We start from the raw sequence: 288358 nt of genomic DNA on the forward strand, positions 1-288358 counted from the left end.
CCACGCCCTTTCGTTTCCAGGAACTTGGCACCTACTTGTTTCTCTGAGAGAGGCAAAGAATCATTCTTCCTACAGTCCTAAACAAAAGCAATGATAATCATGTGGACAGGAAGCATGTCAGTGCTTCAAGGGACGTGCTGCATTGGGGTGTGAAGAATGCACGAATATCCTTCACTAGAGGAAGAGTCGCTTGGTGTGGGGAGAAGGCAAGGCTGGGCAAGATCCCACAGAGGATGTCTTTGCAGTCACCGAGCCTCTCCCAATCATCTACTTCTAGTAAACATTCACTGTCTAGACACTTCATGCAGAATATAGGTAAGAAAATACTCCCTGGCCCAAAGACTATTCTGGTTATCAACACTCAGCTTATTTATCAAATATCTAATCCATAGCCCTGTGTGTTCAGTTTTTTGTTAGTACTTTATTTTGATTATACCTCTAGCCAAATCTATCCTAAGAGAACTATCTGGGAGCCTGGGACACTTACTGAGTGATTTAATCCAGAAAACTAATTTCATCTGAAATATCTAGATTTTTGGCTTTACTTCATTTCTTCCCTCAGCCCATCTGTCATGATGCTTCTCAGAGGACTTTGGATGGTTCACAGGCTGAAGGGCAGAGGAAATAATATTTTCCTTGCATGGTACCAAGCACCATCGGAATCGACTATTCTGATTATCATTACTATTTCCTAAGATAAAAGTCGAGGAGATTGAGAAGGCCCAGGTGCTAAGTTTTATAAAGATTTATTGTTTGTCCAGAAGATAGGGCACTCATTTTGATATGCTGTATAAAGTGGGTTTGATTCAATGAGATACACGTATTTTCTTTTTTATGATAAAGACTATCTTGGTGAACAACTCCAATTAAGAAGAATTCAAATTCCAGAAAGGTTTAAACCATACTGCCAGCATCTACCTGGATACCATCCGTTCCCCCTGGAAAGCATCCATTGGACTTAAGTTTTGGCAATGTCTGCAGAAATAAGCAACAATGACAATCTGCCCTTCGTGCCTTTGACTGTGAGCAATTTTTCCTATTTCCTCAGAGTGAAAAATAGCCATGACTTACCATCGTTCTCTTAGTCTCATTTTCCCAAAGTTAAACAAAATGTTTAAAAAGAAGGGAAAGAGAAGATACAAGCCAGCAATTCCCCCCATTGGCGTAATTCTTGGTTTGTTTTTTCTTGATCTATCTTAGTCTGTCCCAAAATGACTATACCATCCATTTATCTTTAGTCACTAAACACTTATGAAGCCCTTGGTAAGTATATGCAATATGTGAGGTTTTATAAGTTCTCTTTGTCCTCAAATTCAAATTAGAATTGACCTTGCCCTTTTGTTTTCCATGGACTCTGAGGAAGCCTCTATTTAACCTTCACATATAATGGTAGACATTTTATCAGAATAGGCTTGGAGCCAATGATCTTCCCCTTTCCTCTAAGCTAACTTTTTCCCTTTAAAAATAAATAAAATAAAATAAAATAAAATAAAATAAAATAAAATACCTTTTTCCTTCTTCCTCCCATTCTTCTTCTTTTTCTCCCTCAGCCCTCTTACCATTGTTAAGCAAAACTCCTGAGCTACTATTATGTTCAGTATAGTAATAAAGCCCATAATGTAGATAAAATAAAGCAACAAAGTACAATCATTTCCAATAAAACATGTATATCCAAGACACAGTGAAGATAAAAACAATGGAAATAGCATACTTGGGAATGGATGTGGGATTGTTCTTCAATGGATCTATTGTGAATATATTTTTATAATTATATATATATATATATACACATATATATGTATATATGTAATATATATGTATATATGTATATATGTATTTTTAAAATTATATATGTTACTATATAATATATAACGTATGTTTTTATATATAAAATATATTTTTAAATTATATATATGTATATATGTATATATGTATATGTATATATGTATATGTATATATGTATTTTTTAAAATTATATATATGTTACTATATAATATACATAACATGTTTTTATATATATGAAATATATATTTTTTAAATTATATATATGTTACATATATATGTATATATGTGTTTATGTATATACATATATGTATATATATATGTTTATGTGTGTATATGCATGTATATGTATATATGTGTATGTATATGTATGTGTGCGTGTGTGTATGTATACATATACATGTATATACACATATACATATTGCAAAATAAGAATTATATACCACCTCATACACTGGAAAAAATGGGATATATGTGATTCATTAATAAAGCACTGCATCAGTAAGGATGTTTCATTTCTAGGGCTATATAACAGGAAAATGACAGCATATATAGACAATGTTGGTTAATGTGATAACTTTTAATCAAAATAGCTATAAATGTGTGGTTTAGCTAATATGCAACAATGACCTATGCTTTTAAACTTTAAAAAAGTTTTTTGACTTTCAAAAACCTGGGTAGAAGGTATTATTCCCATGAATACATTTAGAGAAACTATCTGGGCCTAGTAAAGATTAATGAATCCAATCCCATTTTTTTACTCTTTTGAATTTTAGAACATTTTCCACAATCCCATTCAAATTCTTTAGTAACTAAATTTCTATTCTCTCCGGTATTCTGAGTCCCCATATGGAAAGTCAAGTTAATTTTAATTATCTTTTTCTTGTTTTTCACGTGGAAGGTGAAAAATAGATAAGCTCTCTTTCTAGTACTAACATCATGGTAAATATGTCACAAAAAAATATGATGCACAGTCACAGAGGAAAGTTCACCAAAGACTTGCACACTTTAGGACTTGCTATCACAACTTCATTTTACTTACTTACTTACTTACTTACTTACTTAATTTATAAGTTGATTTGCTTATTTTGAGAGAGAGAGAGAGAGAGAGAGAGAGAGAGAGAGAGAGAGAACGCACATTGGGGAGGGGCAAAGAGAGAGAATCCCAAGGAAGCTCCATGCTATTAGCACTAACTGGACTCTGGGCTTCTGGACGTGGGGCTTAACTCCAGGTTCCATCTCACACATGGTGAGATAATGAACTGAGCCAAAATCAAGAGTTGGCTGTTTAACCAACTGAGCCACCTAGGCGCCCCTGCCATCACAACTTCTCACGGGCACATCTATCTACCAGGTGGTTAAACACACTGTATTCTCTGGGATCGCAATTCTTTAAATGTTTAAGGGTGATTCTTGACCCTTCGCTAGAGTCTAATATTTAGATAATCAAAAAACATGGTTTCTTTTATAAAGATTCATAAACTATTTTATTAGCATATGGAGATTGAGAATGTTTTTGAAGCTTACCCTATTCAATGTACAAACCTATAAATCGGTCTGCTCTCCAGTTCAGAAAAACACTACCCTTCATCACACCCAAAGAAAAGTGTGCAGTATCCCAAATAGAAGCTTCTATTTTCTGGAGCACCTGGGGGGCTCAGTCGGTTGAGCAGCTGACTCCTGATTTCAGCTCAGGTCACGATCCCTGGGTCTTGGGATCCAGCCCTGCGTTGGGTCCTATGCTGAGTGTGGAGCCTGATTGGGATTCTCCCTCTCTCCCTCTGTCCCTCCCCTGTTCATGCTCCCTGACTCTCTCTCTTTCTCTTTAAAAAAAAGAAAAGAAAAGAAAAGAAAAGAAGAAAAGAAAAGGAAAGAAGAGAAGAGAAGAGAAGAGAAGAGAAGAGAAGAGAAGAGAAAAAAAGAAAATAAAAGTTTCTACTTTCCCTACCCTCACCTAAATCTTAAATGGTATGAACTTACACAGACCTTGAAGCTTATTTATTGTGAAATGTGATCATCACTTGGGAGAAGTTCTGTTTAAATGTAAATCCCCAGGATGCCTGGGTGGCTCAGGGGGTTAAGCAGTGAAGCATCTGACTTCAGCTCAGGTCATGACCTCACAGTTCGTGAGCTCAAGCCCCACAGAGGGCTCTGTGCTGACAGCTTAGAGCGTGGAGCCTGCTTCAGATTCTGTGTCTCCCTCTCTCTCTGCCCCTCCTTGCTCATGTTCTGTCTGTTTCTCTCTCAAAAATGAATAAACATTAAAAAAAGAAAAGTAAATCCCCTTTCCTTGAATCCTTAGAAACTCAAAAATTAAAAATTAAAAAAAAATAACCATTAGTACTACATGTAACTTTCACCTTACATTTCCCCATCCAGTTTAGTATCAGTCGCTTAAGAAATATGATTTAATATGAAAGAAAGGAATACCTGGAAGACATTCAGACTTACCAACTTCCTTCTAGAAGACTGTTTAGTCTACCAAACTAGTTTCTTCTTTGTTCTCTCCCTTCTGAGACAGGATTGTGCATGAAAAGGAGGATGAACATAAAATCTATCCCAATTTAACACAGAGGACTAAGGAAGATAGATTATGTGAGTGATGGATATTGTACAATTTCCCATTTATTTTTAAAACTAGATATTTATGGATGATGCTAGTGATGTGGCTAGATTGATGATAAAAACTCCCACTGGGTTTAAATAATTCCCATCCCAAATACATCTTATTTACAATATTAAGGAGTGGCACATGCATTTCACCAACCAATGAGACTCTGCAGCTCTTACTTCTCCTGGAATTGTTTTTGCTTCTGTTTCCTATTCTAGCAGAAATTATAAGGAAATTACTAGAGTGAGAAAGTAAGGGGCACTTTACAAGGTTATTTTTAAAGTCAAAATATAAACCAATACTAGTGACAGCATACTCCATACGGCCCCCACAATTCTACGTGCATTGTCATAGCCCTTGAGTTCATGGACTTTACCATTTTTCAAGTGCCATCATGTGTAGACACTTCATATCATTTGATAGGAACAGAACTTTGAAGGAGATGCTATTATTCCCATTTTACAGTCAAGAAGGCAGAGGCTCAGAGAGAGAGGTCAGCTACTTGCCCTGTGGCAGCCAAGCCAGGGTATGAATCCAGGGATTAGGAGATGAAGGCTCAGGCTCTCCACACTCTATTTCAGAGAAATCTAGAATTCCTTCAGCAGAAGACATTGATCACCTATGACTTACACTCATGCAAGACAGTCAAAGTGGGTGTTGAGACTTTGACGTCTTCATTACATAAATACCTGTAACATACAGAGAGGAAAAACTAAAAAAAGCATCAACTACTGAATAGAAGGAAAACTAGCCAGGTCCCTCGCAATAAACGTAGATGAATGGGGTGGAAATAATTCACATCGTTTGTTATCCAAATGCCAATAAAAATTACAAAAATAGATTTTAAATGTACAATTCCTTTATTTATTAATCCTGAGATTAAAAGATGAAGAAATTATATGCCCCTTGGCCTAAAAAACCCTCCACTCTTTTTCTGTTCTTTCCCCAGACTTTTTTTAAAGGTGGGTCAGGGTCCTTTATCATACAGTGAATATCTGGCACCAGATCTCCTGTTTCGGTGGAAACGTCTGAAGAAGGATAGATTGTCCTTTTATTTTTAAAATGTGAGTAACAAATACATATCTGATCGTAAGGGAAATAATAGGTATGTATACAAATTTCATAAAGGCGTTTAAAAAACCACTGTGAAGCTAAAACTAGAAGATGCTGGGTGTCCTTTTAACTGCATAGGTATCCACCGGCCACAAAAGAAAGCTCATGAAAATTCACATTCCTTAAATGCAGAGAACTCACAGTTAAGTTTTAAAAAGCTCAGGGGCGCCTGGGTGGCTCAGTCGGTTAAGCGTCCGACCTCAACTCAGGTCATGATCTCGCACTCCGTGAGTTCGAGCCTTGGCCCCACGTCGGGCTCTGGGCTGATGGCTCGGAGACTGGAGCCTACTTCCGATTCTGTGTCTTCCTCTCTCTCTGCCCCTCCCCCGTTCATGCTTTGTCTCTGTCTGTCTCAAAAATAACGTTAAAAAAATAAAAAAAATAAATTTTAAAAGTTCAGTGACGTCTCTGAAATTCCCATAGCAAAACATATTGTCTATATGTTTCATTATACTGACATATTTTCAAGAGTAGCTAGCTACTTCTTAAAATGTTGAAGGTTTATTAATATCTGAGCGATGACTGGCCGATCAAGTAAACCTATTAAATATTCAATTAGTAAATTTATCTTTTGAACTAACGTGTAGCCAGTAAAATGTAAACTTAAGTACTGCCTTGCTGGTTTGAGAGCAATCCTTTCTTATGGGACATATATTTTAATATTCACAGAAAGGAAAAAGATCATGACTGTGAGGAAGGACTTATTTTTTAAATTAGGTAAATATTTCACTATTTCATTTCACTTACAGAATCACCTTTTTTCCTTAAAAAAGAAGGATGTCAGGTTGCGTTGCCTCACTCAAAACTTGTCTGGTGCCAGTGAAGGAACATATTTTATACTCAGTTGAGAGATTTTTTTATCAGTGCACTTAAAGGCAGCGGGGTGCATAATTAGGTATGCCTGCCATCTGCATAGCCCTCCAGGTGCAAGAGGCATTAGCCTTATTTAATATTACCACAGCATTAATTTTACTTCATTAATTTATGTCATTTGTCCTTTATTTCAAATTCGGATTGCCAAAATGCAATGTCAAAATGTGATGACCCAATCCCAGTGTTAGAGCCTTATAAAGAAAATTCTAACCTCGTTAACAAGAATACTCTGAAGAACAGGAATTGACTGGCTTGCTTTCACATTTTAAAAAAGGAGCCTATAGACAAAGACACCTATGGGGTAGGTGGCGCTGATGAGGCTCTAGAAAATACTGAATTACATAATGAAAAACGTTTTCTTTCAGTTCCTTTAAGAAAAGAGTTTCCACTGAATTATTACTACCATTCCGACATTTGCCATTCTCCCTTTCTAGCAAAGCGAGCAGGCCTTCCGACCTTTGGTAGGCAAGAGTATCTTGACAGAATTTAATAATGTAGTTTTTGCTTGTAGTTACTTCATATTAATGGCAAATGATAATAGCTTTCCGTTTAAAGTACTGAGACGTGGGGCGCCTGGCTGGTTCAGTCGACTGAGCGTCCAAACGTTGATTTTGGCTCAGGTCGTGATCTCAGGGTTGTGGGATTCAGCCCTTCGTCGGGCTCAGCATGGGCTCTCTCTCTCCCTCTGCCCCTCTCCCCCGCTCAGGCTCTCTCTCTAAAAATAAAGAAATAAATAAATAAACAAACAAAGTGCTGAGAAGCGTTTAGGTTAAAAATTAGTCTATATTTAAAAAAGAATATTTAGTAATTAACAGGAGAGTTATATGAGGATATGGAAATTATGGGTTGTATGACAACTGAAATTTCAGCGTAAGTTGATTTGCACCCAACTTTAGAAGAAAAAGACAAGATTACACAAAAATGAAAACTGAAGGCTATTTAAGAAAGCTTTTAAATTTATATTGCTCTGTTGTCTACCAGGATATAACACACATGTACAACTATCACCATTTCTTGAGAGATTATCCCGTGGACAGTGTCGATGCTTTATATACAGTTATCTCTTTGAATTTTCCAAAGCAAGGTCAATCTTGTTCCTTTGGGGTAATGAAGTTCAGGGGAGTGGAACTCTGAATGTCAAATATTTCAAGGTAGACTCAGGTGAAAAAGAAATATCATGATTTCTAGTCCACCAATAAGAAAAGAAATGAGAGAAAAAGTATGTTTTCCAAGGATAAGTGTGCTTGTTCCTGAAACTATGTCCACAAGTAAAGAGGAGGAGGGTGGGGGAGGGAAGGAGAAGGGATCACAAAGTATTCCCAAAGGACACACCCTCTGAAAAAATGCCCAGTGTCAAACGAACAAGTTGAAGCTCCCCCCAGAAGCTGCCTAAAGCAGTCTTTCCACGGTGGTACTTGTAGAAACTTCTAGAAACATTTTTAGTGAGAAAATTCTGAGATCACTACCATAGATATGCCTCCTTTTGGACAGAATTCTTTTTAAGGGCCTATGATTGAACTTTCAGTACTTCACCGCTAAGCACAATTCTGAGACAAATAATACAATTTTTTTTCTAATTGACACCAAAATAAACAATGTGGACTACCTACCTATATTTTGAAAGGGAAAAGCAACAGCAATATCAAGTACACAAAAGTCACTTTTAAAACATTTGCTCTGCCTAGTTTTCATGCTCTTTCATTTAGAAAATTTCTTGCCGCTGATCTTTTTTTTTTTTTCCTCTTGAGGTAACAGAGGACAATCCCGCCTTACAAATAACTCTCTTTAGAAAGGGGCAACGTTAAACGTTAGTTCCCCGTAGACAAAACTGAGGACCGTCTTTGCACAAATCTAATGCATTCCAGAATACCTGTCACTGACATGAAACAACACACCGGGGCTGCTGAAAGCAGGTGATGATAGTTCTGACATTCCCACACCTAGGCCAAAAAAAAAGGGCTATTTACTCCTGTCTCCCTGCAGGCGTCCTTTCAACTCCTCTATTCACTGGCCTGAGATAAGAACAAAGGCACTAAATCACACATGCCACGCCATTCTCAGATGACGGGCTCCCTGGCCAGATCCAAGACAACCTCGACAGTACACCTCCAGCAAGGAAGGGCTCCAGTTGCCTCGCCAAACCAATCAAAATCTGCTTTACCAAGATGCCCAGAAACACAACAAGAACGTGTCCTCTTACGTTTCGTGGCTTGTAAGGTTCGTTTTCATGCTTCCAACTGGACCACCGTTCTGATGTATGGAGCCCACGGACGTGCCACACCACATTGCTACTCCCGCAGCTACATACCCGTTGGTGTCGAAATTAAACACATCGTTATTACTCTCGTCACGGTTATAGTTATTGTTATCGCCGCCATCATTATCCTGTTGGGGGGGGGGGGTCACGAAGAACACCAGGAATGTGTGGTGTTCTCCCGTGTGACTTAATCACGCAAGCGATTATATTGCACCTACGATGGGCTATCCGCCATCTTGAGTGTACGTAACATCAACACTATAACGTTCAAGTCCTCAGACTCTTTGTTCACTTTGTTCCTTCACTACAGAGAACTCTTGCTCTTAGATCTACAGAAAATAATAATAGAGGAAGCGTAAGCCTTTTCACTTTTCTACAGTGCTGATGAGTCTATATTCCCCTCGGTCTTTCTCTTCCTCCTCCCCTCTTCCTCCCTCCCTCCTCTTTCATGTGCTGACTCTGTTAATTAGTAGGTTTCAGGAGGGGTGTTTTTCCTCAGTATTTATATATCTCTACAGTGGCATACCCACTGTTTCTTCTTCTTCTTTTTTTTTTTTTTTTAGTATTTTGTTTTTGAGAGAGAGAGACAGAGAGAGAGAGAGAGAGAGAGAGTGAGTGGAGGGAAGAGAGAGAGGGGGACAGAAGATCCCAAGCGCTGACACTGACAACAGTGAATCTGACGTGGGGCTCAAACTCGGGAATGGAACCCCGAGATCATGACCTGAGCCAAAGTAAAGAAGCTCAACTGACTGAGCCACCCAGCCTCCCTCCACTGTTTCTTTTTTTGCATCTAGCCTGTAAAACAATATTAATACTGTGAAATGAGTCATGACCTATGATTTAATCATGTGTGTGCTCAACCAACAGGTGCAGTGCACCTCCTGTTCCCAGGTCCAGTGAGAGCAGCCATGAATGTAAAAACATCGAAGACACTCACTATTAGTGCCCCAGGGCCTCCATGGCAAAGTACCACAAACTGGGTGGATTAGAACAACAGAAATTTATTCCTTCACAGACCTGGAGGCCAGAAGTCTGGATTCAAGATGTCAATAGGGCACCGCTTCCCTCTGAAGACCTCAGGAATACATCCTTCCTTGCCTCTTCCAGCTTCTGGTAGCCCCCAAGGTGGTCTCTGGCTTGTTTCTTGTCCCATCTTTACATGGCCTTCTTCCCCTATGTCTGCGTGTCTCTCTATGGCAGTAAGGATTTAGGGCCCGCTGTAATTCAGCACGGTCTCAACTAGCTGTATCTGCAAAGACCCTATTTCCAAATGAGATCATGTTCTGGGGCTCCTTGTAGCCATGAATTGTGGGGAGACACAACTCAGGCAAGTACAGACACATACCAGGGACTGTTCTCCTTGGGGTGCCCCACGTATTTACTCAAATGTTCATGTGGTTGGTTAAGTTGCTCCCCTAGAGTCTAGCGTGAAGTGTGGGAGAAGAATACCTCCTGGATTGCTGGCGGTGTGTGTGGCTTCGTCCATCCTGTGTAAGAACCACGGAATTCTTACATGTTAGCACTAGATGCACGCTTTGAGATAAGATAACCCATCGTTTTACAGATAAGGTGAGTCAGACAGAATGCACACGTTCATTAGCTAACTGGGGACAGAACTAGCAGAACAGACGTTCCTCAATTCCTTCCTCAGTGTTCAACCAGACTTTTCATGTCTATTAATATAAATAACTTCCATTAGGACTTTTTCCATCTGAACTCACTTTAGCTCGTGACTACCCCCAAGAACAATTTATAGTATTACCACATTAATACAGCACCTCAGAAAAAATACAGAGGCAGGACACGTCTCTTTCCACCATGCTGTCTGTCTTCCACCGCTCCGGGAGGAGTCTATGGATCTGCAGTATTAGTAAAAATTCTGGATGTAAAAAACATGGGGCTTTTCATAATGATGTTGTCCAAACTTCCTCTGATTGTAACTATGGACACCATATGTTCAGTTAGACAGGATAAAAACCAATTTTAAATTGTAAATCTTGAACAATATAATAAGCTTTTTCCCAGTAAAAAGAACAGACAAAAACTACGCCTGTTTCTTTCTTCGTGCACCATGAAACTTCTTATTTATTCACTCCAATTCTGCATTTACACAAAAGTGCTGTAATAAAATATCTGTACACTACTTCTGTTACAAATATAGATAATATTTAAAGTGACTTCATATATTCTAATGTAGGAGTTTCACGCTCTAAAATGGGAATGAACACATGATAATTCCTCACCAGTTGTCTCAATAAACAGCTCCATCTGTTTCCCTTAGTCTTAAACTATTGTATTATAAGATGTTAATATAAGGCAACGAAATGAAGTTATGTTAATCCCCTTAATTTTTCTATCAATTTACTAATGGCACACAACCAAAATAATTACTAACACATTGCTTTTTTCTCTGTCATTAAGATTAATAGTAATTGAAAACCAATTGCACAGCACGCTAACACATTTTTAGTGTTGCATCGGTTAAAACCAGCATTAAAGATTCTGAGAGACGTCTACGTTCCTCCGTGGTCAGCTTGGCCGCGTTCTAGAGAAACTACAGTCAATAGTGGGTGGCATCACCACTGTACTTACAGAAACATGAAAATATTTTATCACAGGTCAAAAATAAAAATGAACAAGATTTGCATCAAACATTTTCTTTACAAACTTAGGGATACTGCTTCATTTAACTGCTATTTACTCAACCTTAGAAACCCATTTTAGGATAAAATGTATATGTGTATTTTAAAGGTGAGGAGATGCCATTTTTCTATAATATTCAATATTGTAACTACTGAGAGTATTTTTAAAGATTTTTCAATGGAAAAACTGTTTAATTTCCTTTTTTATTTAGCAATGGGGAGAGGAGTTGGACTGACAAAATGACGCATTTTTTATGACACTTGAGATTTCTTCTTTATTTTATATTTTCATTCTTACCCTAATTTATTAAAGCCATTTCTCTTAGGTTAGCTTTAGACTATTTTTTTCTCTACTAACCAGTTCAGCGTATCGCATTTTCTGCACATGTGATGACAAGTCGTCAGACATCTTTACAAAGAAAGGCTGGATTTACCTATGCACACAGTCCTTCTCTTAAAGTGTACGTTCACAAGATCCAAGGAGAAAGGCAAAATGACACTAGGTGGTAAGAGAATCATTTCCACACGAGAAAAACAAATTTAGATGGTACTTCCCCCACCCAGAGTTTTGAAGAGCCTGCTGAAGACCGCACGGGGAAAGGTGTCCACAAGACCCATTCTCTCCACGGTGTGGGAGGTGAGCGAGGGGTTGGTTGAGTTGGCTCAACTCTGCAGTACAGTCAGGAGAGAACCATCAAGGTGACAGTTCCTTTTGTCCGCTTAAGGATGGCAACAGCTTCTTCATGGGTCACCCCTTCCAGACTCTGGCCATTGACAGCAATGATCTGATCACCCCTTTTGAGACGCCCATCTTCCGACGCTGCTCCCTGCAATTATAAAGCAGACTTGTTTGCTTCTCAAAAAATGCTGCCTCGCAGCTACACAACAGAAAAAGATCTAAACAAGAATGTAAATTGCTCTGCATGTACACACACATTGCTCTCGAAGCTCCATGGGCACTGCACAGCCATTAAGCAATGATGAACATACACAAAGGAGGTCTTGCTCCTGCATGGTTTTAACACTGAGATTCCAATTTTAGAGAGAATTTAGCAGTCAACAGATTAGTTGGATGGTTTTTGGCTGTTCAGCACAGCAGTTGGTAGGAAATCAAATTAATAAAGAATATTTGGGAATCTGCCTGGCAGCAATGATTTCATAGAATCCAGGATTTTTCATCCTGTCAAGAAGGGCTACAGAAGACGACAAAGGATTAGATACGAACAAAAGCAGCTTTACAGGACAAGGGCATCAGGCCACGGAGCCCAAAGGTCTACAGGAGCAGAAAGCCCGTATGCATGTTGACAAGGACTAGGCAGGATGCAAGTCCTACTAATTCTAAATGTAATTCTTTCTGGGGCTTTGAATAGGCCGCTCAAGCTGCTGGTTCTTTACTTCCTGAGGGTATGTGCAGTCTTCGCATTTCTTCTGGGCCTTAAATGATTAAGATGAAACACAGACACTGCCGTTTGAAAAAGAATCCCATCTTAAGGCATGCTTACAGTAGGCAATTATGCAATTAAATATAAGATTAAAAATATGGAAAAGTTAATGAGGAATCCATAATGATGAAATTCTTAAAATATGTTCTAACTAGCATGCCTTAAATAAATTGTTCCCAGGCTGAGGAAAAGGACTGCATGAGTCTTCTATTCACTGACAAATGCTGTTTGTATTTTTGGACATACCAATGGCTTTTAAAAAAATCTCGTAAATTAAGCCTATAACTAGGTTGCTGTAGATACAGCGCTTTAAATTGGTTAAAAATAATAATTCTTTTTCAAAATAATGGAATAAAACCTCCACATGTAGGCACTTTAAAGGACTATAGCGCTAACCTAAAGCAGCATCAAACTGTTCAATAGGTTGCCCATAAGGACTGTTCCTTTGTACTGTAAAATCCTGAGATTCCAGATTTTCTCCATAGGAAATTATGTCCAATTTTGTAGCTCCTGAAGAAAATGTCTCAAGAACGAATTAATAATAATTATGTGGGTTTGGATTATGTTAAACAGCACCAATGTTGTGATAAACTTATTCTCAACATCTTTAAATTAGAACACTCACTGTATATACAACTATATAAATTTTTTTACGAAATCGAATCCCCGGGCTACAAATAGCTGATTTACTGTAGGTGATATAGCTTCTGGATACTCTGCAATTTTTTTAGTTGTTATCTTTCTATTTTATTCAATAAAATTAAACTACAGAATAAATGCCCTGTTAGATATTAGTGAATCTGTGTAGCTATTTTATGTACTTTCCTGTGTCTATTTAGTATTTCACAACAAAAAAAATGCAAAGAAAAATAAATGCCAGCCCTCTACAGCATACATATTTAAAATGTCCCATTTTCAAAAGACATTCAATCATAGGCGACCTGTTTTCAAAGGACAAAAAAATCAGGTCTTACTGTCTAACTAAAGTTCATTAATATTTTTATTGCATGTTGTCAAGAGTTCCCATGGAATTTCAATTTGAGCCTCTTTTCCTTTAAACATAACTAAGCCTCAAATTGGACAAAAATATTTAATGACCTGTTCCTGAAGGGAGTTCCAAAAGAAAATGATCAACTGTTAACCATTTGGCGTTACCTCAGGCCATAAACTAATAAGCCAGCTGCTGACCACTATTAATGAATGTTTAGGGGGGAAGGGGGAGGTTGACATTCGCAAGCTTACCTTCGCAAACACTGTTTTAACATAAATGGGTAAGTCTCCATGAGGGCTGCCATATCCTCCTACTATACTGAAGCCTAAGCCATCTGGTCCTCGGTCTAGTGTAATAGATTTACACTGAGGAGGCCTACAGCAAATGGAAGGAAAAAAAGGGTTTTCGGATTTTCAAAATCAAATCTGTAAGTTATGGATTATCTGACATCCACCTAGAACCAGGAAAATTCTCTGTGCTACTGACGAGTATATTGCGGTATTTTGGGGATGCTTAAACTGTCAGTGCATGCCGGTCTCAGTATTTTAAATTTACATAATCTGCCAAAATCCTAATTAACACACCCTAATTCTATTACTCATCTAAAGTTCCCTTACACTAACATGTTCATGACATGATCCCCCTGCATGCATGCACATTCTTTTTCCCATTTATTTAAAGGAAGATGGCTATCATGGAAAAGGCATAAACATCAGTATTCCCAAGCTCAGAGAAAAAAATCGATTTCTAACAATGTAGAGGCTGCATCAAATTATTTAAAAGACTTTAAGATGTTCCTCTTTCCCCCTCTCTCTTGTTTTTTTTTTTTTTTAATTTTTGTCTTTAATGTTTATTTATTTATGAGACAGAGACAGAGCGCAAGCAAGGGAGGGACAGAAGGAGAGAAAGGCACAGAATCCGAAGCAGGCTCCAGGCTCTGAGCGGTCTGCACAGAGCCCAATGCGGGGCTCAAACTCACGAACTGTGAGATCATGAACTGAGCTGAGGTCAGACACTCAGCTGACTGAGCCACCCAGGCACCCTTCTTCCCCTCTCTTTATGTTCTAATTCTTTTGGACTACTTGTTGGGGGAAGTGTGAAATTTTTTTAAGTTTATTTATTTTTGAGAGACAGAGATAGAGCGTGAGCAGGCAAGGGGCAGAGAGAGAGGGAGACACAGAATCTGAAGCAGGCTCCAGGCTCCGAGCTGTCAGCACAGAGCCCTACGTGGGGTTCAAACCCATGAACCACGAGATCATGAATCGAGCTGAAGTCAGACGCTCAAATGACTGAGCCACCCAGTTCTGGAGCCCCGGAACTGTGAATTTTTTCATCAAAATGATCATTTATTAAATGAGTTGGCAATACTGGAATTTAAAAGGGATAGCTTTGATCGGTTCCATATCACACAGGGTAGTGACATCAAGAATAAAATGCGCCCTCCCCCAAAAGAAAACTCAGGGCAGTGGCATGCTATGTACCTATGCTTGATAAACTGAATCCATGCCATAATTACCTGACAATTTAAAAAACTCATCTCCTATTTTTTCACCTTGAGGTGAGTGGTAGGGACATAGAAACCATAACATGAGCTCACCCTAAATCATCCTGAAATATACCGCTTGACGTGAGCCCGGTGAAAGGGATACTGGAACCAGCAGGCTCCTGCTGGTGACTCGTGACCACACTCACGTCTCCTCCAGCAACTACCTGTACACGGGAGAAAGAGAGAGACAGAAACACACGTTCAGGTGGCCAGGGCCACATCAGTGATTTTTCTTCAAAAATAACTTTTGGATTAAAACGTGCACTTTAATGTCCACTTAATCATTTCTGTTAACTTCATATTCAACCGAAAAGAAAGAAATTCCACAAGGTCCAGAGGCCTCTTCAGCTGACAGTAAAAATACTTTAGTAATTCAATTCTACAAAGTTTTTTTTTTTTTTTTGATGTTTTCCAAAGGTGGTCTCATATGCAGTTATTTTTTAAAGATCTTCAGACTACAAAGCCACTCATACCACTTAAAATTCTAGCAATTAACTGTTTACCACTAAGGCCTTGCATATATCCCTTTAGATATAAAATATGAAGCAATAAACGCATCAGGATAAAATGTTTCTTACATGCTTTCTTGGAACGCTCGATGTAATCATCTGTGTTCAAGGGAAATATTAAATACAATAGCATCAGGAGATTTAAGCAGTTTTACCGCCTTACTGTGAAAGCTCATGTGTCAAGCTAACCACACTGCGAAGAGTGGTCGGGATGCCAACTCTTACCTGCATCTCAATGGAGCCAGAGGCATTTTTCAGTAAGTTAACTGCTTGGGTATGAGTCATCCCCTCAGTGGATGTGCCACAGATAGTGACGATCCTGTCCCCAACCTGCAAGGGAGAAAAGAAAATAGACATCTGCGAAGGCAGCCATGGAGAGTGGGACCCTGAGACCTAAACAGTCATTTCCTTCTCTGCCTTGAACATCACACACACAGTGCTCCCAGCAACTGAAACACAATCAAGGAAACCCAATCATTTCAAGAAGGAGTGATGATAAAAAGAAGCTCTACATGATGACTGAGTTCTAGAAGTCTCTGGGGCAAGGGGGAAAATCACTCATCCCTTGCCTTCATTTCTCCTCAGGAGGCACTGCTTCCTATTATAGAATAAAATATCTGCTATCAATTAAAAAAATTTCTTTGGACATTATTATTTACACATTAGCTGTGTCTCTAAGTCGGGAGTTGGCAAACAATGGCCCGTGGGCCAAGTGTGGCCCACTGCTTGTTGTGGTGGACAAAGTCTGGGTGGAACATGCTTACTCAGTTGTCTGCACAGGGCAGAGATGAGTGGCTGCAACAGAGACCATCTGTCCCGCAAAGACAAAAGTATTCACTTCCGGCCCTGCACAGCAAAGTTTTCCACTGGGTGCAACCATCAATTTTTAAGTGTCAGTCACAAATGTAGTTATCAAAATAGACTCCATCGTTTCTAGTTTAGAGACTATTTAAACTAAGACGTGGCTATGTCTTGAGACCCTTTCTGACACGAGGCCACACAGATTTTACTGGAATATCCACGTAATTTTCGGGCTGGACATTTAGTGTAAATTTCATCACAGTGTTCTATGCTAGCATAATCCCTCAACTTTGAAGCAAGTTTTGTACGGTTTTACAACGTAGGTCACATTTATAGTAAACTTCTGCAAAACTGAAGATCAACCACAACCTACGTGATAGTTTTCAATTTAATAAAGTTAAATTGGCATTTGAGCCAGTGACACGTGTAAGGAAAAACTTCACTTCATACTGGTATTCTGAAAACACTTTGTTTTCTTTTAACGTCTTTCACAGACCTTCAAACAAGTAAAAAACGACGGTAAATCTTCCCAGCTCATTTACTTGTCAATTTGCATCCAGCGGGAAATTCTCCTCTCTTACTTCTCTTCACCTTTTACTCCAAGCAAGCCCTCCTGTGGCTGGACTAGCGGATTTAAAAGCAGAATCAGACATTTAAAACTGCCTGCCACAGCTGGGAGGACTCAAAGGGTTTATAAAAACTTCTGCCAGCTCTGTGAGGGCCGCCAGGGTAATTAGTAGAACTTACTCTGAGTTTTTGGGTCTGAGCTGCCACTCCATTTGGGTGCATCATTGCAATAAATATGGGAACATCACCAAGAGGGCTGCCCACTCCTCCAGCAATGCTGATTCCCAGGGAGTCAGCAGGCCCCTGCCATGGAAGAGATTAAAATATTTTTTCGGTCAATGTGGTATTTTAAATTGATGTTTGGTTTCTTTGGCACAATATCATCCAGTTCACTTAGGTCTTTGAGGTGTGAGGAAAATGAAGCTCAAGAAAGCTGCATTATTTCATGTGACACGGGTCCTTAGCATGACTTAGGAAAATGAGCATCCTTGCAGGAAATGAAAGAAATTAAAACACATTAAATGAAAATCATATCATTATGGGGTGACGGAAAGCAAGCAGGTAAACTGGTGAACTGAAGGACCCCAGTTTTGGAATCAGAAAGGTCTGCATTCAAAGCCAGGTACCCACACTTACAAATATTGGGCCCTGATGAAGTTCAGCCCTCTTAATGAGTAACTAGGCCATCACCGATGAAATGGAGATTAGAGCACCCCTCAGAAAGGGCTGCAGAAAATATTAAATGAGATGGTGACAGCATGATGTGTCTGAGAATTTTCAGCATATAGAAAAGGCTCAATAAATTGTAGCTGGTTTTATGTTCTCTCTGTGGATGGCGGTCAGGGAAATCTGTTTCATGAGAATAAGAAATAGCTGTTGAGAGCCAAGGCTCACTCATGAGAAGCGAGAGATGGAGTGATCATTTGTGTGGGATTCAGTGGATGCCAGTTTGGGTAATACAGGATATGCCAACAAAGATTTTCAAACAAGGTCCTGTGACCAGGAAATTCAGTGAAGACTGAATTGTGCTACTTTCCACTGTATTTCGGACATAATTTTTCAGATGGCATGGTAAAATAGTAAGACTGCTAATAGGAAAATATATATGTAGATGCCTCTGAAGTTTCAACAGAATTTATATTGTTTTCTCTTCCCCAAGTTACCCTTTTCATTTCTTTAAAAAAATTTTTTTAATGTTTATGTATTTTTTTGAGAGACAGAGACAGAGCGTGAGTGACGGAGGGGCAGAGAGAGAGGGAGACACAGAATCCAAAGCAGGCTCCAGGCTCCAAGCTGTTGGCACAGAGCCCGATGCAGGACTTGAACCCATGAACTGCAAGATCATGACCTGAGCAGAATTCAGACACTTAACAGACTGAGTCACCCAGGCACCCCATTACCTTTTTTATTTCAACTGTCCTTAATCCCTGTATTTCAGATGCCACTGTAAAGGTGAAAAAAGAATAGGGTTATTAAATTATTTTATGTTCAACTAAATTTTAGTCAATGCCTGAAGCTGGATGTGACTAAATGAGACACACTATTTTTTTTTTTTTTTTGAAAGGGGGGTATTCAAAGTTGCCAGTACACATGACTTAATCCATCTCACATAGGGACTCTTTATTTTTCCAGTTGGAAAAATATGCACACCATCCCATTTCTTCTTTCTTATTTTAATCATTGATTATATAACTGCATAATCCACCTTGAATGAGTCAAGGACAGAATAAGCTTTGGACAGAAAGACACATGTGCACAGCTGAGAAAAATAAAGTCATGGATACATTAAAAGGAATTCATGGACCTAAGTGGCTAAATTTCTAGAATATTAGCCACATTGCAAACAGAGACTGCCATATGGTTAGTTCTTCAATTTGAACAACTTTCAACCAATGCTCCAAGCCAAAAAACCCTCTGCATCATGGTTTCATGTAATTAAAACACAGGAGGATCATACTAATTTTCTCAATCAAAATTTTGCGGTCTTCATGGAAAAGAAGGCTTCACTTAATGGTATCTTCTGAATTATTGGTGTTAAACAGAAAAAGGAAATGAAAATCAAATGCATCAGTCTTCTTAGTAAGAAAAAAATTACAGAATCCTGATTCTAATGTTTAGCATAACTCATAGAAAAAAACAACAAATGGAAAAGCTGCCAAAGAACAAAGGCACAGCTTCACGTTGTTCAGATTTTTTGTCGATGCACACCTTGGCACCTGTATTAGTGCACAGAATGATTTAGGGAAAGAGAGCTCAAAGGTAAATCGAGACAGGGGAAAAAACCAACAGCGTTGGTTACCAAAATTCAAACCAGTAACTCGTGTTTAAAGTATCAAACCGATCTCACATGCATTCTTCTTCAAACTACTTTCCAGTGACTCCGATGTACTGGATCCAGAAAGTGGAAAAGTGAATGATGACAGGCTGCCTTCACTCATCTACGAAATACACAATAATTATTCTAGAAAGTTTTGGAAGTAATTATACTGCATAAATACCACTTATTTCGGAATTCAATTCTTTTTTAATGCATCTAGAGAGAAATACCTTTTAAACAACAGTGGCATTTGATAATTAGAAGGGCACTTTAAATAGTTTCTCTTAATTTTTTTCCATATTACAGAAGAATTTTCCTAGTGGCATAAAAAACGAAAGCTAAAAGAATAGATGAGGCAGATTCCAACCCAACTAAAATTTTAGTGGATTTTCATAATCTCATTCAAGCGAACCCTCTCTAGGTGGAAACGGATGTTGTACATAGACTGGGGCTTGTGCAAACTGTAAAATCAGGGCCAGTCAATTGGAGATGAATGGTAGTCCTGAGGAGGTGAAGAAGGGGCCTTTCTGGACCGGTGATGGAAGTGGGCTTCTGTCATCAGAAGACAACTGAGGAGAGTCATGAACAAATGTGGTTTGTTCAACTTAAATGGGAGTTTTTCCGCTGAATATTGATAAATGTTTGTTATATACTTTAAAAATGTGTCATCTTGGTAGGCTTTACATCCACTAATTGGTTAACATATGTAATTATGGGAAGAGAAAAGCAGAATTGTTGACATCAAGTTCCTTAGAATGACTTACAAACTACTCAAGAGCCACACCTTGTTTACCTGTCCCTCTCAGCAGGTGCCCCTCCCTCAGACTCCCCACCTCACTCCTGGGGCCAGAGGGCCAGGCCTGGGTATGCCCCCCCTGGGCAGCCCCACCTTCGGGGCCATCACCAAGTCCCTTTTGGCATGCAGACCACATCACCCTGATGAATCCCACAGCTACCCACCTGGCTGCTTTGAGAAGGCCTCCTCTCCGAATGGAATGGACCTGCTTTGATTCTTCCGACTTCCAAGGTTACCGTGCCCAGGGAACACTAGGGGAGTGGTTGTTTTATGAAAAAGTTCAATTAAAACGCTCCATTTATCGTCAGCAGTACATAATATTCTTTAAGACTAGGTTTTTGAAAGGCACCCTCGTTGTGGGGTTTCCACAGTCAAGGATGCCTCCAATGCTTTGTGGAAAGAGACTTTCCTAAAACATAAAACTAGTAACAGCAAGCAGCAGCAACACCCAGTGTCTGCCTCACGACCTCATGATTTACATGGAGACTGTTTCTGCCGAGGAAGAGAGAAACGGAGAATCAAGCCATCAACGCAGGAAACCTACTGGTTCAGATAGGCCAAGTGTACTAACTAACCAGGGCTTAACAAACAAAACAGAAACAACAGAACAACCGTGTCCTTAATCGATAACTGGGCAAACTCTTTACTGCCACACTGGACCTGAACAGACCTATGACACAACACTGAAATGAGCCACACTGCTATAAACACAAAATAAGAATGAAGACAACTTCCCTGTGACCTTTGCCAAATAAATCATAGGCGTGCAAAAGACACCATGTAGTCTAATGTGAAAGCACAATGAGGTGTCTGAGATCCTGGGCTTCTGGAGGTAGACGCACTGGTTTAAATCCTACTGTGATTCACTAGCTATGTGACCTTAATGGATGGTCAACCTTGACAAGGCTTTTCTGTGACATTTAATAACAGAAAAGACATTATATAATAAAGCACTATTACAGATTGTTCAGAAATTGCCACTAAGAATGTGTCTCATTTGAGACAACATTTTAAATAAAGAGAATTCAGTGCTTATTTGACTGTGGTAGCCCAATTAGTTCGCCCTCCTTCCCCCATGCCCCACATACTCACTGTTGGCCTCTGAGGTTTACCTTCAGCAAAGCAGCCACAGCTTCCTGGGTGGCATCACGGACATCTTCTCCATTCACCGTTAAAATCTGGTCCCCCTGCACCAGTCTCCCGTCAGCGTCTGCAATCCCTCCTTTGACAATGTCGGATACAAATACTCCACTATCACTTCTGCAAACATAATTTTGAATTTGAACATGACTGTTTTTCTGCCACTGGAATGTACTGCTTACTTTTTGAAAAGAGAACATTTTTTAACTAAAAACTTGACTTTTAGTTTGATGACTTTAAAAGTTTGTTTTCAGCAACACAGGGGCAACATTATTAGAATTATTTTCTATGATAATAATAGCTTATGTCTTATAGTATTTCATGGATTAAACGTATGTTTCATAAGCATATTTATTCTTCAACAATTATATAGTGTGAGGTGAAGTGGCTACTATTATTTTCTCATTTTATGGGTCACAGTTACTAACTAGCAAGAATGGGACTTAGGAGTTAGTTCTTGGGTGCTAAGTCTATTGCTCTTTCTACATCATAATGAAGCCCTGAATGAATATTGAGCTGTGGCAGCATAAATATGTTGGTATTATCATCAACATCATTAACATTATTGAAAATAAATAGCGGGGCACCTGGATGGCTCAGTTGGTTAAGTGGCCGACTTTGGCTCAGGTCATGATCTCACAGTCTGTGAGTTCAAGCCCAGCGTCGGGTTCTGTGCTGACAGCTCAGAGCCTGGAGCCTGCTTTGGATTGTGTCTCCCTCTCTCTCTGCCCCTCCCCTGCTCACACGCTGTCTCTCTCAAAAATAAATAAAGATTAAAAAAAAAATTAAAAAAGAATCACCTTTTGGCAAACATCATAGGAATAATTAATTCAGGCAAGAAAACATTCATGGACAATGAAACTCATGGGCAAAAGCAGGATGAAAAACCAGATAATCCTAAAGTCTCAAAACAGCTCCACAAAGAATATTTACTGATGATAAAGGGAAAGGAGAACTTACTAGTGGAGAGGCCTGGAACATAGCACCTTAGCCAAGAGATCAAAATCAACATCCCCAGCGCAGAAAGACATCATGAGCCCCCTGGTGGGATGCCGTGAGAGGGGCAACGCTCCGCGTCTGTGATATTCCTGCCAAGGATGACTGACCTACCCTCACATGAGCAACCGCAGGCAAACCGGCAGATCCAAACAGCCGAGTGTTCTATAAAATAACTGGCTGCTGGGGCACCTGGCGGCTCAGTCGTTTAAGCAGCCGACTTCCGCTCAGGTCACGGTCTCATAGTTCGTGAGTTCGAGCCCCACGTCAGGCTCTGTGCTGCCAGCTCAGAGCCTGGAGCCTGCTTCGGAGTCTGTGTCTCCCTCTCTCTCTGCCCCTCCCCTACTCGCACCCTGTCTCTCTCTCAAAAATAAAATAGAAACATAAAAAAAGAAAATAAATAGTGAATGTGTACCTTAAACTGAAACCATTTGTTTAAGTATCACTCCTGTGATGTCTTTTATTTTAAATGGATTATTCTTACAATCTAACTTTCGTGCAAGATGGATTCATGCAAAATGAACTAATACTAATCTTATTCCAACCTGCCTTCCATTCATAAAACTACAAAACTACCAGCATTTTCTTGCTGACATAAAACATAACCGTAAGTAGAAATGTGCAGTGAAAGTGCAGTCACGTAACTTCTTGTCAAGGTCAGAACCTCAAATGCACCATTTCCCCATCTGATCCTCTGGCTTTGCTATCTTTAGCATAAAGGTGTTGGAATTTACTGGATTATGAATTGGTTGATACTTATCTATAAATATTTAAATAAATTAGGTACTGAATTCACCAATTTACCACCTGGCCTCTTACTTTCTGTTCCCTTCTGATGGCAAGCTTCTGCTCAAGCCAGTCCTCCCTAGAATATCCTCCACTCCCTGCACACAGACTATCACTTATCACTTTCAGCCTCAGCTCCGGCACCTCTTTTCTGAGCAGTTTCTCTAATCTGCTTCCTCAAATAGAGTCATTTGTCCCTTTATGCTGCCACAGCTCCCCCACCATATGGTTTGGTCACTCATCAATGGAATCCTTCTTTGCAGGAACATATTTAACTCTCATTTACCAAACTGTGAGTTTTTTGAGACCAGGAACCATATCTTATTTAACTTTGTTCCCCAGAACCTAATGTCTTCCCTGGCACACAGCAGGTACTCAAGAAATACCAAACGTCTTTTTGTCTAGTACCTTCAAAATCCCCCAAAGTACTAACTTAAAAAGTTCAAAAGTGAGGTCGTTTGGTGCTCCGTTACTGAATGGGCTGATAGCAGCTGCCTACGGAACACCAGCGCCTGGGAGAGAGTCTACTACTGTTAATACTCTTTAAAAGAAGTGACATTCAATCATTTCCGAAAGGTCACTGGGTTTGCCCTCGTCGGTCATACCTTTTCCCAACAATACTTAATCCCAGGCCTTTCCCCGGCTTCTTGTGCAGCTCAATAGTGAGGGTATCACACACATGCTCCTCCTTGTAGGGGGCCTCATCTCTATACAGCGTCAGGCGTACTCTGTGTGGCGTCTGTCTCAGGACATTTATTGCTTCATCATGTGTGGCCTTTCTCAAGTCAATTCCATTCACCTGGACAGACACAGGACACTGTGAGGACCCGGGTGAGTCAAATAAAGAAAAAGCAAGAATGGGGGCTGATGAGGGGGAGACGAGAGGAGGAGGAAAGAGGAAGTGAAAGAAACAGAGACCACCCTCCCCAGAATAGCTCTTTCTTTGTTAATTATAAAGGTATTCTGTACCTCTAAAATCTGATCTCCAGCCCAGAGTCTCCCGTCTTTACATGCTGCTCCTTCTTCATAAACTTCATGGATAATAATGGCACCCTAAGGGCCCAAACAAAATATGCTTTATCCCATTCTCCCTAGGACTGATGAGCAAAAATAAAAGGAAAACACACTGTACTTTCAAAGATAATGCTAAGGGTTCTATACTCACTGGATCCAGAGTGAGTCATATCAAATTTCAAAGAAACGTGTAATGCGATTTTCAAGGAAGTTTATATTTATCTATTTTTTCCAATGATAGGGAGGTTTAAAGAAAAAAATTATGGGGGCGCCTGGGTGACTCAGCTGGTTAAGTGTCCAACTTCGGCTCAGGTCATGATCTCATAGTTGGTGGGTTTGAGCCCCATGTCAGGCTCTGGGCTGACAGACCAGAGCCTGGAGCCTGCTTCAAATTCTGTGTCTCCCTCTCTCCCTGCCCCTCCCCCGCTCTTACTCTGTCTCTCAAAAGTAAATAAACATTAAAAAAAAAAGAAAAAAAATTATGAAACATATAAATCATACATATGTATGTATAATAGATAGATATCACCTTTCCTATCTGCAAATGAAAATGATAGATATACATCATCTTTCCTATCCACAAACGCAATTACTAGATTTTAGAAGATTTTTGACCTTTAGAAAATGTTGTTCATGACTTTTCAAACTCCTCAGTATGGGACTGACCCAATCATATCCCATCAGTAATAAAGGAAATTAAAATACGGCAAAGACTGGAAAACTGATGGACCTATTTTGACCTGAAAGTCACGATCGCGAGTGTAACTATCTTAGTGAGTCGGTATTCACTTCCTCAAATACAAATCCCAGTACTAAATTTCTGGTATTTGCTCTACAAATGAAAACAACAGTGAATGATGCATTTTTCTAAGCCTTTATATTTCATTTAATAGAACTGATAAAAACCTCCCGGACAGTGATCTCTCAGGTGCACTGAGGTTGCCTGAGTAACCGAAGAATCTCTGTGTATCTGAGTGTCCTCACCAGCAGAGTGTCGGACCCTCCAACAATGCTCAGGCCCAGCCCTGTTCGCCCTTTGGAAATCTCAATTGTTGTTTCACAGCCTGGGATAATGGGGCAGGTTGCAGGATCAGAAGCAAAGATTGCTGGTGTTGACGATCTGCTTGTACCTAAAAATAAATTAAACATGAAATGAAGTAAGATACAAATTGATTAGATGGTATAAACAGCAAACTCACCACACTGGTTGCCTTTGGGGGATGGAAAAGAAAAAGGGCCCAAGATTTGGGACAGCAAAACGTCAAATTTATCTTAATCTTTTAGTTATATTTAAAAAAAAAAAAATCAGGGGCTCCTGGGTGGCTCAGTCGGTTGAGCGTCCGACTTCGGCTCAGGTCACGATCTCACAGTCTGTGAGTTCGAGCCCCGCATCGGGCTCTGGGCTGATGGCTCAGAGCCTGGAGCCTGCTTCTGATTCTGTGTCTCCCTCTCTCTCTGCCCCTCCCCCATTCACGCTCTGTCTCAAAAATAAAAAATAAAAACGTCAAAAAAAAAAAATCAAACAAAATGATTACATCATCATTAATTAGGGTGGTGGGTGCCAAGTTACTTTCTGCACTATTGTGTATTTTCTAAATCGCTCGAGATAATATGCATAAAAGCCCAAGAACAGAGAGTTGAACTGAACCTCTAGTGTCATGTTGATAGTCAACATTTCACTAGAGCCAAAAAACCTTCTCATGAAATTATGATTTGTAAAACTCAGAACTGTGATATGTGGCAGTAAACTAAAAACACATTCTGAGAAGACCAGAAAACACAAAGCACATCAATAATTCTAATCATGGTGCCCGCATTTCAGGGCTTTTTATGCTTTTGTTTTGGTTTTCCTTTTCTTCGTCTCCTAGAGCATCTCTTCTTATGTAATCAGATCTGTGTCTACATGCCCCAGGATTTACTATCTGAGTTTATAAAACGTCAGGGGACCCCCACCCCCACAAGCAGTTTCGTTCTTTGTGTGTCTCGCGTGATGTTTTACAAACTCAGATATTAAATCCTGGTGCATGTATGCTCAGGACTGAAGACCTAAGAACAGATCAGGAAAAAACAAGGAGAATATAATTTCACACCTTGTTTTATGATAGTCTTCATATCATATGTTTTATGATATCCCAAAGAGCATACAGCAAATGTGATGTTTTGAAGAAGTTAAGAGGGGTGCCTGGGTGGCTCAGTCAGTTAAGCATCTGACTTTGGCTCAGGTCACAATCTCATGGTTCGTGAGTTCGAGCCCCACATCAGGCTCCGTGGTGACAACTCAGAGCCTGGAGCCTGCTTTGGAATCTGTGACTCCCTCTCTCTGCCTCTCCCCCACTCTTGCTCTGTCTCTGTACCTCAAAAAATAAATAAATGTTAAAAATTTTTTTTAAATAAAATTAAAAAAATTAAAAAGTTAAGATACTCAATGAGTAGTTTAAGACAAGAGGCTCTTTTTAGAAATCGGAAACACACTAACTCTTGCTCCTGAAATGGTAAGAGTAGATGTAAGATGTTTCTTTTATGTTACATTTTCATTTAGCATTTCATATTTTTATAGACAGTGCTACTTACAGATTGACATAAAATTGAAAAATGAGAAAATTTTTGTAAAACCTTTTAACATTTCAGTGAATTACCCAGTCTTTCTAAATAAAGGATTACCTTCATCACATATGTATTACTTTAAGATTTTTTTTTTAATCTAACTATATTACATATGTTTTAAAAATTGCTGTTTCCCTAAATACCTGTCAAAAGAAGTTAATGTTTCAGACTGGAGGCCAAAAGATTTCTTCTCCCATCACAGAAAACGCCTACGTGGGGGTGCCTGGGTGGCTCAGTCAGTTAAGCGTCCGACTTTGGCTCAGGTCATGATCTTGCGATTTGTGGGTTCGAGCCCCGCGTCGGGCTCTGTGCTGACAGCGCAGAGCCTGGAGCCTGCTTTGGATTCTGTGTCTCCCTCTCTCTCTGCCCCATGCCCTCTTGCATGCTCTCTCTCTCTCTCTCAAAAACAAATTAAAAAATATTAAAAAAAAAGAAAACGCCTATGTGTTTAAGTACTTTTTTCAATGTTGCAAAGCTTGAAATTTACTGTCTTACTTAAAAGTTAGTGAACTGTTGTCAAAAAGCAACTTAAAGGAAGGATTTGCCTCAATATGCCACATTGGCATTTTAATGGCACACACCAGTCTCATTCCATAGTCCACATACAACCACTTCATTTATTTTGACAGGATCAATTACACCCAAATGACAGAACTCAAATCAATTATGCTTACCATAGCAATAACTAGCATTTTTAAGAGTTTCTGGTAATGCCAGGCATTGTTGATTCCACAGGTAAAGAGATACCACTGTATCCATTTTACAGATTAGATCACTAAGGCTTTAGAGAAGCTGAATTATGTGCTCAATATAAAAAGGGGATATTCCAAATGTTGTTTACTTCATTAGTCAAACACCCAGAATCACAGGTACCTTCAGCAAAAGATCCTTGGAGAGCAAAGAGTGTCATTGCCTTGCTTTAGAGAGGAAGCAGCTGAGGCTCAGAGTGGCTGGATGGGTTTCCCGAGCCCGTATGGCTGGTTAGCGTACAGCCCACAGACTCCCTGCCTGGAAGTCCAGCACTCTTTCTTCAGGAGCTCCTCTCTTTATACCATCTTGTCACCAAAGTGTTCCCTGTCTACGGCCTTTCAAACAGTGAGTTACATACAGGCAGGTGGCTCCCAAGTAGGAGCCAGCTGCTGAGGTTAAGTGCACCACACAAGCCCTTACTTCGGATGGACTCCGGTTCCGGGGAGCCAGAAGCTGGGGGCATCGGAGACAAGGAGCTGCTCTTTTCTCCACTGGCTGTACCAGCTGCTGAAGCAACAGCCTGGGAGTCTGGATTCTCAGCACGAATGGTAAGTTTCACTGTTGTCTTTGCTGTTTTCAAAAGGCTAATGAACTGGCAGGGTGACGGTATGGCAGGGAAACAAAATTCAAAAGCAAATTAGTAGACATACCAGTAAGTCACTATTATAGTTGGAATCTCTTTCCTTGTCAGAACTTGAGAAGTCAAGAAAGAATGGTTGTAGTTTCAGAGTAAGGAAAACGATGCAACCAAAGAATCAAGCCAAAGGGAAAGTGAGAATACAGACGTATGGGTTAAAGGGTCCAACCTTAGACAATTATTAAAACTGAATTTAAAAAATGATTTAAGCTTCTTGCTGGCCAAAGTAGAAACAGAAACATTTGCACACCAAATCTCACAAGAAACAAAGCTTTTTTTCTAGCACTTATATATGAAAGGCCTAAGTGAGTCTACTAGTAAGTACAGACATAGGGAATATTTATTGGAGCAAATAGTCATAAAAATTCCTTTGATCTTAACACTAAGTTGATATTTATTTAGAAATGCAAGTTTTTCTAAGGGAAAATGGAAATTGTATTTATCAAAAACATTCACTGAACACTGGACTTTCTAGGCAAGAGAAAATATCTTAACATCATTCCATCGGAAAATAGAAAACAGAAATTGGAGGATTTCCAAATAATCTCTCTTCTTCCTTAACGACATTGGTCTAACATAGCTACATGGTCCCAATTCCCTATGATCACATACACACAGACACACACAAACACTGGCCATGCCCACGGATGGGTTCACAGCGTTATTTGCTTTCTTTTGGAAAAGTACCTTTTCAACAGGATAGCCAACAACAACTTCATCATCTACAGCCAGTATCTGATCTCCAACTTTCAGCCGTCCATCCTGAATGGAAACATGTAAGATTTGGGGCGATCTTATAGAAGTAATTCCCTTCTCCACCACTTTATGACCGTGAGAAAGCCTCACCTTGGCTGCCGCCCCGTGCTCTGTCAGACTCTTTATGATGACTCCGCTGAGCGTATCTTCTTCACTGATAGCAATGCCCAAACCCCCTTGATCCTAGAGAAATAGGAACAACTTAGAAGACTTGAAACAGATTAAATTTATCCAAAGGAAAGCTATGTGGCCGTAACTTCTAAACATTATCTTCCACCCAAGGGCTAGAAAACTGATTAGAGCCATTCTAAAGTTCATTAATAAAAATCTCTTCTTAAGCAAACTTTCAAGTTTTTTAATGGGAAGGAATTCTCTTCCATCAACTATTCAAATGTATTCATTCCTCCCATATGTATACTGTTTCTAGTATATTTAGCATATATATCCAGTTACACATCTCCAGTAACTTTAGAAAAATATCCAGGGAACAAAATGCATTCAATAACTCAATAAACATACAACATTTGCCAATGTAGTTCTGTGTAACTGGCTGACGGCATAAGTCATTTAAAACCAAATCAAAGTATCCTGCTTCCTCTTTGTGGCCTACAACTTAGAAATAACAACCCAAACTGGCCCCGTCATCCTGCCCTTCTTCCTGGAGCAGACAGACTGCAATTACTTCTGCGTGCTCTGTCCTTTCTGGGGCTGAATGCCCAGCGTTGTTTCCCCAGACACTTGTGTTTTGATTTGGTGCAGAGTGAAAACACTCTCAACCCTGAGCCCAAAGACGTGCACTGAAAACCTGCCAAGCCTAAAGAGCCATCCATGTTTTGTCTATATTTTCCACATTTTCTTTTATCAAGACCAAATGTTCAATAGTATTGGCTTTTACATTTCTTTAATGTTTACATTAATAAAATTAAAATAGGGTTTTGGATATTTTCATTCTGGTTAGAGCTAGCAACCTTTTTCATTGTAGTTTCTACCCAGAAATGTAAAATGTAAAGCAAATGTAAAGCAAAAGAGGGAAAGGGAAATCTTGCCGTGATTTCTACGACATGTACACACGAGAGCCAACCAAGCCATCGGGCCTTTGGGACCATGACCATGACACCAGATAAGGTCACACCGCCATTTGAAAGACTATCAACACTGTGGCTTTTCTGAGGTAGACTATTCATCGTAGACTTTCAGACTGTCACTGGGCATCTCTCTCTACCACTGCTCTCTTTCCAGACAATCAGTCACATGCATAAGACAGAGAAAATTGCACTTTTGGGGTGAGAAGAGCTCAGTTCTAATTTACTTTCTGCCTACCTGCAGGAGTTTGGATAAGCCACATAACATGTCTGAACCTCAATTTTCTTATCTGAAGAAAGGAGTAATGATGCAGGTGACCCTTGTACAACATGGGGGCTGGGGTGCTGATCCCCCTCCACACAGGTGCAAACCCATGCATAACTGCTGACTCCTCCAAAGCTGAACTACCAACAGCCTACCACAGAATGGAAGTCTTATTATTGATAACATGAATGGTTGAGTAACGCATTTTGCATGTTATATGCATTGTATACTGTGTCTTCCGATGAAGTAAGGTAGAGAGAAGAAAATGTTAAGAAAATCATAAGGAAGAGAAAATAAAGGGCAGTACTATCCTTTATTATCAAAAATGCCCACATATAAATGGACCCACACAGTTTAAACCCATGCTGTTCCTGCCCAACCATGACATTGCTCTGAGGATCGGATGTAATAAGAAAGGGATCGGAAACTTGGTGCGCTATATACAGTATACGTTCCTTCTGCTTGTTACTCTACAGAATGTAACTGGATTTACTCCAGATAAATTCTCTCAACTTGCCAGGATTTTGAGACCTGAATCCTGATTTAGTGGTAAAAGAATCAGGATTAATGAGTAGGAAGGTGAATGTGCTACCAAAAAGATAAAATCCCAATGCCAATGCCAAGTGCATCTAATATAGTTAAACATTCTATTTGGGATTTTCTACACCAATGGTCTTTCCTATTACCACAAAGAAATATTTGTTTGAGTATTACTCTGTATCTACAATGATTGTATGTACTCAACTCTGGGATTTGATTCTATTATTGCCTATTCACTTACCTGCAGTCAGGAAAGTATTTTACTAGTACAGTGAGCATTTGCTGGTTGTTTGCTTAATGCCCATTCTCATCTTACTCTTTTGTATAAGCTCATACATTTGTTTTAAAGAATATCCAGCCCCATTCCCCCTGCTGCCTCAAATAACATACAGGAGCACACACACTCTCTCTCTCTCTCTCTCGTTGGCTCTCTTCCTCTCTGCCTACGTGTTGGGTGGTGGTTTTAAAATATATATACAGGGGTGTCTGGGTGGCTCAGTAGGTTAAGCATCTGACTTCGGCTGAGGTCCTGATCTCACGGTTTGTGTGTTCAAGCCCTGCGTCAGGCTCTATGCTGACAGCTCAGAGCCTGGAGCCTGCCTCAGATTCCGTGTCTCCCTCTCTCTCTGCTCCTCCCCCACTCACATGCACGCATGTGCAGGCTCTCTCTCACAAATAAACATTAAAAAAATTAAGAAATAAATAAAAAAGATAAATAAAATATGTATACAAACTCTTCACCATTCCTCCCTTCAAGAAGGAGATGCTGAATGTGGGCTGGATTTGGTTGCCTGATTATAAAATACGGAACAGAAAGAATGGTGTGTAATTTCACAACTATGTCAAAAGGCCCTGGGGCTTCTCCTTACTCTCCCTCTTAGATGACCTGCTCTGAGGGAAGCCGGTTCCCTGTCATGAGGACATGAAAGCAGCACCTCAGAGAGGCAATGGGAACCTCCTGCCAACAGTCATTTAAGCAAACCAGCCCAGATGAGGATCCTGTAGCCTCGGTCAAGCCTTCAGACGCCTGCAGCCCTTAGCTGGCCGTTCGTTGGCAAAATGTACAACAGAGTCTCACCAGACCACCCAGTTGAACTGCTCCCCAATTCCTGATCCACAGAAACAGAGATAATAAATGTCTATTGTTTTAAGCTCCTAAATTTTGTGGTGATTCATTATGTAACAGTGGATAAATGACCCCAAGGATGGAGCGTGAATGAGTGAAGTCCATAGTACAATTCCAGTCCCCTGGCCACAGTCCCTATAGCTCAAGAGCAGGCATGTGATCTGAACTGGCTTAACAGCACGGGTCTCAGGACTTGTGCTCAGCATTTTGGGACAGCCACTCTGCCCCCACCCTGCATGTGGAAGAAGCGGCACATGACCCCAACTGTGGTTGGCAGCCGTTGTAAAACTGAGAGAAGACCAGCCCGGGGATACCGCTGACCCTTCACGGCTGTGCAGGGAGGAGAAGAACTGGTTCTTGACGACACGACGGAGCCACAGGATCAACTATCCCTGAGGATCGCTGCCCAGTAACCCGAGCCCACAAATCCCCTTCTTTGACTAAGCCTGTCGGAGGAAGTTGGTTTTTCTTGTGGTTGTTTTTGTTATTGGCAACAGGCAGAGTCCTAAAAGGAACAATAAGCTGCACACCTGCAAACGCGAAATGTTCCAATTCCACCTGGAGTCCTATAAAAATAAGCATGTGTATACATATATACAGACGTTACTGGTATCAGAAGAACAGGATAAAACACGGGTAAAGGATAACAGGGCATAAGAGCAATGTCTTAGCTAACTGCTTAGCTCTCCACCTCACTTCTGCCACAGTACATACAGTACTTAACAGAAAAAGAGCTGAGAAACACTGTTCTGAGCCAGTTACTAAAACACCACCATACAGAGAAGGTGAAACAAATTAAGGGACCAAATTATTTATGGAGCAACAGTTGTATAATTAAACAGCTAGAAAAGAGTGAACAAGAATTAAAAGTGCAACAAAGCTGAACTCCTATTATTATCAGGAGAGCTATTTTGAAGTTGGAACATTCCCCCCAAAATTCTCAATGCTATTTGAAGACTTTTACCCTATAAAACTGTGTGGACACGAAACCTATCTCTGACAACCATGTAAGGTTGTCACCTGCTTTGATGTATAGGTACTTTCCTAGGACAATGTGTACTAAAAAATCAATCTTTCTTTAATCAAAAATATTTCGTCTGATAAACTGAACTGGCATTTCAGTCAACACTAAGGGTTCAGATTATATACATTATAAACTTTGTTTATACTTCTATTTTCTCACTTCAAAAGGGGGGGGATTAAAAAGAAAAAAAAAAGATAATCAACCTGTCTCAAGTGTTTAAGAAGTCAAAACAGAACTAGAAATGACCTGTTACTACAATTTCTGTTTTGAAACAGTAACAAAAACTATTCTCCCCTCCTTGTATTCTTCAAGTACACTTGACATCTTTCCTTTGTGCACACGTGGCATGTAAGCATCCGTGCATTCCTCCTTCTCACATACTTGGCATGAACTATGGTACCCCATACTATGTAACCCCCCACTTGTCATGGGAGAAAAAGTATGGCAGTTTCTCCCTTTTTAATGTGTTTGCAATACAGACGTACAGAAAACTTATCCACATGAATGTTTACTGCAAGAGACATGCTCTTGAGCTATGATTCGTTAAATGACAAATAAATGAAGATATCACTAGTAAGCATTACATAGGCCAGAATGTTGAAGGCGTATGTCAAAATAAACAGGCATTAGATTAAACTAGGCCTTGAGTTACCCAGGGTGTAGATAAGCTAAAAGAAAGCAGAAGGGCATCCCAAGTGCAGAGGCAAGGAGGGATGAATTCTCAAAACAAATCTCCATGGGCTCTTGATACAAGTCAGTCTGAATGAAGTAGAAGACTCATAAGACACAGGTCTTTTGGAAAGGTGAATGGGCCCTGGTTGCAAGTTGAAACAAGGAATGGCAAATGTAAGACTAGAGTTTAAGTTCTAGCGGTAGGTACCATTTTGAGTTATGGGAACTGTTACAAGTGGGAAAAGCCAAACCAATCGCACAGGGTTGCTGAGAAGTACAGAACACAGTGACTTTACCTTTAATTTTTGTCAAATAAACGTAATTTTTCAAAATACTGGGAGTATAAAGGATAAAGAACTGCAGATGACGTATGAATGCTAGAAGATTGGTTAATTCTCCCTTCTTTGCTTTCTTGCATTTTCTTCCCAGAGTCGACTAATAATGGGGTTCAGAGTGGACAGGCTTATACCATATGCCGTCTCTTAACATGTCATTTTTAGCAAGGGCTTCCTCCAAGGCTACATTCTGTGGAGCATTCAGAACCTCATGGTTAAAATATTAACTTGCAAATAATAACTCAAACTGTGCCAAGTGTAAAGGCCGCTTTAGGCAAACAGGCTTGGGTGACGGAATGTAGAAAGAGCCCACAGCGACCCCCTGGCTGAATACAGGCAGGCTCATCAGGTGACCCCCCCTCAAAATATCCACAGGCCCTAACTAACCAATAGGCTACTTATAACCAGGCACAGTTACCAAAACAGGGAAAATTCCATTTGTTGCCTTACCTCCTCACCTTCTCACTTTAACTATGGCCCCCAGTCCCTCCCTGGTTGCAGACAGCCTCTCCTTTGCTGTCCTGCCTACTGCTCCCCTGCGGCGTGTTCAATAAATTTCTATCTTCCTTGTTCTACTACAAGTAAATGCTTTTACCACCTGTGCCACCAGATTGTCACCCCACATGCGGGGGCCCCCATATGATCAGGAGACACATCACATTTACACACCACGCTAAGTGCTTTATACAAATTCTTTCGTTTAATCTTTACAAAAATACTTCCAATATAAAGGTATTATTATTTCCCTATACTGTAGGTAAAGAAACTGAGGCCCAGAAAAGTCAAGTGGCTCCAAAAGCCCACATTTTAAGTCATAGTTGATTGCTTCTTCTGTCAGCTGATCTTAAAAGATCCTTGAATATTCCCCTTTATTCACTTTGGCTTTCATCAATAAATACATTTCAGTTACCGAGCTTTAGATGTGTTTGAAATCGACATATAATCAGAAGCTTTCTGTGGGCAATAAAATCTGACATTCTTCCTAGTTCTTAGGTTTCCCCCACAGCAACTATTTCAGAAAGGGAAGTGTACATGTTAGACAACTGCTGAATAAATCAGCAGTAGGCTAAAGACAGAATAGCTCTTAAGCTGCTGTACAATGAGGGCAGCTTGCCCATTAGCTTGAAGAATCTCAGAAGCAACCCCTGAAACAAGCAGCCCCATCTACAGAAGAGGAGAGTGGGGACCAGTGATATCAAGCTTCCAAGTGATTTATGGGAGATCACTCAGAAGGGCTTCTGACAAAGCAGGCCTCTGTCCACTCCACTGCTGAATGCCAGGTCAAGAGACTTTATCTGTCTGGGAATGGAAGTCCTTGAAAGATTCTGAACAGGGGATCAGGATGATTAAACATCTAAAGAACACCTTAATCAGGTAGCCTGAGGCAGGAGGAGAAAGCATCACAAAACAACAGTGCCAACAAGCAGTTAGACATCTCCCTCTCTGCCAGCTTATTCCTTCCTAATAACAATAAAAACAACAACAACAACGACAACTAAAACAGGCAGTGTTGATGTATGTGTGCAAGGTTCTAGACTCTTCACACAACATACATTTCATTCCCAGTACAACTCTATGAGGTGAGCACTACCATGATCTCCATTTGGTAGAGGGGAAGTTTTCCAGATTAAGAACCCTATCCAAGGTCCCAGCCTGTAAGAGGCAAAAGAGGCCTCCGACTCGGAAGGTTTGGCTCTAAATCTGCCTGTTCAGCTGCTACTGTGTTCTGTTCCTTATTCATCTGTTTAGCTGGGTCATTCCCCCAACACTTCCTGGGTACTCATATTCTAGGATATACTAAACCCTCGGTAAATACATTAAATCAGTGCCATGAAAAGTACTTGTAAAAAATATATATTATTTTGGGCTTTTCTAAAGATACGCATAAACCTGTATTTTAAAAAAAGCACATAGTATAATGAATCCAGCCTACATTTAAATGCTTCATAATTAACAAATTGTAGGGAAGTAACTGCACTGTTAAATACTATAAATTCTGACACTTTAGGATTTAGGAGGAAAAGGAAACTCAATCTGAAATCAGCAGGAGAGAAAGAAAGGTATCCTCTCTCTTACATGGCAACAGAGCAAGGGATTCCTGAAGTGTATGAACTTCTCAGTAGAAGAGGCAAAAACCTTAATGACTTGATGTACTTCTCCTTCTACCAGGAGACAAATTGTGCATAATAATGACTTCTACGTGTACTGTAAATGACAGGACCAGGGCAATCCATTTTGCTCATAGTTATTTATTGAAAAAAAGAAAATCAAGAGCCACAGTCTTCCTCCACCCCACCCCTCGCAAATACTTAACAAAGACTGGCTGTGTGCCAGGCATTATGCCAACTCCTTACATACAACTTATTTAACCTCTAAAACTAGGTCAAAGGTGATATTATTATCTCTAATTTACTGGTGAGAAAACGGAGGCAAAGGAAGATCGCGTAATGTGTCAGGTGTGTACCTGACGAAGTAAGGATCGAAGGTGGACAGACAGACTCTGGAGCCCAAGCGGTAAGCATCACACTGCACTGCCTCATCGCTGAAGACTGGCGTATGGACCACTTCTCTTCTTTCCGCCCATGGCGAATATCCCACCGCCCCGCCGCCTTCCCCTTCTCCCTGAGAACCCCAGGGCTCTGTGCTCTCCTTCACCTACTGCCTGCCTGTATTCCAGCATGAGCCCGCAGCACCTGAAAGCATTTCTAGGTTTCTGTTCAGGAAACCACTTCTTTGAAGTGGTCATTTGAACCGAAGGTTCAGATCTTTTCAAAAGTAAATACTTCGCTGATGTTTATCAGTGAAACTTCTAGTAATTGGAGCTTTCGGTTTTATGAAGCACAAAGACTATAACTTGTTTCTTCATTCTTTTTATTTCCTCCACAGCGGGTCTTTGGTGAATGTATCAGAGCAGAGACTGCCAACCGTCATGCTGGGAGATAATCCTAAAGGCGGGAAAAGCTTAGTCCCTGCTAAAGTATCAATTAACACGGTAATTCTCAAACTTCCGTGTGCGCCGGAATCGCCAAGAAGGCTTACAAAAATCCAAACCTCGGCCCACCCCCAGGGTTTCTCATTCCATAGGTGTGGGCCGGCCCAAGCGGCCGCATTTCTAACAAGATCCCAGGTGATGCTGATGCTGCTGGTCTAGACAGCACACTTCTGAGGGCCAGTAAATTAGACCACTGGTGTGAAGGTGCTCACACCTTTTCATTCCAACGCAAAGCAGACTTACCTTGGGAAGCTCCAGATGCTGCACGTTTGTGAATGAACAGAGGTCCACAGGTGCCTCAGAAGTAGTCACACTTGGTTCGGCCTGACACAGGGAAAGAACGGCAAAATAGACAACGGAGTGTTATGTATTTTTGCTTAATAAGGGCCACTTCATCAAAATTGTTTCATGTATTAGAATTCGTTATTATTCTAACATTTCATGACGTTTATGAACATTAGACTCTCTTCAAAATACTAAGAAGGCGTGATTAGACAGCGATTGTTTTAGACCACAAATTGTTTTAGACACAAAGCAGCTCTCAAGACTGCCTGCATTTCCTCTCAGTGAAATCTAACAGCGACCCAGCTACCAAGTGGCGAAACTCGCTTTTTAAACACAGAACACGAGCAGAGGCGCCATTCACTCCTTTTCACTCTGTTAGTCATCAAGCGAATTTGGGAGCTATTAAACGTTTTACTTGAAAATTACTAAAATATTCCATTTTCCTAAGGGATATATGCAGTCCCATTCATACGAAAATAAAATTTTCTCCTTTCTAATCTTGAGAAATCACTCGCTGGTGCACCACTGTGAACGACTGCCAGTTCACTAGAACGAGCGGCCTGCATCGCGTACCGACGCGCCCAGTGTTTGTACGCTCCTTTACGGGACAGTGTTTCCGTATCTGCACCTTCTTCCACCACGATCATCACGGCTTCTCTCATTTTATGCTCTTCGTTCTCTATGCCTCCTTTCATTCATCCTAAACAAGTATCGGAAGCTTTACCACATCAGAACTCCCACCAAAAACTCCAAATTCTAGACTCACCGTCTAGCCACTGCCTTCTCTTTCCTAATTTTTTAGCCACCATTTGCTCTCTCAAAAAACACCAGTAATCACCTGGCTACCAGGTCCAATGGACTCTCTTTAGTCATCTCCTCATTTGACCTCTTTGCCACACTCAAGACTAGAGAATGTACCCTTCGGCTGCTATGCAACATGCCCGCTGGTCCTTCCTCATTACCTCTGAGCACTCTTTGTTAGGCTTCCTCCTTATTGCTATTAAATAATTCTGACCTTGGCCTTCTTCTTCTTTCTAAGTGTTTCCTGTACATAAGAGCCTCAGCTCCTGTGGCTAACAAATGACAAATCTGCATCTAAGGGAATTCCTCTCTAAACTCTAGACCCAGTGTCCCGATGTACACTTCTCCCGGGCTCTTCAACAGGCACTTCGTTCTCAAGCAGCCTCAAATAGAATGTTTTCCATTTTTACAGCTATCTGCTTTTTAGTATTCTTTTTGGTATAAGTCAGCCATCCACCAAGTCACCAAGTGAGCCAACCCAAACCTTGCTACATCTTGTCTGTTTCCTTCACAAGCCCATTTCCAGCCCCCAAAGCAGCACCAGACACAAGGCAGATACTCAGCACACGCTTGTTGGACAAACAGATCGTCAACCACTCACTGTTCCTCACTGAGTACATTTAGTCAGGGATAAGGTGACACTAAGGTGGATCCTAAACTTCTGAAACTTCTGACATAACCATTTCTTTCTTTTCTTCTTCTTCTTCCTCCCCCTCCCTTTCCCCCTCCTCCTCCTCTTAAGTTTATCATCTCTTCCCTGCAACCTCTGATTTTTCTCTGTGCCATTTGCAAAGAAGTATTTCAAAATACAATTCTTACTGAGGTCCCCAAGGCCTCAAAGACAAAGTTTCCATCGTGAGTCCCATGGTCTGACCCTACCTCCTCTCTCTCAGTGACCCTTTCCTCACCAGGAACCCACTCCCCCGCTCCCACTATTCAGTGATGCCCTGTGATTTACATTCCTTGCATCAGCCAGAGTCCACACGCCATTCCTCAGTGCATGCCCTCAGTTTGGAAGGTTTTTGCCCCCCCAAATCTTCTACTTCCGACATACACTTCATGTGTCACTTCCCCTAGGGGGTCATTGTCTCTCTCCAGAAGGAGACTTGACAACTTTTTCTACTTTCGTTATTCCCCATGCAGACGCCACTAGTGGCCTCCACGTAAGCAGTGTGCCTATGTACAGGAGTGTTTCTTGTACCAGGCTATAAACTCCTTGGGGGCCAAGACTATGAGTCATTTATCTTCAACATCCCAATAAGGGCTGTGTAATTGTTCACTGAATTAATACATAGTACATCAGTCAAAGCTTCCCAGAGAAATAGACAGAAAATACATACCTCCTTATTCTGAGAATTCTCTGAGGTAGAAGGCAAAGGTTCTACTGTATTTCCAGGACATACAGCCATCTGACTCACCGCATCTTTATTTCTAAAAGAAAGAGTATTGACCTATCATAGCATAATGATTCATATTATATTCATTCTTTTACTTGAGGACTCTGAAGGATTATTAGAGAAAATTCTGCAACCTCAAAGACTTTGGACTATAACACTCATACATTTACAGATGTCTTATTTTCATTCAAAAGAACTCTGAATTGAAAGCCTAATCAAAAATACTTAGTAAACCAGAAAAAGAAAGTGCTTACCTGATAAAAATTATTTTTACTTTAGAAGGGGCACATTTAATGATTGAAGAAGCATTCTGATGACTTCTTCCATATAAAATTTGACCATTGATCTATGAGAAACAAATAGCATTAATTGAGCCTGAAATTTTAATTTTGCTCATTTCTTATCACCTTATCTAGCTAATATACAGGTCATTTTTTTTTCTTCCTATAAAATATTATATGTATGTCTCTTCCAAGAACATGAACCTAACTCTGAAGGAGAGTAAAGAAAAGCTCATGTTTGAAGCCGACGTTACGATGACGTGTGTGTAGTGTGATCCCAATAGACAACAGAGGCAGCACTTGGGACTGTAAAAAAAAAAAAGCACAGCAAGCTTCCTGGAGGGCACTGGGGTTCCAGCATGTTCTGTCGAAGCAAGGGCTCTCCTGGAAGCACTAGTGACCTCCGTAGATCATCAAGGGAAGTCCCTGTGGTCACAGATCTTAGTCTCAAGAATCAGGCCCTGGGATTGGCCGCTGGGAGAAGCATTCCGGCAGACCAGGGATTTGGGAAGCAGAACGTGCCCAAGCAGAATAGTACCTAATGGAAACTTCCCGTCATCTAGTCACTTAGCCCCTGCTGACTGAGCCTTCCTGGCCAAGGGAGAAGCACAGGAGTGCAAGGAAGAGTATTAAGGCAATATAAAGACACGTGGATCCCAGCCTCCAGGAGGCAAGGACAAACAAAACAAGCACATGTGATTCTAAACACTATAAAGTCTGGTCCAGAAATTTATTTGGTTTGGAGGGCTGAGTTATTGTTTTTGTTATTTAGCCTTAACCTTGACCCCACCTCACCCGACCCCTATCGCTTCTACCATTAGGAATTCAACTTCCAGAACGTCCAGTGGGTCAATCTCATTACTAAGGAGTGATTGGTCGTTTGGCTTTTCAAAAGCTCCTAATAAAAATGCAGCACACAAAAAAATGTTTTTGAAGTGTGATCTTTATTACTGTCTTGGGGCAAAAATTGTTTCTGGTGCGACACAGTCACAACCTTTTAATGGAAGTTAATGGGAACACGGACTCTACTTAACAGAGATTTGGTTTAGAGCCAAACTTGCTGCAGCACATCTATTTTATTAGGCAAGCAACAGTTTTCTCAGTCACCATATGAGGCCCGGGTGGATTTTCTGGAAACTGATGACTCCAGTGCACCAATTCAGCAATGAATTCAGCATTTTCCATTAAGAACTTACCTCTAGAAGCTCGTCTGCAACCTGCAGTCGACCATCTTTCCCAGCTGCTCCATTTGGATCGATCCCCACTATAAAGACACTCATCCTGGATCGGTCTTTGTTTCCAGCAAGACTTAGACCCAAACCACTACGACCTTTCTCCAGTTCAATCATATGGAGCTCTCCTGTTAGGGTTCCATAACGCTCTCTGATATTTTCTATGCACAACAAAACAACAACAACGACAAATTATAAGTTAATTCACAGCCAGATGTTTTACTATGGAGTGTCATCTGGCTTCAAAAGAGCATTACTTGGAGCAAAATTAAATCCTTGGCAGTTAAGGAAAGCTAAGAAAACTCTGGTCCCCTAGGCGTCAAGACTGGGTTCCTGGAGTACCCAAACTCTGAGGAATTCTTTGCATCTAGTGTGCAGACAGTATCATGTCTAATTAATCAGTTCATCTGGGTGATCAGGCCCAAGAGATTCATTATTAACCAACTCTCAAAAGACTCCGATTAAAACAAAGCACTAGTTTATCATTCACAGAGAAGACAACATTCTTCTCAGTGAAGGATTTATCTTCACTGATCAGTGGAGACATCTCTCCCATAGAAAAAATGGCCTATGTGTGTCACATCATGTTGGGCAGCTACTTGGTACATACACCCAGAATAAAGAGGATGCACTGTCTTATTGCACAGAGCCATTAGGCCAGGACAAATCAATGTACCCGTCTCAGATTTAGGACCCATGTCCTCACTAGATGAGACCATTCAACTCTCCCATCCCACATGTTCAAGAGTTGAATCTGAGAGGGCAAGGCTACACGGAGGTGCCCTAGGCCACAGGCCCAGATGAACAACCAGCCAGGAGCCAACACAGATTTCTAGCCATGCGAGTGAGCTACCCTTAAGGCCCAGTCCAGCTGAGCCCAGTCGACCACAACACCACAACACAGTAATAAACTGTTTCCTTAAGCCCTTAAGTATTGGGGTAGCTTGTGACATGACATTCCCTTTCATGTTTTCCTCAGAGTATATTCTGGCCACCTCAACGGATTAGCAACATACTCTTATTTTATTGAAAACAGACTTAGAAAACTGCAAACTTTACAAATCTTCTCTTAGAAAATGTTACTACACAGCTGATGTCTTGCATTCCATATTGATTCTCACCTGCGCCAACTTCATAAACTGCCATTTCCTGATTCCTTCTAGAATCCAGCGGCACAAAGTTTATACCCTGTGCTTCCTAAAAGCATATACCATGGCTTTCTTAAAGGAATTATATTTTTTAAAACAGAACTTCTTAAAGCACTGATACATGAGTAACTTTTCACTAAATTTTTAATATTTCCTTATAAAAAGGCTTCTTTCATTAGAAAAACAGACACCCCAATGATCCTAAGAACAGCTGCCTTTGAATGCTTCCTGTGCATCAGACATTGTGGTTTGCACTCCTCAGACATTATCAAATTTGATGTTAGCAACCTGAGGTGAGGACTGAATTTTCAAAAGAGATATTAGCCCACTGGGCAAAAACTTAGAGGCAGTTAAACAACTTGCCAAAGGCCCCAAGTTTTTATCTCAACACATACTATGCTACCACCCTAGGCAAAACAATACCAGAGTTCAAGGCAAAATATGAACAGCAACCAGACTTTACAATGAGGAATGTGAGGTCTGGAGAGGGGCAATGACTTGTTCAAGACCGCAAGGTGGCGGATCCTGTACTAGGTTCTGAGAGAGTGCCCTGCCCTCTTTAATGCTCATACAAATGGCAAAATGGGCTTAGCAGGAACGTTCGGTTAGAGGCAAGGAAGAATATGATTTCATGCTTTGGGAATGTGGGCTGTATCCAGGCAAAACAAACAGTATTTTTTCCAAACAAAATTGCAGTATATATAACTAAAGCTGAAACATACTTATCCACCCAGGGCATAAGCCTTGAGAAACCCAGAGCTACTTTAATGTCGCTATTATAACTGAATGCATCACAAAAGACAACTTACTCCAGCTGTAACCAAACTCATCCTCTTTGTCCACATCTTCTGAGACTTTGCTTGTGGATGACTGTGTATGATCGCCGCTCATTTCTTTAGATGCTGAAGAAGGGGGTGGAGGCACATTGCACAATGGAGCCTTTTCCGGCTCTGATTCTGACTGACTGGGTGCCTGCGGGAACAAGAAGAATACAGTGGGTATGTGCAGTCTAAGGAAGACCAACTTAAGTAAAAGAAATAAAAGTATAATGTCAAAAACTGGCTTTAAAATATCTAACATATATATAATCAAAAAATGTATATACAATGGCAGACAGGATTCAGGTAAAGTTTAAATATAGTAAAAAATAGCATAATATATAATAAAAAAGTATAATTCATTAAACTATTATTTGGTATTTTAGGCCAATGATTTTTTTCAATTTGAAGGCTTAAATGACAAGATAGAAAAAAACTGTGCAAACTTCCCCTTTTGGAAAAAAATTCTCATTCAAAAGTTTTCATAAATATGCAGGGGTCTAGGCGAGATTTTGTGTGTCTAGAAAAGTCTTCCAAGAAATTGGAAAAAAAAAAATGAACAAATAAGTTAATCAAACAATGAAAGGCGTTCAAAGGCTGGCAGTCAGACTATATATAAAGAATTCTTCATCGCTACCTGAATCCTCTCTCCAAATGACTCTCTTAACAAACCCATGAAAATGAGCATTACACATGCAGGCTCATCTACCAGGGGAGCTGGTTTGTTAGCACAGAGCGCACAGACTCAGATCTGAAGAGCAGGTTTTAAGGGAAGGCCCCATCATTCCCTTGCCAAGGGAGTTCACAAGGTAAGTGAGAAAACACAAGAGACCACTTCATACAAACCCAGAGTACGGCATACTTGCTGTCACTTGGGGCTATGGGTCCTACTTCAAAAAGAGGGCTTGGTATCAAGCTCTTATATTGCAGATTATCAAATAGAATATTAGAGTTGGAAAGGCCTATAAGTCACTGAGCTCATTTTACTCATTTTGCAGATGAAAGACCTGAGGCCATGAGATGATGTTGTTCAAAATCACACCGGTACTAGATTTCTTTTAGTTCTGCACTTTCCATCATGCCATGCTGTCTCCTCCAACTTCCATAGTTAGTACCTAATCCAACGCTCAGAGATACCCACTTAAACTTCTAACCATGGTATGAAGCTGTCCCTGATGCCTTGAATCAACATTTTTCCTATTCTTATTTTACCCTTTTTTCATACAAAAATCCCTCTGATATACCTCATTTTATATGTGTGGATCTGGAAAAAGATTTTGATGAAAAAAAAAAAACTTCCTATAGAACACATCAGATGATAAGCATGCACAAATAGTTAGAAATTGTTAACTCGTGTCAAGAACCAGAATACCACAAAATACACCTAATACTACAACTATATAGCACTGAAGGTGATCTTTCTTTATTGATTCAGAAACCACGTTAGGATGCTAAGCTGCCCCAAAATGAACCTAATAAATATCAATTACTATTTTTTCTGGCAAAGTAACAGAGAGCTCATTGGTAGAGACTTATAGGCAATAGATTTTCAAGTGACAGAATCTACTGTGTTCAAATGTTTGGTTTACACACAGCTGGCCACCCAGACAAAAACTACCACTGCAAACAAAACCCTTGTTATCTTCCCAAATACTGTGCCATAAAACCCTCAAATCAACAATGTACAAATAAAAATGTCCAACAAACAAACAAGGTTCATTTAACATACTAAGGTAGGGGCGGCGGGGAGGCAGGGAGTGGGGGAGGGGGGAGGATGGAATTTACTTTTTTTCTGGTTAAAATAAAAACAACTTCTCTACAACAAGAGAGAATATTAGCAAGTATAGGTTAAGCCCATTTGGTTTTTAAAAAGGGGGACAAAATCTGATTTAAACTTCCCATAATTTTAACAAATTTATGGATGCAAACGTTATAGATCTTGCTGCATATCTTTCCTGAGCGGTTATTTTACTTAAAAATAACAAAATCTGCCTAAAAAACTGTTTAGGAACTGACTTAGGCACACCATTTTCATACCGTGAGTAAACTAAAACGGTGGGTCCTCACATTACTGACTAATCATAAAGGGAATACAAGCCTGTTATTTATATTTACTAAAGAGGCAAGCGATTAGGTGTTCTATTTTACTACTCCCGAAAACCCTCCTTCTGAATGAGATCATGTAATTAGCTTGTGGTTGACACTTAAGATTTATTAACGAAAATACAATTCTTTAACAGAGACTGTTTAGCCTTCATTGGCAAAAAACGCAAAGTGCACTTGAGATCACTCCATGCCATGTATGCACACAAGTGTAACACACACATAGCACACGGTAACACACCTACTTACTCATGAAAATTTCACACTGAGACAAACCTTAAATGGTGTGGGAGCAAAAGGGTTAGTTGGGGAACAACGGAAGATAACTCTACTTGAATTCTGTAATTCCTATAGTAACAGAAAACATATTCCTTCAGATACAACATCTTTGGTTATCCATATTACAATAACATGAAAACCCAATGAATATTCATAAAATGCTTCCTGAAACTGTTGAGAGCTTTCTTCCTTATCATGATCAAATTATCATATAGAGATTCTTGTAAGTAAGGTTTTGTTTCAATTCTGGGTTTATAATTTCATCAGAATATAAGACTATCCAAGTATAGGTTTACAAGCATTGAAACAGGGGCATGTTTCCTCATTCAGGCATTTATATGGACACACTTTATGAATATTCAACATACTCCTGCATACACACAATTATTTGTGGAGTGATTAACTTACAGAAGGGCTTTTTTAGGACCACCTTGTAGAAGTCTGAGAAGGATTTAAATCAATACAAGGCTTTAAATAAATTATGTGTGAAAGTACTTCATACATTTGGCAACTAACAAAAATTCAAATATCAGAAAATTTAACTCACACCAAAATATAGGAAAGGCACTGGACTCACGATTCTCCCTTACTGTTCAGAAGGGCCATCTAATTTCAGCTATAAAAATGAATATGCTCTGGCAAAAAAAAATGTGCTTATGAAAGGATCTGCATGCCCACTCCAAACACACAGTTTTGCTTTTTTTTTTTTTTTTCCCCTGCCCCAATTTAGTAAACAGTGAACTAGGACAAAGGCACAACAAAGAACGAAACATTTGCAAAAGGCAACGAATGGCAAGACAATGGCATTATCCAACCTTGTCAGCGTTGAACTGAAGAGAATCAGCAAATGGGTTAGTGCTGCTGAAGTTGTACTTAGGGTAAAGGTTGTGCGGCAAGGAAGACAAAGGGGATTTCTAAAAGGAAACATAAGAGGCGCTGAGCGCAAAAGAAATATATTTAAAACAACTCAAGTTTTAAGAACAAAGTACTGATTTAAATAACAGTGTGAAATTACTAGATCCAGTCAGATCTAGTCATTAAGAGCAACATCGTATTAAACAGTCTAGGACTAAAGGTTAACCTCTAGCGATCTGGATCTACACCTCGACCTAAATCTGGCCACGAACTACGTAGGATATGAGCTGGTGAAGCTGATACCACATTTCTTTTATTTTCACTGTCACAGACAGATGCACATACACGTTGCCCAATCTATATAGTCATGTATGTCCCATGCATATCAGTAAACAGGTTTCAAGACGAAAACCATAAATGTTTTTTGTTTACATTTAAAAGCAAAGTATGCTTCTATTGTAAAACAAAAAAGAAACAGTCTATCTGCCGCAGAATGCAAATTAAACATTTGTCTGCTAGTTCACTGGTAACCTTCATGATTCTTTTATCTTGTTTCCCAGGAAGGAAAATTTTCAAACTTAGATTGGATATTAAGGTTACATCAGGTCAATAGGATTTTTCCCTTTAAAAAGGGAAATCAACAATTTTAAATAAATGAACCACCCTACAGTGGTGTTCTTTATTTCTGCCCTTTTTTTTTTTTTTGTGGAGGTAGAAACATTGATTTTTAAAAGTTTCCTATAAAAGTTCCCATATGAGAGGGAATTTATGAGGCTATGCATATACTGAAGTCCTGCCTTAGAGTGTTTCTCACAGATTTTGTGGCTTGCTTGAGATACTCCCTGAGCTAGGACTACTGGAGTTGAATATATGTATTAAAGGCAGGATGACTGCCAGATAGAATTTAGCATTTTCATAGTTTAAAAAAAATGAAAGTAATTTCCTTAGCACAATAAATTCTTCTCCTTCTTTTCATACCCGCTATCTTCTTCTTTTATTGACTGTATCTTTCAGGGGAAATTGCAGACATTTAAAATTCATTTTGGCTCCAATTAAATGTTTGTGTTACTTCTGTCTATAAAAAAGCCCTACTGGCAAGCATCAAGAGTAGGGAGAGGTTGTCATGTGACGCCACCCTGTACGGGAGAATACTCTGGAAAGGCTCTATCCTCAGTACGCCTGTACTAAAGCTTATGCCACATTACCCTTTCAATCTGCTCTTCCTGCAATGTTTTTCCTACAGAGGGAAGATGGGAAAAAGAAATGGGCACAATGACATTTCTGCTCATCTCAACTTTCTCTCTGCTTTTCAGTTTAAATGTCAACTCCTGCTTTACAAAAGAAAAGATCATGAATGCCGAGGAACGCGACCATTTATTAAGGGTGGGAGAAATGACTAGGCAGAGATTAAAATCATATTCTAGGCAAAATAATTCCATGCTATGGAAGGTGGAAATTATTTCTGATCCTCATACATGGAGTTTTTGGGTTTTAAAGTTCCTTTATAATTCTATAGAATAATAAAAAAAACATAATGGTAAGAAATGGAATATTTAATGAGAGCTCTCCTTTCCTGTTTTTTTTTTTTTTTTTTTTTAATTTGCAGCTCCTACGTAGGATTAGAATTTGGCCCTGATAGCAGAGTATAAAGTACAGCATGAGTACAGCAAATGGAGTGGTAGATCTATTACTATGAAGAGATTTATAGGAACAGGCCATATTCTTTATTAAAAAATCAATGATGAAACTTCTACTTATAGTTCGAAGGGCTGATAAAAACGAAAATGTTATTAACTAAGACAAAGCATAGGAAAGACAAAACCATTCTCTAGTCCATATTAATAGGGTCTGTCCACCCTTTGGTATGACCATGTGGTCCAACTGATGGAACTGTCAGTAATAAGTACAGAATATATTATTAATTATCATGAGGATTATTATCATCATTCTCAGTTCTGGGAAATTCTGATTCTTGAATAGTTTAGGTGCCAAAGAGATTGACTATCTTTTCATCCTATGTACAGGATTTTTTTGAAGTTTTATTGTATCTACAAAGAAAACATTTTCTATTAAGAGAGTCTTCTGTATTGGTGATTTTTTTTTCCCTTTAGATTACTGGAAACATGATTATTTCCACAAGGAAGTAAACCACTGAAAATAGACCTCATTTTAAATGCAAAAGTGATTCTGATTTCCCAAAGCTGAATGCGTATGAAGAGGAGGAAAAATATCTTTCCCCTATTCATCTGAAGTTCTCAGCTCGATCTCTGTAATAAAAAATGGGATTAACAAGAGAAAAGTACTTATGTTGATTTAATGTTAACTTTCACATGACACATGATCTGAATGACACAGAGCCTTCACTAGATAATGAAGAACTGAAGCAATAGTTAGACTTGAGGTTTTTTTACAGGAGGTTTGCTTAAGAGTGGAAAGTCATGGAAAATATGATGGGACAAAAGAGTATGAACACAGTGGGGAAACTGAGGAAAACTTAGGAAGGTCTCTTCGTTCAGATTCTTCCCAGTGTCCCTCTGTCTTTGGAGGCAGGGATGTTCCTTTCCTCCAGGTATGGGGAGGGCGCCTCTCAGAGGAAGGTCTTAAGACCTGCATCAGGGGAGAAGGGGGAGGTCTGAGTCCTTCCAGCACCTGCCTTTTCCTAAATTCCTTTGGCTTAAAATATTCAGTATTCTCTATTTTGGGGTAGCATACTCTGAATCCTGTCACACATAACTTGACTAAACATGTCACTCTAAGAAAGATTTATCCTGGAGTAATTGCTATAAAATGAAGAGTCATTATACCTCAGAATAAAATAGCGTTATGTTCCAGGTGTATGAGAAAATATCTTCCCAGTTCATTAGAAACTGTGACCAGCATTGAAAGAAATGTCTGCAGTTTAAGTTTTTAAAACTAATATGAAGAATCCTATTCAGCAGTTTACAGTACTGTCCTGCATGATATGCAACTTGGAAATTAAAAATAAAACAAACGAATAAAACCTACCCACGTACAAAAAAAAATGGTTTTAACTTAAACAGCCATTTGCCAACATCATCATTCTGTATCTACATTGGACACGACAAATGGAAACAAATGTGGAAAGATTTGTAGTTATTTAAACAAACTGAATACCATTTGAAGAGAATTGCAGCATGGTGCAGCCCTACCATTTGGCAGATTTTCTCATCTGAATGGGCAATTATTACCTAACAATAAACAACGGAATGATTAAAAACTGCAGATGTGAAGATAACTGCTTACATGAAGAACGACTAAATTCATTTCTTACAGTAAACCTAGACCAGAGCTACACCTGTCTTGACAACAGAAGGACCGACAGGATAAATCTGGTCACTTCGAATTCCACTGCACAGAATACTGACGAGTCACTTTTGCTGACCTCATCTACGGAGCTGCCTGCTACTCTCTTTCCATCATCTGAGCACTGATTTCTTGTATTCTTGATTTTAAAGTTATAAAGTAATTACCTATTTTAAGTTTTAGAAGGTTCTTTTAACTTCCCTCACAGATGTTGACATTTTTCTTTTAAATAAAGCTAATTAATGAGCAGGTATTTGAAAGACAACCAGTGTGACAGGGTCTTTTTGTGTTTTATTTTCTCTTTACTAAAATCCAGAAGTTAGAACCTCTGTGAACTTCAGAACATTTAGGAAGCTCCTGAAATGATACGCAAACTTTTCAGTGAATGTGTGGCTCTGAAGAACTTTCCAAGGGGTATGGTTAAGAACTGCTGCACATGAAAATAAGCTTTTTCAGTGAGACCTGAAGAAGGAATAGCTAAGAAAAAAAAAACAGTTGTAAACTCTTGGCATTGTTTTCCTCTTCGGAATCGTCAGGGCATATCAAATCCACAAAGCCTTGCTTCGTCTCTTCTCCATCAACAACATTCATGAAATTCATTCATCCTACTTTCTCGAATATTTTTTCAAGCCATTTTACCTGTCAGGACTGATGGTAAAATGGGTCAGTAGGTTTTTGTCTGCCAGGGATGAAGACCTTTACAGTGACTGTGGCCGGGAAGCTTCAGTTATGAAATCACTAGTGTATAAACACACTGCGTACACATTTCCACTGTGTAGAATGTTCAGTGGGACAGACAAATACACTCAAGATGATTCACAGGTGATCACGGGATTGCATCAGCTAGAAATTCTGTCTAGAAAGTAAGTGTAGAAAGAAAATGTAATCTCTCGGGCTTCTCAGGGACTCCACCAGAGGTCACACACTATTAAGTTAAATGATTGTATCACGTTCCTCTTAACAACTTATATATTTTGTGACTATGGTGAATACTAACAATTATCCATCTAGACACCGATGGCCATCAATGAATCCTACTTCTCTGTGTCTTCAATGGGCTTCCAGTGTTTATTAAACATGGCAGAAGGGATTTCCAGGATAACTCAATAAAAAAAAAAAAAAAAAACAAAAACAAAACAATATAAATTTTAACAAGTCTCCTGAGATTTCAACACTGGCTATCTGCTCTTAGAGACAACTTGGCCCTTGTTACATTAGCTTCCAAGTTGAACACTGTTTGGGTTTGCCTACCTTGCCCTTTTTGTTTGCTTACCCTTGGTCTGTTTATAATGCTCTGTACCATAAAGACTACGGGGTTGCCTGCTTTCCGAATGGCTTCCACAGCTTGTTCATGGCTTGCATCTCTGAGGTCCATTCCATCCACCTGCAATGGAAGGCCTCAGCTTAACATTTCAAGAAGCTATAGAACAACAGAACAATTTGTGGATCTGGAGTTTTGAGGATCCTGGGTGAGGCTCCTGGAAACTCTGTTTCAGAATAAAAAATAATGGTAACTACTTGTGAGGCTCCAGAACTCTTAATTTGTCCAGGAGACTTGTGGTCCCTTTTTTTGGACACAGATTTCTGTCTCCAATAATCAACTGAAATAATAATCAGTTGAAATGAAAGCTCTGCTTCTGCTTTCCTTACACTATCAGCTGTTCCCTTAAATTAGGAAATCAACATCATTAAAGAAATCATATGAGGGATCTGTCCCGCAGCACTGTCTTCATCAGGAAAATCACCGTACACATTTGCTTCCGATTCATTATAGATTAGTTTGGGAAATGGGTGGGCGATGCTTTGTGTGTTTCTCTCTGTATACAGATGCTTGAAGTTAAAAACAAAAGTCTGATGTTCGGAAAAATCGGATTATGACAAGATTAGTTTTGCAAAAGAATCTTTGTAGTAGATGTGACAGGAGCTGGAAGCCAAGAAATTGTGCTTGTTAGTAATTCTTATATAAATAGCTTGAAAATGAAAGTTATTTTGTAACTTTTTTTTGACCATGGAATGAATGCCTGGGTGATGATCAGGTCAGCTTATGCACTGAATAGGAAGGAGAATAGTTCGAAAGGCCAAATGCTAATCCTGCCAGGTTAAAATTATAGGATACTGTTATCATTTTATCATTTCCAATTACCACAATATGGTATATGCAACAAAATAGCAAAATCGGAGTAGGCACAATTCTGGAAAAGAAAATTAATTATTCGATCTCTGCATAGGACATTATCACCTTTAAAAGAAGTACATGCATTTAATTGAAAACCTCCCTCAGGTTGATACTTAGATAATGTATTACATCTTTCAGTGCGTATTAAAAATGGCTTTCATTTTTGTAGAATAAAAGTTAGTGTTCACATCCACTAAATATTCCATCTGTGGATGTTTACCAGGACGTTACAGATCTTTGCTCAAGTCCAAAGAACTCTATACTTAGAATGGAATAGTGTGCAGGTCTCTACTCGTCTAGTCTAAATACATTTTTAGACACTTGGCAGAGACAGGTTTTAGAATCTCCAGGATCCCAGAGGCCTAAGGCTTTCTTACTTACTAGAAAAGCCCCTGTACATAAGAGCCTTCAACAAACTAGTGCTAAAACGCATACAGTATTTTACCACACACAGAAACATACTTTCTTTTCAATTTGAAAGGGATACTTTAACTCCCTCAATACATTTTAACAACATTTTGGTACAAACCATAATCAGTCCTTTCTAGAAATAATTATAAATGTTTCCTTACTTTTTAGCCTTGGGTCAAAGGTATTTAATAGTGAATTATCCATAAAATAAACTGCCCTGTGATAATCTGAAATTGGGAACTTTAAATAGTGTTCTAGCTAAAAAAGAGTTCTTTAAGAAGGTGCTCTGGGCCTGCCTGGGTGGCTCAGTCTGTTAAATGTCCAACTCTTGATTTTGGCTAAGGTCATGATCTCACGGTTCATGAGTCTGAGCCTGCACTGGGCTCTGTGCTGACAGCAAAGAGCCTGCTTGGGATTCTTTCTTTCCCTCTCTCTCTGCCCCTCCCCCCATTCACACACGTGCACTCTCTCTCAAAACAAATAAGTAAACATTTCTTTTAAAAAGGGGCTAAGATATCACCTAATGAAAGGCAAGGATGCAGGAAGAGAGAAAAAGCCCATTATTCTCCCTTATAAATGGTTGGAGGAAAAAAACAAAACAAAACAGAAAAGACATGACCCTTATCCTACCATGTCTCAATCTTCCTCCCTCTTTAGCTCTCACAGACAATCAACCAGTAAAGGACTAAATAAATAAATCCTGAAACTGTTCATTTTAAAGTTGTGGTTAATATGTTATCATCTTTTTCTACACAATTAATGCATTTTAATGCATTATTAATTATTAATTAATTAGTTATATTGATTTAGAAAATGAGAGACAATCACTTGCATAAAGTAAATATAATGGTCCTTATAATAATAAAGTGATTGGTTTCTACTGAGAAGTTGTCTCTTATTCTACTCTATAAATCCTGACAATTTAGCAAATCTGGGTCAGGTACCCTCCCTCCACCCTCTTAACTAAAACTACACTTACCCTGATCAAATAATTTATCACACTGTTCTGAAGTGACTTGATTACTTGTTAAGTCTGTCACACTTGACAGGCAGGCATGGTGCCTTGTTTACTGCAGAATGCCCAGAGCCTGTCGTAGCATCTGGAATGCAACAGCTGTTCCAGGAATATTTGCTGAGTAAATGAGTAGTGACCAAGGAAGAAAAGTCTATTTAACATATTATACTTTGTTTTGAATTAAGAGATTAGCAACAATTTGACCAAATACTTCTCTTGTTCATAACAAAGTTACACATACGTGAGTGTGTAAATACACACACACACACACACACACACACACACACACACTCCTCAGTGATAAATGGGCACAGCACTGAGAAGTAGGAGGAAAATCTGAGCCTGGATTGTGGGGGTGGGGCATTTATATAAAAGGTTACCAGGGTGATTAGCATAAAAGATTTACCAAAGAGACTCACTTGGAAAACAATCTTATCCAACGAAGTTAATCTACAATGAAATGATCGTGACAAAGCATTTCTTGAAATAAAATCTCACTGGAGAGCTTAGTTATGATGTACACATTCTGTACATGTATACATAATTTCAAACAATTCAATTTTTCCCCAAGAAACTTGCTTTGTTCTTTCAAACAGAACTTCATTATTTTAATTCAGGGCCAATGTTTTTAAAAATAGTTGATGATACCTCCAAACACCAGTGTCTGAATCAAGATATATAATCTGTCACCATGCTCTAAAGAGAAAAATTATAGATGAAATGGGACATATGAGAGAGAGATGCCTCCACCACAAGCACATTTGACTTTCATGTTGGGTCGAGTAAGCAGTGTAAAGACAACGATTCCCTTAGTAAAAAGGATGGAAGAGGGAGGGAACTTTGGCACAGAAAGCTCACTAGAGGATACCTCTACTATTCTATCTCCGGGTTTCAAGGTTCCATTTGTGCCAGCTGGACTATCTTCAAGAACATGTTTGATGAAAATGCCCCTCATCACTTCACCGTTGCTTAGACGACTCCCCATGCCTCGTCCACCAACAATGCTGATGCCCAAGGATTTGCTTGGTTCTCTCCAAAGTTCAACCCTATAAAGATAAATAAAATTGTAAACTCTTATAAGAAAGCTTAGAGAGAGAAGTCTCACAACACTGGGCTTTGCAATGATTTTTGGATATGACTCCAAAGTCCCAAGCAACAAACGACAAGACAGACAAACTGGACTTCAAAAAAATAAAAAAAAACAACTTGTGTTAATCAAAAAATACTATCAATAAAGTAAAAAGGAAACACACAGATTGGGAGAAAATACTTGCAAATCACTCTTTAGATAGGGATTGATATCTAGAATTCTTAGAGAACACCAAAACATAACAATAAAAAATTAAGCCTTCGGGTTAGTTAAGCATCAGGTCATGATCTTGAGCTGGTGAGTTCAAGCCCTGTGTCCAGCTCTCTGTTGACAGTTCAGAGCCTGGAGCCTGCTTCTCATTCTGTGTCTCCCTCTCTCTCTCTCTGCCCTTCCCCCGCTCACACTCTCGCTTTCTCTCTCTCTCTCTCTCTCTCTCTCTCTCAAAAATAAATAAGCATTAAAATTTAAAAAAATTAAAAAATTAAGCCGTCTGATTAAAAAATGGACAAAGGAATGAAACAGACTTTTCTCCAAAAATGATATACAAATGGCCCAAAAGCTCATGAAAGATGCTCAACATCACTGATCATTAGGGAAATGCAAATCAAAACCACAGTGTGATACCACCTCACACCCACTGGGATGGCTATTATCAAGAAACAAACAAACAAACAAACAAAGAGAGAAAGGAAGTGTTGGCAAGGAGAAATTGGATCCTTCTGTGCTGTTGGTAGAATGTAAAATGTTGCAGTCACTATGGAAAACAGTATGGAAGGATTTCCTCTAAGATCAGGACAAGACAAAGGTGTCCACTTTCACCACACCTGTTCAACATATTGCTGGAAACCCCAGCTAGCGCAATCAGGCAAGAAAAATATTCAGAAGGTATCAGAATTGGAAAGGAAGAATTAAAATTGTCTCTATGGAGATGACATAGTTTTCTATACATAAATCAAAAATAATCAAAACACTGTTAAATCTAATCAATGAATTCAGTAAAGTTGTGGGATACAAAATTAACATACAGAAATAAGTAACATCTCTATATACTGACAACAAAATTTCTGGAAAAAAAATAATTGATCTCATTTACAGTAGCACCAAAAATAATAAAATAGTAATACATTTAAGGACTTGACATTTCTCTACTCTGAAAACAAGACATTCACAAAATAAACCAAAGAAGACACAGATAAATGGAAAGGTATCCTGTGTTCATGGGTTGGAAGAATATTGCTAAAATGTGAATACTAACAAAAAACATCTATAGATTCAATGCAATTCCTATCAAGATTCCAATGGCATTTTTTACAGAAATAGAAAAAAAAAAAAACTCCTCTAGAATTTATATGGAATCACAAAAGACTCCATCTAAATAGTCAATGAAAGCCTGAGGAAAAAAGAACAAAGCAGGAGGCATCACACTTCCTGATTTCAAGCTGTACTTATAAAGTTACAGTCATTCAAAACAGTATAGTTCTGGCATAAAAACAGTCACATAGACCAGTGAAACAGAATCAAGAGCCCAGAAATAAACACAAGAATATATAATAAGGTCAACTAATATTTGACAAGGGAGGCAAGAATACTCAATGGAGAAAAGAAAGTCTCTTCAATAAATGGTGCCAGGATAATGGAATATTTACATGTAAAAGAATTGAAAGGGATTCGTATTTTATACCACACACAAAAATTAACTTGAAATGGATCAAGGACTTAAACGTAAGGCTTGAAACCTATTGTGATAATCTTTCGAGGACACATATAAAATCAAGCCATCATGCTATTTGCCTTAAACTTATACAGTGATGTATGTTCAATTCTCAGTAAGACTGGGGGAAAAGAAAGAAGAATGGTGATTGCTAGCAAATGGGGGTAGGCAGAAATGGGGAGTTATTATTTAACAGGTACACATTTTCAGTTTTGTAAGACGATTTAAGTTCTGGAGATAGATGGTAGTGATGGCTATGCAGCAATGGGAATGTTCTTAATGCCAGTGATTTGCACTCTTAAAAAATGGTTCATATGGTCAAAAATTGTAACAAAATTTTTAAAAACTCAATGTAATGTAAGTTAATGTAATGTAATTTTAAAAACTCAATGTAATGTAATGTAAGTTAATTTTTGCCAATTTATGAAATTTTGCCAATTTAAGGTTTTACCGGTAGTGAAACAAAATCATTTTATTAAACACTTTCTCAATTATATGTTTTATAGGGTCTGATAAACACTAATGCCATTCTGAAGCTGATTTGTTACAAGCAAATGCTGGACTCACACTCCTGGCTGGGACGCAGACCAATGTAAAAGTACCATTTTCCAGGAGCTCTAATACTGCAGACATTAAGAAACCAAGAAATTCAGCTACCCCTGAACAGATGGTAGCTTCTACACTTGGCAATCAAATCAAGGAAAAGAACATTCCTGCACACTCCATGTCAGAAGCTTGTCTCTGTAGAAATCCTCCTTGCCAAGGTAGACCTGGTACCTAGCAGTCCGGGCATGAAAAGCAGTGGCTGACAATATCCTACGTGATTTGATCCCACACCGCCGCCCTAAATTCCTCTCCCACAATTCTGCTTTCCTCTCTATACTCCAGCTACCCCAGCATCTTCTTGTTGTTCCTTAAGTAGGTCAGGCATGCTCTCTGCTCTGGGGCCTTGGTGCTTGCCACCTCCCCTGCTTGAGTGCACTTCCCCTACCCCTATAATAAACACAGGAACTCCTATTTAGTGACTGCATATAGCTCTAAGAGCTATGAATGCACTAAATTTATGTCTTAAGAAAAGGCTGGGAGATAAGAACAAGGTGATTTGCAGTGAGGTAGGTGTCTGGCTGGGAGGAGGAACAAGCAGCTCAGGGTGTTGGAAAAAAAGCAGAGAAACCTAGCAGAGAGCTCTGAGATAATGCAGTCTGCTCCGGGCTACAGGATGGGAGACAACGTTGGGCATTAAATAGGAAAACAAAGCATGGTCCAAACATGGCCTCAATTTGAGGAGCTTTGAGGAGTGTCCAGAGGACAGGAAAGATTGGAGTGTGGACTCCTGTGTAGTGAGGGAGGTCCCAGTAAGAAAAGGCTGGGTATAAAGGAGTACCATGGGTGGAGGGAGAGGACAGCCCCTGGCCAGATGAAGGCAGATGAAGTCAGCATTTTTTTTTTATTAGAAATCTATAATCCTAGAGACCTAACTATTTAGTTCGAAAGGATGTTATCAGGTTCCTGAATCTTAATAATATTTGTATAAATAGTTTAAACTGGTTAAAATCCTAGTCCTCATATTCTTTCACTGTGGGAATTCTGTGAAAGACAAGAACCAAAACTTTCTTGTTTCTTAAAGCAATTCCTAAGATAAAATGGCAAAGTAAAGATGTCAGTAAATTTAGCCATTTGTAGGGAGACATTTAAGAATTCAGAATACGTATGTAGGACTCCTTAACCCTTCTCTTAAAAAGGAAAAAAATAAAGCAAAGAAAGAAAATGTCTCCTAGGGTTCTTTGTAGTTAGTGTGAATTGGGGAGACCGATTCTTATAATTTCTCAAACAATAAAAATAGCAGCAGGAAACACTTATTAAGAGCTTATCATGTGCTCAGCATAATTCTCTAGATGAGTCTGTTTACTTTCATTCATTTTACAAAGGGAAGAGGCTCAGAGAAGTTAAACAACCTTTGGAAAATAGCACTGTATGTCTACATAGGGTCTGGCAGATAGTAAAGTGTTTTCAAATACGACATATTTGCCAGGAGAAAGGCTGTAACTCCTTAAAACACTGGGGAAGATAACAAGGACCGAGCTGCCGAATGACCAGAGCAAGGAACCAGACTCGTTATTCACTGAACAGGACACGGTAAAACATGCCGTGGACAGAAAAAAGGAGATGTGTGAAAGAAAAATGTTATAGAACATGTTCAGACTCAGTTGAACGGAATAATGGCAGCCTTCCTTGAGACCAATACACAGGTTTGTGGAGAATGAAATTCAGAAAAGCAAAGGTAAAAGAGCTCCGAGGCCAGGCTGCCTGAGCTCTGAACCGACTCCCTCTTTTCAAGTCCCAATTTTTTGCTCCTTAACAATTGTGTGACCCTCTGCAACTTATTTAGTCTCTCTTTTACCCTTCCTCAGCCGGGAAATGGATCCAGTAAGTCTCTCTATGTCAATTACTGTGAGGACCAGATTAATGAAGGTATGCAAGGTGCAAAATAAAGCTTTGGCACAGAGCAAGCAATCAATAAATCTTTTACTACTCTTATTATGAAGATTGAGATTATGATTACTGCAGCAAGGTAAGCAAGATATAAAATTCAATCCAGATGACAGATGAGAAAATATGTACCCCACCACCTTACTCCTATTATACCTATACGCTGCTTATTAACACAAGATACCATTTTCTAACCATCAGATTGACAAAAAAAAAACGTGTTTTTTAAATGATCCTATGATGTGGTCACAAGGACATGGGGAGAAGGAAACTCTCATATGTTAGAACTGCCTGATTTAAAAGTTGGTACAGCCACCTTAAAAAGCAATTTGACAACTTCTAATAAAATAAATAATACATTTAAATCTATGAGCCAGCAATTCCTCTTTTGGAAACATACCTAGATAAATCCTCACACATATGTGTAAGGAAATAGCTATATTTATGGCACACAATTATTGTAGTTGTGGATAAATGTTAACTACTCAAGTAGCAATCTGGGAATAAATGGTGGTGTATTCATGTGCTGAAATGCACTGCAACAACTAAACTGAATGAATTGAGTATCAACATGATGGATCTCCAAATCACTGGATTGAGAGAAAATAAGCAAGCAAGAAAACGGCACATAGAGTATGATACCAATTCTGTACATGAAAATCACATGCAAAATAAGAGTAACAGCTTATTTGCATTCTTAAAATTTATACTTTGCTAACAAATATCCTCTATTGCCACACAAAGTAAACTTCTTTAAACTGCATAAATGAATGTCCCATCATATTTCCCGTGTTGTAATGCATATTCATGACACTTGCTCCTCGTTTACTAAAAGCTCTGGTTAGTTCGACAAGCTTCCTCATGCTATTCTGTGAACTGTTCCCAAAAAATGCCTTAGCACAGGGTACCTTGTTTAAGATTTCTGGAAGCTCCAAACATATTCTCTCTGTAAAGTAGCTATCACCTTTAGAGATGTGAAGACTAAAACTCAGGCTAGAAGTATAAAAATCTTCCACTTCCGAAGTTACACCCAATTCTTTCTCATAATAAAATATCAGATGATTCCTGTGTTCAACATTTTTTATTTGCTTAGTTATTAGTCATGGCGGTGATTACTGACCAGGCCAACCACTGACTGCTTATTCTGCACAAGGCACTGTGCTAAAAATTTTACGTGCATTATCACACTGAATTCTCCAAATCTAAAAGATGTGATTATTAACCTCATTTTACAGATGAAGAAACAAACCTAGCAGAGATTAAGAAATTTATCTTAAAAAGTGTCAAACTTAGAATTCTAACATGGCTCTTAGGGACTCCAAACTTTTTGCATATTGTCTCCTAAAATCTACTTTTTCTCCAACAATGTTATTAAAAGCTGATAAATCTATCTTAAAATTAGACTTGTGATTTCTGTCCTCCAACAAAATTCAAGTTTATCACTAGGATCACCAGCTACAAAATAATTTCATCTAACTTACTTTTGCCTTTATCTTCATATAAACAAGAAACACCATAATCTATTTTCTGCCACAGATCTAGCATTTATATTTTGGTCTGAGTGTGAGAATGATTCAGAAAGACCTTGATTTCTTTAAGCAGCCTAAATAGCTTTACAAGAATTCCAATCAAAAAGTTATTTTATTTTTTTTTAGTGTTTATTTTTGAGACAGAGAGAGAGAGAAAGAGACAGAGAGAGAGACAGAGACAGAGCATGAAGGGGGAGGGGCAGAGAGAGGGGGAGACACAGAATCCGAAGCAGGCTCCAGGCCCCCAGCTGTCAGGACAGAGCCTGAGGCGGGGCTCAAACCCATGAACCATGAGATCATGACCTGAACTGAAATTGGATGCTTAACCAACTGAGCCACCCAGGAGCCTCTCAAAAAGTCATTTTAAATGGCTAGAAATGCTTACTGATTTTTGTGAAAGCAATATAAAATGTTTTCTACATTTTGAATATGACTCAACCAGAAATGTTTAAATGTAAGCAAGGAAATCATCAAACTGTATTACATCCCTGAATAGTAGAAATTTTTCTCTTCACAGTATTTTATTTATTCATTGTAGAATAAATATTAAGTGTTTACTAAATAAGTGCAAGAAACCATTATGATGGTCACTTGTAGATCTGTTTATAGGACAATCCAGTGACTACTTCTATTTTATACTTAATGCAAAATACCTTACATTTTTTTCCTTCAGTATTTTGTGTGTCTCTATATCTTGTCTATCCAAGTATATTATACTTCCTTGAAGGTAGGATTTCTGTCTTATACTTCCCTGTTATTCACAAAAACATGTGCATCCATAATCAGAGCTCAATAAATTCCTATGAAACTGAATTTGATTTTACTCAGCATGAATACAAAAATATGCCTTAGTGATGCATAGGGATATATAGGAACATATTTAGGAAAGTTATCTTTTCTATATATGAAATTGGCTCCAGATAGAGCATGGGTTAAAATAACTACAGCCTGTGATAACAAGATGCTTACACACGCGAGCGCGCACACACACACACACATGTTTTGAATATATATGCTATAAATGCTAGAGAAAATTTAAATTAACATTTGGTGGTATACCTAAGATCAAACTCTATAGAAAATATTATGCATTCTATCTACCTGTGCATAATTTTCTCTAGTCAACCACATTTTACCCCTACTACGTGCCAAACCTTTGTATACATGTTAGTTTCAACCCCGTGGAGTAACACGTTATCTTCTCCACTGCACACATGAAGAAACGGACGGTAAGGGATATTAAAACACCTTGCTTGATGTCACAGCAGCAAGTTGTAATCCAGTACTTGAAACCACACCTCCCTATCTTTAAACACTGAGTAGGCAGAAGACAGAAATAGTCCTTACCGTCTGGGCTGATTCCAATTACTGTATGCTGCATTTTGAAGCTCACTTTCTTCTCCCTCTCCTTCTTCTCGCTCTGGTAGTTCTGGAATGTCTCTGTTAAAAATTTACATAGTGAGTACTCCAAAATCCTAGTAAAACTATGCAAGTTTGTCTTATATATACCATATTATTTATTTGGCTAAAAATGCAGAGCTACCTTATATTTTTACATACTTGGCCAATTTTACATTAAGGGGAAAAGAAAAACCTAATGAAACAAAATGAAAACCTTATATTAGAATCAATCTACCACAACTTAGTCTGGAGATATAAGATGAACACTAAGATTCTTAGCTAGTCTGTTTCTTTCCCAAGGAAATATGGGAAAGGAACAAGAAAGGGATAAATGCAAGAACTTTAAAGAAAAACATTCAACAAGTATTTCTCTTTTTAAAAATTTTTTTCATGTTTATTTATTTTTGGGGGGGGGGGAGTGGGGGAGGGGCAGAGAGAGAGGGAGACACAGAATCTGAAGCCAGCTCTAGGCTCCCGTCTGTCAGCACAGAGCCTGATGCGGGGCTCAAACCCACAGACTGTGAGATCATGACCTGAGCTGAAGTCGGACGCTTAACTGACTGAGTCACCCAGGCGCCCCTCAACAAATATTTCTTAAACTAAACGTATAAGAGATAGAAGCACCATGTGGGTTATAAACTTGTATGGCCCTGATTGATTCCGTTCTTGAAAGAACTTATCCACAAGACAGAAAATTAGCATCTCCGCCTCCTAAGGACAGACCAAAGCTTTCCCTTCAAGGAAGACAGAAGATGCTTTAGGTCCAGCTTCAGCCCACCCAGAGGGGTCATGCATAGAATACTCCTCACAGAAAGCAGTGTACAATGTACCTGTATTCAAGGCCACTTTTCAACTTCTTTAGGAATTCAGATTTTGCCAAATGCCAGGCACGTAAAAAAAAATGTGTTCAGTCTGTTAACTAATTTTAAATTAAACTGTAAATAAAACCATATTGATACATACTTTGTTTTTCAAAAGGTATACTCTGCATCAATACATTGTAAGAGCAAGAGAGAATGATTAAATCGATTATAGTGTGTCCTTACACTGTTAGCAAAAATCGGATTTCTAAAGACATACGTGGACACATTCTTTTGAAAGCAGAGAAGGCTGTAAAAATTCTAATTTAATAAATGTTTCCAGTTGACTTTTATAGAAGCTGAATAATCTAAAGAAAGTGTATGCTCAAGTTATGTCTATTCTCCAGTGATATGAATACTCAACTCTGTCAAATTGTATAAACTTTAGACTCTGAGATCAGAAGTCATGTAACCCAAACCCAATAATCCATCTGTGTTTGAATGTGTTTCACAACATCTTTGGAAAGCAACTGTCCAGGCTCTCCTTGAATGTCTCATTCTTCCTTTGACCTAAATGTTAGATTTTTGGTTTCATGTGAAGAGGAATTCTGCCTATCTGTCCTACCCATTGTCATATGTTTGAATTCCCTTCCTGTGCAAATTGAGGTAACAAGGTTCTGAATGAGGCTGGGACCCAGGAGCCTAAGCGTGACAGTGGGACAAGACTGATGGGAATGGGTCCAAAAAGGGGATTTAAGAAGGATGTTGAGGAGCAGACTGAGGACTAGAGAGACTGAGGGAAACCGTACTCCTGAAGATACAGGGTAGACAGGTGAAAACTAGGCTAACCCTCAGGAAATACAGCTGGAGGGAAAATGGCAGAGAAGCCGGTATGGAACACAGACAATAATGAGAACTTAAAATGAGTTCCTGAAATATTCAGTGACAGCCATGGGGATGAGAGAAGTTCTTACCCATCAAGCCCAAGCTCAGGGAGCTACACAGACACCCTCTCAAATACACTAACCTCATGTTCCTACCTTTTTAGCTGTAAGACTAATATCCCGAATCCTCTGATACAAAAACTCCATTTTCTTCAAATGATTCTATAATCCTAGAATCCTTTAATCAACCCAGATAAGCTCCTATAAATGTGCTGTTCATTCATTCCTTATCCATCTTAGAATGTGGTTTACAGGAATCAAGTGCCGTGTGCTCCAGAGAACAGAAGGGACCAGTTCTCTTCTCCTGAACTCATTTGGCTAAGAATGAATTAGACTTCTTTGCACCTGTGTTTGGCCACTACCAATGACATTTCTATCAAGTATAACAACTCTTTGTACATCTGCATTCAGATTTGAGAAATTGGCACAAGGTCACACAGTAAAGTAACAGAGGTAAGGTATGAACTGAGGCCATCTTATTATAAAACCTGAGCTCTAACCTCCATGCTATACTGTCCCATATTTTTATACTGGGCTTGTGCAATTCTCTCTTTGAGTACAAAGGTTAAGAACATAGGGCCTGACTGTTTATATTCTAATCTTGGCTCTGCCAATTAGTAGCTACGGAACTTGGACAAATTGCTTATCCTCTCTGGTGCAGATTCCTTTTCTACAAAATGCAGGCTGTTTTGTTTTGAGGGCCCTTGTACTAACAGCAAATATACTTTCTCTGCAATGAAGCAGGTAGTCACAGCACTGGACAATCCAGGTCAATGTGCTGGGAGGGAGCACACAGTGCTGAAAGTGGCTGTTTCTCTAATGACTTTTGAGAGCTTGTAAGGCCTCAGAACTTAATAGGAATATGATGTTACCTTGGCATAGTCTTTAAACTATTCGAAATAATATTTTAGGGGGATACTGGAATTATTGCTTTACCATTTTGACAGGAAGCTATAATCAATTAATGCCATTAACCATGAGACAAATTCTAGAGAGGGGTATGGCTGAACTGTGCACAGGGTGGAGTGAATACTCCTTTTCCCATAAAATTCATGAGGCCCCAAGGCCTATGACATTCCGCCTCCTTATTAGCTCATAAAATACCTTTCCCTTCCCTAATGCTTCCTGTATTACTCCAGTCATGAGCACTTCGCAAAGGAAACCGTGATGCTGTATCAAGATACCTGCACAGTCACTGGACACCTGGGTGTTCCAGGATGTTCTGACATCCTCTATGGAATGGCAGAACTCTTGTGAGAACACTCCAGAATGTTTGCAGAGCCATCACTTCTCTGCCATGCTTAAAGGGAAATCTGGCACTCAGTTGTTAATGCAACTGAAAAAAACAGGCCTGGGGTTGAGAGTGTAAAATGGTTCATTCTTCATGGAAAAGCAATTTGACAACATTTCTCTTCCTGTGTTGAACTCAGTCAGCAGCAGCAGCAAAATTTACTTTCTGACATTCTTAGGGGAGATAAGAAAACCTTTCTCTGTGTTAAAGGTTCTTAATAAATTATGTGTCAAAAGCCTTCAAAAAGCCATACACTGTCGCCTAACATGCATATATACAAAGATGTTCAGTTCACAACACTCCAAAAGAGTAAGAAATAATCATTAAAAATGTTTCTGAATTGGTATGTATGTTAATAAAAAACTAAGTATAATTTCTGAATGTGTTTGAAAACATTTATGAAAGAGGAAAAACCATGATACAATACCATACGAACTGTAGGCTCCAGGGAATCAATGAAATAATACTGAAATCTGGGGTAAATTCCCAAAACCCAGTCTGTTAAAAGTACCATACTGAGTGGTACAACTAAAGAGGATTTTAATTTCTTGATTTGAACTGTCATGTATTTTCCACACTATATGATAATTTCTCAAGTAATGGGGGCTGAGTATTTTTAAAATCTTAGAAGAGAGAAAAGGAATCCATTCTTTTTCATTGTTAGTCCTCCCTGACTCTGGCTCCTAAAGTCTTTCTAGCTTTCTGTATCAGTCACTCATTGCAGCCAACTTACAGCTTCACTCACCTGCCAGTATATGAAGAAAATATATCCAGTGCCATTATTCCTCCAGATTGTTGCCCCAAATTTATTTTGAACTCTTCCAAATGTTCTGCAGGCACATAAGTAATTCTGAAACAGAACACAATCCAGGGGGAAAAAAAGGAAGCAAAGTTTTTTGCCTAACAGGCAAAGTTTCTGAAATATAGAAATAAAATTATATTGTCCCTTCATCCCTATTTTTTCAGTTTTTCATTTAACAGCTTATTCAGCAGAGAATCCAAACTTGGAAAAGATAAAGCATCCTATAAGCAAAAATAACAGGTTAAGGTTTACATTTTTTTTTTTAGAGAGAGAAAGAGAGAGAGAGAGACAGAGGAAGAGAGAGAGCATCTCATGTAGGTTCCACACTCAGTGGGGCTCGATCTCAGGATAGGAGACCATAACCTGAGCCTGAGCCGAAATCAAGAGTTGAACGATTAACTGACTGAGCTACCCAGCTGCACCTAAAGTTTCTTTTTTTTTTTTTTTTTACTTTAAATGTCAAGCGACAATTAAACTTTAAAATGCTGATAAACTATATGCTTACTAATAATTATGTGAGGGAGGAAAGCAGCGTTATTTTCATTTCTGAATGAGAAGAGTAACAGCAATTTTTAGAAAGATCTACTAATCCTTAGAAACATAACAAGCAGCAATAACACTGATTTCATCCAAAGATTTCTGGGTTCCTTAGCAGACAAAAATCAGGCATGCTCTACTAAAACACTACTTACCCCAAATTATTTTATATTCATCCATAATATATAATTAATTTTAGGCACTGATAAGCATTATAATAATTATATGTTAGCTCTATTAAGTTATGAACCCGAAAGTCTGAAGTTAAACTATCACAAGTTTATGGGAAGATTCTCTTCCTAATTTGGAGCAACTCCCTAATAAGCTATTTTGGTTTTAGAGAAAAGCCTGATATTTGCCCTTGAATGGTCACTTACTAATTCAACAAATACTGGCTGAATGCCTACAATATGGAGGGCATGAAGCAAGATGCTGACTACAGCTATAATGTTTAGAAACTGATATTTAGAAGTTCAAGTTTACTGCTGCCCTATAAGGCTACAGAACTGATTGATACAAGGCTACAGAACTGATTGTTCAAGGAGGTGGTCCCGAGATCTTCAAATTAAGGAACAGTTAGGTAAGAGAAACACTCAATTTGAAGTTGGTTCAGCACCTTGTGCAACTAAAAGAAGAAGTATGTATCAAAATTGCACAATATAAAAATCATGAAGACTATTAAGCCAGCTATCCATAACTTACCCATGAAGACAATAAGTACATAAAACCTTAGCAATGGAGGACAAGGATAAAAGGACTGTCTTTTATGCCATAATAAAATAAGAATTATACCACTGGCATAATTTACTGAGTGAGGAGGATATGTAATTCCAGACATATTGGTTATCCCATAAAAAGCATTCACTCTTGTGAGGTCACTTAAATTTGGAGTCAGAAGACACAGCTCTGTTGCTCATCAAGAGTGTAATGGGAGGGTAAATCACCACGACCAAATCCCTATATCCTCAATCACGAAAAGGACGTCACTTTTTATGAGGCTGTTGTAACCCGAGAAGCATAAAACAAATGCAGCGCAGTGCTGTACCAGGGCATCAGCTAGCCTGGTCGCACCTGATCGCTCTGGCCGACTCCGTGGACCCTTGGGAGTCTCCTCATGACACTTTTACCGCAAGGATCAAAAAATAAAGCAGCACAGTTGAGAGGGTTCAGGAGTACACTGGGAGACAGAGTCACATTCTAATTCTGGCTCTAGCTAATTTATTCATCTATAAAAACACCTTCTCCATGGTGTTAAAAATATATGGAATAATAAACTTGAATTTATCCCTTCAAAAATAATGAGTAAAAAATGTGTAACACATTATGTCAGGAAGACTGACTCTATTTTACACGAAGACAAGTAAAGATAAACCTAAAACTAAAAAGCCCATTCAAGAAAACTGGCATTATTTCTGAAGACTCAGTAAAGGTAAAACATATAAATAAAAGTCAGGTAAAACATATAAATAAAAACATAAAAATAAAAGATAAAACACATAAAAAGACTTGTATAAATAAATAAAAGTCAGGAGTTGAGGGGGGAGCTGGAACACAATAGCAAAAATAATAATAATCAGTTCAAAGTATTGATTTTTTTTTTCAATGTTTCGAGAAGGAAAAAAGGTTTCTACCCCTAACAATGCTGAAAATGAATTTTCCTCCGTGTTCGTCCCAAATTGTTTTTTTCTTTTACCAAGGCTAGGGGACAGGGAGTTTCACAAATATTTTTCTGATACGTTAGATGGCAGTGAGAAATGGAAAAGAAGGCAGTTTTCATAAGTAGTTAGCCCACAGACAGCGAGGACACCAGAACAAGAGGCCCACAATGCAACAGCACATGCAAAGCAATTCTAACACACGCCTGGTCATACAGCACACAAAACCTCCAAGTCGCCAGAGCACCAAAAATAAACACACCGCAACAGCTTATTTGACAGCTGTATTAAAAATTCTTAAATGTAAACCAATCTTTGGTTACAAATGGGGTGGAAGAAAAAAGAATAGCATTAGGAACGCCGAAATGTGATACGGCTATTAATCCCGAGACCGCGTCTGCACATGCAGACATTCCCTGACAAAGAGCCTGGTAGCTTAGTAGTTGGAAAATGTGATTTTCAAATGAGTTCACAATCAGCAGTGCAATGTGAAAATGTAACAATCTCATAGTTCTTTTGGGATTTATGTTCTGAAATAAATGGGGGGGGGGTGCAAAATGTATACACTGAATCTATTATCTGGATGTATCCCTGCACTGGGAAGTTATAAAAGCATGAAATGGTTTTCACAGACAAGTTGTAACACACAGCCATAATGAGCTTTTGAATCACCGATACTCACACATAAAAGGGGGCTCGATCATCAGCAGGTGCTGTAGAAAATCTAGAATGTGAAGCATACGCCGCGGCATCTTTTTACAATGGTGTTAACAAATGTCAATGTCTTGTGCTGAATGTGAGATGCATACATATGTAGTTAAAAGTGGGTGCTCCTGGTTGTTTTTTTTTTCCCCTTTCCACCTCCCTCCCCATCTACACCTCCCCCAGAAAAGCATCTGCTCTTCACTGGTGTCTATAGCAGTGATTATTAACAAGCATGGAAAAATATAACTGCAATCAATCTTTTATTCCTTGATCAGGAATTCATCCCACACTTTGGGTTAAGGCAGGTGAATTCTGATTCAGCTTGGTAATTATCTGGCAGATGTTAGAAGCAGCTGCTGCTAAGCACAAAACCCTGGCTATTATTATAGGAATATAAGAGCTCCTGGCAAGGTGGAGTGAGAAGTGAAACAGTGCATTCTGGTGAGGCTTCACATCTGGTTTTCCATAGAAAATAATGAAACCTGGAACTTAAACTGGCTGTTCTTGAACTCTTGAAACTCAAATTATCTACCCAGGCACGCATGAACGCACACACACCAAGTTCCCAGCTATCTATCGTAAACAGCAAAAAAGAAATTCGGTACATTATCTTCAATAAGCAATGATTTTCCTAAAACCCGCCAGTTATGTAACTGAACCATTTAGAGCCTCTTATTTTCTAAGTCCCCCCAATACGCTCCCTCCACTCCTATCCCACATCAAGCTAGGCTCATAACCAGAAATAAAGAGGAAGAGACGTGGATGGAGCCTACATCCAGCAATGACTGCAAAGCTTAACTGGCCAGGGGCAACGTTATGGTTCCATTCAGAGTAGTGGAAGGACTAGACTTTCTTTTTGGGAGGATTATTCACAGAGCTTTTAAGGTAATTCTAAACCTTTGCTTCATAAAAGCAAGTGATAAGAAGGGGACGGGGCCAAAACACTTCACACAAAACGCACGGAACACGCTGCTCAGCCCTGGTCAATCTAAATGGCTATTTGTGTTGATCATTTAACACGCTTTTTCTGAAAAAGGATTATGTGATTCTAATTTCGTTCTACCATTTACCCAGTGAGTCAAATCAAACCCATCTGAATCACAGCCTTACCAGGACACTTGAGAAGAAATCAGTGTGTTTCGCGTGTTTCTGCCTGTGTACATCCCCACACACCTGACCATGTGAGAAAGAAATGGATTGACTGGTCTTCAGAGGAGGGGAAGATGCAGGACTTTTCTTATTCTTTACGATATGTTCTGACTCCTGGGATCCTAAAGCAGTAATTCATGAGGTTCTCTCTTTAGATATCCTCAAGGCCCTCATGAAGCTGCTGTCAGCATGAATGGGTCCATTCTGGTGCTGAATCAGAAGGTGGGAGAACAAACAAAGCAAAGGACAGTAGCAACAGAAACGAGGAAAAGAGAAAAAATGACTTTGGGAGCTTGAAAAAGTACCCTGAGACTTTTCTAGAGTGGCCTAGATGCCTAACTTAGGCCAAAACAGTGTCAAAATCGTCTTATTTTTCGGCCACTTTGTAAGTTTTGCGGGACATTCAAACTGAGGGGGAAGACTAGACACAGGCACCGTTTCCGGGCCTCAGTGCCAAAAACTGGGCAGGGGACTCGCATTGGTGCCTAGAGCATAAGACATGCGTATCACACAATAAATCAAATGATCAGTTACCAGGCCACGTGTGTTTTATACTCCATCTAAACCATGTAAGCTAAAAGCCTTGCAAAAAAGGGTCTCCATGTGGGTCTATATCATTCATCTTTGAAGCTAGATGAATGGGCACTGGTCTATAAGTGGTGAAGAAAGCTCTTAAAGTTTCTCTTTTTTCTTAGAGGCACTGACATTTTTAACGTATTCTCTTGGACTCACATTATTCAGATAATTAAGGAACTGTCACATGATGAGATGATCCATTCCATTACAAAAGTCAAAAGGGCATGCAGATTTACAAAAGTCCATCACTGAAATCCTGCCTAAAAATAATACTTCTTTTGTGTAAGATAGCAGAATCCACTTCAGACAGTATATATTTTTCTGCTATTTGCTGATGGCAGAATGAAAAACAGATTGTAAATACAGTTTTCTTACCAAAGCTCTAGCAGTATATACTTTGCACAAGAATAATAGAGAATGCAGTCAGTAAAATAACATTAATACAGCAAAGTTTCCCATACTGGTAATCGTTACTTCAATGTAAGCTAAACAATCTTTCCCTGTGCTCTTATTTTACTATTTTATCCCTTATACATTAAATACAAATATTCAATAGTTGATGCGAGAGAAGAAAAGCCAAGCTATTACACTGATGAGGTGTGTCAGTCATAAACTGATTTTTATGTTCGCTCAAGAAATGTTTTGTGACTTAAAAACCAAGCGACATATATGATGTGCTTTTAGCACAGTATGGGATTATGGGATAGTTTTAAGCACTTCCTGACAAAATGGCCTACATGACCTACAATCAGACTATACCAACAGATTGGTGAATTCTCTTGGATCACGAGGTAGTTGACCAAAGGGTGAATTATGGGTCAGACTGACACTGTTCTATATAGTCTTTTCCATGACCGACCACTGAAAAACTAGCTTAGTTCTAGGATTCGCATAGGTCAATTAGGTAGTACACAGTTCCTTATACTGATCCTAAGTGGACATCCTGTTCTATGAGAGATGGCTCATATCACGGAGACCTAAGGTTCTTGCAGAATTATTAGAGTAAAATTAAACACAGCAGGCAATTTTTTTCAAATATTTAAACATTGTATCATCTTAAAGAAACTATATCTACAATCAAGAACTATTCAGGAATAGTCAAATTCCTGAGTGATTTATTTTTAATAAGCGTGTGATAATTTTAGCATATTAAACAGAAGTACATACTGAAAAAAAAAAAAATGATCCGTGAATCGAACTTCCTGAATTTCCCAAGCCAAACTGGAGTCCGAATGATACTTACTTAATGTCAGGCCCGATGAGAGAGTGTCTTCTCAACATCGCTCGTGCTTGGGCATTGGTTAAGCTGATAGTAGATTCTTCATTAATGGACAAGATGCAGTCCCCAACGGCAATGCGGCCATCTCGACTAATGGAACCTCCGTGAATGATACTTCGAACGATCATCCCCAAGCCATCTTTATTAGCACTTACTGTCATCCCTATGGTAAAGGGGAAGCACAGATACTTGACCTTCAAATTCATTTCAACTTGAATTTAATATACCCTATGGATTCACAGATAAAAGAATAGGAGTAACTTTTTTATCCAGTAAAACACAATCAAAAGGAAAGAAAAAAAATGTTAACACAAAATTTACTTTTTGAAATGGTTGTGAAATTATAGCAGAAAATGATACTCTATGTTAGACATATCAGAGATGAAATAGGTCTACGTTGTGGAGTGACTACAACTCAGGTTATTGATGTGTTGCCCCTGAAATAGAAAACGCTCCTGAGGAAAATATTTTGACAGAAACAAGTCAATTTTATAGCAGTTCGTTTCTTAGACATACAAGAGAATAAATAACAAGACTACAAAGGGAAAATGAGTTGTGTAAATTAAGAAACTCGTGCTATTATTTATTATTATTATTTCTAGTTCATTTATTCATTCAGTATATATTTACTACATGCGTACTATGTGCCAAGTACTATGCTGATTTCTTGAGATTAAAAAAAAGGATAGCTAACACCAAGAAGCTTTTCTTCAAGTCTTATCCTCAGTGACTGATGTACAGTGGTCTGTTTAACTGAAGTGATGTGGACTTAATCCTAATCTCTTCCCATTTTATCTCTAAGTCTGAAGTGCTATGAGCTCCAGATTTGGGTATTTAATTGCTGTCCCGACATGTTCCCTGGATGGCTAACAGGAGACACAAACTTAGGATATACAAAACTGAACTTCCAAGTTTCCGCTTACCGTATTTCTTCCCATTTTTGACAATGGCACCAGTACCCTACTCTCCATTTCTCAAAGCAGAAATGTTGGAGTTGTTCTCGATTCCTACCCCTCTCTCTCAGCTCTTGTATTTAATCCCTCACCACGTCCTGTCATCGCTGTCTCCAAAATGTATGGCAAATCCATTCACCCTTCTCTGCTTCCAGGCCAACCCCACGCCAAGCTGGCACTTCTTGCCCCACCTTTTGAAAGAGCTTCTCAACTGGTCTTCCCATTGCACTCTTGTCACAGCAGACACAGCGACCGTTCAAACAAGACAAATCACATCACTCCCTTGTTAACAATCCTTCACCAGCGTCCTGTCGTGCAGGACACACCTACAACACACTTAAGTGGCGCAACCCAGAGGGCACTGCTGGCCTGGCCCTCCTGAACGCGCGCCCTTCTTCAGCACCACGCCCTGGGCTCCGTCTCCTCCCGCCATGTTGACTGCCTTCAGAAATACACCTAGTCTCTCCCCACTTCAGTGTTGGCCTCACACCTTCTTCCCGAAGCTCCCGTACGGCTAATTCCTTCTTGCTCGTCACCACCACTTCCTCCAAAAGGGTTTCTCAACAAACGCCCTCTGGATTTATATCCCCTTCTCACCCTACCCTTTCTCCAAAAATATAAAACTTTTTGAAATTATGTTTAAAACTTCACATAAAGTAATGTAAATTCACTTAAAACCAAGTGCTAGAAGTTCCTTCCAAACAAGATCATATAATTAAATAATATAAGGAGAGGTACAACTCTGTAAGGGTAGTTTGCAAAAACCTGCTTTGAGAGAAGTCACAAATTCCTTTTTAGGTTTTGTTTTTAATATAAAAATAAAGAAATTCTAAATACTAACATTTTTAAAAAAATTTTTGATGTTTGTTTATTTTTGAGAGAGACAGAGTGAGAGCAGGCGAAGGGCAGAGAGAGAGGGAGACACAGACTCCGAAGCAGGCTCCAGGCTCTGAGCTGTCAGCACAGAGCCTGACGCGGGGCTTGAACTCATGAACTGCGAGATCATGACCTGAGCCAAAGTTGGAAGCTTAACCGACTGAGCCACCCAGGCGCCCCTATATGTTTATGTTTAATTTTTTTAAACATTTATTTCTTTTGAGAGACAGAGCACAAGTGGGGGAGGAGCAGAGGGACATGGGGAGACAGAATCTGAAGCAGGCTCCAGGCTCTGAGCTGTCAGCACAGAGCCTGATGCGGGGCTTGAACTCATGAACCGCGAGATCATGACCTGAGCCAAAGTTGGAAGCTTAACCGACTGAGCCACCCAGGCGCCCCTAAATATTAACTTTAATAATACCAAACTAGATTTCTGAGAATACCTTTCTGAGAATAATCCTGACTATAATGTTTCCAACTTGATATTTCATACCTGGATATGGGACATCTGAGATCTAGTTACAGTTTTCTGATAGAAATGAACTATTATCAAATGTATTTAAAATATTGTTAAGACTTACACTGATGATTTCTAAATGTATTGTTGTCAAGGAAACACCCCTGCTTCCCATAAAGCAACAAGTTTGGATACTGTTTCACCCCTAGTGGGTTTCTTACAAGCAAACAGGGTGGGTCTGGAATGTTTCAATAGGTACTCTAGCTTGTCCTGATGCTGCCAGCCTTCCTCCCATCAAGACCCACCAAATAACTACTATGGTAAAATTAAAATTAAAAGGCAAGAGTACAAAACAAAATTTAGCTCAGTGGTATAGACCAGGACTCTAACCCATCATCTTGTTCTCACTGCCACCATGTGCTGGTATAAATAAAGCAAGTCACTGGGTCACCTGGGTGGCTCAGTCGGTTAAGCATCTGACTTTGGCTCAGGTCATGATCTCACGGCTTGTGGGTTTGAGCCCGTGTCGGGCTCTGTGCCGACAGCTTGGAGCCTGGAGCCTGCTTCGGACTCTGTGTCTCCCTCTCTCTCTGCCCCTCCCCCACTCACACTCGGTCTCTCTCTCTCTCTCTCTCTCTCTCTTTCTCTCTCTCTCAAAAATAAACATTAAAGAAATTAAAAAAAAAATAAAGCAAGTCACAGACATGGGACAAATCATCATGAGCTACAGTCAATATGACCTCTGAATTCACTTTTAATGGTACATTTAACCCACGATTCCACCAGCTACTAGCTATTAAAGTTTCCCAGTCACATTAACTACATAAACCAAGAAGTTGGCACCAATTTGCTCAGCTTATACTTTCCTTTCACTAGGTGATAATTTGGGGGGTTCAAGAAATTCTGTATAATATAATATCCACTAATGAGATTTTGCTTGTAACTTCTAAGATCTCTCAATGTTTTTCCTGCAAGAAATAGAATAGAACAGCCCAAATCACGCACTGTAGAACCAGAGAACTGATTCCAAATCTGAGTTTCACCACTTCTAATCAGTATGGCCTTGCGCTGACTTAACATCACACTTGGCCTCATTTTACTCATCTGTAAAATGGGAATAATATCTCCTTTTAGAGTTGTTTAAAGAATTATATGAGAAAAACATGGGGAGTACCTTTCAAAGTGCCTGGCACAAAGTTCCCAAAAAAGTACAAAATAAAAGCAAAAGAAAACTCACAAAAATGTATTCTAAAGGCATCTCTAGCCCAATCCAAAGCTATATTGCTCTCTAAACGCTAAATGCAAATCTCAGCTTTATGTATTAATTTTTTTAACATTTATTTATTTTTTGAGAGACAGAGAAAGACAGAGCTTGAGTGGGGGAAGGGCAGAGAGAGAGAGACAGAGAGAGAGACACAGAATCCGAAGCAGCCTCCAGGCTCTGAGCTGACAGCATAGAACCTGACGTGGGGCTCAAACTCACAAACCTGGAGATCATGAGATCATGACCTGAGCTGAAGTCAGACACTTAGGTTGACTGAGCCACCCAGGTGCCCCTTAATTCAGCTTTAAAGTAAAGCATATTCTAGTAATCTTGATGTAGCCTTGGGCAACGCAAGCACTAAAGTGTGACGTATGGTACGTGAAAACCAGAGACAGACTAAGGTTTGAGTACTGGCCCCACCTTCCAACTGCTGAATACTTTTCAGAGAAATTCCTGAGTCTGCCTATGTTTCTGTTCCTAATCAGTGAAAAGAAGGTAATACCTTTCTTTCCATCTGACCTTTTGACCTTTTCTTTTTACCTTCAAGTTCTAATACAATGTAATTAGCCAATGGACCACGACCTTATCAAAAACCATCAAGATTAGATTTTTTTAAAAATATTATGTGCATGTGTATGTATTAGCATATAACATTTCTCCCTTACATCTGACCTTTTGACCTTTTCTTTTTACCTTCAAGTCCTAATACAATGTAATTAGCCAATGGACCACAACCTTATCAAAAATCATCAAGATTAGATTTTCTAAAGATATTATGTGCATGTGTATGTATCTGAACATAACATTTCTCCCTTAAATTTAACAAAGTTAAAAAAGAAGTGATTCATGACATCAAAGCAAACAGAATGTGGCAGCTTTTATGGAAGTCTGTCATTTATTAACAATTTCTTTTGGTTATCACTAGAGAAAGAAACAAATTATCCAGAAGGCTGAAAGTGCAAACAACCTTATACAGTTAATTAAGGGGAGACTATGAATCTAAGAAAATGTGTTCAGTGATAGACCCTTTCAGAGCATACTCTCCTATCATCACAAAGCCAGCCTCTATTCAGGTTTTCTAGAACATAAACACACTTTTTTGTTAATTTACATTGTAAAGGCAACACTTTTTAAAAGCTTAAATGAATGATTTAATTATTTTAGTGTTTTACACAGATTTTAAATAGTCCTTTTTTTGTGATCCCTTTGCATTTCTTTACTATAAATGCTATAAAAATCTCAATGTCCAACATCTGTCAAATGAGGTAATGGATAAATGTTCTTTCTTTGGCATACTGAAGTTGAACCCCAAAATGCTAGAGGAACCTCAATGGGTTCCAGGAAGTGTAACATCCAGGAACAAAGCCCTGAAAACATTTTGCATACATAAATCATATAAATAAAACTACAAGTTACTTATACTTTTATATTACAAATTAGTTGGCAAACTAATGGTGCTATAATTTCCCACTTACAAGTAAGTGGTTTAGTCTCACAAAGCAAATGAAACGGCTCCCTTATGCTTTTATTTAACCTTATTTTCTTTTACTTTAAGAAAAAGCCCCAAATCAATGCAGCTTTTATTGCCTCTTTAAAATATCACAAGGAAGGCTGGAAAATCAGAGAAATCATGTGGCATCTTGCTGCTTCTGTAGCTGAACGACTTAGATCTTATTCATCAGCGTGCTGGACTGTTCCTTTTTCAGAAACATAGATGCCATCCCAAAATTTTCCAATACCCTTGTTTTTAGCTGTTGCGGCTTGCTGAGTCAAAGCAGCTGAGTTTGATACAAATTCAACGTCATTTCCTTCAAGAATTAACTCATCTTTCTGGGTTTGAGATACTGAACAAGCAACACCCGGCCTCGCCCAACCCTGTGGATGTATTTTTCACCCAAGAAATTTCAGATTTCAACAGGAGAAGGCTTCTCCTGAATAACAACACTGAAGGGGAAATGAGCATACACAGACCTCATCTTAGAACAGAAGCCCAGCGTAACGCCCTTGACCACGTTCTGCACGTGACTACAGATAGTACAAATGGTAGCCAGTTCATTTGTATTTCCCCACCATTTGTCAACTCAGAGCCTCTTCTTTTTCCTTCCAAGAGACTGAGTTCCATATTGATGTGACTGAAGTCCTTCCGCACAGTTCCTCCAGGGACCTTCACTGTACCGGTGCATCTCTTCAGAATGACGTCAACATTCTCTGCTCTGTCGACGGTCTAATTACTGACAATGGTCTTCATTCTCACAGTAGATGCAGCAAAGAGCTCTTACGATTTAATTTTAAAGTCAAACTGAGGTTTAATGGGATTTCCTGGGACGCCCGGGTGGCTCAGTCGGTGAAGCGTCCGACTTCGGCTCAGGTCATGCATGATCCTGTGGTCCATGGTTCGAGCCCCGCGTGGGGCTCTGTGCTGACAGCTCAGAGTCTGGAGCCTGCTTTGCATTCTGTGTCCCTGCCTCTCTCTGCCTATCCCCCACTCCTGTTCTGTCTAGCTCCCTCAAAAATAAATAAGTGTGAAAAAAAATGTTTTTAAAGGGATTTCCCGATATGGTAGAACGCAAGGATAGTTCCCCTTTCACTGCTTTTTTTCCATCATCTTAGTGTATTTCTTACATCTAAACTTAAAAGTCAAAGTGTCCAACAATAAATGAAGGTGGTACTTATATATAAAATGGCATTATTACTTAGTCTTAAGAAGGAAGGAAATCCTAAAAAACCTAATAAAGGAAATTCTGACATGGGATTTGAATGAATGAGTCTTGAAGACATTATGCTAAGAGAAGTAAGCCAGTCACAAAGGGACAAATACTGTATGATTCCATCTACAGGAGGTTCTTAGGGACAGTCAATATATATATATAGACACAGACAGCGGAATGGGTGCCAGGGAACAGGGAGAATGGGTATTTATTATTTAATGAGTACACAGTTTCAATTTGAGAAGATGAAAAACTACTGGAGATGGCTGGTAGTGACAAGCTGTGCAACTATGTGAATGGACTTATTGTTACAGAAATACGCACTTAAAAATATTTCAAACGGTCAATTCTGTATATCCTGTATGACGCTAAAAAATGATATAGCCTGACATACTAAAATAGAGCAAGCAAAAAATCCACATGATTGTCTCAACAGATGAAGAAAAATATTTGACAAAAGTCAACATCCTCTCAGAAACTAAAAATAGGCAAGCAATCCAAGGGGTCAGTTTGTAAAATCAGGTATACTCACACCATGGTTCTTACAAGAGTCTCCCAACTCCTTCCAATATAATCTACCAGCCTGTGCCAGAATGATCTTGAAACGCAATCAGATCATGCCCCTCTTCTGCCCTTAGCAACCACCTCCGGTAGGAACCTAAAGCAGGAGGGTGTTAGGACAGACGTCCTGTGTCCTGCACAGGAACCCCTCCAGCAACTGTAGCCCACCTATCATTTCTTCAGCTTCAATTCTCACTCTGCCCACTGTCACACCCCACCTCATCCACGCCACAGAAACCAGTCATGTTTCACATCACTCTGCCTCAGCTCTAGCAGCTTCCGATTTTTCCCCATCCCTCAGTTATGTGATAAAAATCTCCCCTTTGAAATCTTTCTTTGCATTCTGTGTCCCTGCCTCTCTCTGCCTATCCCCCACTCGTGTTCTGTCTAGCTCCCTCAAAAATAAATAAGTGTGAAAAAAAATGTTTTTAAAGGGATTTCCCGATATGGTAGAACGCAAGGATAGTTCACCTTTCACTGCTTTTTTTCCCCAAGAGCTTCATCATCTTAGTGTATTTCTTACATCTAAACTTAAAAGTTAAGGTTACTCGACACTCAGAGTAGGCATCAGTTATTCCTGTTAAGCTTTCAAATGTTCTTTATATGAGTGTCTATCATAGCGTGTATTTTAATGCATTTAGGATTCTATATGTTGATTTTCTTACTCTCTAAAACTCATGTTCCTTGAAGAAAGTGATTAAATCGTGCTATCTATGCATGGTGGTGGGAATACAGAAGACAATAAGTGTTTGATAGTTGAATAAATAAATACATTAGAATAGGGGTTTTCACATGGGCTTTGCAAAACCTCTGCCTTACAAGCTAGTCAAAAAAATGGGTTCCGTGGCCAATGAAATGTGAGAAATGCTGCATTCTATAACCTCTTCTTAGGGATCCACAGTGCACATCTGAGTGCCGAAGATTCCAAGAAGTATTTTTTGCAAACAAAAATCTGTCTCCTTACATGCATCACATTCCAGACCTCTAAACTTGTAGCCCATTTACACTCCTATGAACATCCCACAGAACTAGTATTCAAAGTAACATGCTTTCCTTCCAGGGGTGTCTGGGCGGCTCACTCATTTAAGCATTGTACTTCGGCTCAGGTCATGATTCCAGGGTTCATGAGTTTGAGCCCCGCATTGTGGGCTCTCTGCTGTCCGTGTGGAGCCTGCTTCAGATCCTCTGTCTCCCTCTCTCTGTGCCCCTCCCTGCTAGCTCTCTCTCTCTCTCAAAAAAAAAAAAAAAAAAATTAATGGGGGGCCGTGCGCCTGGGTGGCTCAGTCAGTTACGTGTCCAACCCTTGATTTCAGCTCAGGTCATGATTTCACAGTTTGTTAATTTGAGCCCCGTGTGGGGCTCCATGCTGATAGTTCGGAGCCTGCTTGGGATTCTCTCTCTCTGCCTCTCTCTCTCAACTCAAAATAAATAAGTAATAAAAAATAAAATAAAATAAAATAAAATAAAATTAAATTAAATTAAATTAAATTAAATTAAATTAAATTAAAAAAAAAAACATAAAAAAACCCAAAGTAACATGCTTTCAGAAACCCTGTATTACCAGATGAAATATTTCTGACACGTTTAGATACCCGTAATATCTGTCTCATAATTAACACATTAATAGGAAGCTCTGTAGCTTAAGTTCTATGTTACTCTACCAAATACAATATATAAGAAATATTATAACTACGGAGAAATTCTCTGCTATAACTCTCCATTTAGCTGCTGTTAGCAGTACCTGGCTGCCACCGAATGGAACAACATCCTGGAGACAGAGATTGGCATCCCGCTCAGCAAGTAAGCACTGTTTGGCTTCTCCACCAAGTCTCAGATTTAACAAGGAAACAATACTCTTCCGTAAGATACCAATGCAGAGGAAACTGCCTGGTCCCATGACAGAAGAACATCACCTCTGATGTGGAGCTAAACAGAGTGTCTCGGGCCACGACTGGGCATCCAGAGCAACTAATTTATGATCCTATTTATCAGCACCAAGCGCTAGGGACAGAGCTGAGTCATCAACTCAAAAGCCTGTGCTCTGCCCGCATACGGTTTTAGCTACTGTAATTGGGACCGCATGTCTACAGGAAATCTTCTTTGTCCGATTCAGAAAGTTTTGTGACTGTTCACCAAACGCAACCCTTTATGGGGTTGCGAAAACCCCGCCACCTGGGAAGAAATACTGAATAACTTGCATTTATAGTTTGGTGCTGGCACACCTGGCTGTCTTTTTAGTCTTTATTTCAGTGAATGAGAGAAATTAAACACAAACTGACTTATGCATAACTGGTAACATTCAAAGAAACTAATAATTTACTTTTTCAAAGAATTTGAAATTCCAAATTGCTGACTTTTCATTTTCTAAGAATTCCTTTTCTGATTTGCTGTTTCATACACAAACAGTTCGTATATCTGTTCTTGAAAGTAAATGATGCTCGTGAATACTCTTAAATAATTAAGAGAGTGAGGGATTTACGCTAGTCTGAAGTAAACAAACCTATTAACCATTTCAGGAAAAATAAAGAGTACATAAAAAGAGAAACCATAAAAACTATAGGAAGATTTGAAACACCTTTTTTATCACCTACAGCCAACAATGCTGAAACCATGTTTGATATTTCATCTTTGGCAAGAGGGTTGAAGAGGCAAGATATATGTGGAAAGGAAGGGACTTACCTAGGCTAGAATTGCCTTTTGCTATAGTAATAGTCCTCTCAAAAGATTCGTTGGTTATATTTTGGAGCATGACGCACTCAGCAGGTGAGGTCAGGGAGTTCTGCTGAATTAAGAACTCGGAGCCCTGACAGGAAATAAATAAATAAATAAATAAATAAATAAATAAATAAATAAGTCACATGGAAAGGAAAACAAGACTTTGGAGTATGATTTCAACATCACCCATATTCTCTAACTGGTTGCGCTTTCTTCAGCACGAAGCTACAACCAAAACAAGTTCATAGGTTGGATTCTGAAAATCTCAGCGTCAAGAGAGCACTTGCTCCAAATGCAGAGACCAGCCTGAATCCTCGACCACGACACTGCTTCCAACCTCATCATAATATACGATACATATCTTTACAACGTTACCTTTCCAGCTGAATCAGGAAGCACAGAAGTAAGCTCTGCACTCGATGTAATTTCAGTTGGCAGGTGAGATTCAGTCCATGCTCTCGAGTTCTCACATTCGTATTGCTGTTCAATAGCATTTGCAGGTGTATAATCATTTACGGTAAAGCCAGAGGCAGGTCCCATGGTCAAGTCCACTGAAGGTGGACTCTCGTCCTGTCTTTGCAGGAGATTCTGGGTGTACAGTTCCTCCAAGGACATGTGCAGATCAAGTACTGGATCTGAAGAATTTTCAGTAACATCCTGATGATGAAAGAACAAAAGGTAAGAAATCATGGCCAGAGACATCAGTGTATTTTTTGTAAGACCATTTCTTAATGAATAACTATCTGGTAGAAAACAAAACACAACACAATTATTCATTACCCAAAAAGTATTAGCAAACATACAAATTCTTCACTTAGCTAACATTCTGTAGATGTTTATTTTTATAATGCTTTTGAATACATTTCCTACAAATCATAGATGTTATGTTCAACTGAGTTATTCTTGTATACTGTACACGAGATCGCTGAAATACAATATTCTATTCTATTCACAAATAAAATTATTTTTAGTTCAATCCACACAGGAAGGCAAGTAACTTGTATTTTCAAATCCTATTTAAACAAGCAGTTCATTTTCAATCAGTATGAAGTTCCTATTTAATATCAAGAGAATATTGATTCTGATTTACAAGAATCTCCATGAAAAAATTATTTTGATAGTCACTTGTAGGTATTTATGGAGAACAGAAAGCTATGTTATTCAAATTATTATAGGGAAAATTCTCATAAATATTCTGCAAGATATACACAGGAAATATTAAGAAGGTATATAATAAGGTATAGGTTCTAAAGTAGGCTCTCTTATTAACAATCTATATACATCACCGCAGAACCCCTCTTGGCTTTATACTTCACTTAATTTCTAAAATTCCCTGAAACTTTAAAATTCGGTCCTTCGACATAAATGCAGGCATGTACTTACAACAGACATACTGTATCACTTGTGTGCTTTGGGCAAGCCGTTGCTACACGAACTGCTAGTGAACAAACACCAATTTTCCCTACAATCCTCATAATTAATATTTTTAAAGTATAAGAGTAGCATATGAATACATTATCATCAGCAAAGATTCAAGCCGTGCAGATATATACGTGTGTGCTTACAGAGTACAATCTGAAAGCTTTTCCTTATGGCTCCTACTCCCATTATTTTCCCTGGTAGAAATGGCTGGAGTCAGTTGGATGTCTGTCAGAAGTTTGTATTTATTTGCATAATAAATAGATACACATACACGTGCATACTCACGCATACTACACGCACTTGTACATTTTTAAAACCTCACTGAAACCATTAGTTAAATAGAATGTTTTCACTTTCTTTACTGAAGTATCTAATATCTGGGCAGGAGAGATTTCCATGTCCATAAATAAAAATCAACTTCGATCTTGTGGCCACAAAACTATTCCTAAGTATGAAAGGCACTGGAGCACAGACTCTGGAGCACAGGCTCAGATGCTCACTGCATCACTAGTTATACTGTGTGTCGTGGTCCCCTCATCTATTAATTGGGGAAAATTAAAGGACATATTTCAGGACTGTTGGGAGGACAGAGAGAGTTAATACCACAAAGTACTGGGACACCTGGGTGGCTCAGTTGGTTGGGTTAAGCATCTGTCTCCCAGTCAGGTCACCATCTCGCAGTTTGTGAGTTCAAGCCCTGCGTTGGCTCTGTGCTGACAGGTCGGAGCCTGGAGTCTGCTTCAGATTGTGTGTCTCCCTCTCGCTCTCTGCCCCTCCCCCACTTGTGCTCTCTCTCTCTCTCTTACTCTCTCTCTCTCTCTCAAAAATAAACATTAAAAAAATTTAAAATAATACTATAAAGTACTAATAAGATATCTGACTTAAGAGAAAATGCCCAATAATTATTAGCCATTGCTGTTCTCTTTATTACACATCTTTGTGCATATGAGAAAATTTATTTAGTATAAACTAGAATTATGGGCCGAATAATATGCACACTTAGATGCTGGCATATATTGCCAAAGAGTCTTCCAATTTTTGCTCACAAAAATATGGGAATACCTTTTAACTGACCTTGCCAACCCTAAATTAGTTTGCTAATTTGAGCTGAAAGAAATATATTCTAAATAAATATAAAATTTAGAGTTTACTACGCATGTCCCTGACAATTAGTGAGAACGTGACAATTGTATATCTCCTGTCAATACTTCCTTCATATATTTAATCCAACTTTTCATAAGTTTCATCAGGGTTTCCACTTGTTCCTGTCATTGATACACTGTATATGAAAAGTCTGTGATATATACCACAAATATTTCTGAGTCTTTACTTATCTTCTCAGCCTGTACATGTTATATTATATAGATATACATGCAGAAATTAAATTCTTTATGTAATCAAGAATTCTTTATGGAAAGAAATTCTTGATGCAATCAAAGTGTCAAATTATTTTTGTGCTTCTAGGTTTCGTAAGTTGCTTAATAAATCCTTCCACACAAAGTAAATGAAATGCTTTCTAGTATTTTTCTTATTTATAAATGCTTTCTTTTCAGATTCAGTTTTAATCCTTCTAGAATTGATTTCAGGGTGTGGCAAGAGATATGGGTCCCTTTCTGTTTTTCATAAAAGGGTAATCAATTTTTCCAATACAGTCCATTACATTCCTCTTCTTCAGTGTAAGTTATCATCTCCCTGGAATTATCAAATATTCTTGGTACAAAGAACTGAGGCAAGTGGGAGCATCACGCAAGCAAGTAACACCTTTAGACTCTTCGGGAACAATGACAGGAAACCATCATCCTCCACACAGTTGGAGTCTAACCAATAATCTGTTGGCCCACTCACCCAACTTTGGTGATTTTGTTCTAATGAAAAACAACAATGCACTTACTACAGAATTAGCTTCTGTATTACTATATTAATTATAATATTTAGCAGTAAATCATTTTCCTCAGGCCTCAAATAAAGGTTACAATTAAAAACCACTTTTCATCACAAAAAGAGGTCAAGCCACCCTTGTTAGCTGGGGTTTACTATAAATCGTGTAACAGAAATTTCCATGCATTATTCATAAAGGAGTTAACACAGACACACAGAAAAGAAAGAGCTAATCAACACAGCAGACAACATACGCCTACTTCAGAAACGTTTCTGGTTGCTGAACAACCAACTGAGTTTTATTTTTAAAAGTCTTATGGATCTAAAAGAAAAGCAGCTCTTCCCCTGTAAGATGTTCAAAAATAATTCTATAATTTCCCAGTGCAACTTGGTAGCTAAACCGAAGTCTTGCAAAAAATCCACATTAATATGTGCCTCTACTTGATATGGCCTTGTTCTCAGGGAAACAAAATGACAGGTTAAATAAAAATGTCAAGGACACTTGTAAACCGCCGTTTAAAGGTGATGAATAAGTGAGGGTAATACCTGGGCACATTATTTACTCAGATGATTTATTTATATAGACTAAGTAAATACTGAAACATTTACTGGACACAACCTAATATTCTCAATGAGCACTCTACCACAAAAGCCTTTTCATAGTCTTTTCATGTGGGAAAATATACTACAAGCACAGCTGCCCCAACTTACCATCATTCTCCCACCCTTTCTGAGATAAGGTATAGTGCTTCCTTTATTGTTCGTACACTGACCCGACTGAGCAAAAGAAGCGACTGGTTTTATACCTTGAGAGCCTGTTGGTTTGTCACTAAGACTTCCACAATCACTCTCAGCATTCTGACTGGAGTGCTTTAATTAGTTTTTCATACTAACCCCTGCTCCAAAGAAAGAAACAAACATTTTAAACATGGGTGTGAAGGCAGCAACATTTAATACTACAGAATGACTCTAAATGGAGATCTATAGGAATAGGTAGATTTTTATTTTTTGTTAATTGTATTTTTTTTTTTTTTTTGAGAGAGAGAGAGCACAAGCAGGGAAGAGGGGCAAAGGGACACACGCAGAGAGAGAAAGAGAGACAGAGAGAGAAAGCGAGAGAAAGAGAGAAACAGACGGAGAGAGAGAGAGAGAGAGAGAGAGAGAGAGAGAGAGAGAGAGAAAGCCCAAGCAGGCTCCACACTCAGCGCGGAGCCCAACACGGGCTTGATCTCGGGACCTACTGTGGGATCGTGATCTGAGCCAAAATCAAGAGTCAGATGCTCAACTGACTGAGCCACCCAGCTGCCTCAGATTTTACTTTATTTTTTTTAAATCCTGGAATCCATTAGCTGTGTTTTAGGTGCATGGTGCAAGAAGGGGCTTCTCTCTGGACGAACACCGAGTTTCCCTTGCACTAGAATCAACAGCATTTCCTAGTGGGACCAATATGAAGAATGAAGGGCATGCACAAAACTGGTAATCATTTCATCCCTGGGGTGAGAGCCAGCATGGATGTAAAACAAAGGGCGGGGCATGGGAATGTGGATAAGGAGTAGAAAGGAAGACTCCTTTCTATATAAGTATTCTGTAAGTATATGTAAGTATGTATGTATTCTTTGTAAGTATTTGATCTTTATTGGGTATATTTAAAAATCCAAAACAGGAAAAAAATAAATGAAAGCATCCTCTTCCCAAAACCATGTTGAGCTTTTAAACAAAAGTCTACAAGCACTTAAGTTTGTAAAACAATTATTTCTGCATTTTGTTATGTCTGTGAAGGTGACAAGGAAAAGGGGATAAAAAGAAAAAAAATTCAAACCTATAACAATGAGAAAATCCACTGGGTTCTGGCCATTCAAATTCACACTTCAATGACCTTCCTCTGTTAGTCCAGATGCCATAGAAGTAGCTGGACGGTATCTTTCAGATTCCTGAGTAATGGTTATTTTCCTTGAACTGTTACATGATAATCAAATTAAGCAAACACCACTCCTTAAAAAATAAAAATCAGAATGGGCTCCCAGATGGGAGAATTTGGGGCAAAGGAGCTCCAAGGTGTGCCTCCAGGCCTTGGTATCCAAGCTGCTGGCCAGGCCCACACTCTGCTTGTAGGAGTCAGGCCTTCCTCTAAGAGGACTCCCCGCTCTGGATGATTAGTTCTTACAGCTTCTGGTAGTATACATGACCACGGTCAAAGACTTCTCTCTCATCAGGGTAAGAGGAAAGGTGAAACTATTTGTGCATTTCCAACCACCAAGATTATTACATAGCTAACAAAGTAAAGTCAAAACTGTGAGCAATCACTGAGATCCTCACACTATTTTATACTTCTTTCAAATCAGTATGGAGGCTTTGCTGTCTTAAATATCACATACTGTATGATTTTATCTTATCAATTAAAGGATTCCAAAGTGAACTCGCTTTTAAGAAAAATGGCCAGTTCTAAATTCCAGGTCAAATTGCCATGCTTTTTTTTTTTTTTTTAACATTTATTTATTTTTGAGACAGAGAGAGACAGAGCATGAACGGGGGAGGGTCAGAGAGAGAGGGAGACACAGAATCTGAAACAGGCCCCAGGCTCTGAGCTGTCAGCACAGAGCCCGACGTGGGGCTCGAATTCACAAACCGCAAGATCATGACCTGAGCCGAAGTTGGATGCTTAACCGACTGAGCCACCCAGGCGCCCCAACCATGCTGTCTTTTTAAAATAAATTTAGTGCAAAGAAACAGGAAGATGGATGCATCATCTGGTTTTTTATTTATGTACAATTTTCTAGTAAATACCTTGGTACTATGAAGATGCCATAAAACAAAAACAAAAATAAAAAACAATGCTGCAGTGATTTACCACGATGCAGAAACAGTCCTACTTGCTAAGAAAAACTGAAAGCACACAGGAGTTTCTCAATGTGTTTTAAAACACCCTCATTAATGTCTTCTTTGTTGTTTTGTAGTTTAAATATTTCAGTTGATAGGCCAGCTTGCCAAAATTTGCTTCAACAAAAGAGTAAACTGCTTAGGGAGAAAAAAAAAAAAAAAAAAAAAGGAGGCAAATAGACTTCAGTAAGCCAATATGGTGTGCTGCATACAGCCAGCATTTGCCCTGTAAAATATATGCTTCTCAGTATGCAGATTGTGTAATCCCTTTAAGTAACAATTACTAAGTTAAACAATGCAATCTGTCCCGCTGGCAAGAAGAAGTGTGCTATGCTGTGGATTAGGAGGGTCCATTAGGAGATGAACTCAGCTTCCAGCCCTGAGGCCAGTAAAGACTGAACACGTTCCAGACGGGACGTGGTCACACAGACCGTCTCAGGTGTGGTGAGAGAGGAGCAGCTGCTCCATTCAAGATTATACCTTGCAAACCAATTCAAGGAGATTTCCCAGCATCATTTGCAAGGGTAACAGGTGCACCTTGAACGTGAAAGAAAATGCTTTGAAAATGTTCTGGCCAAAAAATTACTTGTTAATCAGGAAGGGAGGAAAAGTGTGCTAGACTCGCGGAAATTCTGCTCTCCATCTTGTTCAAAAATACAGATCTCCTTCCCACTGAATTTATGTGGAAAACAGATGTTTCCTGTATTTAAGTAAGTTATTGTCCAGTCTTTTTATCTTCGTTTTTAATGTTTATTTATGGTACATTTCCAACATAGAAGAATAAAGAAAATATATCCATATATGAACTCTTGGCCCGGATTTAACCGATGTTAACATTTTGCCATATTTTCTTCAATCTCTCTTTCCTCTTAAAAGGATATAATTCATTACAGATACAGCTGAATTCCTAAGCTTCCTTCTTTCTCAAAGAATAAATTGTTTCCTGAAGTTAAAAAATGTCATTTCCCACACACACTCACACACAATCCTCATAAAATACATTGTATTGTTTTGTCTATCAGTTTCTAGAAAATATTTTTAAAAACTCAACGAATCAATAGAAAGATAGGCAACACAATATAAAAATTGTCAAAAGATATTAAGAGGCCATGGGTAGAAGTGAAAACCAAATGGCCAATATATGAAATGGTGTTCAACCCCACTAGAAATCAGAACTCCAAATCCAAATAGTAAGATACCATTTCACATCCAGAAGATTGGACAGGTTTTAAAATATTACTTATTAAACCTTATAAAGTACCTCACCAAGAAAATGAATGGAGTTGGGGCACTCGTGCCAATACTCTATTTCTAAAATATACTTGGCACAGATATGTCAAATAATAACTAAATTCTTCATCCAGTGACGTTTAAACATACTTTGCCATTCACTGTGATTTCTACATAAAGTATTTTTGGCATCATTTTACATAAAAACATATAACAGCATTAAATTTAACTTGGTGGTAAATATTAATGCAAGAAACATTCACCATCCAACTCTGCATGAAAATCAATTTTAAAACCATTAAGAAAATAAAGTTATACTTGTGATTTTTCTAAAGTAGACACAGCTAAAAACACAATTTGAGAAATACATTGACTTTTTTCTTTCTAACATGCAAATCCTAATCAAGGCTTTGAATCCTTGGGTCTATCATTCTGTAAAACCGAACAATTTAGGTAGTACTTAGTAGTCTAGTAAAAGATGCTCAATCAGCACTACCTGAATGAAACTGTGCTTTAGTCTGAATGAATCCATGACTGGAGAAACACAGTGCCTCTAACATGCTACTCCCACAATTCCCCATAAACACTGACCTCTGGAAAATTACACGGAAGGCTCTCCCATAAATAAAATGACAATCCCTTTGTACCTTGGGAGGAGAAGATGGAAGGGAGGGACCATAGTTCAGGCCATCGCTACAAGCACTGCCATGAAGAGATAAAATAGAGGCTTGAGTGGAGTAGATACTGTCATTATCAGGAGAGTACTGAGACTCAAATGTAGACTCATCTGCTAAGTCAGCCTCATTTGTGTCCACCTAGGAACAAAAATGATAGTATCGGTTGGAAATTCTGTTCTGTTACATATACGACAAGTCTCTACCTGAGACTAAAAAGCATCCCGGCATTCATTCTATCTCCTACATGACCCCTTCACACTCTACGACACATCAGAGACCGACTAGCGCAAGAGAATAAGGACAAATCAGGGCTGGCATCAGTTATTTATTCCAATAATAAAAGGGCAAAGGTAACAATTAACAAATGGCCGGGATCAATTCTAAGTTTAAAAAGTTCCATAAATTAAGGAAAATATTTACTTTTTCCAGTCACACTATTTTAAAAAATACCTGCCCGACTCCTAGAACTGTCTAATAAAATGAATGAGGTCAACACCTTCCCTATTCAACTAACATAAACTCAACAAGTTTATTAGATTTTATTAAATTTATTAAAGTTTATTAAATTTTATTTATGTAAGTTGAATTAAATTTCAGCAAGGCATCCAGGCAAATATCTATTTAGAAAACTCACTAAAACAATATATTTTAAATTATTTTTAACTAGATTTTAAAACCATTCAAATTGCAAACTCAGAACCTGATGGTGATCATCAGAAACCAGAAAGAGTATCTGTGGTTTCATGCTGAAATTATACTAACAAACAAGGGGCCTGATTATGGCTGTGGGGAAGCTATAAAGTTATAAACTCCTATTGTTGGAAAACTCATAGAAAGTAGAGAATTTGACTGTATATTAACTCCTGTTACTATTGGGGCACCTGGGTGGCTCAGTTATTTAAGCATCCGACTCTTGAATTTTGGGTCAGGTCATGATTTCAGGGTTGGTGGCACTGAGCCCCACATCAGACTCTGTGCTGACAGTGCAGAGCCTGCTTGGGATTCTCTCTCTCTCTCTCTCTCTCTCTCTCTCTCTCTCTCTCTCTTTCTCTGTACCTTCCTTGCTTGTGCTCTTTCTCAAAATAAACTTAAAAAACAAAACAAAACAAAAAACCCCAACTCCTATTACTATCTTCTGTAGCAGAACGAAGTGAAGCAATCAACTCATGATGAGTCTGAAGCTCCATTTACAATTCACTTACAGTTACACCTTAGAATACATAGAACTAACATAAATACTACCCTTCTCCAATATTACCAGTATTTTCTGTCTTGATGGCAAAATCCCTGGTGTTCTACTTCTTTGTGATTTCAACTTACATGTATTTTGCCAAGAGAAGAATTAATAACATTATACCAGGTCACATTCTTACAAAAACATGGTAAGAACACAGATAGGCCATTTCCAAGAGGCCATTTCCCTCTTTCTAATAATACATTTTAAATATATGTTCAAAATTCATTAGTTAACTGCTTTGTTGAGTTTTACTCTTCACAAATACACATCATATAGAACAATCTAGATAATAAATAACACTGCTATCTAGATAGATGGTATTAACTAAGCTTTGCGCAATGGATTATTAATATTGTAATGTGATACTGTTGCATTTAATATACACCAAAACTTTCCAAAAGGCAATTTTAGGAGCTGGTTAATATAAAAATATTAACAAGGAGAACTGTCTCCCCAGAATTAGAATTATCAAAATCAAATAATTCATACTTTGTTTTAAAGCAAGATATGCACAATTGGTTATAAGTACATAATGGAGAATGTCATGGGTTTTAAACCTCGCTCTAGTCTGATGCCCTGAAACAAGAATTTAAAAAGTTGGGCATATTCCTTTGTAGTCACACAGGGCAATGTCTGCCCAAAAGAAAAGTTAGGTCAGGAACCTGGCTTTAATAGAAGTAATGCAATAGGATGTACAATCTGTTATATTTATGTTGTATAAATGCCACATGTTTATTTATATCTAGTATTTACCTTTATATTTTAATTATTGCTATAGTATTGTCTCTTCTACCAGACTGTAAAGTTCTTAGGAGCAAGATTCATGTGTTTATTCGTCAAAGTGACCTCCAGTGGTCCACAAATACATTTATTCCAACAAATAATTTTTACATAGATCAAGTAAAAATAAAATTTTAATTAAAAATTTTCTAGCAAATCAGTGATGTTTACATTCTGTAATTTGAGAAAATGTGGATTTTGACTATTTTGGAAACTTTTGTGTTCTTAATAACTGCATCAATTGATATATTTTCACATTATTTAAATATCAAGTGGAAAAAATACACTTGTTAACCTTGTTAACAGGTAGCCAAAACACCTGATTAATGACTGAATACTAAAGACAGTTACATAAATGCCTAGAAATGGCCCAAGTATGAAATTAAAACAATCAGGTGTTTCAACAACTTTTGGTATGACGTGAAGATTAATTCTACCAGTTGTCAGAATGCATTGCCAACTGAATTTCCTCCCCAAATCCAACAAATAGCTTTCACACATGATTTCTGAACTATGAGAACCACTGCAGTTGAAATTAAAATGTTTACTTTTCCAAAACATAATGAATAATGAGTAGAGTAAGATTTTAGGATATTTTGAAAGGCAAAATATAAGACTCATAAGATTTCTGAAAGAAAGCTTGATAAGTTGTGGCCACTAACCAGAGCCAAGTCAGCCCTGAAGAGGGCTTTGTCAGCCAGCCCTTCCTCCTTGCAGGAGTGTGGCGAGTAGAGAAAGGAATCTTCCTTAGCAGAAACATAACCTTCTTCTGGTGAAAGCTGCAGGGAGAATGAGGCTCAGTGTTTGAGGATGAGGATAAGAGAGAACAGCAAGGAGGAAAGAAGGAAAGCAGGGGAGGGGGATAGGAGAAGAACAGTCAGAAGAGAAGAGGAAAAAAAATGGGAAAGTTTTCAAATGATAAATATTCATATTTAATGTTTTGATTTGTTAAATACAACAAGGATATTTCTTCTAATACCAACACATCAACTGTTAAGTGAGAATCCCTTCTAACGTTTTCATTCTTCTTATAAAAGATCATCCAAATCAATAATTTTTTATATTATAGTAATCTTCTGGCCATTTTTATCTGCCAAATATTCTGGCTACACAATGACTTCTTAATATAAAAATAAGTAAGGCACTTTTTAGGTGTTAAGATATAAAGGAAGCTGCATGAAAAAAAAAAGAACATTAAAAAGAAGGATCAACTTCTAGTTGTCATCATTTACTAGAACATGATGATAAAGCATGTGATTTACTTGACAAGGAATGTGAGTGAACTCTACAGTGAAGCCTCTCAATTGAGCATGGTTTAAAAAAACACACAAAAATTCTCTCTGTAGACAATCTGCTTATATTATAGACCCAATATAAGGATATTGTAACTGATCACACTGACAGAAAACCTAACATTTTTATTTCAATCTCAAATAAAATAGGCTAAAATCTTCAGATTGCCTTGCCCACATCACCCTGTATTAATAACATATGCAGAACTTGCCTCCTTTTCTCTGTTTTCATAAAATGAAATATGAAAATATGAAAATATATTTTCATAGGCTACCAAAGTTCACTTTGTAATACAAAGTGAGGCATGAAAAATTTAATTAACATTGCAAATATATTAATAAAGCTTACTATTTGAACAAATGCTTTCATAAAGTCAGCAAATTGTTATCTGATGTTTAGGCAAATACACCTCTGTGTTTGTGTTTTAAGAAAGGTGTATTTGCCCTTTCACTTAAAATAGATTTATACACAGAAAAAGCCCTCCAAATATTGAGAACGTCTCTAATATTTATTTGCAATTCAGTGATAAGTGCTATGTTGTAATCATTATACCTAATAAACATACTGACGTTATGTAGCATGAACTGATTAGTTGTTTTTAATACTGTACTAATTAATAACAGGAGGGCTATTCCCTCCCAGGAGGAGAGCCAGAAGCTGATGAACCTACTGTGAAAAGTTCAATTTCTTGCTCTGCAGTAATTAGACAAGAAATGTGTTGAAATCAACAGAATGCAGGACCTTAAACCACACTGACAGGGATCCTACTTTATTCCACTATAATTAAAGATTCCACTGTCAGTTGTTAATGCTATTAATTTCTCTAATACCCCACTACATTGGTATAGATGTTTTAAGGCATATTTCTTTGAAAATACTCATTTGATACTCATCGTGACCTTATTACCCAATAAAAAAAAAGATCAAAAGTGAACTACAAAACTATAATTTTAAAGTTACAAATTTATTTCTGAATTGTCAGTTTTCTTTACTTTTTAAAAAAATATTACTCAAAATTAAATCTTTATACTCATAGAGCCAATAACCATCTTGGTCAAAATTACCACATGTCATGATTCATTCACGAGAACACCTTCTGAAGCTAACAGTAAGCCTGAAAGCCATTTTGTTTACAAATTTTAAAAAATCAGTAAAACATGAATTCTTACAGGTAAAGGCTTGGCTACTCCAATTCTCACAGTTCCTGACGGCGCACCCTTCAGCGCCTGCACAGCTTCCTCAAGACTGCTGTTTTCCAAGTTAACATCATTGACAAACATGAGTCGATCTCCAGGAAGAAGTCGACCATCCTTTTCAGCAATGCCCCCAGGCACCAAAGAACGAATTACAATCACAGTGCTCGCTGGATCAATGGGATCCTGACAAAATGAGGGGGAAAAAAAAATAAGGTAGCTCCTTATGAGGCGGGGGTGGTGGTGGTGGTGGTGGTGGTGGTGTGGGAGTTTTTATAGATTGGTCACTCTGAATTGTAATGGATGGGTACTCATTTCAAATGTCTCAAAAAAGAATTTCACGCACCATTTCTGAGGAATGAGTGGGGTAAAGGCTGTCTCCGTTTTGCAGAGTGCAGAAGGAGTTCCCCCTGAAGGACGGCATCCTCAAGCACCAAGCTGTTCCTGAGGAGACCTCATCACTGTACAGATCCCTTTAAACTTGTAATTTGAATTTTCGATAAGCTGCCCAATTTTATAACAGGCTTTTGAGGCCAGACATCAGATACAGGATTATTAACAGCGTTTGTTAAGTAGGATGCTACTGCTGTGGAGTGTACTGAATGACGGTCAGGCCTGCCTTCTTGAAATGAAGACATCTAGAAAGAATCCGTACAGTAGTATGTGTCGATGCAGCGTTCAGATACACAGCAACAAGGCTCTGCAATCAAGCCCCATGAAGGAACACAACTCCCATGAGTCCTCAGAGGTGGCTCTCCGGTTCAGTATTAATTAATGAGAAGCAACAGCTGTGCTCTCGCACCCGGCATAAGCATTTCCTCAGTTACTCAGCACAGAACACAATGCAGGGTAAGGGTGGAGGCCACACTTGACCAATGTAAGCTTATTCATAAATTTAGTCATTTAGCCAAATGACAGGAATCCATATCCAGTTAGAACTCAGTCATTCACTACAGACAAAAGAAATAAGTATTTAACACTTTCAGTCTTACCACTAAAATATGAACTATCAATTATGAGCATGGGGATAAGAATAATTTAGACATACTCTCCAAATAACAAAAAAAAAAAAAAAAAAAAAAAAAACCTCTATTTCTAGGATAGTCCTAAAATGTATTTTGTAAGCTCTTCAAATTCTCAAGGCTGAAATCTAGAAGAGCTCAATGAATTCAATGTTAAAAGAACCCTTCATGATAAATGAATCCTATATATCATCATTTGGAAAGATTTGCTAGAAACAAGGAAATGTCTCTGAAAACTAAAATATTAACTGATTTTTCTATTATCCACAATATACCTTTAGTATTGTATCATTTTACAAAAATTGTTAAAAACAGGATATATTTACCTGATAATCTAAGATGCTAAACCCAAGTCCTTTGTTTCCTTTCTCCAGCTCGATATGCTGAACATCAGCCTCCCACATGGCCAAAGGTCCTTGAACCTCCTCCGCATTCTGACCCACGTCGGTCATCACCAGCGCAGGATCCTCTGTCTCCGAGGACCCGGTGAACTCGCCCAGATCTATGTGCGGCTGCGTAACAGACCGGGCAGCTCTTATTTCAGAGGCACTAGTTTTAGCAGACACATAACCAACACTACAAGGGAAAGGGAGAGGCCCCGCATCTGCCCAGAATAAAACACCCACAAATAAGGGTAGCAACAGCTTACCATGGAACCTTTGCAAATTAAGGCAGTCATTACTGAAAGTTGTTACAGAGGAAGAAATACCTAACTTGGAACAGGCATTAAAAATGTATGGTTCAAAGATCACCTATAAAAATACACAATGGTTACATCTCAGCAGCAGGACTGTGGGCGGTTTTCACTTTTTTTCATCAAGTGTCTGAATCACCTCTACAGTCAGAAACAAAATGTAGATCTATTTTGATATTAAAGAAAAGGAATTCTTATGATAAATAACAACAATTGGAGAGGAAACGGCTATACGTAAAAGTTTTGTACTCTCGGCAAACAAAGGTTCTAAAATGTTGTGACTTGTGCATGTGATTATTTCATTAATAAATTAGCACGCACAGTAAGACAAGATGTGAAGTCAGACTGGCCTGGCTTAAAGATGGGGTCTATGATTTCTTACTGTGTTGCCTTGAGCAATATTCTTAAGCTGGACTTCAGAGTTACCCATTTGATAAAAGTTTTGAGGATTAGAGGAGGTAACATTTATAAAGCATTTGGCACAGAAATAGGAATACAGAATGTTAGCTTCTTTCAGTAAAAATATATTAAAGTGAACCTAAATTAATTCAATTTTGTTTATCTGTATGAACATAACAAATTCAGGAAAGGCATATTTTTGATGATGAAATTCTAGTTGATATACTACCTTTGCTGTTAATTACTGCACATGCTAGGACCATGGATGCAAATCTGCCTACCTGCTTTATTGTAATAATCCCCTTTATACCACATTAAAATGTATACGGATATGCACGGTGCCAGACTGGTGTCTCTACAATCTAGAATTACGTTCCTTATTTACCCTGTTCTACTCATATGAATATTACATTCTTCAAAGTTTTCAGAATTACTCCACTGTACCGATTCCTGCAGTCTGATGTAAATCAAATCCTAACATCATGTCTCATTATACCTTAAATGAGATTTGACTAGACTGCAGATTATGCAAAATTCAAATTCAAATACCAAATGAAAGAAGAAAGGCTTAAAAAAATTTTAGACGCCATTTAGGCTTCCCATTATTGATTCCGAGTAGTCTCAGATCTAATACCTTTTCTGCCAGTTCAATATCACATAAGTCCAGGCTATCCAATTCTGACTGGGGGGTGGGCGGTACAGTCCGTCGACAGCACACCATTGTCACTTCTATGGGCAATTCTTTCAAAATATTCACCACATCTTGGTGATTCTCCCCAAGCAAAGTTATGCCATTCACCTGTGCAAAAAGAGAAGTTGCTCAAGAAGGAACACTTCATAACATGAATACTCCTTTGAAATCAATCTTTTATTAAGTAAATAGGGATTTTACTCCAGTGATTACCATCGTTCTGCTGTGCTCGGAACTACAGTCACCTACATAGTTGACTTAAAACAACTCACATGCAATTTACAGTTGTGTCGGAAGATAATCACTATCTTCCACCCACATTTCATGTGCCAGTGTAGTAGCTGGGAAAGGGAGAAGTAATGAAAAAAATACCCAGGGATGAAGGGGTAAGGAGGAGATTATTTTACAAAGTGACATTTCATATCATTAAGCGATAAATTACAAGGGAAAACAGTACATACAGCGTGCCAGTATGCTTTTCAAAGCCGGGGGAAAGAATATATTCAAATTTTCTTAGTTATTCCTTAAATATATCTGGAAGACGGCACAGTACCAGATATAACAGTAGTTACTTAATAAAGGGTAATGAGAACTCGCTGGATTGTTCACTGCCCATCTTTACGTTTTTTGCGACTCTGAAACATGTACATGTATTATCTAGTCTAAAAAATGAAAAGAGGTTTAACATTTTTAAAAAAGAAAGTGTTTATGGTTCTCTGGACTAAAACAAACCAAAAAATACCCAGCATGGAATTATGTGTGAAGATCAATGTACGTACAGATTTGAAATTTCTACTTTTGGTGGGTTTTTACTCGCATTATTTTTCTCAAGTACCCTTTGGAGGGGAAATTTAAAATAAGAACTTACTTATTATGCATACTATTATTACACATTAAGCCCCCCGGCAGCCTTTTCAGAAGTTTACTTAAGGGGATAAAGGAATGGAATAGCTCTTTACTTCCAATAGCTCATCTCCACTGAAAAGCTTCCCACTGTGTCCAACAGGACCTTCTGGTAGAACAGATCGGATAAAGTGATGTCCCACTGTTGCTTCCAGACTTATCCCCAACCCACTGCTCTCACTGAACTTGATCACGTGGGCCACCTGAAAGGAGAAAATCATCATGAATCTAGCACTTTTTTCATTTGTTTTTTTCCCTCATGTATATATTTTATGTTCACCCCGAAACAGTCAACTTTCTCACAAAAGCTTCAAAAAATCTTATTGTAGAGCTGCAAAGCTTTGGAGCTTTGACAGATTATTGATTATCTGTCAGCTCTAGGAACTAACACAAACCCCGAAGGAGGAGCCAGGTGCAAGCACCCAAGATACTCTGCAGTGCCTAGAGATGCTGGTAACAGATGGAGGGTCGTCTAAACTACCACAGATAAAATCAGATGCCTGAGCTCCAACAATAGTATAGAAAAGACACATACCTAGCATTTAAACTATGTCCGAGGGACCGGGTCGACCCATTGCACAGATTATCTCATAGGCCTCTCATAAAGAATGCCAATGTCTATCCTTGTTTCCCAAATTAGGAAAATGAGGTTCAGAGACAGTCCCTTTCCCAGAGTCACAAAGACAGCTCTAAAAGAATTCTGAACCTGAAGCAGTCTGAACCTGGAGCCCAAACTCCTGACCTTATGCTGTGTTGACAACCGACAACGGTCTTTAAAAGTGAATCAAAGCTTGGGGCGCCTGAGTGGCTCAGTTAGTTAAGCATCCGACTCCTGATTTCAGCTCAGGTCATGATCTCGCAGTTCATGAGTTCGAGCCCCACGTGTGGCTCTGCACTGACAGCGCAGAACCTGCTTGGGATTCTCTCTCTCCCTTTCTCTCTGCTCCTCCCCCACTCTCTCTCTCCCTCAAAATAAATAAATAAACTTAAAAAAAAAGTGAACCAAAGCTTAAAATAGGAGAATGAACTTCCTATTTCCCACTATTACACTAAATAATGAAGAATGTTGGGAAATCACCCACTTTCACAAAGAATCCAATCATTATAATATTAAAATCAGAAGGTATACCAATGATTATCTACTTTGGTCCCTTTATTGTACAGTTCAAGAATCTAAGGGATAGAGGGGCTGAGATTAATTTTTTTTTTAATTAAAGAGATTTTTTTTAATGAAAAAAAGATCTCTTTCAAATCTTGCTAATGTGTGCAGGGCTATTATCAGAAACTGCATCATCCAATTTTGAAATCTGCTGGATGAAATCCTTCTAACTCCTTAAAACCCAATTTAAATGTCACTTCCTCTGAGCAGCTCTCCAGGTCCCTCTCGGCTAATGTCCATCAATCCTTCTTTCTACTATACCACTCCTCTTATAACTACATTTATTCTGTATAATCACGTAGCAAACAACTTAAAGTCAGATCTATGTCTTTGTTCAATGAAGGCCAATAAATAGCTTAGCTCTTGCTTACAGCATGCTTTGCCCTTGACACATAACTGGGAGTGCTACCAGATTACTGGACAATGCGCATGAAAGGCAGCCAAAAGTTCAAGGTCCTGGGTCTTCCCTCTGTGAGCAAGTGGTTCCTTAAAAGGTTCCCTTCACTATTCAATTACCCACGAAGAAGTGCAGTCTGGTTATTTGTCCCAGCCATGTTAATCCCAGCCCAAAGAAGGAATCTCCCAACTTTCTTTTCATGCCAAATTAACCACAGTTAAGCTGGACCTTATTGTATTCTTCCCTGACTTGATTAGAATAGTAACAACAGCTGGACTTATTTGTTAACCATCTTGAGTTTAAAAAAAAAAAAAAGGTCATTGTCATGAAGATTCAATGAAACACTAAGAACACCGCTTAGCACAAAGTGCTCAATAAATGCTAGTTACTATTATATGACATCTGTTCTTTGATCTCTTCTAATCTAGAGTTGTTTGAATATTATAAGCAATAGGAAAAATTCTACTTAACCTAGTATTTTATTTTTCCTTTTGAAAACCGTGAAATTTGCTGGTGTACATCTCAAGACTGATAATTTGGGTCACAATTGTTAAGTCTCTTTTCAGGACAGCAAATCATGATTGCTGTATGAGATATGCAAACTGTTAATAAACATAAAACATTCACTGTGGCATAAGTGGTATGAAAAGAGAATACAGAATTAAGCCTCTTAAGGAAAATATATATGTAAAGGAATAGTGGGAAAAATCCTCTTACAATATTATATATGGATCATGATGATTTTTTTTTTACCTTTAAGTAAATTCTGTCATTCTATTCTGATCCTTTCTCTAAATCCCAGACTTAAGAATAAAAACAAAAAAACAAAAAACAAAAAAAAACCATTCCTTTTGTCGAAATATTGGTGAATTACAAGTCCTAAATTTTTCAACCCATTTATCTCAGTTCCTTTGTTGCTATCCAACTTTCTCCTACCTAAATTTTTTAATACAGGAATCAATGCATTTAGGTCTTCAAAAAAAGTCCTGGGCATTTGCTACTTCTCTAGGTCTCTTTATGAAGATCATCTTTATTTTTGTCATGAACTTCCTGCTCAAATACAAGTTAGGAAGTTAGGGAGGCTAAGCTAACCTACCACTATTTCATAATTAATTCCCATAATCCTTTGCCACTTTGTCAGCAGGGCAGCTTCCTGTTGTTGTGGGTCTTCTGTTTCTTCCATCTCTGCTGCCAATAATGGATACCCTGAAATAGTCAACACGATGACGTTAGTGACAAACTACAAAAATCTCCATATTTTAACATTCTATAAAAGAGACACTGTGATCAGAACCTGTCTGTTGTAGCAAGTCTGACTCTTCACCCAGTATATGTTACCCTTATTTTTTATTAAAAGATAACTGACAAACAATATCCTATTAGTTTCAGGTGTGTATCATAGTGATTCAATATTTTCATACATTATAAAATGACCCCCACAGTAAGCCTAGTTATCATCTGTCACCATATAAAGCTATTACAATATTACGGACTGTATTCCCTATGCTGTACAATGCATCCCCATGACTTATTAATTTTATAACCAAAGTGTGTACCTTTTAATCCCTGTCTCCTATTTCATTTGCTCCTGAACTTCTCCTCAGTCTTGTATCAAACAGTTGTTTCCTATATCTATGGGTCTATTTAATTTCTTTTGTTTGTTTGTTGTCTAAGGATAAGCACTAGGGTAGATGCATTTGAATCATTTAGAAGCTTTTCCCTAGTTTGTGTAAAAAAGAATTTGGGACTTCTAATTCTAAGTCTAGAGCCTCTCCCACCCATCCTCCCACACACATATGCACATTCACAAGCAAAGATGTGGTCTGGGCCTTCGAGATGATCCCCCACACCCATCCCTATGTACTGTCTCAAGTTTCATGCTCTAAAAGCTTTTTATTCTTTCCTGCTACACTTGATACTCACTTTAGCCTAAATAATTTCTTCACCTACTTGTATAAAAATGGCAGAGTGCAATTAACACATATGAATCCTACACACCACACTCTCAGGATATTACTGCAAACACAAATATTCTTTTAAAATAATAAAAGTAAAGCAAAATTTTCAGCAGAAAATAAAACCTGTTAATAATGGAGTAGATACTTTAAAGAACCACAAAGCTCCAAAGGAACTATTAACAGGAAGACCACTCTTGGACTCTGTTCAGTAGATGTAAGTTACCAAAGCGCCTAAAGCAATCTGACAGCTAAGGAAAGCACATAGCTCCCAGACTAAAAAGATGGCAATAATATTCTGGCATAATTGTATATTAAAACAATGCTGCTCTAAAAAATGTTTAAATGGCTCGATGAAGTCTACGTTTATACTGAAAGAAATCTCAGAAAGTTTTAATAATTTCTCCATACAATTCCTTTCCAAACCAATTCCCCAATATTAAGATTTAGAATTTATGAAAAATTGACAAGGAAAAGCCTCCCAAAATAGAACGGTTTCATTCCTAAGAGCTTACGCTTTAAAAGAAGATTTTCACGTTTCTTTTAAAAATACTTCATAATTTTATTATTCCTTGCTCAATAAGATATGAACATGTCGGCTATACTGAAGTAAGGGGACTGATACAAAACCTTGTACATAACTGATTCCTAAAGCCCTCTGATTTCAAAAATATGTAAGACAGACTGGGGTGCCTGGGTGGCTCAGTCAGTCAGGCATCTGACTTCAGCTCAGGTCATGATCTCACAGTTCATGGGTTCAAGCCCCGTGTCGGGCTCTGTGCTGACAGCTCAGAGTCTGGAGCCTGCTTCGGATTCTGTGTCTCCCTCTCTCTCTGCCCCTTCCCCGGCTCATGCTATCTTTGTCTCTCTCTCTCTCTCTCTCTCTCTCTCTCTCTCTCTCTCAAAAATGAAAAAACATTAAACATTTTTTTAATTAAAAAAATATGTAAGAAAGAACATATGACCATAAAATATGCCAGCTATAAATGAACTATTTTAATCTGTTAGAGAAATTAATCCTATCTACAAATAAAGACTTAAAAACATCTCTTTTTCTTTCATGATAGATTTTTTTAGTAACTCACAATATATCCATAAAGACTTAATCACATTTGCAAAAATCATTTCTCTAAAAAACAAACAAACAATAAAGAACGTAATAACCTGGCTCCAGGTGTTTACCTTCTTCTTCAATTGGTAATATGCTGGTGTTTCTACTCAAAGATGAAGAATCTTCATCTTTTTCATAATTTTCTTAAAGATAAGAATATTTTAGTAGTTATATCTATGATATAATCAAGCACATGACGTTTTTCAAATCCCACTCTATTTATCTGAACCCCTCAATGAGTGTTTTTTTGTAAGTACACCTTTCAAAACAACCACCTGTACTTAAAGGGAAGTTCTCCTGTGACCTCCCAATTTCCTAGTACTGCAATGAACAGTATATGGCATAAATACCAGAATGGTCAACAGTTTGAGAAATGAAACAGCATTTTCAAACCAAAAGCCTGGCTTCTACCAACAAACTCTAACACCAGTCAGCTACCTGGGGATTTCATAATTTTCAGAGATATTCATGGACTAACAGCTTATAAAAGACATTTCTAAATGTGTTATTAAAGTAGATTCCTTCAGGGGAAGGCTGGATGTTTAGAAACATGAGGCTTGCATACATACACTGCCCAGGCCGAAAAGGTTCCCCCTAAAGGGAAAGAAAACATGGCAATGACACCCAAAAGTAAAGCAGGGATGGAAGGATAGATGCACGTTTCTGACTCTGAAATGGGGACTGAATAAACAGGAAAGAAAGAAATTTGCTTTAATCGAGAGCCCATTTTATAGTCAACGGACACATCACTGGTTCTCGTTAGTCCCAACTTCATCAAATTTCCTTTTTACTTGGTTCATAGTGAACAGTTAAGACTAAAGACCATTCTTTAATTTCAGAATTAGAAAAACATCTAAGGGATATAAGGGTCTAACTGAAAACCAGCTGAACCTGGCACTACCTTTGCTTCCGCTGGCACTCCCAGGAGACAAGACCGCGTCCTTCATGACATCCTCCCTTGACACCAGCTCAGCCTCTTGCTTCGTTCCTCTCCTCATTAGTGTCAGGTGCACAGTTGGTCCTGTGTGTCGCAACACTTCTACCGCTTGTTGATTGGTAAAACCCTGAAGGTTTGTGCCATCTACCTGTGATAAGAGCAACATATGTTAAAAAATAAATGAATATTTGTATTACCGATTCACGTAATGCATGCTTACTGCTTGTTAGTGGGAAAAGAATGGGGCTGAGTGCTCCCCTAATTGCAGAATGAACGAACACCTGTTTGGGGACTAGTAATAACTTAGAGCGCTAGAATTACCCAGAAGAGTTTTGCTTTGCGTATTAGAGATTATGGTGTCTCGCTTCTAGATATTAGGAGCCAACAGTTCCAGGGTGGGAATACTCTTTTATATTCCTCAGGTGATCCTGATACACAGTCATGCTTGGAAACCAGTACTCTGCAGGATATAAAGTGTAGAAGACAGTGACAAAAGTAGTCCCCGACAGCACTGATGTATTCCAAAAATCACACTTATCTTAGCTTTAAAAAAAGACAACAAAACTACCTTCCTTTTTATTTCTTTGCCTCTTCAAAAAATACATGGGGTTTTCCCTTTTTCTAGTTCACAAAGGATGAAACATTTGAAGATGCCCCTGTGATCTTTCCAAACTGAAGATATGATCACATCGTCCCAACCCTGCCTTTGGTAGAATATTCCTTAGGTCAATTTTCCATACTGTGAACACAACTTAGAAAGACCTATGTCAAGTGTCCCCAGCTGCACCACCAATCTCATCTGGCACAGGGCTGCCCACCCCTGTGCCCTCCAGCCCCCATACACGCATTTCCGCTCCCACCCTGCAATGCTCCCCTTAGCCAGAAGACCTCTGCAGGTTCTGCTCCCCGAGTCTAGACTCTCTGGGCTCCCTCCAGCCCATGTTCTTTCTCATCTGTCCACCCAGAAAACACCTGTACTTGCTTCAAATGTCCGTGCAATAGTTACGTTCAGAACTGAGCTATCATAAGGTCTCTAACTAAAAGCCCCCTTTACCATTTCTCCCTCCCAGCATTAACCAGAATATTTTTAAAAATTTTTTAATGTTTACTTATTTATAAGAGAGAGAGAGGGAGAGAAAGAGAGAGACAGAGTGCGAGCAGGGGAGGGGCAGAGAGAGAGAGGGAGACACAGAATCTGAAGCAGGTTCCAGGCTCTGAGCTGTCAGCACAGAGCCCAAGGCAGGGCTCAAACTCAGGAACGGCAAGGTCATGACCTGAGCTGAAGTCGGACGCCTAACCAAATGAGCCACCCAGGCGCCCCTTCCAGAACTTTAATTTTACAGTTTCTGTCATTATTAGATTTGTGACTGCATACTCCAAGAGGACGGGCTCTGATGTCACCAAAACATACCGCTGTCTATACAGCAGATATTCATCCCAAATGGGAACAGAGTCATTTGTCCATTTGTCAAGGATTTATTTGTAAAGCAAATTACCTTTTGAATAAATAAGTGCAGTTTATAGCACCTTATTTTTTTAAATTTCACTGAAAATTATAAAGTTTCAAAACTACATTGAAAACGGTTTGGAAAAGTGTAACATATTTAATATTGAAACTCAAAGTCATTGGTATTTCTTTTGTATTGTAAAATGGGTATAAAATGGCTATGTAAGTGTCATGCTTTTCTAAGCACAGTGCCGGCCACATTAGGCACTGAAATGAATGAGAATTACAAGAGCTAGATCATGATCTCTAAGATATAATACCTTACTTCAGAGGTTTCTGAAAGAATATAAAAGGACTTTTAATTAAACATATTTTAAAATTCCATTTGTTTTACATACACATATAACATATATACTAACTATATATGAAACAATATATATAATACCATATATATATATATATATATATACACATACACATATATATACATATAGACAGAGAGAAAGAGAAAATATATATCACATATGAATACATAAAGGGGGGAAGAAGAGGGAGAATGCAGTGTTTAATTGGGAGATACTCAAAAATCTAGACACTTCTGATATAGATTTTTCTAAATTTATCTAGATAACAATCTTACCCTTTGCAAGTTACTTAAAGTTGACATAATGCTTTTGAGTTTAGGTGTCTACCTCTCTTCTCTTTCTTCCTACCTTCACCCTGTTGATTTCCTTTTGGAATAACTAATAAAAATATAACAACAGAGAAAACACTGCAACACAACTGGAAACCATGGAAAAATAAAAGTCCCTATGCCAGTAACTTGGAGGAAACTTCTACTAGGAGTGGCCTGGACATGACCAGATCCAAAGCAGGCCAGTTGAATCTATGTGAAAGAATAGTTTGTTTGGTCTTTGAGAAGAAACTCCAGTAAAATCCAACAAGAGTCTCTTATTAAAATGAGGTAGTCAGGGGCGCCTGGGTGGCTCAGTCGGTTTAGCGCCGACTTCGGCTCAGGTCATGATCTCGCGGTCCGTGAGTTCGAGCCCCGCGTTGGGCCCCTGTGCTGACAGCTCAGAGCCCGGAGCCTGTTTCAGATTCTGTGTCTCCCTCTCTCTGACCCTCCCCCGTTCATGCTCTGTCTCTCCCTGTCTCAAAAATAAATAAATGTTTAAAAAAAAAATGAGGTAGTCAGATGGTACCTGTGGATCTTAACCAGTGATTCCACAAAATTACACCAAGTGCTAAAGGCTGCACAGCATGCTGGGAGCATGCAGCAGCATGGAATTACACATACGCAATGACATCACACCCTACACACATGCACCCACACAACCCCAACCAACTCCTGGCTCCACAACAGGCACAGAAAACAATCTCTCAGTACACAGGGGCAAAATTCCCCACGGTGATACCCCAGCACTGGTTTCGTCTTTATTAATCTACAAGTGAAACTTAAATAAATTTAAATGTCCCCCTTCCTTCTTGCTCTGTCAATTCCTGAATCATCTGGACAAAACCAACACAGTTTTGGCAGAATCCATCTCAAATCCCATGTGTACAAGCACAATTCCTACTAAGAATGATGAAAGGTCACAGGATATGGAGGAAGATACCATGTCCAAAAGAAGGTGCTTGCACTGAGGCGTCACTACAAACATCTTCCAATGAAATTGTTACTGTAGTGAACAGGAAAAAAGATATTTTCTGAAACTTCCCTCAAAAGGATTCATATTTCACAGCATTCAAGGAAACATGGATTTAGTTATAAAGAAAAAAACAAATATCTACCAGAAAAGAAAAGGAAAGTTGTGACAATGAGGGCAGTCAACAGGATTTTAAATACCACAAAAACAGCCAGGTAATGGAAGGCAGGAGCATACAATGTTCCCCTATTTCAGAAGAAAAGAATAAGCAAAAAAATTATCAGAAAAGACTAAAGACATATACAGGCTGATCTAAAAATCAATATAAATGAAAAGAATTACAAGGAAAAGAGAATAAATGAGGAAAAAAATAAGCAAAGAAGTGATTAGGTTAGGAAAATTTACCTTAGTCTACAAATAAAAGAGGTACATGAAAAACCAGAAAACAGATTTAAAAAACAAAACCAAACAAAATGCTAACACTTAGACATATCTTGGTAAAATTCTTGGATTCCAAAGGTCAAAAGAAAAAAGAATCTGCCAGCATTTAGGCAACAGAGTGAGCAGGTTATCCAGAGAATTTGTGGTAAAGAAATTACAAATCAAGAGTTTTACATTTAGTGTGATACATGTAAAAATGGAAATCATGGTTGAGATGCTAAGATGATTTATATCCTATACCACCACGAGCTATGAGCGGGCCCATCAGGCAGAAATTTAAACCAAGTAGTAAGGATGAAAATGTACACACAGTTACAGCATAGAAGAGGTGGGTTGTTACAGGTCAGGAAAAATTAAAGAGGAGGTTTGTTTTTTTGTTTTGTTTGTTTGTTTGTTTAAGACAGAAGATGACTGTAAGTCCCCAAGCCACCCACTTAGATGTTTCACCCTTGGCCTCAAGTCAGAAGAGATCAGTCACCAGTAGTAGGGAAGGATGCAGTGGATTATGTCTAACTTCATCGGGAGGACAAGGGAGAGGCTGTTTAGTTACTTTGACAGTGGAGCAAGAGAAAAAAGGCTATTATGTTGATAAATGTCTGACTTTGGGCATAGACCTGAGGCAGGCCACGCACATGAGAAAGTCAGGCTCAAGCCATTTTGAAACCTACCCAAGAGTGCCCCTAGGGAATGATGGTACCCCAAAGACAATCTACGGAGTAGACTGCTGAGAAACCAGAGGCCAAAGGTAAGGAAAGTCAGATGAAAACTCCATCGTCCGTCTTGGGAAGTTAAATCAAACATCTTCAGGAACCCATCTAGGACCTCCTAAGAATCCAAGAAGGAACTCTTAAGAAGCAGTTTTAAGCATCTGCCAGGCTCACTCGGCACAAAACCATCTTACAGCAGAAGAGTCAAGGACAGTGTGTCTGATTATCCACCCTACACTTCCTTCTCTCGCCTTTTATGATGGTAGGGGCAGAACCTGCCATAAGAAGGTGAGGGAGAAAAAGAATAGCTAGGTAGGGAAAGATAAACTGGAGCATACACTCTCTATCCCTAGGTAAGCCATCACTTCAGAGCAAGCTTCCGCTACACCAGGGCTGTAGTTTAAAATTCAATTACTGGGGCGCCTGGGTGGCGCAGTCGGTTGGGCGTCCGACTTCAGCCAGGTCACGATCTCGCGGTCCGTGAGTTCGAGCCCCGCGTCAGGCTCTGGGCTGATGGCTCGGAGCCTGGAGCCTGTTTCCGATTCTGTGTCTCCCTCTCTCTCTGCCCCTCCCCCGTTCATGCTCTGTCTCTCTCTGTCCCCAAAATAAATAAAAAACGTTGAAAAAAAAAATTAAAAAAATAAAATAAAATAAAATAAAATTCAATTACTACTTAGGAGGAGAAATTTTCTATCTTTTCTTTTCTTTCTTTCTTTTTTTTGGGGGGGGGGGGTAGGTTTTTGTTGTTGTTTGGTTTGTTTTTGTTTTTTGTTTAGAGAGAGAGAACAAGTAGGGGAGAGGGGCAGAGGTAGAGAGAGAGAGAGAGAGAGAGAGAGAAAGAGAACCTTAAGCAGGCTCCACGCTCGGTGCCGAGCCTAACGTGGGGCTCAGTCCCATGACCCTGGGATCATGACTTGAGCCAAAATCAAGAGTTGGACACTCAGCCGAATGAGTCACCCAGGAGCCCAAAGAAATCTTTAGTCACTAAACCGGGACTGTGTTTAGTGATTCTAATTGGCCATAGGGCATTTTATTCTGTGAGAATGAGGTAAGCCATGATACTTGTATAAGATTTCTTCCAGAGGGAAAGGAAAAATCCTTACCTATTAAAAATTAAAAAGGAATGTTGCAAAATCTTAAAAGTTGTTTAAGATTACCTCCCCTAAATTTCTCTTATGGAATGTTTTTGTTATTCCCAGCCAAACTGTCCAAGGCAGCAGAAGAGATTCTCGGACAGAAAAGGTTTGGCAAGCCTACCAATACATTCTCTTTCCATAAAATTTACTCAAAACACTCTAGCTGATTGAGAGATTAATCAGATTTAAAATTTAAAGAAAGAAAACAGTGGCATACAAGATCCAATGCAGAGGAACAAGTAAAATTCAAATCTAACAGTATTAGAGCAAAATCAGATGCTTCAAGTCAGCCTGTAAAAGACATAAAAAGTGGTATGTAATGCCAGGTGTTTATAACAGCAGAAAACTGTAAAAAATATTAACCATCCATGAATACGTACCACTTAAATATATTACAATAGAACTACATGTGATGAGATGACTATACCCTCCAAGTATGTTTTTAAGTAAAATAAAAAATAAAAAGGTAAAACAGGGGCCTCTGGGTGGCTAACTCAGTTAAGTGTCCAACTTCGGCTCAGGTCATGATCTTGTGGTCCGGGAGTTTGAGCCCCACCTCCGGCTCTGTGCTGACAGCTCAGAGCCTGGAGCCTGCCTCAGATTCTGTGTCTCCCTCTCTCTTTGCCCCTCTTTCTCTCAAAAATAAATAAACATTGGGGCGCCTGGGTGGCTCAGTCGGTTATGTGTCCGACTTCAGCTCAGGTCATGATCTCGTGGTCTGTGAGTTCAAGCCCCGCATCAGGCTCTGGGCTGATGGCTCAGAGCCTGGAGCCTGCTTCCGGTTCTGTGCCTCCCTCTCTCTCTGCCCCTGCCCCGTTCATGCTGTGTCTCTCTCTGTCTCAAAAATAAATAAACGTTAAAAAATAAATAAATAAATAAATAAATAAATAAATAAATAAACATTAATTAAAAAAAAAAGTAAAGCAAATATAATATGATCCTATTTAAATATATATGGAATTTTTCTGAAATACTAATAGTGGTTTCTATGAGGTTTTTCAACCATGTTCCAATGTTATGATCTTTAAACCTCAAAGACAAATATTAATCTAAAAACAAATGAACATGTTACTTACCACCAGGATAGTAAAGAAAATAAGAAAAAAATCATAAAAATCTCAACTTTGAGGCTCACTTAGGTTGCAACTTTTCATCTATAATAGATTTTTATTGCTCAAGTCTTTCAAAGCTCAATTTCATTTTTAAAAATCAAACGCACATTATTTTGTCAATAGCAATAAAGTTCAAGTATGGTAAAAACAAAACAAACCAAAACCTGCATGCTTCCTTTACTTTCAAAATTTGATGACCTCAATTTAAAACCACATCCCCTTTTACCCAAACGTTAGATAGAGATGGTACCAGTACAAAAGAAATTGCTGTAATGGAATAATCTTGGAACTAGATTTCAGTTCCAATTTCTCAGTATCTTCATCTGTTATATGGGAATAAGGGTACAATTTCCCCCAAATTACAGCGCCCGAGCACTTTACACTGGGAAGGAACCCAGAAGCTGGTATTATTAACAGACGGAAAAAGCGATTCATCAACATGAAAATCTCAGGCCTTCCCGAGAGCAGTTTCTGTTCAATATCATTACACTCATCACACACATGAGACGAGGTCACCAGAGCCCAAAACAGGGCCCCGGGCGGCCCGGTCTGTCATTATCACAGGCAGAGTGAAGACGTGGCTTCAGACCCAATGGTACCACAGGGCACCGGAACTACACGCAACAGCAACAGAACTGCCTATGTGCTCCCTCAAGGAGAGCTCCAGTAACCTCACAATGCACAGGGCAGACACGACAGTTACAGGAGAGAATCACTAGTTGAAACAACTTGAAAACCCCAGCTCCTGAGGTTTACTCGATCTAGCCAGCCAACACCTCCAACACAGCTTACAGAGACACGTATTAAGAGAGAACTTGCGCCTATTAACAAAGTCAGAATATCTAAGGCAACGTTTGGCACCTTTCCTTACTTGTTCAATAATTTTTTTAATCAATCATAATTCCACATCGCTTTTAGCAAAGACCTCTATATATCAATCTAAAAAGAATGAGATGCCTAGGTGACAGAGTCAGTTAAGCGGCTGATTCTTGATTTCAGCTCAGGTCATGATCTCACATTCATGAGATTAAAACCCCACATTGCGTTCCATGCTGGGCAGGGAGCCTGCTTAAGATTCATTCATTCATTCATTCATTCATTCTCTCTCTCTCTCTCTCTCTCTCCCCCGCCCCACCCCTACTTGCACTCCCTCTCTCTCTAAAAATAATTTAAAATTTAATTAATTAATTAATTAAATGGAATGAGTATATGATCTCATCAGATGAGAAGTTTGGTCAACTTTTTAAAATACAATAGAATCCCTTGATCAAATAATTCTTATACGGAATACCAATATACCAGAATAAAATGGAGTCAACCGCTCTATTCCCTCCCCTGTAATAGTCACAGTGAAACCCTAGGGGTCAACAGATCACAATGTGTGAAACAGGAATCTTATAACAAAATTGGTTTAATGTTATAAAATACTTCCTCACAATAGTAAGAAACAATTTCTCAATTTTCTCACCACCTCAACAACTACAAAACAAAAACAGAGTATAGCACAGCTTCAAACAGCTGTTGCCAAAACAGAAACTGAAAAGCAAAGACTGCAGTTGTGAAAACGCAACCAGGGTGAAGAATGCCACCACCAACATCTCAACAGTCCACAAGATGGCGCCATTCACAAAAATTCATGCATGAGCAAAAGCACTGCATGAAGTTTCTTTAGAGCCTGAGATGCTTGCAACTTTGAAGAGCAGATTGCTAAAAATTAAAACTCAGAACACTGATGACAGTGAAGACAAGTGATTTTACTGAAAGCAAGAAAACAGAGGAAGGGTGCTTCTACTTTCTCCTCAACAATGCCCTTTATTACTGACCTTATGTGAGCAAAACCGTATATGAATTTCCACTTTAAGAATGAAAATGACAACAAGTTTGGAGGGAAGCTATTGTGAGACTCTTTAAAATGTGCAATCATTTCAGGTTTTCAGGAAGTACCTGCCTAATTAATAAAACGGTACTTATATGTCTAGTGTATATTAATTATGTTAATTAAATTACAGGTATATTAATTACTCATTTGGTCTTGCTAAAAATTACACACGGGAAGTTTCCTTATCCAAATTTTGTAGGTGAAAGAAGCTTACTAAACAGTTATCACAGGATCCAGCAACTCCACTCCTAATTATATACCCAAGATAAATGAAAACATACATCCATACAAAAACTTGTACGTGAATGTTCATGGCAGCATTATCCGTAACCGCCAAAAAGCAGAAATGACCCAAATGTCCATCAACTGATAAATAGGTAAATAAAAGGTGGTATATCCCTACAATGAAATATTATTCAGCTATAAAAATAAATGAAGAATTGATACATGCTATAACATAGATGAACCATGAAAACATGCTAGGCGGAATAAACCAATCACAAAGGATCACATGTTGGGGCGCCTGAGTGGCTCAGTCAGTTAAGCGTCTGGCTTCGGCTCAGGTCACGACCTCGCAGTTTGTGAGTTCGAGCCCCGTGTGGGGCTCTGTGCTGACAGCTCAGAGCCTGGAGCCTGCTTCGGATTCTGTGTCTCCCTCTCTCTCTGTGGCCCCCTTGCTTGCGCTCTCTTTCTCTCTCTCAAAAATAAAGAAACATTTAAAAAAAAGAAACACAAAGGACCACATATTGTATAATTCCAATTCTCACAGGCTCTCTCTCTCAAAAGTAACTGAACATTTTAAAAACAGCTTTCTAATGGATTAAAATACGTATCTTAGGGGGAAAAAAGAGTACATTAGCTATGTTTTCAATTTTTAATTCAGTATTGGGTATGGTTTTTGGGGTCTATATCTATGCACTCTCTCTCTCTTTTCCTCCAAAATAAAAAAAAAAGTAGTTAATTTTCATTTTACGTTAAAAAGAAAATACAGTGGTTAAAACTCATGTATAGGATACAGCCAACCAACCTAAGTGGCAAGCACAACTGCATCTTCAGAATAGGTTTCAAGAAGTGAACAGGTGTACTTAGTTTGAAGCCCGAGAAGAAGTTGTAACTAGAAGCAAAGGCAGAGATAAGGGCACCTCTTTTTTTTTAATTGTGGTAGAAAACACAGAACAAAACAATTTAGCATCTTAATCATTTTTACATGCACAGTTCAGTAGTGTTAAGTTTATTCACAGTGTCATACAATAGATCCCCAGAATGTTTTCACTTTGCAAAACTGAAACTCTGTACCCATTGGCCCTCTATTCAAAATCTTGCAATGACCATTCTATTTCTGAGTGTGACTATTTTAGGTACCTCATATAAGTGGAAACACACAGTACTTGTCTTTTGGTGACTGACTTATTTCACTTAGAATAATGTCCTTAAAGTTCAATCGTGTTGCAGGATGTGACAGAATTTCCTTCTTTATAAGACTAAATAATATTCCACTGTATTTATATAACACATTTTGTTTATCTGTTCATCCATTGACAGGTATTTGGGTTACTTTCTCTCTTAGCTATTGTGAATAATGCTGCTATGAACAGGAATCTTAACATTCTTCTTTCTTAACATATTAACATCCCAAGGGAACAACAGGGACTTATATATAAACAGATACATTTTAAGATAAATCAGTATACTCCAAAATGTCTTCCAAAGTATGTTTGAGGAAAGAGTCTATGATTACAAAAGCTTAGGAAAACCCAAAGTAAAACAGCTGCATTTTCTCTATTGCAGAAATTCTCAGAGTCTTAGATTTTTTCACTGTGCTTTTATGAATCCCTAAGAGACCCTATCACATGCAGTTTTTCCTAAACTTACCTGACCAGGAAGCCCTGATATAGGGTCTCTCGGACTTATGTTCTGAGGAGTAGTTAGGGTAGCCCAGTTTGTGCAGAACACTGAACTGAAAGTTGTATTCTTTTGTACACAGCCTTGAATAGCCATAGGCTCAAAACACACTGAGGTTACGACAATATCCATAAGATGGGCTTGATGTGATTAAGGGGATTAGATCTATTTCTTTTATTCTTATATATTCCTAAAGTTAAAAGAGTCCTGGACATGGAGCCAACAACAACACCATCATTCTGTTGATATTTAAAAAAAAAAAAAAAAAAAAAAAAAGCACTCATCCCAAAATTCAGATTCAACTACACTAAAGATTATGATGTCTGGTCTTTACCTTTAACATATCAACAACTGAAGTGTGATATTACTGTAACAAGTTCATTACAACTAGGAATCAGATATATCAGAAATTATTCTAATATTTAGACTTGAGATCAGTGAAGCTTCTATCCAATGCTCTTACTTTCACAAAATAACAAAACGGGTAATTGTAATGATAGCCTCAAATTACCAAAAAGCTTAAATTAGTATGGAGCTAACAGTAGTTCCCAAAACTGAGTAAACTATGAGAATGCACTTCTCAACCATGAAAATTAACAAAGCTCTTATTAAATGTGTTACTTACTGCTATAATTTGGTCTCCAATTTGGATTCTTCCATCATGTTCAACAGCACTGCTCTTTGTAATGCTCTTTACAAAGATTCCTGAAGGCTCTAAGATTAGAAATAGGGTTTTTAGATTTTATTTTTTACTATTTACAAAGCACACTCAAAAACTATACATCCTTCATTCTCCAAATATAAAGTCCTAATTATGAATAATTATAAATCAACAAGCCACACAAGCAAAACCAACAGAAACTTAGGCTAGAAAATATGACAATGATTTTGTCTGTCAAATACAGTATCAGAGTTTCCTACACTGAATTATTCCTAAGGAAGTTTTCAATCAGTTTATCCAACAATCTGAAAATACATAATAATGTTGATTCAATGTTTCATAAGACAAAGAAAAGATATGAGAGGCAATTCTCAGGTAGAAAAAAAAAAGTGTTTAAAACTACCTAATTTCTTATCTCCAATGTAACCAGCAATGGTAATTCCTAGTCCTTGGACATTTTTAGTGAGTTCTACATCAAATGTCTCACTTTCTTCACTTTTCTGAGTAGAAGCATCAACCTAAAATAAAATTGGTAAACAAATAGAGCAATTAGACATGTAAACAAACAAGATAAACTCAAAAAGCAACAACCTTTATCTAAGAATAATACAATGTAATTAGATGGCAAATAACTCTGCTAGAGAATTATAGCAGGGACTACTCCTTCAATGTTGACAACATGAACTGTCCATTACATTTTTACTCAAAAGGAATGTCAGCAGTAAGGGTGAACACCCCCTTATCAGAGAAATACATAATTATTTGTGTGTACAATTTTTTTTTAATCAAATAGTCTGTTATTAACAAATTCTATTTTTGGAGATGGTTTATATTCATTTCCACAATTGAAAGAACTCATATTTTGAATTCAGGTCAACAAGTTCATATCCAGTTTTGCCACTGAACTTTTCTAAGCATCACTTGGCTCAACTGTCTATCAGGAATAAGAATAACAAGCCCAGCTAACATCTACTGAGCGGTTTCTATGTAACAGACACTTGACTTGTCTTAGTTAATTTACTCCTTAGAACAAGCCTATGAGGTTAGGTACAATTGATAAATTCTTCTCTGGGGAAACTGAGGAACATAAACCTTACCAAAGACAAGCAGCAAGCAATCTAATAGAGGCAGAATTCAAATGCAGATAAGCTGGCTGCAAAACCAAGGCTCTTAAAATGCCTTTCAGCATGTAAAATCCTTAGGAGAATGTAGGAGCCACAGTGTCCACTAAGTTGTTGCTGCTATGATCTTAAGTTGATAGTTGATTCTAGTACCATGAATATGAGTTAATCTATCTTCCAGGTATTTTATTAATAGACTGAAGATTATTTTGAAAGCCAGGGAAATGCAACAAAGCTATTTAAAATTGTTACTGTATTTGTTTTATAAATTCAGACTTTAACATAAAAAGCTCTTTGTAAGAAAAGTATCCCTTTCTGCATTGATCTTCGTTCCTGAAATGACAGCTGAAAGCAAGTTTCTCTAACATGTAGAGTTGTTATTAATTATATATTGGACTGAAGGGCATGGTTTTCTGAATTAAGCACTGGTGGACTAGTGTGGTATGTCACCAACAAGCTACTGGCATTACATACTTGTGTGGTTCCAGCAGAGTCCCCAGAGAATCCTACAAAGCTCGTAACGGAACGAAGGTTATGGGTTCGAATGCCCATACACGTTGCAGTGAGCTGGTAATGGTTTTGATTTTCTTTAAGCAAACTCTGTATCTCACTGATAGTCCATCTAAATGAGATATAATTTTATAGTAAAGTTTGATTTATTTTTTTCATTGCACATAATTATCTGTGCAAACTTAGCAAAAGTTTAAAGTTTAGATAATTACAAGAAAATGACAGGATGAAATCTGCTTCAATTGAAACAAATGTGTTTTCTATTTTTAATAAGACTTATGCGAGTGCTATTTTAGAGGGTGGCAATTTGACTATCGAATGGTTTTAAAAGGGGCACAAGCTTCAGAAATGATGATATGCACAGAATAGATATTTTTCTAAGCTTTCAATTACATCAAGTGGTTTTCGGTATTGCATTCATTTATATATTGCTGAATAAAATGTTTTGTTTACCACAAAAGAATGTGATTTAAATACTTTCATACACAAGCTTTCTTTCTTTACTTCTTTCTCTCTGCAAAAAATAGCAACTAACTCGATCCTAAAAACAACAGAATCATGGAAATTTCAAGTGTTCTAATAAAGTTTTAAAGGGCTTGTGGAGGAGGTTAGGATATTAAAAAAAGAATCTGTAGCAACTAATTAGAAAAAACTTTAACAGGAAAAAAAAATCATTGATGTTTTTAGATCTACCAGAAAGGAATGTAGCACTTGCATTTGCTATAAAGCTTATCTAGAAATTGGGTGCAATTATTTTCTCAAATATTTAAGAGATTTGGGGATAAAATTATTTTGTTGATACTCCCACCCCTATTCCTCCCCCCATCCAAAGTCAGTAAAAGGAAAGCTGTTGAAGGAGAATGACTGGAACTCCCAGCTCACCTAACTAGAGCCTTCTAGTTAAGAGATAGATAGAATTAAACATTTTAGTTATCAGTAGCAAATAATTATTTAAAATTTAGTCCATTATTTCAAAAGATTATCCTCATAAATGTGCTGCTTAGAGAAAGCACACGAAACATTTCTGTAAACATTTCATGTAACATTACATTTCATGTAAACGTTTACTATGTAAAACAGTAATCTAGAATTTTTTAAAGAAACCTATTTTTCATCTGTTACACATTATTCCTAATTAATAAGATATCAGTGCTGAAACACAGTTACACTTGAATTTACATTCTTTAGCACTAACATGTGAATATCATTAAGACTAGTTTCTAAACATCACCATCATCTAAATGCTAGTGCCTGCGACTTTCCTCCTAATGTTTCCACCTACTTACCCGCATTTCTGGCGTAGATGGGGATGAGGAAAGGGTGATGCCCACAGAGGCAGGTGCTGCTGCTTCTTCTACGGCACCTCTTGCAATCACCAGTTTGACCCTGTTTCCACACTGCCTGAGCACGTGTGCTACTTGCTCACTGCTCATTCCTGCCAGATCAGTGTCCCCAATCTTTAGAATGTGGTCTCCACTGCATAATCGCCCATGCTGAATAAAGAGATCGGTTAATCAGGATATTGATTTTTTTTTTAATTTTCTTAAGTTTATTTATTTATATTGAGAGAGGGAGGGAGGGAGGGAGAGAGAGAGAGAGAGAGAGAGAGAACACAAGCTGGGGAGAGGCAGAGAGAAAGAGAAACAGAATCCCAAGCAGGCTCAGTGCCATCAGCGCAGAGCCCAATGAGGGGCTTCAACTCACAAACCATGAGATCATGACCTGAGCAGAGATCAAGAGTCAGAGGCTTAACTCACTGTGCCAACCAGGCCCCCAGGATATTAATATTTTAATTTCATCAGAGAGATCCCAAACGAGGGAAAGAGAATAATGTAAAAATAGCAGTCATGTGAATTACCAATCATGGAATATTAAACATGTGGTTGTTATTTTAACTGCCTTTTGAAGCATCTTAATGTTATTCAATGTGATATAAGTAACTGAAATTCACAAATATTCCCTAAACCAATAGTTGATAAGAGCTTATCACTTCAATATCTACCCACCAGATGCAAGAAAATATGAAGCCTTTTGAAAATTTTTTGAGAAACAGAAAAAGAAGAAAATGCCACTAAGCAAAGATGAAGCCCAAGTCACTATGCAAATACATATTACTCAAAAAATATAGTACAGAACACAAGAAAGCACTGAATTAATACTACAATTTTTTGTCTTGTGTTTTCAATTAAAAATATCCCTAAAAAACTCATTTGCAGATGAAATCCTTATGAGATGAAAATTTAGATGGATAAGGGGAGTAAAAACAGCAGACTTATTATCTCCATACTAGAACTTTCTTCAATGACAGCATCATCCAGTATGGCAGTAACTAGTGACATGTGGTTACAGAGTACTTGAAATGTGGCTAGTCCAACTGAAAAGCTGAATTTGTCATTTTATTTAATTTTAATTAATTTAAATTTGAGTTTTACAAGTAGCAAGTAGCTACATGTGGCTATATTATTGGACGGGGCAATTCTACACTGAAGTTTATAAAGCTTAATTTACTGCAAGCCAGTCACCTAGGGAAATTTCACTCAATACTGTACATGCTGGCTAAGAGCTAAGAGGAAGAAAATATGCACATTATTGTGTTACTGCTAATACTTCTACTGATAAAGCTGCCATTAAACAAGGCTTGTATATATGAATATGAGAAATATCTGATGAATTGCCTTCCTAGTTTAAGTTCAAATACACATGGAAAAACAAACAAATTTATAAACAAAATGTTGTAACAACAGCAAAAGTTTCTGACACTAGAAATTCTCAAATTAAAATATAAATCAGGGGTGCCTGGGTGGCTCAGTTGGTTGAGCATCCGACTTCAGCTCAGGTCATGATCTCATGGTTCGTGAGTTTGAGCCCCGCATCAGGCTCTGTGCTGATGGCTCGGAGCCTGGAGCCTGCTTCAGATTCTATGTCATCCTCTCTCTCTGCCCCTCCGCCACTCATACTCTGACTCTCTCTCTCTCAGAAATAAACATTAAAAATTTTTTTTTAAATATATAAATCATAATAACTTTGCATTTTTTCTCTCATATATTCCAGCAATGTCACATAGCATAAACGGCAATGCTTTAACCAACTACTCCGAGAGATAAAAATAGGCTGTGCTTTTACAAAGAAGACACAAGTGACCCATCACTAAAGGGACAAGTTGAATCTTGTTTTTTTTCTCTCAGTAATAAAGTATTCTTCTTTCCATAATACCTTGTGGCTATACAGCAGCTAAGTAGGTTTATAAATAGGATACATGATTGTAAAATAAAAGGTAGCTACCTCTACAAGGATCAAAACCATAACCTGGACTTTAATCTGTGGTTCTACAAGAGTCTTAAGATCACTGCCTAAAACTGTAACTTAAGATCAATGTCCCTTTTCAAAGGTATTTCTCCCAAATCTAAGAAAACACTTTAGAAAATGCCCAGCAAAACAGAAGATTCTCATTCAGCTTCTTTGACATTATGTAAAGCCAAAGTTTCTTCTAACACAAAATATAAATGATGAAGGCATAGGGGCTCCATTACTTACGTGTCTGGCTCTCGCTTTCAGCTAAGGTGATCTCACACTGTGAGTCCACACTGGGCTCCACTGCTGGCAGTGTGGAAACTGCTTGGGATTCTTTCCCCCCCAGTCTCTCTCTGCCCCTCCCCCACTCAATGTCTGTATCTTTGAATGAATGAATGAATAAATAAAGGCATACAATTTGATAAAACGGCATAAGAGACCTGTTGGAATAGCTTACCTGGTCAGCTACTCCTCCAGGTAGAATGGTTTTTACTATCACACCAGTTGCTTTTCCTCCAACAATGCCAAACCCTAGTCCAGACCCATCATTCACCAATTCAATAGTTTCTACATGCTGCCAGTGAACCTGAAAACAAAACTCCTGTATGAATTTGAAAAAAAAATCTGCGGAAACTAAAAGTTCTATTACAGTTGAGATTTCTGTGAATATTACTTTGTGATTAATATTAAATAACGGAGTTCAGACATAATAATAAGCCTTAACAATGTCCCTTTTATTTAGTATACTTCCCTTTCAACACATTGTTACTGCTACTGATATAATCATTCTTGAAATTATCAATACATCTTTATAGTGACCACATTTAATCAGTTGAAGATAGGCACTGATTTGCAAGATCCTTTCTAGAACTTCTAAAAAAAGACAAAGATCAAGGAGAAATCATCACCTGCTAAGATTATCTTAGCAGTAAAATCTTAGTAAATCTTAGTAAAATCTTAGTAAAATCTTGACTCAGAGAATTTCAAATTACAAGATTCCTTTGAAGTCACTGACAGCTACCACTAACAGTATAATTCTGTAATTTACAAAGCAAAATCAAGACTGTATCTGCCTACAGATAGAATCTGATTTGTTGAAGAAATAAATTTTTTTTTTGAGGAATGCAGTCAGTCAACTGAAAGAATCACACAAAGAAAGGTTTAAAGTTGATTTAGAAGACATAGACTTAAATAACAAACTTTCCAAGCTAGGGAGAGATAAAAGCATAAAATGGGAAAAACTCAAGAACTACATAGGACCTACACAAAGGTAGGTCTATAGACAACCAACAAGAATGGAAAAATATGTTCTGTCCCTTTTAAAAATCTTACGGACTCACCGGGTTAGAGTGAGCGGAAACTGTGCTGGCCGCAGATGGAGAACGGGAAACTATGGGGCTGATGAGCTGAGGCAATGAGCCTCTGGCAATAACTAGCTGGACATTATCTTTGGCTTTCTGCAGGATGCTGATAGCCTGCTGATGTGTGATTGTCTGATCAAGTGCCTGTCCATTGATGGCAAGGATCTGATCAGTTTCCTTCAATCTTCCATCTCTAGCAAGAAGGAAAAAAGGGGTAAAAGATACCTGACAGCTCTCAAGAAAAGGAAAGCTTCTTTGGCATATATTCTCAGGTTATTTTTAATCCAGTTTTCTAATGTCCACACTTTTTAAGCTTTTCCCTACAATTTTACTTTCAAAAATATAAGTTTTGGCTCCAGCCGGTCCATCCTTAATCAACCCTTCCCATTTAAAAGCCACCTTTACAGCTACTCACTCAACTTATACGTTTTATCTTAGATATTCCTATTTACTAACAAATAAAAGCAAAGGTGTATACATTTAGTTGTTGCTTTGAGTATACTACTAAAAATGTAATTCAAGCAATCATGGGCCATTTGTATATTTTTCTATATAGTAACCTTTAATCAAAAAGAGCCGTTTTAATAACAATGAGAATAATGTTCTGCTTAAATTTTCCTTTTCTTCCTAAAAAGTGATTATGACCGTATTTAAAAGATATTCTCCCTTAAAATAACTTGCTTACCATAGCAGTGTTAAAGAATTCTAACAACTGGTTAATAACAGATTGTTTCTGTTTTAATTCATTTTTGTTTCTCTATATTCTACCTTCTGAATGTGTTATCAAACACAGAGAAGATACCATGAGAGTCTCACCTGTGAGCCACACTGCCCTCTTGAATCTCCTGCACGAATATTCCCAGTTCTCCCCGGTTTTCACTCCTAAGTCCCACAACACTAAAACCAAGGCCCCCACATGGAGGTTTGAGGAGCTCAAAAACTTCTACATGGCGACCCTGTTCAGGAAACAAAGCAAGAAATCAAATTAAAAGTCAATCACTCTATTCAGTTATTTTATTAATGGTATTACTTTGTTTAAAAAAAATAACAGAGGGGCGCCTGGGTGGCTCAGTCGGTTAAGCGTCCGACTTCGGCTCAGGTCATGATCTCACGGTCCGTGAGTTCGAGCCCCGCGTCGGGCTCTGTGCTGACAGCTCAGAGCCGGGAGCCTGTTTCAGATTCTGTGTCTCCCTCTCTCTGACCCTCCCCTGTTCATGCTCTGTCTCTCTCTGTCTCAAAAATAAATAAACATTGAAACAAAAATTTTAAAAAAATAACAGAAATTTCAAAGAATTTTCTCAGATAACTTTTATCACTCTTCACCTACAATGAGACATTTTATTTTGACCCTGAAGAATAAAAAAATAAAGAAAAATGAAATAGAAAAATCTCTGAACCATCCAAACTGACGCAAAATCCACTTTTTTTCCATTTCAATTTTTTCAAATGTTATGTCTTCATAAATACGTTTAATAATATATGTTTATATCTATATAATGTTAATATAAACAAGCATATTCTTCCAATTATCCAGGACCTGACTGCACTGTTCTATCATAACTAACAGGAAGAAATGTTCTTACCTGGGCCATATTTTTGATTAGTTGATCAAAGTCATCACAAGCAGGTTTTCCATTGATGTGTGGAGTGCCAGATCCTGTAAATGCTTCCAGATTCCCATTATTTGAGGATGATAAAAATAAATCATTTTGCAGAGTAGGAATTACAGCTGGGCTGAGATGTGGAATGTGGGCATATTCAACATTTGAAATTGCCGAAGTTGCAATGTTTACCTAGGAGCAATAAGGAGATTATTAACAATTTTGACATTCCATAAACTATTTCATAGGAAACATCCCAAGAGGGTAATAATGAAGTTACATATACAATTTCAGTATTGTACCCTTTCAATCAGCAACTCTATTTCAAGAAATTAATTTCAAGTGCAAAATGAGAATAATACACAAAGATGTGTGTAAAAGGAAGCTCAATGCAGTATTGTTTATTAGATGGGACAATTTTTAAAAACTACCTCCAGTGTTGAAGGTATCATTAAAACACACACACACACACACACACACACACACACACACACACAATCATACATTCATATACAAACTTGTGAAAAAGGCTAGTTATCAAACAATGTGCATAGTACGATACAATGTACATTCAAAAAGATGTTTACATTTGTATTAAACATCTGGAATATTATACACCAACCAATATAACAGTTGTCCCTGAGAGGGGATTCCAGGGCACCATTTACCTTCTACATTCTTGAATTCTATTTAGAACAATGTATGTAGTAATGAATTTGGCCTTTCCCAAAGACAGGTCTGACTTTCATCCTCAGCTCCTAGGAAGTAACCGCTAAACCCATGGACTTTCCAGAATGATAGGAGGGTCTTCTTGCTCTTCATGGGGGGCTCCAAAGCCACAAGATATCACTCCACACTGACACAAAGTTCAACACATAGGCGATCAATTATGCCTATGAAATGATACCGTAATTAAATGTCTGAACACCGAAATCAGGCAAGGTTCCTGGGTTGGCAATACTCCATGCATACTGGTCGCCTACCAATATGGGAAAAGAAACGTTTATGGAAGCTTCAGATTTTGAAATCCTCTCAGCCTGTACTATGTCTTCCTTTGGCTAATGTTTTTTACCCATACCCTTTCTTTATAATGGACCATAAGCTTGCGTATAACAGTTTCCAGAAAGTTCTGTAGGCCCTTCTACTGAATTATTAAACTTGGAGATGGTCTGAGGAAGATCCAGGACTTTCAGCCCATCTCAGAAATGAGGATGGTCTTTTGTGGATTCTTCCCTCTAACTCCATAGTTAGATCTTAACTCTTTGCTGTTGGTGTCAAGTCTTGGAACAGAGGTGGAAGTCTAGAGGACTATGCCCTCAAACCTCACAGTTTGGCTAACTCCAGGTACAATCACATAAGTACCAACAGTGACAAAAAAAGATAATTCCATTTTGGAAAAACATTCTATAATTACTTGTATACACCTGTTAGAAAGAGCACCAGTTAAGGCTAAATAATTTCCTATTTCTGTAGGGTGTCTCTAATGTAAATTTTTACCCACAATTATTTATCAGAAAGAGTACAACAATGATGCTTTATGGATATGTCTCTGAACTCATCTCTTGCACTGTGTCTCTCACCTGCCAGGCTCCAGCTATACTGACCCCTTCATGGTTCCTCACACTGCCAACCTGCTTCTTCTATCAGCCACATACATCCTTCCACAAGTATCGACATGCTTATTTCTTTATTTCATTGAGATGTGCTCAACTTCACCCCAGAGAAGCTCTCCCTGACAATGCTATCCAAGAGAGCACCCCATCATTATGCTCCATGAGCCTACCCTGCCCTGTTTTTCTCCATGGCACTTATTACCACCTGGATGCACCCTGTTGTCAGAGACCTTCCATCCCAGCTGGTGGGGACAGACTAGAATGTAGAATTCGCCAGTGGAGGAATTTGAGTATGTTATTCTCTATTATATCCTCATTCTCTAGAAGAGTGCCTTACAGAGTTGGCATTCAATACACATTTGCAGAATGTTCATCTTTTTAGGGACCTACTCTGATCTCATCTGCCCAACAACCCAACTATCATTATTTCCATTTTACAGATGACATAGTTACACAAAGTCACACGTCTAATAAGTTGACTGTGACGTAGATTTTTTTTCATCACAGTGTTCCTATGTTTCTATTATACATATCACACACAGGAGCGCCTGGGTGGCTCAGTTGGTTAAGCGTCCGACTTCGGCTCAGGTCATGATCTCACAGTTCATGGGTTCGAACCCTGCGTCGGGCTCTGTGCTGACAGCTCAGAGCCTGGAGCCTGCTTCGGATTCTGTGTTTCCCTCTCTCTCTGCCCCTTCCCCGCTCACACTCTGTCTCTTAAAAATAAATAAACATTAAAAAAAATTATACATATAGCAAACAGTCATTTGAGGTATCATTTCCAGAAATAAGACATTCGGTGAAGAGTTTACATTGACAGAGCAATCAAAATATTTTACAACACATCACCAATCCATGCCTAAGAGTTTGTTACCTATCGTTAAAATTGAACAGAAGATTCAGTAAGTGAACAAAGTTACCAATAATCCAAACATTATATTGGCTATCTACAATCATGGATTAAAAACCAAAAAAAAGATCAATGTGTTTAGAAGAGGCTTTTAGGAATCTTTCAAATGGTCATTTTACAATATACAGCAGGCATTATCAATTAATATTTTTTTCAAAAGCAAGATCCGTATGCCAAACTTGATTTTTTTTAATCCTCAACCATGGCAACTTCAATAAAGTCTGCCAGCAGAAGATACACCGCTCAGGTTGAAGCAGATGGCATAATGATTTCTGTGACAGGCTGAGGATCCCACACCCCAAGACCTAATGCCTATGGTATGTTTGCACAGGAGAAAAATATTTGGACTTCTGCTACGGTAAGCCAGAATGAACAAATCACATTCCAAGAACAGAGAGTTTATCTATATGAAGTTGACTGGTGAAACAGAAGCTCTGATATCATAGAAGACCACGTATGAAGGCACTCTAAAAGTGAAATTACAGGACCAGAAAAGTACAACACTATGAGAATCATTTAAAAGTATTGAATATCAATTGTTTTCTCCAAATTTGCTAAAGGTTTAACCAATGTCAATAACTGTTCCAAACTCCTCTTGGCCCTTGAGGTCTATGTAAATAGAAGAGCAAGGGTTAAAGAGATTACATATTTAAAAACCATAACCTAATTATACCATTATACAAAAGAGTTGTTTTTAAATGTGCAGATTTGCATTCATAGGAGAAAGCACAAACACACCTTTCAACTCTGCTATAACTGTTTAATAAAATGGCTTTCTGAACTATATATATAATCTTGAAAAACAGGAATGGATCTTACTTGCCTTGACAGACCTGTTCATAGCAGACACAGCATAAATGTTTAATAAAAAAGCTTGACTCCCATCTTGGTTTATAAATATAAAATAAACAGAAGAAAACACAACTATCTGGTGATTTTTATATACAGATAAACAATCTGTATAATTTATGTAAGTTGCTAGTAAACGAGCAAGAGTCACCAAGTAATTATCTGCTCTCTGTTTAAGTTCTGGCTGAGTATTTCAATCTAAAAGGTCCTTTTGTGTTCTTAGTAAATAGACGGATTAACCTAATTTATGGATTTTAATTAGTGCTAATACCTAAAACATAACTTAAAATGAAGGTTATGTAAATCAGTCAATTGAAAAAGTTGTCAAAGTCTTTGTAAAAAGGCAGGATGAAACACCTCTCGGTTTTTAGAAGTACAGGTGAAGTCCTCTTATAAGATGCAGTCAGAACAGCAATTGGTTGAGTTATCTCAAAACGTCAGACTGAGCAGAAATCATAACAAAGGACAAATACCTAACTTGAAAAGCACTTTGATCCAAAGCATGTATGTATTCATTCACAAGTATCTTGATGCATGAGAGGTCCCCACCGTCTTTCCTGCATGAACTGCACTCAAGTAACATGGCATTATTTTTAATTTCAGTCTCTTTAAGATGGAGCAAGAGTTTGGACACCTGAGAAACCATTTCATTAAAAAACCTCAATGTTTAGAAGATCCTTCTTCAGAATGTTACAGTTTGATCACACCCAATAAATTTACCAACAACTGTTTTCTCAATTCATTTACATAGTCTTTCAAGACAATTTAAGTAAATGTTCATGGAAAAAGTTTTTGCCATAACTTGTATGTTATGTAATGGAGTCACATAGTTACAAAAAAAATTATGACTGGCAGAACAGCTCTAAAAAGGACTCTGACAAATGTACATTTGCCCCCCAGGTGACACTGCACCCTCAGGTGGCACGCAGGACATGTCTGAAGAAATACGTTGTGCTCTGAGCATCAGTCACTATGCCTTCCAGGACTACTGAAAAGGAAGCCACTCATCTGGAGGTGTTGCTAAGAGAGCTGCTGCTTTTACAATAGCATGCCAGGAAAATAAACAATTCTCTTTCGTTCTATATATAATTAAGCCCACCCTGTGGGAATAGCTGTATCAGAGTAACCCTTCCACTGAGATCAATTAGAAAATTTATATAAAGAGCTGTGTGTGAGATCAACTCTGAAGGTGTCAAAAAGAAACAACCACTTCTGCCATATTCTATTCATCAGAAGTAAATCAATAAACCCACCCCACACTCAAAGAGAAGAGATCACACAAAAGCATGAATACCAGATGGCAGGGATTATTGGTGTCCATCCCAGAGGTAGACTACCACAGCGTGTCACAGTAAAACTGCTGAAAGCCAAGACCTAGGGGAGATCTTAAAAGTCACCAGAACAAAAAAGAACCTTATCTTCAGGGAAGAGTAAAACGGACAGCTGACTTTTCAAGTTAATCAATGAAAAACAGAAGACAATAGAATAAAAAAGTACAAAATGACAACAAAAAAAGGTCACCTGAGCATTTTCAGAACACCTTCCCTACACACATACTCACACACAGTGTTGCTTCAGAACTGTACAAAAGAAATGCACAAGTAAATTCTTAGAATTAATAAAGATCCCTCATGGAATTTCCTTACATTAGCACAAAAGACTGAAGAACACACACACAAAAAAACAAGTTTTAAAAATGTGAGTAGGGGTGTTTGGGTGGCTCAGTCCAGTTGAATGACCGACTCTTGACTTTGGCTCAGGTCATGATCCCAGGTTCGTGGGATCAAGCCCCACATCGGGCTCATGCTGAGTGTGGAGTATGCTTGGGATTCTTTCTCTCTCTCCCTCTGCCCTTCTCCCCTGCTCACACAATGTCTGTCTGTCTGTCTCTCTCTCTCAAATAAAATAAAATAAAATAAAATAAAATAAAATAAAATAAAATAAAAAATAAAATAACAGGGGCGCCTGGGTGGCTCAGTCAGTTAGGCATCCAATTCTGGATTTCAGCTCAGATCATGATCTCATGGTTCATGCTTAGGATTCTCTCTCTCTCATTCTCTCTCTCTCTGCCCCTCCCCAGCTTGTGCACACATACACTCTCTCTCTCAAAATAAATAAATATACTTAAAATAAATAAATGAAAATAAAAATATGAGTAAATCAATGGTAATATCTTAAAACAATAAATAAAATTTGTGGAGTTTTAAATATAAGTAGAATGAAAGTACATGTCAATTACATAAAAGACACAAGTCGGGTACATGAGGTTGAACTGTACTAAGCTTCTTTCATTTTCCAAGAAGTAGTAAAAGTTCCAATTAAAATAAAATCAAAATAACTTCAGGGTAATATATCTGACAAAGGACTCAGGTCTGGCTTAAAAAAGGAAAACCATTTCACCAAAAAGTTGTGTGGATGGCAAATAGGAACATAAAATATGTTCAGCATTATTATCCATCCTGGAAATGCAAATTAAAAGCACAAATAATATCACTATATATCTATCAGAATGACTGAATAAATAATAGTGGTAACACCAAGTGCTAGTAAGAATGTGGAGAAAATGGATTTCTCCCACATTGCTGGCAGGAATGTGAAATGGTACAGCCCCACTGGCAAAGAGTTAGGCAGTTTCTGAAAAAAAACTAAACATGCATTTACCATACAACATGTCAATTACACCCTTAGGCATTTATTATATAGAAATTAATACTTAACATTCACACAAAAACATGTATGCAATGCTCACAGAAGCTTTATCTACAAAAGTAAAAACCTAGAAACAAACAAAATGTCTCTCAAGAGGTGTACCCCTACCAGCAAATAATACTAAACAACAAAAAAGAATAAAATATTAATATACACAACAACTTGGATAGATCACAAGAGTGTCATGAGTAATGAAAAACATGAGACAATCTCAAAAGGTCACATACATTATGATGATATTTTCATAAAATTCTTGAAATGGTTAAATTATAAAGATGGAAAAAGTTGCCAGAGGACAGGGGTGGTGGCAGGAAGGGAACAGGGTATAACTATTAAGGAGTAGCACAGAGAGATCATTGTGGTGATGAAATAGTACCTAGACTGCGATGGTGGCTCCACAAATGTATGCCAGAGAATGACATGGACTGAAGAAATGGACACACATTGTACCATTATCAGTTTCTTGGTTTTGATATTTTACTAGAATTACCAAGACATCACCCCTGGAGATAACTGGGTGAAGTACATATAGGACCTCTCTATTATACTGAAAACCTCCTGTGAATTTATAATTATTGTAAGATTTTTTAAAAGTTGACTCTAATAGGCCAAGGATGCTCACTCTAATCTTTAGGGTAACCACTAAAAGAATAATAAAATTAAGTATAAATAGCATGCTAATAGAGGAAGAAGATGAAATAAAAAGTGAACTAGGGGTGCCTGGGTGGCTCAGTTGCTTAATTGTCCTGATCTCACGGCTCAGGTCATGATTTCATGGCTCATGAGTTCAAGCCCCATGTCAGGCTCTGTGCCGACAGCTCAGAGCCTGAAGCCTGCTTCGGGTTCTGTGTCTCCCTCTCTCACTCTGTCTTGCACTCTGTCTCTCAAAAAAGAAAACAAAAGACACCAAATTTTAAATTTTTAAAAGTGAACTAATACCAAAAGGGAAAAAAAATGAATAAACAAGACAAAGAGAAAAAAATAATGAATCAAAATAAAAATTTATCAATAATTGCATTAAATGACTACAATTGCCCCACTGTATAACACAACAAAACAAAATACCTGCTGTTTACCAAAGATATGACTAATAATAAAAAAGATAAAGATGAAAATAGAAAGATCCACCATACATACATCAACCAGAAGAAGCCTGGTACACCTAAACTGGTACCAGGCAAGTGGACTTTAAGGCAAGAAGCATTACTGGAGACAAAGGCAGATGATTCATAGAGATAAAGGGTCAATTCAGTAGAAATAAGACAATCTCAGTCACCTAAAAATATAACCTCAAAACACGTAGGGCACAAGGGCTCAGAATCCAGATGAGAAACAGACAAATCCAAGTCCTAATTAGAGATTATAACACATCTCTCCCAGTAACTAATAGAATGGGGGGGGGGGGGATTAGTAAGGATATAAAAGATCTGAACAAAATTCTAAATAAATTTGATAGAATCAATATAAAAAAGAAACTATATTCCTAGAAAAGAAAAAAGCAATTAGAAAATCAAAAGCTTTAAAAAAAGATTGCATTTAAAATATAATAAAATTATTTGAAAAAACTGGAATACAACATAGAGTTCAGAAACACTCACATATACATGACCACATGATTTACTGTGCCAATGTAAGGGAGAAAAGAATGGTCTTTTCAATAAAAGGTTCTGGTTCAAATGGATATTCAAATGGAAAATTAATTCACAAACATACTTTACCTCACAAAACAGCCAAAATTTAGAAGCTAAAGCAAGCTTCTGAGAGAAAAATCTCTATATCCTTGGCATAATCAATGATTTAAGTAGGACAAAAAAGGCAGTGTATACACATAGAGGAAAAGTTTTAAAAACTGGACTTTATTAAAATTAAAAAAAACCTTCTTGTCATCAAAACATATAACTAACAGAGTCAAAAGGCAAGACACAAGCAGAAAAAACAAGTTGCAATACAAATATCCAACAAAGAAGTTGTATTCAGGAAACCAAAAAACAAAACAAAACAAAAAAAAAAACAAAACAACAACAAACTCTTGTAAATCAATAAGACTCACAAACCAATAGAAAAATTGGCAAAAGACTTAAACAGAACTCCACCAAGGAGGATATCAAAATGATCAATAAGCATACACAAAGGTGCTCAATATCATTAATCATCACATGATACTACAACATACCCCCCACAGTGGCTAGAAATGGAAAAAGAGAAATTTAAAGCTGACAGTACCAGCAATGAGGCGGAACAATGAGAATTTTCTTACATTACAGTGAGAACGTAGACCTACAACTTCTTTGGAAAACAATTTGGCAGAATCTACAAATGCTGAAAAAAATACCTTAAGGCCCAGAAATTTCACTCATAAGTAAACATCCAAGAGAAATGTACACTTATGAAGATCAAAGGACATGTGTTAGAATGTTTATGGCAGTTTTGTTTGTAATAGCAAAAAACTGGAAAAAATTACAATCAACAGAAGAAAGTACAGATATATTCTAGTACATTCATGCAATGAAAAGTGGAAAAGAATTACAGCTACATATAACAACATGAAGAAATATAACAGACACAAAGTGAAGAAAAAGCCAGGAACAAAGCATGTATACTCATATTGTATTTATGTAAAATTCAAATACTTATTCATGGGATAAAAGTCAAAATAGTATATGATCTGACTTCCATGAGAAATCTAAATGAGCCAAACTCACATAATCAGAGAGAAGACTGGTAGTTGCCAGGGGCAGGGAAAATGGGGAGATGCTGATCAAAGGGTACAAACTTCCAGTTATAAGTAAGTAAGTTCTGGGGATCTAATGTACACTGTGGTCACTACAGTTAACAGTACCTATGGTATATTTGAAAGTGGTGAAGTGAGTAGATCTTAAATGTTTTCATCATACACAAAAAAAGGTTATTACTGAGGTGACAGATGTGTTAACTAGCCTCATTTTTGGTAATCACTTCACAACACACATGTGTATCAAATATCCCTTTGCATATCTTAGACTTATGCAGTTACATGTCAATTTTATCTCACGCAGCCTGGAAAAAAAATAGTGATTCTTTTGGGGTAAAGGATGGGGACTGACTGAGGGGATACAGAGTATGATGGAGTTTTAGTAACTTTCTATACTTTGATTTAGATGAAGAGTTTTATGTGTACATTCCATTTATAAAATACCCATGAGCTATATAGTTTTGCCCTTGACTTTATGTTAATTCTAATGTTTTTTTAAGTTTGCAAGGTAGGTAAGTGCTAAGAACTTGGGGCACCCCAATGACTAATAAAACAACAACAACAACAACAACAACAACAACAACAAAACCCTACTTCTCTGAAAGAAAGAAGGTGGTTTGAACAACCTCCATATTATTAAGCTAAATCTCCTGACAGAAACTCGGAATTTAAAGTTCAATTACCAGGCACTCACCTTAAATGAAAGAGAACACAGAAACTAGGTATCTGAAGACGAAGCCAAGACCATTACTGTGATGGATGGCCCTCTGCAGGCTTGATACGGATTCCACTGGCTAATTCCCATCTACAGAAGAAATCCTTCAACAAGTGCTCAAGTCAAGATGAATCCTCAGCACGTGTGTTTTAACCTCTGTAGCATATGTAGATGTTTCCTCCTCAAAGATCATGAATTTTTGCAACTTGTAATCATTTGATTGCACAGCAAATTACAAGAAGAAAAAATAATCATTACGCTATCTAATATTTTTATACTGAAGTATTCTGATCTACCCTGATACAAGGTTGACACAACATGAGGTTTCAAAATTATAATTTTTTTTCAACAATACCTATTCTGTAAAACTAATGTCAATCCAAAAATACTTGAAAAGATCAATGTCTTAAATATTTTGATCATAAAAATATGATCTATGCTCTCAAGTTTAACAAAATAGAATATTCTCAAATATGTAGATTCACTTAACTAATCTGCTACAAAATATTGAAATATTGACTTCTTATGCTCCATCTATTCTGGGTTGTTAACTGAAAATGAAGTTAATATTATTAACTCTGTTTTAAGGCTAGCATCAATCTTTCCAGAAGTACTCGTATAATTGTCTAGAAAAATGATTGCTTAAGACCAAACCAAATTTCCTAAAGCATTTTTATACAGATTATCAAAACCTGTTTATGGTCCTGTTATTTTGACTTATTCTGAATGCTAGAATAGCAATGAGAATACAGTGACCCAAATGCTTATATAATTTGATGGATATTTCTATCACTTAAAAGCTAAAATATATATATTATCTTGAATTAAGTAAGAAAATGACCACTGCTTTTGCAGTCCTAGTTTTGGTAGACTTTAAACAAATTTATAAACAAATATTGCTAGTTCAATTTCCCAATTTCTGTTTGTTTGTTACTCCTTAATGTAATGAGAAATAAGAAATAAGGCACTCTGGGGAATCTGCCATAACAGGTGCACCTCATAGAAATGCAGACTGTTGTTTTTAATCTGCGCCTTGTTTTTTCTTCTTGCAGAGGAAGAAAAGTGCTTATTTTCTTGTGAACTTACAAAACTGCTGTAAAACACTCTCTGGAACTGATCCCAAACATGAAATGCAAAGACAGACAGGATACCGAGAGTATTCAATGAAATACAGCACCTAAAATGGTAGCAATCAGAGGAAAAAAAATTTTACACATAATAGAACTGCATTTCAAGTTTGGAACCAGGGGAGGCCTCCTTTTCCATAAATCTTTCAGTGAAATACTGATTAGAGCACAACTCTGATGCATTATTGAACAGGCAAACCCTTGCACAGTAATTGATGGTGGCACTCTGATTTAATGATCCTTATTTTTAAAGCTAATTAAAGAAATTGAGTTGCATGTTCAACGGGGATTAGCTTAATGTGACGAGACTATTTTGGACATAAAGTACCTCATAGCTCCTGTATTAAACAAGATACAAAATGGAGCAGCAAATTATAAGATGGTATGGGGGTGGGGGTATTTTCTGATGGAATCAGCATAATTTCATGTTTTCTATGAAAACTTCTCTTCATTCATTCAAATACTTACTGAGTACCTCAAATGTCCAAGACATTGGGCTCTAGGTAACAGGACAGAAATTAAACATATAAAATGCTTTGTATAATCACTAATATGTTAGATATCCTATAAAATTACTCTACCAGGCATAGTTAACCCACCTCCTGAGATAGAAAACTTTCTTTTCATAGCTATGAGTTCTTGGAATAGCAAGGCAGATAGTGGATGAGAATTTACAGATATTCTTAATGTAGCCATTGATGATCATTGGCTGACAAATTTAAAATATAAGGTTATTGAATCTAGAAAATAATCCCTTAACCCAAGAACATTTAGGCAGTCATTCTGAGTAATCAAAATGTAAATTTTCTGCATGTGGAATTTTCTATGTGGATACAAGTACAAAGTTTCAGAGGCACATTTGTCTTACAATTCCCATGTGCTATATAAAAAGGATAAATGATCAACCAGGAAACCCAAGATGAAACACAAAGAAAAAAATGAATTAAAGAGTACCTACGACTCTTCTTGTCTTCTCCCTTTTGATATTTAGAAAGATATATATAAATCATCAAAAATCTACCTAAAGTAATGTGTATTGTTATAGGCCATTAAATGACAAGATCAAGTAACAAAATGGTCAACTTTGTACCTTTATACAACTTTGGTGATGTTGTTAAGTTAAATGAATGGCCACACGGCAAGTTATGCTATTTTATAACGTTTCAGTCTTCATTCAGAGCTGCATCTATGAAAATTTGATTTATTTTTAAAACTACACCACAAAAGATACTAAGTAGGATCAATATACAAGGCATACGGCACTAAAATGTCAGGCTGAGGCATCATAAAGCAGGGGGCTCCATGTGTATTTATAAACTAATTTTTTAAAAGTCTAAATTTCACTAAAATCTTTAGAAATACTCATAGATAAAAAGATTCAAATTCTTCCCTTCGACCCATTTTCCTAAAATATATATGAATACTTGAGTAAAGATTGCAATAGAAACTGAGCTTAAAATAGTCAGTTTAGAACAGTTTTAAACTTTTTTTCATTATTGTTGTAAATTTTATAAAAATAAATTGTATTTATTTATTTATTTAATTGTATTTATGTAAATAAAATTTTTACAGAAATTTTAAGCTTACCATTTAAAGAAAAGTTAGGTTCAGGCACCTGGATGGCTCAGCAGTTAAATGTCCAACTCTTGGTTTCGGCTCAGGTCATGATCTCATGGTTCATAAGTTCCATGAACCATGGAACCATGTTCTGTGCTGACAGCACAGTCTCCTTGGAATTCTGTCTCCCTCTCTTTCTCTCTCTCTTTCTCTCTCTCTCTCTCTCTCTCTCAAAAGTAAATATTTAAAAAACAAAACAAAATACTAGCTTCACCACTCAACCTCCCTGTGCCTCCATTTCCCTATCCCTTAAAGAAGAAAGGTAACATTATCTACTCCATCTATCTCCTAGTATCTACCACTTTACAGTATTGTAATGACAAAACGGGTACTTGGAACAGTTCTGGCACACAGTAAGAATTCCATAGCTGTTAATTGCTATGATGTTGACGGTGAAAAGTGGTGCATCTTCCCAATATGGCTAGTAAGAAAAATACAAGGTCTTCAAAGTAACTTCAGTTACTTGGCTAGTTTATTTATATTAAAGATTAGTTCTCTGGCAAGGAAAGATAATCACTGATGTATAACAATTCTGAATTTTCATGAATATTTACATATTCCTTAATCAAGCAATCATTTATTGACCTTGGGTGAAATGTATTAGGCACAAAGCAGTCAAAGATGAACCTGACATGGTTTTATCCCAAAAAGCAATAAATGGTCTCCAAACAAATGTGAAATGCACTTAATTCTACAACTCCTTTTTATGCTTGGTGAGAACAAATGGCAAGTGGAATGCAGCATACACACCACGGTCTAGGCATGTGTGTTGATGTGTATTTGCAGAATGTCTTTTCTTTATTTAAATCTCAACACTTCTGTGCTTTCTTAGCAAAAGTTCCAAGGGAAAAAAAATTTAAGGAATGTAGCTTGACCAAAAGTAATATTCTTATCAAAGTATGCTAAAACTTTCTACATTAAAGGGGTGAAGGTATCAAAAATCAGTAAATTAACATATTTTAAATGCCAGGACAAACAGAAATTTAGAAATTGAAAACTCAGACGAACAACATGTTAGAATGTTTGTAGTGTTTTTTCTATCGGTCCCACTTTTCCAGAAGACAAATAAAACTGATTCACAGTTCACAGTCTGCTTAGAGAAAAATAAAACAAAACCTTACAGACAAGTATAAATATATGGAAATGGGCAGAGGAAGCTGATGTCACTTTGTCACATGGCCTCTCCATCCCACTATTATCCCACCCAGTTCACCTACTTTAAAATCTAGAATATTTTAAAAAGCAGAATGAAAATTCTGTTTTGTATGTAAAAGGTACTCTGATTAAAATCTGGGGGAGAATTTAAGGGAAATGGCCAATCATGAACGTGAATTTACTAAACATTAAGTGCATTTCTCTTTACTAATGCTAATAACTATTTTTCTAACCTATTTGTTCCTTTATGGAAGAGAACTAAGAGTTTAGGAACAGTGTAAATTAAAAGTAAAAAAGCACTCTGGCTTCAGGGTCAGACGGACTTACATTCTTCCTCTAAATCTACCAAAGACTAATTGTGTGGTCCAGACTAAGCTACATCACCTGTCTCAGCCCCAGTTTCCTCCTGGACACGATGGGGATAATACATACCTCACAGAGCTGAAGGACTAGTTAAATGAGACAAAGTCCACAGCAGTGGAGGGCTTCCTAAAGGCAGTAGTGGTTGTTTTGGTTATAGCTTCAGATGTGGATCAACCTCTCTTGTTCGTAAATTCCTGGGTTAAAAAACTCATTTAGGTTACACCCAGTAAATTTCACATTTTTTCCCTCTTCTCCAAAGACCATTTAACTTTGTCACAAAAACACCATACAATTAGCACCATTTGCTGTTTTAGATACACATGCATACCCAATAGCAAGATGGTGTTGCATTTTAATCCAGCACTGTATAAAAAGCTTGAACAGTGCCTTCTTGCCCAGGATAAAACAAGAATTTTAGTCCCTCAAAGGCTCTATATTTACAAACTTTTGGTTAAAGGAACAAACATTTAAAAGCTGTTATTGTACCAAAAATAAAGTATTTGAAATTCCCACAGTAAATAAACTCTATGGTAAATGTAAAAACATAAGACTCACTCCCTCTCTTTTAACTTCCCCTAGATAATGTATGGTGAAGTCTCAAGAAACAGATACTTTCCTGTTAGGCAGCTGCAATGCTGCAACGCTCTATCATGAAAGTAAAACCATTTCAGGGGTAAGAAAAATATTTTTTCATTTTCACAAGCAACACCAACTTGGAAGAATTCCATTCCATTTTTAGATAATTCCTGTTAATGGGGTCAAGGCATATTTTCTTTCTCTCTGTATTTCCTCCCCCGCCACCACCAAGTCATAACTTAACCCAGGCATTCTTGGGAGACAGCAGTTATTCCCTTTACTGATAGCAAGACTGCAGACGAATCGTCTCCATTTCAGTCTCAAATTAGAAACCGTAGAGAGAGGGGTGATGCTTTTACCATTTATGTAAGCAATAAAGCTGAAGAAACACAGGCATTTCTGCTCTTTTCCATGAATCCTACAAAACTGTATCTTTCTGATTACAAAATGCCCAGTTATCAAAATTCTCGTCTTTCCACCAATCTAAAAAATATAATTGTAAGAAATTACCAGTGCTGCAGATGCCACTGCTTCAAAGCAACATACCTTAACAGGCTGCCCATGAACCTGAGTTAGCAGTCTTACAAATGAGTACCCACAGAATAGTAACTCCTCAGGCATGCCCCTGAATACTTGTGTTTTAGCCAACACCCCCTGCTTACATCGGATATTTGGAAGGGATACTGTGAAATATATACTGACTACTTATTTCTCCAGATTCTCTAAAACGTACCCTCTTTTAAGACAGAGTATCAGAAAAAAAAATTCATAGAATGCAGTACATTTTAGCAGAAGAGCCATCACTAAATTAGGATGGGACACTGTATTCGTAGTGTGTGCTCTTAATGTACTGCATTCTTAGAAAGATGAAAGAAGCATTTCTTTGAACAGTTTATGCATTTTACAATTGTAACTGAAGGTCTTATTTATCAAAATGTCAGTAAAAACTTTACTTTAAATTTACCTTAATTCTGTTACATGTTTTTGCTATAATTTTTAAAATGTGGAAAAACAAAATATATGATGGCTGAATATCGTATTTAAAGAAGTGTTAGAAGTTGATACAATTTTCAACTTGATCCAATGACGTTTGATACAGAATGCTGAGTGCAAAAGAGAAAAGATGATAAACACACATACAACCCTCCCCAGAAAAGCGAAAAAAGCCCACTTAATAAATCCTTCACAATCTGGCTTCTAAGTTTCCTCCCTTGCCAAGAGCCCACACATAGGCTACTGCCCTGATAACATACATCTCTAGCTGATTCTGTATCAAGGTCTCAACCTCAGCATTACACATATTACAAACCCAGCAATTCTTTGTTTTAGGAAGCTGTGCTATGCGTTTGAGCAATGTTTAACAATATCCCTGATGTCTGTCCACTTACATGCCAGTAGCATGCCCCAACCACCCCCAAGTTACAATAGTCAAAAATGTCTCCACATATTGCTGTACAACCCCTAGAGAGAGAGAGAATGTGAAATCACCTTCACTTGAGAACAACTCCTCTATTCCCTTGTAAACACTGTTTCCTCTACCTGAAATAATTTCCCCTATCACTGCAGAAAACCCCTACTCACTTTTCAGATCCGTCTTACATGTTCCCTCCAATGCAAAGTTTTCTTTCAAAGTCAAAGTTAATAATTCCTTCTTCTTATACCTCTCACTTTCTCATTTAGTTACATAAAATGCATGTATGTTCTTCCCCCCTCTATATAATGAGAACCTTCATCTTATTTATTCATTGTATTTTTATCAACTTTATTACTAAATGATTATAAGTCTTCTATAAAAGCATCCATGAGATAACCCTCCAATTGCCAAGGAAAATCTGGCTCACAGATTGATGTCTCACACTGAGCAATATATAACCCTCCAGCTCTCTCTTTATATGTATACAATTGTTATTGCTGCCTTTGCTCCTGGGAAATGGAAATTAAATAATACTCAACTTGAGTAAACCAAGGTCGTTGGAATATCTAGTTCTCTGATGTTTATATTTGGTCTTTATTTAGATTTACCTTTGAATCACCCATTAGTCAATACATTTTGCCATGAGAGTTGTTCCAAATTCTTTTCTGGGAATGTGAATAGGTAAAATTTAAGAACACGGAAATACAAGACAAAATTTTTATACCATGAAGACTATATTTCAAATAAAAAAGAAGGAGCCAATTATTCTAATCAACATTGAACAATAATTTCCAACATGATTCTACATGTCCAATTATTTCAAGACATGTCATAAAGTTTCCAAAGAAAACTTAGAAAAATCCTGGCTTCATTTTGTGTGTGTATATATACACTTTATGCATTTAGATGCTATGTATATAAGCCAACACTTTTCTGGAAAAAAGGTGAAGAACAAGGAGCCTTGAAATATCAAACAACAAAAACAACAGCAAAATAACAGAATATCATACTCCAAAAAAAGCCAGAAATCATAGACATGGAGAAACCTCCAGAATATGCTGTGCCCTGAGGCTCGCTTCCCTGTATCAGCAGCATTTGTAACCTGAATTATCCACATCATTTTTTGGTCTTGGCTGCCATAGCTTAAAAAAACAAAATCGCAGCAATGCCGATTTCAAGGTACTAGTCCTAAATTTCCACTGAAAGTAATAATTTTAATTCACGGTTTTTGTACAATAACTCTGGGTAAAAAGACATTTAATTTCACGTCTATGGTCAGCTCATCAGGCAAGGCAATTAATTAATCAGGAAAGCAGTATCCACCTCTACTGGACTGGAGAAACATCACAGAATAAATATGCAAATCCAACACCCTCATGGCTGACAAGTTTCTATTATTAAACTGCGAACGTGTTTATTTCCCCCACAATAGCTGGATTTCTGTCCTGAATACGCGGTGAGCCCTGCAGTGATTAGCTGTGATGACTAGGTGACAGTGAGGACACTACTTGAGAATTTGCATCTGACAGATCACTGACACACAGTCACAGCTCTTTTTCTCCCTTCTCTTCACTTAAACAGGAATCATGCAATAGGAAAAGAACTGGAGCTATTAGAGATTATTCAGGTTTAATAGCACACATCCTTTTAGCTGGCGGTTAGAACAATACACAATGTGGCAGAGTTAAACAGAGGCATCAATTATGCTCTCAGACCTGTTAATATTTTTGACAATATTTAAATAGCACATCCCTTCAGGGCATGGCTTTTTTGCCCTCTCAGTTACACACCTGTCAAGTGTTTAATTTGCCAAAGGGAAACAGTTTGATTTCTAAGGGCAGTCTTAATACTGAAGAAGCAAATTGGAAAAATTACACATTATTGAATGGAAGTAATGAGAAGGATCTGAGGGGAACAAATAGTTGGCTTAATTCAACATGGCATGTCAGCATCTGTCATTAACGCAACAATATGATCATGTTCTCCAATATGCTGCACATACCTCGGGCTTTTCAATTATTCACTCCTTTCGCTTTCTAAAAGGTAGGAGAAATGATGGTGGAGTAAAGTTGAAGGAGTCAAATTTTTTGGTAATACTAAAAAAGATGGAGACAATAACTTGTACCTGTTGTGCAAATAAAACTATACATCTAAAACATAATGCAGTCAGACTGGTGTAGCTACTGGTTTAAAAGCACAAATTTAACTCCTAGGTTCATTAATATTAAATAACAATTATTTATACATTAGCAGTGGGTAAGCTACATAGAAAATTTAATTCTAGCATGATGAAGCCTATAATATTTATGTTTAAACTTTAAAATAGAAAACAATACAAGGTTTTAAAATTTACTCTACTCATGTAAGAAAAACACTGGTTCCACAAACACATGAAATTGAGTTAGTCAGAATGAAGAATGAAGCGAGGAGTCGCAAAAACTGTGAGAGAAATCAATGGTATTTGCCAAAATTAAACTCTTGACTTAAAGGGGCCAAGCTTCTACCCTTGCGGGGAAAAAAAGATGTGAGACAGGCCGCAGGATAAAAAAAAAAAGGGAGAAGACTGTACCTCGGGAGCCAAGAAAACCGAGTTCTACTTCTGGCTCTGCCCTTACAAGCAAGTAACTACACCTCACTAAGTAGTTGAAATAAGCAGGGTATGGGCCAGTTCGTTTCCTGGGTCCCTTTCAGTATTTGAAGAGACCAACTAGCCAAAAGTCCAAAGGCACGTGAGACATGCCCATAGAATTTCCAAACCTCACAATGTACTGAGTCTTGAAATATATCCGTATCTATCACTAATGAACAAGATCACACTCTCTTCTGTCTGGCTTGGTAACAGTTTGCTCAAGGGTTTCCAGGGAGATTTCAGCTGAATCACGTGGGACCCAAAGTTTCGGAGCCCGTATCCAACTTCTATTTGGAGATGGTAGAACAGGGTCAACAAGCAGAGCCGTTTCTGCCCTCCTTTTGGAGCTGGCAGGGATATTTCCAGTTATCTCACTGGATTAGTGGTATTTCCTAACACACTAGTACTTTCTGTTTCAACATTTCCTCTCATTCTATTCATATTTTCACATAATATAATAGGGGAGAAGATACCTGTTCAACTTCTTCACTCTCTCTGAAAAACCAGATAATCTTCCTCATCATAATTACACTTCTATTCAGGACACTGATCTCTCTAAACTCTTGCCCATTCATTCTGAAATGGAGTACCTAAAACCAATCTTTACAATAACTTGCAAAAAAAAAAAAAACTACATATAATAAAACACACCTTTTTCTTAAATCATGATCATGACTTTTAAAATCACTAAGTAGACATTCACTAGAGAAGACTATTTTTTTTTAATTCTTTCTTTCTTTCTTTTCTTTCCTTTTGCTACCGAAATATCTAGATTAAGAAGTGATGTGACATTAAATAAATTCCTTCCCTATTGCTACTATTTGTTCTTTTTGCATCTGGCACATTTGTTTTTAGCTAGAGCTATTCTTTCACTGAACTATGAAACTAGTCTTCAAATTTCATTTTTAACCTTTTAATAAAAGGTAAAATACCTGTTAGCAATCCGTCCATGGTAATTCAATTAATGCTAAAACCATCAGAATGAAAATTAACTTAGGTTGAAAGCATGAGGAGATTGACTTGAAACGATGTAAGGATAAAAACCATTTTAAAAACATTTTGTTAAAAAACCTGAGAAATGATTATTAAGTTAAGTTCAAAGAACATCTAACTTGAGTGCTCATTCTGTCATTGCAATGTTTCGATTTTAATATAAATGCTAGGAAATTTTAAAGCTCTTAATTTTTACAGAAAAAAAACAGTGTTACATTTAGAAGTTCTAATGTTTATCACCATCTGATGCTGTCATTGAAGCAATTGCTACTTACACTCTTATAAGAAGTGAGAATTGCAATTCCTCTAACTGATGACAATGTAATTATTTCTTTTACTGTCAAAATAGAGGTGATTTCCCTTCCTCACACACATGATTACACATGCAAATCCAGGCTTATCTGAAATCTCATAAGCGTGCTGAATGTCTGAATCTGAAGACACAGGATCAGGTGAACAAAAAGTCTTAATGGGAAGGGAAACCAAGTCTACAGCCATCTACCCTACACTTATTTTTATCATCCCCTCCTCCTGTAAGGACTCACACTTCAGCATCCACACAGCTTTCAACACAATGTCATATCATCTACAATATACAGCAACAACCATTACAAAAATAACTAGGGGGGTGAAAAGTCACAGTGAATCTGAATGTCTCATTTGGAGGTTTAAATGACTTCATTAACTATTCATTAACACATTCAAAAATCAGCCTTTCAGAAAAACACAAGACTTCCACGAGATCCTTGCCATGAATGCCTGTTTCAGGAGCATCGTGTCTTACCTGGTCTTTCAGCTGCTGTACTGAAGTCTGAAGGTTCAGAATCTGACTGAAGAGCGGGCTCTGCAAGACTGACTTTAGAAGGCTCAGTTTGTCTTCATTCGCTACATCCCCGCGTTCTCGCAGCTTGGCTTGTAAACGCTCTGCGGCCTGCAGGGCCCGATTTTTGTCTAAATCAAAGGGCAGCAGGTCATTATCAAGATTCAAAAGACACACATCAAACCATGCTTACAGAAATCCTAACACTACTCCTTTCAAGACCATAAAATAGACTCAGCACAAAAGGGACCATAATATGTCCCTATAAACGTATCCTTCAAACCTTCAAGTCTCCGGTAAGACAGTCTGTGTGAAAGCAGAGAACTGGGTATAGTGTATGCTCCATGCAACTACTTGTAAACTATGGAAACCAATTCAGATGAAGTACAGTTGAATTCCGGTGCCAACTGTCAGCTCTTATACAAACTACTGAAAACTAACCACTTTGTGATCTTGCAAATGCTGGTGTTATTACTTTTTAAAAGATATTATTTACATTCAAGAAAAATTAGAAATATAACCAATAAGTGGATGCAGACAATGTCACTGATGAGCAAAACATCCAAAATATGACAGTCTCATATATTAAGGAACAAATATTCTATACTTGAGAATTTACTTGAGAATATATCACAACAATGTATAACCCTTCAAAAACACTGCTTTTTAAAATGTTTTTATTTATTTTTGAGAGAGAGAAAGACACAGAATGTGAGCAGGAGATGGCCACAGAGAGAGAGAGGGAGACACAGAATCCGAAGGGCTCCAGGTTCTAAGCCACCAGCACAGAGCCCGATGCGGGACTCGAACTCACCAACAGTAAGATCAGATCTGAGCCGAAGTCAGATGCTTAACCGACTGAGCCACCCAGGCGCCCCTAAAAACACTACTTTTTAATCCTTTAAATGTCTTTCCCTAAAATTAAATAGCATATTCATATAGGCATCAAGGCAAAATAATTCAAATGTTTATCGATCACCCTATGTATCAGGCATAAAGTTGCAAAAGTAAGTATTTTGAATCAGTGTATCCCTAGTAACCCTACCTACCAGCCCTAATCCCTACCATTTTACATGCATGCTACTACCAGATGGTGAGTTTCTATGACAAATAACAGTTAAAAACATCTCCCTTAGGATGCCTGGGAAGCTCAGTTGGTTAAGCGTCCAGCTCTTGGTTTCAGATCAGGTCACGATCTCACTGTTCATGAGATTGAGCCCTGCATCAAGCCCTGACAGTGCAGAGCCTGCTTGGGATTCTCTTTCTCCTTCTTTCTGCCCCTCCCCCATGCAAGCACACTTGCTCTTTCTGTCTCTCAAAATAAATAAACATTTAAAAAAACAAAAAATCAAAACATCTCCCTAAAACTATCTCTCACTCTCTCACAAATGAACCCAAATTTGTTTTAAAGGAATAGAGACTACTCAAATATATGTTCTAACGGATTCATCATGGTAATAAGTGTACCTATTAACATTCATTTGCTGTATTATAGTAATCAAAGAGTGTGATCACCACAGACACTTTCTATAGCACCAAATGTGGGATTACACAGAAATGGGGAAATTAAGGCATGAATTATTATTGACCATGAGGTCACACACATACTCAAATTTAAACAAACAGTATTTACCCTTGCACATAATTTTACAAGGTATAATAAAGACAGGAGAATTTTATTCTAGGCTTATTTCCCATGGGATCTCAGAATACAAATCTAGTATTAATTTCCATGTCAATTCTCAGAAAGTGTACAGATCAGTAATAACTTACAAAATAAAGATTGGAAGGGGACAGCTTAAATAATTCTGTATTTCCCCTTTGCTATCCACTTTTTTATCAGAGACTCTGGTTTGTGGACTAGTAGTCTTTATGGTGTGTGACTTTACCACAAAATAAGATGAGGGAAATACACACCCATGCATTTTCATCACTGGCACAGCACATTATGAACAAAAGTCATAGTCATGATCCCATCTATCACAAAGACAGCTCCTTCTCCTTTCCCTGCTACCTACTCTCATCCTACTCCCCAAACCATGCAGGTATCAAGGCACCAGCCACAATCATAAAGGCACCAGGGTGAAATTCAGATACCTTCCGATAATCATACCCAAAGACTTCCCTGGAAAATATGAGGCACTGGGCCATCAGACAAGGGATGGGTATAGCTGATATACCTCAAACAATTTCTACAAACTAGCTTCTGTAAAACTAAAGCGCAGTGAAAAATAGACTAACACATGAATTTGGATATTTCAACCTAAATTATCTCATGCAGAAATTAAACTGCCTTAAACTGTCACTAAATGTTTGTTACCGTTATTGTTCATCATCAACTTAAAAGCAAAGCTCAGTAGTATTTCAACTGCCACAAATAAAGCAGGCATTGAGCTTCCTTCAATATTAAAAATACTGTTAAACTTTATGGTGCTACCCATACACAACCATTAACCAGAAGTGGGTCCATAAATCAACTAGGTTTACATTAAACTACGGTTTCATTAAATTTCTCATAATTGATAGAACGTTTCATATGGCTTTATCTTTTGCTTAAAAATGAGGTATTTGTATAACACTTCAGATTAAATCATCCAAATACAGAAACACATTACCCTGGTATAATTCTAGTGGATACAAACTTGTAAAAACTTTAAGTCAAAATCCTGCTATGTAGAAAAACCATTTCAAAGATCCCAATGGACAAAGGTTTGATTTTTATAAAAATAAGAAAGAATAGGGGCACCTGGGTGGCTCAATCAGTTAAGTGTCCCACTTGAACTCAGGTCATGATCTCACGGTTTGTGAGTTCGAGCCCCACGTCAGGCTCTGTGCTGATAGCTCAGAGCCCGGAGCCTGCTTTGAATTCTGTGTCTCCCTCTCTCCCTGCCCCTCCCCCATTCATGCTCTGTTTCTCTCTAGAGAATAAACATTAAAAAAATAAGAAGAAGAAAGAATAGGTCTTACCTATAGTTTCTAACATGTTTTTCCAAATTTCAGCGTTCTTCTCTACAATGATTTTAAACAGCAACTAAAACAGAACTCTGGGGAGAAAAAATAAAATGGAATGGTTATGTTTTACCACAACTTTAAAACTATATACTTTAAAAAGTACTTGATGCTACTATAATTACTTTGATCGTTAAAATCTTGATTTAACTTAAGATAGTTTTCTATGTAGGAAAAAGTAATCATTTTTGGACTTACTCAAAATTACAGTTGCAGGTAACACTAGCATAGTAAAGTAAAAGGCATACAATCTGTTTTAAATAGGGTGATAGATGTACCCAAAATATTTTAATTTAATGTTTATTTTATTTTTTTAATGTTTATTTATTTTTGAGAGAGAGAGAGAGACAGAATGAGAGTGGGTTGGGGCAGAGAGAGAGGGAGGCACAGAATCCAAAGCAGGCTTCAGGCTCCGAGCTGTCAGCACAGAGCCTGACGCGGAGCTCGAACTCACGAGCTGTGAGATCATGACCTGAGCCGAAGTCGGTTGCTCAACCGACTGAGCCACCCAGGTGCCCCTATTTATTTTGGAGGGGGGCAGAGAGAGAGAGAGACACATAGAATCCAAAAGCAGGCTCCAGACCCCAAGCTGCCAGCACAGAGCTACTGGCACAGAGCCTGACACAGGGCCCTAACCCACAGTCCGTGAGATCATGACCTCAGCCGAAGTCGGACACCTAACCAACTGACCCACACAGGCGCCCCCAAAATATTTCTTTAAGAACGTCTCAACACAGCCCACTATAATCTTGGATTCACTTACAGATTCTCACCCACAGAGTAAGGACATACTTGGCTTGGCATGGGAAATTCTGTGGGGAAGAACATTAAAACTTAAAAAGCATAAGATGTGATATTGCCCTTGACTACTCATAGTCTTAACTGGGGAGACAATATACGCATACCAATTAGAAATAAACTATGACACTCAAAGAGTATGTGAACCACGGGGAGCTAATACATTAAATCATGAATGAAATGCTGAATAAAAGAGAACACAGTGTTAAATGGAAGAAGGGTTTTCAAAGGTTTTCAAAATACCCTCCTGATTATATTCTCTTCTCCCTCAATCAAAATAAACCTTCTCGACTCCTTCAACTCACACAGACTCACCTTTTCCGAAAATATTTACCTAGACTCTTTAAAGTACCAGCTACAGATTTCCAATGACAATGTCCATATCACTTACCACATCTACTGTCTGCTAACCACATCTCCTCCAACAATTTATAAATCTTCTCCATAGTCACACCTATCCTCTGCCTTGCAGAAAACCCTCAGCCACTCCTTCAAGGGAGAAAAAAAAAACCCTACAACCAGACTTCCTCACTTTTGGAAGATGAAACAGGATTTGTCTGAGAAGGAACAAGCCATCCCTGTTGTCTCTTTAACAGAAAATGCATCCGGAAAAAACGAAGTATGTGATGTACGTGAGCAGACATATAGACCACCAACGCTTGTAATTAGCTCTGTGTGATAACAGGGAACAGTTCTTATCGACTCTCCTGGCCCCAATTTAGAATATACTATTGAAACCATCAATTCCACTTCCAATAGTCAAATAGCTCAACTACTAGCACTTGTTTTATAAAATGCCCTGGTGTCAAATGAGAACACCCCAGCTCTAACGTGGAATTGAACCCTAAATCACAGTACAGGCCTGTGCCAGGGGCCCATCATCCAAACCTCCGTTTCCTAGAAAACTTAATCAGTGGGTATAGTGTGATAAATGAGATAAATAAGGTATACAAATTTCCAAGAGTATAACTCATAACTATAAAATATATATTCAGGAACAAGGCTGAGCCCATACAGGTGAGCATTTATGCACTGCATGGTTTCATGGGGAAAAATACAGGGAGATCTCTAAAATAAGCTCGTCGTATTTTTATCCTAACTTACAAGGACACTTCATACAATAGTATACTATTAGGTCCACCCTCAAAAACTTACCAACTTCTGACAATTAACAAATAAAAGTAAAGATACCCCAATATAAAGAAGGTCTATAATTGATATATGTCCAAGAGGAAGCATGATAGTAATGAAACTGCATGAACTAGGGAGTCTGATAACCTGAATTAATATTTCAGCTTGACCATTTACCAGCTATAGGTCCTTGTTAAGTCACTTATCTATCTTTACTGAACTAGAAAACTCTAACCGCAAATGAGTGACACTCAAAGTTTTGAAAGGAAAAAACTATATACACGAGTGTTTGGTATGCACAATAAAGTTAGCTCTATCTTCTCCCCCCTTTGAAAAATTAACTCTGAAAGACAGGCAGTATTGATGACGTGGAACGGGTGGTAGCCTGTGGATTTACAGACCCAGTGATCTATGAGGAGTCTACAGAGAAAGTACAGAGTAAGCAGTTCCCTACTGAGAAAAACACTGACATTCCAAAGTTGAACCTCAAGTCAGTTATGTGGAAAGAGAATTACTTTCTTTTTCCCAGAGCAACTCTTATCATAAAGGATAAAGAAGAAGAAGAAGAAGAAGAAGAAGAAGAAGAAGAAGAAGAGAAAGAGGACAAAAAAAGCTCAATTCAGCTGCAAGTCACTGACATTGGCTCCCAGAGGAGAGCTCCATTCCTCTGGATTTCAGAGATAAAAAATGAGTTCCATGGTTTTTCTTCTCTGATGTCCCTAAAGTAAATATGTGGCTTTTTTGAAGTTTTCTAGTTTTTACAATTAGTAGCCATGACAAAGAGACAAGAGGTTAAAAAAAATTGCTCCTTTCTATGACCTATACTTCATCCCCAGGATTCAGCTCTAAGTATAAAAAAACTCATCTGTAACCACAACTTTCCATCAAACTGCATGGATTTTCCTTCTCACCTCACCATCAATCCTCCCCCTTCACCTGTCTCACCACCATGTGGAAACAAAGGGGTACCTGGGTGATAACGGTGGGTCATGGCCCACGGGTAAGACGCAAAGTAGATCCAATACATGTCAGAAGATACCAAATTCTTGGGGTTTTTCTGGACAATTCAGTCTAGGAGTGAGGATGATGGGTCAGAGGGGCAGTAAAGAGAGGAAATGAGATGTGGATACGGTAACAAGTAGGTGACTCCAATGCTGGGGCAGAAGCAGTGGTGAAAACAGCAAACATACATAACAACTACCACATCCTGGGCACCGTTCGGAACATGTCATCCAACTAACCCGTTTAATCTTCACACTATCCATTCGCTTTACAAATGAGGAAACTGAGGAAGTGGAAGAGTAAGTAACTTGCGCGGGGTCATACCACGGGTACATCACAGAGCCAGAGGTGAACCCAGGCAGCTTGGCTCCAGAGCCAATTAACAATTTAACTTCTACAATATGGTCCTCTTGTTAAGAGGAAGATCCGCTTTACCATCCTCTTCCTCTTTCCAAGTTCAAAACTATGTTGACTTTGCCCTACACAATGAGAAACCAAAGGAAAAAACAGAGGCCCAAACTGCATGGAGTCTGAAATGGACTGGGGTAGATAATGCAACCAACAATCCAGGCAAAGGTTTGAGTAACTCAGAACGAAGCACTTTGGAAACTACGGGTGGGTACATGAAAGAAAGATCAGTAACATTCACCATTTATATCATGTCCATGTATGTTTAAAAAAATCACTTTTAAAATCCAAGATTTCAAGAAAAATCTCCAAGAGAAAATAAGCCTCCTTACATCAATATTCGACATATATTAAAAAACATGGCTGTTGTATTTCAAGGTGCTAAATCCCTCAGCACAATGAAAATATGCATTTTTTAACAGTGTCAAAAACATACCTACCGTACACTAGTCCCTCTAGTTACTGCCCATGTAATTGAACCACTATTTGGTTACAGCCGATCCTGTTTCAGTAGCCATGACACTTAGAACTACAAGACACACCCATAAAAGGCTCAATGAATTCAGCACCTATGAAGCTCTACAGTGCTGGGCAAGGGCAGTCTGCACACATTACATCACGGGAGCAGGGACAATGACCCTCATGCTCTCCACAATATCTTCCACTGGCTTGCATATATCCGCTCCATCTTCCAGATAAGACAACAGAGGGAGGGAGAGACTCAGGTCTGACTCAAGGTCACGAAGCCACTAAGCAAAGAACCCAGATTTAAATCTAACTCTGCCTGATTTCAAAGCCCACATTCACTCTTTCACACAGCCCCATATTTTCCATATTGTACTGCAAAGATCACGTGGTGGAAATGCACAGTTAGATAAAAAGACTGTGCAAAAATCGAGATCATACTGTGCATATTTTCAGACCACAACGCTATGAACCTCGAAATCAACCACAAGAAAAAATTTGGAAAGATAACAAATACTTGGAGACTGAAGAACATCCTACTAAAGAATGAATGGGCTAACCAAGAAGTTAAAGAGGAAATTAAAAAGCATACGGAAGCCGATGAAAATGATAACACCACAACCCAAAACCTCTGGGATGCAGCAAAGGCGGTCATAAGTGGAAAATACAGCAATCCAGGCCTTCCTAAGGAAGGAAGAGAGCTCTCATACACAACCTAACTTTATGCCTTAAAGAGCTGGATAAAGAACAGCAAATAAAACCCAAAGCCACCAGAAGACAGGAAATAATAAAGATCAGAGCAGAAACTAATGCTCTCAAAACCAAAAAAAAAGTAGAACAGATCAATGAAACCAGAAGCTGATTCTTCAAAAGAATTAACAAAACTGATAAACCACTAGCCAGTTTGATCAAAAAGAAAAAGGAAAGGACCCAAATAAAATCAAGAATGAAAGAGGAGAGATCACAACCAACACAGCAGAAATAAAAACAATAATAAGAGAATATTATGACCAATTCTACGCCAGTAAAATGGGCAATCTGGAAGTAATGGACAAATTCCTAGAAACATATACACTACCAAAACTGAAACGGGAAGAAATAGAAAATTTGAACAGACCCATAACCAGTAAGGAAATGGAATTAGTAATCAAAAATCTCCCAAAAAACAAGAGTCCAGGGACAGATGGCTTTCCAGGGGAATTCTACCAAACATTTAAGGAAGAGTTAACACATATTCTCTTGAAGCTGTTCCAAAAAATAGAAAGGGAAGGAAAACTTCCAAACTTCTTCTATGAAGCCAGCATTACCTTGATTCCAAAACCAGACAGAGACCCACTAAGAAGGAGAGCTATAGAACAATTTCCTTGATGAACATGGATGCAAAAATCCTCAACAAGATATTAGCCAACCAGCTCCAACAATACATTAAAAAAATAATATAATTCACCATGACCAAGTGGAATTTATACCTGGGATGCAGAGCTGGGTCAATATCCACAAAACAATTAATCAGACAACAAAAAGAAATAAAAGGTATCCAAATCAGCTAGGAGGAGGTTAAACTTTCACTCTTCGCAGATGACATGATATTCTATGTGGAAAACCCAAAAGATTCCAACAAAAAAACTGCTAGAATTGATTCATGAATTCAGCAAAGTTGCAGGACAGAAAACACACAAAAATTGGTTGCATTCCTATACACCAACGATGCAGCAACAGAAAGAGAAATCAAGGAATCGATCCCATTTACAGTTACACAAAAAACCATAAAATACTTAGGAATAAATCTAACCAAAGAAGTGAAAAATCTATAAACTGAAAACTATAGAAAGCTTATGAAAGAAGTTGAAGAACACACCAAAAAACAGCAAAATATTCCATGCTCCTGGATAGGAAGAACAAATATTGTTAAAATGTCAATACTACCCAAAGCAATCTACATATTCAATGCGATCCCTATCAAAATAACACCAGCATTCCTCACAGAGATAGAAGAAATAATCCTAAAATTTGTATGGAACCAGAAAAGACCCCGAAGAACAAAACGATCTTGAAAAAGAAAACCAAAGCAGGAGGCATCACAATCCCAGACTTCAAGCTATACTACAAAGCTGTAATCATCAAGATAGTATGGTACTGGCACAAAAACAGACACTCAGATCAATGGAACACAATAGAGAACCCAGAAATGGACCCACAAATGTATGGGCAACTAATCTTTGACAAAGCAGGAAAGAATATCCAATGGAATGAAGATGGTCTCTTCAAGTGGTGCTGGAAAAACTGGACAGCAACATGCAGAAAAATGAACCTGGACCACTTTCTTACACCATACACAAAAATAAACTCAAAGTGGATGAAAGACCTAAATGTAAGACAGGAAGCCATCAAAATCCTCGAGGAGAAAGTAGGCAAAAACCTCTTTGATCTTGGCCGCAGCACCTTCTTACTCAACACGTCTCCAGAGGCAAGGGAAACAAAAGCAAAAATGAACTACTGGGACCTCATCAAAATAAAAAGCTTCTGCACAGCGAAGGAAACAATCAGCAAAACTAAAAGGCAACTGACAGAATGGGAGAAGATATTTGCAAACGACATATCAGATATAGGGTTAGTATACAAAATCTATAAAGAACTTATCAAACTCAACACCCAAGAAAACAAATAATCCAGTGAAGAAATGGGCAAAGGACATGAATAAACACTTCTCCAAAGAAGACATCCAGATGGCCAACGGACACATGAAAAAATGCTCAACATCACTCATCATCAGGGAAACACAAATTAAAACCACAATGAGATACCACCTCACACCTGTCAGAATGGCTAACATTAACAACTCAGGCAACAACAGATGTTGGCGAGGATGAAGAGAAAGAGGATCTCTTTTGCAAGGCTGGTGGGAATGCAAACTGGTGCAGGCACTCTGGAAAACAGTATGAAGGTAACTCAAAAAACTAAAAATAGAACTACCCTACAACCCAGCAATTGTACTACTAGGCATTTATCCAAGGAACACAGGTGTGCTGTTTCGAAGGGACACATGCATCCCAATGTTTATAGCAGCACTATCAACAATAGCCAAAGTATGGAAAGAGCCCAAATGTCCATCGATGGAAGAATGGATAAAGATGTGTCATATATATATCACACACACACGCACGCACACGCACACACACACACAATGGAGTATAACTCGGCAATCAAAAAGAATGAAATCTTGCCATTTGCAACTATGTGGATGGAACCAGAGGGTATTATGCTAAGTGAAATTAGTCACAGAAGGACAAATATCATATGATTTAACTCATATGAGGACTTTAAGAGACAAAACAGATGAACATAAGGGAAGGGAAACAAAAATAATATAAAAACAGGGAGGGGGACAAAGCATTAGAGACTTATAAATAGGGAGAACAAACAGAGGGTTACTGGAGAGGGATGGGCTAAATGGGTAAGGGGCATTAAGGAATCTACTCCTGAAATCATTGTTGCACTATATGCTAATTTGGATGCAAATTTAAAAAAATTAAAATTAAAAAAAAGACTGTGCAAGACAATGTATTAAGTTGTTAGTATTTGTATAAAAGGGGAGGGAAATGTTTATGTAAATACAATTAATATATACATGTTTACAAAAGCACAGAATATTTCTGCAAACTTTCCAAAGACACTAATAGTGGGATTATAAGGGACTAAAGGACACCGAGAAACTTATTTTGCACTGCATTTCTTTGGGGCTTTTAAAATTTTATATCAATATTAAGGTTGCCAGATTTAGCAAGTAAAAATACAGGATGCAAAAAAATTCAAATAAATTTCAAATTCAAATAAATTTGAATTTCAGATAAATAAATAATTTTTCAGTATAAGCATATCCTGTGCTATACTTGGCACATACAACTAAACAATTTTTTGATTATCTAAAATTCATATTTCTAATTAGACATCCATTTTATCTGGCAATCCCACTTATACATATATTTCCTTAGGGGAAAATCAAGTTTTGAAAATCATTTTTACTTTAAGGCCTTTATGCTTCTTGCATAAATCTCTTTACAAATCTCTAAAGATTTGAGCTGGACCCCATGACTGTGCAACAACTAGTTGATAATACTAGTTTCAGCAGGGGATAAAAATCAGATCACATTTGGTTTTACTTAGAAATAGGACCTGATTAATTGACTAATCATTTTATTTTTCAAGAAGTTGTACTGGTAATGTGTGGGCACAGATTGTATGCAGTAAAGAATCAGTGCTTCAGGCATAAAATAGATCTTTCTGTCCAATGCAGATTATATGGCAACTAACAAGTGAAAATAAGCTTCTGGCTAAAAATAACCCAGAAAGAGAAACTGTCCTAAACACATAAAATTTTCTAGTTATCTTAAACAATTCAACCGTGAAAGGGGTAAAACTTTATTTTTTATGTTTTGCTTTTAATCCCAGTTAACATACAGTATTATATTAATTTCAAGTGTACAATATATTCAATAATTCCATACATCACCCTGTGCTCATCATGATAAGTGCACTCTTCATTCCTCATCACCTGTTTAACCCATCCCCCCCCCCCCCGACTCCCCTCTGGTTAATCATCAGTTTGTTCTCTAGAAGAGTATGTTTCTTGATTTGTCTTTTTTTTCCCTTTGCTCCTTTGTTCTGTTTCTTAAATTCCACATATGAGTGAAACTATATGGTATTTCTCTTTCTCTTATTTCCTTTAGCATTATACTCTCTAGCTCCATCCATGTCATTGCAAATAGCAAGATTTCATTGCCTTATGGCTGAATAATATCCCAGTGTGTGTGTGTGTGTGTGTGTGCACACACGCGCACGTGTGTGTGTGTCTCACACCTTCTTTAACCATTCATCAATCCATGGACAGTTGGACAGCTTCCATAATTAGGCTATTTCATTATAGTACTGCTATAATCAGCCAGGTGCATGCATCCTTTCAGGATTAGTGTTTTTGTATTTTCTGGGTAAATACCCAGTAGTACGATTGCTGGATCATAAAGTAATTCTATTTTTCACTATTTGAGGAACCTCCATACTGTTTTCCACAGTGGATGCACCAGTTTGCATTCCCACCAACAGTGCAAGAGGGTTCTTTTTTCTCCACATCCTCACCAAAACCTGGTGTTTCTTGTGTTGCTGATTTTAGCCATCCTGACAGGTGTGAAGTGATACCTCATTGTAGTACTGATTTGCATTTCCCCGATGGCAAGTGATGATGAATATCTTTTCATGTGTCTGTTGGCCATTTGGATATCTTCTTTGGAGAAATGTCTGTTCATGTCTTCTGCCCATTTTTAATTGGATTATTTGTTTTTAGGTTGAGCTTTATAAGTTGAGTGGGGTGTTTAGGTTGAGTTTTGTAAGCTCTTTATTTTGGGATACTGATCCTTTATCAGAAACATCATTTGCAAATATCTTCTTCCATTCTGTAAATTGCCTTTTGTTTCACTGATGGTTTCCTTTGTTGTACATAAGATTTTTATTCTGATGATGCCCTGATAGTTTAATTTTGCTTCTGTCTCCCTTGCCTCAGGAGACATCTAGGAAAAAAAGATGCTATGGCCAAAGGAGTAAACTTTAAATGAGCTTGCTGCAATGCTTTGTGGCTGGTCACAGTCACTTAGCATCTATTTACTGCACACAAATTTAGCATCTGTCTCATTTACAGTGGCCTGGGCATTCCTGAAGGGAGCAGACAAATGCAAGGCTGTAGTCATTAGCAGGGAGTCTGTCACAATGTCAACTGGCCATGAGAGCAAACCTTACACTTGTAATCACAATTCACATTCTAGGGTAAGGTTACTGAATGAGGACTCCAAAAGCACAGAAACATCACCCTACCCACCAATGTTAGTGCACCCATCCGATAGAAAACACTCCACCTCTTCTTAGTATCTGCTCTTTTCAAATTCCCCTTCATTTCCATAGGCTTGATCAAAAGGCATTCGTGAACAAAATTTTTATTTTCAAGTTCACATTTATGAATCTTTCCGAATTCCTTCGATAATAATAGAATTTATTAATTCTATTCTGTTCCCCAGAATCAAAGGAAATCAAGTATTAAATAACCTTGCCTTCCCAATATACTTGAAATGCTAATTGACAGTCCTGTCATTCCTTTATAAAACAGAAAGAAAAATTACCTGTCCAAAGTGAAACATGCTAAGGGGAGCACAGGGCAAGAAAAGAACTCAAATTCTGTTCTTTACCGATTCAACAACACATGGGGCACCTATGTGACTGCCATGTTGTTGGGTGGCAGAATTGGAAAAATGAAGACATGATCTGGGAACTCATGGGCCAAGCGAATAGAAGAAAAAAATAATAAGCAGACGATTAAAATACAAATGACAAAAGCAGGGCACCAATCCAAAATTAAAAAGAAAGAGAAGGCTTCCTGGAGGCAAAGAGCCCCACACAGAGTCCTGAAGATCAGGTGGGAGTCAGGGTGAGAGTCAGGACTCTCAGGCCACACAGAGGCAAGAGCACACAGCTCCTTCTGCGCACTGCAAGTAGTTTCTTTTAATGTTTGTTTGTTTATTGAGACAGACAGACAGACAGACAGAGAGCATGAAGGGAGGAAAAGACAGACAGACAGAGAGAGGAGAGAGAGAGAATCCCAAACAGGCTCCGCACCGTCAGCATGAAGCCTGACATGGGGATTGACCAAAAAACCGTGAAACCATGACCTGAGCTGAAATCAAGAGTTGAACGCTTAACTGACTAAACCACCAGGTCCCCCCATTAGTTCCTTATACGTGGACTGGGCCTGGAGAAAAGGAAAAACAGGTGATAAGGCTAGAGATGTGGGTACAGGCTAAATTACTACAGGCTCTGCATACCATTCTTAAAGAGTTCAGACATTTAATTTTGGTTTTTAGCGTTTTTCATTTTTTGTTCTTGTTTTTGAGAGAGAGAGAGAGAGAGTGAGAGAGAAGAGAGAGGAGAGAGAGAGGAGAGAGGGGTTGTGGGAGAGAGAGAATCTTAAGCAGTTTCCAGCCCACCATAGAGCCCAGTGCAGGGCTCAATCTCATGACCATGAGATCATGACCTGAGCCCAAATCAAGAGACAGGGCACTTAACTGACTGAGCCACCCAGGCGCCCCTAGACATTTAATTTTGAAGTTTATTTGGTATAGTGGATGACATGGTCAAACTTTGTTTTAGAAACATCACTGTGATAATGGTGTGGAAGACGTGTAAAAAGAGAAACTGGAAACAAGAAAGCCAGGTAAGAGGCATTTTCAAAAACAGACATGAAAGTGAATAAATGAAAACGAGAGACAGATTCAAGAATTAATGAAAAGCTATAAGCAACAGGACCTGGTAATGTGGAAGCAAGGACGATGAGCCTAGGATGAACCCCACATTCCTGCTTGAGTTTATGACTGGATAGGAATATCAATCACCAAGATACAGAATATGAGAAGAGGGTGTGGTATGACTGTTCCAGAAATTAAGATGGGTCCTGACCAAGAGTTTAAAAGGCTGAGTTCTAGTACTTTATAATGCTGCTATCAACTGAACTTATCCCCCAAAATTCATATGCTAAAGTTGTAAACTTCAACGTGATTGTATTTGGACGTAGGGCTGTTCGGACATACTTAAGGTTAAATGAGGTCATAAGGGAATGGCCCTCATCCAATAGAATTAATGGTCTTATAAGAGGAAGAGCTATTTATCTATCCCTTTTTCCCTCCCTCTTTCCACATGCAAGTACCAAAGAAAAGGCATGTGAGGACACAGTGAGGACGTGACTATCCACAAGCTAGGAAGAGTTTTCACCAGACACAAAACCCTACTAGACCTTGATGTTGGACTTCCTAGCCTCCAGAACCATGAGGAAGTAATTTCTGTTGTTTAAGCTACCTAGTCTGTGGTACTTGTTATGGCAGCCCAACCTAACTAATACAGATTTCAACCTTTCCACTGCCTCTGCTCCAAGGAATATGCTACTGCACACTATTCTACATTCTTCTCTTCCACCCATAACCAGGAGAACAAGGGTTGGGCTCCTCACTTGAGGGAAGACAATCTAAGTGCTGACCTGAAAGGCAGAACTGGGCTAGAGTCTCTCTCTTGGGAACTGAAGAGAAACACTGAGAGAATAAATGAATAGTGGTGAAGTTAGAGTTGAAAAGATAAGAGGAAGAATAATGAAAAAAAAGGCTAAGATAAAGCACAAGCCTTAGTTATAAGAGAACAAAACAAATGAGCTGATAGAGACATAACACAACTGACATGAGAGTGACAGGTATTCCTTGTGAGATCCAACACAGCCAATGAGAGGTAAACAGAATAGCTGGTCCATAAGATGCACAGTCACTGACATTCATTCTTACTGTGAACCTCATTTTGACAGAAAGAATTTGTATGAGGTTCTGTCTGTCCCATTCAAATACCTACCAATCACAGCCTGTTTGGGTACAGCATCACACTATCATACCCCAAAAAAGCAATCCTTCCAAGCATCCTGCTTAAGAAGTACCCTTGCTCCTTGAACTACTTCATTTGGACACACTAGTTCCAATAAGAATTTGAGGGAGCTTTCAGGCAAAAGTAAATTTAGTAAGACCACTGAAATAATTAAGAATCTTACAGGGGGGATAGTTACATCAGAAAAACAAAGTATAGGGAAGCAGCTGCTATGGTAGGTGAATAAAATACTATGAAGTATTCAGTTTTGTTTTTAATTTTTTTAATGTTTTTATTTATTTTTGAGAGAGAGACATCAAATGTGAGTGGGGGGAGGGGGAGAGATAGAGGGAGACACAGAATCTGAAGCAGTCTCCAGGCTCTGAGCTGTCAGCACAGAGCCTGATGCGAGGCTCAAACTTGTGAAACACAAGATCATGACCCGAGCCAAAGCTGGACACTTAACTGACTGAGTCACACAGGCGCCCCTGAAGTATTCAGTTTTGACCAGAGCCTGAGCAAAGCCACCAGGTTCCAACCAAACAAAACAAATCCACTGTTGAAAAGGCATATAAGATCTAACTGACAAAGGCATAAAAGATCTAATTCACCTTACTAACTGTGAAAAAAACACAAATAATTAAAATATTTCTGGCTTCAAAATTCTAGTCATAGGAGAACAGAAATATTCACTTCAAACTCCACTAGAAAAATAAGCCAAGTATGCATGTTAAAAGATTTAAATTAACAAAGAAAGAAAGAAAGAAAAGAAAGAAACCAGAAATGGATATAATTTATAAACCAGGAGAAAAAAGATGCAACAAAGAATACTCAAGCAATCTGAAAGAACTTGGGAACAGAGGGGGGAAAAAAAACGAAAAAAGGGAAAATCATAGTCAATGAAAAACACGAAACAAAGGGACTAAAATAAATTCAAATATTTGTATTCACAATAAATACAAACAGGTTAGATTCACTTATTAACAATAAATTCACAATCCGGGGCACTAGGTGGCTAAGTCAGTTAAGTCTCCCATTCTTGATTTCGGCTCAGGTCATGATCTCACAGTTTGGGAGATCCAGTCCAGCATCAGGTTCCACACTGACAGCATGAAACCTGCTTGGGATTCTCTCTCTCCCTCTCTGTCCCTCTCCAGCTTGCACTCTCTCTCTCTTTCAAAATAAACAAACAAACAAAAAGGAATCCAGATTTCAAACATGAAATTTAGAGTTGCAGAAGAATTTGGCATTGTTCACCTATATTAAAAAAATGTGTATATATATATATAGATACACACACACACACACACACATATATACATAAATGAAATAACAATATATGCTTACATATAAATATGTATACATACAGACTTTCATTATATTCAACAATGAATTAAAAGGGCACATTCTAAAATCAATTACAGTATAAGTTACTTTTAGGTGTAGACAGATAAAAATGGTAGTCTCAGATCACAGAGAAATCCAAAGGGTGCCTTAGCTTTCCCTATTTTTTTAAATAAACTATACTTTTAAAATATTTTTAAAGTATATATGTAAAAAGTACCCAGGTTGAAATACTTATGAATAAAATTGTGAAATGTCTGATTTACTTCTAAGAAATGAAAGAGGACAAAAGCAACAGGACTGGCCATGAACCAAAGGCTGTTGAAACTGAATGATGGACACGTGAGGATTCTCTATAATAATACTTCACTGTGAAATGTACATTTGAAAGTTTTCATAGTAAAAATTAGAAAAACCTGGGCAGTAACCATGTTAAAATGTTAATAACTAGTTTTGGAAAATAGAACGAGAGAAGAGTATTTCCTTTTTTATAATTCACAATGTTTTTCAAACCCTTCATTCTTGCTCAGGAAAAATAAAAAAAGATTTCACCTCAAACTACGAAGTTACTTAGAAAAAAAAATGTCATTGATAAATGCTGCCAGAAAATAATTGTCGCAGGCTATATTACTTAACTCCCGTGAAAGGAAATGAAATATTCTGAAAAGATTTCTTCAAAAATTAGTATCTTGTAAAGAATTTTCATTTTTATCGTTAAAAATAAGGCTTTAGAGGCACCTGGGTAGCTCAATCGGTTGAGCTTCCAACTTCATCTCAGGTCACGATCTCGCAGTCCGTGGGTTCAAGCCCCACATCGGGCTCTGCGCTGACAGCGCAGAGCCTGCCTGGAATTCTCCCTCTCCCTCTCCCTGACCCTCCCCCACTTCACTCTCCCAAAAATAAATAAGTCTTTAAAAAAACAAGTGTCTTTATTCTGATTTCCTGATGGCTACTCAGATGCTAGCTTTACCAGTCTGTTTTAGTAAGAGCCTTACTAAAGGCTAGTTAAGAGCCTAGTAAAGGCAGAAGCTAATGGCTGTGGATTAGCCACCCACTCTGTGAGAGAGAGAGCAGCAGGGCAGGAAGTGATGAATGACCTTCGCTGCTCTACTTGGGAAGGCATATACAGTGCAGATGCAAAGCCCCACCTTTGGAAATGATGGGTGAATCCAAGCCAGTACACATAAATATAAGTCTGTTTCAAGTAAGAGAAAACTTATCTTTCATGTATACTCAAATGACAATTCAATGTAATAAACAGTCACGTATCTAAGCTAATACTATAAGAGAGAGAAACAGCAAATTAATCCACAATTACGCAGACATACATAAATCAAAATCATTACTTTGACCAAGAATCCACATACTTTAAACAAGTTTTGGTGAAAATAATATCGCCTCATTCCTTTTCACAGTAATTTCCTAACAGGGAAAAAAAACTACTGAAAAGGAAAATACACATAATATAGAAATTGGAATATTTTGTTACAGGTAGATTTTCACAGTATAGTTACACTAACAAACATGCTGATTAAACTTCTTTTGGTTTTGAAAGTTATTTCCTTTTATCTTTAAGACCGTTGGCTGGCAGTAAAGGGTTCATTATCCCTTCAAAAAGTACGCACATTCTATCCTTAACTGCAGATTCCCTAAAGCACATGCTTACTTTATAAAGACATTTACCAGATTCATAACCACTTCCAGAATTACACTCTTAAATCATATTTTGTGATGCTTTTGAGTTAATTTCCCCTATTTGCTACGCGCACCAAAGCAGGAGTCCAATGCTGGTGTTGAAAGGAATGTCAGAAAACATCCGGCTCAGAGACAAGACAAGCTGAAGCTCACCTCCCGAGGAGGGGCTCCACAACAAATCGGCGGTGTGTCTGGGATTAGAGCCTCAGGCTGCCTGCTACTATTACTCAGCTGGGTATCTGAAAGGCCGGACTTTCTCTTTAAATTTATTAGACACATCAATTCTGTCTGTAATCTACTGTATTATATTTATTTCCTTTCTCCTCACCCTCACTCATAACTTCACACACACACACACACACACGAGAAATACGGACTTCACAATACCTGCTCTCTGGGGACCCATTTTTACATATTTTCCATGCATACTGTCCTATCTTAGTACATTCCCAGAAGGACAGCAGCCCTCCCCCCAAACTGTGAACTCACCCCAAACATGGTGACTCAGGGAAAAGATTTAGATGCTTCTGAGAATGCCCATTCAGCCCTTCTGTTTCTCACTCCCTAGTTAAACTCAGAGGAATTCGGATTGTTGGGCAGTCTGCCACGATTTGCTACCACATTTTCAGTGTTAAGGACCAACATGCAACAGGCCAGCATATTTCTTGGACAGAACCAGAGCGGAGGACCCCTCCAAGGGCTGCCCTTGCAGGGGAACAACAACGGGTCGGCATCAGACTCCAGAGGCAGGTACTGCTCATAGAGCACTCACTCCAGGCACAGAATTTTCTTGAGGGAAACCAAAAATGCACAGAAGGATTAACTTCAGGCCACAGAATTCTCAGGTGCAATTCCTGAACTGGCAACATTAATCCTCCAGGGAAATTACTCCAGGTCCCTGCCTCCTGCCCTTTTGCCTGCCTGGAGTGAGGCAATTCTCCAGTGGACCCGAAGCAAACTGTATCCTTGGTGCTTAGAAAAAGCATGGATACTCCAAGAGTCCCCATGGGACCCTGAAACACAGCCCACAGCTGCTGTTAGGACTTGTCAACTGCAGGAGGAGGTACAGAAGTATCTGTCATTTCTCAGCTGCCCTCTCAGAGACAGGACTTTCATTGAGTTTGTGAGATCTCAATGACGATACCCAGGCAGAACAATATACAGCTTTGTCAGCTGTGACTGAACAATTCCTCAGGGTAAAGCCTTAAAGGACAGTATAGAGATGTTTTCAATGCAGACTAAACTGCAGAAAGGCAGGGGCGGGGGAGGAAAGAATATTATAACCCTACTGTTTCAACTTCGCTCCCCACCCAACTACCTCAAGTTCATGCTCTTCAGCCAAGATCCATTTTCTAGGGCTTTTTCCCATCACTTTTCAAATAACTCTACTTCTGCCATTTCCCCATTGTTGTTCCTTATGGTTTCTTCTGTTTGGGAATCTTTTCTACAAAAATTAGGAGGACTGCAATCTATCATCATATCGCCTACTTGGCTATCACGAAGCTATAGATATTTTTATCCTTCCCCATCAATCAGTGCCTCCTAAATTCAGTTTGTGGCCCTTATGATCTCCCCCTGTTGAATCTGGATATGAACAGAGATAAAGATTATAAACTTTACTCAGAAAAGGACAGGCTCAAATTTCCGATAGGAAGTCCTCTGGGAAGAGAATGGCATATTGGAGGGATATTTAATGTGGCTTCTCTTCTCTCCTGTACTTTGCTTGGGGTGACTTAGTAGTCTGAATCCCCCGGTGGCTTGGTTTCCTGGTCTGCACACAGAAGTACCATGTGTGTACTGAGAAGGGCTGCTGAAAGATTATGCTTTCTCTGAGCCCATTTTTGCTATTCTTTTCATGAACCAATTCAGAACCCTTAAATTCAGCTGAAAGAAGAAATCAATGTATGTTTTTGCAATTACTAATGCAGCATTTCGAATATCTTATCTGAAAACATAAGAAAATTTCCTGAGTTTTTACTCTTTCCATAATATAACCTGCTAATACCACATTTTACAGATGTGGAAGTGGAAAGTCAAAAAGATTACTTTCTCAAGGTCACATAACTCAGACTTTTACTAAGCAATCATATTTCGATAGCCACTATTATGTAGGGGTACCAAAAAGTCTATGTAATAAAACATCAACAATTATCTGAAACTATCAATCAAAAGTAATCTAATTCAGCTACAAGAGGATTTGGGGACAGAGAAGAAGAAAGAAATAATAGGCTTAAAAGCCTTATTCAATCTGATTGGATGTCTGTTAGTAGCTTCCCTAAGTAACAAAGTGTTTAATTTTCCATGTCATTTTGCTGATTAAAAAAAAAAAAAAAACTTTATTCCTCAGGTATAAATTGACTACCAAATACTCCCTTCAGGAGACAAAGTTTCCAAACATATATTCACCACTGATGTCTAAAATGTAAACTTGGTTGTAATCCATAAATTAAAGCAATAACTTGTTATTTGGGGCCTTTAAAAATATGCGATTCAGTAAAAAATAATAATAAAACTGCATATAAGAATTGATTGCTATTGCATCTACCATAACAGTAATTCTCCCAGGGAATTAAATAGTCTCCATGAGTGACTATTTTTGGCAATAAACTAACATTATGTCTACTGTAGGAAATGAAACTATTTATGAAATAGCCTTCCTGTATCCCTGTCTTCTTAAACAGAGCATATGTGCTTCACACACATACATTTCCTTTAACCCTACCAACAGTTTCATATTAGATACACACATTTTTAAATAAGAAAATTGAGGCTCAGAAAGATAAAGTGTTTCCCCGAACCTGATGAAGCTTGTAAGCAAGAGAGCTGTCATTTAAAATGAACCCAAGTCTGATCTGATTGATATCTGACTGATATCAAAACTAAGACCTTTCCACCTCATAGCTCTGTGCTCTAATAAGACTACTGCAGATAAGAAAATAGTTATTTACCTTCAGATTATGTAGCCCCAGGCACCTTTACTTTCAGAGTTCCCAGAATACTTTATAAAGCTCACTTACAAAACCACTATACCTTTTTATTAATTGTAAGATCCTGAGCTGCTGTTGTAAAGTGGACATTCACAATAACACTCAAAGTGACTGGAAATAATAAGCAAACCAAAAGCTACTATTATTATTTTGTTTCCTATTAATGTGTGGATGCTAATCTCTCCATTTTGCTTCTTCCAATTTTCTATCAGATTAATCAGGTTTATTAAATCAGTAACTCTTTAACAAATGAAAATCCAGCATTTCTGAACTGGAATTTGCAAAGCACAATAAAGAAAGCACACAGCTTTCAGGACATTTCTTTCCCCATTGCTGAAAACTATACATACTTACTGCTGAATATCCCCCAAGTCACCCCCAACAATACTTCAAAGAAGTAGAAATGAATCCAACCATTGCAAACTCAAATTCAGCTTACACAAAGAACTGTCACTTAAGAGTATTATGTTGTCTTCCAGAGAAGACAGATGGAGAGAGAATAGGTCTGATGTGTGGCAAGACAGAGATAAACAAATAGGGCACGAACGGAATAAAAAATAATGAGGTGAGGAAGCTAAAATGGAGAAGAGATAGAAAACATGGAGGGGCAGCAAGATAATTTACAAAACTCTGAGAAAATTCCTTAGCATTCACTAGCCTAATAGGAGGTGGAACAGGGTGTTAACGGAGATTCCAGACGCACAAGAACTGAATCACTTCCCCCAGCAAAGTGAAATCTGATCTCAAAGGAAAAACTTCAACTCTATTTTCTGTCACCAACCAAGTAACCATACACAGTAACAATCATTAAGTCTGAGTCACTTTCCTTGTAACTAGCTTGTCAATATCCCGTAAGATAAAGTGTGTGAAAGTATGGAGAAAATGAAAAGTGCCGTACGAGCATTACGCATTATTATTAGCATCAGTATGGTTAACTGATATTGTCCTAATTTTAAGAAAATTAGCAAAAGGGCACCTGGGTGGCTCAGTCGGTTAAATGTCTAACTTCTGATTTGGGCTCAGGTTATTTTCTCACAGTTCGTAGGTTCAAGTTCCGCATCAGCTCTGTGCTGATAGCATGGAGACTGCTTGGGATTCTCTCTCTCTCCCTCTGTCCTCCCCTGCTTGTGTGCATGTGCACTCTCTCTCTCAAAATAAGTAAGTAAACATTTAAAAAAAAACAAGAAAATCAAAGCAAAAAAATCTATCCGTGTGTGTGTGTGTGTGTGTGTGGATATACACACACACACACACATACACACAGCATTATTTCACCAAGTTTTAGCCACACACTTATGTTCCCCTAAACAGAGTTAGCATGAAATATTTGCACAGGATCCTTCCATTCTCAAATAAATAGGCACTCTCACATCTTATTTTGTATTCATAATTTTGTTACGTTTTTATTCAAGAGGGCCTCCCAAAGTCTACAAATTGTAAGCCCCACAATCTGTATCTGCCTCTATCAGATGGACAGATACGTAACTTCTGAGCTCTCAATTTAGTGGAAAATAGTTAAATAACTACGCTGCAATGGGATATGCTAAATTCTGTGAGAGTACACTGGAATCCAATGCTCTCAGCATGCATTAGAAAGAATTTGGAGATGTGACATGTGAACTGTCCCAAAGAAGGCACAACCTAGGAGTTCTGCCTAGAAGAGGCAAGGGCATGAAGAGGGAAGGGCATGTCTTGCTAAGAAAGAAACCACAAAGAAACCAGAGAATTTAAATGACAGGAGTTCTATAGTACAGGGCTCCCAAACTAGACAGGAGCCAGGAAAGCGATGTTTCAAGCCTCCTTGGGCCCTTGCCCTGCAGGTAAGGCAGTGCATATAATAGATACCCAGGACTAGGGGTGTGGTGGGGCAACTAAAATTCATTTCCTGGAAAAACAATTTTGGTAATAGGGTAAGTAACTTATGAAAAAGACAAAGAAATAATGATAGCATAATCACGTTAGGCTGTTAAAACAGACCAATAGAAAAATAATATAGGCCAAGATTAAGGCAAAGACCAGAAAAACAAGGAAATATAGACACATTCATTAGAGGGAAACAAAAAAATTCAATGACCACTAGATGTGTTCTGGGGGCAGGCAGACTGAGTAAGTAACAGCAATGGAAGCTGACTCGCAATGTTTCTAATTTGGGAAACCAAGAAATATTGGGACATTGTTAGCTTAAACAGCAGAAAGAGAATCGTCTTCTATTTTTTAGAGGAAGGGGCGGAAATACACTCCTGTGAACATAACCAGTTTGAAATGTTTCTAGAAAATAGGAAACATTAGAATTTAAGCTCTATGAGGGCAGGATTTTTTGTTGTTGCTGCTGTTGTTTTCGTGGTAGTGGTGGTCCCTTCTTTTCTCAGGGCTATATCCCCAGAACCACAAACAGTGGTGGGCTCGGATTAGGCACTAACTAAATATTTGTTGAAAGAATGAATCAACTACACATGTGCATCTATGGAGAAAAGAACTTGGAAGACCTAAGAGTAGGTGATCACTAGCCTCTGGGTGTCGCTGAATATAAAAGACATTAGTCAAGAAGTAGGTAGGGATTAACAAGGAGAGAGAACTAAAGTTGGAACCCTGGGGAACATGAACATTTTAAAATATAACTCAATATATAAGAATTATTTTAGTGGTAAAAATCAATTAGAAATAAAGACCCTTCAACAAGAAAGTGAACGAGGATGTTCAGGGAGGAAGGGAGGAAGGAAGGAAGGAAGCGAGAGAGGGAGGAAGGAAGGCAGGCAGGCAGGCCGGCCGACCGGCCGGCCCTTCATGCTCTATCACTCTAAGTACCATATGCATAAAGCACCCACTATGACTAACACACTAGGCAAGGTTATTTGTGATACTGATATAAAATAAAGCTTATTTGACCTCACTTTGGTTCCTAGACCAATGTGAAAACAAATTACTTACGGAAGATAACCTTAATAAGATCAAATTAAAAACAGGGTGAGATCAAAGTATTTTTTTTAAGCAAACTCCACACCCAGCGTGGGACTCAAACTCACAACCCTAAGATCAAGAGTTGCATGCTCTACCATTGAGCCAGCCAGGTGCCCCAAATCAAAATATCTTAGACATCAACCAATCATCTGTGAGGTAAATTAAAAATCCTAGCAGAACTGGGGCACCCAGGTGGCTCAGTTGGTTAAGTGTTCCACTTTGGCTCAGGTCATGATCTCATGGTTGGTGAGGTTGATCCCCACATCGGGTGAGCTTGAGACCCACTTCAGGCTCCGTGCTGACAGTGTGGAGCCTGCGTGAGATTCTCTCTCTTCCTCTCTCTCTCTCTCTCTCTCTCTCCCCCTCCCTTCCTCCCTCTCTCTCTCTGCCCCTCGCTCACTCACGCCCATTCTCTCTCAAATAAATAAAAATCCTAGTAAAATCTTTATTTCTTCAAAAATGAAATAAAGTCTACATATACAGAAAAGAATATATTTAAAAAATATAAAATCAGCTATAATCCTCTCTTATTCACCTCCAAACCAAAACAAACTCACCTTCAGATCATTTGTTAATTGAATATGTATACAGTCAAGAGGAAAACAAAATTTGTTCATAATAATAAAAGCAATGTATTACATAATTGGAACTAAAGAATGACTGGAGAGAACCTTGTATTGCTCTGACAGCAAAGAGATGTCATGGTCTAAATCAGCAGATAAGCCTGTCAGTGGTAGTCTACACTGCTGAGAATACACTGAGGCAAGTCAGCAAAAGAGATGACAATTTACATCTTGCTGGCAAGATTACAGGTATTTCAGATTAGGGAAATTTATACAAAGAAATCCAAATTCATATGAACCTATCCAAACATGAAACTTAGCCATGTAAGATAAATAAGCATGGACCAATTCAATCCCCTAATTACTAATTGACAGAAAACTGTTAATAGGCTACACTATTTAGTTACCACATATAATTCCACAGGACTCAGTAGGGCCATCCTGACAACTGGTATTTTCTCTCTGAAAACATTTTAAGAGGTCTTATTTTCTTTCAATAAACATGACTATTTGCTTCTTAATTAACTCAACCACAATTTAACTACATTCATTAACAGTCTTTTACTATTGTACTCAAAAGACTGTTAACATTAAGATTATAAACCAACTTTTACTTTGGTAATAACCCAGAGAACACATCTGCCTTAAATGTTGTTTGAGTTTTGTTTTGCTTAGCTTTTGCCACTTAATTTCAATTAAGTGACTAAAATTAAGAGACAAACATATAAATGTTAAAAGCGGCCCCCAAAATCCGAGTGATGCCAACAAGAACAACATGTTTTCACAATATAACGATCGTCCTCTCTCCAATTCTTGGTACCTTTGACGATGTTAGTTGTAACATGTACTGAATGGCAATTACTTAGATAATTTAGGCACCAAATTACAACTTAGCAAATTTACTATATGATTGTCACATAAATCTATCCCAAGAAATCACAAATAAATTCATCAAAAACTATAAAAACTACAAAAACATATGCAAATAAGTCAGGAGAATTAGGCAAGCAGTCTTAAAGTTTTGAGCTCAATACTGAAACTGACTTCACAAAGTAGGATACATAGGCTTAGCCTCAACACTCATGTGACCTTTTTTTTTACTTGATATCTTTAAAGACTAGAAAAATTTTAAATCTCTATTTTACAATTGTTAGTTTTTTTACAAAATATGTAATTTACATATTTTGAAATCTCAAGTAATCTTATATAAGGGCATTTAAATTTTAAGTTTATCCAAAAGAGGCATGAATTTAAGAGTCAGTAATAGTGTCAAATACAAAAGTCTAACAAAACAAAGTCAAAACCAACAACAAATGCAATACAATGAATAAAGTGCAGGAGAATTCTAAACTATCTTTTTTTAAGTTTATTTATTTGGAGAGAGAGCAAAAGCTTAAGCACCTGAGCAGGGGGGGGGCAGAGAGCATGGGAGAGAATGGATCCTAAGCAGGCCCCCCACTGTCAGCGTGAAGCCCAAAGAAACCCTGAAATCTTGACCTGAGCAGAAATCAAGAGTCAGACCCTTAACTGACAGAGCCACCCAGGCAACCCGAAACTATTTCTTTAAAAAAACCTCTGAATGGTATATCCATTCAGTAAGATGAACTAGTACTCAGCAATAAACAGTATTAAACTATGAAGAGAGGCAACATGGATGAATCCCAAAACACAAAGCAAAAGAAGTCACATAAAATGAGAGAATATCTTGTATGACTGCATTTATTTAAAACTCTAGAGAATGCAAACGACTCTGTACTGACACAAAGACCACTGGTTACAGGAGATGGGTAGGTAGGGGGGACAGGGAAGTTTTATAAAGGGCCATGAGGAAACTTTTGAGGGTGACGAATATGTTCACTATCTTGATTATGGGGATAGTTACACGGGGGCCAAAATTCAACAAACTGCACTTTCAATACATGCGGTTTGTCACATCAATTACAAATTACACATCAATAAGAAGGAACTAATGTAATGAATGCTCTGTCCATAAAAAACAAAGGCCAGTTTCTCAGTGAAAACCAGAAAAAGAAAACAAGTGGCCTCTGGCTTCCTCAAATAGCAGTTTCTCTTTCTTCCCAAACATCAAATTACCACAATAACACTTAGACTCACACAACAGCCTCCTACATGTCTTCCCTCCTTACCCTAAACCAGTCCATTCTTCAAGGTCACCACCAGTTTATAGCCTAAGGTCTCTTTAAGAAGTTTGTTATGTGCTGAACTGTGTCCTTCTTCCCACTGCCCCAAAATTCACGTGTTGAAGTCCTAACCTCCCATACCTCAGAATGTCCTTGTATTTGGAGACAGGGTCTTTAAAGAGGTAAAATTAAATGACATCATTGGGGCTCCCCTAATCCAGTATGACTGGGAAACACAGGGAGAAGATGGCCATCTACAAACTGCCAGGAAGCAATCCTATGTTGATCTCCAATTTCTCTGAAATCCTTTAACTTTAACATGTGTAAAACTTTTCTTATTCTTTCCTTTCTTTGTGTGACTACTTTTTCGACCAAGACAGTAAGCTTCTAGAGCAGTATCTTATTTGACGTTCTCCTCAGTGCTTAACCCAATGCAACATGCGTCCTAGTCCATCTATTATTATCTACTGAACAAATAACTACCTCTGATCTTCCCAGAAAATATTTCACAGGAAGGCAATGGATTATTTAAGTAGAAGTAGTTCTTCATCTCCTTATTCGCCCACACAGAACCCCACTATAATTATTTAACCATAGTATATCAGCTTTACCATACTAACCCTAATTTACAAGAGAAAATAACACCTTTCTTGTTATAAATAAGGGGTTGATAATGTACATAACAATGTAACAGTACCAAATGAATTCCTACTTTAGGCCAAATGTACTTTAAAAGCACATACAGCTGTTTGGGAAATACAATGATGATAAAATATATCATAGTCATATGTCCCACTAAGAATTCTATGGGAAGTTTTCTGCCTCTTCATTTTGAAGTATAGGATCTCTCTCTGGCAGATGTGTTGTTTGCTCAAGCATGTATGGGGACATTTCCAGTCCAACACATCAACTTTGCTTCAAGATATTTTATGAAATTCACCAAGTACTTTGTACATATTATAAATGTACAACGTGGAACCAACCTGCACCTCAACCTAAGAGAGTCAGGTTATGATCTCAGACTTGGAATGTAATCTGAACAAAATAATCTGCCTTTAACTCAGGGCAGTTAGTTATCTTCTGTACAATTCACTGCTGAATGCCAGCTTCTAAATCCCTTAATCTTAACTCTAGACAATGGGTCCACTTCTTCATTTGTAAGGCAGAGCCTCCACACGCCAGCACCTAATGGGTAAAAGCCTGAATCAATGCAAACTTACATTTCAAGGATTTCCACAAATCTCTCTGAGTACTCCCACCTTGCAGTGAGACAGTAAACTCTAGGGACAGCCTCCACTCCTTCATGATATCTGTGCATTTCAAAGGTATCTGAAATGCAAAGAAGTCTTTAACGGTCAAACAGGGCAATGTCTATGTAACAGGAATTTGGAGCACACTAAAAACTGCAACTGACATCTTTCCCTGCCTAAGTCAAAAGCAACAGTCTCAGGCAATAAAAGGAAGAAGTATGGTAAAGCGAGAAAGAAAACGAGAAACGAGACATGGGAAATGGAAAGAAGAAAGACCAATGGGAGCCAAAAAAAAAAAAAAGAAGAAGAAGAAAAGGAACACATGTTAGAGGCATGTACACATATGATCAATCTCTTAGTAATACTGAGAATAAACTTCATCATTTTTTGTTTCAGCAAATGTTTAGGAAGGAGGAGGGAAGAGTCAAGCCTCCCCAACAAACTGGCTTTGTCTCAAGTGGTAACTTCCCTACAAAAAGGAATCTATGATGCCCCCCAACCTCTGCTGGTCTCTACCTAAAAACACAAAACTATAATTTCAACCTGCTCAGGTAGCAGGGCAGTAAGATGTCACTTGGACTAACTGCAGAACACCCTGATATTTGGCTATCTATATTAAAGTAACTACGCACACAATTTTTGCCAATCAGAAAACCCACTGACTGTATTCTAGATTCTGACCCAGAGCAATACTGAAAGGTTAAGAAATCTTTTTGAGAGTGAAACTTGGAAATGAAAAAAATCCAACACATTAACTTAATCTGACTATTGAGGAAAAGTCAGACAGTTCAAGGGATACCAGAAACAGAGCATGAAAGGCAATGAGATTAGACAATGTACCCATCGCAAGAGGGAGCATTTAAGCAATACTTTTAAAGGTGCTCTGCGTTGACACTTTTTTCTGTAAAGAAAAGAGTAAATATTTCATACTTTGAAGGTTATACATCTATGTCTCAACTATGCAACTACTCAACTCTCCCACTGCTGCTTTGAAAACAGCCACAGACAGTAAAAAATCACCATACACGACTGGAATGAGCGAGGCTGTGTGCCAATAAAACTTTACTTATGCACATTAAGATTTGGTTTTCACATAATTTTCACATGACATATTATTCTTTTGATTTTAATTTTCAACCATTTAAAAACGTACAAACGATTTCTAACTCCTACACTTTATGGGTAAAAACAGGTTGCTGCTGGCCATTGTGGCCTATGGCCCTTAAGTTTAGAGACCTCAGCTTTAAAAGACCCTATTATGAACTCAGGGCAGAGATAGAGCCCAATCCAGATAGACCTGCCAATTTGCAAACTAGCTTATTAGCTAGCTGGAAATCTGAGGATCCTTGACAAGACTATCCTCACCACTCTCTAACCCTCTCAGCCCCTCTTTCAGGCAAGGGCACAGGTGCACGCATCCAGAGTTTTGCATTGAATTAGAAGTTCAAACCTAAGAACTTGGAAGTTTGTCGGTTTTTTACATGTACCAGGCGCTAAAGCATGTATTATACAAATTTAGCTGACTCGACCCTCTAAAAAGGTTCATTGTAGTCACCTATACCCACATTCAACATATAAAAACTCCCAAGCCCCAAACCATAATCTCATAAATTTTTAAGATAATGCCCCCCCCCCCACACTCCATAAAAGGTAACCTAAATGAGCGATGTCTAGGGAAACACAAAAGGTATATTTACACCACGGCTGTGCACCAAAGCTGGATGACAGCATCTAGACACTTTCCAGATTCTTCCCCTCTGGACATGTAAGGAATATGGAGAGTATTCTTTCTAGGCTGAAGTCATGGTCCTCTTATCTGATGCTACCAAAGAAACCCTAGCCGCCACCGGCACCCTCCCCACACAAGGCATGTAGCGCCCACGCCCGGGTTCTTCGCAAGCTGAACAAGCTCTGCAAGCCCCGCCCGCTTGGATGGAGACGTCCAGCCGCCCCCGACTCGCCCCCAGCCACTGCGCAGCGGCGCCCACCCCCCAGTCCCCCGCTGTCGCCTGGCCCCTCCTACGTTAGGCAGTCCCAGCCTGAATTCCCATGTGATCTGCAGGAAAGAATAGCCTGGCCTTTGGGCCTCCGCAAGGAACGCAAGCAAAAATGTACACCATCACCACCCCCGACACACACACACACACACACACACACACACACACACACAAACACAACTCCCAAGACACAAAGCATCTCCCGAACCGCGCTTCCCGAGAAATATCCGGCTAAGAATCGCAGACAAAGGGGCCCCAAAGACGCGGGGTAGAGGAAGAGGGTGGCGAGAGCAAACTGATCCCACCATGGGTGGGGGGGGATGAAAGGGGACACGATCCGCGGGGGGTTGGGGCGGGTACCAATTAACGGAGCTCTGGGGTCCCGACGACTAGGCTGGAGACGCCAGTCTGGGGGGCCTTTCTCCCCACCCGCTACCCGCCTGGCACAGCATAACGCTAGAGGGGACGTCCGGCCTGGACCGGGGCCACACCAGTGGCGAGCAACAGGCTCCCGCGCCCCCGAGCACTGGCTCGCGCGCCAGGCCCGCCGTTCCCCTTTCTGGCACCATCCTCGGGCCCCTCCAGGCGAAGAAAACGAAAAAAAAAACTTTTAAACCGTTTAGAGTAAGCGAGGGCAAAGAGGGGGGTGGGAGGGCTGAAAGGACTGGGACTAGCGCTCGGGGGCCATGCAAACAGCGAAGGAAACTTCCAGACCCCATCCTTTTAAAGAGCCGGAGGAGCCGCGGTTTCCCAGTACGGCCCGGCCGCGTGGGGTGGGGCGAGTGCACCCCGCCCGCCGCCCGCCCCGCGCGCGGAGCCCCCGGCGCCCGCGCACCTTCCCGGCCCGCGCGCGCGCGCAGAGCGCGGGGGCGCGCTCCGGCCTCCGGGCCCGGGCCCCGGCGCCGCTTACCCGGCTAGCGGCGGCCGCCGCGGGCGGGGACGCGGAGAGGGAGGAGGGCTGGGGAGCCGGGGTCGCCGGAGACTCGGGTGCCTCGCCTCGCTCGCGCTCGCCCTCTTCTCTGCTGAAGTAACGGCCCGGCGGGGAGCTCCGGGATAAACGCGCACAGAAACTCACGCGCGACCGAGAAACTTAATCCCGCCCGGCCTGCGGCGGCCAGACGCCAGTCTCGCGCTCCGCCGCGCCCCCCCCCACCCCCACCCGCGCGCCGCACTTGCGCCGACCGGGACTGCCGAGGAGGAGGCGGCGGTGGCGGCGGCGGCGGTGGCGGCGGCGGCGGCAGCGGCAGCGGCGAGGCCGGAGCTGCCGGGGCTGCGTGACGCCTGCGGCCGGCGGGGCGGCGGGCGCGCCTCGGCCAATCAGGGGGCGCGGCCCAGCCCGCCGGTCCTGGGGTGCGGGGAGTGGGTTCCGTGCGGTTGCCTGGGGAAATACGGAGCGCCCCGTTACATGGGAATATCCAATAACAAGGAATAATTATTTTGGTCAAGTGTGGCCCGTGCAATGTTTGGGACATACGAAACATTTATACTAAAAAATTATTCATTGTTTATCTGAAATTCGAATTTAGCTGGGCGGCCTGTATTGTCGTTTCTAAGGCTGGCAACCTGTGGGAACTGGTAGCCTGTATTTATAGTTTTGAGGTCTTAATTTTTTTTTTATTTTTATATTTTATTACGTGGACTGCCTTGTGGATGCCTTCTATATGGGTAGCTTAGGTAAGTGGTATGGGATGGTGACGAGAAGCGCTTTAATGAGGCATGGGGCGCGGAGACGAATAATCTCACATTCTAACTTTCAGAACTTGGTGTGCTTCTTAGACATCCAATTAACAGACAAAAGCTGTAAACCTCAAAGAAGGGTTCGGAATCGCACGGTGCCAGGAAAAAACCTACTCATTTCTATTTTGTGCCATTAAAGGATGTTTCTGATACCCTCAATTCCTGAGTCCCAGGAATCTTCTCTTGGAAGAAAATTGCTCCTTGTCTCCAAACTAAATCTAATATTAGGGCATACATCAAAGATACTCAGAAGTCCAATTTAAAATATTTACAAGAATTTCTTTTAATATTCTGAATTAAAAATTCCGATTTCTTTGACAAACTTGTAATTTTTTTTTTTTGGTCTACTAAAAATAGTCCATTGTGTTTCTCCAGTATTCACCAAATATTTAAGGGGAAATACAATTTTTAAAACATACAGAGCTGCAGACGGAGACTGATTTGAGCTATGTTTAATGAATAAGCTTCGAATTAGATCATTTGCCCGCAAATGACTGGGAGTAAAATGAACTCAAGTGCCCTGGGTGGAGGAAGTGTCCTTGGCCCAAGACCCACTGTGCTGTCTCAAAAGTCGGCATCAGCGTAGATTTGCCCACTAGCGAATTAAAAACACTGACTAAATTTCTTCAGCATCTGTGGATATCCATCTCCTCTGGGTCGTTTGAAAATGAAAGTGAAGTTAGGATTGAAGGGAAAACTCATCCCTTATATCTTCAACACATCTCTGTGTTGTATAATCTTTCAATCAGCACGCTCAAATCTCATCTTGAGAGAGAGAGAAAGACAGGCAGGCAAAAACATTACTCTCCAGCCCATCTCTCTTCAGTTACATTTTCTCTTTCCTTCGCTATTAGATTTCTTGACATCAGCTAACTGCATCCTGCCTTCTTGCCCCATCAACTGCACTGAAAGGGCTTTTGCTGGACACCAATAACCTTCCATTACCTAAGCCCAATGGGTATGTTTCTCTCGTCATATTTCTTGTCCTCTCAGGTGCATTTATAACTGTTGAACCCTCTCTTGAAGCATTACCCCCCACCTCATGATTCCATAAAACCAACTCTTTCGCTCCTTCTTATTCAAGGGCAGGTGTGTGGGACCTGAAGCTTATATAATTTGCGGCTCTGCTTTAAGAAAAGAAAACCAAATATATCTTTCTTTTGAAAACTTTACAGACATATGTGACCATGCAACATTGCAAACGTTCTCCTAGGCAAGAGAAAGACCCAGAATCCTTTTTATAAAGTTTTATTTAAGTTTTATTTATCTCTACCCCTCGTGTGGAGCTCAAACTCATGACCCTGAGCTTAAGAGCCGCATGCACTTCTGACTGAGCCAGTCCAGCACCTCTGAGAAAGACCCAGAATCTTAGGCTTCATTAGCTTCAGAGTAGATCTGCTTCTGACCTCGGGCGCTCTTCAATCTCTGTTGCCAACTAACCTCCTCTCCCTCACCTTATATGCTGGAGTTCCTCAAGATTCAGTTACTGGTCCTACATAAGTAAGTTGATTTTCCCCTTCAGCTTATCATCTATTGGCCAAAGATTCCTAAATTTTTACTTCAATCTAGCATTCTCTATGTATCTGAGTGTTTACTTGACTTCCCTGTTTGCCTGTCTCAAACCTACATTATCCAAAATGGAACCGTGATATTTCTGCTCAAACTTGGTCATCTTTCACAGTTCAGTGTCTCAGTGAATGGACCTACCATGGATGTTATTCAGATTCCCACAAATTAATATAAACCCACTGTGCTATATTCCCCTTGTATTCTATTGCTTCATAGTATTTGTCCTACTTTGTAATTCTCTAGTTAGTTTTATAATTGCCTATGCAGTGGCTTTATGCCCCCTTAGGCCACAAACCCCAGGACAGCAGGGACCAGGTCACTGTTTCATCCTCAGAGACCAGCAAAAGGTTTCACAACTGGTTAATGTTCAAATGATATAGACAAATATATGACTGCAAGAATGAATGATTCATTTACTGTACTTCTGTGTTCTCGCCATAGACTCATCTCAAGGCATCCCTTTTGGAAAGGATTATCTTATTGCTTACAAATTCTGAAGGATTCCTCTTCTTTGAATAGTAAAGCTTTGCCATTTGTCATTTTCCAAATCTGGTCATTCTCAAAGGCAAAGGAAATAAGTGCATGAAATGCTAACCGCTAGGAAAGTACAGGAAGGGAACAAATCTGAATACTGCAGGTATTCTGAGGGTCTTAAAAGGTAAAATGACATCTGTTCTATTGAACTCTAGGGGAAAAGCCCTTATTAGAGGGTAAGTTTAAGGAATTTCCTTTTCTGATTTAATGCAAGTATATAAATGAGATTAAAACAAAGGATTCTACCTCGTTTAAAAAGACACTGTTGCTCTGGTCTCATTTCGCAAAGCGAATCCTACATGCCCACTTTAAAAAGTGGTATATCAGAGGACAACAGGCATCTTGTTTAGGTCAGTTCTTCCATAAAATTATCTAGCACTTGGGGATGATTTCATCTGGGAGCTTCCCCTTTTGAAGTTAACCCATACAGTTATAGCTCTTTTGTCCTCTGCTTGTTCTAAGCCAGAGGGACCAAGATTTTCTACAAGAAGCAAGGCACTGTGGTGTATTGCTCTGATTTAAAAAAAAAATTCAAGAGGTTCAAGCAAAACCTTACAGAGAAACCCAAATTATAGAGTAGATGAAATGGAGCCGCACTTCTCTATGAGGTGGGTTGAAACTCATCGCAAGCATATAGATCAATAATTCTATTTTGTGTAGATCACAGACTCTGGGATCTGAAGATGAGGGAATTAGGAATGCTGTGTGCATCCCAAGTATATCCTCAGTGAGGCATTCTCCACACCAATTTGTTTTTCTCAAATCTGAGTAATCTTCAGACCATTTTTATACAGAAAACAATTTGGGGGACTTCCAGGATTGATTTAAATTATTTTTTATTATAATTTAATAATCACAAGCATAAATGAAGTACATAATATTATTTTACATTTGTTGCCCCTCTGTAACTCTAAAACTGGTGAAAGGCACAAGTTGTCTGCTCAAAATCTTTAATGTCTGCTAGGAGGATAGATCATGGACATTCAATTATTTTTTTTTTTGTTTTAATTTGTTTTTAATGTTTATTTATTTTTGAGAGAAAGAGAAAGAGAGAGAGACCAAGTGTGAGTGGGGATGGGGCAGAGAGAGAGGGAGACACAGAATTCGAAGCAGGCTCCAGGCTCTGAGCTGTCAGCACAGCGCTCGACACGGGGCTCCAACCCACAAAACCCTGAGATCATGACCTGAGCCAAAGCCGGACGCGCAACTGACTGAGCCACCCAGGTCCCATGGACGTTCAATTCTTGGTTCATGAAGATACAGAGGAAGGACCCTTTTAGTTGCCTTTCAAGCACACAGTCTCTGTTCCACCTTCCTAAAGGCGGATAGCCTTGGTGTGCAAGACGGGCATCTCTCACTGGGAGGTGTTTCTGCAGGACTCCAGGTCAATGCTTTATATGAACCAAATCCTTTCCCCAGGACTAAATGACTCTGGAGAAATTCTAAGTGTGGGACAGTGGACTATTTCCATACCTTAAGCAGCAATAACTCTGATTAATGTTTCATTTAAGAGCAAAGAAGGTAGCATGTGTGCATCATCCTCTGCCTAAAGCTTATCCACTACATAACAGATAGGCATTTCTGATTTGTTACAGTTTGCAGAAAGATTTTTTTTTTCTGTCCACTGGCTGACTGATTTAATGGGTTCAGTTGGCCTCTAGTTTCTCAAATAAAAGAAGAGATTTTTTTTTTCAGTCTGTTTAATGTTAGAAAAACATAGACCATTTTAAACAATCTTTGGCTTGTTTTCACCATTGGAAACAGACAAGATTGAAAGAGAAGAATATGAAGAAGACAGGAAAGAATGTTAGCATAATAAATATATATATGTGTCTAGAAGAAAGCCATTAGGAGGAGGGAATGGCTAAGAAAGAATTCCAGGCATGAGAAAAATGCAAAATTATATCTCTTTTGAGAACATGTAGAATAATCTGTCTCTCTTCATGTAACAACTGTTTATAGAAGATTAGAGGCAGTGAAATCTACAATGTGTCTGATTGGGTCTCATATCTCTAAGGAAGAAAGAAAGGGCACTAGGAGGTCATGACCATCTGACCTTGAGTTAATTTGCTTTTATACCCACAGAATTCCGGTGCAATGAGGAAATCCTGGGCAAAAACATTGGAACTAGGTTATTTTGGGGGTAGATACATCCAAACACTGTTCCAGAATCTGACTCAACTTAATGCAAACTTGAATGACATTTTAGAATCTCTCTCCTACAAAATATGACTGTAAGTCAAATATCCAAACAGAGGTCAAGAAAAATAAGCAATGAATAAGCAGTTAACAGTAATGAAAACAATTTGTTCAAGTTGCACAGTGTCTTTTAGGTAATAACTCTCTATGTTCTATAAGAATAGAGAAAAAAAAACAACTGAGCTTTTGAGATGACCATTGTGTGACTGGATCACATATTACCTGAAGCCTGCCCCATCTCTTGAATTTGCACTTAGATGAGCCAATAAATCTCCTCTAGTTCTTAAAGTAGCTTGTATTGGGTTTTCTGTTATTTGCAACTAAAATCATTTAAGCTTATGAAATATCCATATTAAGCCATTCACAGTGAGCTAGACAGGTACTTTCAGGTGTCAAAGAACACACTGAGATTACCTCAACTGAAAGGAGTTTGTTAAAGAATAGCTAGGATTGTAAAGAAGACAAAGTCTCCATAGGTGAAATGTAACATCTTTCTGGTCGTACCACAAGCACACAGAGAGAAAGGGGAGGTCAGTTCAGAGGATCCAGCTCTTAAGTTCTAGTTTTCTTGGAGTTTTTGCCCTTCTACCATAATAATGATTTAGCACAGCCTTGTTTCTATTTACCTTGTTTTCCTTCTGCCTCTAACAATGTTTGCTTAAATTGGTTCCTTGAAAGTCTGGTGATTCTTCATATTCTGTTTTATTACAATGAGGCAATGAACAGCTCTTGTGTTCTGTACCCACAGTAAGGCTTGTTGACATATATGTTTCCATTTTTTTTAAATAATTCTTTTCATGTTTATTTTTGAGAGAGAGAGAGAGACACACACACAGAGTGTGAGCAGGGGAGGGGTAGAGAGAGGGAAACAGAATCTGAGGCAGGCTCCAGGCTCTGAGCTGTCAGCACAGAGCCTGACGCGAGGCTCGAACTCATGAACCCCTGAAATCATGACCTGAGACAAAGTCAGGTGCTTAACAGACTGAGCCACCCAGGAGCCCCATATATGTTTCACTTTTAAGGGAGCAGCATTACATTCAGGAGCCCTGAAATTTCAGAAAAAGAAGTCTTTGCTCAGATCCATTGATGATTTAAAGAGGATGTTTTTAGGTGTTTGAGAAATAGACCCCTGGCTGCCAGGAGTTCTGTATGGTGGCTGCCTATGTGTATATATGCATCTGTGTGCACATATTTATTTGTGTGTGTGTGTGTGTGTGTGTGTGTGTGTGTGTGTGTGTGCGCGCCTGTCTATATGCATGTATATGGTAGTGTGAATGTCAGTGTTTTTAAAAATATTTTTTAGTTAATTAATTTACTTAGAGAGAGACAAAGAGAGAGAACACACAGGAAGAGCAGAGAGAGAAGGAGAGAGAATCCCAAGCAGGCTCCGCACTGTCAGTGTGGAGGCCAACGTGGGTTCGAACTCATGAACCATGACATCTCGACCTGAGCCAAAATCAAGAGTCAGACACTCAACCGAGTGAGCCACCCAGGCACCCCAGTAATGTCATTTGTTTTAATCCCCATGTTTTGTACCTGACATTTTATTTCAACTCTCCATTATATGTGACATTTCAATATCCACAGCTTTTCTGCAGTTTAGTACATGGATTGCTTCCCTCCATAGCTGTAGTATTTTAGGCCTTAGGGCAAACTATTTGTGAAGATTTCTGTTTTTCTTTCTTTCTTTCTTTCTTTCTTTCTTTCTTTCTTTCTTTCTTTCTTTCTTTCTTTCTTTCTTTCTTTCTTTCTTTCTTTCTCTCTTCTTCTAATTTCCAAAGTATCACTGACCAATGCACCTTAAGTGAATTACAAATGATTAGATGCATAGATGTTGGGTCAATGTCCAATTGTTCTAAGGAGCTTTAAAGAAATGTTTAATTTCTTTGTGGACCAGGCTACCCACAAAGCAATTCTCCAGGGCCCTGTTACTCCAACTATGGTCAATAAACCAGAAACATCTGCATCTCTTTGGAACTGGTTAGAAATGCAGAATCCCAGTCATCACCCGAGACAACTAAATTAGAGTCTTCATTTTAACTCGATGTCCAGGTGATTTGTACACATGTCAAAGATCGTAGAGAATTTCTACTCTTTCATCTGTTTTTTGTCTTCCAGGAATGTACCGCTTACATCTTTATGCAGAAAGCTTCATTTTTTTTTTCTGAGTTTCAGATTGCTGGCATCTTTTTGTCTTTTCCTCATTCATGCCACTGATCAAATATCACCTCTGCGGAGAAGGCTTCTTTGGCTCTCCAATAAAATTAGCAGCCCCTTCCACATCACATTACCTTGTACTATATTCTTTACATTATTTAGAGCTATCTAAAATTATTGCTGACTCTGCCTGCCCCACCCCCTCCCCTGCACTCAGCCCAGCTAGAATGTAAGCTCAATGAGAACAGAGATCTGTCTCATTTCCTGTCCTTTACCCAGTGCCAGCTCCCTGCCTGCTTGGGGGTAGGACTCAGCACTGCTTACACTGTGCTCCAGTTCATTTCATGACTCTGCTCGCCCCTGGCTCCTACTGCCCCACCTTTTCTGTCTATAGCTTCCTCTGTGTGTCCCTCTGAATTTGTAGCAGAAAGCCCAACCCAAACTGGCTTATAAAAAAACAAGGATGCTGGCGTAAGTAACTGGAAAGGCCCGCAGTAAATGCAGAGGTCAGGCCCAGTTCCCTCAGGGCTCCGGCCCTCTTACCCTCCAACTTTTTCAGCCCTGTGCATTCTCCATGTGCCAGCTTCCTGTTCATGTTGGCTGGCAGCTGGAGGACCAGCGTCCTGGCTCTCACGTTCTCATGGAGTGCGACCCAGAGACCATGTTGCTCTCTCTCTCGAGGTAAGGAGACTTCTGTCCCCCAAACCTCCCGCAACCTTCCTCCAACGCTCCTTCGACTGATTTGGATCACAGGCCCATTCTAATACATACACACATATAGAGTGGTATAATTACAAACGTTAAAATGTATAGATTTAAAGGTAATTTCTTTAAGTTTTGACAATTATATGCATCCACATAGACACCATCAAACCAAGATGTAGAATATTTCCAACGCCTGGAAAGTTGCTTGTGTCCTGACCTTTCCAGTCAGTCCCGTTAGTAACAGCACCCTGCTGAGCCATACTGGAGTTGGAAACAAAGAACAATCGGGAATATCGAACCTGTCTTTATGTAATATATTGATGTTTTATTCATCATTTACATTAACTTTTAAGAAATACATTGCATTTAAATATGGTTTATCTTGGGGCGCCTGGGTGGCTCAGTCGGCTGAGCGTCCAACTTCGGCTCAGGTCATGATCTCCCAGTTCGTGGGTTCGAGCCTTGAGTCGAGCTCTGTGCTGACAGCTCAGAGCCTGGAGCCTGCTTCGGATTCTGTACCTCCCTCTCTCTGACCCTCCCTCGTTCATGCTCTGTCTGTCTCTGTCTCAAAAATAAACATTAAAAAAAAAATTTTAATATGGTTTATCTTAATTACTCGTTGTTGTTGTTGTTGTTTAATGTCCTCTGTCTTAAATCTTGGCCCAAGGCCAGCGCACACACCTTACATGAGTCTCCCTAGTGGCTGCCCTGCAGTCAGAGAACCTCTGTTTCTGTCTCTTGTTTCTTTCTTTTTTTTAGTGTTCATTTATTTTGGAGAAAGAGAGAGAGAATGTGCACACACACATGAGTGGGGGAGGGGCAGAGAGGGAGGGAGACACAGAATCCGAAGCAGGCTCCAGGCTCTGAGTTGTAGGCACAGAGCCAGACTTGGGGCTCGAACTCACGCACCATGAGATCATGACCTGAGCAGAAGTCAGATGCCAGTCAACTGAGCCACCCAGGAGCCCCTCTTGTCTCTTTTTTTAATATGATAACTACATGTGATTTCTCCACATGATATCTTCCATATAGCTGAGCTGTTTACATGGTAGCTAAAGGCTTCCAGAGTAAGTGCCCAAGAGAGCCACAGGCCAGCTGTATTCCTTACCTGATTTAGCCTTGGAAGTCACCCAAGGCAACTAACTTCTGCCATATTTCATTCATCACAACAGTCACAAAGTCTCACCAAGTACAAGGAGAGGGAACATAGACTCTGTCTCTTGACAGAAGGAGTATCAAAGAATTTTCAGATGTATTTTTAAACCCCGGATCCCATTGCTTTTGTAGCCAATTTTGGATTATAGTGAATAACCCTTATTTTTGAGTATTAAAAATTCCTATCCAAACGACTTTTTTTTAAATTCATCTTCCTTTCAATTCAAAGTGTCTCCTCTTTATACCCAAGTTTAATTGGATATTGTTGGTTTCATTCACTCCTTCCTCTCCATTCACTCACTCACTGCTATTTCTGTCCCATCCAAATTAAGAGTAAGAAGCTGAGACTAAGATGAAAAGGAAGGAAAACATCTTTTTACTTGGCCGAATGTTGAAACCAATCTCCAAGGGCAGATAATCAAAGGCCATCTCCTTCTCTTAGGGGGTGATTTGGTTATGGGGAGACCCTCTCCACTCTGGCTCCTCAGACCTCTGTCATTATAGGGACGATGTACATTCCTGCTGACCTTGTAAGATTCTCCTTCAACTCCTGCTTTCTTGATATACCCTGCACAGCCTCTTCCTGTAGCATCCACTCATCCAGGCAGGCAGTTCTTTTGGGATTTTTTTTTTTTTTTCAAAATGGCACTAGTCTAGACCTAATACATCCAAGTTGTCTTTATGGCACTTCAGAAAAACTCAGCAGCTTAGCCACATGCAAATCTGTGGATTGGTCTTAGCCCTTCCATAAAGGCAATTTTAGACAGGCTTTCATATCCAGACTTTCCTAGGGAAGAGTCAGTGTTCTCTATGTTCCCCAAACCCCAGAGGACCCAGAATGAGTTTCCCTAAAGACGTACTTACCATGTTCTTTTTTTAAAAAGTTTATTTATTTTTGAGAGAGAGAGAGCATTCATGAGTGAGGGAGGGGCAGAGAGAGAGGGAGAGAGAGGGAACGAGAATCCCACGCAGGCTCCACGCTGCTAGCACCGAGCCAAACGTGGGGTTTGAACACGCAAACCTCCCTATCGTGACCTGGGCGGAAATCAAGAGTCTGATGCTCAGCTACCTGAGCCACCCAGATGCTCAACCAGGTTCCGTTTCAGTAACCACACCAGGCAGGATCTAAGTTTTACAGCTTGGCAAGCATCCAGGCTGGGTAATGAAATGCGTCCTCTCTATCAGTCAAACTAGACTTGGTGAGAGATTCTCTTGAAGCCCCCCTCATTTTTATAGGGAGATGGTGAAGAAGTGAGATTCTGTGACTATGAGAAGTGGTAAAGAAACATAGTGCTCTCTCCCAAGTGTGCATTTTTCGCCACAGAAAGCCTCACCTGGAAGACACTGGTTGAAATCCTAGTCTCTCTTAACGTGGCCTGAAAGGGCATCAGGATCCATGTTGTGTTTTTTAGTTAAGTGCAGTGACGATGTGTCTAAACAATTTCTCTGTTTAGAATATGTGGAGCAAATAGCCTTTGGGGCCTGAAATTTGGGACTTCATCAAAGTTTCACGACCACAGAAATGACCCAATTGACATCACTAACACTTCTGTTATTTTCTAACATTTTTTAAAAGTAGCCTCTGTGTCCAATGTGGGGCTTGAACTTGCTACTCTGAGTTTAAGAATCGTATGCTTGGGACACCTGGGTGGCTCAGTTGGTTAAGCGACTGACTTTTTTCTGCTCAGGTTATGATCTCGCTGTGAGATCTCATGAGATCGAGCCCCTGCTTGGTGCTCCACACTGATAGCAGGGGGCCTGCTTGGGATTCCCTCTCTCAATCCTTCACTGCTGGTCCCCCGCTCCCGTAACCCCCACCCTCACCCCCCGTCGTACTTTTGTGTGCTCACTCACACTCTCTCTCAAAACTATAAGTAAACTTAAAAAAAAAAAAAAAGTCAATCTACTAACTGACTGAGCCAGTCAGTGCCTCAACACTTGTGTTGTTGTATTTTAGAGTCACATATGACAGTGCCTGTTCCTGGATCATGCCCCATTTGTCCCATTTGTTGCATCAATATCACATCCTTTTAATTATTATACTTTGTAATAGGTTGTAATAAACTGGTGCTCTCTCACCACTACCTTTTTATTTTCTCAAAATTCCCGTAGCTTTTCCTAGCTGATACGAAAAATTATTTAATTATATACTTCAATTTGTGGAAATCAAGAATACTAGAAAACCCAAAGTCAATCCAAATGGAATTTGTAGTTTCTTTTTCTCTTTCAGTAGAATCTAAGGTTATTTGCATTTTGTTACAGGTTGCAACATTTGCAGATTTTATGGAATCTATATTTTCTAAGCAAATAGATAATAGCAATAACAGCAATGTGTTTGAGATGTGTTTCTTTCTGAGACATTCCTTTTATTTATTTTTTATTTTTTAAATGTTTTTATTGGTTTTTGAGAGAGAGAGAGAGAGAGAGAGAGAGAGCAAGCAGGAGAGGGACAGAGAGGGAGACACAGAATCTGAAGCAGGCTCCAGGCTCGGAGCTGTCAGCATAGAGCCCAACGCGGGACTTGAACCCATGAACCGTGAGATCATGACCTGAGCCGAAGTCAGACGCCCAACTGGCTGAGCCACCCAGGCTCCCTGTGACATTCCCTTTAAAAACACAGTTATTCAGCCAGCAGCCACCTATCAAATTAATACATGATAAGGGGTTAAGTGAGGCATTAGGTACACAAAAGTGAGGGATTCAAATTATCCATAGACTAAATAATTCACCTTTGAAAGCTCTTATCTTTTTTTGCAAGAGAATTACACATTTAATGAGCATAGTGATTATATTTTCTAAAAAAAATGCATGAGATGAACAAACTCGGTGCGTTCTTCGTAATCTTAGTTCAGTAACGTTATTGCAAAATTGAAAAGGGGAAGGTGAAAAATTTGACGAAAACACACTAACATAACACACACTGTCTGCACACTAACATATCAGTAATATCATTTCAGGTAAATATTTGAGTTTCTACTTTGGAGGGCTTTGCCTCATCATAACAGTGTCTGAGTTTTGGCTCTTTATCGCTGCGATATATGCCATGGTCTTTATGTTCAGTTATTGAGAAACTTGCTCCAGTTTACTCAGAAAGTATGGGCTTGTTTATAATTGACAGCAATTCAATTTTGAGGCTTTTCTCTTTTCTCTTGCGATTATGAGTTATGTTACATATAACATGGATGATAACCTGTGAAACTGAGCTTACATGAATAATACTTACTATAATATTTAGCGTGAGGTGAAATTCATCCAGACTTAGAGTCTGAGGCAAAGAGGGGAAGCAGCGGGCCCACCACAATGGATTGACTTCAACCATGGGGGTGATATGTACATAAGAACTGTTCAGGGACCCCATTGACATAGCTCCTAATACCTACACACGCTATTTACAAGGACCCTGCTGTCGACACTTTCCTGCTACCACCAGTGCTGCGACCGACTCTCTCCCAGTCACCTCCCTACCCCGCACGGCCATGATCAGCCCCAACAACACTGCATGCTGCAGACAACTGTGTGGGTGGTGATTGTATGTTTGGACATTAGGTGAATACCCAATTGTGAGCCCTAGTTGGATCACTCTGTGCACACACACAGTGTGACCTGGGCATATGCACCTCCAAAATCAAATTCTGGGACATTTCCTTTCCCCTCAGTGAAAACAGAGAAACTAGGGGAATTGGCTACAGTTTCTTATTGCTGAGCTTCCCCCAGTTTGATTTATTTTTGGCTTTCTTTTCTGGATATCTTCTTGCCTTTTTTTTTCACCACATTTTGATATGGTGTTTATCTCCCAGGTCCAACATGTCTGCAGAGTCATATGTGATCATAGAAAACACCCAACTCTGACCCGCCCACCAAAATTACACTTTTTTATTTTTTTATAGCCATTATTTTTTTTTTCATTTTAGAGAGCAAGAGAGAGAGAGAGGGAGAAGCATAGATAGAGAAATAGAGAGAGAGAGAGAGAGAGAGGGAGATTGAGAGAGAAAATCTTAAGAAGGCTCCATTTCAGCATGGAGCCCAGTGCAGGACTTGATCCCATGACTCTGGGATCAAGACCTGAGCCCAAATCAAGAGTCAGACACTCAACTAACTAAGCCATCCAGGTGTCCCAACAGCCATTTTTATCCAAGCAACTTCTGCACTAGATGGCCTGACTTGACCTAGTTCAGATCCAACAAATATTTGCAGAGAATGTCTTCTTCCTGAAGTTTTCTCTTCTCTTGGATTTTAGGCAATTCTCCTCTGCTGATCATGTCAATCTTCCTATAAAAAATCTTGAAAATGTTTACCACTGATTTTCTGTCTAGAGATAGGTGTCTCCAAAACCTTTAGACAAAACCAAGCTCTTGCCATATCAAAATGATTGTACTTTGTGAGATTTTGACTTTTCGGTTTTAGCTACTTATTGAAGTAAAATTTAACTTTGTACGTTTTGTCATCATTGGATTCCCTGGGAAGTGTAAAGTGTACTGGGGGGGATGCCATGGGGATCAACACTTAGGTGAGGGGATCATGAAAGTAATAGGAGTGGGCAAAGGGAGGTGTTGAATGTTAAAGCTTTGCAACAAAGCAGATCCTACAGGTGATCTGAACTAAGGTGGCCCTTTAGACTCGTCCCACCTTGAAGAAAGTGGTCTGGCCTTTTATAAGTCCATGAAACTCGCCTAACTTATTAAACATGATTCCCAAAGATTGTTTCAACAACATCATCCTTCTATTTTTGTGGACTTTGCTTCAACGATTTGCTCCGGATATTTTTCTAATTCTATAGTTGCTTTTCAAATAGAATCTAATTACATTGAATGAGTTTTGCCCACCTCTCCTTCTCTCCATACACAAGGGTGCAGTACAAAAATTGCAGTGATGATTACAGCAAGATTAGGGTACAGTCAGCACATCAAAGCACTCTCAAGTGGAAGGAGACAAAGGCATGACTGACTCAAGCCTGGGAAAGCAAGTACAAAGGTCAACTCCAAAGGCAGAAACAGGGTAATGAACAAACAGGAAAAGTGTTTGGGTATCAGGATAAAGACAGAAATTGGAGTGGGGAAGAAACTGGAGCAGTGCAAGAGTAGGTCAAAAACAAAGCAATTGCTACAAATAGCACCCCGTGACCACAGTGTGCCTTTGTGGGTCATTTAGTCCTAAATATGTAGTAAATGAAGTGGTTAGTGTGGCTTAAAAGGACACAAAGAGAGGAGACATCTTACTGTTTGGGTTTTTTTCAAGAGAAATGAATCATGAAGAAATAGAAAATCTGAACAGACTGATTACTAGTAACAAGATTACATCAGTAATTAAAAAACGTCCCCAAAAAACAAAAGTCCATGACCAGATGGCTTCACTGGTGGGTTCTACCAAACATTTAAAGACTGAATACCAATCTTTCTCAAACACTCCCCAAAAAATTAAAGAGGGAACACTTCCAAATATTTTAGGAGGCCAGCATTACTCTGATACCAAAACCAGAAAAGGACACCTCAAGAAAAGAAAATTACAGGCCAATATCCCTGATGAACACAAATGCAAGATTCCTCATAAAATCCAAACCAAAATTATGAAACCAAATTCAACAATACACTAAAAGGATCACATACCTTGAAGGATGGAATTTATTCTTTTTTTTTTAAATGTTTTTTTTTTAATGTTTATTTATTCTTGAGACAGAGACAGAACGTGAACAGAGGAGGGGCAGAGAGAGAGGGAGACACAGAATCTGAAACAGGCTCCAGCTGTCAGCACAGAGCCCGACATGGGCTCGAACTCAAGAACTGCGAGATCATGACCTGAGCCGAAGTCAGACGCTCAACCGACTGAGCCAACCAGGCGCTCCACGTGGAATTTATTCTAAGGATGCAAGGATGGCTCAACATATGCAAATCAGTCAGTGTGCTACCCCACTTTAACAAAATACAGGATAAAAATCGTATACTCAACTCAATATATGCAGGAAAAGCATCAACACTTATTTATGATGAAAACTTTCAAGACAGTGGGTGTAGAAGGAACGTACCTCAACATCAAAAGGCTGTAACAAGCTTAAAGCTTACACCATACTCAATGGTGAAAAGCTGAACTGAAATCAGAAATAAGACAAGGATGCCCACTCCTACCATTTTTATTCAGTGCAGTCTAGCCAGGCCAATTAGACAAGAAAAATATATAAAAGCCATCCAAATCAAGAAGGAAGAAGTAAAACTGTCACTATTTGCAGGTGACATATATCTAGAAAACCCTAAAGACTTCAGCAAAAAAACAAAACAAAAACAAAAACAACAGTTAAAATTAATAAGTGAATTGTGGAAAGTTGCAAGATACAAACTCCATGTATAAAGCTCAGTTGTATTTCTATACATTCATAAAGTATTGGAAAGAGAAATTAAGAAAACAATCCTATTTGCAATTGCATAAACAGAATAAAACACTTAGGAATAAATTTAACCAAGGAGATGAAAAACCTGAACGCTGAAAACTGTAAGACATTGATGAAAGAAATTGGAGAAGACATAAATAAATGGAAAGATATTAACAGAAAAACATGATAAATAAAAATAATTATTAAAAAAAATAAGAACACACAATCCTAAAATTAGTATGGAACCACAAAAGATGCATTTCTTACCTAGCTCAGAAAACAACATTTTTCAAGCTCTTTGACCAACTGACTTCCAGCTCAATTCCACAAAAGGACAGAAAAAAAAGGGAGAAACCATTTCTGACCTCTTTCTCTTTGCTTTGGGCAGCCTCTAGCAATGCCTTGTTCCTTGGAGATGTCTGTTTCCTCTGGATTTATCCATGGGCCCCCATTCACCCTGCTTTTGAGCTCTGGTGTATCTGCATCATCCCTTTGTCTCTTAATCCCTCACTAAGGACACTATGGGCTTTCTGCTGTAGCTAACATCTGGGAGGGCTCATCAGCCCTTCTTTGTTTTTTCTGTCTTTCCAATACATTTGTAGGTCATTGCTCATGCTAAATTCCTTTTATGAAACTAGCTGGCATAGGCAGTTTTTCTGTCGGAAACTTGATATAGCCACTAATTTTTGTGTCCCTTTACACAACATGAGGATTACACTGACTTCTAAGGTCCTTTCTAATCTCCCTTTTATTGGGGATTGTGTCCCACTACACTTTCCATGCTTTCCATGTGATCTTGCACACCTTTTCATTCATTCATTCATTCATTCATTCATTCAGCTAATATTTATTATGTTACTATTGAGTGCTAGGCACCGTTCTAAGTGCTGAGGATACACAACAGTGAAAAAATTAAAGTTTTGCTCTCATAGAGCTTGTATACTACCGTGGGGTAATAGAAGCAAGTCTCTTTTGGCTGAGGACTGAGGGGATTCTCTAGATGTAGGACCTTCAGCACTGAACCTGAAAAAATCTCAGACACAGGCATTTTGAGACATGGTCATCCTCATGTGGGGAGATAGATTTTTTTTTTAAATCTCAGGTGGTAATAAATGCAGTGAAGAAAAATAAAGCAGGATGGGAAGAAAGGAATGGCAGAGGTGCATGAGTTTTCTGTTTTGATAGTGTGGTCTGGAAGACATTTGGGCTGAAATAACATTGAGCAGAGACCTGAATAATTTAAGGAAACAAATATTGCAGATATCCAGGCTGAGAGACCAGTCAAAGAAAAGACCCTGAAACTGAAATATGTTTGACAAATACATCAGTCATGGTTCCAGTAGGAAACAGATGGCATAAATAAATAAACAATAGGTAGTCAGTAGGGATAACTTGAAGGGTATGGAAACCAAACCAATTAGTGGGCCTGGGTGCATGAAAAGATGCCATTTTCTCCATGATGCTCATCTCTCCTCTGCTTACCTCAAAGACATCATCGCAACACTCCCTTCCCACAAACAAATGAAAAACAAATTCACCAAAAGTTTCGTGCTCTTATTCCAAATCAAAGACCTCATGAGTCGAAGAAGGGTTTTTAGGGAAGTATACTCTACATATTTACCCTAAGTGTACAAGTTCCAGTTGCAATGTAGCCAGAATGCTAGATTATAATAAAATGTCTTTTTAAATACCTTAGAACATATTGGATTATTTAAAGTTTCATTAAAATAAAATCATTATATAAAGTAGGAATCTCACAAGAATACAGTAACATGTGACAGAGACTACTCATTTTATGTAAAATTTTATTCTTCCCTTCTTCCTTAGTGAAGGAATCTTGTATTTTTTCAGGGGGGTAATGTATGTTGGGAGAGGCATGAACCCTGAGCATTCCTGCATTTTCTCATTGGGTATGTCAAGGATGCAAGGTCCTGACCACTCTTGACCCAGACCATTTTTCAAGGTTGTCTTTGCAGCAGGCAGAACCAAGAGTAGGCTTGCTTTCTACTTGCTGTAAGATGTCGTGTTTCCCAAAACTCTGTGTTCTTCTCCTGTAATGCAACCAATCGCACGTGCAGGCTGTTGTCAAGGCCATGACATCATTCCCAGAGGACCTAGGGGGACAAGATATGCTGCATAACGATTAATAAAGACCCAATCGTCTGTTGTCTTCTGTCAGCATCCATGAAATAGGATAACGTAATAGCTTGTAAGTTAGGTAAAATCAAATTCCAGGGTTTACTTGTGGAAAAGTAATTGTAGGTATGGATAACCAGGCACGTAAATTCTGACAAAGGATCTATAAGTAGAAATTACTGGGAGGAATTTGTGCAAAGCTTCTTAAAAGGACGATAGCTAGCTAGAGTGTACTTTTTTTTTTTTTTTGTCCTTTATCTCCTCTTCCTTTCTATTGTTGGAATAAAGTAAGATGGTTGACTATCTAGCAGCCATCTTGGACCATACAGTGACGTTGAGGATAAAAGCCCGACCCGAGGACAGCAGAGCAGTAAGATAGAATTAGTTACTAATTCCTGTTGCCTCTGTGAGGTTTTCATACCTATTTTTGTCTACTTGTTTAGATGGTTATATTTGGTGAGAAAATAAACTGTCATGTCTTTGTTACAGTACTTGGGGGTCCCCTACTTTCAAAATTATCAAATAATTTTTATATATTTTAAAAATTTAATATATGAGATATCAGTGGTTTTAAGTGTCTCAAAAGCATAAGTAATTTCTAAGAAGTGCCTCATAGACCTGTCTGAAAAAAACAATCAATGAATTTGGGAGTAGGAGAGTCTGTTGGGCAGACCTCTGAGTCCTGTAACTAGAGAAGACTTTTTTTTTTAATTTTAATTTATTATTTTGAGAGAGAGAGAGAAAGAGACAGAAGAAAGAAAGTGGGGGAGGGGCAGTGGGAGAGGGAGAATCCCAAGCAGGCTCCGTGCTGTCAGCACAGAGCCCAACATAGGGCTGAATCCCACCAACTGTGAGATCATGACCTGAGCCAAACTCAACAGTCCGATGCTTAACTGAATAGCCACCTAGGTGCCCCGAGAAGACTTATTTTTAATCTGTTTTGTATCACTTGGTCTTCTGGATAAGTTATTATTTGAGGAAAAACTCCACCTCTGTTGGAAAGTTTGCAAATTACTGTATTAGAGAAAGTTTATAAAACACCATCCATATTATTATGTGAACTTGAAATTAGAAAACTTTATCTTAAGTTTACTATTTGGAATTCACTGTATATTTTTATAATTGTATTTGCAAGAATAGAAAATTAGCTTTAGTTGTGATGAAATGTGTTTTGGCACTCCTAGTGCATGGATTTCCATTTGTAAGTAATTTTAAAAGGTTATATTCTTCCCTGAGTACACATTTTCAAGTACCTATTATTACTATTCTACTGTATGCATTAGTATCTTGGGATGAATATGGCCCTTAATGTAGAACCAGGGATTACAATGTTATCATTTTTGAATTTTTTTAACAACTACTAAGAGGACTCTGCAATTACAACACATTAAAATACTTTTCCTATTGCACAAAAATAATCTTACAACAACTGCTTCAGCTTTTACCATAGTAAACACAGTGAAACTGATAAAATCAAATGCAAAAGATTTTTCAGTTGCTAACGAAACAGAATATGATTTGGTTCTATTTTGTTTATAAATGGTCATATACCTATTTACTTTGAATTCAGATCTACTATGAGTAATGAGAGGTGGGAAGCCAGTCACATAATATACTAGCTAGTCTTGAGTTGAAAACACCAAGATGTCTTTGGGGTAATAAACGTTTTTCAAAATTACAATGATGTTTTTAAAAGTTGATCTACAAAAATCCTTCAGTAACAATAATGCTATTTCTTACCTGGGTAGCTACCAGAAAGGATGCTTTCATGAACCATTCACAATGGCTCCATTTCCTTTCAGTAAAGGAAGATTATGTAACACAATGATCCAGAATCAGCAACTGATTGAGGTTGAATAGGAGCCTAACCAGGGATGTCTTCAAAATTTTTAACCACCAGTATGGCCTAGGCATCAGGAGACAAGAGGAAGAGACTCAACCTCTTTATTGGAGAAGAATGAGAGTCACATGACATCGGGTCATTTGGGAGGGATGTTTGTGACCATCTTCAGAAACAATCTACTACAATTTTCTTCTTATCACTGGTTGCCCCAGTTGGCTTATATCTGAGAGTTACAAGGCATTCACAGGTAGGCTCGGAGGAGGAAGCATTTTTTTTAATTTTGTGGAAATATTAGGTACTCCTAAGATTCCACCTGAGCTATAGTAAGATGCCCTGGAAAGATCTAACCCCAGCCATAGTCTCTAGAGTCAATAAAAATCAAGGAACCACAGTGCAATCCTGTGATGGAGTTCTAGTATCTTAGATTAAGTGTTAGAAATGGAGGCATGTAGTGAAGCTTCTAATGTGACCTCTATAACTGTCTGTCATCTCTTAGATGTCACCTATATTGTCCCTGAGATGGGAAGTTCTGCCATTTCTCTAACGAAAACATTCCAATTACTCAACAAATCATTATCAATAATTAATTACAAAATCAACATTATCAAAATTAATATATCAAAAAATGAATTACAAAATTAATATTATTAATTCAACCTTTTCCCTATTAATAAGCAAATACAGTTAGTAAATATTATGGAAGAAAATATTCCATTTATAAAACCAATAGAATAAAAAAACTAAGAAGAAACTTCTTAAAACATGGGACATACACTAAAAAGACTATATTACTTGATGCACACACAAAAAAGACACAAATAAATGGAGAAGTATGTTTTGTTGTTAAAGAAGACTGAGAAGCATGTCAGTTCTCTTACATTCATCTAGAATTTAAATGTAATTCTTATAAAGATCTGCTTAGAAACTGTTAGGGGGAAAATGGTCCAATAACTCAAATGCATATATAGAAGAATCAATACATGACACTTCTAATTAAAGTTGGTTGATAGCAAAATATACACATTTCCCTCTGCTACTGAGCCCCGCTTACATGAGAAAAAGTGGAGATGACCATATAAAAAGTAGTCAGAAATACACAAGGGTAAAAATATTGTGAGAAGAGTCCACAGTAACAAATTCGTAATGTTGGAAAGAAATGGAAAGCCACAGAACCACTTGATGTGCATTGCAGAGTTGGGAATTGATGGTGCCAGGTGCTTCTGGAAATGAGAGTAAAGGTAATGCAAAAATAGTAGACTGGCTGGAAGTATCTTTAAGCTGAAGTAGCTCCCAGATTCCCTATCCCATTCCACACCTGGGCCTTTGTGTCTTTTCCATCATGACAACAGACGGGGGAGGAGGGGGCGCGTTATTCTTTGTGACGAGTAAAACCAAAGGCCTCTGCCCTGGAGAAAATGGGGCAGTTGAGAGCTAGTGTTAACTGTACTGAAAAAATAGGGATGTTGAAGTGAGGGTGAGAAGGTAATTGTTAATGCCCAACAGTCCCCTCTTCAATTCAATTCCCAGAGCAATAACAACCTGACCTATACCCTTAAGCATGGAATTGGAATATTCTTTATTGAGGAATCCAATCAAGCTAAGATTAAATTCCTAAAGATATTGATATTAGATGCTCCCTAAATTTATTTTTTTAATAATAAAAATAAAAACAATTATAGGTTAAGTTCCCCAGGAAATAGACTCTGAAATAGAAATTAGCTTACAGGAGGTTAACTAGGGAGTACTCATGGTAACCACACCTATGAAAGGGAGAGAAGGGAAGAAGCCGGATTGGAGGGAGGTAGTTGGGCTATGACCACATCTCAAACTGATGCCATGGGAGATCTGGAGCAGGTATGGTCCTTCAGAGTTGCCCTGCACTACCACACAGGGAATGGGCTTTTATGCCTTCATACTGGCCAATCATTGGATGCAGGTTGCCCCCAAGAAGGACGCATCACTTTGGTGAGGAAAATTTTTTCACCTGGGGGCAATTTCCAAAGAGGGCAATTTCCAGCTGAAGACGGTCAACTGGAGGCACTTTGAGCAGCTAAGAAAACTAGACCTTCTGTTCTGAAGGAGCTGGGAACACCTGCTAGATTGTCTGTGGTGGGCCCCACATTTGTCACACGTACAAGTTCCCCATTAGCTATTTAGAGTCTGTATCATGCGAGAAATGCTAAGTTGTGCTGGAGTAACAGATGATCTCCAAATTGCAATGGTTTATAACAATGCAGTGCTCTGCTCAAATTCAGCTTTCATTTGAGACATAGGCTACTGGGGAATAACCTCTAACTGAAATATTGCTGATTTTTTGCAGATTACAAAGAGCATAGCAAACTGTGCAATGACCCATAAAGCTCAGGAGTAACAGACATCACTCCTGCTAACATTTCATTGGTTAAAATATATCACATGGCTAAGCCTAATGTCATAGAGATACGTAATACCCTTTATATCAATTATCTATTACCCCAGAGCTTAGTGACCTGACACAATATGTATTGATGTATTATTTTTCATGATTCTAAAGGTTGGCTGGGCTCATTAGGGTGATTCTTTTCTACAGCGTAGACCAGATTCACTGAGGTAGCTGCATTTGACCAAGAACTTAGCAGAGGCTAAAACAGCCATGATATGGCCTTTTTCCCATGTTTGACAGTTGGTATCAGCTGTTGGTTGGAATCATCTTGGTTTTCCTTCATGAGGTCTTTCATTATTCAATAGGCTAGGCTGGACTTATTTATATGGTGGTCAGAGCATTTCACGAGAGTCACAATGGAAGTTGCCGGCCACCTAAGGCCTATGCCTAGAACTGGCATCACTTCTGAGGCACTCCATTGGTCAACCCATACTCAAGGGAAGAGAAGTATACAAGGATGGGATAAATTGTTCGCAGCTGCCATTGGGAGCTATTTACACTGAAAGGGAGGGAAAATAGGAGTTTGGTTATTGGTAATACCATCTAGCACTGGAGAGTCTGCTAATATAAACATCTGAAAGCTTTGAACATGAAAGAGAGACCCCTAAACATAGAATAAGAAGGAACCTGGAAGACATATGCAAGGAGAGGAAAATGTAAAAAAAAAAAAAAAAAAAGACAAAAAAAACCATTAAAGGTAAAGGTAGAGGAAAAAAGAAAAGATTTCATTCATTAAAAAAAACATGATTTAAAAAAAGAGAAAATAAAAAAGTTTTGGAAATATAAAAACCAACGGTAGAAATAAAAAAAAAACTGCATTAGCAATTTTAAATTATTAAATTGAAATCTGCCAGGAGATAAAGCACAAGACATAAAGTGAAAAATAATAGAGAAAAGATAAAAAAATAAGAAGCTGGGAAGTCCAGATTTTCAGTAATCAGAAATGCAAACAGAGAACAAAAGAAACAGATGGAAGAAACTCACTAAATAAATAATTCAAGAAAATTTCCCAGAACTAAAGGTCATGAGTTTTCAGATTATAACATCCTCTGACAACAAATGGATCAAGATGCGACACATAATTATGAAATTTCAGACATTTGGGAGAAAAGATAAGAGCCTACAAGCTCCTAAAGAGCTTTCATATAAAAGTTCAAGGAGCAGAATGGCACTGAACTTAAGCAATGATGGTATTGGGAGATAGAAGCCAAAGGGGATTTGCCTTAGAATTCCAAGAGAATGAGATTTGTAATTTACAATTCTAAACTTGCCAGTAGATCACAACTAAGGGTACCCGACAATATTTTTTCGAGCGTGCAGCATCTCAAGATACTATCTTCCATTTACCAGAATAAAGAAATAAATCATGGGAGAGCAAGACGTGTGAGCCAGAGAGCTGGAGATTGGCTGGAAGAGGCAATGGGACACCCCAGGAGACGCCTGTCTCCTTCTTAGGAGAAGACAGACAGTCCACATGGGGAAAAAAAAGGAAACTTTACTGAAGACTTCATATACTTGAACAAACTGAGAGAAAACGAACACTTCTACAAAAGAGTTTGTGTGTAAATAAAAAATGAATGTTCACATAGCTCGTGTATGAATGGCAGTTGAGTAGCTATAGAAAAATAACCCTGAATATTGAACTGCATTGGAAAGTAGGAGAGGGAGAGAACTTGGGTGGGTGGTGGCATACAGAGGACAGAGATTGGTAAGTAAACTAAATTCTCATCATTCAAAGGAGGAAGTCAATAGAAAAGTCCTACAACCAAAATATAAGAATGGGAACTACTCGTGTTATTTACGAGTAGCAAGTATACCCCAATAGAAACATGTGAAATAGTAGACTAATGTTTAAATTCCTCTTTCTTACTTGAGTCAGTTTGAGTTCCTTTTCCCTCTTTTTTTAAATTTTGTTTTCATGTTTGTTTTGTTTACTTACTGACAGTTTAGTTTCCTGACTGACCAAGTCTTGTCCAAACATACATCCATATACTCCAATGCCACATCAGAATTTTGGGGAGAAAAAGTATTTGGAAAAACTCCCTAGGTGATTCTGATGCATGGTCTGGTTTGGGAATCACTACTCTGAAAAACAGTGATCTTAGCAATGAGCTGAATTCTTCCATAAGGATTCTAATGAGCTCATCTTTCAAATTCGGATAGAGATAATAGCTTGTGTTCCAGTAAACTCTGCACTTCTTATCTTCAGCATAGGAGGCAAGATCTTATCTCACATAAGAAGTATGAAATAGTGATGATGGCAGGAGGAAGAAACACGTCGCTTACTTAGGAAAAAAATCACACAAAACAAAGGGCTTGAAGAAATCAGAAATTTTCATTATCTGATGCATACATAAATTGCTTAATGTACTTTGAACTTTTCTGCCTCTGTAATAATGCTCCTTCATCTCTCCTGCCCTGAGCCTGGATAAAAGTTTCAGTGTTTTATTTTCTATACATAAAGCCGAGCAATGGTAGCACCTTAATCCTTCATTCTATGAAGAATCTCTTTCTTCTGCCCGGAGATGTTTTCTAGTTGAACTGAAACTGTAAATTCACACAATACAATGGCTAACCGGACAATTTTGCACCTGCTGAACACATGTTTCTGCACCCCAATTCATTCTGTAGAAAGCCCAATTTTCGTAATCTCTACCATATTAATGTTGTTGACGCCAAAATGGGTGTGAAATGCTTAAGGAATAAAACCGCCAAACTTCTACAAGCAGGGATGAAAATTCTAGTTACCGATTGCTGCATAACAAACTACCCCCAAACTTACTTATTTTCTAACCACTTTCTAATATTTCATGATTTTGCAGGTAGGATTTCAGGCAGGTCTAGGTGATCATTCTATTCTGGTCCACATAGCATGAATAGAAGTCACGTGGTGATATTCAGCCAATGAGGAGACTGAGTAGGGGATCTCAGGTAGCTGCATTTGCTATCTGTCCCCTTGGCAGAGGTGACTGGAAGGCTGAGTTCAACTGTGCCAGTTGACCAGACCATCTATAAGTGTCATCTCCAGGATGATAGCCTCAGGGTAGTTAGGCTTCTTACCTGACTGGCCAGTGCTTACAGAGAAAATGTTCCAAGAGATCTGCTGAAGGTGCAAATGGTAGCCACCTTTATTCTACCACAGAAAGTATCATGACAGTCATATATATGAGCATTGGGAAATCCCTTATGATACAGAATCAATCTAGAAGTTACTCTTCCAAGTAAAAAAAAAAAAAAAAAAAGGAATATACTACTCAGATCCTTAGAAAAAGGAATGACCCAGAAGACAAGCAAGATACATGAACACCCATAATAGAAACAATTACATCAATTAAAAAACAAAAATTTTATAGGTAATAAGAATCTAATACAGTCATTTAGCAGAGTGTATCAGAGAAAGTAGAACCTCTGTGTTAATACAATTTTAAAATAGAGTTAAAATAAGTAATTGCAGATACAGTGAGTAGGGTACAGTGAGTACAGTTTTCTGCAAATTGTAGTAAGATATTTACATATGAAAACTTTTCTAGCTCAGGTCATGAAAGACAATACCCATGGAGGCAGACACAAAAGCAGAATGTAGGCAATGAAAAAGAGAAATATGGATGAGGCAAAAGATAAGCCCGTTTTTAAGTCACAGATAAGTAAGCTATTTAAATAGATTTTTGGCATAGAGATACTAGCATAAATATCCTATTATATTGTCTTTATGTTTGTTTTCTGTAAATTATGTGTATATTAACCATCTAATATGTATTCAATAGCTGAATACTCTTCCCCAGGTACTATTTGCAACTCAATATATATTTGTTGATTGAATAATTGAGTGTATAATGAAAGAACAAACAAAAGATTAGTAGTAAAGAATGAATAATCAAGATCCCCTTTGATTGTATTAGATTCTCAAAAGCTTCATAGTCTATGCGATGGTATTCTAAATTATAGTAGAAAAAGCTAAAATCCATTTTTTGCATAGCTAATAAACAAGCTTAATGATTCCAGTAATGAAGGTAATGAACTTTGATCTGAAGTTCTCTTAAGTTATTACAAATTTCTTTACAACGTCCTCTTATGTTTTGCTTTCAACTTAGAAGTAATTATTCCAACTATGTTGCCAGGATGTATGTAGAACTATATAGGAAAAAATGTAGATGACCTTTTTTTTCTTATAAAAAAAAGAATAATTGTTGTGCTGTTGACACTGAAACTTCTGGAGGTAATAATATCAGGCAAGTCAGGACACTGATTCTCTTAGATGGGCAAACATCTCATGAAGGAATTGTATTTGAGGAATAAAATGGGAAAATGTCACATAGTGCAATATAGTCAATGGAAAGTAGACAGCAAGTTATCAAATGTGATATAAAGAATTCAGGATAGGTAGATTTTTAAAAGTCTTCCCTAAGAAATGAGAAATAACTTTACATAATATAAAATTGGGAAATAATGTTTATAGTTTAGCTTCCTGAAACTTATTATAAATTTGTTCTGCACTGTTAATAATATTAGCTGTATAGTCTGGGGAATGATACACACTGGAGCCAGGCCAGGCATTACCATAATGAATGTTTTTTATTTGAATGGTATTGTAATTATGCAAATTAAACTTTAGCTATAGTTACTCTTGCCTCCATGCTGAATGGGTTGTAAGCACAGATCTTATGCAAATTTGGAATTCTGTTTTTAGTGATGCACATTTACCTGTGCATCAGGAAAGGGGTTGAAGTAAAGGCTGTAGAAATGAAGGGTGGCTTTGGTTACCAGAATAGTTTCAGAGTCTGTACTTTCTTGTATTGGTAGCATGGCTTCATGTAAAGACTGAAATATTTTTGGTCCAGACAGAATTCCTCACGATGTCTTTCTTAACTCAAATATGTGTATGTTTCTGATTATAAAATTAATATTTGCATATTGAAGGAGATCAGAAATTGTACAAGAGCAAAATAAGACATCTGTAATTTTCACCACCTCAAGAGAGGCACCATATTCATGTACCAGCTTTTCCTTCCAGGGTCTTTTTTATGTATCTGTGTGTATATACTCAATATTTTAGAAGTTGCTGTAGCATAATGGTTGCAAGTACATGCACTGAAGCCAAAGTGCTTGTATTAAATTCTGATTTCATCCATTCATGTCTATGTAATCTTATACAATGCCTCAGTCTCCTCATTTGTAACATAGGGACAATAATCTATTACTGAGAGCTTTTATGGGCATTAGATAACCTAATTAGAACACCCAAGGAAGAAGGTCTTCCCCTCCCCTCATCCAAACCTTATTAGAAAGGGCTGGATGTGGCACATAGAATGGAAGAGAACTTGGCTGTGGGAGCGCATTGGCAGAACTTACCAGAAATCTACTCTCTAGAATACCAGGAAAGCTGTTCATGGAGAAGTGTCTAACAGGAGGCTCTGCTACAAATTGCCTATGGGGGAGGGACAGGTGCCAAGAGAAGCTGCTGGTAATCATGAGTTGCAGGAGCCAGCTGCTGGAGAAGCCACAGAGAGAGGCAGTAAAGCCCTTTTCTCCTGCAGTGTCTCTTCAGCACCCTCTACTGACAAAGCTTAACATTGTGCCCAAAGGCAAAGGAAAAATATTTAAAGGGCCTGGTTTAATTTTCACAAAGCAGGCAAAAAGGGTAAATTTGAAGCTGCGAGGCAATAGATTCATAGGGATCATATCTGAACGTAATAAAGACCATCTATGAAAACCCACAGCTAACATCATCCTTAATGGGGAAAAACTGAGAGCTTTCCAGCTAAGATCAGGGAAAAGACAAGGAGGTATACTCTCACCACTTGTATTCAACATAGTAGTGCAAGTTCCTAGCCACAGCAATCAGACAACAACAACAGAAAATGAAAGGAATCTAAAGTGGTAAGGTAGAAGGAAAGCTTTCGCTATTTGGTGATGACATGATATTACATATAGAAAACCTAAGACCCCATCAAAAACCTGGTAGAACTGGTAAATAAGTTCAGGAAAGTCACAGGATACAAAATCAATGGACAGAAATCTGTTGCATTTCTATACACCACTAATGAAGCAGCAGAAAGATAAATTAAGAAAACAATCTTGTTGGGGCAACTGAGTGACTTAGTTGGTTAAGCGTCTGACTCTTGATATGAGCTCAGATTGGATCTCAGCGTTGTGAGTTTCTGGAAAAAAAAAAATCCCATTTACAATTGCACCGAGAATGATAAGATACCTATGAATAAACCTAACCAAAGAAGTAAAAGGCGTGCACTCTGAAAGCTTTAAAACACTGATGAAAGAAATTGAAGAAGACACACAAAAATGGAAAGACATTCCTTGCTCATGGTTTGGAGGGACAAATGCTGTTAAAATGTCTGTATTACCCAAAGCAATCTACACATTTAAAACAATCCTTACTTGATACAATCCTTATTAAAATATAGAGGGCAACTTTTACAGAACTAGAACAAAGAGCCCTAAAATGTGTATGGAACCACAAAATCTCCCAAACAGCCCAAGCAATTTTGAAAAAGAAAAGTAAAGCTGGAGGCATCACAATTCCAGACTTCAAGTTATATCTCCAAGCTGTAGAAACCACAATGGTATGGCACTCACGCAAAAACAGGCATATAGGTCAATAGAACAGAATATCAGCACATGTTTTCAAATGTATGCTTTGTGAAAATATGTTTTTATTATTTATACCAGTGATCACATGTAAGGAGAATAGTACTACTCATTACAACAATTTCTTAATCAGTTAGGAATCCTTTACTAATTATTGTAAAAAGAATTACAGGGAAGCATAGTCCTCCATTTCTAGAAGTTTGTTTGGTAAAAATAACTCTGCTCTGCCATTATCCAGGTGATAGTCAAAAGAAATAACTGACCTAATTTAGAAAACTACTGAAACTTTATCACCTGCATAATTTTCTTCCGGCATGAATTTTTTCTTCGCTTTAGGAAGGAGAAAATTTTTCTTTAATTTCTGCTTCTTATAAAAATATATTGTATTAGACATCAGCAGTGGCTGGTCACACTATGCTTTAGCCCTGAATAGGTTTTAATTTTAGCAATTTACTTTAATCTTTAAAAATTAACTATTTTCTAAAACACACACACATACGTGCACACACACCTTCTTCTGATTATGTAAGTAATTCCTGAACACAGAAAATCTGTAAAATGCAGGAAGATATAAAAAAGAAAATTTAACATCATTCAAAACTAACCACTAGGGAAAACCATATGTTAATATTTTGGTGAATCTCCCCCTGCCTTCTGTGGTTTCCCTGTGCGATCTTAGAAAAGAGACAATTTTTGGATGCAAATCATGTAGAGTTTTGCATATATATATATTCCTTATAAATAATTAAATATCATTAGTACATTATAATATAACATAATTATATTAATAAATAATAGTATATTAATATATTACTAAAAAACTCATATATACAAATATATAAACATGCTTCTTATATCTTTTATTGTTTTAGTATTCTCGTATTTTTACTCTATTCAAGTTTTATTCTTTACCGCTATTCTATTCAATATTTTTTTTAAATCCCCTTAGAGCCCACGTGCCATTTTAGTACATGCTTTTCTATAATTTAACACATTTCATATAGTTGAGCATTTATGTTGCTTACTTTAAAGTACTACTATGATGCTATGGATACTTGTCTAAGCTAGACCATTGTGCAGTCTAATCACCTTGTAAGAATAGATTACTAAAAATTGAATTACTGGACCAAAGAGTATGAACATATTTGAGGTTCCTATCCATATTACCTCATGAAGTTTGAAACAACTTATACTCCCAACAGTGTGAGAATGATCTTTTCACCACATCCTACCCTGTACTGGATATTTCAAACAAAACAGGGTGAGGAGGGGAATCCTGCTAATTTGATGGGTTAAAAAAAAAAGGTATATTTTATAGTTGAAATGTTATTGTATGTTATTAAGTTTTCCATTCAAGTGGGAAGTATCCTGTTCAATAATCTTTAGAAAAAAACTTAACTTTTTTTGCAAGTTTTTTTTTTTTCAAAGCAGCTTTAAAGGTCATTCCAATTTTAAAAATACTGTGAAGAACTTAATTGGGATAGGGTTAAATCTAAAATTGCTTTGGGAAGAAATGACATCTTTATGATATTCCAATTTAGGAGCATTTATCCCTTCCGTTTATTCAAGTAGCATTTTACATTTCTTAAGTAACTTTTTTTAAGGTTTATTTACTTATTTTGAGAGAGACAAAGCAAAAGCAGTAAGGGGCACAGTAAGGGGCAGAGAGAGAGGGAGAGGGAGAATCCCAAGCAGGTTCCACACCGTCAGTACAGACCCCGATGTGGGGCTCAATCTCACAAAACCGTGAGATGGTGACCAGAGCCTAAATCAAGAGTCTGAAGCTTAAACGACTGAGCCACCCAGACACCCCATAAGTAAATGTTTCCTATACCTCTTTAAGGTTTATTCCTACATATGTTATGGTTTTGGTATTTTATGTATGTAGGTATTTTATGATTTTTGCTGCCACGGGGATTGGAATCCTTTTTCGCTTTTGATCTTCTAAAATGTGATTTTGAGATTAGGAGAAGCAGAAAATGTGGTAATTAAAGGCTCAGGTCCTATATCTAGATTTCTCGTCTGCATCTGGATTCATGTCTTATTGTGTGACTTGTGCCGTATCACATATCTCTCTCACTTCTCCCTTCTTTGTACCCTGCTCTGTGCCTATAGACACAGGCCTGTAAGCTCCCTCACTAGGGCTTCCTTGCCTCTTTTTTTTTTTCTTTTTGAAATGTTTATTTCTTTATACAGAGGGAGAATAACTGTGTGTGTGCAGGGAAGGGGCAGAGAGAGAGAGAGAGATTGAAAGAGAGAGAATCTTAATCAGGTTCCACACTGTCTGTGCTGAGCCTGACGTGGGGCTCGACCCCACAAACTGTGAGATCATGACCTTAGCTCTGAAATCACGAATCAGAGGCTTAACCTACCGACCCACCCAGGCACCCTGGTTGCCTTTTGACTTCCAGTTAGATTCAGCAAAGGAGGACATTGGCAGGAACTCAGAGTGGGAAGAAAGTAAGGGGAAAGTATTCCTTTTCATTTATTTCTCTCCCTGCTTTGCAGTGGCTGTGGCTGCATCTGGCCAAGGACAGCAGCCCTGTTGGGAGTCTTGTCCACATAGCCAACCTATCCCAGTTATGTTTATGGGTCCCTCCATTTGCCCCTTCGGCTCTGTAAGAGGTCTTAGTTCCCTGTCTTTGCTACTTTAGGATGCTATGGAATCGTTTGGTGTTTTTCTAACCCTGCTACCCAAGCTTGAGTGTGTCATCTGTTTCCCGCCAGGATGTTGATTGAAAGCAAATAGCACACAGGGACAACACTCATCGTTGTCATTTCCTTCATGTTACTGAGACTGCTTCTTGGCTTTCACGACAATTATGATTTTGGCAATTGATGTACGATAGGTGTTCTACATTATGTTCATAAAGTACCCTTCTCTTTGCGACTTTCTGAGTTTTGTCAGGAAGGGTTGCTGGATTTTATTCTCTATATTTTGATATTATACTGAGATTGTTTTTACATTGGACTCACTGATGTATTCTTTCATATTCTGAAGTTTTCTATCAATCAAACATCCTTTCATTCCTGGAATAATCCAAATGAAATTTACTTTCATAATATTTTATCTTAGGCTTTTATTTTGTTTAAACATTTATTTATTTATTTATTTATTTATTTATTTTTATTTTAGAGAGGGAGAGAGAAAGAGACTATGAGCGGGGGAGAGGGAGAGGGAGAGAAAGAATTCCAAACAAGCCCCACGCTCACTGCAGAATGTGACATGGGCTCAATCCCATGACCCTGGGATCATGACCTGAGCTGAAACCAAGAGTCAGACACTCAACTGACTGAGCCTCCCAGGTGCCCTTATTTTAGGTTTTTAAAAATTTCTCTCACCTGGTCATCTCAAGCTATCTAAAACAATAGACTTAGATGGGAACAGTAGCACCCTTAAACTCATATTTTGCTTAAGCATGAATCATCTTGAATAACTGGAAATTTTAGTAGCCCTTTATCATCCAAAGTCCTTATTTTATTTTATTTTATTTTATTTTATTTTATTTTATTTTATTTTATTTTATTTTATTATTTTAGAGAGAGTTGGGAGAGGGGCAGTAAGAGAAAGGGAGAGAGAGTCTTAAGCCAAATCCATGCTCAGCAAGGAGCCTGCCATGGGACTTCCCAAAGACCTTTTTGTTGTTGTTTTTCCCACAGTTTGGAGTTCAGAAGCAAGTGGCTTATTCAACCTTTCGAGGTGCCATACTTTGGTGAGGCAAGGTTGCGGGGTGGGGGGAAAAGAACAAAGAGCAAGGGACAATGAAGACTACAATGTAATGTCTGAGCCAGAGTGAAGAGAGTATAAAATGACTGGAGTGTCTTCTTGCCCTTTTTATTTCTTGAAAAAATTTACTTTGTTCCTTCAATTGTGGTTTTTACGCTAACACTATCCATCTATGAGTTTCAATCTGGCAATGGCTTAAAATAGAGATCTTACCTAGGTGATGACACTGTATATTAGGTCGAAACCTAGAACTATCAATTTATAGCAATTGGTAATTCCAATATTTTACACCTGTTCTGCCATGCTATATCATATTATATCAAGCATGGATTTTCAGTTTGGTTCCCAGGAGTCAGTTTCATCAGAGTACAATCCTTAGCACAACATCCCCTTGGGAAAAGTCTAAATATACTTACTACTTTTATGAATGACTATATATTTGGTGCCAAGTGCTTGAAACATGAGAATTATAACTGATATAATTGCTGAGTCCTTTCATTCTGGAAAGGAATGAAGAGTCTGGCATAGAAAACAGAAGGAAGACTACAAACGTTGTATCTGAACTTTTAAACGAGATTCTATCAGGTTTGGTCTGATTTAAACTAAGAATAGAATCTGCAAATATTAAACTTTACATTTTTATTTAAAATTTTCTCAGGCAGATTCCTAGTAAAGACAAATGTCATGATTTATAATCAAAGGTAGCTACACATATCAAAGAAGATGTACAATTTGAGAAGAGGTGAGTTGCTAAAGTCTGGAGTGAAGAGTTTTATTTTATTTTATTTTATTTTATTTTATTTTATTTTATTTTATTTTATTTTATTTTATTTTATTTTATTTTATTTTAATATATGAAATTTATTGTCAAATTGGTTTCCATAAAACACTCAGTGCTCATCCCAAAAGATCCCCTCTTCGATACCCATCACCCACCCTCCCCTCCCTCCCACCCCCCATCAACCCTCAGTTTGTTCTCAGTTTTTAAGAGTCTGAAGAGTTTATTTTTTGAAGTGTTTTCTCATTTATCATCCCTCGTCACTTCCCACTCCCTAACTAAGGATGTTCCCTCCTCTGAACCGCGCCCCCCCCCCCACCCCGTACGTGAAAATTCCATTCCCACAGTAAACTTGCTTCATTTTTGTGGTTTAAAGCTAAAAACCAAGCGTGAGAACATATAGTATCTAGTAAAAGCCAGCATTACTGAATGAACTCATTAAAGCCAAGTGGGAATTGCAACTCTGAAAATTAAAACATCTGAACATCTGTTAAAACTCAATCTGTGTTTCTTTGAGAAAAATAATAAATCTGATCGCTTTTTGGTGTAGCATCTCAAAAGAATAAACAAAGGAGCTTGATAAGTAAAATTAATTTGGCAGATGGTTCAATAAATTAGAATTGGGGACAATTCTTGGAAAGTTCTCCTAATTTCCTTTGAAAAGTAAATATAAACCAAGAAAATTCCCAAGCAACAATAGAGTGGAACTGGAGAACTGCATTTACCAGTAGTGGAAGAGGTGGAAAATGACAAAGAACAACTCTGTAACTTGGAAAGAAAAGTCAACGGACGTGTACTTTATCAACAAATACTTCAAGTTTTCAGGAAGGTTAACATTTTGGTTTTTTTTTAAACTTTACTTAAAGTTGTTTATTTGCTTGAGCTTTATTTTTTACAAAGAGTTTTTATCCCACTCTCAGAACAGTCCTTGTGAAGTTTTTTTGTTGTTGTTGTTCTTTCTTCTTCTCTCTCTCTCTTTTTGTTTTGCAATCAGCTTTTTCTCACAAGGGACAAATGAAATGTTTGTAGGATTTGTCAAAAAGTCAGGTTTGTGCAGAGTATACACGCAAAAAGCACTGCGCATTCCAGTGTTGCTCGAAACACATTTAACTCTTACTGTCCAGGAACAGCTAAAACTACCTCTCCTATTTATTATTTATCATTTTTTCCTCTATAGTTTCCAAATTAAGGTACAATTTCTTTGTCTTCTACTCAGGAAATTCCTTTTTTCTTTTTTTTAACGTGGTGGCAAATTTAAAAACAGTAAGAGAAATTCGTAATCGGTTTGGCGTGCCTTACGGGGAATATGATTCCATCGCTGAAACCATGTTTCCACAAGCCACGTCAGCACAGGTGTGGGGTGGCATCAAATGCACCTGTATGATTGGCCCCTCACAACCTGGGGCCCTAAAACATCAGCTCCACGCCCACCCCAGCCCATCACCATACTTTCTCTTCAATCAGAACACTCAGAGAAGAAAGAGATGCTCAGATAATTCTCTGTGACCTTGTTGTTGCTTTTTTTTTTTTCCTCCGTGACATCAGATGCTGCAAATAAGGCTGTCTGGCGTCCAGTTTCAAGCCATCTGGCTTTTGAGCTCCCAGCTATACTATAGATTTATCAAGTGTGTCTGATATTATTGTTGAAACCATATGGAAACATAAACATGAAGACCTGCTTCAAGCTAGGAGAGTTAGCTCTCTAGAACACCAGGACTCCACTCACTTTCCCCCAGATGCTGCTTCTGTGCCTGCTGTTCCCCCAGTTGCAAGTTCCAGTGTTATCATCTGTCTTGCCATGTTTGAGGCATCTAGATTCTGGCCTGGGGTTGACATTGGATTCTTAGAGATTTCCTTACTCCCCTCTCTCCCCGTTCATAGCTTCTGCACAGACAGAGCCATGTTCCCTTTTACTCTTCCCTTCCCCTATCATGCCACCTCCTTCCCTCAACCCTCTTGAACAAATACTTCAAGTTTTCAGGAAGGAGTGGTTTCCTGGAGTGGTTTTCCTAGTTCATATCTTACCTCGAGAAAGGACACAGTAGAGTAGTGCTGACTTTGGATACAAAATATTTCCATGGAGCAGTTTAAACAGGGGATACAGGCACCTGGGTGGCTCAGTCAGTTAAGCGTCCAACTTTGGCTCAGGTCATGATCTCAGTTTGTGAGTTGCAGCCCCGCCTCAGGCTCTGCGTTGACAGCTCAGAGCCTGGAGCCTGCTTTGAATTCTGTGTCTCCCTCTCTCTCTGCTCTTCCCCCGCTCATGCTCTGTCTCTCTTTCCTTCAAAAATAAATAAAAACATTAAAATAAAAAATTTAAACAGGGGATACTATGTACAACTGCTTTTGTATTTTTTGTGTGTGTGGGTTTGTTTTGAATTTTTAGCCATTTTTACAAAGTTAATTCAGGCACATGGTGCAAATTGAAAAACATAAAAAGGGTAGAGTTAACAATGCATTTCCCTCCCACTCTTGATGCCTATTCATGTGGTTCTTCAACTCAGAGGAAACTCAGTTTAGTTTCCTATGTATATTTCTAGAAACAGCTAAAAGATACACATATGTAAGCTGACATATTTATGATTTTTTTCACAGAAATGCTAGCATGCTATATGTACTTTTTTTCATCTTTCCTTTTTAAGTTAGTGAAATATAATATAGATAATTCTCTATCAGTGTTACAGGGTTGTCCTATGTTTTCATTTGTGTTGCTATTTGCAATGGGCACAGAGTGTTTTATTGTATGAATGTATCATATCTTAAAAGTATATCCTTCCCTGGTGACTATTGATGTTGGTTCCAGTTTTTGTTTTTGTTTTTGTTTTTTTTTACCAGTACAGAGGTGCAGTAAGAATCTATGTGCATATGTCTATAACAAACTCAGAAAATTAGAAGGAAAGTCATTGGGTCAAAAGCTATGTAAATTTTAATTTTTAATAGGGATTGTTAAATTTCCCTCTCAAGAAATTATACCAATATATACTCCTTACTAGTGCCTAGCTTCTCTCTTGACCTCACCAACACTGTGTGTGTGCATGTGTGCATATATATATATACAGTGCATATATATTTATATGTGTATAAATATGTGTATATATTATATGTATGTGTATATACATACACATGTAAATATGTATATACATATACGCATATGTATATGCACATACATATATGTGAATATATATATGTGTGTATGTGTGTGTATATATACATATATTTAGTTTACTTTTTTGTTGTTGTTGTTTTTTTTTTTGATACCAAAAGAGCACTAGCAGGGGAGGGGCAGAGAGAGAGGGAGAGAGAGAATCCCAAGCAGGCTGTGCACTGACAGTGTGGAGCGGGATATGGGGACCGAACTCACAAACTGCAAGATCATCACTTGAGCAGAAACAAGAGTCAGTCGCTTAACTGACCGAGCCACCCAGGTGCCTCATCACTGTATATTTTTTAATGAAATATTTATATCTTTGTGAATCTAATAAATGAAAATATTATTTCACTGTCATGTATTAAGAGAGAAAACTGATAAACTGTGATCTTCCTAGCAGTGGCGAAGCATAGTTATTGAGTCTTCCTTATTCCTCCTGATTCCAAACCTCACTAGCACCTATGCCTTCAGGCTAGTTATTTTACCTTTCTAAACCTCACTTTGCAAATCAATAGTATTATCTTACTACGTGAAATTACCATTATATACATCAACTCAACCTTCATAACAAATCTACCGCCTAGCTATAAGTAGGTTTTTATCATGGATGTGAAAAAAGTTTCCTCATCATCTAGACAGACATGAATGTGCCTCTTTATAGGGTATTATGAGAATTAAATGATAAACGGCACGTAAAGCAATTAGCACAATGTTTGGCCAGGACTCAGTACACATTGTTTTATTTTCAAGGGTGTAGGAAAGAGCTTTTATCACCATAGGTATAAGTTAATGGATCTCAAAATACGTGTAAAGTAGTTCACTTCTTATGGTACCAAACCTTTAAAAGCTAGAGTAAAATGTTTAATATTAATTTCTAAGCTGATGAATTTCAGTGTCTATTTTCCCTGTTATCTTTAGGGTTAACCACTAATTCTCAATGAAATTAATTTAAATGTACTGACTTTAAAAACAAAATGCTGAAATCACTCTTCAGGAGTAGCAGTGACTATTGGAAAATAATACTAAAATTAAAATTATTAGAGGCATCTGGGTGACTTGCTCAGTTGAGTGTCCAACTCTTGATTTTGGCTCAGGTCATGATTTCATGGTCATGGATCAAGCTCCATGTTGGGCTATGTGCTGAGTGTAGAGCCTGCTTGCGATACTCTCTCTCCCTCTCTCTCTCTGCCCTCCCCTCCTCTCTCCCTCTCTCAAAATAAATAAATAAATATTAAAAAATCTTTTAAAAATTAAAAATATTAAACTTAGAAGAAGATATCAATTTTTCTCCTTTTTAAAGGATATAGTCTAATACTTTTGTACCTATACTTAGAATTAACAAATGATGATAGTCTTGTCATTTACGTTATAGTTACTCTTTGTATGCCTAAGTGATTCAAAATTACAAAGATGAAATCCTTCCATCTATGGAGAAACATTCCTATACCACCCCAAAGGTAAACCCTGTCATTAATTCAGAGTATATCCAGGCTCTGTTTTCATATATTCGCATATATTTTATTCTGTAATTTGTTACGTTATTAAACATATATTTTTTTACATCTATGTAGAATTGTTTATTCCTTTTAACTGAGATACAATTTTTTTTGTCCTGACTTGTAATAGTGGAGATTTGAATAGTTTCCAAAGTTTACTATCAAAAATGGTGCTACAATAAACATTATCGGACAAATTTCTTTGTTTGTAGAACGTATTTACCTAGAAGCCAAACTGCTAGGTCATAAGGAATTTCTCACCTTTACTAGACATGGATAACTTTAAAATGATTGAATCATTTATGCATCTACTGAAGTATATGGCAGTTCTCATTTCTTACATCTTGCCAACACTGTTGTTGGCTGAATTTCTTCTCAGTCGGATGAATATGAAATGTATCTTATTTAAATTTGTATTTCTCTGATTACTAGAGAAGATGAACATTTCTTTATATATTTACAGGGGTTTGTGTTTTCTCTGAATTGACTATTTCTATTTTTTTTGTCTTTTCATATTAGTCTTTATGTGTTCTAGACACCAATCCTTTGAATGTTGACTATGTTGCAATATATTTCATCTGTCACTTTTTTGGGGGTTATCATTGTGTGTTGGGTGGTTTCTGTACAGATACTAAAATTTTTTTATGTATAACAATCTTTCTTTTATAGTTTTATCTCTTTCCATCTTGTTTAATAAATAATTCCTTAATCCAAAATCCCAAAATATTTTCCTCCTACAGTATGTTTACATGGAGTTATATTTCCATTTGAAATTTGTTGTATGTGTGTGGTAAAGAGCTACCCTTAATTTTTAATCTATCTGGCAAGTCAATAGTCTTTGTACCATATGTTGATATGTGTTGTATTTCCACTACTGATTTGTAATGATATTTCTAGCATATATTAAGTCTCCTTTACCATCCTGAGATCTTGAGTCTGTTTCATTACCTATTATCTATCTTTGTACAGATATTACTATATCTTAATTATTATAGATTTATACATCTCAGTGTCACTGTTCTATTTTGTCAGAAGGGTATTTGGCTGCTCTTGGACTTTGCTTCCATAAGAATTTTAGTAAAAGTATGTCAAGGACCAAGATAAATTCTGTGACAACTTTTATTAGAATGTGTATGTATTTATCCTGTTGATATACCAAGTATTTCTGTCCATCATTTCTTGCCATTCATTTCAATTTTTTTATGTTCTTCAAAAATATTTTGTAATTTCTACCCTAAAAGTCATGTATATCTGTTGTTATATTCATCCCTAACATATTATGGGTTTTGTTGCTATTATAAATGACATATTTTCTTAAATTAAATTTTCAATTTTGTTAGTGATGGTGATTAGAAGCATTATTGATTTTGTATGATGATCTTGTTTGTGTTCAACAATTTTGCTGAAGTTGCAAGTTCTAGTAATTTCTAAAGATTTTCTAGTTAGATATTTATGTTATTTGCAAATAATGAATTTTCTCATTATCTTTCTATTTCTTATTTCTTCTTTTTTTTTTTCTTATTTTCTTCATTGGTTAAAAATTCCAGTATAATATTGAATAGCAGTGGGGTCATCATTGATTTACAGTGGCTGTTTCATCATTAAATGTGATGCTTACCATCGATTTTTGGTAAGATCCTCTATTAGATGGAAGAAATCTATCCTTCATTTTCTAATAATTTTTATCGTCAATGGGTGTAATATTTTATGAAGTGATTTTTTTGCATCAATAGAGATAATTATATGAAATTTTTCTCCTTTTCTCCATGAATATAGTTATATAGTAAATCACATTTATTGATTTTCTAATATTAAGCCATCTCTGCATTGCTAAAATAAATCTCACTTGATCCTGGTATGTTATCATTTTTAATACACTGTTGGATCCTATTTACTACTGTATTAGCATTTTTATATCTGTATTCATAAGTGAGGTTAGCTTATAGTTTTTTCTTCTTTCATAATTTTTTCCTGATTTTAAAATAGTTTCATAAAATGATTTTGATAGATTTTCCTCTCTCTTTTTTTGCACTTTTCCTCCTTTCTTTTGATCTTTTAAAAAATTCTGAAACAGTTTTCATAAAATAGTGACTCTCTTGCCTGGATACATGGTGGATGTGGGAGGATTTGACTATTAATTTTTTGGTTATTGATTATTCAGTTTTGCTGGATTTCTTCTTTAAGAAGTTAACATTAGTGATTGTTTTAAAGAAGTTTTTCATTTATTTTAAGTTTGCAGGTATAATGATCTGAAATTTCCCATTGTGCTGTATTTGTGTGATTTTTTTGTTTGTTTGTTTGTTTTAACTAGTAAAATTTTTTATTAGTGCAAACTTTTTTCATTGATTGATGTACTGGAAATTTTTGTTATTTCATTAGCTTTTCCAAGTAAATTGCCCTAACATTTGCTTGTTTATATTTGACTCTTTGTTAGTTTATTGTTCTCTGTTTCTGATATTGTCTTACTTATATCTCCTATAGGTTTCCTTTCAAGTTTTTAAAAATTCTACTTTTACTATTCATTCTAAGTATTTTATAATTTCTGTTTTGTGTATCAGTTATTTGTGGATGTGAATTATAGTTTCCAAACAATATGTTTTAAATTAAAGAAATGTTTACTTCTAATTGAATTGCAGTAATGGCCAAATGCTTTAATTATGGTCCTTTCTCTACCCAGCTTCCCTATTAATATTGCCTACTTTGTATTTTACTGCCTCCCTCCATAATATTCTTATTTTGTAGTCAATCATTATTTTTCCGTGCTTTTCCCCTATTATCTTAAAACTTTAATTTTGTGATTTCAAAAATCTGTTTCAAAATTCAAAATATACAAAAGGGTCTCTGGTGAATTTCTCTATAATCTTCATTCCTTCGCTTCTGAGGGTCCCAATCTTTTCAATTTCTTAAGTAGATGAAAGTTGTTAAACAGGGAAACATGTTCCAATAAAATCCCCAAATACATGTCATTATGGGCAGAGAAAAAGGCCTATGTGCAATTAATAATGCCCACTTTGAGGAGCTATAATTAACAGACGTTGTGTACATATACAAAAGCACTTAATATGATAATTGGGACACAATAAATGCTCAACCAATGGGAAAGATACACATTGTGTTAATTATTATTAATAAAAATGTATTATTACCATGTGTCCTTGGCTTGGATAGTAGCTGAGAATATAGGCTTATTGTCAGCCACTCCCAGGTCAGATTTCCTGTTTTGACACTTTCTACTTGTGTGATCTTGAACAAATCACTTTAATCTCTTGAATTGTCAGATTTGCCACCTGTGTAATAGGCATCATCATAATACCTACCTGTTAAAATGTTGACAATTAAGTGAAATCATGGATGTTAAGAGTGTGTACACCTAGGGGTGCCTGGGTGGTTCAGTGGGTTAAGCATCCGACTTTAGCTCAGGTCATGATCTCACAGTTCATGAGTTTGAGCCCCGCATCAGGCTCTGTGCTGACAGCTCGGAACCTGGACCTTGCTTCGGATTCTGTGTCTCCCTCTCCCTCTCTCTCTCTCTCTCTCTCTGCCCCTCCCCTGCTCATGCTCTGTCTCTGTCTCTCTTTCTTTCAAAAATAAATAAACATGAAAACAAAAGAGTGTGTTCACCTAAATCGTGGCATTGACTGAAAGATACCACTCAATATTATTATTATTATTATTACTATTATTATTATTATTTTAGTGGTGGTAATTAATGATAATTATACTTTTAAAATCATAGTGTTTATCTGGAGGACTAGCACTTGATCCAGTTTAGTCTGGAAAGATAGATTGGACGTGGGTCAGGAAATTTAAAGATCGCCAGGAGTGTGGCTCTCCCAGCCTTATGCCAAAGGAATGATCGTGTTCAATCAGTTTCTTGGGTGTTGTTAAAATTTGAAATATAAAATATAAATATAAAATATATTTTTTCCATTTTACAGAAAATGAAAATAGAGCTACCCAATTGATAGATGGGCCATCTGTGGATTGAGATCATGGGAATCACAGCCATGTTAACACATACTCCTTTATTCGACTTTCTGTTTCTCTTCAACATCAGCTCCAGGCAAGACTACAGATTTAAGTTATGCATGTAGTGGGCGGGAGAAGACTGATCTGGGTAGGAGGTAGGCGGACTGCCATATTCCCCCGGGTGATAGAGAAATCTTTTTATTATAATTTAATAGAAAGTGTTATGCCAAAAATATTTCCGTAAATAAATGCAAATGTTGGTTCTTGTTGAAAAATGCAAATCAGATGGTTTCAATGTTTTAAAGCTTACTTGAAATACCTTAAATAACAAGCACAAACATTTATGTGTGTACATATATACATTCAAATGTATACCAAATTAAGCACATAGAAAATGTTCTACGAAATGGCATAATAGGACCCCACCAGCATCCTGCCATCAGGCTGAAATTCAAACCAAATACTGCCACCCTGAAAGCACTGCGGGAACTTTCATCCCCATAGCAAGTATTCATTAGACCTTTTTGTAGGTTGTGTTTAAACAATCACAGCCCCAAACAGACAGAAATAAACATCTGGTCTGTCTGGCTGCATCAGTCCTATTCCAAAATATTAATCTTCTACTTAGAGGGCATCAAAACAAATTGCGCAGATTAAAAATGCCAGTGTCTGATCCAAAGTCTGACTCTTCTATATCAAGTAGAGCTGACTTGATCTTTTCTTTCCACTGTGGGGGCAGGAATTACAAAACTCTCTGAGAATTAGGATGTTGGCGTAAATTATGGAGACCCGATGGTTAAGCTAAATTTAAGATTGTCTGTTCCTTATAAGAACCATCTGTAGAACATAATGGTGCTCTTTGGATATTAGGTGATTGGCATAGATGATAAATATATACAATTTGCTTTATTAAAGCTTTCCTGACGTAATCAAAATATTTGCTGAGCTATGCGGGCCAATTCACTTCTAAATAATGTATTCCTGGGAATGAAAGACTGTATTTTAAGACTATTGGCTGATCTAGCAAATTGAAAACTTTCCCAAATAAAATGTAGATTGATGAAAGATTTCATATTTGAATTGTAGGCTAAATCCTCATTTAAAAATTTTTATGGAGAAGCAAAGATAATGTCGGTAATAATAATAATAAACGTGATTGTCATTATTGTTATGTGGCCTGTAACTGGCACATAAATCTTATTACAACGGATACATAACAATAAACTCTACAAAGTAGTTGACATTAAGTAACTTTTCTTGTTGGGGAATAATTTATCATTTATTCCCAAATTAAATGAAGTGTTTAATAAAATGGCATATTATGGCCCTCACGTGAACCTTTTGATTACCTAGAATGACATGCTAATGACACCAAATAGTTTATGTAACTAGTTTATGTAACTATCTCACCATTTGACCTTGGTCAGAAGAGTGTCCAAGTGAAGCCTTTGAATAACTTAGTAGAAACCTTCCTTGCCACAAATTGGAAAAAATCAACTGAGTCCATATTTTAACGATGACAGGTAGGTAGTGTTAATTCTGTAAACGTATTTCAGAAATTTAGGAAGGAAAGTAGAAGGCTAATTTATTCATTTACAATATTTAGATATCTAGTTACGTTTACCAGGCACTGTGCTACATAGTAGAGGTTAAACAAGGTATGTCTTCTGGCCTCAAAGAGTTTGCAATCCAGCAAAAGTGAAGTAGGACTGAATAAGCCCACCTTCGCTTAGGAGCCGGGCATATATGTATGGAAGATGCACTTAGAGGTCATGTAAGAGGACCTTTAACGCTGAGGTCCGTGAACATTTTCACGAGAGCTAAAGAAGGAATGAACATCGACATGGTTAACAGTATAGAAGCAGCATACCCTGGGCTCCCAGGGGCAGGGAAGAAACACTGGAGGAAGTTCTTGATCTCTTGAGAACATGTGGATGCAGTTTTGATGAGAGATCTTGGTAAGATGGGAGACAAGAGCTGTAGGCACTCAGGCCTGACTCTGGGGCCGGAAATTAATCCTGCAGTAGAGCAGTTGGGCAACTCTAATCTAATTCTTAGTTGGCACACGTACACAGAAGTCAGAGGTTTGGGGCTCTGGGGCAAAGACGCAGAAGCCAGATGGGTGGCTCTATGGTATGTTAGCTGCACATCTGGTTACTTGCCAGGACATGGAGTTTTTATTACATATGACAATGATATATTATAAATATAACAATATAGCACATATTATCATTACCATTATAATTCCAGAGAGACCAAAGCTGAGCTCACCATGGAGATGACTCCAGAGTATCCGTGTATAAGGCAAACTCAGCGACCTGAGGGCCAGAGGTACTCCAGATACACAGGAGACAGCACAGCAGTTTTCAACCTTGGCTGCACATTTGAGTCGCCTGGAGAACTTATTTTTCATTTTTATTTATTCATTTATTTTTGAGAGAGGGAGAGAGAATCTCTTAAGCAGGCTACATGCTCAGTGTGGTGTCCAACACGGGGCTCGATCCCATGACCCTGGGGTCGTGGGATCATGACCTGAACCGAAATCAAGAGTCAAATACTCAACCTATTGAGCCACCCAGGAGCCCCGGGGGAACTTGAAATAGATGCTAATGCAAAGTCCTGGCCCCCAGAGATTCTGTGTTAATTGCCTGGGGTGCAGCCAGGCATTGGCAATTTTGTTTTTTTTCTAATTAATAAAATGTATTTTTTTTAGAGAAGTTTTAGGTTCTCAATAACATTGAGCAGAAAGTACAGATTTCTCACATACCCTCACCCTGCCCTCCATAGGCACAAAACTCCTGCTCCATCATCCCATACTGTACAGGTACATTTGCTACAACCCATGAACCTGCGCTGACGCACCATTATCACTCAAAGTCCACAGGTTACATTAGGACTCACTCTTGGTGTGGTACCTTCTATGGGTTTTGACAAACATATGACAAACATATGATGATATCTGTCATCGTAGCATCATGCGGTTGGGCAGTTTTTTTTAAAGTCTCTCTTAGTGAGCCAGTGCTCTAGCAGGTAAGGAGTCACAGACACAGACTGGATATCCAGAAACTCCGAGATGTTACCGTCAACAAAATTACGATGGGTCCCTCACCCTCCGGGACCATTAACTTTTAGGCAAAAGCAGAAGAGTATTTCCGAGACTCTACTGACTGGAGGAAAGATCACTTGGTGAACAGTCTTCATTGTTTGTGGGAGATTCCGGAGGTCGGAATGTTGCCAGCAGTGCATGGAAAGAACTTTCAGGCAACAAACTTATGTATCACAAGGAAAGAAGGTGTTTGGAACTCAAGACAGATTTGATTTGGAAACCTAACTATGTCAAGATTTGTTACGTTGAACAAACTGTCTCAATTCTCTGAGTGTTGGTTTCTGTATCTGAGCAACGAAGATGATAGTACCTAACTCGAAGGGTCATTGTAAGGACTGCCATGGGGATGATCTACAAATGGGTTCTATTACAAGTATTGCTGGCAGTGATTAAAGACAAGCATATAAACAATTTCTTAGCGGTATAATGTAGACCAGAGAATCATGAGAATTCAAGAGCAGGAAATGGACTGGTGGTAGAGTGGTCAGGCAACCTTTTTTTGGATTTTATAATTTCCATAACTTTGTCTAGAGGAGCGGGGGAGAGAAGGGTATGACCGACCGGTGTGACGGAAGACGTGGCCTGATGTCACTTGTTTGGGGGAAATGCAGGTCAGGGGGAAGCATTGCTGTGCTATATGGGAGACCTCACAGAGTTGAGGCTGAACAAGAGGAGTTTACAGCTGTCAAGTGAGCAAGGCCTCTGAGTAAAGACCACACTGTCAACACGAAATACACAGGTCGTATCCAGCGGCCTTTCGAGATGGTGGTAGTGAGACCATCCTACGAATCTGCAATTCATGCAAAAACCTTCTTTCTCCTTCATTTTCTCCTCCGTTTGTCACAAACTCTGTCTTTCCTGGGCATTCTCACTAAGAAGAGACATCTGGTTTTGCATAAGCAGAAATGAAATGATTTGTGACAATCTGTCACCAACAAAAAGGGCATTTTATCGCCATACTCAACAAAGATAACAAACCACCACATGCCAAATCTGTACTCTGCAAAAGAAAATGTTATGTCTATATATTTTATGTTACCAAAAAGCTACTGAAATGAGTTAGCTGATGAAATGAAAGAATCTGCTGTGGATGGCGAATTTGGGGCCCAAGAATGAAAATATGGATGTACGACATTATTATTTTCAGTATCTTTAAGAATTAGGTGTGCCTCATCACCAGTAGGTGTCACTGCAACCATTAAACACAGTCTTTGTTTCTAGAAAACTTTGTCCCATAAATGTTGGTGTAATTTAATTGCTAGAACATAGTTATGATAGGCATAAAGGATATTTATTCTGAAAAGCAATATATTTTATCATGGTCATGAACTTGTAAAAACATTGGCTTAAGGAAGCTAAAGTGTATACTTTAAATGGGCTTACTTAATACAATATACTGCAAAAGTAATAGAATCTTATGAGGTTTTAAATATATACAGTGGATTTTCCTGGATAAGATAAGGTTTGCTTTTCAGTTATTCTATAGAGTCTGATTTATAGAACTAATTTAATGAGAATTCATAGACCCAAATGTTACCTTCTAAATCTTTGTGCAATTGACATTTTTTTCTTTATAACGTTTCTTGTAGGTTTTGTTAGAGAAGGAAAGGAAATTAAGAATTTTAGCTTGAATTACATTAGTTACCCTCTTTTGGGTTTCTTTGGCCCTTTAAATATACGGTACCTGATATTAGGAGGCTAAATTCACCAAGCTCTTTTAGAGAAGCACACGTTAGTAGCTTCCAAGCATCTTACAGAGAAATATTGGCCATAACGAAACACTGATCTCTTTCCTTTTCTACTGTGGTTTTAGAGTTGATTCATTAGCGCAATCCTGCTGGCATTGCTGGGTTGAACTTTTGAACAGAGTATTCTCAATAGAAATCCTTGCACTTTGAAATTAATTTGCCTGCTGAAGGTGTTGGTGGTTCTTATTTATGCATAATTTAAGGGCTAGGTGTGTGAATGTGCCCCTAGCGACAATTTCATTGGCTCCATTTTACAAATTGAAACTGATGGTGGTGGTTGTGGTGCTTTTCAAGTGTGACTTGGGGGCAATCTAATTTACCTAAGCTGTTCAAAGGTGAACTCAGTCTTTTCAATCATAAATTAAAAATCTATTCCAGTTTTGAAATCAGAAACTGCGCAAATTACATATCTGCAGGCCATAAAGATTCTCTTGCCCTGGCCTACCTCTGTTGATTTCATCAGGATAGACAAGACATTCCCAGACATCCCGTGTTTTAACACGTCCCTGTAACATCTAAAGTATTTTTGGAAGATCACATTGCCTTTTTTGCTGTATATACTAACGGGAACTTTGTGATCATCTTGCTTTTGCCTATCTAAGTAAACCCATCTATGATAATACTTTTGACCCATTAGGTTACTGAACTGCCATAATATTAGCAGGATTTCTCCAAAAGATATTATATTACATGCTAAATATCAAACCTTTAGAAAATACTTAGCAAAGCCAACTCTGTGTGTGTTTTTCACACGTAACAATATATCCATGTTAACTACAAGATGGAGACACTGCTCTCTGCAAAGACTACATCCTAAACCTACACCGTAGATCATGGAGACACAGCAAACAGATAAAAATGTATGTCAGTCGACTGCATGATACACAAATCACTGTATTTGTAGCATTTGTAGTCGGTAGGATTCCTATGTGAAGTCTGATGCATAGCAGTTGTCAAAGACCAATCTCCCGGATACTCTAAAACTTACATTACATTGGACTTCAGGGATGAATAAACTTCAATCACATCACTGTGACACCGCGTGCCGTTCTTTCTACTTTAATTCACTCTGTTGGGATGCCTTTGACTTTCATTAAGGGCCAAACACAGGAAGTAATTTTGGGGGAACTTGTGTTAAGAATGAGGATGTGGGGGCGCCTGGGTGGCGCAGTCGGTTAAGCGTCCGACTTCAGCCAGGTCACGATCTCGCAGTCCGTGAGTTCGAGCCCCGCGTCAGGCTCTGGGCTGATGGCTCGGAGCCTGGAGCCTGTTTCCGATTCTGTGTCTCCCTCTCTCTCTGCCCCTCCCCCGTTCATGCTCTGTCTCTCTCTGTCCCAAAAATAAATAAAAAAACGTTGAAAAAAAAATTAAAAAAAAAAAAAAGAATGAGGATGTGTTAAGTATGCTGGTCGTTGTTTGACGGAGTTCCAACTTTCAATCTTTGGGTCAGCAATGGCTTGCTTCTTCTGAGGTCTTTATAATTGTTTTTATTTAATTTTACTCCACAGTAGACCGTTTCGTAACCAGATTCCTCTCTCTCCCTCAACTTCAGTTTGTAAGAAAGCATAGAGCCAAAGTATGGTCCTACAGCAAGTGTGATGGTCTTTAGAGTTTACATTTTTACAATAACTTCATTCCTAAGCACAGTTGATTTTTTTTTAATCTTCCATACTCACTTATACTCCCTCTCATACTGCTGTATGTTATGTATCCTTGTAGACTCTGGAACTTTGGGGACAAAGCGAGGAGGGATATAAATAAAACACAACAAAAATAAATGGGGCACGTTTCCAGAATAGATCCTATTAGACTTAAAATTCACGTAGGTAACCATAGCTTAACCTCTGGAGTTTACAATAAAAGTACAAGAAGATAGTACCCACAGTTAAAAGGAAAAATAAACAACACTAAGACCCTTCTATAATACTTAAACTTTTCGACTGTGCTAAGGATTGAGTCTGTACGTCAGTAAGAGGGGCGACACTCATGCAGTTTTCCAGTTAGTTTGAAAGATGTATTGTTAGGACTTCCTCCATTCAGGGCAAGAGCATCTGTTAAACTAGAAAAGGAGCTCTTGAGATTAGAAAGAGTAATCCATTGTTGGAGTTAAAGATATAGGCATAGATATTTTAAATTACTACACGACTATGAACAGAAATAATGCGTGTAAGACTGAAATTTGTGGCATCTTTGAATTATAAAAACAAATAACTTAATTGAGCCAGAGAGGAGTTACCTTTCTGGGCTCAGTGTAGGGGTTGCTGGAGGACTGGGGGACAACCATCTGAATAGGGGAAATGAAGACTGATCTGGGTGGAGGAGAATGAGTAGACATTGGGCTAGGGCAAGGGAAAGTGACTCATTGAGGTCCCTTTCAGCATTATGGTTTTGTTATTTGATTTTGGACTCTGGGTATTCTGGCAAAATTTGCTAAATCTGAGACAGGAAATTGTCTTCACTTAAAAAACATTTGAATGATCTTGAAAATAGGAAAGATATTGTCAAAATAGAAGTAAAAGATTTCTTTTGTTTTAGTAATAGAATGAATAGTAAGAATAATGGGTAGATCAGTACTGTTAATAGTGGAATTCCTATTAAATTTTTAGTGTTCCATTGACACATCAGACAACTGATTCATAGAAGCCTTGATCCCAGGAAAAGATTTCTGTACTTGAAGATCTTTTCCTCCAAATATTAATAATTTTATATGATCACTTTTTCTTCTTCTTGTCTTTATTTTACAAATTTCCTAAAGGTTTTCAACCCAGCCTACAGAGATTTGTTTATAATTGAAAGAGTAAAAACTGTTTTAAGAAAAAGCTCTTTAAAAGTATGTAAATTAAATTCTAAAACAGTAAAAAAAAAAAAAAAAGAGTGTCATATAGGAAGATTTAAGAATTTCTTCTGCAATAATATGTCCCTGCTTCTCTAACTCTGTAGAGGTAATACAGTAAAAAATGGGGGAAAAGCACATATTTGTTATTTAGGCTTACATATCATCAAATGGATACGGAAGAAATATACTACTTTGAATTTTGGTTTTGGCTTGAAACATGTTTCTCCCTTTGGCATAAGGATAGGGTTAGTCATTACAATTTGTCATCTCAGAAGAGAGGAAAGCAATCATTTGATTTGGAAGCTATGCATTTTCCAAATGACCAACCTAAATTTTCTGTTTAGCTGCTTTTATAAATGAAAAAGAGGAGGCCACTCTATTAAAGTGACTGAGACACAATTATTCACTGAATCAATGGCAAAGTTAGGCTTGTATTCATCTCATCCCTTTTCGTCCCACAATCTCATTTCAACTATGGGAAATTCTATTTTTAAGTACTCATGTATCTACAACACGATACATGAAAATTTACTATGAGTTAGCTAGCTGTAATGGAATACTGGGTCTGGAATTAGACAGATCTGGATTTGAATTTTTACCCTCCATTTACTAGGCATGCAATTTTGGGAAAATTACTTTATTTTTCTGGATCTCAGTAATCTTTTCAAAAGGCTATTATGAGAACCAAATGAGAAGATTTATGGGAAATGCCTGGCAATTTTAAATGCTAAACAAATGGTAATCCCTTTCCTGTTCCTTTCCCAACTATAATTGCCACAGTGAAACTTACCATTTTTAATTGAGACTCATCACTGAGGGTAAGATTACCGATGCAAGTTGAACTGTCAGGAGTCTACCCTAGGCAGCTATTTTGTCCATTCCCTGTACTGTGAGTGGGTCATGAACACTCAGCACTGTATGTCGAGAGAGACACACATAAACTTGGAATCTAGAAATTTGCCGAAATGATTTTAATTTACTTCAAACTCTAAAGTTGTGTTGGAGTTCAAGATGTACAATTTAGAACTTAGGCTTTTCATTACTGTCTATCACTTCTCTCTTAATCCAGTTTATCTAGATGCAAAGTCAGAGGAAAAGAAAAGAATATGCTTCAAAAACAAGTCTGCATTCTTAGACTTCGAGCTTTATATTCAATAAATACCTGACGACTCGTTGCCAGAAAAACTTCATTTAGGCTCTTCATATTGAAAGAATAACACTGAACCTGATGGTATTTTTAGCAAAATGGATACTATGTCCCTAGATCATCTGATTAAATTTTGGGATTTTATGGAACACCAGTATATATAACTTCTGTATACTGTGTACTAGTCTCTAAGAGTACTGACATAAACAGGATTAGGTATCATTTGATCTGGGTGGCACAGAGAAAAAGAATCGTTCCTTAGCTTTTGTTGTTTTCATGGTCTTAAGAAGTCACAAAAATCAGTTGAGGGATGAGACACAGTAGATTCATAGTAATATACTGAACCTTAAAAATATGAAGAGGCCATAAAGATCATGCCAAGGGAAAGCAGTGATATTTCTAGTCCCATTAATCTTAAAGCTCTCCTATTAATTTCAGGTCCAAGGGACTTAGCTAATACATTTTCCATTGATAGGCACTCTAAATCGTTTTCATATGTATACTACGGGAATGAACGTTTATCCTTGGAAAGGAGGAGAGCTTTAGCGGTACATGAAAAAGGTCTTTATTTCTTTCCTTTTGAGACAAACTGAGGAATCTGGGTACTTAGGTCCACGTCTTTTTATTTTTTGCTACACCCTCCCAAACCTAGCTGATCAATTACTAGCAATCAAGAACATCTTTATCTACCTAATAACAAACATGACTAAAAGTAACAAAATTTAATAAAAATTGCTTTATCTCTTGGGGCCCCTAATCACTCCCTCTCCCCCAACTTGCTATCTCCACTCTGCCGTCAGCTCTAAAATGTAGCAACTAGATGCTCTCTAGCCTTCCTGCTCTCAGTGAGTTAGTTCACGGACACATAATTTTCCAAACATCTCACTGAAGGCTGGTTGAATCGATGGAAAATGAATATGCAGATGTTTGACGCCATATGGTCAAACATCTGGATATCCGACTCAACTCTTCAGGTTTTAAAGGTGTTTAATCTTTGGAAGACACTTGTCTGCAGCTGAACGTTCGATTTAATTCCAGAAAGGCGGAATGGTAGCGTTAACTGCTCTGGCAGGAAAACCATTTACCTGAGCCACGCAGAATTAGCAAGTCAGAAAAGATTTCAGCCACTTTTTTGCGACCCCTTTAGTAGCCCACATCTACAACCGGTCCCGGAGGCTGAGTGTCTTCGCTGGGTGTCACAGTTCTGCTCATCTGCTCCCTCGCTCCTTATTCATCATTGCTGCGGCCCTAACTACAGAAATGGGAGTCTGGCTTTTATTAACAAAACGAGAGAGGACCGTGCGGTAATAAGAAGGTAGCCCCCCTCACACTTCACAGTAGTTCTAAGACTCAAATACCTTCAAGGCTTTTTCCTTTAGGTTGAAGTTCTCTCTCTGGTGCACACAAACAGGCCTGCATACCAAAAACATAGAGTCATCGACTACATTCACTAGATGAGAATTGGGCCTACAGCCATACCACCAACAGACTACGACCTTTGCCAAGGCTCACAAAGAAGAGTCAGGCCAGCTTCTCTCGGGAGAAGTTAACTCTGAAGTATCAGGTCGGGACCGTAACAGCGTGTCAGAATAAATAGATTCCGGAGAGGTGAATTCTCTCAGATAGAATCATAGTCTAAGGTCCCAGTCTGAAGGGATGCCACAGGGGCCTTCCTCGCGGCTAAACGAATTTTTTGGCAGACCACATCGAATTCGAGGGGCAACCTGAATCCAAGTTTTGTTATTCTACACTCAGATTGCTTTTCTAAAAATTTTATTTATTTAAATTCAAGTTCGCTAACATACAGTATAGGATTGGTTTCAAGAGTAGAACCCACGGATTCCCATGTCACATATGACACCCAGTGCTCATCACTAAAAGTGCCCTCCTTAATGCCCATCCCCCATTTAGCCCATCCCTCAACCCACCTCCCCGCCCCTCCCCTCCCAGTTTGTTCTCTGTATTTAAGAGTCCCTTATGCTTTGCCTCCCTCTCTGTTTTTATCTTATTTTTCCTTCCTTTCCCCGATGTTCATCTGCTTTGTTTCTTAAATTCCACATATGAGTGAAATCATATGATATTTGTCTTTCTCTGACTGACTTTTTTTGCTTAGCATAATACATTCTGGTTTCATCCACATTGTTGCATATGGCAAGATTTCAGCAGATTGCTTTTCCGAAAAATCTCAACGTCGTAATTTTTATCTTAAATTTTAGAAATTGCTCATTGTGTTTAGCTAGTCTCCTGGCATTTCATCTTTTCTTCCTGCCATATTTATTTTACCCCCTACCCTCTACCACACCTCTTGCTCCCCAAAGCTCTCCTGATACTCCTTCCAGGAAAATCTTGACATCGATATATCTCCCAGCTATAAAGCTCTATCTGAAGCTCTGTTTCTTACCCGTATTTAGTTGGAACTCATTTCTCCAGTTATTTGGCAGAGGACCCCCAAATTACAGTTACCCAGGAACTAATGAACATGATTCTTAGAAAAAAAAAAATTCTAGACTGTTTCCTAAACAAATACACTAAAACATTGCCTTTGTATGGTATTTGTCAATACCAACCCTCCAGAGAGGGTCATGACCATGATGCTGAGTGTTCAGCAGCATCAAACTGAAGCATAAGAACCACTCAGCTCTATGAATGTGTCAGCCATCCCATTCTTGTTGTTTTCACTGCCATTATCCCTGGTCCAAACCTCTTCTTCCCCGAAGGAGGCAATAATCTTTAGATTGTCTGTCTACCTGCACTGTCTCCCTTCCAGTTCTCTCTGCGTCTTACTTCCAGATGACCCATTAGAAGGTGCAAATGCAATTATCGTCACTAACTTTCAGTGACTTTCCATTGCTTTAAGGATGGTGGCCCCGTCCTTAACCTGACATTCAGTCCCTCTTCCTGTTTCTCCCAAAGACTCTTCTACTGCTGTACTGTGCTTGAGCTGAATAATTTAATGTTCCCTAAATACACTCTGTGCTTTCACACCTCTTAGATCTCCCAGTTTCCTCTGCCTGCAATGCCCTCTTTGAAGTATTTACCTGAAATTTGAACCCAAGTCCTTGAATTCCTACCGAGTATCCTTTCAATAATTCTATGGTCTTTAGGTAAAGACTGTGTATCGTGCACATAAATTAATAAGTTGCTAGGAATCCTGGTGTGGTAGACAGAATAAGGCCTCCCCCGTGCCTCCCAAGGTGCCATGGTGTCCATGTCCTAATTTCTGGGATCTGTGAATAAGTTACCTTACATGGCAAAAGAGACGTTGAGGATGTGATTAAGGCCTATGAGATGGAAAGATTCTGCTGGATTTTCTGGGTGGGCCTAATCTAATTACATGGATTCTTAAAAGTGAAAAATCTCTCCCGGCTGTAGTCAGAGATGACGGCAGACGAAGGGTCAGAGATGAGACATCTCTGGCTTTGAAGACACAGGAGGGCTGCCACAAGGAATGTGACCTAAAAAAGCTGGAATAGCAGGGAAATGGATTCTCACCAGAGCCTCTAGAAATGAACAAAGAAAGACCTTCTGGAACCTTGATTTTTTTTTTAATTTTTTTTTCTTAATGTTTTTATTTATTTTTGAGACAGAGAGAGACAGAGCATGAACAGGGGAGGGGCAGAGAGAGAGGGAGACACGGAATTTGAAGTGGGTTCCAGGCTCTGAGCTGTCAGCCCAGAGTCCGACACGGGGCTCAAACTCACAGACCGCGAGATCGTGACCTGAGCCGAAGTCAGACGCTCAACCGACTGAGCCACCGAGGCGCCCCTGGAACCTTGATTTTAGCCTAGTGAGATCTCTGTCAGACTTCTGATCTCCACAACGGTAAGAAAATAAATTTGTGTCGCCACGAAGTTTTTGGAAAATTGTTGCAGCAACAGAAAACTAATTCTAGAATTTGCTAAAATAACTGTAAATTGAGGAAATTGGAACACAAGGTTTCTTAAGCTCCCTCCCAGTGGCAGAATACCTATCCTAATCTAAGCTTTCCTGATCCTTCAGAGACCAAGATGCCACCTAATTAATATAACAAACAAATGTGTACTCATGTGCTAATGAATTTTATCCCACAAGCTCAGAACATTTTCAAGTAATGAGAAAAATAAAACTCTTGAAGGACACTAAACTCCACCATTTAAATAAATCCAATTAAATTGATATGGGGAGATGCTTCGTGTCAGGGCTTAGGTACCTCATACATCGGAGTTGCCAAATGAAGACTTGGTTAAACCCCCATTTAACATATTAAGGAAATAAGGCTCAAGGATATTAACCCACTCAGCAACAATCACTGATGTAAGTGACTTGTTCATGTGTTAATTCATTCAATAGCTCTTCAGAACATTTTATCAGCCAGCCTATTCATGGAAAATCCAGAACTCTAAACAATGTCTGGTGCTAAAGACAGGTAATCTTATATAAGGAAACACAGAATTCTCACCGCTGGGCAGCATGAAGTTTTGCAAAAGTCAAGCAGACCTGTAGTAAAGGTGGGATTTGGGAAACAGAACATTTTGATAAAAGGGAAGCCACAGAACTAACGTGAAGGAACCACTGAAGGTAGTCCTACCTAGTTAATGGTTTTTACTTGGGGTTGGATTTTAGGGATTCAAATAGTCTCATTGAAGTATTTATTCAACAAAACTGAAATATATGTCAGGCCTGGTGTGATGCATTCAGTATAGATTATGTTCGTTATAGTCCCTGCTTTTCTTTATTTTTTTTAATGTTTATTAATTTTTGAGAGAGAGAGTACGAGTGGTGGAGGGGCAGAGAGAGAGGGAGACAGGGATCCAAAGCAGGCTCCATGCTGTCAGTAGTGAGCCCAGTGTGGCGCTCGAACTCACCAACCATGAGATCGTGACCTGAGCCAAAGTTGAACGCTCAACCTACTAAACCACCCAGATACCCCCAACCCCGATTTTCTGAGGCTCACAATTGCACTGCCTGTCAAAAAGAGAGACATTTAAGAAATCACTGTAAATTATATGAGTGTTAAAAGGACAAGTATGCAAATAGGGCCCTAATTAAATACCACGGGTTTTTGGAAGCAGTGCTTTTTATGCTGAGACCCAAAGGATGAGGCAAAGAAGGTAAGGTTCTCTTTAGAGAACATTCTTCTTGGAGAATATTTCCCTTAAAATATTGTTTTCCCTCTCTGAGGGCTTGTTTCCTCAATGAATTAACATGCCCATTGCATCACTTAAAGAGGTTTTCTGCAGGTCACAGAATAGCCCTTATTCTCTTAAGAAGTTTAGAGGTAGGAAACCCAGGGCTGATGATTTTAAACTTTATCAAAGTTGTCAAGAGTCTAGAATGTTTTAACCTTCTCCTCAACCAGCCTTAGCAGGTTGCTTGACCTCCAGGATCCACGTTCTGCCCCAAAGACAGGATGGTAAGGAGGAGAAGAGCTTGTATAACATGTATCTCTCTCTTTCTGTTCAGAAAAAAATCATTCCCAGAAACAAGTCATTCTCTACCTGCCTCTGAGAATATTGTCCCTTCTGTAGAAGCCTATGACCAGGTCTATTACAGGCTACACGATGCAGTGAAAAATAGAACCGAGAGGGGGCGCCTGAGTGGCTTAGTTGGTTGAGCCACAGACTCTTGGTTTCAGCTCAGGTCGTGATCTCATGGTGCCTGGGATCAAGCCCCTTGTTGAGCTCTGCAGTGACAGCGCTGAGCCTGCCTGGAATTCTGTCTCCCTCTCTCTCTGCCCCTCCCCTGCTCACGCTCCCTATCTCTCTCTATCTCTCTCTCTCAAAAAAAAAAAAAAAAAAAAAAAGAAAGGAAAGAAAAGAAAATTGAACTGCAAAGTATGAAACTGTGATGCAGCAGGAAATCACCATATAAAGTAGCAGATAGACCCTCTACAACCCACATAGCCTCTCTCCTAGTCTAGTCATATAAAGGACTTGAGACTGCAGTTTCTTGGTTCCCGAGAACTGTGGTGGGTTTCACTGGGCACCACTCCTCAGGCTCCGGGAAACCACATGCACCCTTTCTTGTAGACTTACCTGGTGTGTGTGATTTGTACCACTTGTTTGCTAGTTCAGTCGTAAACCAAAGTGATAGATTGCAACCTTGAACAATGTCAAAATCGTCCTCTTCTCATATATATATATATATATATATATATATATATATTTTTTTTTTTTTTTTTTTTTTTTTTTTTTTTTTTAACCTGGGCCAGTCCTTTGTTGTCTGACCTGGTCTATTACCCAGGAAAGCATTGGCTTCCCCTAGCTGCAAAGGAGATTGGGAAAGGAAGTATCTGGCATTTTCAGACTCTACTACTGCATGTTTGTATAGAACAAAATGGAAGAAACTAACTGTTGGTTAGGCAACCTACAGTGTCTGGGATCCCATCTACATTTTTAGAAACCAGTTAAGAAACATTTCTTTAAAAGGAAAACCCACCATAATGATATGATGGGGGAAGAAAAAAGAAAAACCACAACTTAACGTTCCTTAAGAAAGTGAAGAGGAGAGTTCCTTCTGGAAGTGTAAATCCTGTATACTTTTTCATGTTTCTCAGGTAAATTTTAGATAGCCCAATTCTTTCTGCTATTTTCCAAGGCTGCCGCAGATAACCTAGGTTTGGTGAAAGTTTTGTTCTTTTATCAAAGATAAAATCTAAACAATATCGAAGACAATGATTCTCGGTTTAAGATAAGGGAAGTGAAGCTAATTTTCAGATACCAGCTGAAGAATTAGACAGCTGTGATAGACACTAAGAAAAATAGTTCGCATTCTGTGTGGTAAGGGTTGCGATTGCCCACAGAGCATCTGTGTACGTTTCTGAGATTACTGTGTGCTCAAAATTAATGAAGCTAAAGGCATGGTTGCATTTCCAATTATGGATCAACTCCAGTGTCCCAGAGTACACAGTCCTGTATGTAGTCACATATGACTTCTGCAGAATTATCAGTAAGCACCTCTTAGCTCCTTTTCTAGATGGTTCCTCAAGGACAGGAATGCTGTCAGTTTTATCGCTGTGTCTCTCACAAGGCCCGGATTCAAATCCTCGCTCCATTAGTCAAGACTAGTGTGACCTTGGGCAAGTTATTTCATCCCAATTTCCTCACTCGTCCAGGAAGGCTTATACTAATAACGGCCTTGTGGGTTGTGCGTGCGTGTGTGCGTGTGTCTGTGTTTGCAAATAAAGTGTGGAAACTTGTGTAAAGAATTTAGTGCAGTATCACTCAGAGAAAGTGTCCAATAAATGTTAGTTATTAGGAGCCAAATTTATTTCTTAATTCGAAATTAAGGCCTGCTTTTTCCACTAGCTAGCTGTGAGCTTTTGGCTGAGACACTCAACTTTCTGAGCCTCATTTAACACATCTGCTGAAGGAGAGAGGTAAAGCTTACTTGCAGCTTTAAAGATCAGTGACTTCTGGCATTGCTTATCACTCATCCCTGGGCATGCTGCAGGGGTCTGAGGGAAGAAGAAAAACCCCAATGCCCACCAGAAAAGACACATAGTGTAGTTAAGAGCCATAGAAACTTCAGTATGTAGTTTGACAGTGAAATTCGTCCACTAGTCGTTACTAATCCGTTACCACAGAACAAAGTATTGACAGTAGAGGGTAGAATGTCCAATAAGTGGAAGGACCCATTTAAGAAAGGAATCTTTTCTCCTTCGTGTCACATGGAGAAAAGGATCCTTCCATGGTGTTTTGTAAATGAGCTCTTGGCTATTGCTGGGTAGTAAGTTCTCAAGTTTAAGTTTTACCATTTATTGGCATCCAACAGAGAAACAGAGTACTTTTATTTGGAAATACATTTGGAAAGGATTCCAGAGAGCCCAGGCAGCATTAATTGTACTCTAGTTTGGGAGATTTTCACCTTTTCTGAGCTCTGTAACTAGCTGGCATTCTTCCAACTGTAATTTAGACTTACCGTGAACCGTAGGGCTTTTTAATGTGTGCAGTGATTTCTAAAAACCAATAACTTCTTTTACTCGTTCTAAATTTTAATTCTGCATCTGCCTTTCTTCTTTTCAAGCACTCTCTAGCCCCCGAATGTTTATTCTCAAAAAAAAAAAAAAAGTATCAGTGGGTTCTAGTAACATTTAAAAACTTTGGATATTTGGTGAATTTGGGTTCACTCATGAAACCTTTACTAATCCCTTTCTAAACTCTCATCAGTAAAGTCTACTGCCCCAAGACTGCTTTATTTAAATTACAATAGGAAATGCCTCTGAACCTTCAGGCATCCCAATTTATGCTCTTTTAATCAAATAACTGCAAGCCACGGTGACTCTCATAGTGAACTCATTAAGGGAATCAGGTTTCATCTGGCAGGATGTTTTATTTTCTAGAAGATTATAAAGATAGAAAAATTCTATGTGCAACCTCGTCTTATAGCTGTCTATATGTTATGAGCAAATAATCCATGTTGTAATCAACCACATATTAGCATGAACATTCTTTGCATGAACACGTGAATAGTCCGATACACTTCGGGGTCTTTGGATTCAATTTATTAAGATGAACAATTACTTTGTTGTTGTGAGCAGCTCATTCTCCTCTGGGAACAGAGAAGAATAAGATTGATATTGACCTGAGGAATCAGATCAGTATTCAAATTCTTATTTTGTTATGCACTAGTGACAGCAATGGCAAATGTCAGGTTACATAATTTTCCTAAAATCTATGTAAAGACTCTACCTTGAAGGAGTGGAAGAAAAAACGTAAAGGGTTATCAAACACAACAAGGCTAAAAGAAAAGCTATGTTTTAGTGGGCATGGGGACATCAGATCAGCCCCCAAGTGCAGACAGAACAAAAGACTCAGTCAAGAGCAGGCATTTTTAATATGTTTTCTGTCTTAGTCAAGATTGGCTCAGGAACAGGGTACCTTGGTGGCCGAGTTGACTAAGCGTCAGATCTCTGGTTTCGGCTCAGGTCGTGATCTCACAGCTCGTGATATCAAGCCCTGCGTTGACGGTGTAGAGTCTGCTTGGGATTCTCTCTCTCTCTCTCTCTCTCTCTCTCTCTCTCTCTCTCTCTCTCCTCCCCTTTCCTGCTTGCTCCCTCTCTCAAAACAAATAAATAAACATTAAAATCAAAGATTGGCTCAGGAACTGGGAAGGGTGTAAGGGCAGTGGAAGACTTCGGAGACTGTAATACCTGGGGTAAAAGTCCTCTGGCTCTTTGGTGTTGTGGGTGGTGAGGCTAGGAGAGAAGAGGAGTGCCACCTCCCTTGTCACAGGTCTTCAAGAGGCTGCTAGGCTAGATTGCTATCCTCCTCTTCTTAGTGAATCCTCCCTTGCCTTTTCCTTAAATTTTGGGGTATGTATTTTCACAGTCAAATCTATGACTTATTAGAAATTTATACTTGGTGTGAGGTACCCTACATGGGTCCAACTTACGTCTTTCAGGTGATCGATGAACCAGTTGCCTCCATGCCATATTTTGAATAATAAATATTTTCTCAACTGGATTAAGATGCCCCCCTCCACTTTTATATCCTAAATTCCTTTAAGTATTTGAATTTGTTTCTGGATTCTCTATTGTATGTCATTGCCCTGTCTATTGAGTGATGCACCAGCACCGTATTGTGTTAATCATTGAGAATTTAAATTAAAAAAATAAATAAATAAAAACACTTGGTATTGAGAGTCCCTGGCCCATCTCCACACCCCATACTCTTAAAACACAAATTCTTCATTATTTTTCATATTTTCCCCTAGGGCCAATCAGAAGATTCATCCTCATCAACTCTTCACCCACATAGGCATTTACCTAGAACATACTTACTCTAAAAATTGAGATTCTCACAGTGTGCTTTACCAAGTGACAGATATGGTGAGAGACAGGTCTACTGTGGCAGAAAAAATGAAACTATTCTAGCACATGAGAGAAGTATTTCCAGACATCTAAGCTCTGGATTGCAGAAAGTTCATTCTGTGGTATCGTTCTATCATGTTATCGTATCATATGTATATGTATCATATCATGCTGGACTATCATATCATATCATATCATATCATATCATATCATACTATCATCATTCTCTACTATTAACACCAGGAAGAGAAACAACTATCATGCTTTGGAAGGTATTATTAATTAAGTTTAAATATGAAATATTTGAAGCTACTTCCTAAAGCAAGCTATTTTGCCACTACAGAATAGAAAAGAGTTTTCATTCGTTCATCTTTCCTATGGAACTCTTCTGGTAGGATAGGTTTATCTGCAAACCAGTGCATGTAAAGCAGTCTTTTGTATTGCGTCCAATTTTTAACCCAATAGTTACATTTTTTAAAAAGAGTGGTTTTGATTTTCAAAAAAACCCTTAGTCAAAAATTTAAAAACATCAGGGGGAGCTTACTATTTAAAAAAAAAAAAGACTTTGGTAAAGCTCTTTGTGAAGTAAACTACTGCTATTTTATATTTGATGAATCTAGATTTTGATTTTGCTACAGGTAAGGTACAGTTATAGAGCCATACCCTGTAGCAAATGCTATTTTCTATCCATTGCAGACTTTTTTTTTTTTTTTGGCACTTCTGGAAAGAAACGAAGCAAATGGATCAAGCAATAATGCAAGAGAGATCAAAGCAATTCCTTCTGTCAACAGTAGCAATTCATGCAAATCTCTAAACACTGAAGGCTTTCCTGAACTACAGAGAAGTCCGTGAGAGAGGATCATTGTGGAACACACATCATAGAAAGTGGTATCAGCTTCTTAATTTTAAGGTATAAGTAGATTCTGCTTAAGGACAACCGAGCTTGCTGTAGGAGAAGGGAAGGAAGGGGAGAGAAACTGGGGTTTATTGAGCACTAAGTGTGTTATTTCCCGTGCGTGCGAGCAAGACCTCTCCTCTATGGGGTGGTTTTAATGAGAGGGGCCTTTGAGCTAAGCTGCCTAGACCCATACTCAGTCTTGGCCACATGCTAGCCATGGGTCTTTGGTGTGGGTAATGTAAGCCTCTTTTGTTAACACTTTCATCATCACAAATACTAAACTCAGATTATCGCGAATATAGAATAAGTCACTTTACGTAAGGCATTTGCAACAGCTGCCGGACATCTAGTACCAATTGAATATTATCCCTTCCATGTTACTGATGAGGAAACAGGGGACACTGCCTTAACTAAATTGCTTATGACTTGGTGGAGCTTGGTTTTTGTAGCGGACTGACCCCCTGCTTAAGGATTGTTCTACACGCTTGCTACTCAAGGTCCCTGAATCAGCAGCAGCAGCAGCATCACCTGGGAGCTAGTGGCACCTGCTCCAGACTCACAGAGGTGGGGTCTACAGCCGGACAAGATCACACCGAAGCCGAGAAGGGTGGCACAGCAACCCACATGACTGCCCCGTCAGACCTCTGCAAAGTGGAAGGACAGCCGAGATGTATTTGCATGCAATCTACAGCTTTAGAGACTTTAAGTGTCCCAGGGCAGGGCTGGTCTTCAGTACTTAAGGTTCTGCCTTTCTTCTTTGTCAGGCGGACTGCCTAGAGGCTCTCAGGCTGGTTTGTAGTTTGTCTCTAGCGTGAACTAATCTCCACTGTTCTTGATCTCTCTCTCTCTCCCTCCCTTCCCTCTCTCTCTCCCTCCCGGTGTCTCTCTCTCTCCCTCTCTCCCTTGCCCCCTCCACCCCTCACTCTTCCCCCCCCCACCCCTGCCTCTTTCTCTGTTCCCTCACCCTCCTTCTCCCCCTCCCCTATTTTTTATGTCTACATTGACATCTTGAAAGATTTACCTGGGGCTGCCCAACCATTTACCCACTTGTGCCTGTGGTTCTGAACAAAACCCTATGGAAACAGCCTTGACAAAGGCAGTTTATGGAAACAGGACAGATTATGGAACTGGACAAAACTGGGTCCAAATGTTCATTCTTTCACTTACAGTTTTCTCCAAAAAATTTATTTAATCTCTCTGAAACTTTATTTCCTTGTCTTTAAACATGATGGTATTAGTAGCTATATCTCAAGGTTGACAGGATCAGATAAACTCAAGGTATGAGAAAGCACCTGGCGCATACTAGGTGCTCAGGATTGTAAAACAAGTAACTAAACCCTGATCTATGATAGGAGGTTTCCTGTCAAAATTTAGGAGACCCAGTACAGCGGTGCTTGGGTGGCTGAGTTGGTTAAGCCTCTGATTTTGGCTCAGGTCATGATCTCACAACTTATGAGTTCCAGCCCCACATGGGGCTCTGTACTGACAGCTCAGAGCCTGGAGCCTCTCTCTCTCTCTGCCCCTCCCCAACTCATGATCTGCCTCTCTGTCTCTCTCTGTCTCAAAAATAAGCAAACATTAAAAAAAAATTAAAATTAAAAAAGGAGGAGAACCAACACATTTAAAGGAGTGGGAGACAGTGGTGCCTGGGTGGCTCAGTCAGTTAAGCATGCAGATCTTGGTTTCGGCTCAGGTCATGATTATGCGGTTCGTGAGTTTGAGCCCGAGTCGGGGCTCTGTGCTGACAGAATGGAGCCTGCTTGGGATTCTCTCTCCCTCTCTCTCTGCCCCTCCCCACTCTCAAATACATATAAAAGAAAATACAGGGGTGGGAGACAGGGACTGCCCCTAATGGAATGCATGAATTCCAACTGTGTTTAAAGGAATATCTTTTATATTTAAAGACTAAGGCAATTGCTTTTATGTGGAATAAGCCCCAGGAGGGCTCTGTTTCTTAGAGAGAATCATCAGTTTCATTTTAGTCTGTACAGATGTTTTTTTAAGGAGGATTACCATTCGTGAATTGCAAGAAATCTTGTCCCTTTCATCATGTGATTTAAAAAAAAAGTTGCTCCAAGAAATAAATAATAAATAAGCAAATCAATAAAATAAAGGTTGCCGCAATCTTAAGAGGAATTTTTATTTTTTATCAGAGCTAAAATTCCTGATCTAGCACTAATTTTATTAATAACAAATTGAAGGCAATGAGCAGAAATTGGCTTTCTGTCCTTACTTAGAGCCTATGTTCCTTCCATAAAGGAGGGTGCACCCGCATAGCAACAAGGCAGGGAGCAGGCTGGTAAGCTCTCTCAGTTCCGGTTCTCAGGACCACAGAGAGCAGCACACAATGGAAATGCCTTTCAAATTGTTGCAGCTGCTCTCCCTGGTGCACCCACTGCGTTAAAGGACAGACACGCCACATACATGTGAAATCCTCAAGCTCTAAAGCCTAATTAATGACCTGAAATCTATCAAAAATGGTACAAGCACGCATCTAAAGTACACATCCATGCTGGAATAGTAAACAGTTTAAAAGTAAATTGGAAAAAAAAAAAGAAAAGTAAATTGCACACAACTTTATTCTGTCCTTTTTTTCTGTGTTCATATACTCTTTAAAGATTAAACTTAAAAACAGCCTAAACCTTTCACCTCACAGTTTGGCTTCAATTGTTTCACAGTTTTGTGCAGTTTGGCACACTTGAAATTGGGTTTCTTTGTAATTTGTGGTTATGTGCACATCATGTAGGCACACCATTCCTGCACATTCTCTCTTGATTCCTTTTTCTCCTTTCAAACAAGAGAACAATGCTCAATGAGAATAAAAATAAATAGCAAAGAATCCTGCACAGTTTGGGGGCAACTTTTTGATTTCCCACTAAAATAGTTTTAAGAAGATTTGGCAGACTACATAAATATGAGATTAGATTATACTTTTTTTAGTCTTAATTGAAGTGTCCAGGTATGAAAATGTCTGGGCATGAACAGAACCTCTCAAATGTCTATCACATTTAGAATAATTTTTTTCTGGTACACCCTGGGGAGATAATGCCCTTAGAATTTCCTTCCCTTGGGAAACCACATTTATCACTGGGAGTTAAGAAGAAGGGTCGAGTCAAGGATGATGGGGCTGATTGCTTCCTGTCTCACTCTGTGGAAAAAACAAGGCTAATCCAGCCCCAAACATGCTAGAAGTATGTAAGAAGGCTGTCAGATATTTGCATTGTATCTCTAAAATGCATTCCGATAAACTCAGTTTGCTTCCTCTGTCACTGCTTGTTCACTTTCCTGTTTCCATGAGTGATTTTGTTTTGTTTTGTTTTGTTTTGCTTTTTCCTGTTTTCAATCTAGTCCTTGAATATTGCGACTAACTATCCTGGTTTAACCCCAGAACCCTTTGGAACATGGTATTTGCCCTCCACCTCCCTGTTCCAATGGTTTACTCTGTTTGTCATAATGTGGCTTAATGAATTAAAACAGGCTGGTGGAGAGAGGGCAGATGTGAAGCATTCACTTGCCTTGGAAGAATAAACCTCTCATACTGTCTCACAATAAGAGAGCCTATAGGTCATGGATCATTCTGAGACTTTAGTGGTTCTCTGACCCCAGGTCCCCCATTGCAATACCTCTATCAGCAATTGCTTTAAATGAGCATTAGAAGCCTCTCTTGAACTTTCTTTTTGCAAAACTGTCAAGGAACGTTCAAATTGCTATCTTGCCAGCTGTGAATTATTTCCTTTGCTCTGGAGTTTGCACTGGCATGTGGGGAGAGGGTAGGTAGCAAAGATCCCTTGAATTTCCGGAGTACAAAATTAGGGAGTACAGAATTCCACTGCATCATTCCAAAGGATCCAGATTGATGTAGGAGCTCTATTTTGCCTCTTAAAATGATCAAATACCCAGATTTTCTCTGCAGCATAATATGTGGTCTTCTTTGAACGCACTGAAATGATGTGGCTACATTTTATCATGGAGACTGCCATATTTTATCAATTCTAAATCATCCATATTTTCACATTTTAACTTCTCTGAAATTGGAATGTGTCTTAAAATTGATGGTGCATTATAGCTTGATTGCCTGTATTTTTTTTTCAACTTGGTGGTACATAAAATTCATGTTCCATTTTACAGTTAAAGTCCTCTTACATTTAGAGTTACAATGCACCTTTTTTAAGCATGCCTTCAAAGAGGTCTTAATTTTCTTTTTTTTTAAATTTTTTTTAACATTTATTTATTTTTGAGACAGAGAGAGAGAGAGCATGAACAGGGAAAGGTCAGAGGAAGAGAGAGACATAGAATCTGAAACAGGCTCCAGGCTCTGAGCTGTCAGCACAGAGCCCGACGCGGGGCTCGAACCCACAGACCTCGAGATCATGACCTGAGCCGAAGTCGGACGCTTACCCACTGAGCCACCCAGGCGCCCCAAGAGGTCCTAATTTTCAACTCTGGAACTGTGATAGGAATAGTGAGCCTAGCCGGCTCTGCATTCTATTCTCCATAGCAAGAATATTCGGAAGTGAAACTTAAAAGAAATGAATGAAAAGCAAAACCAGAATGCTTGAAAACATTTAACATTTGAATGTGTTGTCGTTTACTATGACTGAGAGCTCTTTTCCTTTTACATCCATTTCAAGTGTCCATAATAAATGAGGTCTCCATTTGCAAATGGTAAGCTATGGAAGTCAAATAACTGCTGATGTATCATTAATCTTCACTTCCAACAAAAAAACACATCCTGAATTGGATCAATGTGTTCGATCTGATCAATTACCGCAATAGTGAGCGTCTGAGATTCTGAATTAACTGTGTCATGACTGATTTACTTATACTAGAGTCATGATATTATTAAACCTTAAAGTCATTGTTCCAAGGATAGCTTATACATTAGATTTTCTCCAAATATGTATAGAGATCTTAGTATAGCTCTCTAGTGACTTGCTAGGTTCTCTAGGAATTTAATCTTTGTTAAGATTTGTGCTTGGTTTTGAAAAAAGTTAGGAGAGAAGGATATGGGACTTGAGACATTTATTGAGCAAAACCACCCTGAATCCTTCATGGCTATTGACCAAGTAGTAATGGAAAACGGGAACCAAGAAATAAAAATCTCATCAACACAGTGAAATCTGTTCTTCTCTCTGTGTATATAAACCTCATGTGTTGGCTTTGGCAGTATTTGAACTTTGTCATTCCAATAAAGTTCCTGAAATTCACTAGATAACACTTCTTTTTACAGGAAAACATCTGCAAGTTTATTTATCTGGTTATAAACAAAACTACATTTCACTTCTTCAAATGACATATCAGAAATGTTTATTTGTATTTGCCATATACATTATTAGCCCATCACAGAAATCTGTGAACACACACGCACATTATTAAAACATCGTTTGTAAGTTTAAAAATATACTAACTAGAGAAGCATACATAGTTCTCTACTTCAGAACGTTTTCATTGCACTGGTGGAAGAATTTTACTTGGTTGGACAGAGAATGGTTTTAAACTTTCTTGAGGGAAATTTTGTTAAAACGTTCCACTCTCAAAGTTGATTCAGACAGCAGTTTCAATCGTTGAACACACACACATACACACACATTCTGCATTTTATAGATCTGAGATGAAACCTTTTTCACGTTTCTGATGTTACTCAAATTTGAGGCATCTTATAGTCGATGTCAAGACATGGCTGAATTGACAGGTTTTTCTCTTTCTTTATAGTAAAAAATAATGTGCTACCTACGATAAAACACAGAGTGCGGGTGATGGTGCAAATGGGGTAAGAGCTGCTATGTGTAGTTTACATTGTGTCGGGTGCCACTTCAGGTACCTTACAGACTTTATATAATAGTCACAGCCACCCTGAAGAGCAGATATTGTTAGTTAATTTTTACAGACGAGGCAACTAAGTCCCGGGGAATTTGAGTATAACTTGCCCGGGGCCACTGACTGCAAATGTTGAAGTTAGGGCTGGGATTCGGGTATGTCTGATACCAAAGCTTGATTTTTTGAAAAATATCTATTTATTTTGGGGAGAGTGCAAGCAGAGGAGGGGCAGAGAGAGGAGGGCAGAGGATCCAAAGGGGGCTCTGGGCTGACAGGCTGACGGCAGCAAGCCCAATGTGGGGCTCGAACTCACAAACTGTGAGATCGGGACCTGAGCCGAAGTCAGACGATTAACCTACTTGAACCACCCATATGCCCCCAAAGCTTGATCCTTTAAGAGAGGCACAATGAACCAACTTCAAAAAACAGCAACTCATGTCCATTTTTGTCCAAAAGCCTACATTTGGAGAGGACTGCAATTTCTTCATGGCATTCCCACAACCATAATAAAGTGATGGCATACTTAGGTGGGAAAACACATCTACTTTTTTGTAAGGCCCCGGCCTATTCAGGCAGAATAGTTTGTTTTCCTTCAGTTTATATTTCCTATACACCTTCTTTAGGTCAGGCACGGAGCTGAGTAAATATTGGAGGCATGTGGTGAGGAAAAGGAGTCAGCTGAAAGGAGACTGAGGAGCAAGCCCTGGGTCCATGTTCAAGATCAGCAGATCCAGGTTTGGCTGCAGAATCCTGCTGGTACTCTCTTGCTGTGAGATATGAAATATAAGTCCTTCCCTGTGACTAGGTTTCTGCACAAGGATCTCTGTACCACATCTCATGATGGTGAGGATAACATGAGATGAAATAAGAGAAAGTGGTCTGCAATGCACAGAGGACAAAGTGTGTGGCATTATTCATTCCTAGCGGACTTGTTATGTGGATAATCATTGACCAAAGATCCTTTCAGGCAGCCCTTGCGCCTCACAATTGGAGGGGTGTGTGTGTGTGTGTGTGTGAAAGCAGAATTATTCTCTGAGAATCACGAATGAAGCACTTCTTAGCTCTAAATTGTCATTTCACTGGGATCACATAAATTCACGTTGCTTCTGTATACAGGCACAAATCTTCAGTTCTCTGTCTCTGTCTCCCTTGGTCTCTCTCTAGCATGTTGGGTCATGACTTTTCTGTCTGTTCTGGAATCAAGCAGATTGAGTTTGAGCACTGGTCTCACCACTTACTGTGCCACCGTGAGCCTGTTACATAACCACACTGCGGTCAGGGGTCTTGATTTCCTTATTTAAAAATGGGAATAGCACATTCCATTCAAGAATTTTTTGATGACTGAATGTGATAAAGCACTTAGCATAGGACCTAACACATAGTAAGATTTAATAAATATTGACTACCTGTTATTGTCCTAGTAGGTTGCAACCATCCATCACTATTTTAATCCCACTGTAAATTCCATACGGACACAGCAATTCTGGTATAGAAAATGCAGAAATGCTGCTCTAGTCACCATAGATGACATAGAAATAATGAAATATTGTCCATGTTCTTGAAGAAATTAAGTGCAATTTAATTTATGCCAAATCAATTATTTTGCCCACTTTATTAATCTAACTTGATATTTTATAGAAAGCAAGGAACTAGCGTTTTTATTTAAAAAATATATATATAGGCTGTCATTACATAATCTATAAAACCCAGCTTCTTCTAAGGGATTGTTCTTGACTAACCCCAAACATTATTATCCCTTTTTCCTGTTGAGTCTCATGTTCATATCAGCAATTTGTCCTTACAGCACTGGTTGAATGCTCAATTTCATTTATTCTATTCGTGAAGGCAACTACTTCTGAGCCCTGTGGAATCTTCTCCTCCTCATCCACCTGTCACGTCCTTGCAGATGGCTTTGCCACACTAAATTCCCATGTCTGCTGTATTGTTGCCCATCCTAGAAGTCTCTTGAAATTTTTCCTAAAAATTTATCCCAGCCTTATCTTGACTTATAAACTGATCCCAATTTTACCCTAAATTGACTTCATCCTTTTGCGTCTGTGTTCTTCACCTGTAACTGTCTTCATGGTTTGGAGGCATTTAAGATCAAAGGCTCCAGAGCCTGACCCACTAAATTCAAATCCTAACCAGTTCTATGATCTTAGTAGAGATAGTTCTTTTTGCTTCAGTTTCCTCACCTATAAAGCAGTATTATTAATGACAGTACCTACTTGTAGAGGGTTGCTGAGACAATTACATGAGTTAATATGTGTAAAATCAGGCTTAGAATCATGCTTAACACATAGTGAATGTTATATAAATGTTCACCATCATATCACTGTTTATTTGAGATAACTCACCCTGGGTTGTTGAGGCTGCCAGATGTGTTCATGATTTTACCAATAAGCTAGATGATGTGAATTAAGAACCAAACCACGGGGAGTACAGAGAACACATATCCAGAGAAAAGTGAAAAAGCTACAATGAGATGGGAAAGTTATGGGTGGTTAGACAGAACAATATTTCCTGTAGATGGAAATCAAAGTCTCAGAAATCTGAGAACAGGTAGCTAGAAAGATGGACTGGAAAAGAGGCCCGGAAAAGTATCTGTGCTCAGCATGGTGTTGGCAATGTTAGTGTAAGGCACTGGGAGGGAGATTTCAAAGTACCAAGGACTAGATAAATGTAGGATGAAAGGCAGGTAGCAGTAGGAATTTGGAACAAAAAGAACAGGGGGGCGCCTGGATGGCTCAGTCGGTTAAGCATATGACTTCGGCTCAGGTCCCAATCCCACAGTTCATGGGTTCCAGCCCCACGTGACTGACTGTGCTGACAGAGCCTGCTTCAGATTCTCTCTTCCTCTGTCTCTGCCCCTCCCCTGCTTGTGCATGTACGTGCACGTGTTCTCTCTCTCCCTCTCTCTCTCTCTCAAATATAAATGAATAAACTTAAAAAAAAGAACAGGGAATGGCAGCTTTCTAAGGATATTGGACAGGAGTACAAATTTGAAAGTGGAGATGAGAAAACCCATACAGGGCTCAGATCAATGGTGGAGAAGTGAGAGAGAATTTAAGCCCCATTCCTCAGGGACTACTAGGGAGGACAGCTTTCCTGCTGCTTCTCAGAAAACAAGTGGTGGCAATGAAGGAGAGAAGAGGAACAGAGACAGGAGCGTGAGGTAATGGAGAGGCTACTGGACAGGGAGACAAAACTTCCCCATTCCTATCTCTCCTGAGAACCAGGGGCACGACCTTTGTCCAGTCTCTTAGCATTACTGGGGTAGAGAAATTTAAAGTCCTGACACCCTTTTCATGCTTGAATCCTAATGGGGATACAAGCTGAGATGAGGGGTGGTAGGGAAAAGGTGTATATGGCAGGTAAATTTTGGTCTTAGGAAAATAGAAGTCAGAGTCATTTTTGTGAACCAATATCACAGATAGGCACGTGGATGAGTTTCGCACGCCCCCTGAGAGAAGCCAGTCACAAAAACTTAATACTATATGATTAGGATTAGACATGGTTCAAAAATAGACAAAATTCGGGGCGCCTGGGTGGCTCAGTCGGTTGGGCGTCCGACTTCGGCTCAGGTCATGATCTCGCGGTCTGTGAGTTCGAGCCCCGCGTCGGGCTCTGTGCTGACAGCTCAGAGCCTGGAGCCTGTTTCAGATTCTGTTTCTCCCTCTCTCTCTGACCTTCCCCCATTCGTGCTCTGTCTCTCTCTGTCTCAAAAATGAATAAACGTTAAAAAAAAATTTAAAAAAAAATAGACAAAATTGATCTTCTGTATTAAAGGTCACAAGAATGGTTGCCTTCTGGAGATGGTATTCCCTTGGAGGGAACATTTGGGGATGCTGAATTGCTTTCTCTGTTAACCTAGGTGGGAATTACACAGGTATGTCTATAGGTAAAATAATGGAGCATCATACCCTTAAGGTTTGTGCACCTTAGTTTTGTGAGTTGTACCTCAACTGCAAAGAAAGACAAGTCAAAAATCTAATCAAGTAAAAAGAGAGAGAGAGAGAGAGAGAGAGAGAGAGAGAGATGTCTACTCAATGAACAGGTGAAAACTGAGGGCCTTGGGCAAAGCAGTTTCTCTGGAGATGGTGGTGCCTGGGTCAAAGAGAGACAGACACACAGACACATGGTTTGTCTCATGGATATGGATATGTTAACTGCCTTACATGGTGAATAGTTACTATTATTGAACCACCCATCATTTGTACTTATTTTACAAATATATCCCGCTCATGATATGTAGCATATATACATTATTTTACAGATATATACACGCTCATGATACGTAACATAGATACATTAGAACAATGATTTTCAAAGAAAGGGCACTGCTAAGTTCGAGTGCCTCATGGACGGTGCTCAGGGTCACTGTGTGGGGTGAAGGGAGGGTGACCTGCCTTTCTCTGGCCCTGTATCAGCCAGTGTGGTTCTAGTTTAATCTGTTTTATAAATTGTGGCTTGGCCTTAATAGTTAATGCATTAGCAGATTCCACTGCTAGAAGTGTTTGAAGATATTGCAGGAAGTTATACTTGAAATATACGTAGATTATGTGTGATCTAAAACTTCACTAAAAACAAACGAAACCAAAACAAAACACAGGTCCGTTGGTAATTTTTATTGCAGCCCTACCAGTAACTCTGAGAATCAACAGAGAATTCAAAGGATGTTTCCTTTTCTCTTCAAACTAACAGTCCTATGCTTGCCATGGGGTGTTGGAAACACGGAGAGCAAAGTCCCCAACCTTAAGGAGTTTAAGAGCCATGACAACAAGCCCTCGGATCAAGCCAAAGTGTTTCAGATCTTCAAGTATTAACGATTCAGGATGAAAGAAGTGCTGTACCTTTTCTGTGTTGTCCGTCAGTCCTGACTTCCCACTCCTGATAAAGGAAAAGTCTTGCTTTAACTCTTCTCTCTGCCAGGGAGAATTACTTTCTGTTCGTTAAGTTTTAGAGCAGGGGTGCCCCTAAGGAGAGATGCAGGGACAGTACAATTCTGTAGTGTATTACGGAACGTTCAACATACTCTAGTTGCTTATTTAGACAATCGCAGGGCGAGCGGAGGAGGAAGGAGGAAGGATAGTAACAGTGATGATCACTGTTATTATGATTCTAACCACCCTTGCCACCAGTGAGGGTTTCCTGTTTTCATCACCTTTGGTGGCCACCTCTGCCTCCCCACCCTGCGGGTTCATTTTTTTCTCCATCTGTTCAATTGACATTTCTGACACTCATCAGGCTTTTGTTTTCATACTCTTCAGATTCATATATTGTTCGTTGTTTTCGTGCTTACTCAGAACCCACGTCCGTCAGCAGCACAGTTCTTGTGTGTAACACACAACTAACTTTACCCTTAGTAGGGCTTCCGTTTCCAGGGACCTAGTGGATATTTGAAAGTTCTTAATCATGAATGTTGACAAAGTCTTTCATTGTGTGTGTTTGTGTGTGTGTGTGTGTGTGAGTGTGTGTGTTAGAGAGAGAGAGAGAGAGAGAGAGAGAGAGACTGTCAAAGTGCCTTCTAAAATATCTGTCTACCGTGATTCATGAAGTTACCCACCTTTAAGGCATTTCTACCTTCTTTATGGACCAAAACTGCCTCTATTAAGATAAATGTATTTTTTAATTATTTTTTTAAGGTTATTTATTTATTTATTTTGAGAGAGAGACAGCGCACGTGGGGGAGGGTCAGAGAGAGAGGAGACAAAATCCCAAGCAGGCTTCACATTGCCAGTGCGGAGCCCAACACGCCCCACGCAGGGCTCGAACTCATGAAACCCCAAGATCCCTGACCTGAGCCAAAACCAAGAGCCGGACATTTAACGGACTGAACCACCCAGGCGCCCCTCAGATAAATGTATTTAGAAGACACATTCTAAAATTCTCGAACAGTTTCGATCGCAACATCTCACTGGCCATTAAAAAATCCAGTGTGGGTTGTGTATGCTGATGTAGCCCCTCTTTGTCCATCGTATTATTATAAGCATCTCTGTATTTTCTATTTCATGTTTTGTTCCTAGATTTGATGCTGGCCAACCCAAATCAGGAAAAAAGAAATGTCTGCTTCAAACTGGCATGCCACGGATTATTTTTCACAAGGTGAACATGTTTTTAATCTGCGATAGTATAATTTATGTTCCGGCGAGCAAGGAGTTTTAGAGGATCAGATTAGTGGCTCATCGAGCGGTTGGACCAGCACACCGCATTCCTGAACTTCCCACACAAATGTTTCCATGCACTTCAGTCCGTTCCGAAGCCTCAGATTTCCTATAACCTTAGGAGGAGCCTCCCGCTGCTATCCTTTCCTGATAAGCTCCAGATATATTTATTTTACTGTCTCACCTTCTCCATAAAATGGAATCAGGGGGAAATAAGGGGCTCTTGGCTTTTATAATTTATTACCCTTCAGAGGATTAATGTTTGTACTTTTTGGTCGCAGAAACCTTTGTTCAAACAAAACATTGCACTAAAGCCAAGTGTGGAAAACAGATAAATGTTCAGTTGCTCCAGGTGAATTGGGGGGCAAGGGGGGGCCCGGCCCTGGCAGCTGGGCCCCTTCCCACCTGCCGGCGGCCCCAGAAGAACTCTGTAGAAGAGGGTGGAATCTGTAGCCTTGGAGCAGTGGTTCTTGTTCTGGTTGCCCGTTAGAATTATTGGGGGGACTTCTGAAAAGTAACCCTGCTCACCACCCACCCAGGGTACTGATGGAGGTTAGGGCCCTGACAATTGTTTTGTTCAGAGCCCCAGAGGTGCTCATGTGCAGGCATGGTTAAGAACCATGGCTTCAGAGCGGTGCTTCTCAAATTCGAGCGCGCATCAGAATCTCCTGGGAGCTTGTTAAAACTCAGCTGGCTGGACCCCACCTGAGTTCCTGATGCCATAGGTCTGGAGTGGGGGGCCCAGCATTTGCATTTCTAATAAGACCCCAGGTGATGCCGATGCTCTTGATCCAGGGACTATAGGCTGGAACCACTGCTTTGTAGAAATGGTGAAATTGGCCAAGATTCTCTCACTCCTGCTAGGAGCTGAGAAAAAAATTAGCTTCCACTGGGTGTGCTTCTCTCTACCCATTCTTGAGTTAAAAAAATAGAATTGCTATGTCCAGAAGGGCCCCTCATGGAAGGTATTGGTTATTTCGGGCAGGCATATGGGATCTGAGGTTGCCGCTCTCCCTGTCAGTTAAGCCTTTGCCTACAACCTGCCACAGTGTCTTACTGGAAATCAATTACACTGGAACCAGTTTTCTAAACTATGAGAACATTGGGGCAATGTATCGAAGAGAAGATGTATTCTAAAGTGAAGAAATGAAAACCATGGTAGGGTCTCCAAAGAGTGCCTCCTATAAGTCGTCATGTCATATTAGGAAACCAGAACAGAGGCAAGCCTGCATGTGCCTTTGAGTAAAGTAACCAAAGCATCAGTAAGCTGCCCGGTTGCCTTTATTTCTTTCCGTGTACTTCTCTTGCCACAGACGAGATCTAGGGAGAGGAGCAGCAAAATATTTGCTTCATGGCAATCATTTGGGGGCAACCCGATTTGGAAAAAGGAGTTCAATAAACATGAAAAGTTAAACCAAGTTTTGGGACTTAAGTAGGCTTCCTGTCAGAATATCTGCTGGGAGGCATGATAGGCTCAGTCACCTATAATCACAAAGCAGGCGAGCTCATGCTGGGTGTCTAAGATGCCTCCTCAAATCAGGAGCACTGGGAGTTACAGAGCCTAGGCACTGATTTCTTGCCATAAATATAGGTGTAACAACATGGGGCTCATCCCGTGCACTTCCTCAGAAGCAAAAGTTTGGAGAGGGGCCGGTTGGCATGAGAATGGTTGATATTCACTATTAAGGGTTGAATTGTCTTCCCAAAATTGAAATGTTGAAGTCCTAACCCCCAGAATTTTATTAGGATGCAACTTTATTTGGAAATAGGGTTGTTGTAAGTGTAATCAGTTAAGATGTGGTCATTAGGATAGATCCTAATCCGATATGACTAGTGTTCTTATAAACGGGGAAATGTGGAGACTGAAACACACACACATACACACACACAGGAAGAATCTCAAGTGAACAAGGAAGGCAAAGACCGAGGTGACGCAGCCATAAGCCAAGGAATCAACGCTGCTAACACTTTGGTCTCAGATTTCTGGCTTCCAGAACTGAGAGACTGAAAGATCTCTGCCGTTTAAGCCACCCACCCTGCAACACTTTGTTGTGGTGGCCCTAGAAAACCGATACATTGACCCAGAACACAATGTCAGATAACCGTGCTATGGGAGAAGCCTCATGTGACTCTGTCCAGAGAACTCAAGCCAGCATCTCATAGGGAGCCAACATTGCATGAGGTATAGGATGTCAGTCATGACCACCCAGAGAAGCAACACCCAGTAGGGATAGGTCCATGGAAGCAGTTGGTAAAGAAATGAGACAGTAATAAGCACTTACCTCTTTCCTTCTCCCTGCTTATCTCAGTCAGGGTTGTTGTGTCTTGAAGGGCAAGCAAGTGCAAGTCTTTGGGGCCACACCACCTGCCCTCACTCTATGAAGTCAGATCCCCAGTTCAAGGCATCTGGGGGAGAGGAGAGTTGGGAAAGTAGGTAAGATGATGAGAAAAGATGGTCAGGAATTGAGATGGAAGTATTAAACAGCATTGGACTTTAACAATCTGAAGGGCCAGAAAAGTTAAGGCATTAATTCAAGACATTGCTGAGGATGGGAAAAAGGAGATCAAGAATAGCAGTGAAAAGTTTTGACCGGAGAAAAATTGAAGTGTTTCCCGATTATATTTCACTGAGACTTATGCTTTTTGGAACTGGTCAAAAACTGGTGGGAATAATAATAACAGTAAGAAAGCATGGCTAATATTTATTTTTCACTTAAAATTATAGTCTGGGCCAAGTGGCATGCATAATATCAATTAGCTTCTGCAGAGTCCCAGGGAGATAGGAGATAAAATACTATATATTAAGAAACAAAGTCCTATAGAGGATAACTTGTGTAAGTCCACTCAGCCAGCAAGGGTTAAGAGCCTGGGTTTGAACCTACGCTCCCCATGGCACCATATTGCTCCTGGTTGCTTTGGTTCCTGAGCCTCATTGTGTCTACCTCCCACCCCAAAACGGGCTCTTCTTGAGGCCTGCTATGAGGTGCTTGCCAGGCATATTGTAGCAACTGCCTTGACATGCGACTAAAAGGTATGGCTTCTACAAATGAAAACAACCTTCAGATATGGAGACAGCTTTCAGTCTCCCTCAGAGTTTCTGAAAGCAAGTGCTCAGCGTTGCTATTTCACCTGAAAATAAAGTCATAATTCGAATTCCGTGGTCATTAATGCACCCTGATTCTGGTTAATATGACCTTAGTCATGACTCGATACTTCATAAAACAATGCTAGGTTGATGTGAAAGATATAACTGCCACCCACACCAAGAAAAATAAGGCAGAGTATAATGGTGTGCGTATGCCGTGGTTGTAATCAAGTCCAATAGATAGAAATCAAAACATTAACCATGATTATTCCTAGCTAGTAAATAGAATGTGTAATTTACATTTGCTTTTGTATCCTTTCGAATATTCCAATTGCCTTACAATGAGCATGTATTTCTTTTTTGAACAGAAAAACATATTGCTGCGGGAGCTGCAGAAAACTGCCAAAGGCTCAGCATAACAAAGCAGTTATCTCCCTGCATCTTAGTGGCAAGATAGGAAAACATTTCCTGGTCTCATCAATATTATTGTAACATATTTTGTCCTTAGCAATTACATTTCTGCCCTTTACCATCATTTTCAAAACATTGTATCTCCTTTGGCCCTGTGTGTATTAGTGTGGTCATATAGCACACCCTGATTGGAAGTGCTAAAGGAGAGTTTGTGGCTTTCCTTTCATTTTTGGTGAACCAGCGAAAACAAAACTGATGGTTTTTCCTTATGCATAAAGTGTCTTTCACGTATGATTGGTTATGAAATATTCTCCAGTTCCACTCCCAACTCCACCCTGTGTGCCGAAATTTATGAGAAAGGAAATGATCTGAAAGCCCTGAAGAGAATAAAATGACTGAGCAAAAAGGGATCGGCTGCCCATCTAGTCCAACCTTTTTTATTTTGACAATTGAAAGGATACATGCCGGAGCGATTTGTCCGCGGTCTTTTACCCAGCAAGCCTCAGCGCCCAGGCCACAAACCCACTCCCCAGTTGATAAATGAGGGGCCCTCTAGGTGCTTTAGCAACTAACAGTCAGGTAGTTGGGTGAACACTTACTTGATTGTCTGATATCAAGGGCATTCCTAAAAGGGAAATGGTTTGCCTTAGGAAAATGCCTTGAAAAGCTGCTCGGGGCTAAGGCTGAAGCCTTGAGGCGACAGTGGTGAGAAGGACGGAGAGCTCGCATGCTCGCTTCCTCCCTGGAGGAAGCGAACTTGGTTTCAGCCTGGGAACTGCAGCAATACCGGCTGGAATGGCTAAGGGGTTTCAAGAACAAAGGTGTCTAATATTCGACTTCATGCTGTTCCAACCGTGGAACCGCTATAAGCTACAGAGTGAACAGCACGTTTCCTGGAATTAGGAAAGCACAGAGGCGAACATCAACCGCTGGTTAATTATGGAAATATCACGGAGGACAATGGGTCTTTGGCAGAACAAATAGTGAAGTTTGATACAGTTGTGTTTACATTTAGGGGTTCAAGTTATCCTCAGTTGACACATGAGACATATAATACAAGAGCACTCAGCTATTGGACAGCCTTTTACGTACCAGGTACCATCGCGGCAACTTTTCACGTATTATTTGTAATTCTTAGAACATTTCTACAAAGTAGTTATCGTTACCCTCCATTTATAGATGAGGACTAAATCATTAGAGAAATAAATAATTACATCCATTTACTAGCAGGGTGATCTTGAGCAGGTTATTTAATCTCCGAGTGTCTATTTTCTCACCTAAGAATGGGGGTAATAACTACATTAAGATTTAACATGTAGACATAATACTACGCAAATGACCTAGCAGGATGTCTGAAATATAAAGGATGCTTAATAAATGGATTAGCTAATGGAAATTAGGGCAAAATTAACATAAATCTGGACCTGTTTCTTAGAAGTTGAATGAGACCGACAGATGTGATGTTAAGTTAAAATACAACACATTCTCCATGTAATGCATTCTCCAACTTTTTAAAAAAATTGTTTTTGGGGCGCCTGGGTGGCGCAGTCGGTTGAGCGTCCGACTTCAGCCAGGTCACGATCTCGCGGTCCGTGAGTTCGAGCCCGCCGTTGGGCTCTGGGCTGATGGCTCAGAGCCTGGAGCCTGTTTCCGATTCTGTGTCTCCCTCTCTCTCTGCCCCTCCCCCGTTCATGCTCTGTCTCTCTCTGTCCCAAAAATAAATAAAAAACATTGAAAAAAAATTTAAAAAAAAATAAATAAATAATTGTTTTAACATATACTTAGTTTTAAGAGAGAGAGAGAGAGAGAGAGAGGGAGAGAGAGAGACCGAGCACGAGGTGGGGAGGGGCAGAGAGAGACAGGGGCACAGAATCTGAAGCAGGCTCCAGGTTCTGAGTTATCAGCACAGAGACTGACTTGGGGCTTGAACTTGTGAATCGGGAGATTGTGACCTGAGCTGAGGTCAGATCCTCAACCAACTGAGCCACGCAGGCACCCCTCCAACTTGTTGTTCAGTCTACAAACACGGTGGATGAAGAAGTCAACTGAAAATAAGCTCTCATGACATGACTTTGGCAATTTTCTTCCACTTCTAAAATTTAATTTGCTAAAGATTGGGGTTATGAAGTGTGATTATATAAAATACTTTTCACTTCTTTCCTATTCCCCTTACTTAAATCTCTTCTGCTCATCCTCCTTTATTTATTTATTTATTTATTTATTTATTTATTTATTTAATTAATTTTGATAGGGGCGACTGGGTGGCTCAGTTGGTTAAGTGTCTGGCTTCAGCTCAGGTTATGATCTCACCTTTTGTGAGCTCGAGCCCCCAGTCAGACTCTGTGCTGACAGCTCAGAGCCTGGAGCCTGCTTTGGATTCTGTGTCTCCCTCTCTCTCTGCCTCTCCACTGCCTGCTCTCTCTCTCTCTCTCTCTCAAAAATAAATAATAAACATTAAAAAAATTAAAAAAAATTCTGATAGTATATTTTTTAAATTAAAAAAAAATTTTTGGCAATTCTTCTTTTTTGGGAGACAGAGAAAGAGTGTGAGCGGGGGAGGGCAGAGAGAGAGAGAGACACAGAATCCAAGGCAGGCTCCAGGCTCCGAGCTGTCAGCATAGAACCTGATGTGGGGCTTGAACTCATGAACCATAAGACCATGACCTGAGCTGAAGTTGGACACTTAACCGACAGAGCCACCCAGGCTCCCTGAGAGTGGACTGTTTTTAAAGAAAATGAATACTGTATCAAAACTCAAAGCAAATCCCCTGCAGCACTTGCAGGGGGATGTGAGGTTTGATTCTTTACAGCTAAAAGGTAAGCCCATTGAAAGTAGGGATTTTTTTTGGGGGGGGCGCCTGGGTGGCTCAGTCGGTTGAGCGGCCGACTTCGGCTCAGGTCATGATCTCGCGGTCCGTGAGTTCAAGCCCCGCATCGGAGACTGCGGTCTGCTTCAGATTCTGTGTCTCCCTCTCTCTGGCCCTCCCCCGTTCATGCTATGTCTCTCTCTGTCTCAAAAATAAATAAACATTAAAAAAATTAAAAAAAAAAAAGAAAGAAAGTAGGGATTTTTGTTGTGTTCACTGGTGCTTTCAAGGGCCTACTACAGTGCTCCATGTGTAGGAGACCCTCAAAAAGTATTTACAGAATAAGCAAAAAAGTTTTCTGGAAACTTCAATTCATCAATTCTTACATTATTATGCCATAATAGATTTGCATTTCTAGTAATCATGGTGGCTCTAAACATAATTTTTTTTTACTGGTGGGACTCAAAGGGTTCCTGTGGGTGATGGGAGGTGTGGTGCTCCTCTCCAAGACTGGGGTTGGGGATGAGGTCCTGTCTGCTCAAGCTCTGGTCCCAAGCATAGGCAGTGGACACCACAATCTCTAACGTATTAGTGGCCGATTGTAGCTCTGTTTTCTGGATGAGGCAATGGAGATGCAGCAAAGATGTTCTAAGACTGAGGGTCATTAGTGGTTTTCTGACCTATTTGACCATCAGGCCTCCTTACTTAACCGTTTCCAAACAATTGCTTCAACTTTCAGACATAGTGCCTGGACACTTGATCTGTGCGTACGAAAGAACAAAATCCGTTTTGTCCTTCCCTCCTTTCCTACCCTACTCTCCTCCAATTTTTTGTTTTTGTTTTCAGTGGATTAGTAATTCTCCCAAGACACTGATTTAACTTCATAGCTGTCCAAATTAGAAAGGTTTGCTGAAGAATTTCTCTAAAGTCTCCACATAGGCTAGCTGTAGCACTTGGCCAACAAGCATGTGAATTTGGTGTAATTCATCGGACATGTTTAAGAATTTGGCATTCCCAGCATCTCTGGTGTCTGCTGTATTAAAACTTAAAGAGACCTCAGTGCTCTTTTTGCAGTCGCCTATGCTGGACACATAGACCTTGATCTCTGACTATCCTATGATCTCTGCTCACTTAGGAGGAAGAAACGCTGGTTCCAGAATTCTTTCCTCAGAGAAGACAATTGCCCTGAAAACTAAAACCCCAACATGCTAGATTACTCCCATATAAGTTTTAATGAAACTAACCTGGGAGATTCTGGGAAGGCCTTGAAATCCTTATACAAGTAAGGAAAATTCTTCGGACAGAGGACATCCAATGCCATTGTTAACAGGTACAACTGAAAGATTGGAGTGTGTTTTTAGTGAGTTGGCCAGGTAACCACTGGGACTGACCCATACCCCCAATCAGGGGATCATTGGATTATCTCTAGAGTCAACTAAAGCCTGCTCATAGATGATCTATGGGGAGTAGAAAGCTAAAGATATTTCCCCAAGAAACTGATATTTTGTAAGGACTGGACATGAGTATCTACACTGTTTGCCATATAAACATCTGTGAGATTAATAATGAATTGTAGAAACTATCCACACACAGATGTGATTACAAGGATTTGTAGGTAAGAAATAAAGCATACCAACTTCTAAGTCAAATCTCCTTCAAATCCTTTCCTCTCTTCTCTCTTCTGTTTTTCATCAATCGGCTGAGGTCACACAGCTGTGATTCAGGCCCTGGTGACACAGATGAATCAGAGATGGCACAGGGTCCAGAATTCTTGGCCAGACTTACAACAGATTTTTCATCTATCAACCAGAAATGATGCAGTGCTCTGATTCAGTTATGGTGGCCCCAAATGTTAGCTAGGCTATTTTGGAAATATTCCTAGTACTTAGGCAGAATCTCTTATCTTCTTTCTGCTTCTACACATAACAATTATGGGGGGGGGTATCAATAATAGGCAAAGTGTCTTCAGCTCTTTGAGTCTTCCCCCAAATACCTGGGTGCTGCCATGTTATTCTTCATTATTGAGCCTTCCATAGGCAACACTTCTCTTGATACTGGTTGACAAAATAAGATGTGATATATCCAGGTAGAAAGGTAAAATTGTTGAGATAAATTATTAACGTTTGTTTTCCTGAGACCCAACTTTAATGTTTATTCATTTTTGAGAGGGAGGGGGTGCCAGAGAGAGAGGGAGGCCCAGAATCCGAAGCCGGCTCCAGGCTCCGAGTTGTCAGCGCAGAGCCTGAGGCAGGGCTCGAGCACGTGAACCGTGAGATCATGACCTGAGCTAAAGTGGGAAGCTCAACCGACTGAACCACCCAGGCACCCCCCTGAGACCCAACTTTAGATACAGGTGTTCAGGCAGGCCACATGCCAAGTCTCTCGAAAGAAAGACATCTATTAAGCAGGCCTCCAATGAAGTTAATTACAATTCACTTTCACTTTTAAAAAAATGATTGGTTAAGAGCTTGGGATCGAGAGCCTTCCTGGTCTGGATTCCATTAAGAGCTCAACAGCTTATTTGTTGTGTGCATAAGAAAAGTTGTTTAACTTCAAACACTCACCTTCCTCACCTGTAGAGGAAAATACTATGAACCTTACTGTTTGGAAATGGGAAATAAATGAGATAGTGCATATCAAATGCTTAACATAGTCCCTAAGCCGAAGGGCAGCTGTTTTAACAGTATGATGATGGGAGTCTAGGGCTTGATTTGGCAAATAAAGCTCACAGTTGAGAATGAAGAAACCACTGAGAATGAAGAATTTCACAGCGGATGTTTAAAGAAGCATTGTTTGTAGAGGCCTTCCACCTCTCACTGGGGGCCTTGGGAGAAGCCAGCCCACTTTGGAGTGGAGCAGCGGGAGAGTAGGGGGAATAGCAGAGGAGGCACTGGGAAGGAGCAGTTCTGTTTTATGGCAGCGCAGTGCCGGTGAGGGGAAGGTACTTCCCCGTCTTACTTCCTTGTGGAACAGAGGACAGGAGTGCTTGCCCTCAGTGACACCAAATGAGGAGGGAATCAAGATTTGGGGAAGCTGCAATATTATACCCTACAGGTCTCAGAGAAACACGGAGGTTTCCAAGGGGTTGGAAGAGGGATTCCATAGAACCTCATACTCTGAATGGGAAGGAGGAATTCATGAGTCAGATGAGGATAGAAGGCTAGTGTCGCTGGGAGATCACAGGGATCACAGGGAGAACCGGGGTGCCCGGAGGAAGGAAAAGAGTTTCCAAGGAACGGGCAATACATGCTTGGAAAGAAGATGGCTTTGGATGGGACATGAAAATGAAGCTCTAAATTGAACGATTGAATCATAAGAACAAACTAAGGCCATTTTAATAACCATCTACGAAATTGTACTGATCTATTATTGGAACTTCCTACTCAGAGGGAAAAGGGGAGCTTGAGAAATTATTTTTATATTGTCTAGGAGCCAGTAAACAGAATGTGAGATATTTTAAACTTTTTTGAGGCCCAAATAGGATCAGTCTAAAAACGTGCTATCTTTCCTCTGATTTTGTGATCTTTATTTGCTTCACTTAGCAGAATTTCTATCGGCTTAGACCAGTGTTTCTCAACCTCTTTAATTTTTCTCATTTTTGTTCCCATAAGAAACGTTTTTTAGTTTTGTTTTTTTTTCTAACTGTCCCTCCTTCACAAAATCTTAATACTTCCACTATCCCGTATAAGTCTTTATACACCCGATGTATATCTGTGTCTTCTAGGTAACTTTTTCACTTCTCAAGAACAAATCCCGCCCCCCATCCCTGGGGCAATACTTCCCCTGTTGAGAATGCGTGGATGAAATCGACAGAAGGTCCTCCTCGACAGGTTGGCCCTGTGTTTCTCCACGTCTAGAGTAAGACTTCAGTTCAAAGCAGTAAACAGTTTTCATGCTCCAGGCATCACTCCAGGCCTAAGGATACAAAGATGAAAGAGGGATGGACGCTATTCTTAAAGAGATGGTTGCTATGGATTCCACACAGGGCATTTCCAGGGTGTAATATCTGTGCCCTCTATGGCAAGATCTATGATGGACGTAGAGTAGTGTTCCTGGGATGGGGACTTCATGCATTTTTTTTTCCTTTTCTGTTTTAAAATTTTTTATTCCCAAATAAAATTGTAAGGGTTATTTTTGATTGAACAAAATTCTCAAAATGTTAGGATTGGACGGGCCCTTGAGACCATCCCACCTAACCTTCTCAGGTCCTCAGTCACATATGGTAAAGTCACTGCTTCTGGCTGCACTTTGGGCTGTAATTATTCACCTGGTGCCGAGGTTTCTGTCCCCTCGGTAGCCAACAAACTGAGTGACCTTGGTTGAATTATTGACCATTTCCGGGTCTCGGTATCCTCACTTAGGAAATTTAGGGGATGAACCATAGGACCTCCCAAAGCTTCTTTCAATAAGGAAATATCAAGATTCTAAGATTTTTTTTCTTATGTCTCCAATGAAGTTGCACCAGTTTTCAAAGACATTGCAAACAAATTAATGGAGCATATTATGTCATAAGATAGTACACCTTCCCTTTAGGAATGAAAACCACAAATAAGTCAGACTGCGTGTAAGCCAACAATACTGATTCTTTATTTCATTTTTCACATACTTTCCTAGCTCAGCTGAAATCGTTATTTTAGTTCTTTCAATATTTCTGAAAGCTTTATTTTTCTACCTTCAAAAAAGCACAATTAAAGTTCTGCCTGAGTTGATTTCTTTATCATGTTTGAGTTTGGGTTTTGGGTACACTGCCTAACATTTTAATTCTTGGTTTAATGATCAGCTACTTACATTACTACCTAACATTCAAGTAGGTTGCCATTATTGGAAGATTATTGGCAATAACCTGTTCTGCTCCCTTCTGGATCTCATTTACCTCCACAGATATTCCTTAACATCTTTTTGTCTGTAGGACTCAAGCCAAGACTGGGTAATCTTTGTCATGATTTAGCACTGAATCATTTTGATTATTCTCTGATGTGTATTCTCAGACTTAGAATGTCCTCCTATAGCATTCTATGCCGAAATGCACATAGCAGCATTCCCCAGTGAAATTTCATCAGTACTTTATGTGATGCCAAAATAACATCAACACCGTAAAATATGCTTCATAATCTTCTTACTTGCTTTTCTTTCTCGGCTGTCAAAGATCATACAGATGGTTTGGTGAAAAGTCCACATTGACTCCCACAGAGTACCCTTCACATCTCTACTTGATAATAATTTTAAGCTTTCATTCCTAATCATTTTTTTATTGTTAAAACAGCTTTGTTTTAAGAAGTGGGATAGAAACATTTTTTTTTTTTTTCAGATGAGAAGATGGTAACCCTTTCCTGGGGAGGTGGGAAGAAAAGATTTATCACAGCCTACATGTTCTCTGTGGACATAATTCTGGTTTAGAGTATCACGAGGAATTGGAAGAGAAAGGAAAATCACCAAGGGGAAACCGATGTCCTAAAACAGCGATGTCCAATAAAACTTTCTGTGATGATGGTAATGTTCTATTTGCACTATGAAATACAGTAGCTGTGGAGGGTTTCAGAAGTGGCTATTGTGATTGAGGAAATGCATTTTCAGTGTATTTAATGTATATTAATTCAAATTGAAATAGCGGCTACCATATTCACATCATGGCCCCAGGAAGTAACGTGACTAGAACTGGGGCCCAGAGTCCAGGACAAAGTTGAACTTATTATCTCTGCTCCACGGTTTAATGACTGTGTTCCTGGGGAATATTTAACCTCACCGTAATGACATACAGACAATCTTTGTACCTGCTTCTGAAGGCTGTTGCAATGAGTAAAGGAGATAATCCATGCAAAACACTTGACATGGTGCCTTTTCATTCTACAATGAACAAATAATTCTACAAATTCTACAAATAACATTTTCATTGTTATACATGTTTGGTATTATTTTAACCATTCCTTTTAGAAGGTGTGATTTAGACACTTGAATCGGGAAGCTGACGTAAGGTATTCAGAACCTAACGTTGGAGTCCTCCAATTTTTTTCTCACCAGAACACCATCTGTTCTCGAACTGGGGTGGTAGGAAAATCCTTCCTGAGTGAACCTGGGGAATTATGGACTTAAGCTTCCTAAAGTTAATATTATTCCCTCTGAACAGTCTTTGCTCTTTCTCAAACTTTTCCTTTCTTTGCATTTCATCTTGTGTCATTGCTAAAAATTTGAGAATGTGGAAGTTCATCCTAGAACATTTAGTTGGCAGGGATCAGATTACTTCTGGTTTTAACTTCACATTCTCTGTGAGGCGTTTGTAGAAATGAATACACTTGTGCGGGGAAGACTTCAATGTCATTTCGATGAAAAACAACTACCTTTGTGGGTCATTTTGGAAAAAGCTTGTGTTTGGACCCCTTGGTGTGTGCTACCAATCCTTTCTACCCTCAACTAAGGATTAGAACAATCACTGAGTATCCAATTGTATTAATTGGAATGCTCTTAGAATGGTATGGCCGATTAGGCAGGATTTTTTTTTTTTTTTATTGACCAACACAAGTCTGCTGTCTTTAATCTGATGCTTTCAAATATGCACTAAAAATTAAATTACATAAACCTTTTCTTTGGAAGCAGCATAGGAATTTAAGGTGCATCTAAGACACAGTGGATGGGTATTGGATGTCAGCGGAAGGGCTTCTGACATCTATGTTAATGGAAATTAAATTCGTAATCAGTGATATGACAATCAATACCTCATGTCAACCCAATGTACGTTACTTTTTCCTCTTGAGTCAGAATAATAAGAAACAGCTTTCGACGTATCTTATGCTTCCTTCTTGCTTTTCATTTCTGTATGCGGTCAGTGGAAATAGAAAAGGATGTTCGGTCTTTTCTCCACCTTTCCCCCAGAATTAAAGCCGATTTCTTTATTCTGCTCCAAATTGTGCAGGATCTAAGGGAATCCCGTCTCGTTTAAGGCAACATGAGTGTGTATGTCCCAAACTCTCATTTGGAGCTGAGTAAACGTGGAGCTCAGCTATGCATTCGTTAAATCTAAACTCATAAGCAAGCGTGCCGGAGCACTATGAGCGATAAAAAAAATAAAACCTGTAGTATCTGGCTGAACATGCTGTCCTGCAGAAGATAATTTATAGTTTGTTTTCTTTCTCTTACTGAACTGCTGCGGTCTACCTTTTGACCTCACCACCCCCGCCCCCCTCCCCCCCCCCCCCCCCCCCCCCCCCCCCCCCCGCTTCTTTTTTAAATGGGAATGTGGGCAGTTCATACCATTCTCTATTTTCCTAATGATTCTCACTGATAATGACAAAATGTGATCCTAATATAAATTAATTAAAGATTTTCATTAAATTTCAACCCTGGAACATTTTAATAGACTGACTACCTCAATTGTTTTTATTTTAATTTGTGAAACACAAGGCTTCTTGAATCATGATGCCTAATATTTTCCTAGGAATAAGACCACATTAGAATCTTAATTAGTCCCTTAAGCTTTACGGACATTATTTTATTTTTATGTCTGATGCCAATTTAACACAAAGTACTTTTGCAGTAATTTTCCTTTGGAATTGTATTTTTTTTTTTTTTATCTTTGAGGTTAGGCTTTGAGGTTTATGGAGAATGTGTACAGGGGAGGGCAACTGTTATATCAATCATATTTAATCAGTCCCGTTTTACAGAGTTACTTGCATCTTGAAAACGAAAAAGACATCTAAACTAAAATAACAATTATTATCTAAAATCTTTTTTAAAAACAATACAAATATTTGACTGTGGAATGCACAACCAAGAATTTATTTCAAGAATGCTGTTCAATTTGCTATTATTAGATGTTCAGTTTTCAATCCGGACTGAGATGTTTTCATTAGGCAATACAGGCTAATTTGTTTTATTTTCATTTCCAGGTTGTTAAAATACAAGGTGGGAAGGAAGTCTTTGTCTTGTAAGTATGATATTTTTATTCTTTTCAAGATAATTGAGACCAGTACTATCTTTCTGAGGCTTTCCCAATGGGATATTTATATAAATCAGTTTGACTCTATTAATATACTGTATTGATCTACAATTAATCTAATTGTTGAGAGGATATTAATGGATTCCATTAGTCCATTTTCTAATTTCCACATGTTCTAAGGACAATAAATCTTTAATTCGCCTACTCGTAAGGAAGAGCAAATTCCAACTGAACCAGCTGAGAATAGGACAAAGGATATTTCTAGCAAAATTTATTAGTGCAAGTAAAATCCATTTGCAGATTTCTAACGTCTCTCTTCTTAAAGTCAATTCCTTCAAGAACACTGGCTGTAGTAGTGTGTTTACAAATCTAAATTCATAAATGCAAATTGGCCCAATGTGTTCCCTGTAACTCTAATGAAAAACCAAACCCATCCTTAACCCCTCATCCCTACTGACTTGTGATTGTTATGCCGATTGCAAGCAATGTTGTCTCTGAGAGATAACTCAGCAGCTAAAACGAGGTCTTCTTATGACGGTTATTATAAGCAAAGGAGGGAATGTTTGTTGAGTGACTAGCACAGGGCCTGGAACACACAGTAAGTACTCTGAGTTCTGTTACAGGGCTACATCATCTCTGCAAGGTGGGAAGGAGGCCTCTGTCTTGTCGGTGTGATTTTTTTTTTTTTTTTGTCCTTTTCAAGATAAATGAGACTAGTGCTATCTCTGAGGCTCTCAAATCGTATCAATGGGATATTTGCATAAGTCACTTTGACTCTATTATATACTGTACTGATCTACAATTCATTTAATTGTTGAGAGGATCATCTCAAGTAATTCAGACAGTAGTGGCACAAGTTGTGTACAAGTGCTTTCCAACACCCTTCGTTGAGAGTATTTTCTCAGCTTATTATCCTGTAACAGTGAACAATAGGAACCCGAACATAACCTTGAAGAATGCCAAAGCAGATCTGATGAAGTTTTGGCTACATAATCCTTAGTCCATCCATACTAAATAAAACTACCTGCAGACATATAAGGTTAGAACGTTGGACTGACAATGTTGGAAAGCCAGGGAGAGATGACCTAGTTGGTCCCTTTATAATCCAGAGGAAGACCCTGATTCCAGGGAAGAGAAAGAACTTGACGAAGGCTCCAAAGCCATTGGGTTTATAGCTGACATGTTTCCACGCCACCAGTCCTATGACTTTACAAACATATCACAATGCTTCCAGCTTGGCGAACACTGACTTCAGAGCCATACTTCTTTGTATGGCGTTAGTGAATATTTATTGAGTGCCTGTCACGGGCAAAATGCTACGGTTGGTGTTGTGAAAGACGTGAAGATAAAGAAGAACTTGTTCTTACAAAATATATATACACATATTTCCCTTATATATAAATTTATATCATATATAACACCTGAGGCTCTTTATGGCCCCAAGTCTATATGGTGTAACATAGAAAGAAATGGCAGTGTCTATTGGTCCTTGAAGAAAACTTACATTTTGAATATCCGTTTAACGGGCTGTAGGCAGCACACATAACTATTAGAAATATTTTTCCATTTTCAAATTTCTCACTTATAGTAGGCACGAAATCTCTGCAGCTTTCTCATCCCATTGCCCCTTTACCACTGTGCTCTCCCCTTTATCATCATCATCTCCCCCACTACATAAGCTTTTTCCAAAAAGGAAAAAAAAGTGTGTGTGTGTGCGTGTGTGTGTGTGAAAGAGAGAGAATCTTTGGCAACAGAAGATGAGATATCTTTGGAAAAGCTGGGTAATTAACTATTAAATGCATTGTTACCAAAGATGCCATTACTAAACAATATTCTGATCATGACCTTGATTACAAGTTGATTAGAGATGGACGCCTTGATTTACAGCTGAACTTCAGTCCTTCCTCATACCCTACTCCCTACTCCTGGTGTGCTGAAATAGAGAACACAGTATTCTCCAAACAGTTGGCACAAAAATTTCTTTTAGATGAAGGAAAACTGCCTTTTTATTCTTGGAAGTTATTGATGTGCTTGTTTGGGCTAGAAGCTATAATTCTAAAGGAACCAAATGTGAGAGATCATCTGTCCCATATGAGACGAGAAGAGGACGTGGGGATTTGGGAGGGCAGAAAAGATAAAGAATGAGGGGGGAGGTGCAGAGCCACTAAAAAACTGTGATCAGAGTTTCCCTTATGACCCACAAATTCTTGGGTCATTTTATGTCTCCCTAAAGGCCATCCAACATTTCTTCATCAGTGAAATAAATCATCCCATGCCTCGTGGACCTAAAACCTCAAGCAAGAAATAGTAAGTTTCTCATCCTAAAAGACCATTGACCCTAATATGTGAACTAAGCTAAAATAGCCCTCTGATTAGCTGTCTTCTACAGCAAAGAGAACGTGGGGTTTTAGCTTATGTCTTTTAACCTATCAAACTAGCAAGGTGACCAAGATTCTCATTCCATTCTATTTCTACCAGATACATTTGCTGAGTCTTCTTGTCTCCAAGCCATCTTAAAAGTTATCTGGGTGTTAATACGTGTCCTTGTACGTTTTTTTCCTCCTATTTTTCTGAATGCTGTTTTTGTGTTTTAGGTAGTATTTTCAATTTCATCTTTCTGGTTGTTTCTCATCAGTGGTTTCATGGTACCTGCCATCAGTAATTTTCTGCATCACAGTTTTGCCGTAAGGAATCCCTCACTGCTTGTTAAGACCACAAACTAAAGGTCCAGGGCTCTTCTACTGTGAATGTTTATTGGTATGCCAACCTGCTCTCTGAGCACTTCTGTGGGAGACACTTTATAGTTTTGATTCTCTCTAGACCTATCACAGAATTCAACAAATATGTATTGAGCTGAATTACTAAATGCTTATGCAATTTATAAAGAAATTAGGGGTAAACCATCAAGTAGATTCTAATCTACAGAACAAAAAGGTAGGTTATCGCCACTCTTCAGTTACTATGGATTTGTTTTAAGTAACCAATAATTGAATGTACATTATGTGCCAGGTGCTTTACATACATCAACTCATTTAATCTTCTCAATAACTATAAAAATAAATATCATTATCATTATCTTATGGACATGGAAGCGAGGGTTCAAAGAACTAATATTATTTACTGGGTGTTAAAGAAATACTAAGTAGCGGGTGCCTTGGTGGCACAGTCAGTTAAGTGGCTGACTTCAGCTCAGGACATGATCTCACAGTCTGTGAGTTCGAGCTCCACGTCAGGCTCTGTGCTGACAGCTCAAGAGCCTGGAGCCTGTTTCCGATTCTGTGTTTCCCTCTCTCTCTGCCCCAGCCCTGCTTGCTCTCTGTCTCCCTCTCTCAAAAATAATAAACATTAAAAAAAAATAAAAAAAAGAAATAACAAGTAGCAAATAAGATTTTGGACGTCATGTTTTTCTAACTTAACAGCATTTGCTGCCTGCCAGCACACCATGGTTATACTCACAAGGTAAAAATAGTGAATCCTAAAGAAAAAAAATGGTTATCATATTTTCCCTAAGTTTCAATTAAGTTGAAACTTTCTTACTCGTGTTAATTATTTCTATAATTATAAAGATCATAAAAATAAGATACTCAAATAATTTCAGGCAATTGTGAAATTTGTAGATGTGTAACTATTAGTAAAGTTTTGAATATCTGGAAATATATTTGAATATCCAATAGACTCAATTTCACCGCGAAGTTGTGTTGTGACGTTGGCTAGAACAGTGCAGAAGGCCTCTGAACTTTTACTATTGTAATGTATTTCCTACCTAACTCCTCGCTTCACAGAGAAATACTGAGTTAATTCTACAGAAGTGTGTAGGCACATCCAACATTCTTATTGTATAATAGTTTGTTGATTTGTTGGACTTAAGAGCATGAATTCAAATAGTATTCAACTATATATGTTTCATTTGAGAATTTAATTATGTCTTAGCTTCTTGTTTAAATTTGAATCAAATCTCTCCTGAAAAGGGTTTCAGCCAGAGAGCTTGGTGTTAGGTACTCATGAAATCACATTTTGGAATTTTAACATTTTGGAAACTAGAAGTGGGATTCCCAGTTGTATGCTGGTACTTTAGGATAATACAGCAAGCAAACTCTAATGAGCATCACATTTTACTGAGAGAATAAGGCACGTTTGTCTACTTATTATTGTTTGTTAATGAAAATGTGTAGAACATTTAGGCAAATATCTTCCTAGCATTCAGGATAACAACAAGGTTTTAGGTTCAGGAATTCTATATCTTAATATATTGTAAAATTTGCTCATTTTCTCTTCCTTCTTTCCTTCCTTCTTTCCTTCCTCTCTTCCTTCCTTCCTTCCTTCCTTCCTTCCTTCTTTCCTTCCTTCCTTCTTCTTTTACACTCTCTTCTTTTTCAAACTATCTCTCTTCCCTATTTTCACTGACATGGGAACTTGATGTTCCCTCTAAAGAGGTTCAATCAAAGTAGGTGCAATTGAGACCATCTGAGTGCAGTTATCCTGAAAAAGACATTCCCTTACAGGTTTTTCTTCCTGATAAAAGAAAATATTTTAGTTGTAAACATAAGTTTTATTGGGTCGGTGCTTCTCCCCAAAGCTGTGTTTCATAGTGGATCATTTCACTCTCCATTCCTTGGGGGAGTAGTAAAAATAATCTTTCATTATTATTTAAACCAATATTTCTACTTCTTTTAGTATGGCATTTATCTGTTCCCTTAAAGTTTCACACAGGTTTTACTTCCATAAAATTGTCAGTTTCTGCCCCATTCAGAATAAACTGAATAACATTTTATTAAACTGAATAAACTGAATAAATATTCAGATAAACTCATCTTCAGACTGACAGTTTGACTGAGATGGGTATGAAAATACTATCAGCTTCTGCCTTCGTTCATGGAAATATTTTCATGTTTTTAGAACTCTTTTCACTCAAGTCTTCATCTTTAAACTTTCAAGGTAAAATTATATTTCAAAAACCTACCATGCCATCGAGCATAAGGTGTACCATCATTTTATGACAAGACAGATAAAAACGGTGCCAAGTACATTTAACAAGACACATCTATAAGGTGTATCCAAATTTTAGAGACATTACAATGTGAAAACCTTTGCATCCTAGAATGGATGAATGCTTTTAGTTCTTTATATCGGTAATGCTATCCCCCCGCAATGGAAGTAAAATCCAAAGCATACCACGTTTACTTGACTTGGTGGATCAAGTTTAATTTGATGCATTTTAATAAATAAGAGAATGACTGAAGTAGGAGATATCAAAACTTAATGACCAAGTAATTTAATATGGATGAAGCTGTGTTATGGCTGGAAGAAAGAGGCAGGATATAAGTTGCTGTCGGAAGTGTTAGTATATTTAGCATAGTATTCTAACTTTGGATAAGTGTGTTTGGACTATGGAAAAATGCAGTGATGTGGATCTGGAAATCCTTACAGCAATGAAGCATTACTAATTACAGTAAAATGCAGGGCAGCCTTTTAAGTTAAAAAAAAAAAAAAAGAAATCCCCGAGAAATAAATTGTTCTGTGAGCTGTACATCTATTCCATGGATAGTATAGATAACACACTCATGAAACATTTCATTTGTGCATTAGGATGACAATGTTATCTTATTTATTCTAGTCAATAGCTGTTGCCTCCCTAGAAACATATTTATAAGCATTCCCCGACCTCCTAGTGCATAAATTATTTTGTGGAAGAAAATTAGAAACTTTTGAAACAACATAAACTTTTTGAGGTCACCAAGGTACCATTAGGTAAATTATTGCCTCACAGCCCTAAATGTTACCTAGTAGCCAGGAAGAGTTTAATGCACCTTTCAAAGTGCCTAATTTACTCCCAGGGAGTAACGAACTAGTGGACAGGTCCTAGATGATAAATTACGCATTGAGATGCATTTTCCCAAGTGAACAGGGCTCAGTGTTGTCTGACTAAAATTAATGCCTCGCATTTATTTCAAACATGTGAAGGCAAAGGTCTACAAATAGTTTCAGAAGTCTAAAGCCCATTCCACCTACCTACACGCAGGAAAGGGCAAGGTAAATTCAGTTATACAAACCAGGATTGCTGAAGATAAATCGGTCAGGGTAAGTGAATGAAAAGTATTCCGTGTGTAGTTAGGAAGGGTCACTGAACAACAACAGCAACAACAACAACAACAACTCAAAATCACATCTGAAGGACAGCTATACTTTATGTAATCCTTGGGTGTTCCAAAGAGGTCTTTCCTGTAAGAATTTAACCTGTCCAACCTTGTAGGATCTCTGATACCTGCCAGGATCACAATCCAAGATGGTATGTCTCCAGGCAATGAATACCATTGTGTGTATTTACTGAATAGTGTCTATTGCAAAGAAGTTGTAAAGTATTTTCGCATTTGAAAGCATTCCCTTTGTTAGCCTTTATGATCTCAGAGAGATTGCATAAATGTCTGGTATCCTACTTATTACTGCTTTTCCTTTGGGGAATGATGAAAGAATCTGGAGGCATTTCTGAATCGTAGGGCCCTGAACTCATACGATTCTCAATTCCAAATAGCTTCAAGCAACTAAAACTTAGAAGCATACTGACTTTGTGTTATCACATTTGTACTTTCACTGATGGTCTGAGTATTTAAGACCAATATGACCAAATGAAATGATATTAAACTGTAAGACCATTGAGGACAGTTTCTGTGGCAAAATAGATCCTGCTGCTGTTTGCTGAATAGTCACATTTCTTCCCCCTGCTGTCTCCCTCTGTAAGGGATTTTGTATGGATCTCCACTGTGTTGACTTCAGGAATGGTTGTGGGAGGCACCAACAGGTACTTCAGCACTGCAGACTTAAGATTCAGTGCATGCCTCATTATTTCTTTGTCTCTATCAGGAGTCCGTCACAGAGGCTCCTCAGTTGGCTGGGCCCCCTAAGTGACATTGATGATGAACAGTCCCTGCTGGCCATGAGAGAACTATAGCATAAAAGAGGAATGATATATTGTAAATCATTGAGGTTTGGGGGTACTTTGTTACCACAATATAATCTATCTGACCTTTATTGGTATGGTGGACAATGCCTGGCACATTGTCTGTGTTCAATAGATATTTGTTGAATGTATCAGTTTCTCAATTTTTGTAGCAAATCATTGTTCACACCACCTAAAATCTGGGTTGGATATATCATAATTGCCTGCCAGTAAAATAAAGGTCACAAAACACGATTTCTCTCTGACCCTACCCCCACAGCTCTTTCAACTTCAGGAATAGTCCCTCTAAATTTCTTCTTTAAGAATTTTGGGACCATTGGGGTCTGAGCCTAGGTGGCTCAGAAATTGTGCATCCGACTTCAGCGCAGGTCATGATCTCACAGTTCATGGGTTCAAGCCCCGCATCAGGCTCTCTGCTGTGAGCACAGAAGCCCACTTCAGATCCTCTGCCCCCCTCTTCCTCTGCCCCTCCCTGGCTCATGCTCCCTTTCTCTTTCAAAAATAAATAAACATTAAAAAAAAAAAGAATTTCGGGATGATTTCTTCCATGTTTTATCTTACATTTCATTCTTCCCAGCTTTGTTGGAATCATGTCTCTTTTGCTATCAGTGGCAAAGAGGCATATGTGTCATTAGCTGTCACATTAACCATGGTTAATGACCTGTTGACTAATGTTGAGGACATCAGTGTAATCCCCTGCCATGCAGAACCCTTTATCCTTGTTCCTTTCTCTTCTCACGAGCTAAAATTTTTTTATAGAATGATTATTTTGGTTTTCATTTTTTTGTTTATTCCCATCCTTGGGCAGTGTCATGAGTTCCTAGGAGGTGAACTAGGAGATCATGAGAATGAAAGGCATCAGGCCTTACTCAGAATCTTATCTTCCTCCAAACCTGGCTCCTTGTCTTTGTATAATAATAGCTAAAATCTCTTGAGTGGTTATATGTTGGCCATTGTTTAGAGAGTAGTTGAATCTTTTCATCAACCATGTGATGAGGAAACTGAGAAACAGAGATGTTAAATGACTTTGTCATCATCACATAGAAAGATCATCCAAACTGTCTTACTTAGAATCCAGGCTATTATGTTATACTTCTCAACTACATTTCAAGTGTTTTTAAAAAGTGTTTTTAAAAAGTTTCTTTTTTTTTTTTTTTTTTTTTTTTTTTTGGTTTGTTTGTTTGTGTTTTTACCTAGGAAGTTCCTTGTAAATTACATAAACAGAGCCCTGGTGGCCTCATTTCACTAATTTTCCATGCATGCCCAGTGGAGGTTCATTTCCAAGGAGGTATGACCTAGTGTTGGCTGTTACATTTTTGACAAAAATTAAGATGGTGGTGAATATTTCAGATATCACCATGTCATTATTTTATGGCACAATGGTTAAATTAATATCATTATACTCGTTATATTATTCAAAATCCATGAGATATTTGGAAGCAATAAAACGGCATTTATTTTAAAATATAGCATATTTAAAATATTTCGGCCAGTACATTTTTCACTCCTTTAAAAAAATGAATGGTGAATTGTGGACCTCTTTTGATTTTAACATGAAATATGTTTCTCCATTAGAACAATAGGACAGCTTTATCAATCTGTGTAAAATACCATGTTGGAATGTGTAGAACAAATCTAAGTCCAAACCACAATATAGCTTGACAAAACAAAAATCCTGTGAGAAGTAAATGGCTCATAAGTTATAGTCCAAACATCAGTGACTTACTGGGCTGCAATGAACATGACTTCTTCTGTTTATAGCGAGGATGGAAAATACAGTGAAATATTTATAATATAATTCTACATAAATGATTAGAATGTAAAATTGTATGTGTATTCTATTTTCAACCGCTAAAAGTATCTGTACGTGTGCATATACACAAAAGTTCGAACAAAATAAACCCCACTCATAACTATTTTGTTGTGTTTGTTAAATTTGGGGGCAATTAGAAATTATTTTTTCAAAATGTAATTTTTTCATAAAAGTGAAAAAAACCATGAAAATAGAACTTAGTGTTTTAAAAATTGGTCTCAATAAACTTAGTCATTATACATAATGGTGCACTCAATTTCTGAAATTATATTCTTAGTTATATTTATTAACAACTGAATTGCTGACTACATCTCATTTCTTCCAACCATATTGTTCCCTATCTTCCTGCTACGAAATTCAAGGAGTGAAGTAAGGTGAGTGGAATGGTTTAAAGAAATAAGATAAGCAGAGATCTTATCATGACTCCTTTGGGAATATATAAGGTAGTAAAACTCCAGCATGTTGTTTTTCCTGGCAAATATTCAAATACCAGCTTTTGACTTAGAGCTTCACTGGACAAAAGTTGGCAAGCTTCTGTGCAATGTCTGTGAATAAGAGTCCCTAAGCTGAGTGGGGAAATTGCCAGGCTGTGTTCGAATTTTATTAGGAACACTTTAAAGATCTAGCAACAAAGGTCCAAATTAGGTTCCCTTAATTCTACCCCAGGTAGTTCATAAACACAAAGGCCACGTTCAAAATTAGAGACTTTTGTACATAGAAGGGCTGAGAAATCGATGGTACATGTGCAACTACTCTTCCTTCTTTATCCAAGGCAGGCATGAATAATCAATCTAGCATTCCATGATATTCCCATGCTGAGTTTTAAGTTCTCTTCAAGATGTGCTGTCGGGGATCCATATTATATGAAATGATAAGGCAATTCATATAATCTGAATATGAAATGAAACTATTCGACATCCCATCCTGAACCCACTGGTTTTTCAGATGAAGGAACTGAGACCCTCTCGAAGGTGGGAGAAAACTAATTTTAAGCAATTTCTATGTTCAAAGCACCCTGATAGGTATATGACACGTGGTGCCACGAGAAAAGTTGTTACCATTTCCATTTGACAGATGGGGAAACGGAGTGTCAGAGAGACGAGGCAAATGCACAGGTTTAGAGTCCTCACTGGCTACAGACACACAACAGCAATGTAATTCTCTTGCTCCCCGGATGGCTGAATTGGTATATTTTACCCTATTGCCAAGCCGTAAGGCAATGTTATTCTTTCTCTGAAGAAATTAATGGGCGATGTGAAAAGAATCCTTCTCAGGTCAATGGCAGTCACTCGTCTCCCCGTGAACCAGAAGAAACAGACTCATAAATAATAAACCACTATGCATAGAAGCCACCTGGCACCTAAATATTAATAGCGTGCATGTGAAATACTTTTACATAACCATACTAAAGGCATTAACTAAATGTCAGGATTTGAAAAATTACCACTTTGGGTCACTGCTGGCCACTAAATTCTATGGTCTGGCTATTACAACAGTGATTTTTAGACATTCCGCTGTCCTGGGCTTTTCTTTCCAGGAAAAATAGCATCTTCCTGGACAATAAAGAGAGCAGTTCGGGCCTAAAATTTTCAAACTTCATTACTATTTATGAAGTTCGAGCCATAGTGGCTCTTAGCAATTTCCACTCTCTTCCCTCAATTTAACTTTTGTAATTTCTCAGCATCCTGGGCAACCCAGTCTGGAATATTCTCTGTAGTACAGAGCAGAATCAGATCCTTAGCTTGGATAGAGGACGAGGCTTTTATCATCAATGATTCAAATATTTGCTCCTTTTTCCAGGTCCTTCTGGGAAAACTAACTTCCCAAGTGGGAAGTTTTTCTGATTAGGAAAGTTTTTAAGCTTCTCTCCTAGATAAATCATACTGCAAATTACTTTTGTTGAATTCCTCTCCATTTGTTTTCTATTTAGTTCTTGTTTCATTCCCTCTAGGTCTCATACATCCCTTTTGTATAGTAAATTCTAATCTGTTTTCAAAATAAATACACGATTGATGAAAGAAATATTAGGAGGAAGGGTGGAATGAAAAAGAATCCAGCTAATCTTGATTGTATATTTAAGGCTTATTTGAGAACTAAATCTTTCTCCACCTCTCTACCCCCACACCAGTATATTATCTGACTTCTGTAGAAACAAAGGTAACAGATACAATTCTCTTTCCTGTTAATTTTAAACAAGATGCAAAAAAATGCTGTCTACACACCCCTGGACCTTGGCCGATTTCCAGAACTCTGGCTGTGTTTCCAGAACCTTGTGCTGCTTTGTTGGGACAATTTCTGCCAGTCTGACTTTATAATCTCCAGCATCATTTTTACTTTTTCTTTCCCAAACAGAGCTATGAGGGTGGGAAGAAAGTTCTCTGGAACATGACAAAGCTAGCATAATGGGAACCTTGTAAGGTTTATGCTGGAAGTAGGGGAGAATTCACACTGGTTATGTGACTTAACGAAACCATTTGTGGTTTGGTGTATACTTAGGGTTGTCAGTAATTGGTGTCCATGGTGTAACCAAAAGCATATGATAATTGGCCTTGTTCTAATAGGAGATGTACTGTTTGCAATATCATTGTGCGTAATAGCCTGACTTCCTAGGCAACTTTTTGAGCTCTTCCATACTTTAGGACAAGAGAAACAATGCCAACTCCTGACAAATATGAACAATCATGTTTACAATTGACTGTAATATATTTTATCCCCTTCAAATAGTATTTGTATTTTAATTATTTATTAGGGTACTATATGTTTTCTGTGAAGAAAGAAGAAAATAAAAATCACCTCCACTCTGATTGCCAAGATACAACCACTGTGGGCGTTTTGGTTAGTTCTTCCAGGCCTTTCCCTGAACGTTTCGATACATGCCAATAATGACATAACCAGGAAAATGCTGCACACACTCTTTGTTCCAATCTTTCTCACTTATGCTATAATAGAAGTTTCCCATATCCAATTTGAAGTCAAGATAATGGATATCTTTGAGGTGAAAGGAGAGAAGAGTGTTCAAGATGGCCATGAAGTTGTTTCTAAGGCAAATCATTTATTTCTTGACTTGGTTGGTGGTAGCAGGTATAATTTTCCTGATAACTCATCAAACTGCACACTTACAATTGGTGTATTTTTCTCTTCTGTATGCTTTATATCAATAAAAAGTTTATTTAATACAAAATCACAAATTAACCAGCAAATGATTCATAATGGCTGCCTAACTTTTCATTATAAGGCTCTGCTATGATTGATTAGGCCCTTCTCCCATGGTTAGGTATTTAGTTTATTACTTGTTAATATTAAATAATGATACTGTTATGAAAATATTTATACTTAAATATTCATTTGCATCACGTTCATTTGGGATAGAGTTCTGGAACTTTCCTGAGGAGAAATTACACTGTAATGAGAAGAGGGATTCATGTAAGTACATTTTCTGCAATTGCACTTATTGGTGGTATAAACATAGCAGAACCTTAAATTCTTACAGCTGTCAGCCAGAACAGAAGATGTAACTGTTAAATCTTGGGTTGAATCCCATGTGGAACTTGGGCAACACATGAGGTATTCTTGATTCCAATCAAGGTAAACAACCATCTGTTCCATTCAGTTGAGCAAACCATTTTTTGAGCACGAATGTGTGGCAGGACTCTTGCAGACACTAGGGTACAGAGATTACAAAGGTATGGCCTTGTTCTTGTTTAGAGTTAAGAATTGACCTAGAGGAAACAATCTCAAACCAGTGTGGACATGAATGTTTTCCCTCGTTTCACAGCTCCTTCATCTGTTTGTTGGAATAGAAAGACTTACTTCAACGGCTTGTGGTTAAGGCTTAAATTAAATAGCCTTACAAAGTGCTAGCCTGGGGTGCCATTCAGAATACTTAACAATCCATCCATCTCAGCATCAACTAATCAGAAAGAACGTTGGTTCAGACAAACTAGAGGCTGGTGATAAAGATCCAAATGTGTTCTGGCTAAATGTTTTGTCTCCCAGCCTAGAGTAAGTACTGACAATTATTACGTTTTGGTGCTTAATTCCTTCAGATTTCATCAGATAAACTAAAATTCCCCCAAACTCATATTTGGTCTTTGAATGAAGATGTTGCTTATAAATATTTATATTATATTATATATATATATTATTAATATATATTATATATTATAATATATATGTTATATATTATAATATATATATAATATTATATATTATATATAATAATATAATATATATAATATATTATATATTATATTATATATTATATATATTATATTATTATATATTATATATTATATAATATATTATATATTATATTATATATTATTAATATTATATATTATAATATATATATAATATATATTATATAATATATATATTATATATTATATATAATAATAATTAATATTAATATATATAATATATTATATATATTATATATAATATATAATAATATATATAATATTATATATTATATATAATATATGATAATAATATATATAATATTATATAATATATATAATATATATATAATATATTATATTATATATATTATAAATATTTGGAGAAAGCAACTCAAGAGGTGTGATTTGTGCTCATTTATTTTTCCTTTAGTTCTCACTGAAGAGTAGCCATTGGAATGTTTCACCTGTTCTGACCATTCCTTATTCTTATTCAACTTATATTTCTGTTGCCGGTGGCCAAAGAGGCTTGTTGGGAGAAAAAAATGCAGCGTATACTACTTACTCCTAAAAATTGACAATGAATACAGGAACCATGTGGGAGGTAGAGATGGGATGCAGGAACTAGTCATATAAATATATTAAATGAAAAATTAAAAAAAAATGATGTTAAGGGAGCAAGCTTCCACCCTTTGAGTACCATGAAACTGTTTCAAGATTGTACCGAGTTTGCTTAAGTCAAATGCATGGATTATTACAGAAATTGAACAATAACTACAGCTATAAAAAACACTCAGCAATTGCTGTAGATTTCTTTTAGGTGATTATGGTCAAGGAGTTACAGCTCAGGAGGAGCATCTTGGAAATATGTTAATGTTTGCTAATCAAATTGGGAAGAAAAACACATTACAGGTTTAATCCTTTGACTTGTTCAAATCTCATATCATCTTTGAGTTTCAATAAGAATTTCTGTTTTTGGACATATAGGAACTGTGGAGTCAGGAATGAGAGTATCGGGTGGCATCATTATTGCAATCGGAGATTCAAATTTTCTGTAGGTTAATTTCAAAGAACGACATTTAAATGCCCATGACACAATATGGCTTGTACCCTACCCGACATATTGCTTTGCTTCTGTTAAGTGCTTAATACTCATTGTGGGAACGAATTTGGGCAGAATGCATTTTCTTGGGTATTAGAGGTAATGTAAAATCTTTGGAAGGAATATATATTTTGTTATCAGAAGGATATGGGTTGAAGACCTGACTTCATCAATTACTAGTTATGTGACCTTGGGCTAGTCATTCAGACTTAAGAGCCTCAGATTCCTTATCTGTAAAAATGAGAAAAATAGCATATTTGCAGAATTGCTAAAAATTTAGAAGTAATGCGTATATAGTGACTGGCACTGAGTAGAATCATAAGTAATATAATAATTAATATCTTAGTAATACTATATCAGTGATGCTATTTGTTGCTATCATAAGTAGAATCATAAGTAAAAATATCATAAGTAATGCTACATAAGTGATGCTATTTGTTGCTATTAGAAATAATACACAAGTCTGGGAATCATGAAAATGTGGGAAAAACTTAAAAAAACCCTCCCCTTGTAGTATCCTCAACATAAATGTCAATGAGGAAATTCAGCAGTTATGATTTAACGGAGGTAATATTAGGAAAATATCCCCAAATAAACATTTTTGTAATGAAGGCTTCACTTTTCCTCCTGAAGCTTTTGTCAAGGAAAGCTGATTTCCACAATAACCCAATTTCAAAGTATAAATAGCGACGCTTTGATCTTGGTAGGAGGCATCCTCTGTGAGTTCTTGAACAATAGGCAGGTAAATACCTAAGCAACAGCTGCCCCAGGAATCCAAATATTTTACATTTCATCTACCTTCTCATGAAACTTCACTGGATCAAACACTGTAGGCAAGCTCTTTTTTTTTTTTTTTTTTTTTTTTTTTTTTTTAAACCCTGATCCAGCCAAATCATCTAGAGGCAAAAGAATGCCTTAGTTTGTCAATATAAAGTCTAAGGCTGGAAGTGAGGTGGATAATCACATTCTCTTCAGGAGGGCTTTAGTTTTATCCTTTTTAATCTTTCACGACTGGATTAAAAACTCCTTAAGAATGCCCTCTAAAGTTTCTGTTTTTGTCCTTCAGTTTCCAGGGCCAAAGCTCTCCCTGTGTTGACTCTGCTTTGCTTTACATTCTCCGGCAGTCTTTATACACAGAGGCATGGGATGGTGGTGGATGGGTGGGTGGGGGCATCCTTCTCCTCTTCCCAGGAGAGTCGGAGCCCAAGTTGGGACCTTTGTGAGAGGAAGAAAAGAAGCTCTAAAACTAACCTTAGAATAGGATAGCTTCAGGGAGGGGGATGATGGGTAGGATTGGGGTAATAGGATAGAAGAATTACAGGAAAATTGCTCATTTACACATATGGGTGGGTACATGTGGGAGCATGTATGTGCGCACACACACACACACACACACACACACTCTATCAAATGCAGCCTCAGATGACTTCAATTTCTGTAACGTTATATAATTCCTTATTGTGCTCTGGTCAGACTGTTTATATCATACTTTCTTCGGCCACCAACATCAGTAAAATACTACCAATAACAGTCAATTTGCTTACCAAGTGCCTGGATACGTGCTAAGCACTTTACATTCATTATTACAAAAGCTCCTCTCACTCACGCTCTCAGGGAGGCACTATTGTATCAACATCTTACAGAAAAGAGAAGCTTAAGGAGTTTACGTAACCTATAGAGTCACAGAAGTGGTAAGCAATAGAGCCCAGATTTCAAGCCAGATAGCCACACCCCAGAGCCTGAGTTCCCAAGCATTCCATTGTATTCCTCTTTCACCATATCTAACCAGGGCCTAGTATAGGGAATGGGGTATGGTGACCATTGAGATGCATATATCTTGCTGACTGTACATCTGAGCTGTACTTGAGCCCTTGCCCTCAGCAAAATTTCCTTGGCACAAAATTTGTGACACAGCAAGATAATCGGACTTTACTAGCTGCACTTTTTGCTTTCTGTTTTCTGTATACCATTCTAGATCATCCTAAACATGGCCACTGACTGATCGTGTTACAACTGCCTTAAAAAAACCGGCAGATGCTGACTACACTCATGGTGAGAACTGAGTAACAGGTATAGAATTGTTAAATCAATAAGATATACACCTGCAATTAATATACCATTGTATGTTAATTATACTCCAATTAAAAAAGTAAAATGAAAATCTCTTTGGAAAAAATGCAAAACCATAAACTTTTCCATCATTAAATTCTTCTGTAAGATGCCTTTGTGTGTAACAGAAATTGAGTGAGATTATTAAAAATTGAAACAATGAAAGGTATATCAGTAACATGAACGGTTGGTCCTATTGGGTATTCTTTTTCTTCTGAAATCTGTGATATTTGCAAAAATTATCCTTGAATCCTTTATCAGTGTTCTACCATGGGTAGAATAGAAATTAAAAATCTCTGTTATGATTGAAATTATGATTCCTACTTCTCGTTAATATGGCCTTTTAAAAATACAGCTAAATGTTCTATTCTAATCTTTCAAGAGGACCAACTTTTTTCTTTTTTAAGGTGATGGTTGAGCTGATATAAGGCCCGTATTATAACCGAGTCTGGTCAACGTAAAGTCAAGGAGACTGGTGGTATGCCACCCCAGGTACACTGAGTGTAGAAAGAACACCTTGCTATGGTATGGGTGCCAATTCTGGAAAGGTAAGGATGAAACTGAATATTTCATTTTATATAAAAATCAGCAAAGTAGACCACCAATATGTTAAATTTCCTTCTTTGTTCCAGATGACTAGCTGAGCCAATGGTATCACTCAGATTCAATTCCTTGAATACCGGTTCATATAAATCTACAATTATATGCAATATTAACTGAAGCGGGTGGCTATTGTGAATGTTTCAAATGTGCACATGGTAAGTTCCCTAAGACGATATCATAGATACTGAATTTTTGCAAACTGGCATGAAACTACTACATTTCTTTGCACCACGTTTAAGCTTTTATGGTACAATTTAGGTGTCTCGCATATATTTCCTGAAGTACCTATAGGTAATTTCTCATGTTTTTGATGCCTGATGCAGCAGCATTTGAGAGAGGATCTTTTATACATTTCATTTTGCATAGAACAAGGTCAATTAAATTGCCTTGTGTTATCAGGTAAGCATATTTATTTTTTTATGTTTATTTATTTATTTTTGAGAAAGACAGAGATAGCATGAATGGGGGAGGAGCAGAGAGAGAGAGGGAGAGAGACTCCCAAGCAGGCTCCCAGCTGTCAGCACAGAGCCCGATGCAGGGCCGGAAGCCAAGAAACCGTGAGATCATGGCCTGAGCTGAAACCAAGAGTTGGACGCTTAACCAACAGAGCCACCCAGGGGTCCCAACACGGTTATGAAAAAAACCCAAAACTTTAAAGCAGATACTAAAACTCCTTTTCTTCTTCAACTCTGCCCCTCTGTCCCAAACCTACATCAGTTGAGCAACAAAATTCCATACCAGCATTTAAGGTTATGGGTAATTAAGCTTCCATCTATCCCTTTGGTTCCTTCCCCCAATACTCTTATTGATAAGTTCTACTCTCCAACCAAACCAGAATCCTTTATTTTTCTCCAGAATGGTCATCACATTCCTTCTCTGTATGCATCTGATGATGGTTTGTCTTCTCTCCCCTGAATGAATCCTTTCCATTCTTCAGAATTATATTCAAATCCTCTCCTGAAGTGATCAAGAGTTTTTTTCTAAAAAGTGTAACTTGTAGTAATAGATAGTAGGAGGGTGGTTATTAGAAGTCAAGACAGGGGTGGGGGTGGGGGATCGATCAAAGGGTACAAACTTTCAGTTACAAGATGAGTAAGTTCTGGAGACCTGACGTACAGCATGGTGGTTACAGTTAAGAATGAGGTACGTACACTTGAAATTTGCTAAGAAAGAGGGCAGATTCCTCATTCTGGCTGCTCACACACAATGGTGACTACAGGAGGTGATGGATTGATTAGTTTGATTGTGGCAATCATTTTACAATGTATACAAATATGAAAACACCAAGTTCTATACTTTAAATAGATACTATTTTATTTGTCAAAAATAAAAAAGGTAAAAACTAAAAGAAACACTTTTTCCATTCTATTTAATGTAGACAATAGCAAATAGTTCAGACGTATTGTTTATGTCATTTACCAGGTAACTAACTATATACAATTGACCCTTGAATAATGTGGGGGGTGGGATCGCAACCCCCCTCACAGTAAAAAATCCGTTTATAACTTTTGACTCCCCCTATGTTTAGCAACTAGTAGCCTACTGTTGATCAGAGGCCTGATACCATAAATAGCTAATTAACACATATTTTGTATACAGTGTTATATACTGTATTTTTATGATAAACTAAGCTAGAGAAAAGGAGATTGTTATTAAGAAAATCACAGGGGTGCCTAGGTGGCTAAGTCAGTTAAGCATCTGAATCTTGGTATCGACTCAGGCCGTGACCTTGTTCACGGTCATGAGATCAAGCCCTACACAGGGCTCTGCATTCACTGAGCATGAAGCTTGCTTAGGATTCTCTCTCCCTCTCTGCCCCTTCCTTGCTCATGCTCTCTCTCTCTCTCTCTCAAAATAAATAAACATAAAAAAAAAAGAAAATCATAAGGAAGAGAAAATATATTTACAGTATAGCTGACCTTTGAACAACATGGGTTTGAACTGCATGGGTCCACTTTCACATGAATTATTAAAACAAATATATTGGAAATGTGTTTGGACACCTGCAGCTATTTGAAAAAACTCGCAGATGAACCACATAGCTTAGGAAGATCAAAAAAATTTAAGAACAAGTTAGGTATGGGGCGCCTGGGTGGCTCACTTGGTTGAATGACTGACTTCAGCTCAGGTCATGATCTCAAGACTTGTGAGTTTGAGCCTCACCTCGGGCTCCGTGCTGACAGCTCAGAGCCTGGAGCCTGTTTTGGATTCTGTGTCACCCTCTCTCTCTCTGCCCCTCTCCCACTCACGTTCTGTCTCTCTCACCTTCAAGAATAAATAAACGTTAAAAAATTTTTAATAAAGGACAAGTTAGGTATGTCATGTATACATAAAATATATGTAGATACTAGTCTATTTTACCATTTACTACCATAAAATACACACAAAACTATGATAAAAAGTTAAAATCAAAACTTACACAAATGGTTACAGAGTATACACAGCACTCCATGCTCAGTCAAGAGAAATGTAAACAACATAACGATGAGGTATTAAATCATAACGACATAAAATTAAGTGTAGACATACCGTATACTACTTGTGAAAACTTTGTAGCCACCTCCTGTTGCTATTGCGGAGAGCTCGTGGGTTGCAAGGGTCACTTAAAATGCCATGAGATGCTAGCCACCTCTGAGTAAGCAGTTTGTCTCTCTAGTAAATTGCACATCACGGTAAAAAGCGATCTCTCATGGTTCTTGTGAAGTTTTCATCATGTTTAGTGCAGTAACTGTAAACCTTGAGTGACACCATGCAGCCCATAGAAAGTGCCACTAGTGATGCTGAAAGTGCTCCCAAGAAACAGAGAAAAGTCATGACATTACAAGAAAAAGCTGAATTGCTTAAACATACCGCAGCTGTGGTTGTCCACCATCTTAAGATGAATGAGTCCAGCATAAGGACCATTGTAAAAAAAGAAAAGGCAATTCATGAAGCCGTTGCCGCAGCTATGCCGGCAGGTGCAAAAACTTTGCACTCTTTGTGAAATACCTTTTATCTAATATTGAAAATGCAGCTTTTCTGTGAGTGCGTATCTACCCACTCTAATAGGATTCGAGAAAAAGCCGGGTCATGTGACAACTTAGAGCAAAAGGAAGGTAAAAGATAGAAAGCTGAAGAATTTAATGCCAGCAAAGGATGGTTTGATAATTGCAGAAAGAGGTTTGGCAGGAGAAGCAGCTTCCGCCAACCAAGAGGCGGCAGATAAGTTCCCACACACCTCTAATAAAATCATTGAGGAGAAAGGGTATCTGTCTGAAAAGGTTTTCAATGCAGACAAGTACCCTATTCTGGAAAAAAAAAATGTCATAAATTTTGTTAGTATGTTAGGATAGTTGTTCATAAGGAAGATAAGGGAGCCCCAGGATTTAAGGCAGGAAACGATAGGCTAACTCTACTGTTCAGTGCAAATGCAGCCGGGTTTATGACCAGCACTGTTCTTGTCTATCGAGCTGCTAACTCCTGAGCCTTGAAGGGAAAAGACAAACATCAACTTCCACTCTTTTGGTTGTACAACAAGAGGGCCTGGACAAGGAGAACCCTTTGTTCTGGATTGGTTCTACCAATGCTTTGTCCCTAAAGTCAGGAAGTACCTTTCCAGTAATGCCTGCCTGTTAAAGTTCTTTTGATATTGGACAATGGCCTGGGCCACGCCATGAGTTCAACACCAAAGGTGTTGAGTGGTCTACTTGACCCCAAACATAAGGTCTCTAATTCAGCTTCCAGATCAGGGGGTCATAGGTCTTAAGGGACACTACCTGTGATCCACTATGGCAAGATTGTTAGTGGAAGAGAATCCTGGTAGAGAGAACATAATAAAAGTTTGGAAGGACTACACCATTGAAGATGCCATCATTGTCACCAAAAAAGCCACAGAAGCCATCAAGCCTGAAACAATCAGTTCCTGCTGGAGAAAACCGTGTCCAGATGGTGCGCATGACTTCACAAGGTTAAGACAAAGCCAGTCAAGGAGATCATGAAGGAAATGGTGGATACGGCCCAAAAGGTGTGTGTAGGGGGGATGAAGGGGTGCAAGACATAAATCTTGGAGAAATTCAAGAGCTCATAGAGACCACAGCAGAGGAATGAACAGGAGATTAGTGCTTCAGAATCAATGCCAGACAAAGAGGAAGAAGTTGTAGAAGACAGTGCCAGGAAGCAATGTGACATTAGACAATCTGGCAGAAGGGTTCCGGTTACTCAAGACTGCTTTTTTCTTCTTTTACGACATACACTCATCTATGATACGTACACTGAAACTAAAGCAAATGGTGGAAGAAGGATTGATACCATATAGTGACACTTTTGAAGAAATGAAAAAGCAATGAGACAGAAATCACAATGTACTTCGGTAAAGTTGCACCAAATGCGCCTTTCTCTCCTTCACCTCGTCCACCTCTTGTGCCTCTGCCACGCCTGAGACAGCAAGACCACACCTTCCTCTTCCTCCTCCTCCTCAACCTACTCAACGTGAAGATGGTGAGGATCAAGGCCCTTATGAGGATCCAGTTCCACTTAATGAGGAGTAAATAATTATCATGACATGCACTTGATAGCCTTACCTTTTGGGCATGTGTGTGTCTTCGTGTGAAATCTAATAAGTGCGGGCAAGAATTGTGTGCCCCAGGTAGTGTCCTCATCGCTTCAGTATTGATCACGTGAGCATCGAGTGTGATACCTCTATGCGAATGGTTAGCCAATTCTTCACAGGCATGAGGTGAGTAATATTTAATATAAAATCAATAATGTGTTAGTTTTCTTACTGTTTCATAACTTTACTTTCAAAGAATTACATTACCTTACAGTATGCCTCCCTCTCTCATTATTGGAGAGACTGTGTTCCGGCCTATCATCACAGGTAAGAGGTTTTTAAAAAAAGGTAACAAAAAGGACACCTGTGTGGCCCAGGAGGTTAAGCATCTGACTCTTGGTTTCTGCTCAGGTCATGATCTCACGGTTCGTGAGTTTGAGTCCCATGTCAGGCTCTGTGCTGACAGCCTGGATCCTGCTTGGGATTCTCTCTCTCCTTCTCTCTCTTGCCCTCAAAATAAATAAGTAAACTTAAAAAAAAAAACTTCATAAAATGTAACAATGTTTCCAATACTGTCTCATAAATATGACTCTAATACCGTATCCCATAAAAATTTCATCATGGTTCATTCATCATTGTGTGGGCAAGACTACCATTAAGCAATCATATTGATTACGCTAGGCTACAATAAAGCCATCGTATTGCTTTTTCATGATCAACGCATAAACTGTTACACCTGTAAATAAATATGAATTTCTTTTTCATATTATCTTTTCATTTCTGATGTCTAGTGTTAGTAATATGTGCAACATTGGCAGTGTTTTGTATCATACAAGACAATATTGATGTAGGTATTGACAGATGATTTATCTTGTAAACAGACAACATAAGATAAACTTACAGTACAGTACTATAAATGTATTTTCTCTTCCTTTTGATCTTCTTAATAACACTTTTTCGTCTCCAGCTTACTTTATTGTAAAACACGTTATATAATACATATAACATGCAAAATATGCATCAATCAATTTATTTTCGCCACTGGCAAGGCTTCCAGTCAACATTTGGCGATTAGCAGTGGAGTTTTGGGGGAAATCAAAAGTTATATGTGTATTTTTGATTGCATGGGGGTCACTACCCCTAAACCTCATGCTGCTCAAAGGTCAAGTGCACTGCACTGTATTTACTGAAAATAATCCACATATGAGTGGACCTGTGTTCCAACCCATGGTGCTCAAAGATCAACCGTATAGTCTCCTAGAAGGCAGGGAGGAGTAAGCCAAAAAGTCAAATAGCAAAAAACCAGGCTGTTTTGCCGCTCTCTGACCATTAAAGCCATCATTAAGAAACCTCTCTCATACTCCTTGTTGAGCCAGGACATCTCGTGACCTTCTCAAGACAGGGGCCCATTAACAGAGTGGGGGAGGGAATGCAGTGGACGACCTGAATCTGGAAACTGTGATTTTGCTTCTAGATGCAGCAACTAGATGTGTCAACAGGAGATTCTATTTGAAACGAGATAATGCAGGTAATGAAAATATTCAACTTAGATATTATAAATATTCATACAATACTCTCTCAAACTGCTATTTCGGTCTTCTACTGAGACAGAGCCAGTGGTGTGCTGGCTTAACAACCGATCGTCCAGGAAGAAAAAAAAAAAAAAGTGATTCATAGCGTGTGCGGATTTCCTTGGTGCAAACGCTCTAGGAAATTTCTAAGTACTAGCGGGACATCACTAAGCACAGACGTGGGGAGAGATGCACTGAAACATGTTGTCCAATATTATCCCCGTAGAGGTATAGTAAAACGTGAAGAACCTCAAACAGCATGGATAACAACGTAAGGAAGTAAATGAATTGTATTTGTGACTTTTTTGTGTTTTAAACATAAATTTAATTTGATATGTATTATTTAACAGTGGTTGTCTTTAACAATTGGCCCACATATTCCTGAGACTTTCACAATTGGCTTTCATGAGCTGGTACCAGTTGTCTATAGCACACCACTGGAAGCATCCATATTTCTTCTCCAAATATATCCGTGCAAGAGCTGTGTCTGACTGAGTAGTGTATTCCAGCGTTTGCATGTAATAAAACTTAATTACAGTTTTATTTATGAACTGTGATGCACTTACAAAGAAAAGACCGATTGCTTGAGATACTTAAAATCTATATTTAGTCAAAAACCATTTATTGACTCCACACGATTTGCCAGATACTCTGTTCACCTAAGATAGAAGGAAAAACATCATATGGGTTAATATTAGTCATCAAATCTTCGGAGGCACATGATCAGAAAAGTCTCATCAATTCTTTGAGAGTTCCTTTTAGATCTTCTGCCCACGCTTGTAACAAATCAGACGAATGGCTGGATCCGGAGCCAAAGCTGCTCTTATCTCCAGGTTGTAAGTGGACAACATCAGTTATCTTGTTCAGGGTCATTTCGTGAGGAAGGATTAGAGCTGGCAAAATTTTACTTTTTTTTTCCCCCCAACAAACCACTTCCCACCTTCCTCTTTCACATAACACATGAATGTCTTGGTAAGATTTCTTAAGTATGGCAGGCTGGAGAATCTTCCACAAACTAGAGAGAAGAGGTAAGTAGTATATTATGTGTGACCCTGTTTTTCAAATAAAAGTTGCCTTCACACTTTTTATTGGACTGCCTCCTCCTTTACACATAATAGAAGGATGAATAGCGATATCTTAATATTTGAGGGCAAGTAACCACAAGATTTGAAATTCTTTTAAAGAGGTGGATTACAACCTGTAGCTGGGCGTGTTAACTTTGAACCAAATGGAAAGTCAACCCTAACAAGATTTTCTTCTTTTTCTTTTTCTTCTTCTTTTATTTTTACTTTTTATTTTATGTAAACATTTACATTACTAAAGTATACCATAATCACATTTGCTTCTTTTTTTTATTAAAAAAATTTTTTTAAAGTTTATTTATTTTTGAGAGAGACAGAGACAGAACGCCAGTGGGTTAGGGGCAGAGAGAGAGGGAGACACAGAATCCGAAGCAGGCTCCAGGCTCTGAGCTGTCAGCACAGAGCCCATCTCGGGGCTCGAACTCACGAACCGTGAGATCATGACCTGAGCCGAAGTCGGTCGCTCAACTGACTGAGCCACCCAGGTGTCCCTACATTTGCTTCTTGATGCAGGAGTCATACTACCACACATAGAACACAGAGGAAAAGAAAAAAAAATGTTTCCTCTGAGATTTCAAGCTCAGGTTTCTAAATAAAATTGCCACCCCTGATCATAGAGGCAGGGCAGAGACTGCTCAGAGCTTTGACTCCAGAAAGCCAGATTCACTTTTCAAGAGCCTGCCAAAAAGGAGGCATGTGATGTTTAAGAACAAAACAGAGGGGAAAGAGAGTAGAATCTTTTTTAACCATCCATCACCCGAAAATACATGCTGGGTGGAACCGTGATATAAACTCCATTGTAATAACATAGGAGAAAGTTCAGCAAAAAATGCAATAAAGCCCAAATCACACGATGCTGGCCCAGACCAGCATTGTAATAACACTAAGAGAATTGTCAACTTTTCAAGGGATGTATTCCCAAAGAATCTCTGGGAGAACAACAATAATGTGACAAGGAAATTTTCAGGAAAAAAAAAAAAAAAGAGAACAGAAACTACAGCCAGCATGCCAGTTGCAGTATGATTTTCCGACCCAAGTGTTTTTAAGAGAGGATCCTAGAAACACACACTAGCGAGAAGATTTTTTCTTCTTCACCGAATTTTTATGCAATGTGGCTATTTACACGGTAGGTCACAGAGCAGGTGTCAAGAAAAATGCAGTGACCAAGACGGTGTCTACGGGGTGAAGAGCACGGTCTCAACCCACCACGTCAAGATAAAAGTCTTCTGCTTTCTGGGCGAGGCAATGAGCTCCAAGCCGCAGAAGAACCTGTAAAAGCCACAGCTAGAGAGGGCATCAGGCTTGCATTCAAGGGATTGCTTTTATTGTGGCTATTTTTGTTCACTCTGTATTCTAAGGAGCATGAGGCTTTGCATCATAGACCCAAGAAAAGGAAAATTAGGGATGATTAAAAACACAGAAGCAGTTTTAAGTTTGAAATAGAAATCAGTGACCAAAAAAAGAAAAAAGGAAAAAAAGGCAAGCATCTTCAGATCTTCAGATACGTCTCATTAAAAACAAGGTCAATTTCCATTTTTGACACATTCTTCCCTTCCATGAGGCAACCATGGCCTTAATTTTTTCCCTAGAACAAATGGAGCCCCCGTGAATTTTGTAGGCATTGAAAGGACAGAGCCAATAATTTTCTGTGATTTTTCTTTCTGAATATGTGCATGGTTGTTTAGACCAGTCTAGTTAATAATAATGATAAAATGCAGTTGTGTGCAGAGTTCTGGCATTTCATTCTCAGCCCCACCCCATAATACAGCAGAGAAAATATTGCTGTTATAATTTACAACAAGAGAACTGAGTCTTACCAAGATCAATTTCCTGGCTCAAAATACAGTCACATGGTGCCACGTTGGGACTGATTAGGGTCTCAGACCTTCCGTCTCCAGGCCCGGTGTTCAGCCACACAACATCGTCTTTCTCAGATGGGTGATCAGGCTTGTTGACATGATACGGGAAGCTTCATTCTTGGCTTCTAGGCAGTTGGGTAATGCATTTTGGTACAGTGGGCAACATTAAACTCACTGCATTATCTGTTTTTTCAAACACTATTCAAAAATGGGTGGCATTATGGGACGGGCTGAAGGATGATTATAAAAGCCTTTTCCTGACAAGGTCTGAATCACAAATGGTACATCTGGGAGATTATATAATTATCTCCTTGCTACGATGAACAATTTGCATATTGAAGATTATAATGTACCTAATCTTAATTTGTGGTAAATTTAATCTGGAGAAAAATTATATGCTAAGGATTGGGAATCATTTGAAAGTCCAACAAGAGAAGAATTGTTCAACGAAGCGGGGGTGGGGGGGTGTAATGCATACATAGTCACTACTCAAAGCATGTATCTAAAGAATTTTTATGCCATTAAAATGCCAAAAATGTAATGTTAATTAAAAAAAGCTGTATACACAGTTTAATCCCAATTCTGGTTTAAGAAATACCACATAGTTCTGTGCATATGTGTGTGCATATGTAATTGGAGGGAAATATGATCGAGTCCACAATCTATTGATAGACTGGATTTTTTTTCTCTATGATGTGACATACGCAGCTGGATTGGATTTCCAAGTCTATCACGTACTGTGTGCCCCTAGGTGCCTTTTGCCTGTGTTGTTTCACAGGTAAAATGGGAATAATATTAGTATCGACCTCCTGGGTTGTTCTCGTGATGAAAAGCAATAACATAAATACACAACAAACAACATAGTCACGACACACAGTATGGCAGCTCCTAATTGCATTGTCTTCTTTTCTGCTTTTCTGAAGTATTCAAATCTTAGGAAAGACTTTATTTTTCCTAGTCAGAAAAGAAGAACAGCAATACAAACACTTTACAAAAAGGGTTGGAATTCATTTAACTAAATCTGTGTGCAGCACCTCAGTGGGAGGAAGGGTGATAAGGTCAACCGTGTCTAGTCGACCAGGTTTTCATCTATTTGAGTTCTAATCATAATTCGGTAAGATAAGGTATCCTCTCCCCCTGGTCTCGATCCCGGGCCAGTCAAGCCAGATCACCTTGACTGTGAGAGTCAAGAAATGGAGGGTCACCTGGGTAGCTCAGTTGGTTAAGCCACCAGCTCTTGATTTTAGCTCGGGTCATGATCTCAGGTTCCAGGGATCAAGCCCCGCATTGGGTTCTGAGCCGACCGTTTGGAGCCTGCTTGGGATTCTCTCTCTGCCCCTCCCCTGCCTGCATGCTCTATCTCAAAATACATAAATAAATAAACTTATAAAAAAAAGAGTCAAGAAATGGAGTTCCAGTTGAATCTAGCTGTTCCCAAACCCGCATGTGGTCTCAAACTCTAGTGTCCTTACCAAGACCTCCTGAAGGGGTATTCCCTAGCCACCTAGCCTCATTGTCCCTACCTTCCAAGGTGGTTGACAGAGAAAAAGAAATGTCAGAAGCAATTTGGGCAAGAGTAAAGCATTCAAAGAGGCATAATGGGAATTCAGGAAAAAAAGGTCAGCGTGTCCTGGGGTAGTCAGAACAGGGAGGAGGTGGAAATTGTGTTAGACCCTGAGGGATCAATATTAATAATACAGGTTAAAGGGATATGCCTGTAAAGGCATCTGACTAAAAAGGCAATAAAGTGGCAGCATTTCCTGCCCTTCAAGTCTCCAAGGGTTATTTTTTTTTAATGAGTGGAAAAAAATTTTAAATGTTTCTCCAGTTTTACCGCTACACTTTCTTTCTTGTGTTGCCACACTTCCAGTGACTTTTATTATGGCATTAAAATATTTCCCAGGCATTATCACCATTTCTACCCAGTGACAGAATTTTAAAGGGGGTGGGTAGTGGTATAAATATACAAATAGAGGACTAAGGAATACCTGAAAATGCAGTTCTGGGACACCGCCGCCCCCACCAGCCCCACAAATAGGCACAGCATCTCACTGTATACCAAGGCCTGTGCAGAAATCCCAACAGGATTCTCTTCCCAAAGTAAATAATTTCCAGTTCCATCACTGCATAAAATTCCCCACCGGAGTGCAAGGTTCAGACTTCACCGTCCTCACCGTCATAGCTCTTTGCAGCTGAGAGATTGTTTTAATTGCAAAAGGGAGTCCAATTTAGGTGAACAGAGGGAAATGTGGATGCCATTGGACAATAAGTGAAGGTTTTAATAGGTGTCTGTTGATTAAAAAAAAATTGATTCCTTGCTCACTGGTGTTAAGATGGCTTCAAACCACTAGAGACATATTTGAAGGAAAGTAGTTCGGACTAACCTCTAGAGGTCCTCTAAGGTCCCTTTGATACTGAGGTTTTGCAGGAATAAGTCCCATTTTTCGAATACCAACTACGTGTTAGGTTTTCATTTATTTGTTCAACAAATAGCTAGTAGCTATTCTTTGCCAACCGTGGGAGATATAATGGTGAACAAAACAGTCACTCACTGTCCTTCGGTGGCTCTTAGTCTAGTCGGGGGGACAGTCAATCAAGTGAAATTAAATAGGGGCTCTTGG

General features: G+C 38.5%; 1 protein-coding gene and 1 pseudogene across 9 annotated transcripts; both read right to left on the reverse strand.

The window, feature by feature from the left end:
• Positions 1-10694: 10694 nt before the first annotated feature.
• On the reverse strand, positions 10695-172776 carry MPDZ (multiple PDZ domain crumbs cell polarity complex component). Of its 9 annotated transcripts, none has more exons than XM_042963854.1 (47): positions 172570-172776; positions 144443-144519; positions 141440-141606; positions 121237-121446; positions 120470-120609; positions 119633-119846; positions 118750-118878; positions 116288-116494; positions 113774-113888; positions 113335-113423; positions 102404-102587; positions 101574-101645; positions 99533-99642; positions 96937-97083; positions 95921-96085; positions 94520-94705; positions 93148-93357; positions 91348-91464; positions 88639-88806; positions 80960-81241; positions 80549-80672; positions 71015-71213; positions 65093-65197; positions 61259-61351; positions 53960-54137; positions 50763-50873; positions 46126-46224; positions 42920-43082; positions 40927-41123; positions 39704-39795; positions 39393-39483; positions 37210-37290; positions 29021-29113; positions 28862-28936; positions 27958-28129; positions 25168-25313; positions 24139-24222; positions 23775-23968; positions 21360-21507; positions 20412-20498; positions 19482-19572; positions 18535-18578; positions 17315-17437; positions 15992-16096; positions 15309-15421; positions 13963-14086; positions 10695-12105 (listed from the first exon to the last, which is right to left on the reverse strand). In XM_042963854.1, the coding sequence occupies exons 2-47, from the start codon at positions 144456-144458 to the stop codon at positions 11959-11961; spliced, it is 6207 nt and encodes a 2068-aa protein (XP_042819788.1). In that variant the 5' UTR covers positions 144459-144519; positions 172570-172776; the 3' UTR covers positions 10695-11958. The 9 variants fall into 9 exon arrangements, with proteins under 9 accessions (XP_042819788.1, XP_042819787.1, XP_042819789.1 ...); XM_042963853.1 differs by having other exon boundaries at positions 101556-101645; XM_042963855.1 differs by lacking the exon at positions 101574-101645.
• Positions 75927-76848, reverse strand: LOC107181213 (annotated as a pseudogene).
• Positions 172777-288358: the final 115582 nt, after the last annotated feature.

The sequence above is a fragment of the Panthera tigris genome, chromosome D4 (genome assembly GCF_018350195.1).
Source record: "Panthera tigris isolate Pti1 chromosome D4, P.tigris_Pti1_mat1.1, whole genome shotgun sequence".
Classification (NCBI taxonomy): Eukaryota; Metazoa; Chordata; class Mammalia; order Carnivora; family Felidae; genus Panthera; species Panthera tigris.

What these genes read in the sequence shown, in the direction of transcription:
- MPDZ (XM_042963853.1), bottom strand. An exon ending in TAATCAAAAATATGGCCCAG is followed by an intron (nt 120,610 to 121,236) that starts GTAAGAACATTT and finishes TTTCCTGAACAG; the next exon opens with GGTCGCCATGTAGAAGTTTT. An exon ending in AGCACGGGGCGGCAGCCAAG is followed by an intron (nt 28,937 to 29,020) that starts GTGAGGCTTTCT and finishes GTTTCCATTCAG; the next exon opens with GATGGACGGCTGAAAGTTGG.